This window comes from Clinocottus analis, unplaced genomic scaffold (assembly GCF_023055335.1).
Source record: "Clinocottus analis isolate CAN_PGR_092001 unplaced genomic scaffold, fCliAna1.0.p SCAF_13, whole genome shotgun sequence".
Taxonomy (NCBI): Eukaryota; Metazoa; Chordata; class Actinopteri; order Perciformes; family Cottidae; genus Clinocottus; species Clinocottus analis.
The window spans coordinates 16,129,080-16,417,437 of NW_027175854.1; the positions used below are offsets into that span (position 1 = coordinate 16,129,080).

Sequence of the window (288,358 nt, forward strand, 5' to 3'; positions counted from 1 at the left end):
GGTATACTCACAGATGTACGTGTTCGCCATATCAATGGGATCATGCTCTGAACCCCAAACAGGATTACACTTTGTGAACCCACAGTGATAACAGCTCATGCTTTGCAGGGGCCCATTACATCCAGATGATAAAAGCACACAAAGGTGCCAGGTCAAACCCAATCTGGGCTACACACAAACACACACATTTCTGTTAAGTCTCCAGCAGGTGGGTACAAACATGCATTTAGTAGTTAGCTAAAAAGGATCCGTCGAGTTATGCCAGGTTTGCGCAACATTGTCGAGTCTGCAGTCGTAAGAAATGCTTTCATTCCATTTCCTCGGATGAAGTTCACTTTACTCATGCGTCAAGATATTTGGCTTTTGCAAATGAACCATTCCTGGATTGCCAATATCAACAAGTGGGCTACACATAGACTACAACTATTATATAAATAAACACTTGCTCCTCACTTCACGGCACATTTACGAGCTCTGGAAGAGCCCAATGCAAAAAAAAAAAGCTGAGGTGAATCATTTTCTTATTTCAATTCACTGCCTTATTTACAGCCATTTTATTTTCCTTGTGACGGTTGTGCTTAGCTTACCAATGTGACTTTTCTTTCTCTGCTGCAGCAGCAGATCTGTATTCCAGGGCGGGTCGAAGTGGTATCGGGGCTCTGGCGACGCTTCAGGGCAGCCGGATTTTGTCTGCTTGCACTCGGAGAAACGTCTGTCCCGGTTCTGTTTGTTGGGCAAGAGACAATTCACCGCTGAAAAGTGATCCCGTATTTTCAATTCAATTTATTTTGTGGAGCCGAAAAAAAAAAAAATCACAAATGACAAATTTGCCTCGGAGAGCTTTTTTACAATCTGTCCCGGGACCTCGCATCGGTTCAGGAAAAAAATCTTTTAACAGGAAGAAAGCTTCGGGAGGGGGATCCCTCTCCCAGGCTGGACAGAAACAATAGATGTCACGTGACCAGAATGAACAACGCAACAGCGTTGCAACACATTCAATGCATTTGACAAGTATGCACAAACACGTTTAATGAACTTCACTCTCACGCCTTTCCCTTTCTTCTTTCCTTAATATTAAATGTGGGTAAATTGGAGGCTTAAGACGTGCCTCAGTGCTCTCACAGTCTTATCACTCATCCCGGAGCGAATTAAGCTCATTACAATCCATTAGTGAGCGTCTTAGGGTTCCCTGTAGGCCGAGAGGAAGCATCTCTCATCGCAGGGCTGGTATGGCTTTAGAAACAACACAATGCCACAAGTATTATCTCATATTGCCGTTGAGGGGCCCAAAAATGTGACTCTATCGACTGCTTGGGCTACATGGATGATGAGAGTCACACGCATGTAGATGGTGAAGCAGAACCAGACCATGTTGGTACCCAGAAAGCGCTCCATCAAACATACGCTCATACGTCCCTTTTCTGATGTAAAACATGAGCGTTCAGCTGTCCTTCACACACACACACACACACACACACACACACACACACACACTGTAATTGACTAAATTAGAAATCCCCACTGTCCCACTTCTCAAGCCCCGGGACTGGTGGGAAATATGTTCAAGTTATTCCATCTAAACCTTTGCCCGCCTACAAAGGCAGACTGCCTGAAAACTGCCAAGAAATTAGTCCCAGCGCTGTGATCAAACTGCAGCTCAGCTGGAGAGAATAAGTGGAGATCCAACAGTCTTGTCATGTTCCATTTCATACTCTCTAACCCTCCTCTTCTCTCACTTGGTTTTTAAAGTGCACCAGGCCTGTAGCTGTCTGAAGCGATGCCTCATTATCAAGTGCACCCCCCCCCATCTCCATCTCCACTGTCAGTGTATTCATCACACAGCAGGTTGTACCCGCTGTTAACAAGGATGAACAATTGGGGAAACGTTGCTCAAACTTCACTTTCCCCTTTAAAATAACCCAGCACACATGATTGGAAAGCAGTGGATTCACCAAGAACTTGCGCGCAAAGTGTGTGCGCTCTTTGCATTGAACACATATTTTCATTTATGCTTGAGCTTTAAAAATGACCAGCCGATTCATGGCAGGTATAAAAGAACTGGATTTTTTATTTATATGTATAATTCTGCAGCTGTAGAAATGTCTGCAGTACTCCTACCTTTCGGTGGGTGTCCCCCGCTGTAGCAAGCTAGCACTGCTGCTAGCTCCCGGCCGCTGCTAGCACCCCACTGTTACTAGCTCCCCGCTGTCCGAGTCGGGCGTCGAGCTGGTGCTGGTCCCGCTACCTTCGGTGGTTCTCTAGGAACTAGCGGGAGCTATCGGGGAACTAGCAGCAGCGCTAGCTAGCTACAGCTGGGAGCTAGCGGAAAAACACTCACCAACGGTAGTAGCGGCTTGGAACGGTACTCACAATGTCATCCATCTTCATTTATAATAACAAATGCCAACAAGTCATAGCATAGCACCTAGTAGAGGACATGTATTAGTAAAATATCATATTTATGAAAAGATTTTAATGACGCGTTAGTTAAAAAATAAAGTCTTGTTCGGTGGTACTTAACGCTCCACCATCTCATTTGTTGAATACGGATGTATTTCATTGTTGAATACGGGTGTGTCATGCTTGGTTTCATGAAAATTAAAGATGCAAGACGTCTCATCAGATTCACTTTGTTCCAGATGTGCCTCTTTTTTTTTTTTTTAATAATCAGATGCGTGCTAATCAGCACCTGATTATAAAAGGGTGTCTATCCTAATATCCAGGTGTGAGCTGGAGTATTGATTTATTCTGCTGTATTCTGCACCAGCCTGCCGTTGGAGAGAAGCACTGCTGTGCACACGTCTACCACTTGGTCAAGGTTTGGGTAAGATCATGGTTTGGGTTAAATATTACACTGTGTTAATGCCGTGGGACCTTTGTGGTCAAGATTACGTAATGTTGCTGTCTTATGGCAATGTTTCTGCATCCTGACATGAGCATCATAAATATGATTGTATAACAATGCCAGTGATGTGATTGAAACCCCCCCACCCATTTGTAAATTAGTTGTGTTTATAGGGCGCTTGGGGTCAGGGCTCATTGTTGCAAAGACGTAATTGGCTCCGCTGCCGAAAACAGGAACCAAAGGCAACCGGCAACGAGTGAACGATGGGCTGTTGACTCACTTCGTTAGTGGGGGTGTGAACTTTAGCTGCAGGCTAATCTTTAGAGTGCTCTAAAACTGCAGCTTGTTAACATGTTTTTGAAAAGCATGTACAGCCAAATAAGCAGTCAGATATTTATAGTGTTCTTTTTTTGTAATTCTTTTTTTATTATTTATTTTTTGACAGTAGCTTAACTTACAAAGTATACATTCGTACCGGCGTATATGTCAGCCATAGTTGCTTTAATGTTACATATGTCACATGATACAGCTGAATCATTTAGGTTTTTTGTATTTATCCATAGAATTATATAGAAATAGAAAGAATTAGTGATCTTAGTAATATCAGTAATACTAATCATTGTTATAATGAGAACATAAATGGAGGTTAAGTCACAATAAATGACTCCCTTGCTATATATATATATATATATATATATATATATATATATATATATATATATATATATATATATATATATATATATTATGTTGGTGTCGAATGAGAGCTGGACAGTGAGCTGAGAGCTGGAGACAGGCCGTGTGAGCTGGTGAGGTGGTGCTGCTAGCAAGGCAGGCGGCTAGCGGACAGGCGGCTAGCGGGCAGGCGGCTAGCAGGCTAGCAGGCAGGCGGCTAGCAGGCAGGCGGCTAGCAGGCAGGTGGCTAGCAGGCAGGCCACAAGGGCTCCCGAGTGAGGCAGTGAACCGGAGGCGGAGGTAAAGACCTATTAAACAAAGTCACACGCCAAAAATTAGCCGGGAACCCGTTTCAGTCGTCACTTTCGTACCACAAGTGAGAACTTCTGGTACGAGAACAGGGAATAAAGAGCAGGCAGAGACACATTCTCTCACACACACACGCACGGACAAACGGGGACCAATGAGAAACACAATGAAGGGAAAAATTTACAGCATGACGAAAAAATGCTGATTCCTCCAGTTTTATCAATTCCAGAATTGCATCTTTTGTTCCTCTGCAGAAGCCTTGAATACAGAAGACAACACTTCTCAACACATCCTCTATTGGAGGCTGTAAATGTGAGGATCTTTCCAGTATCACATCATATATCTCATGGTCTCCTTCAGAGGACTTTTCTTACATTTCTTCAATGATCATTTTGCGATGTGTAACCTGCGATACAGCATGCGTGCGTACACAGAGTTATTTTAAGAAAGAAAATGAAAAATATTTGCTTCTCTTGTCTTATTATGAATGTCATATTAAGCCTCTTTTTATGAGCTTTTAAAAATGCTGCTTTGTATAAATCCATAGTCCTTTAATGATTCATGTCTGGTCATATTAAAGAGCTGCATAACCTGCAAGGAAAGTCAATGCGTCTGGCACGGCTGGCTTTGTAGTAATGCTCCTGAATGTGAATATGCTCAAATCAAAGGTTATAAACATGCATCACCACATGGCTCCTTATCTCCCAACAAGGAATAGCTTAAGCCTTTAGATCAAACATTGCTGTTATGCGTCGGGCTCTGGGGGGAAAAAAGAAGAAAAAAAACATGATGTAAGCCCATAGTCACAGTCCTTTCGGACCGTATGCCACTCTTCTTGTTTTTATTTCTTATTCAGCTATCTCAGTAATACGCCACTGGCAATGTTTTCCAATGGTAGTAAATCCCTTATCGCACTCTTGTACCAATCTGTGTACCACTCGTAATTTAGATGCACAGCCAGCATGTCGGACCATGTTTTGTTTTTTTTAACTCTCAGTTGTAACGACAGTGATGAACCGCTTATATGGATCAAACTTATATGGATCAATAAGCTTGAGGAATAATCGTTCCTGTATGAGGGCTGTTTGAATAATGTACTTTAAATACTCGGCTTGCAATGTTCGGTCTTTTTATACATATGCATATACATGTATATATACATATACATATAAGGCAGCGTGGTTGAGGCCGGTCCTCAGCCTTCTTTGTTACGCTGTCAAGATTCTGTCAGAATCTAAACAAAAATTTGAAAAAAATAATTTTTGAAACTGTAAAAAAGAAAGTGTAAAAGTTGAAAATATTAAATCTGCTACTGAAAACTGAAAAAAAAATTATATATATATATATATAAATATATATATATTTTTTTTTTAATTTAACCTCCAATTATGTTTTTTTTTAACGAAACTTTCAGTTCAACAACCACAACTTGATTTTTCTGGTTCAAATCTTTTTTTCAAATGAACAAAACCTTTGACCTGAATATGGCTCCAGATATTTATTTTTGTAATAATCACCCACTAACTATATTCAATTTAACCCTGAAAAACACCGTCTGCATTACAGTCACGAGAGAGAGAGAGAGAGAGAGAGAGAGAGAGAGAGAGAGAGAGAGAGAGAGAGAGAGAGAGAGAGAGAGAGAGAGAGAGAGAGAGAGAGAGAGTTTCCATTAAATACAGTGACCCAATGGAACATTATGGCTCAGTGGCAGAACGGATAACTAGCTTTAAATAGTACAAGTGTATTAAAAAAAAAGAGTCCATTGACCCATCCATCGACTCGGAGGAAACCAAACATGGTTGGCTGCCTTTTCCTGAGTGGAATAACCTGGACATGCGTATTGTAACGTGTCATCGGGGAGTCACAATACTCCATTATAGTTATCACCAAAAAACAATGGAAATGTCACGTAGTTGCCAATATCCTCCCCTTTTATATTTATCCACTAGACGTTTTTGATTACCAACAGGTATGAACGGCGAGGAGCAAAAACAACGAGGCCAGTTGACGGCGGGTTTTTAATTAGATTCCATTTGCTAAGTAATTGCATCAAGAATGCTCATAATGAACTCTAATTACTTGGTGGAGGTCTAAATGAGAAAAATCAGTGGCGGGCAGTGGCGGGTAAGGGAGAGTTCAGGCATGCTGGGGACTCTCCTTGGGGAAATTTGCATAACAAACGACTCAGTGTTCACCTTCACTTATCCATATTCCAACAGGAAGAGGGGTTTCTGCGCCACCTCCGCTGTGAATATTGTCTTTCCTGCTTTTTCTTCGTGTCATTTGCTTGCAATAGTCACCAGCTGTACCCCTTTTGCTCCCAGTGTGTTGCCAATCACTTTGATCCGTTCACTCCCCTTCTCCCGTCTCTCTGCCGATACCTCTTGAAGCTCAATGCCCCCGCGGTGTTTCCTCAGGTTGGTCCGTCTCCTCGGGCTCCGCGTCTCGTTTTTTTCGGGCCTTGTTATGCTTTCCGAACAGGAGCTTAGTGATTCAATCAGGCTGAAGAGGAGTCGTTCGGCAGATAAGGCGCGCGGCTGAAGGACCTCCTCCTCCACGTCGCCTGAGATTTGGCTTCCCGCTTATCGGCGCGGGACATTTGCATCTTCACAGACATTTTTTTCTTCCTTTCTCTATCTCCTTGCACCCTTAGTTCATCTCTCTTAGTTCCTCTCTGAACTATCTGAATTTGTATTTTTCTTCCGCTCACAAACTGCTCTTTTTCTCATCCTGCTATCTTCAAAAAGTGAAATTGTTGCTCGCATCTACGGCGTTAGGGGTCACACGTGTGAGTGAATTGTCTCTTCTTTTCATTCGCTGCCAGCGGAGTCAAACATATCAGTTTTAAATTCAGGCGTTCAAAAGACATAAAAGAGAGGAATGGCTGAGCCCGCGGCCATGTTGGCCCTCTCGCTGTGTATTATAAGCAGACATTTTTGTCTAAGTGACTGCGCAGCAGGCCTCGGTTAGTGAGCGAGGAGGCTGACAAATGAAAGTGGCACCAAATATATGTGCGCCCTACGTGGAATTAAACATTTTTACTCGGCAGACAATAAGGCGTTTTGAAGTAAGGGCACGTTTCAGCATATTTTTCTCATACCGGGTTTATCTGAATATGTTCTTAAAGAGGTATTTACGTGCGTGTGTGTGTGTTTCTTATGAAATAAAGACGGATGCAATGTTTTTGCCATTTGCTATTTCTTGCCTTTAGTCCCTGGGCAGCTATAACACAAAATAACACAAAATATACCTATCTGAGGCCAACTCTGCATTAGTGACTGAAGATTAACTATAAAGTCACATCTGCTGACGTGCCGCCATCAAAACTCCCGTGATTGAGGCCGGAGCTTTTTAATAAATGACTTTTAGTTTTGCGTTTTTTTTTTCAGATTTTTGAAGGACTGTGGTGTTTTTTCACACCGACACGGGTGAAGGCAACCAGCACATTTTGTTTGCTAATGAAAATAAAATTGGTTGGCTCTAGTCAGAGGAAACATAAATTAGATGTGTGTGTGTGTTTTTTTTTTATTGGTGATCATAAATAGCAGACGTGATTCCATCATCCCACACCAAATGGAGCCATCTTGCAAAAGAAAGGCAGCGGTGAGCCACAGCCAACAGTCTGCTCGCATCTAATACCCGCCCACTCGAGGCTGTTCATTAAGCTCTCATCTTGGCGAGGTAAACGTAACCTATAAATATAAAACAACAGCGGCATTAAATGTATACTTTTTATAGGTCATCTTTATTATTCAATCCCTGCTGAATTAATATGTTCGTATATGTAAACCACTCACCAGTGGGATGTATATACGATGGCGGCGACTGTGGCTCTCGGGTAGCGCGCGGTCATCTTTTGCCCGCGAAGATTCACGGTTCGATTCCGGTTGTTCGCGTGTCAAAGTGTCCCTGAGCAAGGCACTGAACCCCGAGTTGCTCCGAGGGTGCTTCACAGTTGGGTTGATTGCAGAGACCAAATATCACATATATAATATGACCAACCTAATTAAATTTGCATGTCAACTGGCCGGACTTTCTGGTTAAGGACAAATGTCAACGTCAGCAAATGACCTCTAACTCCAACTCCAGGTCAACGTCCCGTGTGTTAAGGTCATTCCTTCCTCTTTCCATTCTGCCTCTGTCTTCTCCTTCTCATATTTCTCTTACGCCTCCTCCTCCTCACCTACCAGCCCTCCTGGTGCTGTGTGGCATGAAATATGATCCAGAGAGTGCAGAGAAAGGCCCCAAACAGTGCAATTTATCTTTTGGAGACGCGCAGGAGTAAGGCACAGAGCGTACAGCCCAAACAGCCTCCTAAATGGACCAGACTACTCGAGGTAATCCGCAGAAGCCCCATGTAATTTCTGTTTGTTAGACTGCATCTCAAAATGACTCGGCGGCCATTAGAGAAATGTGCAGGGGTGTGCAATAAATGAAGCACAGAATCCAAAGCTCTGCCTCTCGTAGCTCGTCTCTCCCGCTTTGTCTTCATGCCTTCATCTCTTTTTTTCTCTTTCTTTGTGTGCTCATCCTGGCTCGCTCCGTCCATCTCCAGCGCCGCTTCTGTTTTCACTTCTGAGTCTCCGTCCTTTCTCATCTTTATTTCCTCACATCCGCCGTCTGCGCTGCCAGTCCAGAGTACACACAGAAACAACACAGCGGTCTGCACAAGTACTCTGAAGACCGAGTGATTAACTATCGTACCCCTGGTGTACTTTATTGCTGATGTGGGTCCAGATTCTCCCCCGCTCTCACCGAAATAACCCCCTTACCAAATCTGGACTGTTTGTTTTGCCCTCGCCTCTTAGCATGAGAGCCTCTCTGTTGTGCCCTGAATTGAAAATAGCTCATGGAGTATTTGCTAGATGTCTGCAAATAAGCAAAGACTGTCTGAATGGCTGACGGACAGAGATGAGGATTGGTGGAAGAGAAAAATGTATTTTAACGACAAAACAACAAGAGTCTACATGTTTACGTGCGTGTGCTAGCATGGTAATGCTAACATGCTAATGTTTACCGTGTGTGTCGCCATCTAAGGTCACCTGGCTGACGGACAAAAATGACGATTGGCACAAGAGAACATTTGTATTTTAATGAGACAACAACAAGAGTCCACATGTTTTCGTCAGCGTGCTAGCATGGTAATGCTAACATGCTCATGTTTACCGGGTGTTGACCATCGTCGCCATCTTAGTTTACCGTGTTAGCATACCGTCATTTACTCATGAGCACCAAACACAATGGACAACTGAGGCTGATGGGTAATTCGTCAAACGGTAGAAAAGGGAGGCAAACAATCAAAGCCGATCAACGACTGTGGAGCTTACGGTTCCTTCAAATATCATTGCCGCCATGTTTGGCCCGATGGAGTCATCTGGCAACCTATGGATTTACGTTCCAAATTACATACAGTAGCATAACAAGATATTGTTCTTTCTAAAAGAAAAAAATGTCAAGATATATATCTTAACGTTTATATATATATATGAACACAAGTGCTATTTCATGTACACACAAAAACCTTAAAAAAACACTTTAATTTAGCACGTTTGAGTCCGGTTACCACAGCAACAAATGGCGATGATGCGTTGACACACAAGTCCACTTCACCGCCGGGAAATTACAGTGTGGACGGTCCGTCCTAAAGGTCAAATTTGAGAAACAAATTGGATTTGCCAGCAGCAAATGGCCCTAATCATTTATCTAGTATTGATGGCACAGACGGGTGGAAACAGGGCGACGAGTCAGCTGCTGTAAGCTGTTCACGTGAAGCAATTTCATGTCCCACATCTCAACGTCGCACTTCAGATCTAATTATGTGTCTACATTACGGTTACGTGGCTGCGTGCTTAGAGGCGAGGCAGCAAGATGTCGTAGTTTTCACCTCCTGCAACGTCCCAGATACATAACTGTTATGCTGCTTCAACCGTGCCTTGGTGGTTCATTTGTTCCTCTTTACTTAAAGATTCCAGGAAAATTATGGTTTTCCTTCACACGAAGAATCACCGGAGCTGTAAAGACAGAGCGAGTCCCTCAATCAGATGATCGGCTGTTCGATTCCCGGGTCCTCTAGTCAAGTGGTTCTCAACCTTTTTTTGTCTTCCAGTAATGAACCTCCTGAGCAGTGCAGAGCATTTTTGGTTGAAAAAACCTGATAATACACAGCGCAGTGTCATCAGTGTCTGATTTAATGCTCTTATCCTGTATTGAATATTTACTAATTAACAATTTTTTAGAGGATTTTTGAATTCATGCTCATTTTAATGGTGTCTTTTTTAATCTCCAGTACCCCCTGGGGTGCCTTCAAGTACCCCCCATTTGAGAACCACTCGTCCTTGTCGATGTGTCCTTGGGCAAGACACTTACAACCCTAAATTGCGTACATATGCCGTGCCATCGGGGTATAAATGGGAGTGAATGACTTGTAGTGTGATTGATTATTTCGCATAGAGTCCGCTGTTCACGCCGCTGTGACGCTCTGACTCGCGTGCAGCTGCAACAAGTGCTAATCCACCATCGATTGCACATGCATCCTGGTTGCAATCGAGACGAATTAGCTGGTGATCCTAAGTATCATCTACTTTTAAGTTAATGGTGCCTCCCAGTTAATTGTGTTGTTGTTTTTCTTTCCCTCAACAGTGTGTAGTTAGTTACCGACTAATCCTACTGGCGATTCTGTCAAAAATCAATGCTGACTTGTTCAAGAAAGAGAGAATTGGACAGTGGGAAACATCTCTAAACATATGAGTGTGTGTGTGTCTGTGTGTGTGTGGAAGGATGTGCCATCACCAAAAGGGCACTTGTGTATGGATTCTGCTGTTGTGGAAGGAAACCGACTAATGAATCTCAATGACTTGCAATTACAGCCGCGCTGTACTTACATGCCAGAATCTGCCGAGCACGTCGAGGAGAGAGAGGCGAGCTGCTGCTTCCTGCGGTGGGAAAACCTCCTCATCCCCCCTCCCAGGTGCTTGGCTGCGTCGTGTGTGTGTGTGTGTGTGTGTGTGTGACTGTAGAGGCCGTTATTGATTCCACTGGAAAGAGCTTCTTTATTAAAAACCCGCATCTCAACCACCGGGTGCGAGGATCCGAGAGGTGTCCGTTCAAACTGCATGAAAATTTAATCAGCGCGCGTCCGCCCAAAGTGACTGCACTTACCCTCTGAACACAACGTATATATTATTTATCCCCCCGACGGCCGTCGCGTTGACCTTTTTTTTTTTGGCATCCCGAGCCCTTTGATCACTTTGGGAGAATACGCAAAAAAAAAAACATTGGATAATGTGATTCGGCATCACAGAATACCGGTTGACCTTATGTAGAATATAAAGGACGCGCTTAGTGAGGTCACTCACTGCCGACAGGAACAAATGTGCCATGCGGCTTTAATTCCCCCGCAATACAATGATGTTTACAGACATGCCCATATGGGATATGTCCCGGTCCCACAATGTGATGTAAACATCCCAGAGCCAGTGAGTACATGCAGTGTATTACTGTCCAGTGACGGCGTTTAAATAAGCTTTGAAATGTCAGCGTCAGTGAGCGGATCCTCGACTAACTACGTGATGTGTCAGCGCCATGGGGGGAACACACGCCACGCACATCTCAGAATGTCATACATGTCAACGAGTGATAGTTTTCTGCTCATTAATGTCCACCGCGTGTAAAAACCCAGTCGAACCCCGGCTGCTTGAGTAACGAGGCCATGAAAGTCGTCGTTTTGAACGAGACCGTCGGTGAGTGAAAACCCTTCTTGCGAAATAAAAGTAATTATATTTCATATTCATATGTAGCTCTGTGAAGTAGATTTAGTTAACTAGCATGTTGCCTCAGAAGCTAAATTGTCTTTACTGCTAAGCTAGGAGCTAAGCAATAACACAGCGAGCGCTAAATGAAGATTTTGGATGACTTGAATGCTTTTATTTGTTCAAAGCGGTTGCGTTATGAGCTCTATTGTTGTGATCGTGTATCAGTTTCCATTGTTGCAGCTTCTCTTTGTCTTTGTCTCATTATCAGTGCACTCAAGTCAACACTCACCACTGAGTTTATTTGTCTTCTGCAGATCAGATTAAACAATGTGAAGTATACAAAAGCTGCTGATATTGACACACACACGCACGCACGCACGCACGCACACACACACGCACACACACACACACACACACACGCACACACCTTTCACATTTTCCAAAAAGCTAAAGCTGTGTTACCTGGCTTGTCTGTTGAGTTACATTTATTGACATCACAGCTCAAGATTTGATTAAATAATTTTTTTAAATTTTAAAATCTCAATACATTTATTTAACGTTGCTTTCAGAATCTTGCTCATGTTTCCCAGACGGACAAGCGCACGTCATGTGTGTGTGACTCCCACTTTGTTCCCACCTTCCATGCTGTGTTCAGGAATTTTATACACACATTTAAATGATGAATAAATGACTCAGAAAATGTCATTTTAAAAGCCTAAACTGAGCCAACACACTCTGATACGAGGTATTCTCCTTTTTCTGTATATTTTTAACCACCAGTGACTTTTTGACTGTAATGATTATCCCTGAGTCCTCGTATTGTGTTGCATTTCATATGTCGTTGTTATATTTGTTTGTGTTGCTATATGAACTCATGAGTCTGTCACAAAAGGAAGATATTAATACATTGAAGGCGCTCCACCTCGTTCAATCACTTCAGATAAAATATCATGTGCATTTGCCTGCTGAGCTTGTATCTATTTTTTGGAGAAAGCGCGCCTCCTATTAAGACTGTCAGTGAGTCGATAGAGACCAGAAGGACAGCCAAGGGTACGTCGTGCATGCACACTCATAATGCAGTTAGTTAATTGTGATTCAAAACACACACTTAACGACTTGACAAACGGTTACGCTCCTGTCACTGCACACAACATTTTATTTTTCATATATGCCTTTTTGGAGATGCTGCACTCCTGCACACAGGGAGGAGGACTGCAACCACACGGCCAGATCAAGTTGAGTGATAAGCACCCTCCCTGCATATAAATCTACATGTGGACATGTAAACTGAGGCATTAGTTATTGAAATAAGTCAGCCAAATCATAATATTGGTGTCGGAAAAGATGTTTTCCTGCTCAACAGTTTAAAGTTGATTGGAATATAGGGTTCAAAAACACCGTGTTCCAAGACATGTTTAGTGGGGACCTTTCTAAACGCAATCGGGTTGCACATCTTACAAATATGAAGGAAAAAAAGCAAATGTGAATGTCTCAAGTGAAATGCGTGATTATGTCAACCGTTTTGAGTTATTACCCGAGCTCAGAGACAGGTGAGAACAGAATAAAAAGGCAGAATGGGTTTAATGGGACGGAAATACTGAGAAAATTGGTGAAATTACTGGGAAAAAAAGGTCAGAAGGAGTAGGAGGAAGAGGAGGAGGAGGATGAAAAAAAGACGTGCGATGGCCCAGCAGCAGCTGTCACTAGGTTTGTGCCACACCCCACAGCGCCGCGACTGAGTCCAATGAGGAATAATGAGCTTTAGAAACCCACAAAGGTCACTCACTGCAAAGATCTGCTTCCCGCATATCAGCCCAATCAGAAATGCCACCGCCAGAGCTCATGAGGAAAATTCTATAGTTAGGAGACGGAGGGGTGAAGAAGAAGAAGAAGAAGAAGAGGAAGAAACCTGAAAGGAGGAGAAAAGCAGAGCCAAGCACTCTAAAGAAGATCTTCACCTTTAACTGACAACCTGTGAGCGAGGGAGCGGTGGGGAGAGCAGGGGGGGCGGGGGGGGGGGGGGGATAAAAAAGGGGAGGAGAAAGGAAAATATTAAGAGAGAGAGAGTCTGTACTTAAAGAGAGAGAGAGAATGACAGAGAGAGAGAGAGAGAGAGAGAGAGAGAGAGAGAGAGAGAGAGAGAGAGAGAGAGAGAGAGAGAGAGAGGATGGCTATTCGGTAGGACTGAAGGAGAGAGAGAGAGAGAGAGAGAGAGAGAGAGAGAGAGAGAGAGAGAGAGAGAGAGAGAGAGAGAGAGAGAGAGAGGATGGCTATTCGGTAGGACTGAAGGAGAGAGAGAGAGAGAGAGAGTCTGTACTTAAAGAGAGAGAGAATGAGAGAGAGAGAGAGAGAGAGAGAGAGAGAGAGAGAGAGAGAGAGAGGAGAGAGAGAGAGTCTGTACTAAGAGAGAGAGAGAAAGTCTATACCAAGAGAGAGAGAGAGAGAGAGAGAGAGAGAGAGAGTCTGTACTAAGAGAGAGAGAGAGAAAGTCTGTACCAAGATAGATAGAGAGAGAGAGAGAGAGAGAGAGAGAGAGAGAGAGAGAGAGAGAGAGAGAGAGAGAGAGAGAAAGAGAGAGAGAGAGAGAGAGAGAGAGCGAGAGAGAGAGTCTGTACTAAGAGAGAGAGACTGTAACTCCGGGTAAGCGAGCGGTCCATCCCTCCTCTTCCCGCTCTCCCTCAGCAGGATGAATGAATACGTTATCTTTGTGCAGCAGCACATCGTTCAGGAGCAAACGGCTCTTAATTGTCTCACTTGAACTTTACAACAGTTGAACTCTCCATCGCCGCGCCGATGCGCTTCATTTTCAAAGCCCCGATGCGCAATTACCGCCGTCTCCGCCCGGCGGCGCAGAGCCGCGCAGTGTTGTGCGTTGGAATAATGGCGGCTAATGTGAGCAAGACCACATGACCCCCAGTGCAGAACAGCTGGACTTCAGCTGGACCTGGAGGATGAAACGGCACACGTTCTCACGCACAGCATGCTAACGCAAGTTTGAGGCTTTCAGAGAGATTGATGGTACCGCCAATCGACTTGAGAAAAGGAGTTAAAAAGTATAAAATAGCTTAGCAAGTAGTTCCACATTGGGGTCCTGATCTTAACCTTTGTCAGTCTGCCAACTTTTGATGGAGCCGTGGCTCACTGATTTTCAGTTTTTAAGCTAAGCTAATTACCTGCTAGCTCTAGCTTAATAATGACCCGACACACTTAAATTCTTTGCGTAGTTTTGCCTTGTATTTTATTGCATTTTATAGGTTGTTGTATTTGTGTTTGTTGCTGTATGAACTCATGAGTCGGAAATAAAAGGAATTTATTAATACATTGACATAAAAATTATACAAAAATTATGTTTTTCTGAAATCTTGTCAATCAAAGGCGCTCCACCTAGTTCCATCAGCCAGTTTTCAAGTTAAGCTAAGCTAATTCCCTGTTGGCTCTAGCTTAACAATGACCCGACACTTAAAATCTTTGCGTATGGCAAGCGATCAGTTATATTAGAGCCCAGTTCTGAGCTGAAACAATTCAAATGTATTGCGTTTGGGGAGAATATACTCGGATGTATTTGGGAAACTAGAGTCAAAACAGTGACTGCCGAGTAAGTGATGCATTTGTCCAATCAAGTGTAGGAAAGTGTGTATTGCCGATGACTGAGAGAGCTGTCAATTATCTCCTGCACTGCCTCCTTGAGATGTTTGTCTGGAGCCGAGTCATCCGTGCATGGCGCCGCCAAAACCCCCGGAGAGGGACGCGGCGGCGTGTGCACGGCTCTCCACAGAGCACCTCGAGTGCTCCAACTCAACAGGCCAACAATTCTTTAAATTCATGATAAGACTCCCATAGATTTAGAGGTTGCACAATGAAACTGCGCCCACAAAGCAATGAGTTGTTTTCTTCCGCATGCGTGAATGTGGCATAAACAACCATGTGAGTATTGACAGGATCTGCCAGTAAAGTTTGGCAAAAAAACTTTTTGGGGGTGGAAAAGTTACACATCATTCATTTGTGTTGCACTCAGGATGAATCCCAACGTTGCCTCCCAATGCGCGACACAACGTTGATGAACTAAGAGAAGTCAAATATGACATAATGCGGACATTATATTGCGTAACTTTACATTTAGCTGTACGATATTGACGATAAAGGAACAGCACAGTTCAAAGCGTGGCGTTGCTGGATGAGACTGTACAGTAGAGGTAAACCTCAGCCGGGTAGGAGGAAGGAGCGCTCTCTGCTTTCATATTTGATGTAAAGTGTGACATCAATATTAGATAAGTGTACATTGCTCATCCTGTTTGCTGGGGCCATTTAACCGGCTGCGCTGTCTCAATCTCCTTTACTCTTGAACTCTGATTCAACTCGCTTGACGTCCCTTTGTTCCTCTGCCTCCTCCCGGAGAGTGTTGCACCCGGTTGACTCATCGTGCACACGGTTAGAGGGAGGAGAAGTTAGCGTGACCGCTTCAATACCTGCGTTTGGATTTTGTAAGAGGCCATTTATTCTTTGCGAAGAAGGAGCAGAGCCAGAGACACGACGTGTTACTTCACTAATTGCATATCCAAGTCCCCAAGTCAACAGAAGCGCTCACGACGTCTTGCACTTATCCTGAACCTTCCTCCCATCATCCACACCAGAGTCTTGATTTGGGTAAAGTTCACCCAAGAGTCGCAGGCCATGAAATATCATACATATTTAGAGGACAACAGTATTTTTTTTAACTGTTTTTAAGCTTTCCTTTCACCCTCATCCTTGAAAAGTCTTAAACAGTGATATCTTATACCGCTTGGCATGGAGGGATGGTATACTTCTTGCCTTGTGCAGTTGAGGTAATCTGAGAGTCGTGATATGAACCCCAAATGAGTTCTAATACTTGTGTTATTTATTTATTTTTTCAGAATGTATTTGTGAAGAAAAAAAATTAATTACATTTTGATCATAAATATGAACATCCAGCATGATCGAGCAAGATGATTTCACAAAAATGCCTTTTCGAGCCGCCCCCCGAGTTTTTCAAACTCTGTGCTTCAAAGCCAAAACAACAACCTGCAGAGTTGTGATACCCCTGTTTGTAAAGATAATGACCTAAAGAACCACAAGAAAACAAAGCTTTGGCCGTCAGTCCAAAAAATGTGTAGTTCGGTTCAAAAGTGGAAAAAGTTATAAACTTTATGCCGAAACCTGCTCGGATTGGGGCATGCCGGGTATCAACATTTGCATAAATGTCTACTTAAGACGCGTGACACGTTCGAAAGACAATCATTCATAAAACTTGCAGACTTGTCTCACAGGTTTAGACGACCGAGATGGCAAGATGGCCGCCATCGCCAGTTCCCGTTACATTCCCAATACATGTTTTAATGCATCGATTGACACTCAAATCCTTCAGGCATAACATGTCAGGTTGCACAAGCTGTTTAGTTAGAAGTGAAGCAACGGCGAGTAAAGAGGGTGGAATAATAACGAGTAACCGTGGATGTGAAAGTATGAGAACACACACTGATAGGAGCTGAGGCGTGGACTGTCCTCCAGTTGAGTTCAGGATGACTTTTTCCTCTGATTCTGCGCGGCAGCATCTCTAATGATTCAAACCACTGAAGTGCTTCGAGCATCACGAGTGTGCTGTTTTGCACGACACACACGCACCAAAACACCCACAACACCCACCGACTATATGAGTCCACAGAATACTGACATGCAGGGTCAGAGAGGATCTTCTCTGTGGAACGCCAGCGTACGAAATAAATGACTTTGAAGCAAAAATATAAATATTTAAACTGGTATAAACTGCTTTATGAATTCACACTTGATGCAGGTCTCTCTAATGGCGGACAGGAACGGGCTGTGTACCTGCACCTGATACGGCTTTAAAGATGATTTCCACACGTTTTCTTTAAATTATTGCAATTTGAAAATATATATATATATATAATTGTGTCTTCCGTGCACGTTGGCACAGATTCTATAACTTTATATTGTGGATGAACGCTACTTTTTCTTGGATGGTGGTGGTCGTAGACTTAATTGGGTGGAGCGATGACGACCAGTTAAAGCAGCTGGTTTCCAGTGCAGCCGCTCCAGAGAGGTTCTCTTAATCAATAGACTTTATTTTAACTCAGGGAGACGAGCTCAGCTCCTTCATAGAGCTCAGAGGTCGTCACGCAGCTCAGTGACGACTGCCGGGGTGCGTTTCTTATTCATTTATTCTGGAAGACTCCCTGAGATCACGACTAAGACGAGTAAAGCACACAAAACAATTACAGTTGCAAACAAATTAAAACATTACTTTGCAAATATCATAAAAATAACTGCAAGTACAACTTCAGAAGTGTTCAGAGACTCTAACTTCAGGACGTTGCTTTTCCTTCAGCATGTCATCTTTTTCGGCAATGAATGGAGGAACAACCTGTTACAATGCTCCTTTATGAACAGCATGTGTATTATGAGACATGGAGTGGCCAAAGTGTGTATTAATACTGATATATTATACTAATTGGCATCACTTTTGTATGCTTTTTGCAACAAAACTGCTTATTAAGGTTTGTTAAAAAGATGGGTTGGAATAAACAATTTATTGTCGAGATTACCTAACTTTTACACAATGTGACATGACATTCTTTTGAGGTGCTAAATGGCCAATTCAGAGCAATAATATACATGCAAATGTGATGTAAATATCATGGAGTACTGGTGTACTGAGCAGGGAACTGTCATGGATTATTGCTGTTACAAAACGTCACTATTTGTCGCCCGTGGAAAGACAGTGGGACTGAAATAGCACAGTATGTAACTTCACATTTCCTGAGGCCTGATTTGAAACTGCAAGAATTGTAGACATGTGTTAAGAGTCTCTGCTTCAACTGTCATAGCTGGAATCATAAAATCTTGATCTTTATTGTGTTTTAAATGCCTTTTTTTGTGAAAAACTACGAAAAGATCACAATTACACACTCTTGAAATGTTGATATGTTGTTTTCGATTTGATCTCGTTGGTGAAGACATCCGCTGAGCTCTTTTTAAGCTCGTCTGAGAGGGTGGAAAACCAGTGAAGGTCACTCATGTAAGCAGCTCAGAGATGCATACTTTGACCATATAGTCTTACATTCCTCCAGAGATTCACTAATTGAGCTTCCGAAGAGGTTTTCACCCCCCGCAGGGACGTGAGCGCTCGCCAGAAAACATGCATCACAGCATCATTAGGCCCCCAAAAGAAGTGTTAAATAGACCTGCAGCAAAGCAGTTCTTGACATAAATCAATAGCCCACCTTCTTTACAGGTAAACAATGCATATCTCGCAATGGACACGTCTTCAGCTATACAGCATTGGTACGGAGAAACAGTCAATTCATTTCCTTTTTAACTTTGTACATGCTTTTAAAAAGTCACGTACAACCCCCTGGAATGGCTCAGCGGTAGTCTATATTACTATTACACTATATTATATGTATTTCTTGCAGCATCATCAACACTCAGTCCATCATGTGCTGGACACAAAAGAGGTGACACACAGCACGCGACACAGGATGCATCAACTTCCGCTGTGATTGTGTCGTGTTTCTACGATGCAATCAACAGATTTTTTTTTTTAGAGATGTCTTTTTCCAACGTGCATATTTCTGTCAGTTGGCATGACGAAAGACTAAAGAAGAGACGGGGAAGGTTGAAATATGTTTCCATATATATTCAAGCAACGTGTTTGAGGCTGTGACTGAAAGACCCGTCACAGAGATTAATAGTTTTGTTTCAGTTTTCACGCAGAGTGAGTCAGTAATCACAAACATAACGTACCTACCTGCATGTTCCAATGAGCGCACATTAGTTCAGCCGCAAAATGTTGGTGGGAAAACGTGCATAGTTTAATTACAGCGGCGCGCAGGAGGATGCATTATCACCTGGAAGCTATTCGCCACAACTAGGGCACTTCCAAAATAAGCTGTGTTTGTGCACACACCGACGTCGACCACTGGTACACCCATATATAAGAGTGTGTATGGACAAACCGTGTCAGGTCGAGCGTGCAGAAGAACATTTTGGGAGGAAAAAAATAGGACAGGAAAAAGAGGAAAATGGGGACATTAACAAGTGGACGTCACAGCTTTTAGCCTCGGGGCTTGATCACAGCCACCACACTGAAATGAGCCATGCAGAGGTCAATGAGGAATACCATTATCTGCTCCGTTATGATGTCATTATAAACGAGGCCCACAGGAATCAGAGGGTTGCATATTATCAACACAAGGAAACGAATAGCAACAGCCTGGACTTTAAGACTAATGCGTCCCAGTAGTAATCCCTTACATCTTACTTAAAGATCATTAAGTTGCACCACGCAGATGTAAATAGGACATTTCAGTCATTTCGGTGCTTTAATCTACATGCTTCTAAACTTTAATCCTCCATTCTGTACGACAGGCTCTGAGATCAGGCGGCCATTTGGACGAGGCCAGTTCCAGACAAAATCATCATTTTTATGTCATAATAAAAAACCTGCTGATACACAAAGAATACAGAAGAAACAACACTGACCCCAGTGATGTCTTCATATTATTCAGTGGCTTCACCCACATACACACACACACGTTCTCACCCTTCATTGACAGCCCTGATGTGGGATTAATTGCCATTCGCACCTATCGTTCACACCCGCCCCGCCTCTTCTTCTCCCTCCGTATGGCTGGTCCCCTTGCGTTGCAGTTTTCTCTGTAGCCTTTCACCGTCCTCACCTCCTCCAAGCTTGCCTTCCTCTTCCTTCCCTCGACTGACTTTTAAATGAGCGGGGCGCCCAATGGATACATCACTAACTCCATTAGGCAGACGCGGCGAGCCTTAAGGTGCAGCCTCGTGTTCAGAGCGTGTGTGAATATGGATGTACAGTATGTGCATGCAGTGCGAGAAGGAGGAAAAAAAGGGGAAATAATGGAGGTGATGTGCAATGGTGTGTGTGTGGATTAACTGCGTGTGTGGGCGGGCTGCGGTACCGCTGAGGTCAAATGTGCAAAGATTGAACACAAGCACCCACAGTCCCCTCCTCAAGTCGTCCAAGGTGGAATAGCCATTAAATTAATGGCCTGGTTTCCACACTTGCATGTGCATATGAGGCTGTGTGTGTGTGTGTGTGTGTGTGTGTGTGTGTGTGTGTGTGTGTGTGTGTGTGCGTGTGTGTGTGTGTGCAAACAATTCAGGTGGGCGGGTAGGAGCACAAACAAGAACCTCGAATAATGTAAATTGTTACATGAAAAATGAGCCGGGATAAAAGTCCAGCCCGTTTGAAAAGAAAATGAGCATCACATGACTTATGGAACACTTCAAAAACAACTCATTAGTCTAACTTTTACACATGAATACATCATATTTGTCCGTCAAATCAGACATACCCCATTAGTTATGGGTGTTGGACTGGACGATAAGCAGCTTCTCGTGTCACCTGAGGATTCCTAGTGCGTATTTCCCTGTTGATACCTGAAGAAGCTTTCACAATGAACTGCAGAACCCATGTGGAAAGACAAGCTATGCGTCCATGCATCATGGACAAATATTAATATTACCTGTTATCTGGAGGATGGAGTCTGATTTGGTGAAGGAAGTCTAATGCCGAGTTCAGACCAAAAGAGTTGCGAAATATTCGCGAGAGTAGTTTATACGTGAAGTCAATGCAAAGACGCGGATGGTTGCGCTGGAAGCGGCCGCCATCCAGACGCAGTTCCTGAAAGGAGTCGGATAAAATTCACCGAGCTGTGCGCAGCTTCGGATGATGTCATGAACACAACCACGAGGGGGTTTGACTCACCAACGTTTGTGGTATTTTTTGTGGTAAGCATAACGCAGAAATAGTTGTTAATGTTCCACAGTCGATAGAGGAAATGAAAACTGTTTTTTACAGCAACGTGACCCGGTTCAGTTTACGTTAGCTAGAGAGGCTACGTGCTGGTGACTACAAGAACGTGACCGGTTCAGTTTACGTTAGCTAGAGAGGCTACGTGCTGGTGACTACAAGAACGTGACCGGGTGAGTTTACGTTAGCTAGTGAGGCTATGTGCTGGTGACTTGGGGGTAACGTAGCCGCACCCCGTTTTCCATCGCGAATGGTTGCGAAAAAGCAAATTCACCACATAAAGTCTAGCAAGTAAAGTCTGGCAAAAAAGCGTTGCGAAAATTTACAACTGTTTTGCTGTGAACGCACCATTAGGAGGGTGTGTGTAATTTCAGTGTGCTAGCTAACATCAATTGGATGTAAAGGAATAACCAGACTTTCTATGCTCCAGTGAGAGCGGATGCTGGTCTTTTGGTTGTATTCATCAGCGTGTGTGTGTTTGTGTGTCTGTGTGTGTGTGTGTTTGTGTGACGTGAAGTATAATTGTCTCCCTTGGAGCCACATCTCCTCCTTCTCTGGGTGTATTCTTGCCACAGGGTCATGTAAAGCCTCTCATTGGTGTGACACACCAAAGACAAACTTTTGTTTTTAAAACATGGAGGATGATTTGAAAACTTTCTTTTTAGTTTTGTTCCTGTTTTAAAGGCCCAAGGTGAACGAGAGTGCGAATTCACCTTGAAAGTGTTCCGGTTAACATGAAACCTGGAGGAAGTGCCGGCGTTCACTTTGTTGTTTTCCGTATATACGAGGCAGCATCCCTGTATATTATTGCTTATATATTGTGCGGCAACGGGAGGAAATTAAGGGGAGTTTTTTCCTCCTTCTTTTCCAAACCTGTGCAGTCAGTCACACACAAATAGCCGGACAGAACATTGGCTCCACTTGCAAACCGACTCAAGCACAAACCGGCTATGTCCAATTATGGGAAGCACAAATTAAAAGTGCGAAAAATTGCAGTGTAAAAAAAAAAACCCTCAAATTTAAATGTAAAACTTGAAGCCAAGGCTGCGTGGAGCATTCTAATGAAGCCACTGAAGGGGGATTAATACGCTGGGTAATTGCCGGATCTCTCCTTTCTCTCTAAAGCCCTTTTTTAATCAACAGTCAACTAATTACTTATCCCAGGGATGTTACGAATAAAAAGCTGCTGGTTTCAAGAATATGGGTGGACAGAGAGATAAGAAAATGTGGCCTTCCCTGTTGTCCATTAAAAAAAAAAAAGAGGAAAGGAAACTGCTCTGAAGGATGCTGCAAATGCTGGGCCTCTGACAACAGCTTAACAACACAATAAATATCCACAGCTCCTGTTTGGTTACAGGGCCTCTGTCCAGCTCTGGGACCCTTAAAATTGTTCAAAAGATTTATTTATTTATCTCCTGGATGGCACCCCTGTGCAAAATGTGTTGTCGCATTACCATGTTTGTAGGCCTTGTGAAACTTTGAAGCTCTTCTGGAGAGCGGTCTTTAAATCGATCACTTTTCTTCCCCTCTGTGTTCCCAACACTGTAAATGGTAAATTATTTTCACGTCAGCCTTGGAAAGCTGACAAAGCTTTGGAAGCCCATTCCCGCTAGCAAAAGAACAAAATATATGAGATAGTATGTCAGAATTATGAGATAAAAAGCATGCGCTTCAGTGGCAGATAAATGGAAGGAAAACACATGTGCACCTATTAAATCATAATTTTGAGTTTCTATCTCATAATTATGACTTTCTAATCTCATAATTATAACTTTCTCTCTCAATTGTCACTTTCTATCTCATAATTTTGACTATCTCATAATTATGACTTTCTTATCTCATAATTATGACTTTCTTATCTCATAATTATGACTTTCTTATCTCATAATCATGACTTTCCATCTCATAATTTCGACTGTCTATGTCAAAATGTTGACTCAATTTCATAATTATTACTTTCTTATCTCATATTTTAGACTTTCTATAGCATGATTTACACTTTCTATCTCATAATTATCACTTTCTATCTCAATTGTGACATTCCAACTCATAATTTTGAATCTCTATCTCATAATTATTACTTTACATCTCATAATTTATACTTTTTATCTCATAATTATGAGTTTTTATCTCAAAATTAAGACTTTTTATCTTGTCATTTTTTCTACTGACGGAAATTGGCTTCCATACATCCCCATGGAAGGACGACAAAGCCTAAACTAACACTGTATAGTAGAGCGGCAAAGTAGTGTGCGTTATATTCTGCAGCCGGGGATTTAAGGGCTCCAAAGCCTCTGCAGTGCACTGCCAACATGCGGATGGCCACAATATGTTCTTCAAGAATTATTTATGCAATTTGTAATGTAGAAAAATGTGCGAATCAAATATTTAGTGAGGAAGTTAAATATGTGTGCCATTGAGCATTGCATCCAATGGCCCGGCTTAAAAATGTGTTCACTCTGGCAATAATGGAGGGTTTGCAGTCAGAGGTTTAAGCTTTATCGAGCTAATTAAATACATTCAGCCATAGACAGACACTGTCTATGGCTGAATGGACAGACATTTACCGACTTAAGGATAAATAGCGTACTTTAAAATGACAAATAATTGTTATTTTCAACCTGTGTGTGATGCTTCACAAACACAAAATATCCTGTTTAATCACACCGACATGCATTAACCATCAATTCTCCTCAATGTGTCCCTCTTTAACAAGTTGGGCAAGCTCCTTGAAAAAAAATGAACTTTTGTAGCTGAAGAAAACAATACATTGTGGTGTAAGAAGGGCCAGGTTTTGGAGGTATTTCCAGGGAAGTTTCAGAGCCACATTGACGTCCGTGTGAAAGGGAGACCCCAGCATGGCGGCAGCGCGCACACACAGATACACATAGACGCAGTTGTGTTGCACATCACACTTCTTTTGCTTCTGGAGTGCATGCATGCTAGCTAAAAAAAATGGTAATGGATAAAATGGGAAGCCAGCGCAGTGGCCGGAGCTTTGTTGCAACAAATCTCTGTGTCAAAGGGACCCACGGGGAAGCTATGGTGTTTAGCCACCATCAGATATGAAGAAACAACATGCAACCAAAGTGCGGGCCAAGCTAGCTAGCTTTAGAAGCTAGCTTACCAGCTGGTAGCATCTCCGCAGCTGCTTGATGGAGAGATCCAGAGAGAGAAAGAAGGAAGAAAAAACATGTGCACCTACTAACTCATAATTTCAACCGTCTATCTCATAATTATTTCTTTCTTATCTCATAATTTCGACTTTCTATCTCATAATTATGACTTTCTATCTCAATTTAGACTATAGTGAATATACGATGACTTTCCCCTCTGTGCACCTTCAGCCCATCAAACTCTCGGCAAGCAACCAGAACCGCAAATTTTTGAAGCAACAATGCTTTGATTATCAACTTTAGACGAGTTTACTTAGGACATTGTGGGGTGGAAAACAAACCGGAATGACTGACAGCTAATGAGCGATCACGAAAAGTTGTTTTTGTGCCAAACACTGTACAAATCGCTAAAGTAATGGGTGGAAAATGCTCCCTTTACCAAGAAGGAAACCTCCCTGTTAGCTCGGACTACATAATTAGCTAGAGTGTCTGGCAATCTGGTCTTAGGCCGGGGATTTAATAAGGCGCTGGACGGGTTTGCTATGCAATTGCAGGAAGAAATGCCAGATTTACTGCACGTTGATGGCTAATTATTCGACACATTCTCACCCCCGGCTCGTCTCTTAGGGACACTTGGTCCGGGACGCCTCGCCTTCACATTTCAACACACGTAATTTTGCATATCTTAGGTGTTTTTCCACTTCAGAATATATGAGCACTTTAATCCATTTTCCATTAAAGTGAAAGTTGTAATGTTTTATAATTCAAAAGGGTTGGATATCTATTAAAATGAACCAATTTTAACAAAAGCATACAGTGGATCCATTAAAAAAAGCCTGAAGGCAGGATTACTATAATATATGCAGGTGAAGGTGACATGATCAGCACCGCTATCACCTGCCGAGTAAGTCAAATAGCCTGAAGACTAAAAGAGTGCTCATAATGTAAAGTGATGATTAAAGCAACCATATTGCTGGTCAAGCTAGCTGGTTTAAAAAGCTAGCTAGCGTGGACTCAATTAGACTTACCACCTGGTAGCGTCCACCATTGGATCGTCTTCACTGCCGCTCGATGAAAAGATCCAGGAAGAGAAAGAAAAACAGGCTGAAGCTGCAAAAACTTCACCTTTACTGACCTGCAGTGATTTAAATGTTCAAGGGCTGAAACATGCGCACGGAAATCCTTTTACACCAATTTCTCTTCAGCGTGCTAGCAATATGCTAGCATCACCAGTTAGCGCCAGCTAGCACAGCTATTTTTTATTTTTTTTTAGAAAGAGATAACTAATACATTATAATCCATACACATTTACTAACCTTATTAACCCCCCCTTAAATATGGTGCACTCCCTGAATTCATACATTAAATATAAAATAAAGGTAAATATACAGTGCACATCCAGGCGTAACCGCTGACATAACACCACACACATTTTCCCCACATGGAAGGGCAGTAGTTCATCTCAGTTTATCCTCCATAGGGGGATCACAGAGGACACTTTTGCACTGTTTTATTTGATCAAGCATTGGTGCACTGGTCGAGTCGCCACTGATTTGTGTGCACCATTGAGCAGGAAGCCGATCCCAGCGCTGCTCATCCCGACACACCCGAAGATCCCCGCCATCCAGTCGAATCCAGAAAGCCAATAAAACAAGTGAGTTCAATGCTTAAAAGCACTGCTGTTACAGTTCTTTAAATAGCAGTGATTGACCTGTTACTATGTCTCCGTTGTATTTTTAGCATTCCTCTGCATTGCCCACGTTTGTTTTCTTGGCTGGCAGTTGGTTTTTTTTGTTTCCATTCACATCATATCGGAAGAAGCAGAAACACAGACTTGTGCGTTACGACGGCTTGAAAGCATTTCTGTGTTTCACTCACTGGAGCGCCCGCATTAAAATTCAGGTTTTTTGTATGTATGGTTTTTTTTTCTGTATGAAATCAAATCTAATTATTGGCTCAGAGTGAACATGACAGATGATAGTGACTCTTCCAACATTTTTGTGGTTCCCTGTTCTCTTGGTAACAGACATCCGTTAGTTTTGAGGCCAAAAAACAAACACCATTCTCTTAATTATCTTTTATTCAGCCGTACAGCTTTCGTCATTGACTCATCCGTGCTTGTCTGACTCCTGCATGTGAGCAGGTGGTTTTGTCTGTGTTGTTGGACACACACCTCCTCTCCGCTCATGACGTACTGCCTATGTAGCCTCGAGACGAGGTTACAGATGATTGGTTACTTTCAATCCGAATGGCTCATGCGTGAGGCCATTGTTGAAAGCCAGTGACTCTGGACTGCCGCTATTATCACGCCATGTACATGGTAATAGTCACGCCTCGGTATGTCCGTCTCTGACATGATGGCGCAGTATATTCAAGGTTGTGGCATCATAGATAATCAGCACGCCAGATCAAATAGGACTCTGGGTTCACTGTTCATCGCCCATCATGCCGTTTCCTTTCAAGTACACTGGTGGCCCAACGGTTGGTTTCACAAGCATCGAAGGTTTGTGGTCCCTAACGAGTGTCTTCCACCTCTAGATCATCTTCTCAGCTGACCAAGAAGGGATTCGATTGGATTATCTTCATCCATCTGCAGAGAGACAAGGTTTACGGCCTGAAACATCGTTATATGTTATACATTGACATCTCGTCATTAGGTTTTTGGCTCTATGTAATTTTTAAAAGAAAATGACTAATTCAAGCCATTCAAAATGTTCTCATCCATACACGTGAACATTTACTAAACACCTGGTGTCAACACTGTTGAGGGATATCACCAATTTCACTTCACAGTGATGCTAGCAATATGCTGAAAGAGATAACTAATATATTATAATCCATACACATATCCTTTTGCTAAACCTCTCATTAAATATAAAATAAAGGACATTTTATAGTGCACATTCAGGTGTAGCCGCTTATTTAACACCACACTAATTGTCTCCACATGGAAGGGCAGGTTTGCCTGTATCAAACAGATACAAGCATGGCCATCTATCATTCGACTTAGTCAGCAACTGAGTCATTTGTAATCTCGGAGTTGACCCAAGCATCTCACGAGAAACAACTACAAGACGAAAAATGTTCACGAAAATATCCGAAAAATTGTATAGCGCGATTGATTTGTGGCTGCAAAGTATTCTGCTTGCCTTAGTTCACAGGCTAAGCAGCAGTATTGCTGATTTCATTCCCAGCCGGATGGTTGCTGGTGAGGATGGTATGTTTTGTCGTGAGTAAATCTTGTTTATTGCTAAATTCAGAGCTGCAGCATGTTCTCCTCCAGCCCCACCCCGTTGAGGTGGATGTTTTCGTTGCCGCTGGGCAGATTACTGTGTGGATTACATCCTTGTGTGGCCTCCAGTTTCATGGCGGTAAACTGGTAGTAAAAGCCGGCCCGGGTGTCTTGACCCTGATGTGTGTGTTTAATGAATATTCTGCCCACCGTGTTCAGCTGCAGCCGCTGCTGCACCGGAGACTGGCGGATAAATAAATCTCTTCCTCGTCATCCGAGGAGTCTCCGGGCAGCGGGCACGGTGGGTAATCTTTATTAGTAATGATAATGACGTCAGTGTATGTGACTAATATGTGATATGATGAAATAATACGGAAGTAACGTCAAGGGCGAACTGACAAAGACAGGGAGTGAAGGAACAGAGCAGACCAGACTGGGATACGACGCCACAGTATTTTTAACTGTACATTTGTAAAATGCGCCTAATGGTGTTCAGGATTCAAGCCAAACTCTAGCCAGAGCAATTTGGACACGGTGAGTCACAGTGTGAACATGTTTTAATCTATAAATCTACCCGTCTCTCTCTTTCTCTGGTTCTTGATGATCAGCTGTATGGATAGTCTTGTGGTGGAGAACCCCCCCCGACTCAAGAACCTTGATATATGACTTCCTTGAGTGTGTGTGTGTGTGTGTGCTCAACACTGACTGACCACCACACTTGTGCAGGGCTGTGTTTAGGTAACACAACTGCTACTTTTGGAAAATACTGTGGTTTTGGAGAAGCGACGGTACGTAAGGAGTTTTGAGATAAATAAGTCAACATTGACTTCGTCAAATGGGTGAAAGTCGGCTTTTTTTTAGACCCAACCCTGATTGATTGATAATGTGGGGATATGAATCATAGTTATACGTGTGAATTTATAGTGCTTTAGCTTTCGTCAGAATAGCTACAAACAGGGTATGAGATCAGCCTGACGTGTGGCACAGAAGGCATCACGTTTCTCAGAGGTTCAGTGATTCTTTCTTTCTGACAGGTATACCGCGAATACATGTCAACCACAATGAACCCAACTTAGGAAACACCCACAGTTTTCCATTAATATCTGAGGATTATTCCGTGCTCCATTCACAATATTCAGCTCGTGGGAATATTCTTTCGGCACACTTGTTTTCTGTCACAAGCATGTGAACATTTTTAGCCCCTGTGTCACAACCGGAAACACAATTAAATACACTCATACAGTATAAACAGAGTTGTTATCCATAAACGCATTTTTTATGTTCACGCTTTACCAGAACTTTCATGGAGGTGCGTGCGATGCCAGTGAAACCTTTTGTAACGACGCGGCGCCTGTGCCGCGCTCATTATTTTGTCAGATAAAGCTTTTCCCTGCAGGGATATGGCAGCTGCCTCCTGCATCGCAAAGTGGAGTGCTGACAGCTGTGACATCAAATCACCATTTGAAAGTGTAACTCATCGCTACGACATCGCGCGGCATTCGCGAAAAAGGAGGCCGTACCTGCTAGTCTCGGGCGCAGCGAGCTTCACGTGGTGACAGCCCGCTGCTCCAATCTGCGGCATGAAAGGGTTAGGTGGCAGGTGGAGGCTAAAGGATCTGTGGCATTGAGAGAAGGGGAGATAAGCATGTAAGACGCATATGGGGAAAGGAGGAGAGAATGTGGGAGGGCAGAGGAAGTGTGACATGGCACCGGGGAAGGAAGATGTCAGTGCATAGACGAAAACAAAGGACAGGAAACTGCAGAGTTAAAGCAGACACGAGTGATGGATGAGAAGACATCTATCAATCTATCTATCCATCTATCTATCAATCTATTATGTTTTTTGCATGCCTTAAGCAAAATGTTTCTGGTTTCCAGTTTTTAAGACGGTATTGTCACACCCCGAAGAGGCACAAGGTTAGTTGTAGTTGTAATAAATATAATAAGTGTGATAACAGTGTATGTTTTAAGGAAATTAGCGTAAGTGTTGGCTCAATGTATGTATGTATGTATGCTATTAATGCTAACGTGGAGTAAACTAACATAATTATTGTTTTTAGGCTTTTTTTACACAGCTTATGTTGGTTTTGGGAATTGGACCATCTTTTTCAGAGGGGTACGCTACAATATATATATATATATATATATATATATATATATATATATATATATATATATATATATATATATATACATATATTGTCTTCTAAACAGAGATCAGTATCTGTTTTGTGACATCATAATGCATCTTTTTTTGGAACAGAAAACAGTGAGATGAGAGTGTTTTTTGTCACTCAATCAGAAAAGGTGCGACTATATGATCTGGAGTTGCATGTCTCTACATGTATACCATAGCGTGGGTCCAGATATCTTATGTGACTTTCGAAAAGAACTAGTATCCAGCCAGGGAAAGTGAGTCTCTCTCCTTGTGCAGCTTGTCTGAATGGTTTGGAAACAGTAGGGGGTCTCAGGCAACAGTATACCCTTGGGTGCTTTGCAGTCCCCCCCCCCTTCCCTCTAGTTTCTTGCAGGCCCCATGCTGAGCTCACTCACCCAACTCAAATACTGCCCGCAATTTTGAAGTCAAGAATACGACTCTGTTGATTGAATTTTTTTTCTGAGGGAGGGAAGAATTTGATTCTCCGGCTTCCCGGATGAGTCACAGGTTATATCGGAATCATTATTCTCGGCGGATGAATCCTGCAGCATCACGCTGATTCAACAGACCTAGACGGGCCAACTCATCTGCTGCTGCCCTCGAGAAAAACCGCACTGCCAGTTTCGGATGCATAATAACATTTTTCCACATTTCCCTTCCTTTGCTCGGTGAATACAATTATCTTCTTTTTTTGTTTGTGTGTGCATATTGTTCAAAGAAGTTGTCTTTCCGAGCAACAGTTGTGTTGTCTCGCTGCACGTCACGTCACGTACAGGTGGTGTCATAATGAACCTCCTCAGGGAATGAAAAGGGTTTTTTTGGAGGAGGCATTAGACTATTCATTATATCGGCTGATCCACACACAGCCAAACAGATTTGCTCTCATCTGAAGCCAGCGGAGGATTTCACTGCAAATTGATGTGGTCCCTTTTACAATGTCCCTGCCTGAGTACTGATAGAGCCCCGATAAATCAAGGCAATCACGAGGAGATATGGGAAAGACTTTGCCGTAAATCCCACCGGGATCATAAATGTACAGCGTCTAAATGTGTCTGTCCACACCGCCTGTCTCTCTCTGTCTCGCGCTATCCGTCTTCTTGTTACCTTCTTTTGTTGTTCTTCCTTTTCCCCCTCTTCTTCATCTCTAACGCTCCCATGTCGGCGCTGATCCAATCATCATTGACAAAGTACAAGTGATGATTTGTGCTGTCTCTGTAACTGTTTTTTTTCTTCCCCGGGCCAAGTTTCTAAGCGGATTCGGTGACGATAAAGTTGTTGATGAGAAGAAGATTAGAAAGCAGAGCATTACAGATTAGTAGTTGTCGGTCTCCACGACCGTATGTTGACGCATTTAAATGCAATGTAAAAAGGTACGGCTATTTGGACGTAACCTTCAATCTGTAATAACTATTTCTGGCCACTTGAAAACAAGCTGTAAACACAGCTTTGCTAGTGCAAGCTTGTTAGCTAACAATTGCGAGTGGGAGCTTGTTAGCTAACAATTGCGAGTGGGAGCTTGTTAGCTAACAATTGCCAATTTACACTTCCAGTAACCATTATTTACTATGTTTTTAGCTCCCTGCCTGGCAAATGTAAATCCAACATTAACTCTCTTTTAGTTCTCCTTTGTTGTTTTTTATCTCCACAATTGTGGAGATAGGAAAACCCAGCTCTTTAGCTAGCTGCTAATGCTACACTATGCTAACTCTGACGGATGTTAGGTATGCACTTGACTATTACCACCATGTAACCAGCTGTTAAAGAACGGAGGTTGGACAAAGTTAGTCCAGTGACCATCAGATCCTTCAAATTGTCTGTTGCACACAAATCGATCGAACCATTAAGGAGTAGATGTGCACAGGAGTGGTGACCATGGTCTCCAGTGCCTCTACTTTTCACTGTAAACTGCTCAATCCATCAATAGGTGATCTGTTTATTTATATGTGTGATGAGTTGCAATGACTTGCCATAGTTTACACATCTTTTTAATGCATTGCTCACGTCTAAGCAGACACTGGTGGATGGGGTTGCGTCAGGCGCCGAGCAGTTTGTATGAATTACAGCGAAATGCAAACCAATTCTCACTTTCACGGTGGCTGGGCCTTGAGTGGATATTGCTGAAAAAGCATGTGCAGCTGCTTCACTCCTCTATTTTTGCAAATAGATTGTCCCCTCCAGGTCACAGAACTCCCCTGAGCGACACATCTTTATGGAGATGACCCGTGCCGGCTGAAATATTCCAGACAGTTTTAGCACCTCCGGTCTTCCGCCGTGAATCACTACAGTCAGCGTTTACCAGAACATCCTGCTTTCGGGGCCGACTGCCAAGTGCATTTATCACCATATCGATGATTTTTTTTTTTTTTTCGCGTTCCCGTAAGCGCTGAACGCAGGTGCTTCGCCACTCACTACCTCAATGCCCAGAGGTGCTACAACCTCACTCTGGTTTTATTTAAAGATGATATTGAATGTTTTCCCTGTCAAACGGCATTATCTCAGCCCCGCTTTACATCTGGAGCTAATAGTGGTGCGGTGCTTCGTGTAGACCAGGAGGGGGAGACGTTTTCAGGGCCTCTCGCCCCCACCGCTGTCCCTCCTCTTGTCTGTGTCATGCTGCCCCTGATGAGAGGAGGTCTTGCACAAACTTCATTCCACCCCACAAAGGGAGAACACATGTTGGAGGCTCACCAGACTTAGGGGCAGACAGAGTAGACGCACAAAGCCCAACAGTCTGGACTCATTCCTTGTTGTCTGGATTACTTCTCTTCCAGTCAGGGTCTGCATGGGAAAGTTTGTGCGAGTGTAACTCAAAGTGCTTTTAAGACATGGAAACGTCCTTCGCCGTGAGCTCTCCTGTGCTGCTCTTGGTGGTTCTGCACTGCCCCCTCCTCGCTCGGGCCGCGATGGACTCCTGCGTGGACGAGGACGGCGCCCCGAGCCGCTGCATGCCCAAGTTTGAGAACGTCGCCTTCAATCGCACCGTGGTGGCGTCCAACGAGTGCGGCTCCCCGCCCGAAGACTACTGCATGCAGACCGGCTCCACGCGCTCCTGCAACCACTGCAACGCGTCGGACCCGGACCTGAGCCACGGAGCCGGCCTCCTGACGGACTTCCACAGGAACGAGGAGCCCACGTGGTGGCAGAGCCAGTCCATGTACTACGGCATCCAGCACCCCAGTTCTGTCAACCTCACCCTCCACCTGGGTAAGAGCGCAGCAGCGACGTCTAAGTTCAGCCTGACTCCCCCACACACACACAACTGACTTCCCTCCACCGGCAGTGTAGTTTGTGGCCTCGGCTGAGTGATCTAGGTCAAGCGTGTGTGTCCTCAGGGTTCAATTACGGTCTCTGTTACGATAACGTTGTGTATAATGTCCCATTTCATTTTTAAAGTGCTTGAAAGCTCTTTGCGCGCACTGCATTCGCCTGTGTCCTGGAATAAAATATGATTATCAGTAATAGATTTAGCGCTCGACAGAAGGCAGGTGGTTTGCAGCGTTAAAGAGTCCGGCGATGGGATTTCACATCATTGCACGATGTTGGGCGTCCTCAGGCCAGTCGGGTTTGTTTTTCAGCACTTCTTTCTTTCTTTTTTCTTCTTTTTGCAGCGAGTACGAGTACTGCAAGTCCACTGATGTGGAAATCTTTAATACAAAACAGCTGTACTTTAACAACACATTCTTTTGTGTTATTCAGTCGCGGCTCTGCACTGTTTTTCATATAAACACACTCTCTTTTTTTTTTTTTGGCCCTAGACGTGGGTAAGATTTGGAGTGTTTGCGAGCGCGCAGGCACAAGGGCACGTCTGAGAGTTTGGTTGGATTGAAAGAGGATGAGGAAGGACACACACTTGCATCTGGCGTGCCGAGATAGCAACTGAGTGATGGTTCAGTGCTGGCCTGGGTTTACATTGCGGCCCACGTGCCACCGTGGGTATTGGTGATGAACCCATCCGAATCCGGATGCAGTCACAACTCAAACTGACAAGGTTTATAGGTTTATATATATATATATATATATATATATATAGATATAGATATATAGATATATATATGAATTCAACTTGACTACAGTCACCACACGCAGCATGCATAGATGGAGCACGATGTGGACCCGGCCATTTCTGAATAATCCACCTTTTTTGTCAACATTTGGTTTGAAATCCATATTTCTCATATGTATTACAAATTCAACAATCATAGTTTTCATTTCAGCAGTGATCAGGTTTCACCGTCACAAACAGACTGTGCAACTGACTGGAAATCAAAGAAATGAGCCACTTTTTTTTCAGATAAATTCCAGGAAATATGCAGAGGATAACCTCCAAAAAATAAGACGAAAATAAGACTATGATAAGGAGCCAGGCATTTACATAAAATGTATTTGGAATTCAAACGATAGGCTTACTTTGCAGGCAGGTAAATTTCATTAACCCCCCCCAGCCAGAGTCATTTTTGCATAGCAGGGACTTGGTCAGCAGGGACACTGTCACTTTAAATTATGCAAATTGTCCCTTTGCTCTGGTGAAAGTTGTCTTTTTGGAGAGAAGCTCTCAGATATGCATTTCAGCTTTTTGGAGTTTTTTAAATGTTTGTGGAACGCCCGCAGTTACGACACAGTTACTGTCAGAACTCAATTAACAGCTAAATATCTCAACAACAAGCAGCTTGTCTGGATTGATTTCAATGCAACAACATATTAAAATAGCCGAGAGCTCTTTAGGGTAATGTGCAACTATTGTACCAAGTTTCTGCCTTCTCCATTTGCAGTGGGTTTAATTTATACAACTTATGATACAGTATGCATGAGTGCATTTGTTAAACGGAGACCTTTGGGGATATGGTGGAAAAGTTTTAAATAATTGCAATATCTTATGATACTTTGTCAAATGAGCCAAGCTTTTACAGACAAATCATTTTGTTGTTGGTAAACATAATATTTCTCCAGAATGAAGTGAAGTCTGTGGCATGACCTTTTCTTTTGTTTGGCATTTGAACATCTTGACTAAAGTTACTCACAGTACAGTAAGGTTCATGCTTTGCTTGGTTACAGTAAGAAAAAAATGGGGGGTGGGGGGGTTTAGTCATTGCATAATGTGAAAACCATCTGTTTAAATAATTAGACTTCACTTTAATTGAACTGAATCCGGGTCTTCACAGTTCAAAACAAATATGTACCCATGCACCTCTTTGACCACGCTGCGTTAATCCTACGTTAGTATTATGCGCTCTTTGCCTTTGAGCAAATGCTTTTGACTCACTTTTTTTGTACACCGTGTACATATTTGCATTTGAAGACATTTCTCATTTCAGCAAATTTTTATGAGACCAGCTTGCGCCATTAGCATCATTATCCCATTAGCATGCGGTGCAAAGCTGCTGGAATAAGTAACAGAGCACATTTGTCACTTTAACTGAATTAAATTGGGACGATTAATGTTACAAAGCAACTATGAAATTACCTTTCCTACTTTCATTTATTTGCTGAGCTGTGTATGTGTGTGTGTGTGTAAGAAATTTCTCAGCAAGGGCGTAGACAGAAATGTGGGCACTTCTGGAGAATATTGCTCTGTGCCCCCTTCATTTACTGTCCACCGTTCGAGGTTGAAATCAGTATTTCTACGGTGTTAAATGTATCATGTATTTTGGTTTTAATCTCTCTCTCTGTAAATGACAGACACTATAAATACAGTACATTACTAAATAACTCACTAGAAGTGACTTACCTGTAACTTGCGACTGACGGGATGCTAACAAGCCCACAACAAATAAACCTTTTGAACAATTAATCCGCCGCGTAATCTTCAAGAAAATAATCCTACATTTTAGGAAATAGGCTCATTGGTTTTCTTGTTGGATGAGAAGATCACTACTTGTATTTCTCCATTGAACACGAAGCAGAAGCCAAGCGATTGTTGCTTTAGCTTAGCATGAAGAATGTAAACATGAAGAATGTATATATTTACATTTTGTTTGTTTAATATGTTGTCTTCCGGACCACCACCATTTGGCAACACACACACATATGTTGTCAAGTTTGTGTACTTTTGGGCAAGAAAGTGAATGAATCAGCGTCTTGGCTTTTTCCCAAAATGTCAAACACAATTCCTTCGTCGTGAGAGTGGACACTTGTCAAAGTTATTTCATTTTCCTCAAAGTCACAGTCAATTACTTCTGTAATCAGACAAATATTGGTTGATAATAACTGCTTACACCGTGTGCATGCACCGGTGAGAAACTAGAAAAAACAAGACACACTGCAATGAATGTGAGGGAGAATCTGCTACCTTGAGGTAGAATAATGATCTGTCCAGGGTTGTAATGTTGCCCAATGTCAGCTGGGATAGACTCCACCACTTCCTGCTTTGTACAGACGAGTGTATTGGAATTAGTGGATGGATGGATGGATATGCATGGTCCCTCTCCAGCTATGATTAGTCTAGTCACACCCAGGGACACATTGTGGATCGAAAAAGGTAACGGTTGAGTGACTGCTCGTCTAACTGGTGGCAGCATTTTGTTGAATTAAAAGCAATGTAAAAAGGTACGGCTACTTGGATGTTACCTTCAATTTGTAATATCTATTGTTGGCCACTTGGGGACAGCGAAAACAAGCTGTAAACACAGCTTTGCTAGTGCGAGCTTGTTCGCTAGCAATTGCTAATTTACACTTCCATTAACTGTTATTTTACTGTGTTTTTGGTTCCCTGCCTGGCAAATGTAAAATCCAACATTAACTTTCTTTTAGTTCTCCTTCGTTGTTTTTTTACCTCCACAATCGCCCGGGGAAAATATCCAGCTCCTTAGCTAGCTGCTAACGCAACACTACGCTAGCTCTGTCGACTGTTTTAAATTATGTACAAGAGCATTGAGGGTTAGCTTACTAGCTAGAAACGGCTGCCCGCTGTGACAGGAGACAACGCAGGGAAAGTGTTGGGTGTCCTCTAACAGTAAAGTAGGCAAAAACAAAGAGAATTTGTTTTAAAATGCTAAAAAGAAATATGCTCAGTAGGCGCTAAGGGAACTTCAGAGTCAGGTGGGATTTTTGGGGTTGTAAATATTGTATTCAGTCGCTGTAGCTCCGTGGACATAGCGTTGGGTGTTTGGTTGGACTCAGTCAGGGAAGACAGTTCTTATTCAAAACTGGAACTTTTCTTGTTTATATTTCCTGCCCCCTCTTCTCCCTCTGTTCCGGTTGCAGTGGGTGCTGCCCATGAAATAAAATAAAAAGCTCCTCTTCACAAGGAACAAGAGACGAAGACAGAAGTTAAAAATGTCAGAGCTTTGACCTGCGCATAGTCAAACTGTTACGTCACATGCTCTGAAAGCATGCAGGGCCTCCATCAAATGGAGAATATTGATTTCCAATAGCGAGTTAGACGTCTGGCTGTGTTTCCAGGCTTTGTTGTTTGTAATCTGGGCTTCTTTTGGGAGAAAGGCGCCAATGTTGCTGCTCCAGAGGTATGTTCTCCGTTGTCTGGAGGGTTTGTTTTTTCTTCAGACAATCCCAACACCCACATGTCTGTCTCTCTCAGACTAGATTGACCTTTGCTCCCCTCTCCCAAACATGTGTTTTACCAGACCCGATGCCTTTTGAATTATTCCAACGTCCTCAAAAAGAATGACGATTATGTTTTCTTCGCACGCAGTTTTATGTAAATGAATATCCCGACATTTTGGATGTGTGGCATCCCTTTGGTCCGTGAGAAAGCTCTGTGATCCATCTGGGTCGGTGGTGGTGGGGGGAGGAGGAGGGCCTTCGACGTTGCTGTTTTCTTTTGCCTCTCCAAACAAAACAAGCTCTCTCTGAAGGGGATAAAGGCAAATGCTGGGATGATAAACACAGCAGTCGGATGCGGGGACACACATTGCAGCCGGGTCAGAGTGGCTCCGTGGAGGAGGAGTAGGAGGGGGAGGTGGACTCGGGCCGCTTCAAGGGGAGTAAACAAAACATAATGAGGAAGAAGGGGGTAGAAAAAAGAAAACGCCGGTAAGGAATTGGGGTCAGGTTTTTCCCACAAAGACTTGTTGAGACACTCACCGGCTCTGCAGCTGGTTCTCATTCAGTGCCGTCCAAGGCGAGCAACATCCTGTCTCAAGATGCAAAACAATGATGAAAAGTGCCTGCCACAGTTGGCATGACGCTCTCACAGCGAGGATATCGGCGTGCGCACGAGTCACAGCTCTCGCCGAGAGGCATTCGCAATCTTCGAGACGCGACATGATTAATTAAAAAATCTCAGCTTTGAGTAAGCAGATTGTAAATATTGAGTCTCCGGTACTCGTGGCGAGTTTAGTCTCGGTCCGGCCAGACGAGAGCAGCTGTGTTAAGATGCCACTAATGACTCAGAGGCGGGTCGGACGCTGCATCCGCAGCTTTTACTCTCTCAACAAGTCTGTGTCCAAACAGTCTCTTTCTTCGTGTTCGTGCGCGCGTCACGGACGGCTTCACTTGGATGCGATTCAGCATTATAAAGTTACACCCTGCTGTTCTCCTCGGTTTCCAAACCAACGCTCAAAGACCCGGCGCTTGGCAAACAAAGAGAGACTTCTGCTTCAATTCGAGCGGTCCAAACTGCCAAAGAAAATGTGTGAATTCTATCGCAGGGCGTATTATATCTATATAGTGTAAAAGTTATTTTACTTGCTAAAATGCCCTCTCTCGTGCCCACATACACTCTGATAAACGCACGCACTCCTGAAAGAGGATGAAACACAAATCATTAAACATTATGCATAACAACGTACAAATATCATTTGCAATTAGTCTGCATTTCATCACGGGGTCTCCAACAAATGTTTCATCTTCTGCCTCTTTTATGTTTTTGCCTCAGTCCCCAGCAGGGCGGAGCTCACCTCACGCAGGGAGTAAATGAAAGCTAAATGATCTCAGGGCTCCTAAAGGAAAGATACCATTAGAGATGGCTGCAGAGACGAGAGCGACAGAGCTGCCTCCGTCTGACTTGGCAGAGAAAAGCAACAGATGTCATTACGGCTGTACCAGTGGATGGCATCCCTCTATGAATGTGCAGAGCGGCAGAGACTTGGTATCTAATGATGTAGAAAAAAATCCCCAAGAGTGCAATGAAGGCGCTCGTTAATAGGCTTTCTGCATGCTACTTATCATTCCGGTGTCAATACGACTTCAGTTTGTTTCTGCCCAGCGAAAAAAAAAGCTAAGATGCAAAAATATTGGGCGTAATCTGAACGCGCGTTCATATTCCGGACGCGTCGCTGCGCTCGCCTCGCTGATACGGCTCCGGGTTTATAGTTTGAAGCGTCCATGGCGAGTAAACAACGGAGAGAAAATGACACACTCAATCAAAAAGAAGCACCGGCTCTCTGTTCCCGCCGAGATTAGGGGGAAGAAAGATGTCATCTTTCATACGGAAACCACAAATAAGGACAACGGCTAAGTCCTCGCTTTCCTCACAGCGAGACCAAATAATTCAAACCATCTGAGTATGCAAAATGTTAAAAAAAAAAAGATGCTGGAAGGCATTCTTTCCTAAGCGATCCTCCCCCCTGTGAGGCTCATCTTTCACTTATTATGCACCTTCAAAAACATACTTGACAGGCATTTCTTCAGCTACAATGCAACACCTATTGAATCCCAACTTACGACCTGCTAAATCCTCCAATGCCGATTCAAACGGGTGTGCCGCAGCTCCTCGTTTTGCTGCGGATCTTCTTCCAGATGACAATTGGACTCTGAAACGCATTTTGCAGATTGCTGTTTTTAGGGAGAATACAAATCTGCGAAAAGGTCTCCCATTCACTATGAATGGGAGAATTTCACTCTGTTTCTCGCCTCACGCACAAACACGTTTTTTCATCTCGGGGATGAGGGAGAGGAGACGAATACGGGTCAGCCAAAAAATAAGGGGAAGAAGGCAAAAAGAATGAGTGACGTTTAAACACGATTTGGGGGAGATTTGGACAGTTGGTGGTCGTGCCAAACAAATAGAAATCAAGAAAACAAAACTCGGCCTGGCTATCGACCTCTGGTGACAAAACAAACAAAATGGCTTCTCGAGCTTGTCTAAAAATGGATAGACCCAAACAAACAGAGGGAGCACCGACTAATGACCTGATGTTCTAGACACGACGTACCTACGTATCCCAAACTTACCTACTGTCCTCAACCGCTCTCCACAAACCTTCACACTCAATAGTGTCCGTGTGCACGGCCCCCCAAACTTCTTCTTCTTCTTGAAGTTTAATGGCGGCTAGCAACCACACATTTGGTGCATTACTGCCACCTTCTGCTTCGGCGTATGAATCAGACGGTAGGCTCTCTTAAACAAAACCACTCCAAAAAATACATTAAAGTAGGAAAAGAAAAGAAATAGAAATAAAAGAAGGAAGTAATTAACCCTCATCCTCACATTTCCATTATATCCTATAAAAAAACTCTTCTTGCTTCCTCCTTTTAAAATGGCCGCCACCCCGCTGATTGGGCTAGAACCTCACGTTTAATGATATAAATCAATGGTATGTGTTTATGTGTGACACTAGTTAGTGTTTGTTGCGTTGCTGTCGCACCTCCAATGGACTCCATAAATGAGTTGTGACAAACCCCTGTGATTGTATTCAATGGACTATTCTCTCCTGCAGTTATTACAAGGGGAAAACAAATGTGTCGTTTTATCCTTTTTGACCTATGTTTCACTTCTGGGGCCTGTTATAATCTGGATAATGAGAAAATAATCCTGGGTATTCTTCTACTCCTGCAGGAGCCACACTCATTTATCCTGCATGGAGGCAATGGGAAACTAAGCCTGTCCCCCATTGTTTTCCTTCTTTCGATAATGCAATTATGTCTTCTTCTTTTTTCTTCTTCTCCCTTTTAGCCCCTGGGCCCTAAACTATCACCCCGCAGTATTTGTCTCTTATATAACCAGCCCTGATCTAACTGTGTAGCTACAATGGATCTAGTTTCTAGCAGTAATTCTCTTCAACGATCCCATTCAAAGCTTAATCATATCTGTTTTCCACAGGGAAGGCTTTCGAGATAACCTACATACGATTGAAATTCTACACCAGTCGGCCGGAGAGCTTCGCCATCTACAAGCGCACGGAGGCGGACGGGCCCTGGCTGCCGTACCAGTTTTACAGCGCCTCTTGCGGGAAGAGCTACGGGAAGGACGCCAAGGCGTACATCCGCCCGGGAGACGACGAGCGGACGGCGCTCTGCACCGACGAGTTCAGCGACATCTCGCCGCTCACCGGAGGGAACGTGGCGTTCTCCACGCTGGAGGGACGGCCCAGCGCGTACAACTTTGACCAAAGCCTGGTGTTGAAGGTGAGGAGGGGACATTTTGTTTTTGTGTGTTCTTTTTTTTAGCCACGTTTTTTTTGGTGACGAATTCTCAGCTTCCACTCAAGGGGATTATTGCAGAACGATCACAACGACCAGCTAATAACCTTTTCTTTTACTACAATGGAAAAATATACTATAAAAATATGCCTTGTGCAATTGAGACAAATCTTTTCTGGAGAATAAATATGAAAAAAGGCCTCAAAAATTTGAATGCATTACATTTAAAAACCTTGATTCCATACTTGCCATATTTATTTTCACAAACTTTGTTGAACAAAATGTCGAGCACTTTCTAATAACTATTAAACACTATTTGGCATTAATTAAGCATGAATAAACACTTCACTCATCATTTATAAAGCATTGTTCCAACATGAATACTCATTAATAACTCATTATGATGGATTCCCCATTTGTTAAGGACTTAGAGATGATTAATAAAATAATTTATAAAGTGTTAAATGATTTTAAAAATATATTGAAATGTTATGTTTCATGCATTTAATTGTACATATAATGAGTTAGATGTGCACTAATGGTTAGGGACTAATATTTTATGTAGAATAAATATGCAAAAATGTATAAAAAATGAATGCATTATATTTGAAAAACTTGGTTTTATCTCTGCCATATTTATGTTCACAAACTTTGATGAACAAAATGTGTCTGAGTTCTGTGCAACTGACTTTGTGGCCACCACCAGAGGCGTCCACTAATACAAAAACACACACACACACACACACACACACACACACACACACACAAGCGTGACTTCAAGCCTTTTTCAAAGCAACTGAAGGGAATATAATGTTATATTTAGCTCTGATTAACATTGATGAAGCTTCGAGAGGGCTGAGCTGAATTAATGGCGGCCTCATGGGGGGAAGAGTCCAGCAGGGGCGGGCACAGTAAAGCGTGGCTAAAAATGAGTAAATATAGCACTTAATGCAGCCACTCCTCTTTCCTCCTCTCATGGGGCTGTAACTATGCATCTTTCCACCCTGCAGTGAAAGACTTTAGTGTGAAAACGCATATCATTACATGCAGGTCTCAGTATTACCGACAGCAACTTACAGGCGAACTGACATCCACACAACACATGCATTAAATGATCCCAATAGAGCAGAGATCCCACTGCAGGAGGATACATCACCATCACTAGAGTAATAACATCTCCACCAAGAAGATGAAGCGTGCATGTGTGTCCAGAAGTAGTCCATCAGGACGCGACGTAAAAATTAAGAAGCCAGCCTCTTCTCAATCAGTGCAACATTTACTCTAAAATATGAATCTTTTTGTGTCTCTAGATTTTTTTAACTATTCCATTTTAGTGATGGCACAATTATATATACAAAGTCAGAGGAAATGCTTGCATCAGAATCAGGTTTATTAGCTTTTATATGGAATTCGTCGAGGTGTATTGGTGCATAAGACTAAACATAGCAAGAGAAAATAACACAAGATAAGATATGTGCAATATTTCAGTTTTTTAAATGGAAGAGCCGCATATTTTACTTTGAAATACTTTAAAATGTGTCTAGAAAATGAATGCAAAGCTAGTGGCAGGATGTGATTCGGGCGTGTTTACACATTATTAAGACCCGCCCTGTATTGCGTTGTCTTACCAACCAGGAGGAATAAAGCTCATTCACAATCTAATATTCATTCTCAGTAAAAGTCACCGGCGCCTCCATGACCTGTTGAGCAGGATGTGGACGCGCTGCACCTCCCACCAGCCTGAATGTTCTCATTCTGCATGCTGCATCCCTCCACTATTTTTATACCTGGTCTTGACAACAACAACACCAACAACAAAAATCGACCCGGGCCGCGTCGGGACACACAAGGATCTTCAATTAGCTCAGGAGCTCTTTGCCGCCTTGATCCGGCCACACGTCGCCTCCCTCCATGTGAGCTACCGACGACCTCTTCCTCCCGTGTGACCTTTCTCCCAAAATGTTGCGAGGGTTGTAGGTCTGACAACACAAGACCGGCGCCTCTGTAAAAGGAAGCTGTCCTCCTCCACATCATTAAATGAGAAGAGTACGGGTGTCTTTTGCAGGATGTGCAGTGTAACCCCGCATAACCACAACCCGCTCCCGGAGACAGAAACCGTCTCCCAGAAACGTAATAAAAGTAACAACGGAGGGGATTTTCTGGCGGATGTGTGTGTCGCTCCGCCTGTCAGTGTGTTTGCACTGTGCCCGCATGCGGCTGTTATAAATCAATTTAAAGATGATTTAGCTGCAGCACACCCGCATTGCAATACGCCTCTCAGCCCACTCTTGATGTTGTGAAAACTCAAACTACGAAAATGAAATATGTCGCGTTTGAAATCTCTCAATGAAGCAAGCCGGAGAGACCGACTCGGAGCAGATTGATGCCTTTCTGCGCGCCGTCGCTCGGGTATCGGATTACTAATCCCACCGTTACCTTTTTTTAACAAATCATATTCAGTCTGCGCACGAGGTTGCATTCAAACCAAACTGCTGGCGTGTAATCTTCAAAATGCAGGAGTGCACATTACGGCGGCGGAGCTTGTCACTGATGAGGATTTGTTGTGATGTCGTTTTTTGTTTTATTTGCACTCTTAAACCTCCCCGAGATGTAAGACTTCAAAAGCCGAGCGGTGCGATGCAGCTGACAAGCCCTGAGGGCTACATATGGTATCTGCCTGCTCACATACCTTTAACCCCAACATCCCCCAGCCCTGCTGCCACACACACTCACACACACACACACGCCTTCTGTGCCGGATGCCGTCTTCTCATAAACACCACGACTCTCACGCCCCCCCGTCCTTCCCTCCCATCACTTTAAATGGGTGACATCCCTGAAAAACCTCCCACAGAGTAGAAAGCAAGCGGCTTTCCTCGAGAGTCATCGCGTTTTTTCTTTTTTTTTTAACTGGGAAAAGATGGCGGATGAAGCGTTGAAGCCACATCAGCTCTCAGGCGTAAGCTGCACCGAGGAGCGGAGCGAAGACATTTCCTCCCTCACGTCTTCCTATGTGAGGTCCTCTCGCATCTAGTGGAAAGAAATACGAAAGGAAATGCAGCAGTTGGATTAGCTTTAGTGTCAGGAAGTAAGGCCACATGCACACACAGTCTACGCTGGATTTGCCTCCTAATCTGAAAGCCCGGCGTTTCTATTCTTATCCGTCTTGCAAAGAAATAACATATTTATGTTTCTTACCAATAGCCACTTGTCCCACTGTCAAAAAAAAGGGCCTCTCTAGATTCGAGAAGGTTTCCCAAGCACAACGGTGTTCATCATCTTCCTGCCCGGAGTGTTTTACTCTCTGCTTCTCATCCTGCGCTGTTAGTTTCTTTGTTATAAAAACGCCTTCAAGAAAAGGTAGCAGCAGCAGCCTGGTTTCCGTGTTCAGAGATTATTAAACTGTCCTTTTCTTTCTGATTAATCCCTTCACGCTAGACTATTTCGCCCTCTGTATCCATCTGTTACGTAATGCTGGACGGCGGCCTGGGTTTGTGGGACGTACAGCAATGAGCCCGGTCTGCTGGGACGTTGTAACGTGAGCGTTATGTTTTCAGTTTGGGGAACGCACGCTCCACGTGTGAAAAGAAACAACCTCTAAATAAATCTTCTTACCATGAAGGAATTATGTGGGATCAAGGAATTAGGGGATTGAGGAATATGCGAGGCGGCATCGGTAGAAACAGGTTAGTCGGAGTCTGAGAGCGAGTAATAGCATGACGGGAGGAAACGGTTCTTACCTTATCACACACTGTAATACAATATCTGATACTGGTGTTGCAAAATATCAATAGTAATGTATCTGAAGGAGCTTTGTGATCCCACAAGGCTTCACCTCTGTGGTTTTGAGGGAAACCCTCGACTCTTGGCGCCGCTATTGAGGATGAACTTCAGCGATCCTCGAAGACGACATCGAGTCAAGCGTTTGGTCCAGTGCTTTATTTTTTTTAACCAAAATATCTGCAAAAAAACAATATTCCCATTGTTTTCATCTGCTGATCCTGCAACATCTTTAAAGAACTCCATATGCAGGAGTCAATGTTCCTCATTCAATATCGACCAGTTGATTCGGGGGAGAAGAATAGATGCATATCTGAGTGAATGCTTCAGTGAGTGTGTGTGGGGTTAAGCTCAGCAGTACTCTTCTGAAAGAATATCTAAATTTGCCGCCACTAATTCAATTATGTTCAATGTGGCAGTTTTGCACAAAACGTCACATAACATCTGTCCCAGAGCATCACATCTCAGGTCAAATGTAAAATACGATTACATGAATGACCACTGTGAAGTATTGAGTCATTGCAGAAAAGTAATTAAGATCACTATCAAAAGCTATCGCTATTAGCTTCCTTGTATCCAGATGTGAAAACTGCTGTTACAAATATCATAGAGAATTTATATATATATATATATATATATATATATATATATATATATATATACACTGCGTTAGCCCACTGAAGTAAACATCAATACTTAGTGTACTGTTGTTGCTGTATACACATTTTAATTGAATAGCTGTTATGAAAGCTTTGCAATGAAAGAAGAAAAAAAAGCATTTTACTCAGAACAACATCAATTTGCAGCTGAGTAAGTTGTTATATAATTTGCTTCAATTACATCTTTATTTGTCCCGTTATGAGTTGCGGGCCTCAGCAGGATTGCTCCATTCACTTCGGCAACTTAAGCCTCTGATTGCTGCTGTTGATTGTAATTACTGTGCAAAACACACAAGCCGACTCTTTCCTTTCTTTTCTCGTCGGTCTATAAACAAGAACTTGTTTTTTTCTCTCCTCTTACCTATCCGCAATTTTGAACAGGACATATTGTATTTTCCTCATCAACCTATTGAACCGTTAGAAAGGTTTCAATTTCATGGTAAAGCCGTGTAAAGACAGACATACGGGGGCCCGGGTGACCGGTAAGGAGGCCCCCACTGTACTTACATTAAGACCTGCCTACTAATAGTGTTGTTGGCCGGATTTCAGTCTGCTTTGGATGACATCGACCTGGTGATTGTAAAGCTGTGGGGGGGATCAATATAAGCCAAGAATACATAGATTGGGCGGTAAATCTCTCAGCGGAGCTGCCAAACAACCTGTCTCCTTCACTCCACCTTCCCTCGTCGCCTTCCCTCTTAAACAACAAGATGAGAAGACCCATAATTGACTGTGATCCGTTCTACCATTAGTATAAAAGGCGGATCAATTGCACAATTTTCCTTCATTAAATCTCTTGATTCACATTCTATTTTGAGGTTGATGGGAGAGCGAGCAAAACAACTCATCAATGCCGGCCGGAATGTTAAGAATATTCGTGAATTATATATATATATATATATATATATATATATATATATATATATATATATATATATATATATATAAGGGTTGTGGTGCTGGGCGAAGTCTTTAATGACGACATTCTGGTTCCCAGTTGAGCTATAAACCTAGAAAAACAAGAAGCAAATGGGCAACTTGATACGAGGGTCGAGGTTGAGAGCAGCACTCGATATGATTCCCACAACGGCACTATTTGTCGAATATAAAATGAAGGGCGTGAAGAGGCAGAGAGGGGAGGGGGCAACGGAGAAGAGGGAGTACGTGTAAAGGTTGTTTTGAACCATAAACACGAGCTCTTGCACAAATCCCAGCCGTGTAAACGGTGAACAGTTTACATTCTTTCGCCAGGGTAATCCACTCAGCATCCGGCGTAACGCTGCATACTTTAGAAACCAAAGAACCAGACGATGAATATGCGTTTCTAGCTTTTCCTGCAGTGCGTTTGGTCTCGTTCGACGGCCTGAAGGCGACTTTGTCCCGTCACGCTCCCAAGTGAGTGTCACTATACGACACTGCAGGCTCTCCAGGGTTTTTTATTTCGGGATACGCTCCGCAGCTTGTGCCGCCGACCTGAGGGGCCGGTTGTCATGATACGAGTTTTCTGTTTCCTGTTTTATTTTGTCGTCTTGTGTCCTCTGTGTCTCTGTAACTTCCTGCCCCTGGTGTTTGTCTGTCTGCCTGCTTCCTGGTTGTGTATTCTCTTCTCCTGTGCTGTGAACCCTGTTTGTCTCCTGTCCCCTGGTCGGATCGTACTGTGTCGTTACCGTGCGTTCCTTCCTCTGTGTTGGATAAGTGTTTTTTTGGAAGCCTGAGTTTTTGATTAAATTTACTTTTTTGAACCCTCGCTATGGCTTTTGGGTTCTCCTTTAAGCCGGTGAAAAGTGTGGAACCAATTTTGGCTCCAGACCTCCTTTTCCCTGTGTTTGAGTCGTCGTAGGAACCCCAAATTAATTCCAATACTTGTGTTTATTGTATGTATTTGCTCAGAAAAGTCTTGGGGAAAAATATATATCTGCAAAAAAAATCATTTTGAAAAGATATTTTGATAATAACTATGAATATCCAGCATGATATGAGCCAGATTCCCCCAAAATGCCTCCTGGGGCAGTCAATAAGACACCGTTTAGGAGGAATCACGACCTAAAGATTCAAAATCTGCTTCAAAAATTACAATAAAACAAAGCCTTGGCCTGTTAGGAAGAAGTTTCAGTCAAAAACTGTGTCATTCGGTTCAAAAATGGAAAAAAATTACGTATTTCATGATGCTGGGACTTGCCGCACGGTTTCCAAAAGGTTAAATCACCTCCTGACAGAACGATCCGACTTCCCTCTAGCGCCACCGGCAGGTCAACGTTCTAATCTGTCCAATACTTATGAACAAATATTAGCTGAAATAATGGACGTCGCCGTCCGCCCGCGGTTTACTGTTGTGTTTAGTACGAATTAGCAAATCTTAGCGCACTAACAGGCTTAACTACGTTGAGCTGAACCTTGTAAACATCCCCTGCTTTAACTCGTCATGTCAGCGTTGACATCGTCGCGACATTAGCGCGCAGATGTTACGACTTAGCTTACGACTTACCAAAGTGAAGCCTCACAGAGCCGCTCGCGTGGCTCCACAATCTTTTGTCTTGTCCAATGCGTGAACTCCAAGAACACACACATCACGATAGTGTCACAGTCTCAATATTGGAGTTTTTTCGAAGTGATTTATGTTCTACGTATCAAGTGCACATCTATTGTCATCTTACTAAACGACCCACCGGCAGCAATCACTCGGAGAAGTCCTTCAGCTGCAGACTCGTCTTCATTAAGTCAAACCGTGTGAGAACGGGGTTATATTGCCATGTACAGGTGCTATTGGCTGCTTTTGTGTGTGTGTGTGTGTGTGTGTGTGTGTGTGTGGCTAATATGGGATAATGTTCACGGTGTGGGTGCAGTGAAGGAGGAAGTACGGCTGGACATTTGTCATTTACCACCTGATGGTGCTACTTCCTGCCTTCATGTTCATCACAAGGTAATCACTTCAATTTACATGAAAAAAATACATGAAATTCCAGCGATATAATATTGACAAATCCTAGATTTGTGGGTGAAATGTTCGCTTGCGAATGCAGCGTATTGTCGCCGAGCATGACATCTTCTCACGACTTATCAAGCTAAAAGAGCAGGAGAACAATTTGTGATACCGAGTGGTCCGGCGTCTGAGATTGAACTCTTGAATTCCTCCGAATAAAACCCTCCAAGAGCTCGGCGGAAAAGAGAAAAATGTCGGCGTTGTGATTGCGTTCACTGATTAGCCGCTACAAAAAGCCTCAGTGTCTGATTTTTTTTTTTATGAATGTGTTGCTCAGGCAGAATGTGTTTTTCATTAAGTTGATGTAATCAAGAGGAAATGCCCGGAGCCGTCATCACTGTCCTTTTGTTTTTTGTTTCCCCAGCATTGTTCGTAGCGACATTGCATTTGACATGAGCAGTTATCCAGCTAATGCAGTAAAAATCATCCCCCGGAGGGACGACAGAGCCCACCGCATCACAACCATCTGACCGACACTGTGGACCTTTACAAAGGAGACGTCTTACATGTGTGGTCCAGTTCATATGGACTGTAAAACGCCACTATAGGAACACAGGTTTTCAACGTGCAACGATTATCTGCCATGGATGCACTTTGAAAACCTATGTTTTATATTTATATATATATATATATATGAGAGGGAGGTCTGGTCCATATTAACTGGACCACACATTTAAAACTTCTCCTTTTTAAATGTCTAAATGAGTCTATGTGAGCTTTATTCATCCTTTTCCTGCCATGAGAGATAAAAGATTGGTCATTTGTGTCTTTACATACATAGTAAAAGCCACTATATATATATATATGTATATATATATATATATATATATATATATATATATATATATATATATATATATATATATATATATATATATATATTACAATCAACACTTGAAATGATCCAGGCACTTGTAAATGACACAGTAGTACAAAATGTAAACCATACTTTGGTGTTTCGTTTTTACCTCTGGACTTAAGATTTCATTTAACACGTTTTATTTTGTCTTTTTACAACAGCGACATTGCATTTGACATGAGCAGTTATCCAGCTAACGCAGTAAAAACCAAGCCCCCCTGGAGGGACGCCGCATCACAAGCATCTGACTGACACTGTGGACAAAAAGGAGACGTTTTACATGTGTGGTCCAGTTAATATGGACTGTAGAAGTCACGACAGGATCACAGGTTTTCAAAGTGTGTGTGTCCACGGCAGATAATTATCGTTTGTGGCACTTTGAAAACTTTATTCATCTTTTTCCCGCCATGAGATTTGGTCATTTGTGTCGGGGGTTAAAATCCCCAGTCTTTACATACAGATTGCCAGCCGAGCGTAAAATGATCCCCGCTCCATGCCAGCGTGCCTTTCCCGCTGCATATGGCTCATACAGAAGCATGCATATTTCATAAGGCTTAAAACAAGAATTGCACCCCGCCCGTTTTATTAGCATTTTAATCCCTTTGCAGATTTAACGCTCGTGCCTCAGTCTGAAGAGCGCATAGTTTTCAATATAGAGACTTCGCACGCTTCATCTGCTGCTTTTCAAATATATCTCCATATATTTAAGAGGTCAAAGCTAAATCACGCAGAAAAAATGAAATCCCTCCTAACATCATGTGACGCTCACATGCACAGGTGTTTCTGTGTGAACGTCACCTGAATGGCGTTCAGTGTCACGCCAGTCGTCTAATAATGTGGTGTGTTTGCATCGCCGAATGATTTTAATGTGGAATAAACAACACTTACCGTGTAACACGGCATTTAGATGTTTTTCTTTTTTTTTTTTCTAAAGTAATGGCTTACTTCAAAGTGGGCTCTGTTGTCAAGTTTGTAAAGCTTTCTTTTTTCAATAATAACGCAGAAGATGAAAGCCGCTTTTTGAATTCTAATTTAATTTGTTCAGTCATCCATTAAAATGGTTTGTCTGTCTCTTCTGCCACCAGTCCAACAACCCCCCCCCCCCTCTCTAGAAAGCTGTGTGGCAAATTGGAGCTCCGCCGTTGAATGACAATGAGTAAAAGGGGAAAAAGTACATATTGAGGCCACAGTGAACATAAGCAATTAAATATTTTTTTTTTAAAAAGTTATTAACTTTAGAATGAGGGACACTGCTTCTCTTTTTCCATCCGCGCCTGCAGCCAGAGGTTTCAGAGTTCACGGGGAAACAGACTGAAGAGGAGAAGGGAAGGAGACAGGGGAGGAGAAAGATATTTTGGGGGCAGAGGGTGAAGGTCATGAGCGCCCCCCCCCTAACCTCCGAGCAGAAGAAAATAATTTGATATCATCCAAAAAATGAGCCGCACCTGCTAGTTTGATCATTAGACAGCCATTGTCTTCAGCCGTGGACTGGCTCATTGCCACTCTTAACGCCTCGGCCCATCCCTAAGTCAGCATCATTGGGCCCGAATTTTCAAGGGGAGTGAGAATCAAAGTTAATTAAGCTTTTGCTGTGGTTTGCAAAAAAAAATAAAATGAATACATAACGGGCTGACTACTAATTAACCCGAAGAAAGCGCTTGCTCTCAGTGCAGCGTGTGATATTTTGGAACCATGTCTGTTTTTCCTCACACAGTTAGCGCCGCTCCCCCGAGCATAGCTAATAACTCTTCCATATGATAATGGTCTCGTGACTCTGTGATGAATGGAAGAGAGCATTTGCTTTTATTGCGCCGAAAGTAAAAACTTTAAAAAATGCCCACAATGCATTTAGAAGATGTTATCGGCGTTTTAAAGCAGGAGGGCAGGACATTGGGGGGCACAATAGTAATGTTCAGGATTGACTATCAGAGGCGAGAAAGTCACACATTTAAACAGTAATCATCATCAGTTTGTGCTAATCACTTTTTTTTTTATGATTTCACAAAAGGTCGTAAAATATAACATTTTGGTTGAGATTTTTATCACATTAATTTGAAAAAGATAAACATATCTTTAACCCTTTTAAATCTGTAATGATGACAGTCCACCTGGTTCATTTTGTCGTATTTATCAATGAATATGTCAAAAAAAAGTCCATTTGGCAAAAAGGCGTTGCTCCTTTTTTTTCAGGAAAAATGTAATTTTCGAAATCTGGCAAGTATTTGTCATTTATATGGCTTAAAACAGTGTGTAAAAACTAAAAAGTAAAGAAACGTATTTGAATTTTCATCATATTTCTCTTCTGAACTATGGAAAATGAACAATGAACAAAGCCTTTAAAATTACAGAAATGATATTTAACTTATTTTACATCTTCTCAAACTATTTCGTTTGCATAGAGCATTCAGTGTCTGTGTGAAGGAAACGTTTAAATTTTTTTTTCTTTTTTTTGTTTGTCCGAGAAGGGGGTAGAAGGAGGAGGGGCATGGTGTCCAAAAGGTTAATGGATTCACATTCACAACGAACAGATTGCTGCATTTGCAACCGTTCGTCTGCCCCGGTTTAAGGTAGAATTCACAAAACACAACGCGTTAATGATATTCCCTCGCTGGCCCTTTATTCCTGTCTTCTTCTCTCATTTTCCACGATGCAAAGTATGAATGCGTTTGGCCGATGGCTCGGGTTTTGAGTGGCGAGAGTCTCTTTTCATCCAAACCTCCCAGAGGCAATTAAGAGAGAAATAGGGGGACATGTAAACCCTGGATTTTTTGGAAAGGAAGGAGAGGAAAAAAACAACAACTCATTGTTAATTTATTATTTTGTATTCCAAAAAAGAAATGCAAGGGGAGCTTTATTCATTTATTTTTCACGACACCGTCATTGCATCCTGTTACCGCTTCCCAAATTAAACGAGTTGAAGCGGACGCCGCTCGTAGCCCCAATGCGCTTCAGTCACCAGCGACTCTCCGAAGACGCTAATAATTCCTCCGTAATGCGCTCGGCTGTTAGTGTTGATCTTTGTGAATTGGACCGCTTTTCCAATGAGCCTCATTTACATAGAAAGGGCCCAATTTTTACAAATGTTGCACCAAATGTAGGCATATTACCTACTTTAAATAAGTGCAAATACCAGAGAAGCACCGACACACTGTTTGCTTGGCAGCACAGTTAGTGGGGGTAATTTTCAAAATCAGACGCTTTTTCTTTTTTTTTTTGTTCTAATTTGCGCAGATTTGGCAACCATTCATTTTCCAGTGCTGCTCCTGTATCATACAGCTTACCTGTTTCCATTCATGTGTACTTTAATCAATTCTTTCACTGATTGAAAACCTCACGTTGTTGTGCAAATGGCATGCATTATCATTACGAGAACGTCAGAGGAAATCACGGTGATTACCCTTTACGCCAGGAGCGCGTGGCTCTCAGATAACTACGCAGCGAGAGACGAGAGAATTAAAATGCACAGGACGAGAAACATTTCCTGCCCCTCCTCGGGGACCATGGATGAAAAAGCATGTAATGCCCTGGTATTGTAAAACAAAATGAAGAATTAGCGTCTGTTTTTCTCCCGGCGACTGCAGTGCATCAGGGTCATTCAGTGTCTTCCAAATCCCCGTTAGCAAGCAGGAGGCATGTCAAGCAGGGGCCAAAGTCGATGAGCGAGGGCCGGAAACAAAAGCACGCCGGCCACCGGCAGTCAATTCTGCAACGCCGGAGTTTTACGGTCGCTCCCGAATATCAGCTCCATAGCCCCTCAGTAAGGCTGCTAAGGCACAGAACTGTCTGGAAATCCTCAAGTGCACTCGCAGAAGAGTGCAGCGATAAGGCTGGTGGAGGGAGAGGGAGGGAGACACAAAGCGTCTGGGGGAGGGGGGGCGAGAGGGCACTTTAGGTAAGGACACTAAAGGTGGGATGAGTTACGCCTGCAGAACAGTCCGAGTTCTGCTGGAAAGGAGCCACCAGCTGGCCTAGTTAAAATTTAAATTAAAAGAATGTCCTCTCTTGCTTTAAAATGACCTGTTAATTAGAGTTTCTTTTTTTTTTTTTACGAGCTCTGCCACTGATTGCACACCGCTGAGTGCACGAAAACTCCACTTGGCTGAAAAGTCCAACACTGCCGACGCCGTTCGAGTGAGGTTTCGAGCCAATCGGGACCACATGTGTGGCACATTCGCACCAGATGTTCCAGTAATGGGCTCTGACCTCTTGGTGGCCCAGCGGTGCGTCCCTTTAGGACTGCAGGCGCAGGCCCAGCAGGCGGGACGAATCCCGAGGCCCTTTTCGCTTTGAAACAGGAGGATGGCCGTCGCGCCGACAGGAGAAGAAAGCCCCTGGATAAAAAGCAGCTGTTAGATAGAACTTGGTTCTTAACTTTTACTGCAGGGCTATTTTAGGCTGAGAGAGATCATGTTAGGCACCTGTGAAGAGAGCCTCGGAGGGCACTGGTGCCACCTTTGTTCAATATCCTGCTACTAACCAATTAAGCCACTTCCTTCACTCGCTGAACAAAGAGTGGTGCTTTGTTTGACGAATAAAAATTGGTGTTACATTATCCCTCTGTGTATTGTGTATTACAGATTCTGCACAGGCAAACCAGATATTATGGTGTTTTTTTGAGTCCATGAAACACAATCCTGTTAACTTTGTGTTTTTAGACTGACTTCAACTACCAGAGCAATACCGCACATTGGTGTCTGTTCTCTTTGGTGGGATTTAAAACTTGAGATCAATTATCCACAAAGGTTGACTCCTGTTGATGTCATCATAATTCATAATGATGCAGTTGTCAGCGGTTGCTGTTGACTCCAACACAAGAGCCAAGACCAGAGCAGGCTGCCAAAAGAGCCATGTTTGCAATGTTGTTTGCAATGTTGGTCCTTAATTGCAATATATATATCTATATATATATATATATATATATATATATATATATATATATATATATATATATATATATATATATATATATACGTTGTTAGAATAGGTCTCTGCTATCAAGCTATCAAGTCATTCTCAAACAAGACAAATAGGCAACCGCCACGCTAACAAGCGCAGTGCGGCGGCACTTAGCCAAATGCTAATATCAGCGTGTCACTTAGCTAAATGCTAATGTCAGCATGCCACTTAGCTAAATGCTGATGTCAGCATACCACTTAGCTACATGCCAACATGCCAAACCCCTGTTCATGTAAAAAAGTAATAAAAACATTTAGGCTATTCTCTTATGAACCAAATTTTCTCCAAAGCACGTGAATATACTTTGTTTGGCATCTGTAAGCGGTAGGAATTATAAAAACATATTTTGTCTCATGACGATCAGACAAACCCCTCAACATGCCACTTAGCTAAATGCTAATGTCAGCTTGCCACTTAGCTACATGCTAATGTCAACATGCCACTTAGCTAAATGGTAATGTCAGCATACCACTTAGATACATGCTAATGTCAACATGCCACTTAGCTACACGCTAATGTCAACATGCCTCTTTGCTAAATTCTAATCTCGGCATGCCACTTAGCTACGTGCTAATGTCAGCATGCTAACATGCCTCAGCCCAGGAGAGGGTCCATCTACTCTCGTCCACACAGAGGAATGAGGAGAGGAGACGTCCGTGCATGTGCAATTATTTTAGGGGTTGCCAAAGTGATCAGGATTCATCCTTTGGAAGGGATACGGCATTTGTACTTTTTTTTTGGTATCACTTAATAGGCTTAAATTGAGAAAAACCTCATGCTATCTGATGGGCTTTAGCGGTACAAAGCCTGGCTGTAGTGCCGGAGAAAAACATGAATGGATGAAATCATCACACGTGTTTTAAAGTCTGAGGCCCATCCGCCGCTCCAGTCTGCTTCTCTCCCATTGCCACACTTCAAAGAGACCTCTGGGACAAGCTTCAAAACGTACGGCATTATAGACTTTTTTTTTTCTAGGACTGCCACGGAGTCCCAAACCATCCAAGAAACAGACAGAAAGTTTCCCTTCAGCCATTTGTTTTAAAGTTGCTTCTGTTCTCGAGTAAGAGATTTCTCATGTCATTTGTTCTCCCTTTTACCTGGCCTCCCTTTCATCTCGCACCCCCACTATTGCACTTCCCGTTTTGCTTTCCCTCTGTTTGTGTTATCCCTCTCCACTTTCTTCTCCCACTCTTGCCTTCATCCTGTCTTTACCTTTCTGCGGCGAGCTCAAACAGAGGGAGCTTAAATCATATCAGGGATGGGAGCTTTGGCATGTGCCATCCATTAAACTGAAGTAGTGCTGCAGTGTTTCTCACGCTTTTTATTTTATTTCCTGTGTCACATTTTGACTTTTGTCTCCATTAATCCCCATTTCCTTTCTTTACCCTTCTTTCTGACAATAGCTTAAATCCCGACACCTGTACTCATTATCTCCCCATTACATCTGCTCTTTTTCCCAATGCCGATACGCCATCACCCCCTGTCTCCTTCGCTTGATCCACCAACTCTCCATTCCACTTGCTCTGTCAACTTTTGCCGGCTTAACTAAATCCTCCTCTCACATCCTGCCTGTCTGCTTCCTTGTACCTGCAAGAGTGGCAGCAGCCAAGTGGATGACATTAAATGGAGTTTTCGAACATCCCTCTCACCCCCGTTGGTCCTTTCTTCTTCTTCTTCTTCTTCTTCCCCTACCCTCTTCTTGCAGGAATGGGTGACAGCCACTGACCTGCTCATCTCTTTGGACCGGCTTAACACCTTCGGAGACGAGTTCTTCAAGGACGCCAAAGTGTTGCGCTCGTACTTCTACGCCATCTCTGATTTCTCTGTAGGAGGCAGGTAAGAGACGCCGGCAAATGTGCCATCGAGGATAATGTCACCCGGCATAGTCGACACTCTCTCTCTCTCTCTGAAAGGTCACACATTTGTATTTTACCTTGAGCATAGTCCCATGAAACTGTGGTTGAGCCAAAAGAAAGTAATGAAAACACAAAAACATTTTAATTTTTTTTTTCCCCCTCGCTTAAATCATTTTTGAATTGGCTGCTTCCTTCCAGCTATCTCAAACGTAATGGAACACAAACCCTGTTTATTACAAAACACATTTATATAATACTAATTGGCTTTGCCAAATATGATTTGGAGGAAACACAACTGCCGCCTGAGGAGGTATAGGGGGTGGGTGGTTAGGCATACAAAGCGCATATTTTTGAGGCCAGAGCGTGTGCGCGGGGTTTATGTGCAATATCTCACATATTGCAGCTCAAACGGCTCGTAAAGAAATGAGTTAAGATTAAACTTTTTGGTTAAATATTCAAAAAAATCCACCGTGTCCCATCTGGTGTTTCAAGTTTCAAGTTTGGCTTTGACTTTTTCATGATTCAACCGAATCTTTTTTAGAAAGAGCCGGGCGATGAATCAAATGTTATTTACATTCGTCGCGTATTGGCTTCCAAAAATTGTGTCTTCTGTTATTAATCCGGCACTCCTCCTTTTTTATTACAGCCGTGCTCTTTCAGCCTGCTCGGGGGGTCAACTGCAGCCGGCTGCTCACCGGGGAATAAATACCAAACAGCAATGTGTTTATGACAACATTGTTTAGTGGAGCACAACATTGTTTACAATAGCACATTCCTCATAGATCTAGCCTCTTTATTCTTGCACAATGTGGTATTTCTTTCTGAATGCATGTGGGTAATTATGAGGAATATTCATTATTTAAGAATTGACTAGAATAATCGTTGCCATAATTGAGTATAATTCAGTATGAACATTTTTGCGTTGGCAGTGTACAGTCTGCAGATATAGATGAAATTGAATTCCCTTTTCGTCTTTAGAGATTACATTATCTGTGTATGAATACATACATGTTGTATATGTATGAATATCACTGTTAAGGGAGATGATTTTGCACCACAGGGGTACTGTATGTGTCCAAGGCATGCCGAAAACCCAGATAATCCTCCATCCGGCTTCCACTTCTTTCTCTTTATTACTCAAAGTAATCAGAGGGGACGTGGTGCCAAGGACCGGGCTACACTTTGGAGCTTCAGATGGAAGTAGGCGATTAAGTTAGTTGAGATGAAGCCTTCAGACGGAATATAAATGTAATCTGACACATGTCATAAACACTTAGGATCACCGCGGGGACGGGACAAATTACCCGCCAATGCCGAAACACCTGAGGGGGAAGAGATACACGCGGCAACGTGCTGGCCTTTCTGTACGAGTACACACATGCCTTCACACCTGAGCGCCACGCCACGACAAGCAGGCAGAGCCTTTTCAAATACTCCCTCGTGATTTGTATAGAAGATCAATGCAACCATAACGCAAGTTGATACACAGCTCTTCTAATGCCACAGGAGAACGGTGGAACGGATTTTAAGATATATTTCTACGCAGCATAACTAGGACCACGAGTTAGATGGTGTGATGATGACGTTGCGGCTATATATATATCTGACTATCCCCTGTCTATGTCATCAAAGGGCACTTCTTGGACGTATTATGTGAGAATGATCAATCCAATTACTTTAATATTTAAGTTCGGGTCTGCGAGTCGGGTGTCTGCTGCCGTGTCTTGAGTGTGTCGGTCTGTGACAGAAACTTCTGGGACACTTTTTCCCCCCAGTCCGCCCATGATGTGGACTATACGGCCTTGGTCTGAAACCACAGCCTGCCAGTCATGTATCGTTATTAAAAAATACAGTTTTAGAAATAAAAACTCAGAAAAATATCAAATATGAAAACACTATACATAAGGTGGTATATGTACAAAAGGTGGTAGTATGTACAAGAAAGGTATTAGATACAGTTTGTTTATTGAAGTGTTAACAAATAGTAATAAATAGGCTAGTCCTGAGTGTTGTTCCTATTTCAATCCAGAGGGAGAAGTGATAGTCAATGTGTGTCCTCAAAAAAAACATCATTAACTTTGTCATAGTTAAATGAAAGGTCATGCTGGCTAAAAAAAAAAGTGCTACAAGGAATTGATCATCACATTTTTCGTGATAACTCAACATCTTGCACAAGTTGTTTTTGGAACAGCACATTCGCTGACTGTACAGTTCAGGTCACCTCCCTCACATTGTATTCAGTTTGAATTATCATCGGCCTCACGTCTACTCTAGCAGAAAGATCTGACGCGTGGATCGGAAGCACTTTTGGAGTCGCTGGGTTGTTGTCTGTCGTCTCAGCGACAACAGAAATAACTGGGTCTGAGCCTCGGGCGGGCGAGCAAGTGTCTGGATCCGGGACAGCTGGCTAAATTTGACAGAGCCTGCCACTCAGCGACAAGTCCCCCCTTCCCCTACCGCAACCACTTGACAAAAACCCGACACAGCTGCCAAGAAATATTACACACGGGAGGGGTGTAGCTGCCACCGCGCTGCAGAGGAAATAATAAATTAGCTATCTTGTTGTGGAAAGAGAAGGCTTCATGCATCCTGTATCCCAAGATTATTCACTTGTGTGTGTTTCATAAAAACACAAAAAGATAGATGGGGAAATATAGTCATGCGTGTAGGTAAAACTCGCACACATGCTTGATGCTGTGTCTTCTACTTGTGAGACATAGTGAGCGTATTACCACAGAGTGCACAGTTGAAGTGTGCGGTCGGGTAAAAGGAAATGAAAACCCCACCTCATCTCGAGCCGCGTTTATGCCCGTGGTAGATAATGGGAAGTGACAACTCCTTAAGGTGGAAATACCTTCTCACTTTGGCCTCTCCTCTGCCTTCAACACCGTTCACCGTGTGCATTAGTCTGCCTACGCCCGAGTCAGTGAGCAAAGAGAGAGAGAGAGAGAGAGAGCGAGAGTAGGAAAAGTAGTCCTCACCTCACCGAACATAACGATCTGTCTGCGTCTCCCTCAGGTGTAAGTGCAACGGCCACGCCAGCGAGTGCGTTGAGTCGGGACATCGGGGCCTGGTGTGTTCCTGCCAGCACCACACGGTGGGAGACGACTGCCAGCGGTGTCACCCGTCCTACCAGGACCGGCCCTGGGCCCGGGCCACCGGGGAGTCCGCCAACGAGTGTCTGAGTGAGTAGCTACCCCCGTTCCTCTCGCGCAGATTTCTCCGTGAGCGTGTGTTAGTTTAAATACTACATTTCAGCAGTTTTTACTGTTTACACACAGATTTCACTTGGTTTGGTCAAGGAAATTTGGTTTAAATTCATGGAAAAGTCATGGAAATGTGGTTAAAAGCCATTGAAATTTGAAAAGAGTACCCAATGTACAAATATGCAGTGTACAACTTTAAAACAATACCATTAAGGTCCATAAAATGACGTAGTGTCGTTGTTTTTTAACCTGATCAACGTTGAACTCATCTTCTTTTACTCTTCAAGGATAAGTGATTTTTCGTGTCCCGTAACAAACCTTTCCACCCCCGTCTACGTCTGGGTTGGTTCGTTCCAAAGCAGTTTCTTGTAATGGCCTCTCCGCCAGCTGTGAGTAGGATTTTGACCAAGTCATTATCTTCTTTCAGCAGCACTTTAGCTATATTGCCCTGGTATAAAATTGAACACTTCTTGGAGATTACATATCCTAATACCTCATTCAATTCTGAATTCACTCTCTCCCAGAATGGCTCCACTTTTGAGAAAACTCCCAAAGATATCTGTATGGTGACATTTCTCCCAGCCTGTTTGATTAAAAGTTATTTGCAATGTAATTAAATTAAACTATTACGATTTTTTCCCCCCAGTTGTATACACATGTATGCCTGTAGATACACATGTATGGTGCTGATCTTCTTCCAAAAATTTGATGTTTGAAAGTTACTAGGAAGTCATCCTTGATGCTTTTTGAGGAAAGGAAACGTCGCTTCTACCTCTGCATTGTGTTTTTCTGCTGCCTCCCTTTTGTACTTTTCTGTTGTAAATTTCAGTTGAACATATTTTAGTCGTGGTTTGGAAGAGAAAATCTATCCTTCAAATTTTGAAAACACATATTTTTAATAACGGTACTCGTTTTTTCATCCTCAAGACAACGTCCCTGGTTTGAATCCACAATCCTCTTTCTGTTCTTTTTCAAGATCTCTAAGTAATTGGATTAGTGAATGGATTGATCATTCGAACACAATATGTCCAAGAAGTGCATTTTTGATGACGCAGACGGGTGATACGTGGCTCAGTCTAGCTGCAATGCTATCATCACACCAATTAATTAGTGGTCCTCGTTAGGCTGCATGGAAATATATCTTCAAAATCTGAAACGTACCGTTCTCCTGTGGCAACTTGAGCCTCCGGCCTCCCTCCCCCAAGTGCATCCAGGTGCTTATGTATCAGTGGTACCTCTATTGGTATGGATTGAAATGAATGCAATACCCTCTGCGAGATATTACATTTTCATCACTCTGATCCAATCTGTTAAAAATCCATGTGGACCGTCTCTCTATGTCCTTGTGTTTTGGTTGATGTGATTATAATTGGCTCCATGCAACACTGATAATTGTTTTGTTTCATACAGCTTGAGGTATTTGATTGATTTTGAAAAACGCATTTGATATTAAAACTCTCTTTCGGAGGCGCATAATTGAGTACACGACATTTTGAAATATTCAATGCATATCCTGCATATTCATTGCATTTCTCAAGATTCCCCAATCATCCGTTGGAGACAAGTGATTGGTTTACGTGAAGAGGACGAGTCAATGTCCGCCGCCCACTGCAGCTCGCTTACAGATCTCGATGGATCTATTGGGCGAATGGTTCAATATTGAGAGCCAACGGGAGGATGAAGACATCGTTCGTCTCGTTCCTCTCGTTTCTCTCGCCAACCGACGCAGATCTCTAAGTTGCTCCGCTACTCCACGTCAATGCATCCTCGGGCACGCAAGACTGACTCCTTGGTGTCATATGCAGAGTTATTGGAATACGGTTATTAACCCGGTCTGTTCTCTTCATCAATTAAATCTGGCGTGGAGGTTTAAAGTCGATTTGTAAAATTGATATTTTTTGACAATAATTATTACAGTTCTCCTTCTTTCGTGACAGGGCTGTCTTGCCTTCTTTCGTGCTGCATGGAGACACGTTTGTTTTAAACCCCCTCGGTATTTCTGCTGTGATTGTTCATATTTGGTACCTCTCCAATTCAGTGTAGATGTAGTGTACTAAAAAGAATGTCCTCACAATATTTCCCATCTTCTGCAGAGGTTTGTGTTACCACTGGAGGATGTATGCTATATCTTTTGACCCCTCTTCAATATGTTATGGGGTCCTTAATGTTGTGAGTGCTGTGGGAAGCCGGTTGTTTGCGAACAGCCTTCCACAAAATGATTTGGTGGATTTAGGAGCCCAACTCGTAATATGCTTGTTTTATGAATCTTGCATCTTTCTCTCACTCCAGACCTCAATATCTCACCCATCTATCTATTTGTTTATGAAACTCCTGGTTTTATTTGTTCTTCTATTCTCAATCCTTTAGATCAACGTATTAGCTGTTCTCCCTCTGCGCTGCTTAATATCTATTGTCGTATGAACCAATCTTCAGCGAGTCCCGTATGGATGGATCTACCTCACCTTTGTCATTTGATTTCCATTTTAACGTCAACAGTTTTGAACAGTTCTTGATGTATTTGCCAGGCTCGAGCTTCAATTTTTCAGCTTTAGGGTCATATTACCACTTTACACTTGTGCCTGAGGACAATGGTGCCTCATTATATAGAGAGCTGAGATTGTTCTGCAATTTGTGATGTAACACATGGATATGTATCTCATATGCAAGTGCCTTTTAAAAGGTGAATTTAAGAAATGATATAAAATAGAGTAAATGCCCCTCAATGCATTACTCAAACCACGAACGTCTAAAAACATCAGCTGTATCCTTTCATTACACTTGATGTGATTTATTTTCACTGTTCAATTCAACAATGGAGCTTTTTTTGACCGCTAACTGCATTATATACCAACAAAAAAAGTATTTTGCATGGCAAAAAAACAAAGCTGGCCTCCTAAAAAAAAGGGCATTTTCTCTCCACCTTTGCTCCAGAATCCCTTTATATAGGAGAGAGAAGGCCAAACATTATGAAAGGAAATGACCCACTATGGGTCCCTTCTCTCACTCTACCTCTATAATCATTCAGCTTGATTCATTGAGCATGGAAGCTCGTGTGTATTGCACTCACACACAGTCTTTGAATTATTTGAACAAGGATAAAAGCAAACAGACATGTTTAAATTAAATGAAGCGCATATTCCATGCAGCTATATCACGTTTGTGAACCTCAATGTTCACTATAACTGTGAGCTTGTTGTGATGAAGGACCACCGTGTGATCTATGCCCATGCGTATATTCACATCTCAATATGAGCATTAATCTTTTGTCCCGTTATCCCTTTTCCAAGCACACAGCAATAGAAATATATTTTTAATTTGATTGGATGTAGGTATTGGCGTCACGGAAGATGTGTGTCTATTCAAATAGATGTTTGCACCACCCCCTCCTCCTCCTCCACGAGCGCTTCAGTGTGTATGAATTTGCATTATTAGTATTATCAGGTTTGGCTCACCACGACATGCGCATTTACTCAATGCTGTTGAGGATGATTTATAATTGGCGGAGGGGTAAAAACCATAAAAGAGAGTGTCTCACAAATTGTATTAGTTTTTTTTTGTGTGTGCTGAATTCTATTGAGCATCCAGCGTGTTTTAATTACTTGTACTCTTGGTTCCAAGCAGATGGCGTCTTAAATAGAGTACTGCAGCTAACTTAATCAATACGCGATATATTAATTAATAAATACACACACACTATATAACAAAGACACAGAATATGGAAACAAAATGCTGAATCCTCAGTGTAATTGCATATCTCTATCTGGCACAACAGTATGTTGGCCATTTTCTCTGTGACATCGTTTTCCAGGTTGGTGATGTTGATCAGCTAATATGCATCAAACCAATGAAATGCAGTGAATATTATATTACCTAAATATTTTAAAATGAACTTACGAACAGTAGAAATGCAGCTGTGTTTATATTTCTCGAAAGAATGAGATCATAATCTCTAAGAGCCATTCTGTGGTGTTTGATTGCTGTTTGGCCCTCCCACCACTAGGTGGCGTAAGGTCGACTTTAAACTGAGTCGAAAGTGTTAGGGACCAGTTGTTGCTTTTTTTTGCTGTTTTTTTAAATTAGCAAACTGTTTTTTGATCGTGATACAACTGGTGACAATACAGTTAAGTGTATGCGTCTAGTGTGTGCCGGCAGTCTTTATGCTTTTGTTTTGTATAAATAAACGCAAGTGGATTAAATAAACAAACTGGACACTGTCATAATTAAAACGCGTCAGAACAATAGGAAGGGAGCAACCAAGTAGCGCTTATAGAGTTGAACTACATAATCTGTGTTATATTCTAATGAATAGACACTTGTTTCATCCCGATGTTGGAAAGGTGTCAATCACAACATTATACAGCTTGACGGGTAACAGAAGAAACAAGAATTAAGAATATAAAACATTTAATCATGGATAAGAAATTGCAACATTGCTTTACACAATAATCTCAGAATGTACCTAATGTGGCATCTTTCCTCTTGTGTCTCTGCTCTAAAGATGCTGGATGTACACATGCAGTTATTTTGTCCACATTCGCTCCTCCCAAGAGGTGAAACAATGTCAAGATGGCCCCCGCCTCTCCTCTCGCTCGTTATGGGAGAGACGTCTTCGTACTCACAAATGCAGAGTTGAGGAGCTCTGAGGGGTGAAACATTTGTGGGCTTGAGGCCATTTGTTATACCTGATATGAAGTTTGGGGAGCAGCAACAGCTGCAGACTGCTTTGGATGCACTACTTCTGAAATAAGGTAGAAGGGATTAGGTGAACTTTCAGAATATATAAAGCAGGCGGAATCGAATACAGGGAACATGATCTTTGGCTTTGCAGGAACTAAGGTGGGGGGGCAGACGGGGGCCAGAGTCATGCATGGTATTATTTTTAAACTATGCATTAATTTACATGTCAATATGCGTGCTGGTTCTGGTAATGTATTTGCGTATGTTTGCTTGTTTACATATGTCATCTGCCATTGTTTACTGTTGCACCTGTTTGCACATGATGTGGAGGTTTTGTTAAGAATCGGTTTTTACCTGGAAGAATCCATAAAAACCCATGAATATTAAGAGCAGGAAGGTCTTGTGTGACACACACATGTATCATTTAGGAAGATCAGTGACGAGAATAAAGTTGGGAGCTTAATACTTTTACCTACTTAATGCTCATCCTGCTTTGAATACGCTCGTACTACCTTTTGCCATTTCTTCTTCTTACAAAGAATTGACCATTTCTGACACTTTATATATTTGTCAAGACTGTTATCATCATTTAAAGCTACTGTAAATCTCATTTGTATGTTTTATACATCTTCATTAGTGTGAATTTAACTTTGGCTAAACACCACACAAAAAGCACAACTATCAAACCTGTAAGTCGTGCATTAAATAATGTAATATACGGCACATGTAATCATTGTTATGATAGCAATTCTTCAAATCCGCGTACTCATGCACAGTGCGGGAACAACTGACAAAGCAACAAGCACAGAGCCTGACGGCGGTATAGTTATGTTTATGGTGCACAAATGCAAATACGAGGCAGCCCCTAATTCTCAAACACTTTGCAGCATCAACTCCAATTATAGTGGCGCAAAGAAAGAAAAGACATTTTGAAAGGCGGCGGTAAGTCAAAACACGTGCGGCGCAATTGCGTTGGCTATCTACTCTGACTGCCACCGCCGCTGACAGAAGCCCACAATTTCTGACAAACCTTGCAAAAAAATGTGTCTCTTTTAAAGCGATGTTTTAGCAAATAATCTTTTAGCAGGGAGAATAAACTAAAACAGACTCGTGACCTTTCGGGGCCCACGAAACCGTGGAACAAAAAATTATTATGATAAAGCCTGAACTTTGCAAAATAAACACAAAGAGACACAGAGTTAATACTTTTCCTAATTGTCTTTTTTCACCATTTAACTCTGCGACTGCACAACCTTTTTATCGCATACGACCCTGTTGGAAAATACAGACGCAGCAAGCTTGTTTTTAAATGTCAGTGCAGTATGTGTGTTTGTATACGTACGCATACAATAGGAATTAAGCGTCACATTTCTCAAACTCCTCCATGGAATCAGCTGTGGCGGAGGGGTTTGCACAAAGTAGTTATTAGGGGCCAGACTAATTCACTGACCCTTGAGGAATCACCGTGAAAAGGGAAACCGGGTCCCCCCCTTCTGGAGCCAGACCCGGGAAAGAGAGCTTGCCGGCGGGCATCTAAAAACCTGCACGGCCCCATAAAAACTTCAAAAACGTTGTGGTAATGGTGTTGAGGTTAGTCAAAAAGCTCCAGAGCGACAAGGCCCTAGGGTGCAATGAGATCTTCCCCAGAGATGCTGAAGGCTCTGGACATTGTTTCTTATTAGGCCTCAGCATTGAACCCATCCTTAGATATAAAGGAGCAGTGAAGCATCCAGGGATTAGGCAGACCAGGGATAGAACCGTGAACCTTGCGTTCGCAGGACGACCGATCCCCCAATGAGCCACACTCGCAAGATCAGCAATAGAGGTTTCAGTCTGGGCCCCTGAGACATGCGTCCTGTTTTTTTTTTTGCAGATGATGTGTCTTTCTATTGGCTTCTCCAGAATTTTATGCCCCCCTCGGCCCCCCACCCCCTTGTCCCCCAGCATGCACTGGGGCGGTTTGCAGCTGAGTGCGAAGCGGCCATGGTTGAGGCCACGGTTCTCTGCTGGAAAACAGTGGATAAGCGCAAGCTAATGGACTGGAGTTTCTCAAAAGCTCTGCATGTCAGAACAATACAACATCCCAGTGGGAGTTGCCTGTCAATGCACATCAACCAGAAGGCCTGAAATAGTGAGTGGATGCTATAATTCAAACATGTTAAAGTAACCCAGTGGTGACCCTTGATGGAATGTGTGAATATTATGCTTTGTCAATTAGGCAAATTAGCGTATTCCTCCCACACACTATGACATAATACCAACGCGCTTCAGTGGTGCATTATGGTCCTTCATGTTCTATATCTGCTTGCTGTCTCCAGGCCACTAAACAATCTCGTAATATGTTTTTTTTTTTTACATTGTTTGAAGACATTTATAGCCCCCAGATTCAGAGAAGCAAAAAGAAGAATGGAAGTGACAGTCATGTGTGATTATTAAAGTTATCTTTGCGATTGCTATTGACTAGTAAATAGTAGCAGCAGGTAAGTGGAAGCTTCAGGGGGGCTTTTCATGTAGAAGTGTGAGCGCTTCAGTGTTATGTGAATACGTCTGAGGGTTTTTATTGTGAATTTCACTATCAGTCAAGGTTGTTTATCAAAACTGGATATTGGACGGCTGATTTGTTTTCGCCTGCTGTTTGCTTTGTGGTCTTAAAATAGGTGTGGAGAAATATGCAAAGGGTTATGTGTGTGTTTGTTTCTGTTCTGTGGATCTTGGGGTGAAATGTGATGTCATTATCATCCAGATTCTGCCCCTCTGAGACTGAAACCATTTATAGCCCGAGCAGGTTGCTTCGGGTCTTCATGATTTCCGTTGTTTGTTTGAAGTTGTCATCGGCTCAGCCGGCGACTGTTCCAGCACCAAGACGCTTTAAATCTCTTCTTGCCACGGATTTAAGGTTGAAGGCTCCGTTGTAGCCGGCAGACTGTGATCATTTAGGGGGAATACATCAAATGTACAGGCATAATACTGCAGATTCTTATCAGCTAAGCCTCCTTGTAGTATTCAAACTGTGAGATATATAATACATAGCTGAATACTGCTTTAAATATGGTTTAACCTCTTGTTTGCTTTGCAAATTTTATTATCGCCAGTAATTTAGGACACTACACACACCAACAACATGATATTTCCATTGAACTCCTCGTGCTTCTGCGCAACACTGTACCCATTTACAAACAATGGAACAGCAACTAATTGCTGATATGTCATTTTAACTTGGATTAATGTGCCCCGAGATTTTCTTAATTTCTAAATAAAACAACTTTCTGGAAATCCGTAAATGTCTGTTTTAGAGGTGACTTTGTGGGGAAACGATGTGATGCCAAGCTACACAACGCTAGCACAGGTATTGAGAATGTACCTGTGTGTGTGTGTCCAAACAATCATCAGCTTCAGGAGTCCATCATGCAAGTAAAGTCAGCATGAGATTCATGCTGCTGAGAGCAGAGGAGCTCCCTTATACTGGATATCATATGAGTGAATAAATACTTGATGTATGCCAAACAAAAAGAAGGTAAAACTCATGATAGAGTCACATTACGGGATTGAATAAGTATTGTTTTAGCTCTACTAGCTAAAACGTCATAATCTTAACCCATGCACAAAGGTGACAGGCACACTAGTGTGTGGGTTAGGTAGAAGTCTAATTTGTGCACTAAAGGTCGCACAGATATCTATGCGGCATGATCCCTCACAGGCCGGTTTATTATCCCTGCTGGTGTCCAAGCTCTCCTGGCCAGTCCGACATCTCATTCGTCCTGCAAATTAGATGTAAAAATGAGAAATGATTGTGCCTGCAGGGCCCCGCGGTGCCTCGATGCGATGCATTCTGCAGCAATACTAAGAAGAACGCATTAATATAAGGGGCAGAAGACAATAAGATGGTGAATTGCATCACCTCTCATGCAGGTGCCAACTTTTCCTTTAGGCTCCAAAAAAAAAAAAAACACGCCTTGCTGCTGGAAGATGGCTGATGCACTTTGCAAAAAATGTCATAATCCAATCAGGAAAAGTTAGTGCAGCTTGTTTGTCACTGACATTTGGTGTTTCATCAACCACTAAACTTCTATAATTCCTTTTTGCTTTCACCAATAACAAAACACAACCTTTATAGATTGGCTGTTAAAACATAACCTTTTCTCTAACTTACATATCTTTTCATGATGTTTATTTCGTAATGTAGTATTTGCATCACGGTAGTTGACTTCTGTTGGTTTTGTGCCGCCACAATGAATGAATGAATCCGGTTGTCCGTGTGTTCGTCCCATACTCCTTGACACAATATCTCAGGAGCGCCTGGAGCAAATACCTTCAAATTTGGCAGAAAGTTCCACTTCCACTCAAGGATGAAGTTATGTTGGTGGTCGACGATGAAAAGTCAAGGTCCACTGTAACCTGGTGAAACGTGTTTCTGGCCATACCTCAACAATTCCTACGCTAGACAAACGTCTCGTTGGTTTAAAATGACGCCATGACATTTTTGACACGTCTTTTTAGCAAAGCCACATTACAGCAAGGCAATAATTCCACTTCATAGAGCAAAGACATCTTATAACACACATAATATATTTTTTTCGAGGCTGTAAGGACTGTGTGCTGGTCCGTGGGGCTGTTAAAGGTACAGGAGATAGATAATGAACACGGCTTATACTATGTGTCCAGGCTTATCTCCACAAGACAAAGCCCCGAGGAGCAATATTAGGGCAATGCCCACACCTGCATATGGGCTTCAAATCCAAATTAAAGGGTCCTTGAAAGCCCTCAGCAGGCGTGTGAAGTGGAGAAAGGTTAGAGCTGCTGGCTCACAGTCACTAAAGGCACTGGGCCGGCCCTTTGTCTACACGGGAAGGTTTTCGTGACTACAGGATTTGTACAAAAAAAGGGTGTTTCAAAAAAAGTTAAGGATTCTTAGCTTTTGGTTTCCTTCTTGTATAAAGCAGCGTCATGAATTTGTCTGGCAACGTAAGTACAACAGAGTGCAGTAACTTGTCGAGCTAAGCCAGGGCATTAACCACCAAAAAATGCACATGCAGCCTAAATATGTAGACTTTCTAAATCTATGGGCTGGACGGGTGGAATACATTAGCAAGTGGGCCAATATTTGATTGGCCATTGTATACATGACATGCTTTCAACTACACAATTTGCATTTATTGAGTTTCAACTGGGTGCGACAGACATAAGCACTTCGATCGGTCCAGTTGGAGTCGTGCTAGCTGGAGACTCTCAGCCAAACGTCGCTGTTGAAAACACAAACACAACACGTAGGAGTCCTCTTCCAAGCCTTCAATCATTCTTGAATACGTACCTACCTCTGTTTATTTTCCACGCCGACCATTAAGAGGAAGTAACCAGTTAACTTGTTAAAATTGAACGCCTGCTGCTCTGAAACGGTTGTGATCCTGTCAAAATACCGCAGTGAGCTGTTGGAATATACATTTCCTCTTTTTTTTTTTTTTTCAAAGCTTGTTAACTCGTCTGAATGGCCGGGGCAAAACGCCACTTCTGTTGGCAACATGTGCGCACATTGATGATGATACCGGCTGTAAAAAAAACCCCGTCTATAAAACATAGTTCCTCGGGGACTTAGTTTTCACACAAGCGTACATATAAATCAACCCGAAACCACACCAGACCTTGTTTAAAGTGATGTGCAAACATCCCATTTCAATTTATTTTACGTGTTCACCTAAGCAAAAACAATGCAACTACCACTTGTCCCTATGTCTATGTAATTGAGAAAAAGTGACTGCATGGCAGAAACAGCTGCAGGTCACCTCAATAACACCCCTAAAGTATTTCTATTGTAATCCTGTCGATTTCTTGCCCTAAAAAAAAAAGGTGCGAGGCATATTGTTTAAAGAGGTGGCTACATCAATCACAGGGAAAAAGTCCATTGTGCACTATTGTATTCGCACTGAGCGCGGAGCTCACGCCACGCTGGCGGTGATGCACGGGGGCGGCGGGGTGTGTGTGTGGGGTTGTGAGCGTGCACGGCCTAAATGTGGTCGAGCCGGACAATTGAGCTGTGGAAAGGATTGTGGAGGTCTTTGTGTTGCGTCTATTGAAAATCAGCTTGAAGTGGTTTTCAGTGTCCCACTTTTCCCTGTGCCATACCTGTGTGTGTGTGTGTGTGTGTGTGCATGTGTGTGCACTGCTTGTAGCAATCTCCATCCCACACGCCCTTCCTTCAAACATGCATTTTACCATGCATATTATGCGTGTAATGGTTTAATGTCTCTTTATTCAATATTGGAGGTCGACACGGTCAAATTTGCATCCCCCATCAAAGGCTATTAATGCACATTATCATATTAAAAAAAATACACTGTGTCGTGTTACACAATTGGCAATAATCCAAAAGGCTTCAAGTCATGAAATATGCCTGTTTTTTCAGTGCAGATAACCGACTGTCGCAAACTAACAACACAACAAACCCAGAAAACCAGATCCACAAGCAATCGAAACGTTAGCAAATATACTTTTAAACTTAACGTGAGCGATAGGAAGCCAGATGTTCAGTTTTGCCCCGAAGGACATATTTATTTATAGACCTTTCTGTGGAGAGCCTGAGAGCAGTTCCCATCATGGACTACATCACCTTTTATGAGACGCTGTCAGAGTCACCATGCATGAAGCGACAGGCGCTCGGCTTGGTGACGGTTACCGCCGTCGGGCGATGGGAGCGGATGGGAGCCGACAGGTAGAGCCGGCTGGTCGCCATTCGCTCTGGTTTGCCCGCCAGAGCCGATCGTAACGGAGTGTCCGGCCGTGCCTTTGTCCGGTCGCCCACCGCCGTGAGCAGCGGGGTCGCAGACCTAATAACAAGTGGAATCGGCGACGTGCGGCGTTGAAAAGGCCGCTCGCAGCGGCTGCACCCGCGGGCTCCGACAGCATCTTTTCAATCCGTCCATACGGGGCTATACGACATGAAGACGGACGCTGAAAGCCGCAGCAGTCGATGTTTTTTTTACACGAACAATGAGTCAGATCCCCTCGTGTGATGTGAAGTAGCTCCCACTCGAGGTGGAGAACCTGCACAAAGAAAAATCCCCCGACTCCGCAGCTCCCCTCAGTTTCACGAGGTAATTTAGCAGCTTTCAGCTCTTTGTTTTGTTTCTTTCGGGGCCGCGACCTCACAGCGTTGGATCATTTCTCGGCGCTCTCTTCGGGGCGTTTGTCCACAGACTCAGGTGGAGGATGTTTTTCCACCGATAATGAATTACCGCCCATAGAAAAAAGTAAATACATTGCTTTGATTTGTTTAATTATTTGTTAATTACTTTCTTGACGTACAGCTCTATCAAACAAAAACAACTCCACACACACACACACACACACACGCGGCTCATTTATTCAACACATCTCGGAATAGAAAATACGAAATGAGACATTATGAATTAACAAACAACCAGTTTACAGTTTTGAATTGCAATGTTTTCTCATGAAAACCAACAGCCCACGCAGCTCTGATTGGCTGATGGTTTCACGCATGTGTCTGTATCTCGTAGGCTAAGAAAGACACCACAACGTGTGAATTAGACAACGTCAGAGTTAATGAAGGCCTTTTCTCACCAGCGGCACGACAAATATAAATGCAGCGATGCGAATTTATATATATATATGAAGTTGTGTAGGCAAAGGACCAACGAGCAGGATCCTATTGACCCACAGCGCCGTCTGGCCGTCTGTCTGAGGGAGATTGTTGCGTCACCTCTAAGCCCCCCGTGAGATATTTTATTGAGTTTCCCTCCTCGTGAAATGATCTGTGTGAGTTTGAGTTTCCTCCGCTAAGCAGTCCCCACCAGTGTCCACGTCTGTGGCGTGTGTTGTGTGTCGGGTAAGGATGTGGAAGAGATGCGTCTGACTCACGCCGCATTGGAAAAAAAAGTGTTATTCACATTCAGTGTGAAAGGAGTCTTGACCAATAGAGTCAGTTATGTGGATGTGAAAGTTCCTCTTTTGGTCGAGGGGACTAATTTAATATCTCCGTCCTCAGAGAGTAAACAAGCCGGCGAATAATTCTGTTATTAACTGAGTTAGTCTCCATGGAGCAGCAATTGTATAAAAAAAAAAAGGCAATATGCAATAACGTGGGGACATTTTCGCCCAGGAGTTGATCAGGACCAAACAGAGCGAGGAGGAGAGAGTGGATATTTGGATGTTTTCAGGCGGCTTTAAAGAAAAGCCTGGAAAAAACAAATACTTCTGTTGTTTCTTTACATGTTCACGATTTCAACGCTGTGTTCATATCTCGCGTAACGGAACATATAAATCTTTATTAAACCCCGTTACAGTTGGATTTTGAAGCAACCGGTGAAGTGTTTTTCTTAGAGAGAGAGACTCCTTATTAACGGGAAGGAATAACCACACGGTTTATTACGGGCACAACAGAGAGCTGGATTCATAATAAAATGGGCAATTTCACCTCAATCCCCCCTCAGGGGGTAAACGGGTGAACTAAGGAGGGATTTGATGTGAAAGAGGGAGGAGGGGGGGTTATGAGAGCTGTGATGGTGTGTTATCAGCTGAGTAATTTGCTCTTGTATAAACATAAATTACTGTTATCTAAGTGCCCCCTGACAGCCGATTGGCTCCTCATTAGGCCCGTGTGAAATGAGATTAGCGGCAAGCCTCGAAATTATGATCCAATCCCAGAACACGTAATCTCTCGCGCGCACATCTCGGTGTCTATTTCTGCCTTCGCTCTCCCTTTTTTTCTTTCTTTTTTTACCTCTTTGTCTCCGTTGCCCACTTCTCCTTCCTGGCATTGCTCTTTCCTCGTCCTCTTCTCACTTGACCTCTTGCTCCCTTCCTCCCTCCCTCCCTCCCTCCTTCCCTCTCCCCCTGCAGAGTGCAACTGCAGCGGGAGGTCGGAGCAGTGCGAGTTCGACGTGGAGCAGTACCGCAGCACGGGCAGCGGGGGGCGCTGCCAGCGCTGCAGAGACAACACCGCCGGGCCGCACTGCGAGCGCTGCAGAGAGCAGCACTACAGGCGCTCTGCGGAGGAGCAATGCCTGCCGTGCAACTGCAACGCCAACGGTAAACCGCAGCAGCAACAAACAAAAAAAAAGCCTTAATTGTTTTGATAATAACCCCCCACCACCACACACACACACTCGCCCCCCTTCTATTATAATCCATGCAAATATCATTACTCACTCTTTTTGTTTTCTCTGGCATGAGAAAATGTAATTACGGTGAGATTGGGGAATGCTGTATTGGCACAATTAGGCACCATAAGCAAGATTTAGCTACTCAGAGGATTAGTTGTAGCAGATGTTATGGCTAAATGCTTTTTAAATCATTATAAATATTACATTACACGAACCCATCGACTACTCAGACTGCCGGCTTTTTGTGCCCGTGAGTTGATATTTCTGCTTTCATAATGTGTGCGATCTCGTCGGCCCTCCCGTCTGATCCATCCTCGCCCTCTCAGCTTTCCCAAATGACCGTTATGTAAATCCATGACTTCTCCCCCCCCCCCCCCTCGCCTCGCTGTTTGTAAATTGATCCAGTTTGACTCTCTGAACTTTCATCAGCGCTCATTTGACGGTGTAATTTTAAGCGGAGCGGCGTTCAATGTCCCTAATTACCTCATCGCCCGCCGGCGCGAAGAGATAGAAAACAAGACAAAGAAATGGACAAACGCATCAGCAATCTTTTCCGTCTGCGTTTCCTGGAGAGTGTCGGATGATTGAGCGGAGTTGCTGGAGTCCATTATATTGATCAAAGGTTGGAGGAAGGCTTCCCTTTCTCTCGTGTCCACAATATCCCAGCTGGTCTTTTCTCTCCATTAACAAAAAGTATGTCAGCTGCAGTGCGGTTGCCAGGTTTCATCCCCCTCTTCCAAGCTCATCTCCGTGTTTCTTCTTCTTCTCCAGAACAACAGGTATTCAGCTATCCCCGCCATGCCGAATGATCAACACTGATCCACCTCACGTAATTCACTGTATGGATTACGAGGTGCTTTTCTCTTGAAACTACTCCTCGTTTCCCCCCTTTCTTTGCGCACCCTTCTCCTTCCCTTTCCTCTTTCTTTCCCCACCTGCTGATCGGTTTCCCAGGTTCAGAGAGCCTGCAGTGTGACGCAGAAGGAAGGTGCTCGTGTCGCGCCGGCGTGACGGGGGAGAAGTGCGACGCGTGTCGGGCCGGCTTCCACTCGCTCGGCCGCGGCGGCTGCAGGTGAGCGGCGTCGATGACGCACACACTGCGACAACGCACACACCGCGACAACGCACACACCGCGGGGAGGGGCGACCCGGCAGACGATAGAGAGAAGGGTTTAAGAAAACAAGTAGAAACGGACACTTTGTTTCAAACATCTTTCTCCCCGTTTTCTCCGTTCTATCATCAAACTTCCCCCCCCCGCCCCCCCCGAGCCCGAATTTATCAAACTGCAAAGCGGCGGCGTCCGTAAACAAGAGCGTTCTCGTTCCTCTGTGTGAATTAGGGAACCGTCTTATCAGCGACAACCAGGATGTTTTTCCGTACGCTATCAAACTGCTTCGCAACCGCCGGAGAAAGAAAAGCCGACCCAGAGCGCCGAAATGTTCTGGAGCCAACATGAAGAAGAAGAAAAAAATCTTTCAATTTAATCAAGATTTCTACAAATCATCTCCTTATTAGAATTTATGTCTGTTTCTTATCTGACGAGACAGAAGGAGAGGGCTGATGTTCACACAGTCTGACCAACAAGTATCTTTCCATACAAAATTCTTATTATTTGTGTTAAAGAACCAATGTGTCGCATTTAGAGTGATCAGAATTTGAATATAATATGCATGTTTGGTGTATAATACCTGTAAATAAGTGTGTGTTCTTTTATAATTGACTGCGTACAGAGTGGGTTCCCTTGTTGTTTCTACAGCAGCCTAGAAGGGACAAACTAAAAATGACCCGAAAGGTCATTCACAGCCACCGTAGTTTCTAACGCGTTTAGCTATTGGAAATGCAACAAGTGGCCTGACACACGACCGCTTAATGTGCGGAGGACGTGTGAAGAAGACTCTGCTTTTCAATGTCAGCTCAATAAAGATAATATGTCAGTGTCTCTGCCTCCTCGCGCCCAAAGCAGTCAGCTGTTGCGGGTTTTATTTCAAATGTTCACTATTGTCATGAATCCCGTCCTGCTAGCGGTGTTTTGGGGTCGGTAAGTCTGCACCAGAAGGGAAAAAAGGACCTGTTTTTTTTTGAAGAAGAAGAAGAAGAAGAAGAACCGAGCCGGAGACCGCGCCGTCGGTCTCCTCCACCTGTTACCATGGTGACCGGATCGCCGCCTTCAGAAACTTCAGAGAGCCGCGTCGCGTTTCAGCCGCAGTCAAACCCTCGAGGACGAGCCTTCAGAACCGCTGCTCTCTTTCAACGGCGGCGTGACGCTTTTCAGCGAGGAGCGGCCAGCGCGGCGTGTCACATGACGCCGTACGGGCTCCTCTGGCGTCCAAAAAATAATCTATATCTACTGTCGCCAACCGTTATTAGTGAGCTATTTACAGGTCAGGAATGACTCAACTTCGTCGTCATACTCATTGATTCTCAGTTTTGCTTCATTTATTTTTAGCGTGCATTAATAAAATGATGCTTTTTGTCGAAAGAAAGAGTGTTTTTGTGTTCCTGTGGGAGACAAACGCATCACTGATTGGGAAAAAAAAGTCTCAGAGTTGTTGGTTTTGATTGATGTCATGGTAGCAAAGCATGGTGCACTTTATACACTGAGCCGTGCTATTGGCATGTTTTTGTGCAACACGGGTACATCTTTTATATTTTACCTTAAGTTTGCTGTAATTCTGCGTTTTAGGACGACCAGCAAAATGAGCTTTTCATTGCGCGGAATCACATATGACAGTGAAAACCTCTTGAACGGCTGATCACAATTGTTCTCTGTGAATCCAGGCGAGAACAAAACGCTCACGTCTATTGAAGTATTGTTTTTTTCTCTATTTGTGCTTTGGGTTTGGATCGCTCCGGTGTGCTGCGAGAAGGATCTCAGCGGGTTTAATTGATTTTAAGATCGGCAGCGTTGCTTTCATCCCTTAGATATGAGGCTGATTTGCCCCTGAGGCTTTGCACACACACACACACACACACACAGACACACTCAGTCTGACGGGCTTCTTTTTTTTGGTATTTTTTCGCCGTGCTTTGTTGCAGTTTGAAGATGCACTGACCTGCTGCATACATTTTAATGATGAAAAGCACATTCCAACTTTCTCTGACCTGAGAGTTCTCCTGCTAAGTATGCATGCATATGAGCCTGCATGTAAATGCATACGGTGGTGCGTGTGTGTGTGTGTGTGTGTGTGTGTGTGTGTGTGTGTGTGTGTGCACGGCTACGATAAGTATGTTGCAGTATTTATATTCATAAGAAGTCCACCGTAGCTTTCCCTGACCTCCTCTTTCTGCAGAGGGAATGCTAAGTTGCGATGGTGTAGAATTGCATAGCAATGGCCGTGTTGTGTTTACGTTATTGCGCAACACGGTGGAAAAACAATCTTAAAATTCATTCTTGAGACTTAAACAGCTGACATTTGGTACAAGCAAAGGATGTGGAAATGAAAAGGGGGCTCGAAAAGGGAAGAGACGAGACATTGTGCTCCTTTGTGGAGCCGTCTCATGAAATGTTCCTCCTGGGCTACTGTAAGTCCTGCCTTAGCCCCTCCTACTTCCTGGTTCCCAATTAGTTTATTTATTGGCCACACCGTGAGCTGCCTCTTGATCTCTCTTTGACTCCCAGGCGTTGGTAGGTGTAACCTCAAGCTCCTTTAAGTTGAGGCAGACTTGCCGTGGGTTTCATCCTGTTGTCTTTTACTCCAGGTCCAGCTCCTGAGGTTCCTCTTCTCCGTAGTAGAGAGTTCTGGATGAGGGTTGTGCAGCGAGCAGGCTGGAGACGCTGACTGCCGCTGCTGATTAGTTTGATTCACTAATCTACTTCTATTCATGGTTTTTGTTTGCATTGTTTTGTGACGCTTGTCTTTGTTTTGCATGGGTTTATGTTGGTTATTTTGAGTTTTTAATGGTGAATCTGTATCTACGTATATTAGATATATCTATATTTGTTTGCACATCCTGTATTTTAATACCCTGTCAAAGTGTTTCTTCTAATAAATGTCATAATCTCGGAGTGATCCTTGGTCTCATTCAGCCATCCACTGCCACATGGATCCTTTTTAAACTTGAAGCTCTTTAGTGGTTATGATCCAGGTGCAGTACGACGTGTAATTTGAACCCGGTCGCGGCCTCGTCGCGGCCAATGGTCGCATCCGGTTGCCGTCATTGGCAACAACTTTATAGTCCGAGCATAAATGGGGAAAGCAAACGATAAAACACGCACCGCAAAATCGGAAAGTCAGGAAGCTGAACTCTCTCCTCTCTTTTAGACTCCAATGTCTGACTGCTGCTTCAATACAAAATGATAGACATGTTGTCTCAATGCTTATTTTAAATGATCTATTTGCACTTTATTAGTATTATCTGTATGCAAAGTGAGAGTAAATCTAGAAAGAAAGAGAGAATGAATCCAGAAAGAAAGAATGAATCCAATAAAAAGAGAATGAATCCAGAAAGAAAGAGAGAATTAATCTGGAAAAAAGATAGATACGTCCTGCAGAGATGAGCTGGGGGTTTATTGCAGGTGTGATATCCGACTTCAGCCAAATCCTGTCAAAAGAACAGAAACTACATCTGTCTTCTCAAGAAAAGTGCAGTTTTTCGGGGTTGGAACATATCAGGCAATGGCAGCCATCGTGGTTGTTTTACAACAGTAAACAATATTATATAAACTGCTGCGATTGGCCCGAAGCAAATGAAACATGAGCTCGCAGATGGAGACCAAACTTCAAATAAAATGGGAGTAAATATTGTATTTTTATTAGCCAGGTGGGTTTAAAAAAAACTTCAAATGCTTCATATCTGGATGTGGAGGAATCTGCAGGCTAGATGTTCATCATATCGTGGTTATAATATTCCACGGCTGTACGTTCGGCCAAAGACATCAGCTCATGGAGGTTTAGAGGGAGGCTCACATGAAGGAGGCTTTTCTCAATATAACAAGTTTTAGCAATAACAAATTCATAAATTACAAGTGAACAATCATTTTAAAGCTCTTAGTTCGGATTTTCCTCGCTGACACACGTAAATGCATACACACATGCTAACACACACACACACACACTGTTCTCCCTCATCCACGCAGCAGAATCCAGCTGTCGAGTTGAGGTGTGAATTATTCAGACCACTGGAGCAGAGACGAGTGGAGACGGCTCGCCTTGGGATAATTTAATTATTTGTAATAGCGGCTCATTAAAAAAAAAAAAAAAGATTCTACGTTACGGTTTCAAACAAAAGCAATCAATCAATGAAGGCGATCAAACGCATGTCGACGTTCCCCGAGTCGCCGCTGACCCACACGCACTCACTGTACGCCTCGCTTGCTTTTTTGTTTGTTTTCAAGGTCGTTCACACTGCGCCTTTGAATCTTTTTTTATGATAGATTGTGTACACAAAACCACGTAGCTTTGGGTCAAGCGTCCGTGTTGTTAAGCAAGACGCCCCTCTGGGTAGCTGACCATCTGTCAGGATAGAGAACAACCCTCGCAGAGTTCAAATAACAGTATAACAGTATCCCCCGTCTTCTGAGTGACTGTACACACCCACTCGTGTCGGTTCGGTGCAGTGGATCTGACTCTCCGTCCTCCGCAGGCCGTGCGAGTGCGACGCCGGCGGCAGCGTGGACGACTGCTCCGCTCTGGACGGACGATGTCGCTGTAAGACGAACGTGGAGGGGCATCGCTGCGACAGGTGTGTTACAAAGCCCGTCGCTTACGTAGGTTCACACACACACACATATGTGCACACACGACCTGTGGGTACCGAGGCCTCTGATGAAGTTCTCCACCATTAGAAGAACTGGAAACCCCTCACGCATCCGCCCGCTTATGTTCAGAATATTCTGTTTCTAATTACCCGACCGTTCAAAAGTTTGGGCGTCACCCAGAGAAATGTTCAGTTTCTTTGCAATTTCTCACATTGGGAGTAGCTTTCACTTCTAAGAACAAGACTAGACTGGTGAGTTTCACGAGAAAGTTCTCTTTTTCTGGTCGTTTTGAGAGTATAATGGAACCCACACATGTGATGCTCCAGATACTCAACTCGCTCAAAGGAAGGCCACTTTTATACCTTCTCAAACCAGCAGAACTGTTTTCAGCTGTGTAACATCACTGCACAGGGGTTTTCAAGGGTTTTCTACTCATCCATTAGTCTTCTAAGGCGATGAGCAAACACAATGTACCATCAGAATAATGGAGTGATAGCTGGTGGAAATGGGCCTCCATACACCTATATAGATATTTCATTAAAAAACAGCTGTTTCTACCTAGAATAGTCTTTGACCATGTTGACAATGTACAGAGTGTTCTTCTGATTCATTTAATGTTATCTTCATTGAAAAAAACAGTGCTTTTCTTTGACCCCAAACTTTTTAACCGCAGTGTATGTCTCATCTTGAAGTCACTCATTTCCTAGATAGTCACCTTCCTAAAAATAATGCCCGTTTTTTGACAAAAAATATTTTCTTGCCTAAATCATCTCCTCGTGATGCCGGCCACCTCTGGTAAAATCAGCTATTTTCACAATTTTAGAAGCTTTTTAAGCTGGCTTTGTGAAGCTAGCATTCAAGCTAGTAGCAATTTAGTTAGCATGTTTTCTCACTCGAACATAATTATAGTCATCATCAGATAATTTGCCTAACAATCGCCTATTTTCGCAATTTTACAAGCCTTTCAAGGTGGGATTTTGATGCTAGCGTTCAAACTAGCAATGTCGTTAGCATTTTTGCGAGCATTTTTCTCACTCAAACATAATTATAGTCATCATAACACAATTTGACCGGTATTTCAGCATGCCTGCAGTGCAGCGTCTATAGGCAGCTTGTGGATCTCTTTTACATTTCGTCAAGTTTTTTTCTGAAAAACCTGAAAAAAAATAACTTTTCAGGAAGGTGACGATATGTTTTTTTTTTTTTTTGTGTGTGTGTGTGCAATATTGTCTTTCTTGCAGGTGCGGCAAGAATAATTTGTCTAAAAATGCCGCTGTGTTTTCGCAGCTGTCCGTCATCGTGACTGCTTTGACAGAGAACACGACTGTAACAACATGTCAATAACTCCGCCTCCTGCTTTTCCCCCCTTCCGCCTGCTCCCATCTTGCTCCTCGGGGACACGGGATCAAACAGATAAACTCGCTGTGACATTAACAATACACACAGCCCCGGGTCCCAAACTATTGAATAAATTCTGTGCTCCCTGTTTGTTGACTTTTTTTTTTGCCGATTTCACGGCTCGTCGAGCAAAGCCCCTCTCCTGTGTAATGTGACCAGTGTAGTGGCTGATTGTCGGCGGTGTTCCTCTCCCGCCCCATATGGCAGCTAGCGCCTGTAGCTCAGAGCTCGGGGTCGTCCCATCCGAGCGCCATTTTGGTGACCTTTGCCCCATCATTTTGCACCCGGCACACCTGATAACGCCACAGCAAGGATGTGCTAAACAGCTGCAATGAGGTCTGTGTGCAGCGTGTTAATTGCTTTTTATGCATGCCGGTGTGTGTGTGTCTGTGTGTGTGTGTGTGTGTCTGTAACTACAGATGCAAGCCAGGTTTCTTTGACCTCCAACACGTGAACCCGGCCGGATGCCAGGCGTGCTTCTGCTTCGGCCACTCGCCGGCCTGCTCGTCGTCCGCCGGCCACTCCGCCGCCGTCATCGCTTCCGACTTCATCGAAGGTATCGTCCTCGACTCTCGCATCTGTTAATTAGCTTTCCCCCTCGTCCCCATGGGAGCGTAATTACCCAGCGAAAATTACCAAGACCGACGATGTTTACTTTGTTTTCCGACGGAAAATTTGCACCGTTTTAATTTCCCCCCTCAACCGACCGCCACGCGTCGGATTGTGTGTTTTATTCGTCAGCGCGTCGTTTCCTTCTGCACCTCAACTTATTGGATTTTTGGCCAAGAACGGATGAGAACTCGGCGCATTGCAATTTAAAAAAAGGCTTTCAAATAGACAAAACACTCGCTAATTAGAACATCAATTTGACGACATACAAGTGTGCATAACTACACACGAGCTGCAGACGCAGAAGAAACAACCAATTTCAGCCAAACACAATGAAGAAAAAGAATCCGCCAATGGTTGATCTCCATTTTACCACTTTGGTGGGCCATGACTCACACGTTATTATCATAATCTTCAACGTGTTTTTCTCGGGTTGAGCTGCTCGTCTGTGTGTGTTCCTGCATGTGTGTGTGTGTGTGTGTGTCAAGGCCTCGGGGCCGTTGTCTACAGCTTGTTTGTTGATCACAGATAGAATAAAACTAATATAAACACAATCTCTTGTAAGAACTCACATGTTTCAACTCTTTGCCATCCAAGCTGTCTGTGATGCCGAGAAAAAGCTTAGGATTCTTGAGTCTTTCAAACGTTCCTCTTCAGATCAGGATGGCTGGCTGGGAGAATTCTCCGGCGGGCAGGAGTACCCCCTGCTGTGGAAGGAAGGTGAAGTCTACCTGCTGCCTCTCGCCGAGGACGACATCGGCTTCTACAAAGCCCCGGGTAAGTCCGAATGGGAAAATAATAGAAATTTTTGAGTTTATCCGTGGAGACGGATCACTGGGTCAAACGGGTGGGACAGAAGGGAGAGAAAAAAGCAGTTCTGGTACTGTTGACATTTACGTTATTAGGTAATAAATCCTCCGGTTGTTGCTCTTCTAGCAAATATGTAAATTATATTAGTGTTAATAGAGCATCTTTAATACCCGTAGCGTGTTCCTGTTGTTCCTTAGTGAGATTAATCAGGTTGTTTGGCAGTAGGGGGGCGGGGGGGTCACGCAGCAGTTATTCTGACACCATTTCCTCCAATCCGTTATCCGAGCCATTAGAAGATAAGGGGCTAAGCTGGCCCCGGCTACAGGACTTAGGGCCCATTTCTATCAGCCGCCCCGGCAGCAGAGGCCTGATGGAATTGGATGTCTTGGCCATGCTGGAGAAGCAACAAAGTGAAAATTGGCTCGGCTTCTCCTTGTCTCCGCTAAGTCGGTTCTAGGCATCGACTCTGCAACAAGCCCCCCCTCCCCTCCCCTCCAGCCGCCGTGCAGTCCACACAGCCAAAAGCAACACACACAAAAAAAAAAAAACAGGAGCAATCCCATTAACTCCGCATCCTGGAGGTTTTTAATACCCCCACAAAAAAAAAAACCACTCGCGATCACAGAGAACGACTCCATTTAGAGGCGTCTTTTTTTAGAAAAAAAGATGAAACGCTCACAGCCGGATGCGACAAAGCCTGGTGGTCAGGCGTAATTTGCAGAATGGCGTTACATGAATACGCTCATAAGACATGGGTGTTCAAGTTTGATTGCTGTGTGTGTGTATGTTTGCGTCTGGAAGTCCATAATGAATGCCCGCATTCATTGCCATATATACATGTGTGTGTAATTATAAATGTACATGAATAATAGTGTCTTTTAAAGTTGCTTTCTTCTTCACACGGTCCACAGTGACGTCTCTGTAGGCCACAACACACAGATTAGTGGCCCAACTGGCCGAGAGCAGCTTTGTGGCAGCCTGCTTATCTACTTCGCGCAGTGCTTGTTTATGTTGTTTCTGCACATAATAAATGCAGAAATCTATTGCCTTGCCATCCCGATTAATGATCTCACCCCTCCCCTCCCCCTTCCTTTTTTTCTTATTGTTTTTTATCGCGGTGCATGTTGTACAGTTACTTTAAAGATTACACCAGAGTTGCAGCGGCTTTGAAAGCAGTTCTCAAAATGCTCTCTCGCTCTCTCTCTCTCTCTCTCTCTCTCTCTCTCTCTCTCTCTCTCTCTCTCTCGTTGCCACTGTCTCTGCTCTTTTAACTTTTAATTTGGATTCGCGCTGAAATCCCTCCACTGTGTTCTTCAGCAAACGTACTGGAGATAATTCTGAGTGACAACTCGGCGTCGGAAACATCACGCCAAAACGCAATTTCTGTGATTCCCGGCGTGTATGTATTTGTCACCGTAGTTTGTCTCGGGCTTCAGCTGTCAACGCAAGAGGACAGGATTCAATCACAGGCTCTTTTTTTTATTGAATTCTTGGAGAGGAGTCGGGGGGGATTTGGGGATCTGCGTGGCTCTCGCAGCTCTAGAAATATCAGCCGACGCTGCAGAGGTCACGGATATTCCCTCAGCGGCGCCCGACAAAGGAGTTGTTGAGAGTTTTAGGCCGTAGAAAAGAAAGAGAGAGAGAGCGAGAGAATTTTTATTTAGTGTCCTGCACTCCATGTGACAAAGAGGCCAGCAGGGTCTACTTCCGCTCTCCTCACCTTTTCACCTCAGTCGTGACGTCGCATTTTCTCCGTCTTTTCCGGCTCGCGTGAAAACATTTTCCTTCTGTCGACGTCTTCTATCGGCCCTCTCGCCCCTCTTCCTTTCTTTTTCCCGACAAAGTGCCAAAGACGTGAATGTATGCATGGAGGTAAGACGTGTGCATGTGCATGCATGTGGACACTCGGGGTCTGCCATCTGACGCATGTGCAATGCCACTTGTCCTCCTCCAGATCCCGGACATCTGCTTTGACAGTTGACTCAGGCCGAGCTTGAGTCCCCCCCCCCTTTAGACTCTCCATCCTCCTCGAGGACTCGACAGACTGAACACTTGAGCGCAGCTGCCAGGAACAATCACAAACAAACATGAAGTACCCTCCCTAAACAGTTGCTTTGACCCGCCTCCAACAACTGTGTCCACCACTCGACGGTGCTGGACACAGTGACCGTGGCTCTTTTGGCTGAGCGAGCGCTTCAATGCTGAAGGGCAGATCATCTGATGTAAGTCCTCACAGCCATCTGTTGAAGAGCTCGCAATGTCGTATCTGTATCTGCAGCGCGGGCCGACCTGCTAAGCCCGAAGCAGCGGGGAGTCGAGGAAAAAAAAAGAGGGGAAAAACAAAAAAAAAAGAAGTCAGGATTTAAATGAAACAAGCCTCTCCTGGAAGGCAAGAGAGCAGCATATGGCTGCTCCTGTTTTCGTTTTTGGAGAGTAAGGATCCGTGGAAGCGGCTCCGGGCGACCCTGTCACTGCGATTCAAGCAGCAATTGCAGCTAAGAGCCTCACACAAGCTGAGCAATACCTGCATGTAAACCAGGCCGGTGGCCTTCTCATCTGAAAACAAAAACCAGAAAGAAGATGTCGCAAAGGGAGACGGTGGAAGAGTGAAGGGATGGAAAGAGGAAGTAGAACGAACAAAAACAGTGGCGGGGGAGTACTGAGAAAGAGTAGCAGAGGGAAAGTACACTCACCGAGTAGGTGAAGGAGCGCTTGAGAGGCTAAAGTATGCTTGAAACTCAGTTGTGCAAAGTGTTGTCTGACCACATCTAACTGTGAAAGTGTCGCTTCCTCGTTCCAGATGGCCTCACTCGGAGCCACTGCCCCCCCAATCGCTCTTTCCGACAACCCCGGCTCGAGTGTCTCGACACAGATCATCTTTTTGGGCGGCGTTTTCACGCCGTCTCACTCTGTTGCACACACAAACAGCAGCGGAAATAGTAAAGATGAGAGCTTGAGAGAAAGAGAAATACACAGAGAGACAGAGAGAGAGAGAGAGAGAGAGAGAGAGAGAGAGAGAGATTCAAAGTCTGGCTGCTTTCTTCCCCTCCAAACACTTGACCAATCGTTGCGTGGTCCTGCCGATTCCAAGGTTGCAAGCGATTTCTTTGGCTGAGAGGACACTTCAGACGCTTTCAGACTATCTGTCCAGCACTTTGTTTGAGCCTTCTGAGGCCTTAAAGCTGTTCACGCTGACAACAGCGCTCTCGTTGGAAAACATCCAACATCTTCATTCATTTCAGGCCACGGCATTGGCACAACGGCGCAGACGCCGAATCGAGTTGGATTTACATGTAAGATATATCATCACTAATGGTTTGCATGGTGTGTATTCAACGTGTGTGTGCGCACAGTCATGCTCGACAAAATACCTATGCAGCTCATGTACGGAGTTACGTTATGACGCGTTCAAGCTAAATTTAGTTCAAATGAGTAGGTAGGTAGGTAGGTAGGTAAGTGGATGGGTGGGAAGGTAGGTAGGTAAGTGGGTGGGAAGGTGGTAGGTAGGTAGGTATGTATGTATGTATGTAGGTGGGTAAGTAGGTAGGTAGGTAGGTAGGTAGGGGAAATTAGTTTGTCACAGTAAACACACAAAATATCAGGAATGAAAAATACTCAATACAGACAACAAAACAGCAGCGCATATTAAGTTTGGAAATTCAACAAAGAAAGTGCAAACATGTAAAGTATGTGCAGTGTATATGAAGGAACATTTGAACATCATGTTGCATTCAAACGCAATCTAATAAAATGTCGCTTTTGGCGAGAAACTTCAGGGATTAACAACACTTCCAATAGTGATGACAGAAAGCTCCAAGCCAACGGTATTAAAGGAGTCTTTTGTGATGTACATGGCAGCCATTGTGTATTCAGACTTATGGAGTATCTGCACTGTATTTCCAGTATTGTGGCATCCCGAGTTGGACCTGATTAAAAGTGTAAAGTGTGTCCAACCTTTGCCCTCGCACCGTCCGCAGCGCCGGTCGATGTTGGAGCCTCGGCGGGGCTTGTGGTTGTGTGAGGCGGCTGGGATCTAATTGATATTGAGTCGATTTAATTTGGTTCGGAGCTAAAGTCTAAACTCACTGATTGATCGCGAGCCCAAAAGTTATAGGGGAATCTATCGCTTGTGGTCGAGACTGTACACTATGTGTTGCACTGCAGATCATTCTGAAACACTCACGTTAGCCGTTGAAGCTTTGTCTCTCTTCACTCTGTTGTTTCGTCATTTATTTAAATATAATCTATGTGCCATGTGTTTTAATTACTTTTGAACTATAGAATTTGATAACTTAAAATATTCGAAACATTTTAAAACGTGGGGATTCTCAAATTTGCTTTGTTTTGTCGAGAATTAGATGCAAATATTGAAACCACGGGGTTCCATCTTCTCATTAAACTCTCATCAAGAAGCAAAAGAAAGCGTATTTCCCGAACTATTCCTTTAAAAAGGAGCGATGTACGTCATTTAGATCGGTGTAGCGGCAAATAAAAATGTGTTGTGTCAAGATTTTGGTGGAATACTGTCAGCTCTGCCAGCGCATTTACTGTAGTTTGCACCGTTAGCCGCGTTGGCACCGTTAGCTGCGTTGGCGCCGTTAGCTGCGTTGGCGCCGTTAGCCGCGTTGGCACAGTTAGCCACATTGGCACTGTTCCCGTAGGCACCGTTAGCCGCATTGGCACTGTTCCCGTAGGCACCGTTAGCCGCATTGGCACTGTTCCCATAGGCACCGTTAGCCACATTGGCACTGTTCCCGTAGGCACCGTTAGCCGCATTGGCACTGTTCCCGTTGGCACCGTTAGCCGCATTGGCACTGTTCCCGTTGGCACCGTTAGCTCATATGGTATGAGGATGTTTGGTATTTAGAGATTGCTAAACTTTTTAATATCCTCCAATTTGTCTTGCGAGATAAAATAATGAATATAAATCTGTGGCAATACACAGACAGCGGATCACGCTTACACATGATTAATCCTTTCATTGTGTTTTTTTTTATAGCGATTCATTGCTTTGGAGAGCGATTCGCAAGTGCGGCCATTTTTTGAACGGTCTATTAGGGTTATGAGTAATTATCCCGTAGTTCCTCCGTCCTCGCAGACAAAGAAAGAACTTGCAGAAAACCACACTAAACTCAAATCCGACCCCAGCAGAATAATGGCCAACCCGCTGAAACATAACCACTCACGACCATAAGGGAGCACTTTAGGAGAGAATATTAGCTTAGTCACACAACAGCATTAGTGGGCTCATTTCCCACGGTTATGCAAGGAATGTGCAGTATATATCTCCTATTAATCACTTCAAAAGGAATATCTGTTGACTTGTATTTTATGTAAACACAAGTCTCCTAAATTACTCATTATTATAGTGCATCTCCTTCCCAAATTTAGGTAATTGCCTCTTCTCTGTTCCCCCAGAACAGTGGCTCTGCTGAGACTTAATACAACCATGACCGTGTGTTGAGTAAAGGAAGCGCTGTGTGTGCACGTGACTGAAGTTTATTACGCGTCAAATATATCGCAGCGAATAGAGAGTGTCAAGATTATGTTTAGGTTTTATTAAAAATGTCCACAACTGTATCACATAGGTGTGCTCTGTGGAGCTCAGAAACTACAAAAGGCAATTACTAAATGTTATTACAACAATGTTAATACAACCAATCTCTAAATACTACCGGAGGAAAGGAGGCTGGCAGAATCAAAATCTTCTTTCAAATCACTTCTAGAAACACATTTTTATAGAATTGCTTTTAAGTGATGTCGTCCTTTTATGATCTATTGTGCAGTTCTTTTGTTCCCCTGTTTTTTGTATCTTTTATTTGTTGGTTTTCGATTCCATTTGCTCTTTTTGGTTATTTGTTTGTTTTTGTTGTATTTATTGCCTTTATGCTACGGTTCTTTTTGTTCACCGGTATTTAAGTTATGTATGACTATGCTTCTCTATGGAGCACTTTGTAAACTTTGTTTTTATAGTTGCTATATAAATAAAGTTATTATCATTATTATTAAGTACAAAAAAAAAAGATAAAAATCATGTACTACTTATTTATCAGCCTTTTTATTTTTCCTTTTTTTTTTAGATATTTTTAGATTTCCAAAGCACTCGATCTCGGAGTATATATATATATATATATATATATATATATATATATATATATATATATATATGTATAATATATATTAAGAACTAAGAACTAAGAACAGATATATATATATATATATATATATATATATATATATATGTATAATATATATTAAGAACTAAGAACATATATTTTTGGGGGGTAAGTTATACATATAATAATATATTTGTATATATATATATATATATATATATATATATATATATATATATATATATATGTATATATATATATATATATATATATATATATATATATATATATATGTATATATATATATATATATATATATATATATATATATATATATATATATGTGTATATATATATATGTTAATAACATGTTAATCATCTAGGTCCTTTAATCAACCTTTGCAAACATTACCTGAAGCATCTAGATTCACGAAAACTGTCGACAGCGTGTAACAGCATGTAAGAACTAAGAACATATATTTTTGGGGGGTAAGTTTGACGTGACAGTTTTAACTTGAAGTAGTCTGTGTTGTGTTTGGGTCTAACTGCACTGGTTTGAGTGGTGGCTCGGAGTGAGTATTGATCTATTAGTTGTTGTTTTTCCACTGGGTGCCATGTTTGGATGCAAGAGGCCTCGTTGAAGGCATTCCTGTCTAATTGGTGATGGATTTAATCTCACGCTCATTTCTTTTCCGGACTGGCTGACTTTTCTTATTCCCTGTCATCGATATATATTGATTCTGAAACTACACTGAGACGTATGGAAGCTCATTTTCTCCTGAGTAAGCGTTGTGTCTTTACTGGCGTTGATTGGTTGTTTTTAGGCTGTGCCCCCCCCACGCCCCTCCTCCCTCCCCTTCCTGCTCCTGATTGGCTGTAATTATCTATTTTCGATTGATCCTGAAGCCACATTGACATGAACGATGGACTCGGGACCAGAAAGTGCTATTGATTGGTCGTGTAATGGAAGCCTTTCTCCTTCCAGCTTTTCATTTCTTACAAATACTGATCCCCGCAGCTTTGAATGGTAAATATAGATAACACAGCGTGTTGTGCTTCCTTCATGCGCCCCTCTCGTTAAAATGGAATTGCTTAAAGTAACAGCGGAGACAGAAGGCAGCGGGGTATTTAACTCTCCTGTAAGAGTATGACAAAAAGCTCAGCTTTGTGAAAGCTCGCGTCTTATTAGAGGCAACAGAGACACGGTAATGCGTCACTTGTGTCGGGGAGAGCGGAGCAGGTGGACTACAGGCAGCAGGAATAGAGAGAAACGGCTTTTATTTAAAGTCTGTGCAGGCGAAATTGAGCCAAACAGAACAAATCCAAAGATTCAAGTGACTGAAACTAGGTCTCGAATGTGACTCCACTAGAAACAAAAGTGGACGTCACCCTTTGGTTTGTGGGATACGGATTGAAGCCTGGAGTTCTGCAAATTGTTCGGTTTTTGTTCGTCGCCATCTTGTTTTTTTTGGGACTGGGTCTGGAGCTGGATGAGATGTTTTTAGGCCACTGAAATGTTACATTGAACTTTCATGGATACTGTGAAAGGGGTTTAAGTTCAAAGATGAAAAACAGGATGAACAATTAGACAATTAGATCTTCACACCAGTGTGCCGCGAGAGATGCCGTGGGAAGGAGATGCCGTGGGAAAAAGTCCAATTTCACCTCATATTATTTAGTTGCCGCAAATAATTTTCCATTGTTGAGCGGTCGGAGCCTAGTGATGAAATACGCCTCCATACCAGTAGGTAGCTCAATAATGACCTACCTTATATGCTGTGTTATGCTACATTATGGGTTATTGGTGTGTTTTTTTATTGTAGAAAATGTGCCGCGGCTCAAAAAAAGGTTGAAAAACACTGCAACGCTGTGGCAGCAACCTTTCAAAAGCAAGGTAGCCGGGGTCACATGACCTGCTCTGTTGTGACTCTAAATAGGATAATAATTTACTAAATAAACATCATGCTGTATAGAAGAACTGGTGTTTACAATGTTTACTTAGGGTAATAAATCAAGTGGTGCCATTTTCTCATAGACGTTGATACAATCAGACTTCGCCCCCTGAAGGCCAATAGAGAGATTGCAAGCTTAAGGCACTTCTACAACGGCTCCTCCCATCAGAACCAGAGGTCAATTTAAACGCCTCTAACGAGGAGTGAAGTGCAGCTGTGTGAGGGGAGCGTGTCGATTGGCAGGAGAACAGAAAACAGCACTAACGAGGCGGATTCAGAGCAGGTGTGTGGACGGGCAAACAGAAAAGCCCCAAAAAAACCTGGAAAAAAAGTCAAATTTTCACAAGAAATGTGACAATTTTAACATATGATGTATACTGTAACTAATATGATAATTATGATAATAATAACTTTATTCATAAGTGGCAGCAAAACAAAAAAGACCATACAATAAAAGCATTGAACACAACCCAACAAATAGTCAAAAAGAACAAGCAAATATATAAAATATACAAACAAAAACCATGCGGACAAAATAACTGCATGATAGATCATAAAAAAAGACGACATCCCTTATAAGCAATTCTTTAAAAATGGGTTTTAAGAAGAGATTAAAGAAGTTATTGATTCTGCAATCCTTAATATACATGATGAACCAAAAGAAGTGATTGGTAAAGCATTATTTATTGGACCATAAAATACCACTAATTGAAATAGTAATTGCATTGCTCTCTACTTTACTTTGACTAATAACGTTAACACATCGCTGAGTAGTCCTAATTGTGGCGTGTCGAATCACGTGACCTCGCAGAAGTGTTGCAGGTCGGATGAAATCACGGGATTAATCTGGCCGTCAATATCGCGGTGCCGGAGGTGTGCGGAGAGGTGTGGCCGCCGGTTGGAGCAGATATTAGACATATCAGACAGTTGAATTGCTCTGCGTGACGCCCTATGAGGCAACTCGCGAGCAAAATCATCCACTCAAGTCCTTAGCCCCCTTTCCAGACCCCCAGAAGAGCTCAGGATGTACTTCACACACGATTACACTCAAAAAAACAAGGTGGCAACCGAGCGTGCAACCTGTCGGTTTTGCCCGCTCGCTCACCCGGAGAGAGGAGGCGTAGTTGTTGTTATTTTCCAAAAAGATTGTGGTGATTTTTTTTTTTACTTCCAGTTTTAGATTCTACACACTGTGTTCTGCAATAGCATGTGATGTGTTGTCAACATTTTAAGTTGTATTTCTATATTAATATGGAAGGCCAAGCAAGACTTCGGTTTATTTTCATATATCAAAAGCTCCACTTGAATGTGAATTTTTTTCCCTTTAGCTAGTTTTTGGGTGTTGGTATGGTGTGTGTGTGGGGGGTGGGGTGGGAGGTGGAGGAGGGGAGGGCATGTCTAGTGCTGGCTAAGATCTTTGAAGTCCCGTTAATGTGCTGTAATAAGCCAGAGATGAGAGGGTGGGTAATTACACATAGACTCCTGCAGTGCTCCATGTGTGCTCAAAAAGCCTGTACCCTTTTGCCCTGACACACACACACACACACACACACACACAGAGACAGAGAGGGGGCAGAATATTTCTGAATATGCACAACAACAACAACAAAAAAAACAGCTTCCGCCACAGCACACTTGCACAAACAGAAATCTGTGCGTCCTCTGTGTTTACTGCTTTAATGGCGGAGAGTCGGCCGTCACTTCGACAACAAAGCGGACTCCACTGGCCTCTCTAACGTCTCACAACCGTCTGGTCTCCCGCTAGAGAAATTCCTGGGTCATCAGGTCTACAGCTACGGCCAGCTCCTCTCCATCACCTTCACCTCTGAGACCGCGGAGCTGCTCCCCGACCGCGTCGCCGTGCTCCTCCAAGGCGCCGGAGCCTCCCTGTCCGCTGACCTTTCGCCCCGGCCGCTGACCCCGCTCGACCGTGACCTCGCGTTGCGGCGCACCTTCGTCATCAGGTACCAGGGATGTAGGCATGATGGAAGGAGGGTAGGGGGGGGGACTGTCGCTTTATAAGTTTATGCTCATGCTTTTTCTTTTTCACTGTTGAACTACTGTCTCTCTTGAGAATACAAAAGCATTTGCCTTAATGTGTGCATAAGAATGGATGTCGGGATGTTTGTTTTTCTCTGCAGCGATGCAACTCCCTGTTGCCTGACTTGTTCCCTGTTACACTATATATATATATATATATATATATATATATATATATATATAGAGAGAGAGAGAGAGAGAGAGAGAGAGAGAGAGAGAGAGAGAGAGTCCACAGAGTACAGACTATCCAGGACAGACATGCACTGACTGCAGCTCTGCTACGCTCGCCCGTGCTGTCACGGTCCCAGCAGAATGTCAGGATGTGAATGTCGTGATGAGCCGGCTCCCCCTCCGTGCACTAGCTGTCATGTAGATCTGCAGGTACAGGGGCAGATGCATTCAATTTCCCTTTTTTCCCATTTTCTACATTTAGCAGGCGGTCTCACCCAGAGTGATGTGAAACGTACAGAAGTGGAATGACACTAAAGTCAGCAAGAGGTCGGAAATAGGTGACGCCGAGGGAGCGGAGGAGTCCGATTTACACTTTAACGGACAAATTGTCCTGACTTTAAAATGATCACGGGATAGAGGGGAACAAAGAGAAACTGATTAAAAGAGTATGCAGTGTGTACATGAGAATAGTGGTGGTGTGAGCTAAATGCAAAAGGCAGCACGCTAACGTGGTGATGTTAAGCGGGGATAATGTTTACCACCATCTTAGTTTAGCATGTTAGCACGCTAGCTTTTGCTAATGAGCGTTTTACACAAAGTACAGCTGACAGGAATGAATGTTTTGCGTATATTTGGTCATGAACAAAAACTGTTGGACACTTTGAACAAATAAAAGGGATTCTTGAGTGTTGCAGTTGTTCCTCAGGGGGACGTGAGTGTGTGCACTAAATTTAATTTTCGACCTTCTTGAGACTTGTCTGCACACGATTTTGTATCCATCCATCAAAAACGGATGTTGAGATTTTTCACCGGAGAAAACTTCGACCCGCTGTTGGCGCCGCGTTTTTAAAAGTCATAGGATCACCCCGGCCCGTTTGGAGCATGAATGTCTGTGTCGAATTTACCGGCAATCCATCAGATTGTCGTTGAGATATTTCAGTCTGGACCAAAGTGTGACCGAGCGTGCCTTCAGCCATGTGGCCGGCATGGTCTAAAAACAGGTTAGTGAGAGAAAGATGGGGATTCTTTTTCCAAAAGGTCACGTCGGGCCACAAACATATAAATATAGGAAAACTTCTCAGAGGCTCGTAGGAGTCCGATGTTTTTGACGAGGACCGGCTGAGGTCACGCTACTGCTAGCATGCTCTAGGATGAGCTAAGTGGATTATAGCGACAGCATGCAGAGTGCTAGATTGAGTGTTAGCCGGGTCCGTGGCCTGGAAGTAGCGGCATGTGTCCAGTGGTCCCCTTTTGCAGCCGGATATGCCGACACCAGGGATTGAAAGTGGACACAAGCGGCCACGGGTAGAACGAACAGAACGGAGACGGTATTACACAAAATGGCGTCCGTGTAAACTTTTGGGATGTAAACAAAACTGACAAAGTTGATGTAATAGACTTTTTTTCAGGGTGGGGTTCAAATGCACTTCATACATATATCTACATATGAGCGGGACAAAAGAAGGCACCATCAACAAATGTTATATACACATATAATGTATGACCATGAATGAAACTAATGAAATATCAATGCAATATGTGAGTATTATTTATATATGCACAATTTCCTTCTTAGGAACTGGAGAAGTTTTTTTTACATCTTCCTAAAGGGAATTACAGTGCATGTGTGCTCCGGCTGTACAGCGCTCTATTTTTGAACAAGCCCCGTTTCAGCTCAGGGATTTTCTTCCTTAATGGCCAAGTTGTGTTTGAATTAAATATTTTCTGCATATTTTAAAAAAAAAACTTTTTCTTTCATTCATGAATCTCTGAGTTGGAGCATCTCTGACCCACCGCAGCACTTTGCCGTTAATGGTTGCAGTTTTAAATGTCTGAGTAGTTTCCCCTCGCTGAGGTGTTATCGCGTACCGAAGCCGCCCACGCCGACACGTACCAGCACACTTGTTCTTGCTTACTTATCAGATCAAATTGCACGGAGAAATATAGACGCAATCTCACGGAGCAATTTCATTTCGAGGCCTTGATTTCTTTTGTCAGCACCACCCAGTGACAAAGCCTTACAATTGTTGCTATTATCTCCAGCTCGCAGGTGTAGTTTCTATTTCTAATTCAACGGCACCTTTTGAAAGCTGCGACAATTAAAATCAAGCTGTGACACAGTTCCTGTCGCAAAGAGCGCCGGATGTTTACGTTACTCGTGGCTGGCAGCCGGCTGTTTGTGTTTTCTTGTTATCTGCTGTTAGATTATATTAAGTCGTGCCTCTGTCAGCTGTAATACTTTGTTTGTGTAATGTCGACAGTCAATTAGCATCTCTGTTTGGAAACTGAGAGTCACGCACGTTCATTTATGTTGCACAAGGCAATTAAAAGCGCTTTACATAAAACATCAAAAGGAAGAGAAAAAAAAAGTGGAAAAGAAAGCCAATAAAAGAACATTTAAATTCATTTAAAAACGGCCATTCAAGAGCCAAGAGAAGGTAATGAGCTAAACTAGAAAAAGACGGGTATCAAAGGCGAGTTGAAGATAACCTGCAGTGTTTTGGGGTGTTTTTTTTAAATAGATGGATTCTGCAGATCAGATCATATAAATGTAAACTATTACGATGCACTTGTGACCTCGCGTCTGAAGATAGATGCATGCTGGGACATAAGTCTTTGAAACATTGACGTATTCTTAAAGTGACAGTAGGCCGACTTACTAATTGTCTGAATGTTGAACTTCACGTTCATGACGACACCAAGTTTTCTGGATTGGTGTATTGTTTGTAGCATTGTGGCAAAACCTTTATTGTTTTTCACGGCTTCGAAAACAACCACCTCAGTTGTAACTTTGTTCGATTGAATAAATTCCTGATTTGATTGGATGATAGTTGACTTTGTATCACCTTTACAATTGTTTCTACCGCCTTATTTAATTCCAAGGTAATCCAAGATGCAGGTAGCTTCAAAGATATGTTGACACACACACACACACACAACATTTACAACCATTTATAATTCTTCCTACACACACTCGGGCATGCGAGTGCTGTCTAAAGACGGACTCAAAGAAATGTCGACCTATCTTGAGCTATTGCGCCCGGCTAAGTGACAAAATCAGCTTTTTTCCTCCCCGATGTTCTGGGCGTCTGCCTCGTGGAGATACCAAACAGGCAGACGGTGCTCGACCCGTTCAGCCTCCTCTCGTCATCTGTGTTGTGAGACCAGTCCAGTCTCGAGACCTCCTTGTCCCTGTTTGAGTGTTTTTCCCTGTGTTTGAGTCGTCGTAGGAACCCCAAATTGATTAATGAATACTTGTGTTTATTGTTTGTATTTATTCAGCAGAGTCTTGGGGAAAAAAAATGTAAATCTGTAAAAATAAAACCACTTTGAAAAGATATTTTGTAACTATGAACATCCAGCATGATATGAGCCAGAATTCCTCAAAAATGCCTCCTGGAGCGGTCAATAAGACATCTTTCTGGAAAGATTAGGACCAAAAGAATCAGAATCTGCAACAAAAATCCCATTACAACAACGCCTTGGCCTGTTAGGAAGTAGTTTCAGTCAAAAATCCGGTTCAAAAATGGAAAAAATACTTTTTATGCCAAAACATTGTCTGCATGGGGCATGCTGGGACTTAAAATGGTTAGCGGGAGTGACTGGTCCGGAGGCGGGAGCGGCGTGAATCCCCCTGGTGGGAAACGGGAGCGTAATTAGTTACACTGAGAGAGAGAGAGGGCGAGAGAGAGAGAGAGAGAGAGAGAGAGAGAGAGAGAGGGGAAAAGAGAGAGAAGAAGAGAGACATCATGTGGTCCGTCAGCCCGAGGGGAGTGGGTGTGCGCCGCTGGCCCGCTCTCCACATTCAACCTGTTAAAAACAGACTTAAGACGTTCACTCTATTTTGGTTCTCTTCCCCCCACTCGGCCCGGCGTCTTGTAGCCCGGTAATCCTTCTCATCCCACTCAGCACCTCCTTCACACTGTTTTGTTGCAATTTGTCTCCAATTTTTGCCCCGGTGTTTCCGTCTTCGCCGCTCCTCCTCCTCCTCCTTCTCCTCCTCAGCACGCGCAGACCGACATGACGTCTTCTCTGGAAGCCTCCTCTTCTCCCCCCTGAAGAAGGGATTATATCGTCTTTGTCCCTCTTGGTTTATTCAAAGAGAAAACTGTTCAGTGGCATTGAAGGCTCCACGTGGGAATAGACGTGTCCTGCAGGGCGTTAGCTTGAAACATTCCCGTTGAGCCTCCGCGTTCTTCTCAGATCGCACTCTCTCTCACGGTTACGGTCCCAACTGAAGGCCGCTGAAAGGGAATCTCAGGAAAGCAGAGGGCATGTTATATTTTAGAGAAGCTGAAGAGAGAAAACGCACAGAAGGCTGTGTAACGTCTCAGTAAGTTGCTCTTTGCTAGTCGGGGAGCTAGCAAGCGCCCGGCGGGCGATGACTAAAGCGTGAGCGGACTGATCGATGTTGTGAAGTGCAGACCGGCGGACTCTCGCTCGGGAAAGGGCCGACGCAGCAGTCGGTTGTCTGGAATCACACCACCGGTGTTGTCGGTTTGGGCAGGAGTCAATACAGTTGTAGCGTTTTCCGCGGCGGAGAGGGGGGGAAACTTGACAGAACAGAAGAGTCTTATTGAGATTGCTTTTAGTGTGGTGGGTGAAAGAACGGATGGGAATGACACGTTGACTGCGTATCAGGCTGCTATATTTGTATTTATGCATCTATTAGCTGCATGTGAAGCGTCTATACCCTTTACAGTTTGAATAATCGTAGCCACGCTGCTAGCTGCTACCAGAGGTCTCATCGGTATGATCGTGTGTCAGTCGGTCCACTACTTTGGGCAAGACTAGTTTAATGAGCTTTGATTTTTCCCCTTGAGGTTTCACTTTTGTGGTTTTGAGTCAATGTTTCACCGACAATTGGATGTATGATCTCTAAAGTGTGGGAGAGTTCTCCACATGTTTATGGGTTTTGGAAGCTGCGCAGTTACGTATAGTGAGCTGAAAAGGATTACAGCTTCTCGAAATGTTGCACAAAAAAACGCAATTCGAATTCAAAGGACATCCTTCGCCGCCCCGAGAACCCCTCGATATATTTCCCCGTTGTTTTCCGAGTTGTCTTATCCAACTCCTACATATGAAATATCACATATCCACATTTATTATTTACCAGGTGTTTCCACCAAGGCGGTCGTGAGCCACAGTATTTCTTGAGCTGGACCATAGAAAAAAAAAAAAAAAACAGAACCCAGGCACACATTTCTGTATTTTATGAGCATTTTCACCGAGTGCACAACATGCCAGTTGTCCATCAAATCCTAAATCTGTATTTCATTGCTGTCTCGGTACAGCAGAAACAAGCTGCATGCGCATGTTTACATGCAGCGAGGAGCTCTTGGATGCACCGTCGGCTTGCTCGTCTAAACATCGGGCCGAGGCTCCTGGAGTCAGCACATCTTCTTTGTTCCATCGGAGGATGGAGCCTCTGAACTGGGACTCCAAGTGTGTCTCCCCTGTCCCCTCGCAATATGTCCACGCCTCTCTCTGGTGTCTGCGCACCAGTAATGAGCTTCCCTACTGTCGCACCGTGAGCCCGCCCTCGGCTAAAGAAGATCCTTTTTTTTCTTCTGAAATGCACTGGAGCTTGCGGGACAGAGACATGTCATTAAGCGCTTTCTCTCTGGAGAACTTCTCCACAGATCTCGCTACACGTCTCAGGTCCATGCACAGATGTACTGCGGTGCACGCTCTCTATCAATCTCTCACACTTCCTCTGTCTCTCTCTCTGCCACACACACACACACACACACAAAAACACACACGTGTATAAGCTCTCCCACGAGCACGTCAACCCATCTGGCAGTTTGATTCGCATCAATCCGAAGCAACATGCGTCGACAGAGAATTGTGCCCGTTTTTTTAAGGGCATCTATTCGCTTTCAAGCGCTTTGCTAAAGGCACGTGAAAGCATCAATTGAGCAGAAACACACACACACACAAAGTCTGCGTCTTTGTTGACTGACAGCATCTGTGTTCCCACATGGGGTAGAGATTATTTCAGAATCAGATGGAGGATAAATATACAGATTGATGAGAGGAGAAGGTGGATGACTTCTATAAGGTAGCGCTCGTCTCTCTGATGTCGCTTCTGTTCACTTCCTGTTCCCTGGAAACAGGCGGGGGAGGCTTTTTTATCGCCTCGCTCGTAGCTGTATGTTTACGTCTGCGGCATTTTAGCATAATATTTATGCAATGAGGAACTCCCACAGATGATGAACGTTCTGCATACAGATATCAGCTGTTCCCCGGCTGTCGCTGTCAAGTGAAGTGTTTCAGGTGCGCCTGCCTTTATTAAAAAGGTACGGAGCACTTTGCAGGAGTCAGCAGCGCTCTCGTAGCATGTGGTCCATCTGGCACTGAGCTCATTTCTGTCATGTTTTTTTTCTTCCTGATTCTCTGTCTTTGATCACAGATCAGGGACGGCTAAATATACTGAACACAAAGCAGCCGGGAAGAAAAAGATTAATGCGATTTTGAGCGATTTTGAGAGATGTGGAGTTCCTGTTTGCTCGGTTCAACCTGTGATGGCGTTGGAGTTTACATATAAGAGTTTATAATTGCATTCCCGATTCATGAATATGAAAATACTGTCTATGCAGATTTTAGGTTTGCCTGGAAAGGTGTGTGTGTTTTTTATGATTATGATAGAATCTAATGTTTGTGTGAATGTATATAACTGGCAGCAACTTTTGGCTTTTCACAGTAAAATAATAAAACAAGAAGGGAATTAGAGACGGTCGTCTTGAACCATGTCACTAATCTTTCTGACTTTGTCGAGGTCACGGGGTCAAAACCAACAATTAGTGGAATACTTCATCATCAAGTGAAGCAGGAAGCTCCTGACTAAACTCTTTACATAACCATAAGAATTAAGGACAAAGCGTGAACTCTCATTTTATCTCGTGAGGATCAGAGACGCATTGAAAACTCGGCCGATCGCGAGACGCTCGCCGGGTTCGGACTCCGTGCTCTCTAGTGTTACACTTCGAATTAACAGACCATCTAATTCAAATGTGTTTTCCTTCACGAGCACATTTGCACAAATAGAAATATGAGCTCTTGAAATACACGAATGATTTGTCCGCGTGCACGTTTCTAGTCGAGTCAGTTTTCAATTTTAGAGGAGTGCATTTTCGCAGATATCACACTGTTCATGTCTTGCTGTTTTGCACACCTTGTATCTCTATCTCTCTCTCGAAGGGCACTTGGGCGCGCGTGTGTGTGTGTGTGTGTGTGTGTGTGTGTGTGTGTGCATGTGTCCAGTTCTCTTTTGGGCTTTTCCCTCGCGATGATCTCCTCTCATCCTCGGCGGAGCGGGCTTAATTACAGTGTGGCTCTCTGCGCTCTGCTTGCTGCTGATTAAAAGGGACACTGACGCTCCGTAGGGAAAGCATGACTGGGAGTTTGTTCACTTTCATGCGCACTCTGCTTATCTCTGTCTGACCGGCTCCATTACCATGGCTTTGAGGCCCAGTTTGTAATTGCCTCTCTTTATTACTGTGCCTGCATGTCAGGCCAAGGAACAAGGACCTGCCGCACCGACTGAGAGGCTATATGGCAAGCCGGGAACGCACACACACACACACACACACATATGCACAGAGGCTGTCATGTGCACAGTGGAAATGTTAATGCTGAGACAGAGGCCATGTACCCGAAACACAAAAAAACAAAAAAAAACAAAGTGAATTAGTGTCACGCTGAGAACTGTTGACCGAGTGAAATAAAGGCCATCGAACACTCACACACCGAAGGCCTGTCGGACGCTGATATGGTCAATAAACCTGAGGGTTTGCACTTCATTTTTCATGTGTTTTGCATATATGATTAATGCACCCGATATAATGTAGGTTTTATAAGTTGCCTCTAACAGTTTCCAGCTGCTCACTTAAAGGGCCGGTACTGCTTGTCGAAGGTCAAATAGCTTTGGAAATATTCACCGTGTTCGTCATCCTACGGATGTTTGAAGAAGTTTGGGTGCTAACATTTGCTAAATATTGCCTCAACACAAACTACGGCTGCGGCTTCAGGTGTCTGGACAGTTTGGACAGAGGACGTTAAGAATGCCCCAAATTCGGGTGGCACTAAATTCAGAGTCAGGGGTTCCTTATCTGGGGACCGTGAATGTCACAGAGTGTTGCCAAAAAATCTTTTAGTATTGATAAAATCCCTTTTGGCTTTTTCTCTCTTCCTTTTCTCCCTCTGGGAAAAGACCTGCAGAACACCTGGACCAAAAAAAAAAACAACCCAGTCCTGAACACCTGCATTTCCAACTGCACACTGATGAATTCACATTAATACTCAGGGACAGAAAATGTTACCTGTAATTGTGTGTCGGACACCTGTACTGGAAGATTACATGAATCGGTTGCTCCTCTCCCTCTCGGGACCTTCAAACGATACCGGGAAAGGAAAACCTTGTTACGCTGCATCATCGTCATCATCTTCGGCGGCGGCGGTGTGGAGCTGACGCAGCAGCGCCGCTCATCAAGATGGAAAAGAGAGCGCATGAGTTCTGGAGTAAAACAGGCAGATGTCGGCTGTGCAGCCCGGCTTTGCGTTACATCCCTCAGCAGATGGCAAAGCTCAGTGATCAAGACCCTGAGAATGTGTCGAAGTCAGCACATTTCAGTTTTTCTTTCCCACTGTGTGTGTGTGTGTGTGTGTGTGTGTGTGTGTGTTGCCTGGCAGTGCTGCAGATAGCCCGCCGTGAAGAAAAAAAAAAGGGTCAAACACGTGTGTAACGGGTCATGTCATCTTCTTAATTGTGTGGAGAGAAAATGCAATTGCTCTAAAAATCACTCCATCCTGCCACACACACACACACACACACACACATTTACAGCATTTAGACATGTGTTTGGGTTACTCATCACAGTTTGTGGGTGTGTAGATGCACCGTACCGCCACTGATGAGTTTTTCTTTCTTCTCGTCTCGCAGGCTTCACGAGAACGAGATGAGATTTAAACCTCAATTGTCTGCCTTCGAGTTCCAACAACTCCTTCACAACCTGACAGCTCTCCGAGTCAGCAACGCCGGAGGACAGAACTGTAAGAGTCTGTTTGTGTGTTTTATAGTGTGTGCAAAGACATAATCGACTAGTTTGGGCTCTATTGTGTCAATTTACACGGAAAATACCGCTTCTTCTTTTTCCACAGGTCTGGTTGTGTGAGGGCATTTGTGCATTTGGGCTAAACTACTGAACGCATGACCGTTTTACAAACAATATCAGCGCCACAGAAAGACTTCAAAACATTCCCACTCATCAAAAATACATTGACATCTCAAAGTTAATACACGGCTGCACCAAAAATAGTCGCAAGAACAATGTCAGCGCTTGTAGTCGGGGAATAGTTCAACCGCTCCGAATGTGGCTCAGCGAAGAACGGGACATTTATTCCCAGATGTTAGCAACTAGTTCTGGAAATCCTCCTCTTATTTTTGTGCCGTGTCCCCGCGCCCTCTCCATCTGATAGTCTGCATCGTAAAGGCACAGGCAGGATCTTAGAGGCATTACTGTGGATTAGAGCGCCAAGAAGACAGAACAGCTGGTCAAAATCACCAGCGCCCACCCACTTACTTACACCATTTTAATGAGTTGCTCAGTGCAGGCGTTGTGTGACACACACACACACACACACACACACACACACACACACGCGCTCGTGTGCACTTGCAAAAGAGACTCTGAGCACACAGAAACTGGAGCCCAGTCATGCATATTCCATCAAACACCGCTTCCTGCAACCGCCCACCCGCCCGCATGAACGTGCAAACAAAGTCAAGCACACAATTTACACACCGCAACCGCCGCACATCACAGGGGAGACACTCTGTTAATGATTTGTGTTAGTTCTCAAACGCCGTGTTAGAAGACCGGCTTATCGCTGCAGGCTGCGCCGCTAACTTTCATTTCAAACTCCCATAAAGCTGTCCTCTCATCTCTCTCTCTCCCTTCTCGCATCCTCCTTATTTTCTAAATGTCTCTCCTCCAAGCAGACCTGCTTTGTTTTAATGAGAGCATTGTCTCGCCGAGACCGTGAAGGCGTCGGGCTTTTAACGGCAGTCGCGGGGGCGGGGGGGAGGTCCTTTCGTTTTTTCCATTTCATCCCGCCGCATATTGAGATTTTGAAAGGAGAGCGCGGCCTCGCCGGACGTGCAGGTGGCTAAAGAGAGCTAAACGCTCACAGTCCACAGGGCCATTAGAGAATCAAGGGGATTCCAAAATCTGGACTTGTCTGACAAGGTTTCTCCTCAAAAAAAAAAAAGGATTGATGGCTCCAACTCGCCCGGCGTGACTTAAAAATGAAATGAATCAACTGGCGACACGGGGTTTCAGTGCCTGGATATTGTTTTAATTGCACATTTTCACCCCCAAGTCGAATGAGCTAATAGAATTCAGGCGGTGGAGGGCAGAGGATAAGGCGAGTCATGGGGAGAGGGAAGAGGACGGGCTCGCCTACTGATTATCCCTCAGAGGTGCAAATGAACTGTGTTTCATCACCGCGGAAGAAGGGATCGGCTGGATTCGTGACTTCTTAGAAGTCAAAGTCCGCACCCCTTCTCCTCGCCGGGTTCTCCTGCCCAGATTTCCCCCACCTCATTACGCGCCGCCGACCCGCTCGCACACAGCTCATCCCCTCTTTGGACCAAGCTCGTCGAACGTGCCCGGCATTCCCATCCCCGACAACAACCCCGTCCATCCTTCTCGCGGTGCTTCAGTGGCAGCAGACGCAACGTTTTGGCACCCGGGGAACAAAAAAAAGTGATTTTCCCGCTCTGTGGTTGTGGTTTAGAGAGTGTCGGGGGGTGAAAGGGATTCGGTTCGGGATGGCCCGCCGCCATCACTATTCATGAGAGGAGAGAGAGGGATCTCGAAACCCCCGGAGGAGCTGCACGTCTGACATACCTCCACCGAGTCTGCTGTCTCCTTTTCTTCTTGTCGTGCTATGCTGCAGTGATTTATTCATTTGCTATATCAAAGATTCCCCGGGTGACGAGTGTTCCCTGTGTGGGCGCATGCGTGCGCTCCTGTGTGTGTGTGTGCAAGTGAGCATTAAGTGTGGCGTTTACGGACGCGTGGGCGGATGACTCTGCGATTGTGTCCGTGCGTGCATGTGTGTGTGTGTGTGTGTGTGTGTGTGTGTGTGTGTGTGTGTGGCAGACTGTTAACTGTAAACACAGGCCAGAACCTGTAATGAGACAGGGAGGGAGGGACAGCGCTGCAACAAATGCTAATAACCTACTGCTTAACGAGATACAGACACACACACACGGAGAGTAACACACACACACACACACACACACACACACAAGTTGCACTCATTCCAGAGGAAAGCAGATGCTCCAAACACTTCAACAGCCCACCGAGGCAACAATTGGTCGGTTTGCTGACCTTTTTCGAGCATCAGTTTTACGTCAAAGTGATGTTTCTCCTCCTCCTCTTTCTCCCCCTTCTTCTTCTCTACAGACACGTCGCAGCTCGCGGGCGTGACCCTGACCTCGGCCTCGGCCTCCTCCGGTCCGGCCGGCGCCCCGGCCCCGTGGGTGGAGTCCTGCTCCTGTCCGCCGTGGTTCGAGGGGCAGTTTTGCGAGCGGTGCGCGCCGGGGTTCACCCGGGAAGACGCCGCCGGAGGGCCGCTCTCGCCGTGCGCGCCGTGCAACTGCCACGGGCACGGCGGCTGTCATCCGGAGACAGGTAACCAGTGACACGCACAGGATCCAGGATGTTTTCACTGTCAAACGCACACATCACACACAGTGAAAAGCTGATTTTACTCAGTCGTCCTCACACAGAATTACAATAAACTTCAGGTGAAAAATAAATAAATAACAAATAAGGCACAACATATAAAATATAAAACAGCATTGCACAAAGATATGATAGTAATATTGCTATGATAAATATGATACAATATGATAATAGTATTGCTAATTGTATCTTTATACACTATGCATTGCTGCAACATTGCTACAACGTCCATATATGGTCATGACAGGAAGTCACAGCAGCAGTTCACAGTTCAGTGATGTGTGTGTGTCTGTGTGTGTGTGTGTGTGTGTGTGTGTGTGTGTGTGTTTGTGTGTATTTCATTGATACCTGTACACAAATAACAGCTTATGAAGAAGAACTCCACAGGTTTTAGGAGCCCAAAAGTCACTTTTCAGTCGCAGGAAGTGCTCCGCGGCCCGTGAAAACAGCTGTACGGTGTTTGTTTTGTTATTGCCTTTGTGTAGCTTTGCCAGGTTTAAGAAAAACAAACAAATAACGGTGGTATTACTTCAGCTTGAGGCAACAGGTACTGAACAGAAAGTTAAGTTTGAAAGATATTTGCCGAGCCGAAATTAAAAAAAATCACTCCCTATTAACGCTGCGGAAGTGAGCTAGATTTTCGAAAGCCTTTGCGGAAGAAAGCAGCTAGCAGCGCTAACGTCAAGTCGCTAAATGTGGCGGGAAAGTCGGCAAGTTGGCAACGCTTACGCCCCCCTCTTAAGCCACGCCCCTAAAAGTGATCATTGTGAATGTAAACGTGTCATAATTGTAAACGGCAGATAGAAAAAGGTTTTAAAAATACAATAACCTTACTCGCTTTAACCGTGAAGTACACTATAGCTCAGAAATTTCACAATGAGAGAAAGAAGCGGTGTAGTCGTTGCACAAAAAAAGGAATTTAATCATACTTTATACTTCATACGTCATTTAAAAGTCCACTACTTCGCAAGTTAGCACGAGTAGTCTTGCACATAGAAACAAGCTTTGCTCATGAAACAAAATAGTGTTTCTCGAATATTCAACGGACCCAAGTTTCCGGATAGCCGACGATGTCGTTCTCCCGAAAAGCATCCAGTCGGCGTTTTACGAGTTGAGGGATCATCAGAAGTTGCCGAGACAATATTTCCTGTCACCGTGCACTCGGAGAGAGCAGAGGGAACAGAAAGAGACGCGGGCGCTTTCGACTGAAGCGTTTTTCCTCGTGTATTCCCGGAGCTGACATTCAGTCACCGTCGCTTCAAGGGAATGTAACTCAGTCATCCCTCAGGTGTGTTGGCGAGCCATCACTCAAGCTGAGAACTGGATGTCTGCGCTAACACGACGGCAACACACCCCTCATTTCGCACGAGGAATGTGTAGAATAGCAGCTGAGCTACTGTAGGCGCGTGTGTTTAACGCACCTGACATCTTTATGGGAGATAATAACAGCAGCTGCAGCGTTCTCTCTGATTCATATCGGAGACGCGACGTCCCGTAAACGACGGAAGTAAAACAGCAGCTGTTTAGCGTGTAAACAAGTCAACCTCTGTGCGGTTATTTATACCTATACTCCACACTATCTCGCTCTCGCAGCCTTAAACGCGGCTCTACGTCTCACCAAGAACAGACAAGTCTCCCCTCCGAGGCCCCGCCCTCCATTTTTTGTAATCTTTTCTCAATCTCTCTCTCTCTTCCTCTCTATCCTTGCCTCCTACCCTCAGACTTAAAGTATCAGAGATCTGACCTAGTTAGGAGATGCCTGAAGCTTTGGCTGTGAGTGTGCTTTGTGACTGTGTGTGTGTGTGTGTGTGTGTGTGTGTGTGTGTGTGTGTGTTTTTATGAGTGTGTGTGTGTGCATCTGAGGTCCGGAAGCAAGTCTGGTATCACTGCCTGCCTGCTTCCCCCCTAATTAGACTTGTTAGCCGCCTCTTGGCTAATGATGTCTAATTTGCTTGCAGATTTCCTGTGTGTCTTATGTCTCCTCTCAATCTGGATGTCTCTCTCTCTCTCTCTCTCTCTCTCTCTCTCTCTCACGCGGACACACACACTTGTTCTCTGCCTCTTCTTGTTCCCCAGACTCCCTCGTCAGCCCTCTCTCTCTCTCTCTTTGGCTTCGTTCTTCCTCTCCGCTAGGATTGCACCTGCTTTCCTCCGGTCACCTTGACTTAGCTTTTGAGCGTCCTTGACTCCCTTCTGTGCAGACTCCTCTCCTCGCACATCCTTCAGTCTTTCACAGCACACGCTGTGCAATCAAAACACAAGCAGGTAAAAACAGAAACGGCTATTTTTTCTTTTTCCTCCCGTTCTTTAAACATATCGAAAAGAAAATCAGAGTTTTCACCGCGGCCGAAGCACAATTGTGTTTCTTTACTAAGTTGCTTGAAGTTATTACAGGTTGAGCGTAGCTGCATTTTGCATCTTTTATAAAGAGTTCACACCTGACAACCCCCTAGCTAGCTAGGGAAGGTAGCGAGTTAAAATTAGCTTTTTTTCCTCCTCCAATGGATGATGATGACGTGTCAATTTCTGACAGCCGGCTGGCTCGTCTTCAATGAAGACAATTGAAAAAAAAAAAAAAAAGGCGGTGAATCTGCATAGGTTCAGGTCAAGGGGAACTATCAAAGTGAGTTGATTACAGGCACCCGGGTTCATTATTCGTCACCAGGAGGGTGGACCAACCTGCTGCTTCTCCTATCAGGCTCTTAATTGCTGCATAATTACCTCCCGACTTGTATCATCACGCAGGGTGTGTGCCCACAGACGGAAATCGGGATGGAGTTTATTCACTGGCTGCCGAGGGAGGCTGCAGCCAATGGTGCTTCATAACCATGATTTATTAACGCTCCCTGAGTCGTGTCGGCTCTATTTGCCGTAGTGAAACACAACAGATTGGAAATGTTAATATTTGCGGCGGAACGAGCAAATTGCGAATTTCCCGACGAGCGCTTGCGCTGCGGGGCCGATGAAGGCAAACATATGTCCTTCAGACGCCACGAGAAAGTGGGTGGGAGTGCACGAGCTCCTCACGGTGTTAAGCATACTTTCATTTCCGTGTTTCCCCCCCGGCCTGGACAACGCTCCTCTGCAGTGTGTGTGTGTGTGTGTGTGTGTGTGTGTACACTGTGTTAATCGCATACACGGCATCCATAAAAATTGGGCAGAGCCCATGATTTATAAGGTGGAGGGTCGAGGAAGGAAAGAGATGATTGTAATGCATAGATGAAATGGAGACACTCAATTTTTACCGCAGCCCGCTCTGTAGGGGAGCATCAATCACCTGAACAAATGAAACACATGATGCTGCCGACACCGTCTCGCCTCTGCTGGGTATCGGGCAACACGGTGCTGTGTTAGCGCTCCTCTCTTAGCTGTGTTAGCGCTCCTCTCTTAGCCCCGCGTCCCTAAAGGACACGCGCTAGCAAGTCCTCCAACGTCTTCAAAGAACAGCGGCATCTGAAGATGTTTTCTTTGTCAAACATGAGTCTAAAAATTGAAAAAACTGGCAAGTAATTAAGGGCGCGGAGTCAATCATCGGGGAATCGTTTAAATTGACTTCCCCCTCTCTTTGTCAATGACACATTACATTGTGCTTGGAAGGTTTAATGCGGGTCCATGTGGAGCTAAGTGATCTTTCTCTGGGTCCGTACGTGGGATAAAGTTTGCCCCGATCCGTAGACTTCAAGTGAAACCACGTTTTCTCCTGTGGCTTTGAGTCGCGCTAAGGAGGCTAGCTAGAGTTAGCTTGCAAGTACCTGGATGTGGCATGCTGCGAAGCATCTGGCTCCACCCCCCCCCCCCCCCCCCACCCTCCTCCAAATTAATTGGGCCCTTCGTTCTGTTTCATAACGGCATATGCTTGTTTCTCACTGTGACATTTGTGTGAGGCCAAATTTTTGGAATAATGCACGCCACGGTTTTGCATAGCTAAATGTCACGCCCCCCACTGCAGGACGGCGGACACGGCTGTGCTTTTCTTAGCCCTGGGTCTGTGAAGGGGAACGGACCACCGGGAGGGAGGAAGGAGGGGGGGGGGGGTCTCCTGCAGCGAAACACATTGAAGTGGTCCAAAACAAAAAGGCCATCACCTAGAATAACCGTCTCATTGCATCAATTAGGGGATGAAGAAATGACCAAAAAGCGTGCGGCTCAGTGCGACGCTAGCTTAAAAATGGAAGACGCTGTGGAGTGTTTACCAACAAAGGGACTGCTTGAGAATGAGACCCAGTAAGCCGGGGCGTGCGTTTCCCAAACGCCCGCCTAAATGCCATCTTCAGCTCTCTGAGGTCGTTATTTAGAAAAAAAAATGTATGGGAGGAAAGTTGCAGCAGACAAACTGATAGAGAGCGAAGCCGGCTCTCGCGCCGGCTTATTCTGCTCCCTAATCTCTCTGGTGGGCTGCGTTTGTTGCAGGCTAAGCCCTGAGATGCCCGGCCTGTATCGGCGTGATGGGATATGAGGAGCGACGGAGAGGGAGGGGGGGAGGACGAGACGGGGGGGAAGAAGTGAGAGAGAGAGCAAGAAAGACAGATGTAGTCAGTTAGAATGAATCTCACCATGTAATTTCTCCTGCTGATCCCATTCAGCACGCTTTACTTATCTCCTCACAAGCAGCGCATTTATTTTACACCGAAATAAACAGAAAGATAAACAATGTGCACACTCTGTCTGCCCGCCTCGGTTTCCAGTCACACTGTCAGAGACCGCTGATTTAAAAAGGCTTCAATCTTTTTTTCTCCCCTCGATGAAATTAGTTTGGACGGCGGGGAAAACTTAGCACAACCGAAGCTGGCGCGTCACGAAAATGAATGAAAATGAGGAAGTTTCCCTTGCCTAGAAACAGCCGATATGAAGAGAAAACCTCTCAGCTACACGCTGCATCTTACAGCGAAAGACATGAAGCTCTTTTTACCCGGGTGTGGTCGGTGATAAATAATGAAAAAAAGAAGAAATTAGCGAGATGTTGTGCAGTGAAAAGGATGTTGTTTAATGTCAGGGTGAGTGAAAGAGACACGTTCAACAAAACGCTGAAAGAGCTGTGCTGAACGTCATTAGGTCCCCTATCTTAGTTTAGCGCGTTAGCATCGCTATGAATGCTAGCATATCGCCAAGTCGTCGTCTGTCATATTCGTTCAAAGCGGGAACTAAAGATCAATGAACTCAGAGCGTGCTAATGGGTTATTGAGACCGATTCATTGATTATCGACCCGTTGAAGTCCTTTTTATGTATTTTCCTCCACAAAGCAGGCGGTGCTCACAAAACCTGCGAGTGCAATCCATCCAAGAGTTGTTCACTCAAAGATCACACACGTCAATGCCGTGATGGCACTGGAAGAAAGGTCAGGGGGGATCATGAAAGTGATGAAGATGCATCACGAGCATCCAGTAGAAGGGGAGAGGAGAGGTGGGGGGGGGGTCACTAAAGAGTAATCATCATCTGGGGACCATGAACGTCTACGCAAAAAAAATGTAAAAATTCAAAGCGTCCTCCAACTAAACTGGATGTTGAGATACATCAGTGGTCCGATCTGCTAGCGTGGCTAAAAAAAAATGTTTAAAAAAGGAGCAAGAGCATAAATAAATGCAAGAGGAAAAGCCGGAGAAAGTTTGAAAGTTGTCAAATCGGCTGAATAAAAGTGCGAGGTATTCAAACACTGACATGTGATTAGAGTTAAAATACACAGTAAACCGTTTATAACAGCCGGAGCGAGGCGACATGAAACACGAGCGCCGCTCTCAGAGTTTGCATCCCCGGATCCCTCGGGGGAGGGGAGGGAGGGCAGAGGGGGAGGGAGGGGGAGGGAGCCGTGGACATGTCAATTTGTCTGACGGCCGCTATTGCACCAAAATAGGAATTGATGCGTTTATTTTTTTCACGGTCACAGTGCGACGAAAACATGTATCCCCACTCGTCCTGATTGTGCACATTGTGTATGGGGGACGGACAGCGTGTATACAAGTATACGAACACCCCCCCTCCCCACACACACACACACACACACACACACACGTCTGTGTTAAAGCAACATCCCCATCAAACAGATTCACCCCCAACTTCTCACCCTCGAGGCCTCAGAGCTGCTCGTCCTCTCTCTCTCTCTCTCTCTCTCTCTCTCTCTCTCTCTCTCTCTCTCTCTCTCTCTCGGTTCTGTTTCCTTCTCTACTTCATTAAAAACAGGGAGTTCACATGCATTAGTATATACATTTACTTGGCCCGAAGCTTTTTTTTTTTTGATCGCTCCACTGGGCCGAGACTGTGGACGCAGTGGGGAAAAAAAAAGCTTGTGTGTTTTTTGGACTTCACGTCCCACGTTGTGTTTACGTAAAAAAAAACAAAAAAAAAAACAACGACTTTGTTAAAAGTCTTTTCATCGTCACTCGGACGAGCGAGAAGTAGCCCGAGCGCTCGCTTAACTCACGCCGCCGCATGTCGCGCTTTGAGCTCGCGAGTTGTTGTTCTCGTATTTTCCATCAGAGACCCTCAACGCGTCACCCCCCCCTCCTTCCTTTAAGACGGAGCTCCCAAGATGGCGCAGAGTGACACGCGGCGATCTTTAGAAACTAAATTTGGTGGGCAAATGAATTCAATTTTCGGGTGAGGGGGGGGGAGAGGAACGTAATAAGAGAAGAGCGGCTCCGCTCTTATCTCCTCCTCAGCGAAAGCACACTTCCATAAAATCCATTTTTCTCGTCGCCACTTTTCTACCTCCATGTGGCGTTAAAGCTGTTACGAGCGACTGCAAAACAATGATAACCCCAATCTGTGGGAGAGCTACTCGTCGCACTTTGTTTGAGAGGAACACTGAATGACGCACAACTATAAACACACTCATTGAGGGAAATGTGGAAGAAAAGAAAGATGGCGAACCTGCCGGTCTTTCATCCGTTTCTGTAGTGGCTCTCCGGGCCTCTGCGGCTCCGACACGGCGCTGTACTCATCCCTAACCTCCACAAGTGGCTTCCTTAATGAAGTGCATTAGACCCGTGTGTGTTTGTGTGTCTTTAGCACAATGAGGAGTGCAGGGACGAGGTACAGGTAGAATGAGCACTGGGAGAAAGGAGCTCTGTCGGAGTGTGTAATGTGTGTATGAGGCCCTTTGGAAGAAAAGAAGATGGAAAAAACACCTTCAGACTGCTTGTCTCGCACACAGAAATATTGCTTCGCCGTCTCACAACAGACAAGCAGAGTTCAGGCGGAAAGTGCAGCCGAAGAAAGAAAGGTGGGAAGGTGGGGGGGGTGCGAGAGGGCGGGGGCGGCATGGCAGGATTGTGTGTGTGTTTTTTTTGTGGAAGGGATTGAAAGTGTGCGGCGCCGCAGGAATCCCAAATCATTAAGGCCGAATGAACGCTCGTTGATCCACCGATGAACATGATACGTATGCATGATTAGCGCGGCGGCGGCTAGCAGAGGGGAGGGGGGTTCACGTGGGAGGAGCCAGACGGCGGCGTTTTTTTTTCTGCGACGCATGCTGTTAGCTTTTTTTCCGAGTAGCCGCCGGAATGCTAATAGCGCCGAGGGAGAAAAAAGTCAGCACATTTCCTGCCCCGCCGTTAAATTTCCGTGGAGTGTCAAGAGAGATTCACTTCTTTCTTTGCTCGGGGAACAATCGTCCCTAAATGCTGTGTTCACACGGCGTCACGCGCGTGGAAGTGATGCGTTATTCACCTCAACCTCTGGAGGGAAACTAATGATTTTCACTCCCAGGGGTTTGCGCTCCAGCGGGGCGGCGGGATAATTGTTCCCGCCCTTCTTCCTCCTCGCGGGGCGGCGGTGTGATCAATTTAGCTTTTTCGCGGCCGCTACTCCATCTCACATGTGCTCGACAAGCAGGGCTGAGGTGCGCTGGGCTTTTTTATTCAGCGATGCGGTGACCCCTCCAACCAGCTGCTTTACTCTCAGGCTCCGGCGGTGTGAGCGGATTTTTAAAAAAAATGCACGGCAAAGAGCCGCTCGCCGAATCCCACCGGGGGCGACGAGGGAGTGATGGGAAAATGTTTTAATGAGGAATCTGTCAAAAAAAAAAAAAAAACCTGCATGCCGGCGGATTATTCGCTGTGCATCGAGATCTTTTTGGTCTTCTCCAGAAAATCAGCGCAATCGTTGTTATCTGAAGGCGGAAACTTTGACATTTTTTTATTAAATGATTTTTTTAAAATTTAAAAAAGTGGACGTTCTCGGATATCGAGACACCGAGTGAATACCAAACCACGCAGCGCAGCTGGAATACTGAATGTCTTCTGGCAGCAGAAACAGACGTTTTTATTTGTTATATTTTAAAACGGCATAAATGCGAAGGTTTTTTTGTGATCGTCTGTTTAATGCGGTCTTCTGAGCGTCATAGCAGTTTTTGGGTAGAAAGGAAACATGCATTACTTTGCGGTCCTCTTTAGGTTAGTCAGTCAGTTATTAAATCAGAACGCCACGTTGCATCACGTCACATTTCCCCTCTTTTCATTGCACAAAGTTTCAGCAGTGGGTTTTTGCATGCCGGGTGCGATCGTCTCAGAGCCACTGAGCCGGAGACGGAGCTGTTTTTGCTGTTTTATAGTCGTTCAGACATGTCGGTTCCTCCACCGTTGTAGATATTTCCCCCTGTTCATCGCGGCGTGCCTTGTATACCTCGCTAGATCTGAACCGTGGCATAATGAGGACTGAAGAATCTGCAGGGATTCGGTGCGTGTTACCTGTACGCCGGCACATGTTGCACGCGGTCGAATCCCCTTAAAGGGGGTTCAAAGCCGTGAGTTGTTGGGTGTTTTTTCGCAAGGCCTTTGAAACAACAGTTTGTTTTTCCAACACATCATAGAATTGGTAATCTCTCCCACTTGGTGGGGGAATTGCTTCACTTGAAGGTCTTTCGGACTGCATTTGGCTCTTATATTTCCCAAAGCAATTATAGACGGAGGGAATTTAGTTGTCTTCCGCTCTCCAACGGCGGGCTGTGGGAAGGGGATTGTGTTTTCTTTTCTTTTTTTTTGTTTTTTTGTATCATGTTGCACTGTGGAGTGGTGGTGGCGTTTGCACGGCCGGCTGCAGTGCAGCGATGGTCAGAGACACAGCGCCCTCCGCTGGCGATGGAGAGAACAGCAGCCTGAGAGGTCTGAGTCACACCTTTAAGTGTTGGGGAACAACATCGCCTGCAAGCAGGTGTGTGTTTGTTTGTGTTGGTGTGTGTGCGATCGTCACCTTCCTCTCTGCCCGCAGGTGCGTGCGAGTGCTCGGACTACACCGGCGGCGTGACCTGCGAGCGCTGCCTGGACGGTTACTACGGCAACGCTCTGATTGGCACGCCGGGCGACTGCCGGCCGTGCCCTTGCCCGGACCGGAGCAGCTGTGCCGAAATTGCGGCGACGGGACAGGTGGTGTGCACCGACTGCCCCGCGGGACAGACAGGTGAGGGCTGAACCACCAGCACCACCAACGGGGGGGACAAATATTTATATATATATATATATATATATATATATATATATATATATATATATATATATATATATATATATAGATCTTTCACACAGCAAACAAATGGGCTTTTATGTGAAGAACAAAAGCAGTGGGAGCATTTTTCACCCGACAGCTTCATGATGAAGAGACCTCGGCTTTAAAAGCAGCTCATTCCACAAAGTCCCTCGTAGTTCACACACATCCGATGTCAGGTTTTTAACTTTTGATTATCACAGAGTCATGGGGCGACATGGGGGACGACCTCCAGCTGTGTTGGAGCTCAGTCATCCCTTTAATCCCGCCCATTTCTTTCACCTGTCCGTCTGTGTCTGTGTGTCTGTGTGTGTGTGTAGGGATGCGCTGTCAGATGTGTGAGGACGGTTACTTCGGCGACCCCCTGGGACGATCCGGCGGCGCTCGGCGGTGCGCGAGGTGCGACTGCAACGGCAACGTGGACGCCAACGCGTTGGGGACGTGCGACCACGTCACCGGCCGCTGTCTGAAGTGTCTGCGGCACACGGAGGGCGAGCGGTGCGAGCGCTGCCGGACGGGTTTTTACGGCGACGCGACGAACCAGACGGCCGGACAGAAGTGCAAGCGTAAGTTTACGGAGAAACGGTGGAGGATTGATCGGTCAAGTCGGCCACAAATCACTGGGACGGATAGGAAAGAGAGAGAGAGAGAGAGAGAGAGAGAGAGAGAGAGAGAGAGAGAGAGAGAGAGAGAGAGAGAGAGAGAAGGTGTACTTTCTGCAGAACGATGTCGACGTCTTGCTCTCGGCTGGATGTCTGACCTTCAGCGTGCAGAACGATGGACCTGCTGAGGGTTTTTACGTTCACCTGCTGAGGGGGAAAGTTTACCTGAGCTCACCTTCAACAGATGCTTTCTTGAAACTTTTCCTCGCAGGCCTCCAGAGGGAAAGAAGAACCGGCAACAGAGGAAGAGAGGAAAGGTCCTGATGGAGGCGTGGAGACCAATCAGAGGCGAGAGTTTTGTTTGAGGAAAAGATTTGAACCTGAAAAGTCTCAAACTTTGACAGATTTACAGCATGAAAAGTTTCCCGGGGGTTAAATATAACTTTGACTCGGTTGTGTTTTGTTTTTTTTAATATTTTTTTCGAGTTTTCTTTTTTTTTTTTGTTCAAACTTTTTTTCAGGTTCAAATCTTCTTTTTAAATAAACAAAACTATTGACCCTGATTTGGCTCCATAGCACGGGGGATGAGGGGGGGGGGGGTCTAACAAAAACTAATTCATAACAATTTTAAAAAAACATCAAAACTTCCCCTTTTCCAAAACTCACGATCATTTTCATCCGAGTCGCGTTCACTCAGACGCGCGCTCAGGACTTCCCGAACACTTAACTCTTATATTTAAAACAGATAAACAGTCTCAAGCTTCTGCTCCGGATCAGCAAGTACAGCAAAGTGTTTTAAATATGACACTCATGTTATTAGGCGTGTGTGAGAGTTGTGTAAATGGATGTAATGATATAGTTTTGCCGTTACTTTCATTCATCAAGACTTTCTTCTCAGTGGGATGAGTTGTTCGCTGTGGAGGCCGGCGAGAGAGGATTCTTCACAAAACTCAAGGCGACGAGTAATTGAAATCAAACGTTCCTTTTGAAAGTGAAGTGTTTTTCGTAAAGCATATAACTACATAACAGCTTGCAAGAGCCCACAAGGACTTTATTTTTTTTATGTATTTGGAGATGAAGATTTCACAGTGAGGGATAAGAAGTAGATTTAATTTAATAATGTTCAACATGACTGAACTTTAATAGAAAACATAATATCATCATAGTTTTTTTTATCTTAAAAGATGTTTTGGAGGGGATTTTTTTGAAATACAAATTCTCAAGACATGTCATACCATCAGCATGCCTTTTAGGAGTCTGATTGCTCAGTTCACCGCGTGGTCGAGTAAAAGTAAAAGAAGATAAATTCCACTGAAGATGGCGTGGCCTTGGGTGTAGCTCTCTTTCTTTAAGGAATGCAGAAAATGGTGCTTTCACGTGGAGGCGGAGTTCAGACTCTCCGATCTCTCCTTGACATTATCCCGTACGGAGGTGTGAAGTAAACCAGAGGATGAATGCATCTCAGCTGTTGACCCTGTTTGCAGCTTTTCGCCCTTCAACAGCTCGCGAGTGCATGCTCTGTCATTTTCTTAAATTTTTCCCTCCAGCGCTTTTCCCGAGAATCAAATCAATAAAAAAAAAAAAAAATTCATCCGTACCAAGAGGATGCATTACAAACACATCAGCAGGTAAACATTGTCATTGTTTATACATTCATGTGTTTCCTCTAGCGTGCGGCTGCAACCCCGGAGGAACCTCTGGGCGCTCAGATGAATGCCACCCTCGGACCGGAGCGTGCCGCTGCCTCGCTCACGTGACCGGCCGGGACTGCAGTTATTGTGACGTTGGCTTCTTCAACCTGCAACCAGGTGTCGGATGTGAGAGGTGTGGAGATCACCTGTGAAGAACCGGCATGTTTATTATCTGCTTTTGTAGACACATGATGAGTGAGCGTATGAGTCTCTATCGTCTCCCCGCCTTCCTCAGGTGTAAGTGTAATCCAATTGGCTCGTCGTCCGTCGCGTGCCATCCAATCGCCGGGCGGTGTGCGTGTCGTGCCGGAGTGGAGGGGAGACTGTGTGATTCCTGCCGAGTGGGCTTCTTTGGATTCTCGTCACGAGGTTGCAGAGGTATAGGACTTCACTTCAGGCATCGCAACTGCACTGTGTGCCCTCCTCTAATCCTTTAATACATCTTCTAAGACAGAATCCCACAGGAAGACGTTTCTAACTCTGTCCTTCTTTATGGTCCCATCCCGCTCTCCTCTGTCCTACGTCCTCTGTCCTCTGTCCTCTGTCCTCTGTCCTCTGTCCTCTCCCAGCCTGTAACTGTGACCCCATGGGCTCCATCTCAATGCAGTGTCACAGTAACGGGACGTGCCACTGCCGCCAGGGCTTCTTGGGGTACAAGTGTGACAAGTGTGAGATGAACTACTTCCACAGCAGGGCCACTCACCAGTGTGAGGAATGCCCGGTTTGCTACGGCCTCGTCAAGAAACAGGTGAGTTTCACGGTTGTTTGTGATTGTTTTTGGTGTGTATGAGGCGAGAGGAGACGCAAACACAACGTTGAAATATCAATAAACCATTTACAGGTGCAAGAGTACACGATCATGGAGCATTTTTTGATTGCCTCTACGTGACTCTCACGATGGCGACTAGTAGCTGACGGCGCTAACAGCGCTAACCCTACAAAACAACAGGGTGAACCTGAAAGGGAACTCAAACGTTTGGGCGGGGTGCTACGTCTGCACGTGGACGCTGTCCGCCGGCACGTCATCATCAGCTGTTACCGCTATTTGAGAGCAGTACGGCGCGGCGCCAGGAGGGCGCGCTCACGAACAAGCGCTAGGAGCATGCGCAGACGAACCGAAGCTAGGAAGAAGAGCTAACAACGGCTAACAACGCACAAATTCCACTCTAATGACATATAGAGTGTATGTCGATATAATAATATGCTATCCACTCCATCTATACATGTAAAATAGATGTTTGCTGCTTTATTATTGCTCTGAATGTCGTACTTTGCTCCTTATCAAACACTTAGAGAGTAATATAGCAGGGCGCTAGGAGCATGCGCAGACGAACCGAAGCGAGGAAGAAGAGCTAACAACGGCTAACAACGCACATATTCCACTATACTGACATATAGAGTGTATATTGATAAAATAATATGCTATCCACTCCATCTATACATGTAAAATATATGTTTTCTGCTTTATTAATGCTCTGAATGTCGTATATTGCACCTTATCAAACACTTATTAGCGTGTGTTGCTGCCCAAACTGTACATCAATGCTTCCCTTACCATCTGGGCTGCAATTTGTTGTTGAATTGGTCCAGTCCCCCCCCCGGCACATCTTGCCTTTGTGGACCCTCGTGATAGCCGGGTGGCTCCTTTGTGTTTGTAGATTGCAAGTAAACAGTGGATGTGCAGTGAAACAGAAAGAGACATCGCCCTAATGATCTCCTGGGCAGCTTCTCTCCGTCCCTTTAGATTTGTTGCAGCCCACGTCTGTGTGCTAAGGTGCCGCCGCCCTGGGTTTGCCTCCCGGAGCACATCCAATACCACCGACATGTTCTCTGAACACTTTCTTTTTTTTTCTTCTCCCAGCCAAAAGGAGGGCCGCGTGTTCTCCCCCGGACCGACTTGTACCTGTGCGAATGCCCGCTGTGATTCCTACAGTATTAGCAATTCAGTGAACAAGCCGAGCCTTGTCTTTGCTCTGAACACCTGCAATTACTCCTCGGTCTCTCCCCCCCCTCCTCCGACTCTCCTTTTCCTCATCCGCTTTCTCTTCTCACATTTTCATCTGGCTTTGCAAGCATGGAAAAGGGAAAGACTAACAAGCGCAAAGAGAGCACGCTCGGGTAAAGACAGAGATATGTGATCGATGATCAAGAAGGCCCCCGGGGGAAATAAACGGGGAGCTGTAGAGCTGCATGCATGGTGCTTATTCAAAGACAAGGAGGAGCACGGCATCGGAAACGCATGTTGCGCCTATAAAAATAAGAAAAAATGGATGGAAGATGTGAGCTTGTTAACACCTCGGTCGCTAACTAATACCATCAGCAAGTTATTTCTGCTTCCGGAGACGGCAACACACACGAATACACACACACACACACACACACATATGTGAGACATATATACACCGTGGTGGTGTGAAAATGAGGTGCGTTCACAGCCCCCTTTTAGAGGCTAAAACCATTTAACTTCCAGGGTGAACAAATTGGTGCCAATCACAGCGCCTTCATTCAATTTTCCCACCCCGGACTTCCATTCTCCAAGAAGTCTAATCCAGTTATCGTCTGAAGCGCTTTCTTTAGCCACATGCTATGCAGAGAGCAGTGTGTGTGTGTGTGTGTGTGTGTGTGTGTGTGGATATGAAAACCTGTGTTCTATCTTTATCCTGTTGTTGGTATTCATTTATTCATTGCTTTTTGTTGAAATACTACATATTAATGTCAACCCTATCTCAATCCTCGCGTCTGAATGAATAAACACAGATCTGGATGCATGCATGTTGGGTTTTTTTGGTCTGTATTCACACTGACGGCGTCCGTGATAAATGTCTGTGTCGTTACTGTACAAGGCGGAAGAGATGAGGACCCGCCTGCAGGATTTGGAGAAGCTGTTGGCTCACTTTGATTGCCGAGGTAGATTCGGGAAGCAGCGGCGTCTGCTGCAGTACCGCATGGCCCGGCTTTCCGAGCACGAGCACCAGAGGGAGGACGCTCTGCCCAACGCTCTGGAGGACTTCCTGGCCTTCCAAGGTAACGCCCCCACAGATAATAACTCCAGACGTTACACGCTCGGCGGCCCCTCTGCCTATTTTTGGTGAAACGCGAAGCCGGCTCGTTGCGCCTTCCCGTACGCACCGCGTCACGTGTCGGCTGCGAGGCGACAACCGGCAAGCGTGGCTGAGAAAATTTGACGCGTAAACCCGCCCACGACGCTTCGCTGTGACGCCGGTTTACGGATACAACAAAAAACAAAGCGATTAAATCAGGAAGGAGGCGACGATACAAACCTCTCCCAATTACTGAGCACAATGCTGATACATCCTCATTATCGTGGAGGGTAAAGGGCTTACAGGCTCAGCCGCGCGGGCCAAATGGAGACAAATCATAACAATATAGAACAAGGCGCCGTGTGACCAACTTAATCCCTGTTTATATGACAGGCGATGCATCTCTAATCCCTGGTTTATTATGATTATAGTTGCAATCACGATAATAGTTGTCGTACAACACCCCCACCCACTTACTTACACACACATACACACATGTCGGGACCAGCCATGCCCTTTATGACACTTGGGGGCCCAATGATGATGTAATGAGTATAGGCGCACTGTGTGCGGGCACCCAGGAGCCAAACAAATCACACACACACGCTTGTTATCTCTCGTTATATGTGACACAAAGTCAAAGAGACAAGCAAAGTATGTCTCACACAATGAGGCAACACACACCTGGACGTATTGGACTAACTGTACCGGCTGGTGAGGCAGCAGAAACGCTGAAGACAAAGTGAGACTAGTGTGAGCAAAGGACAGAGCTCCCTGTGGTTTTGGGTTTTTTTTCTGACTACAAACAGGTGTGTACAGAAAGGATGAAAGTCTGAGTTCACACGTAACATAAAACACTGTGTTCCAGCTCCAAAAGATAGGTGGAATAATGTTTTTGCTGAAATAATCCGTGAAGGATTTTATGTGGTTTGATTTTTTTGTGGCTCTTTTGTTCTTTCAGAAGCTCGGGAGGCCTTCATAAAACAATTTTCCTCGCTGGAAGCATCCGCGGGCGCGCTCTTAGCCCAGCTGCACGGCGTCACGATCACTTTGAACTGCGGCGTCGGCGTGACGGAGGAAGAGGGGAAGGAGAGAAGGAGGAGGAAGGACGGAGGAAGCCACGGCGTGTGTCGAGCCTTCGCGGAAACGACGGCCGTGGTCGCGGCGTCACACAAACAGCTGACGCGGGCCACGCTGGACCTGGACAACATGGTAGGAGAATTAAACCTTATTGTTTTGTCCCGCATTGGGTTATAACGACTCAGAGAAATGCTCCGAGCAGCGATGACGTAAAGGTTCGCTGATATTGTCGCTAACGCAATTGATTTTTTTTTTTGTCCTTATTACTGGATTCTGCAGTTTACTCGTCTTGGTGGAGCTCCTCTGTATAGATCACAAAGTTCCCTCAAGGCTAAACAATGTTTCTTAGCCAGACCTCCACCCTCCTCCTCCTCCTCCTCCTCTTCCTCCTACCTCCTCCTCCTTTTCTTCCCTTCTGCCTCCAAAGGAAAATCCAAAGACTGTTTGACGGACGCTAAAATGAACAACTTCTCGCCGTCTCAGCGTGACGCTTTGCAGGAAATCCATCACGGATGCCGCTGCCATGTTTATTCAGATTCTGCAGAGATGAGAGAGAGCTTGTTTGTTGTTGTTTTTTTTGCCAGTGTACAACTCTCTATTTCTAAATTGTGTGTCCGTGTGCGCGCAGACACATCGTACCTTCATAGCCCTTATCCCTTATGGTAAGCCTGAAGCGGCTGCAATTTAATTCCATATTAATAAGCAGAGCAATGCACAAGTGTCAATTGATGATTCGTTTTTTTTCTCCATTTTTTATTTGCCTTTTCTCAAATTAAATGTCTTGGGGATGAATCCTGCATTTGACTGTATACACATTACATTTATCGAGACTAAACTTGAGGGGATTTACTTTGAGGGAGGTTTTTTTCCGCCCGTATGCTTTTGCTTTGAACATTTTTTGATTACATATACTTAAGTGTTGAGGTTTATTAGATGTGTTTCATTATTTGCAGAGTTAAATTAAACTAATCCAATGAACCTCGACTCTCCTTTTTTTCAAATCTGTTCATCAGATTTTGGTCACCGCTTTCTTTTAGATGCTGAATTTTCTGAGCGAACCGCACAGGGTCAGCTGTTGTGTGAAAGAAACCATATGAATCATCTATGAATCCTCAATACTTCATTTAGGAATGTGGAATCCATCATTTTTAAAGTATAAAACCCTAGTTTATTAATCAAGAATAAACCTATCTGTGTTTATAAATGAGTTACTAATGAGTTCTTGTTGGAATCAAGCTTTATAAATGATGAATTCACGATTTATTCATGCTTTACTAATGCTAAATAGTGTGTACTTATGATAAAGTGCTACCAAAGCTTTAATCATGGGATCGGGACTTGAGTTCACGTGATTAAAAGATTCTTCGAGGCCTTTTTCCCTCTTTTTTTCCCTCCATCTCTCAAGTCTGCTCACCACGTTCCCTCTCTTCCTTTTTCCACAGATCATTCCCTTTGAGGTGGTGGCCGAGCCCAACAAATGGAACATCCTGGTCAACGACTCACGCGCCCTAATGAACAGGTACGAACGGATCAATGGACCTGCGGCAAGAGACAAAGACCGCTGGAGTCATCTGTGGAGCTCCGTCTCTCTTTGCCGCCGCTCCTTGTCGCTGACGCCGGGGTTATAGGTCGTGAATCGATGCCCTCGGGGGCCGCTCGCCGCTCAGAGTATGCGGCATTATGATGCGCTAGTTACAGAAATCTGGGCTCGTTGAGGGGAAGTCGTTGATGCCGAAATCCATCTCGGCTGTCCTCGGGTGCGGTTGTAATGCTCTGTTATTCTCTGTTACTTCCTTTGCCCCCTCCCCTTCCCCCCTCCTCACCTCCTTTGTAGTCACATGGAAGCAGCTTCCCACATTGAGGCCATAGCCGACAGGGCGGCGAGAGCCTCGGAGCGGACCTTCGGCTTCCTGATGGATCTACTGCGGGACAACTCCACGGAGGAGTACATCAGGACGCTGACGGAGCAGTGAGCGTCACACACACACACACACACACACATGCGCGTCCCGCCCCGACGGGCACAAAGCAGACATGAGCGTCTCCCCCGTTCACATAAAGCATCCCGTATCGAAAAAAAAACTTTAACAAGCCGCACGACTCCCTGGATTATTGTGCCTCGGCAGTATATTCCTAACAAAGTGCACCTATCCCTGTGTAACAGCTCGAGGTCTTCTTCTCCTTCTTCGCAGCAGCCTCTTAAAGCACATTGGAGTTTAGGAGTAAGACATTTAGCCACAGGGGGACAGCTCCTCTCGCACTGTAAGCCTATTGCTTTCTTGGATTTGCCGCACGCTCGCTGCATCTCCTAGCGTGTGATTGCTCTGAGGATTATCCTGAATGCCAGACAGAATGATGCAAAAAGCCCCTCCGGTGGCCGTGATGAGAGCAAGAAGCGAGCAACTCAAAATTGATTACCCCCCTTCTAACAGTAGTCAGCTCAGTTCAGGAGACTTCTGTTAATCTTTGGAGCGCCGCTGCACGACACTGTGTGCGCGCGCGCGTGTGTGTGTGTGTGTGTGTGTGTGCGTGTTTACAGGATGTGAATTGAGCAGTTTATGCACAGATGGGCAGCATGAAATTGCATTTCCAACACATAGTTCCCCATATCGTTGCTGCTTTGCATCGGCAGGACAGCTATCCAATCAGGAGAACGACAAAAGGGCCCAACAGGCTGCTAACAATAGGCCTTTCTCACAAGACCGTTTTCCCTAAAAATAGCCCGTGTTGACAATAAACCACATCTTTTATATTCAGGAAGCAGAAATAAAGCAGAAATAGTGACATTAAACCACCGCACAAGTCTGTGACTTTCCTGGAGAACGCCGGTCATCCATGAAAAGCAGCCGAGTGTATTCATTCAAGTTCTTCAACACAGTTTTGAGATACTTGATACAGTATATTTCCACCTCCTGCTGCTTTACACTCAAAGTGAAATATTGTAATGTTTTACTCCACTTTACTTCTACAATATATTAGTCACAGGGGTTATTTATCTTACTGTTGATACTTGAAGTGTATTTATCTAATACTTCTTGTATTACTTGTCGTATTGATACTTTTTTCTGTATCGGGTTGTTTTGAAAGTCAACTTTCACCAAAAATGTTAAATAAACTATCTTGTATAATTTTAACTTGTCACTGAACACATTATAAAAGAATATTAAAAAGCGGAAGTGTCACAGTGTGAATCCGTGTGTTTCTGCTCTGCTGGGGCAAAACAGATTAATATGATTACGGCTGTGGAAGTGATAAAAACAGCACTTTAACAGCGCTGTGCCTATAACACCTTCCGTGAATTCATCATGCTTTCTTTGCACAATGTCGTCGTACCTCTTTTAATCCTCTTTACTCAGTTATAACAAGAGGCTTTGTCTCCTTCTCAGATTCATATTGATTTGCAGACGGCGCAGCGGGATGCTTTTTAAATTACTCCCACCGACGATGGGAAATTGAATGATGTGCAAAATATGTGACGCTCTAATGAGTCTGAATTTCTTTCTTTTTTGTCGTTTGAACAGTCAAACAGAACAGAAATCAAGTGACCAGAAAGCAATTTGCAGTTGAAAAACATAAATCGTAAAAATAATATATGTGATAATATCACAATATCATCATAATATCGCAGTATTGCTATAATATCGGAGTATTGCAATAAAAGTGAATCTTGATTGAAGTATCGTGATAATATAACAGTATCCAGTTATTATAGTAGTATACAGATAGTATAGGAGTATCATGATAATATCGTGATATTGTGATAATTTTGCAGTCTTGTGATAATATGCCAGTATCAGGATAATATCGAATCACAATTCACAATATTGCAATAAAATCACAATAGCATGATAATATTGTAATATTATGATAATATTGCAATAGCGTGATAATATCACAGCATCATGATAATAGCGCAATATCATGATAATAGTACCGTATTGCCATAAAAGTGCAGCACCGTATAATAGCGCAATATCACGATAATAGCACAGTATTGTGATAATAGTACAATATTGTGATAATAGCACAGTATTGTGATAATAGCACAATATCGTGATAATAGTGCAATATCGTGATAATAGCACAATATCGTGATAATAATACAATACCGTGATAATAGCACAGTATCGTGATAATAGCACAGTATCGCGATAATAATGCAATATCGAGACAATAGCACAGTATCGTAATAATAGCATAGTATCGTGATAATAGTGCAATATCACGATTATAGCACAGCATCGTGAAAATAGCGCAATACCGTGATAATAGCACAGTATCGTGATAATAGCACAGTATCGTGATAATAGCACAGTATCGTGATAATAGCACAGTATCGTGATAATAGCGCAATATCCTGATAATAGCGCAATATCCTGATAATAGCACAGTATCGTGATAATAGCGCAGTGTCGTAAAAATAACACAGTATTGTGGTCCTTTCGCAGTATTGCAGTAATATTGAATCGTGGGACCTCTGGTGATTCCCACCCCTCGTGTTTAGTCGTGTCCGGTGCCATGCACCACATTTTAAAACGTGTTTCTCTGCGGTCTTTTCATCTCAGAATAACACAAATGCAGCAGCAGAAGGAGAACCTGACGGCTCAGGTGAATGAAACTGCAGCCGAGCAGCTGGCCCTGGAGGAGGAAGCCGCTGGTCTCCAGCTCGCCCTGGGTGACATCACGTCCTCCTTACGTCAGTCGGCTCCGGAGCTCAACCAAACGCATACGAGCAACCGTACAGCAGAGGTCAGTTTGGACCGCACCTGCGGAGTACACATGTAATTTGAAGCGTTATTATGTTACATTACAGACCCGTAAGTGGATCAATTTCATCTCATTAGAGCCGGTTTTGATAGCTGCACATATTATATAAGAAACCATTCCAGGACATGTAACTAGGCTAATATACAGATGCAAGGATCTTGGTTTTTTTTATGAAGAGTGGGCTGTTACCTCCATCATTTTTTGTTTGTTCTTCTTCATGTTACATTTTGGCAAGCAGAGGGGGACACAGAGTAGGCACAGGAGAGAGGCTCCTGGCAGGATCTGCTGCTCATGGGGTACATGTTGTTCCAGAGGAGAGTGATTAACCACCGCAGCCTCTCCGAGCACACCAAACACTGTCAAATGACACAGAAATAGGCCAATTTTCCTTCTGAAAATGGCTGATTAAAGGCAGATTCTTTTGTAAAACTGAGGGAGAAAGCAAAATGGGATTTATTTTTAAACATATATATATATACATTTGTATAAAGGCATTGAAGTGTCTGCTTCCTGTTTAGTGGGCCGAGGACCTGCTGAAACAAAAAGAAGAACTGGACAAGCAAATTCAGACCCAAGGCAATCTCATCAGGAAGATCGGAGAGAAGCTGGAGCCTCTGAAACAAACCGCCAGTAAGAAACTGGAAGTGGAGGGTGACATTGGGCAGGTGAGTAAATGTACCACTTCATTTCTTGATACTTGAATGTATATTGAATTTTCTTTTAGTGTGAAGTGTATTATTCGCCATGATTGACTGAAATACTTCAACAACGACTATCAGACTGATTGGCGTGACATTTTATTCCAGATATTCGAGGTTTCCCAGATGAGAACCTCGAGATTGGCGTTTGTTGTTCTAAATGAAAGTTTAATTTAAAAACATTTTAATTAAATTCGGCAATCTCATTTCATGTCTTTAATGAAGGCGTTCTATGAAACTTGTTGCAGACGTTCACGCTCCCCTGAGGATAAACTGTAACAACTCTCCATTGTGCTCCGTTGTCAATTATTTGCATTATAACTAAATAACCTGTAAACCTACTGACAGTTTCCATCAGCCCCTGCTGTACTGTGTGTGCATTGCTAATTAGCTAATGTTAGCATGCTCCCAAAAGGCTGACCCTGATTAGTCGAGTATAAAAAATATGGTTATGAAACGAAGGATCTTTTCCATTCAGGCTATGTGAGAGTGATGAATGTCTCTTTCTACAAAGTATTGCTGGGTTTCAAATCTCTGAGCAAAAAAAAAGAAAGAAAAGAAGCTTGTTATGTGAGCGTTCAGCTCTCCTCGGTGTGCATCGATATCTGTTGTTACAAGCTTTGAATACACTTCAGCTGAGGTTGTGCGTCCTCTCTTGTGTGTCTCTTTCAAGATGCGAGCTCACGCTCAAGGGTCAAAGGTCGCGGCTTTGTCGTCTGTGGTGACGGGGAAAGAGGTGGAATCTGAAGCCATCGCCCTGCACAGAGAACTACAGTGTGAGTCTCTTTCTCTCCATCTCTTTCATCTGTTTCTCCTTCTTTTCACACCCTTCACTCTCCGTCTCGCAATGTTGTTTCTGTCGAACGTCCGACTGCATTATCCCGCTCAAATTGAAATGTCAAGTGCAGAGACTAAAACAAATAGAAGCGCGACGGACCGAAGTGTTGGGATAATAAATACGCCATCGCCATTGTAACGTTCTGACCTAATTGTCATGTGTTGAATGCAGCGGCGTCTCGTGTGGGGAAAAAATGCAACGGAGTGGAATGTTCACAAACTTCACGAATGAAATGTCGGTGGTTTATGAGACGTGAAGAGAATCCTAAGGGTTTTGTCTCCTCGGACTTTTGTTGTACTGGTAAAGTAGCAGAGAACGAGGATGAATCATGAAAATCTAATTCAGCCAGGAGACAATGATCCATTTGAGTCCACCATCTTATAATGAAAGCTGAATCCGTCAAGGCCCTTTAAACTTTCTTAATCAGCTTTTTACGATGACTCATCTAGTCCAAATACTTCTCACAGATTGACATATTTTCGGGGGGGTTATTGCACAGGAAATATATCTGTATTTGTGATGTTGTCTAAGTGGGTGGAGCTCAGTTGGAACTATGTGACGCAACATACATCCACGCCCCAATGGAGATGCATTCATTTGACGCTCTGGATGTCTTTTCGCATGATTGCGTAATACTTGGGAGTTCTCCAGGCTTTAATCCCTCGCCTTCTTCCCGATCTCCGTCCAGACATGGCGCGGGAGTGGCCCCGCCGGCAGGCCCAGACCAAGGCCGCGCTGAAGAAGGAGAGACCCCTGCAGGACAAGGTTCTCGCCGACGTCAGGAAAAGGGTCTCGCAAATGGAGAAAATGCTCAAACCGGCGCTGGAGAACTCGAACCTCTCCAGCAACAGCACAAAGGAGGCGGAGCAGACAGCGCATGCCGTGGCAAAGGTCTGTGTGTGTGTGTGCGTGTGTGTGCGTGTGTGTGTGTGCGGGTCGTCAATCATGTTTTTTGTTGTAAAATGTTGCCCGTAATTGTATCGCATTTTCCAGATTTTTTTTCTCATTTATTTCCATTCGTCTTTATTCATGTTAAGGAAAACACACAAAGTACTGTGTCCTCTGATGAGCGCACGAGGGATATCTTCGCAGGCCTCGTGTGCGACGGCGCTCCGGCCTTTTTCTTTTTCGTCATCCTTCTGTCGAAGTTCGAGGCTCGCGTCTCCGCTCATTACGCAGCGTCGCTCCCTCGGGGCTGCAGGCCCAAGCGTAACGCGTACGCCGTGTGTTCGGCAGCCTCCATCAGTGCGAGTGGCCTCTTAATCAGTGCACACAATACGAAGCTCATTAGTATGAGACAATACTCGCGGCCGTGCCGAATAGTTGGAAGCTTCGCAGCTTTATTCATAACGCTTTCATTCGCATTTGAAAGCTGTGCATGTCCATTCATTCTGTTTGAATACGGCATTTCTGTACAGTTGCAGATAAAGATAAAGGCGATACTAATATTTATAGCATTATTCTAGTTGTTGCATTAAATGCCAGCGGAGTTAGGTGTCCTATAACTCCAGAGCTTTAGGTCCAAAGATAAAAAATGATTTAAAAACAAGGAACATGTAATCATTTTGACCCATATTTGTTGGCGTTCTGCCTTCAAAGTAAACAACAACAACACAACGCTCTCTTTTCCAATTTGCTGAATCCGCCATTGCATCAAATAGATAGATAGCAGTGTGCAGGTGCATCGCCCAGATTAAAGGCCGTTTAAAAGTTGAGTTTGGACCGCGGTCTTCGTACCATGCGCTGCAGTTTAACTGATCAAAACATCCTCAATATCCAGTCGCCTTTCGTGTTTCCTCAGCTCTGTTGTTCCTCTGTGTTTGTGTGCAGGAGTCCAAAGCCATGCTGATCCAGGCCAAGCACACCAGGACTGCCTCTGCTCACCTGAGCTCCCACATCGACTCTGCTCTGCAGCAGCTGACTCAGCAGGAGATGCACACCGAGACCGTCGCCTCCCAGATCCCCTCAGAGGTGAAGCTAACGTGAAGCTAACTTACATCCATCTTACCCTAGAGCGCTCACGTGGGTGATTTAGTGAAGGTGGGCGTGTCTTATTGAAGGTAGGTGTGTCTTATTGAAGGTGGCCGTGTCTTATTGAAGGTGGGCATGTCTTATTGAAGGTAGGTGTGTCTTATTGAAGGTGGACGTGTCTTATTGAAGGTAGGCGTGTCTTATTGAAGGTGGGCATGTGTTATTGAAGGTAGGTGTGTCTTATTGAAGGTGGGCGTGTCTTATTGAAGGTGGGTGTGTCTTATTGAAGGTGGACGTGTCTTATTGAAGGTGGGTGTGTATTATTGAAGGTGGGCGTGTCTTATTGAAGGTAGGCGTGTCTTATTGAAGGTGGGTGTGTCTTATTGAAGGGAGGTGTGTCTTATTGAAGGTAGACGTGTCTTATTGAAGGTGGGCGTGTCTTATTGAAGGAAGATGTGTGTGGTTGAAGGTGGGCGTGTCTTATTAAAGGTGGGCGTGTCTTATTGAAGATAGACGTGTCTTATTAAAGATAGGCTTGTCTTATGAGAAGTTCTATAGGGTAAAATAAAAGAAGAGTTGTGTTTTAATATATTTTGATGAGAAGTATATTTTATCAGGTACATTATATCGGATGAAATACACCCGACCCGTTAGTGATGGTGTTTCTATTTGTAAGAGTCGATGCCTATGTATCTCTTCTGTCTGTGTGCTACTTAGCGTTGAGGTTTCTAAAGTGTGTGTTCTCGTTTCCAGCCCGCGGTGTCTCTGACCAGCGTCATGGAAGACATGGAAGCAGCCAAGCTCCAGTTAAAGGCCTATTCTGTTACCCTCACCGAGCTAATCAGCAAGATCGGTGAGTTATAGATAATTTTTCGCCGTGCCACCTTTTTAGTCTTGCATATCTATTAAAACTCATAAATCTTCATTATTCCTTAAATGTCAGAGCTCTCTGCTTTTTAATGCCTCATTTAACATGGAAACATCTCCCGATTGGTATCCCCACGATAAAGAGAGAGTAGTCGCCGCTAATTATAGGTTATCATCCAACCTATTCATTAAAACACATTTTTGTTTAGTGTTTTCGTCGGATTAGTTTGGCGAGGGCGTGGCACTCGACTCTGCGGTGCTTATGTGAACACGATTGAGAGGATAATGACCCCATCGCTGTAATCAGGCCGTCGTGGCCGATCCGCCTCTCGAATCGCCGATGTGGGACGTCTTTCTCCAACTGTCCTCTCTCCTTGCTCCTCGCATGTCCGGAAGCAGACGGGAACGTGCCGCTGGAGCGCTTCGACCGGATCTTGGACGAGACGGCGCGCCGCCTGAGCATGCTCCGCGGGAGCGTCGAGAGCCCGACGCTGGGCTTCAAGATCCAGAAGCTGAAATTGGCCGCCAAGGAGCAGAACAGCAGGATGTCCTTCATCGAGCAGGACCTCCAGGAGATCCGGGAGGAGAGAGACAGTCTCAGGGACATCGCTTTAAACCTGCCTCCGTCGTGCCCCCAGGCCACAGGAGCCGGTAGAGGCTAGAAGCTGATGAGAGACTTTGAGTTAAGATAAGACAGCTGAACATCATAGAAGTCTGAGGATTTTTTTCATAAAAAAAAAGGGGCTGGGACTTTTGTTTTAAGTATTCTGCTTAAAAAAGGTCAGTTATATCCTTAAATCCTTCTTTTGCCGCCAGGTACATATTATTTCACCACGGATTTTGTTAATAAAAGTGTCTATGGTCGTTTTTATTATTATTCTGCTTCAAAAAAAGTCAGTTAAATCATTAAATTCTTCCCTTTTTCAAGCTTTCGCCTCCAGATAAATTAGATTTTCACCACCTTGATACACCGTCTCACCAGAAGCACGCCGTCTTCTCCGCACGTCTCCCATGATTTACACCTCGTCTCTTTCTTTTTTCTTCCTCCTCTCCTTAATTCCTTTCTCCCACTCAACAACATCAGAACTTTAATTTCCCCGTGAATAATAAGCACGGCGTCCCAAATAAGCTGGAGTGCCCTGTCAAGTTTAAAATAACGCTGATGTTCCCTTTGTGGGGGTAAAAGGTGTGTCTGAGTGCTCCTCCAGACTGACACATTCATTTACACTCGAGCTGGCTTTCATCAGCGTCGGCTTAATTAACAATTAGTCCCCTCGGCCTCGGCGGGGTTTCGGGTCGGGCTTCGAGAGCACACGACCCGTGTTTGGGATTCTCCCGGCGCCTCCATCTCCGCCGTGGTGGCGACCACCAAACGGTCGATATTCCTGTCGGAAAGGTCACGCTCTCGGTCGCGCTGTCTCACTGTAAAAGCCTTCGTGTCCTGAATATGACCAAAAAGATGCAAGATACTTGTTTTGAGTGTGTATGGACTTCACATGAAAGACATTACAAAATAAAGTACACTTGAAACGGACTATTTTACATACAAAAACGTCTCCTATTCTTTTTACTGAACTTTATTGCGATGCACAATGGAAGTAAAGGAGCCGCTGGAAGCTGATTAATGAGCTTGTATTCAAAGGTGATAGTTCAAGGAATTCTCAAACTAAAAAAATGGATTAAATATTCAGCCCTGAGGAAAATATTCCTGCTGTTTGGGCTATTTTCATAAATGTAAAGTGGCAGTGCTCCATTGATTAACATATATTAGCCCACATCCTGTTAGTGTGTTAAAATAGTGCACAGCGTCGAATAAGAAGACGCACACCGCTCTCATGCCCGCTGAATGTGAAGCTGTTAGACGTTCATCCAGCTGCTCGACAGCTCGCAAACCAACATATTATTTAATTAATGAAGTGTAAAAAAACACAATTCAGCACAACTTTTGGTATACTATTAACACCAAAAAAAGTTATCATTTTGGTATATTATTAGAACATTATAAATATATTAATATTGTTATGTTTACATAAATACATTCGTAAAATTCTAATAATATATTTCAAGTATACAAAAAACTCAAAAAAGTAGAATTTAAGTGTACTATCGGTACCTATATTAGCACGTACACAGTAATATACTTAGTATATCCAATTTAGCACAAAAAAAGTTGTACTTAATAGTATTTAAGTACAACTTAAATATATTAAGTACAAAATAAGTTGTTCCAAGATAGCACATTTTAAAGGTTTTAAAGGTTTTTTTTTAAAACTTTAATAATAATAATAAGTACGAATGAAACTTAGTATACATGAGAAAATAACCTGTTTGATTAAACAAACAGTATTTTAAGACATTGCAGCATGAAAATGCTCTTTAATAACATTTCTTTAATCATCAATTTGACCGTCAAAGTTTTCTATTTGCACAAATAAAACTCATCAGGATCAATAGTTTTATTCATTTGAAAAAAAGCCTGAAAATTCAAGTTTTTGTTTTTGAACTTTGAAAAAAATCAACCATGATTTTAGGGGTTAAATATAAGTTTGATTCAGTTCTGTTTTTTAAATATTGTAATATTTAACATTCTAAATATGTATTTATATTTTCAGCTTTCACTCTTTTGTTTTTACAGTTTTGAATCTTATATTTTCGGGTTGAAATCTTTTTTTCCAAACAAAACTATTGACGCTGATTTGCTTCCATATGTTTTGCCCGCCCCTCCCTCCCAAAAAAAAAACAAAGTTTCTCCCACAAAGAAACACGCTGTGAGCAGACAAGTCAGAGTTGGTTCAGTGATAATAAGCTGAGAGCCAAACAGAAACTGGCATTGGACCATCGATGCTATTTGGCTATACCGGTGTGTGTGTGTGTGTCTGCGTGTGTGTGTGTGTGTGTGCGTGCCAGCCGCTCCTTGACATCTATAGGATGCAACAACCTCCACATTTCTGCCCTTGTTTGTCAAGATGAACGCTGGCAGTGAAGACAGCGTGTTGGACGTCTTTCACACGGCAGCCATGTGCTGAGGGTAGATTACTAGAACGAGACAAAAAAAAACTAAGAAAAACACATCGATGTCAAATTAAAAAACAGGTAAATCCACAAAAACAAACAAACAAACAAACAAAAAATAGCGCAGAAGCCAAATACCTGCCACGGTCTGGTCTGGAGCCGGCAACTCAAAGTGCAAATCCTTCGACATCAAAGATGCCTCATGCTGCGCCTCTCGTCCAGGCTCACACTCACAGTGTGTGTGTGTGTGTGTGTGTGTGTGTGTGTGTGTGTGTGTGTGTGTTTGTGTGTGACCCCCAAATATCTTTTCCACCCAAAACCATGACATGCCCCATGTCAGAAAAAAAGAAGCAGCGCTGAATCCAAGAGCTGCTGTCTTCCTCCTGTCTGAGCAATGACACCGTGAATGTGAGCATGCTGTATAATAATATAGTATAATTAATAAACGGGCTCACAACAAGAGGACGACTAAATGTCAGACGAGTCTTTGAATATAAGAAAAAACCGCACAAATAACTGCAGAGGGCTTTGTGCTGTGACTCACCTCTTGAAATCATGTAAACATATGCAAATGCATGCTCCTCATCAGTGCATTATTACGTGATCATAAAAACAGAAATGTATTTTAAACCATGTCTCGGTTATATTTATCATCCTCGCAACGCCTTATCTGCCCCGTAGGATTGTGTCATTGTCAAGAAAAGAGTGGAAAAAAACCCACAACGAGCGTCATTTACACTGCAAACAGCGCTGCAAACATCCACAAATAATTGAAAAAAATCTTGATTATTCCACGTTTAAACTTTGTATTCGAGCGGTTCCATCGGCGTGTGATGAGAGAGTCGGACCGTGGCTTCTCGCGTTGCAACGCGTGGAATCATTCGCAGTTGAAACTATAAAGAAAAAGGGTTTCGCATGACGAAAGAGCGGAAATCTCATTTACAATCACACCTTGTCCCCAAAGTCCTGCTGCGTTTCCCACTGATGAAGAACTCACTGCGAGCTGGGAAATGTTGAGCTATGAAAGCCTGCGCGTGTGTGTGTGTGTGTGTGTGTGTGTGTGTGTGTGTGTGTGTTTGTGTGTGTGTCCTCAATGAGGATGTTGTTTAAAAGAATTGGCAGATGATGGTAAAATATTTACATCAAACACAAAATCTGAAGGTGTCAGAATGATGCCGCGAGGATGTTTTTAAAGAATGAAAGAAAACATGAAGCGCCACGTGGATGATTGATTGGAAAGCTGAGCAATATTTTGTGAACGTAGAGATTATTTGGACCCTTAGGGGTCGCGCATCAAGCTGTAAACACAACACTGACGCACTCTTATCTTATAAATATATTTATATATCGGGTTCGGTCGCTTCTTCACACATTGTCACTCATTCAGAGTTGCGTTTTCTTGCCTCCTGGTAAATGTTGCCTCCATTTGTTGCTCTGTTTTGGTCTCCACCAACTCACGAAGGAAATATCTGGCTCCTCTGCAGCTCTTCGCTGTTGTTTAATCGGAGCGGAAAACATCTGTCTGCATCTGGAAACCAAAAAATCCCTTTAAAAAATCCCGAAAAAGGCTTCGCAGAGTTGGAAGAACTGCAGAGTCACCTCTGATAGATGCAGCGTTAAGGTTAGCTGCTCGAAACAGCTCAATTCTCTTCCTTTATTATTATTATTTGGACGAAATCAATATTTAAAATGACCTCTCAACTATTATATCGCACTTTTGGAAGAGATTTTCTTTAGAGAATCATCACGAATTCGAATATAAAACACTGAAAGGCTTCAAAACACAAAAGCGTGCATAAGAAACACGCATTTCATTACTTGAATAATGCACAGTTCAGACAAAAAATGGAAGTTTTCGGTGAGCCTCGGAGCGACGCAGCGTTTTGTTGTCGTCCCGGGTCAGATCCCTCTGTTGGCGTCTCTGCTCTGAAATACTTCTGGAAGTGTCCTAGAAACCTGAGCAGCTGCTGGGGAGCTGCAGCGGATCACAGCATCCATCACACGCGTGTTCACGAGAATGAGGAACACGCGTTTAACGGGTCACACCCACCGGGGGAGGAGCCATGTGATTGATGACTGGAAACAGGTGTGCATCTGAACTTCATATCAGGTTGTTTTTAGCTTTATTTTTGTTCTTCTTCCTGTTAGCTGAAACACGTATAAAACACAAACTTTCTATCTCATGATTATGACTTTTCATCTCTCAATTATGAATTTCTGTCTCATAATTTTGACTTTTTATCTCATAATTAAGACTTTCTATCTGATCATTTTGACTTTCTATCTCATAATTTTGACTTTCTGTCTCATAATTGTGACGTTCTGTCTCATAATTGTGACGTTCTGTCTCATAATTGTGACTTTCTGTCTCATAATTGTGACGTTCTGTCTCATAATTGTGACTTTCTGTCTCATAATTGTGACTTTCTATCTCATAATGATGACTTTTCATCTCTTTATCATGAATTTCTGTCTTCTAGTTTCGACTTTTTATCTCATAATTTTTACTTTCTATCTCATAATGATGACTTTCTATCTCATAAATATGACTTTCTATTTCATAATTTCAACTTTCTACCTCATTAAAACAGTAAATCTTTGTGTGAGCGGATGGTACGACCCAGTCCTGGTGACATGTCAGTCACTGGTTTGTAATTCAGGAGAAATGCTTGAAGGTGTGTGATCTGTTTTTATTTCACTTATAAGTTGTTTTTGTTAAACTTCCTGGGGTTTGTTTCAGGCATCTGGTTCTTTTTTCATGAAATGCCATTTATTTATTGTTTGCATGGGCTTCTGCCTCCAGTTGTTTTTTCCCATCATCCCTCTCGAAGTTTTCTCTTGCCACATAACAACCTGCCGCCTCTTTCATTGACGGTGTCATTGCTGCAAAAAGAAGAGCTCCCTGAACATGCAGCATGTGGTGATGTATGTCTCTGTGAATAACAACATGAACATGGAAAGAAATAGAAAACCTTTCAAACTTAAAATCCAACAAGTCAAATCGTTGTGATGAAGCCATGCAGATTGTGCTGGAACTATGAAAGAAATAACATTTTTCAATGATGGAAAAATGAAGAAAAACTGTGAAAGAATGGTGTGATTTATACACCGACGCGCCGCGCATTTCTCTGGGTTTGGAAGGCTTAGCAACCCGTCCCGAGGACAGGTGGGTAATGCAAAATATGACGGAGTGGCATTCAGTTTTGAGCCCCCAAATATATCCAGCCTGCCTTGCAAATTGTCAATGATAGAGTCGGGTCATAAACAACAATACACTTTACGGGCTCTGCAGAGAGCGGAAGAAACCTGAACGAGTCGGAGGGAATGAAGGCTGAAGCCGAGTTGTTTTTCTCCTCGACAGGTAAGTGCAGCTTTCGTTATCTAGCGTTTATTAACTGGACTATTGCTGTCGGGGGAACTCGTACAGCCTCAATAACTCCACTTCTCATGGGGGAAACACACTGTGCCGAGCTGTGAAGGTCTGAGCCGGCACAACTGGTTCATTTTGTGTTTTACTAATAGATGTTTTTGTACAAGTGCTTCATTGTGATGGAGGACTCTGTGTGTCGTCGTCTTTTATTTCGCGCTGAATGCCTGCCGCTCCACCCGGCATTCACGTCATTCAATAATGGGAATAAATCTTCTTCCATCAGTTCTTGTAATCATGAAAATAAAATATCAAAGGCACTAGAAAAGGAGATGTTTAGGACCGAATACATGGGGCCCTTTTAAGAGAAGGGGCACCAGGAGGTGAATGTTTCTTGTGATTGTTGGGATGGAAATAAATGGCCACAAGTTACTGCCAAAGATAATACTTGCCTCTTTGTTTGTTTCCTATATTGGTGACCCCGACGTGATCTGAACGCGCATACCTTCTGAGCCCATTTACAAGGTCTCAGCCTCTCGCACGGTACAAACACGACAAATGCGGCAACTGAATTGTTTGTATTTGGCGATCCATTTGTAATGAGGTGCCAAGATGACCGGCTTCAAACGTGGCCTTTCTCCCTCCTCCTCTGCTCCCGACACGCCGCTCTCTCCAGCTGCTTTGGGCACACCGAGCAAATAAAGAAAAAGATACACACGAGGTGAATAAAAAAAAGAGTAATACCCACTTCAAACATCTCTTCCCGCTAATCCCGACATGCACTCAACCTTCACGCAGTCAAAGTATACCGCTGACACTTGGACACTGACATTACCCACTCAGCTCTGAACAGGCTTCACAACTGAGGAGACTAGCGTAGGGAGGAGAGAAAGGGGGGATTATTCACCAAAGGGTGAACAAAAAGACGAGACACTGCATCTTTCTGCGCCTTTGCCCAACACATGTCCTTCTCCACGGATACAAGTGCCTTATAAAACCATTCCCTCTGTCCAATCAGGTGCCGGCGTCGCCTCTCTGACATCATATGCTCCACAAAGGATCCATCCTCTGCTTGGAGGCCTGTACAGAATACACAATCACACGGGAGATGACACGCGTCTGTGATTGTCCCCACCGTATTTTTATGCTCGATTAAAATGTGTTTTGATGCTACCTGTCCGTCAAAATGTCGCAGGACGAATGGCATCACCGTCTGCGGCGATGACGTGTCTTTGGAGGACAGTAGAAGGAAAATTAGGATGGGATTTTTTTCCATAGGGTTTTGGATTCTTGCAGAAGGAATGTGAAGACGAGAATGTGAAGGCGTACTAGTCGGTGTGATGACCTTCACGAGTCTGCAGAACAGAGCGTTGAAATATCATAAGCTTGTGTTGAACACAGACGCGGCCGATTCAGTAATATTTAGTTGGGTGAAGCAGTGAGATTTTACACAACGATAGTTACACAAACTACAGTTTGAACTTTGCTATGTTGAAAATTATCTTTTGATGAGATCGCATCTTCATTATTTCAGTATTTTGAGGGTAAAAAACTAAGTGATACAGCGATGATAATTGGCTGTGATTGGAGGTGTTGATGTCAATGTCCTTGGGTACAGTGCGAACAGCAGGCTCTGCAGTTGATGATTGTTTTTATAAGCTACAGCCTCCCCAAATTCCTCTCTATGAATCCTTTAATCACTCGTCTTCATTGGGTCAGCTGAGGAAGATCCTTGCCGGGTTTAAGTTCATGAATGTAAAGGAGGAGTGCAGGTTCCTGTTTTATCTTTTAATCAAACTCAACTGACTTTTTATTTTACCGACTTAGTTATATGCGAGCGATGGTTATGTTTGACACTGTAGACTAGTGATTCTTTGGTAGAAACGTAGCACAGCGTCTGTCAAGCCGTCTGTTTTCACACGCGTCAGCAGTTTACAAAGATAACGTGAAACAAAGGGCTCTTCTCGGTTTTAGACGGAGGACAAAAGAAGTCAAGTCTCATTTCAAGTCAGCAGCCAGCAGCTTGTACCGGCTGGAAGTCAGACGCCGCCCGTCGCTGGCAGGTTTCACCAGCTGTAGCTTAGCAAGCTAATCATGCTAACATTAGCTCCGTGACGTATGGCTGGCTTTTTTTTTTTTTATTATTGTTTCACAGTTATTTTTGCACTTCATAGGGCTACATAAAAAGACAAATCTGAGGCTAAAGCTGGATGTAGATGCGAGGTATGAACACAACATGTAGATGTGGATGATCTGTGCAGAAGATATGTATCCTAAAAGAACATGTAGAGCATTGCTAGCAGCAAGCGGCGTGCAGATGTTTGGGGGGCTTTTGCTTCGGGCTTCTTAAGGAAACCATGTTTCTTTCTTTCGTGGGATTTCAAAAGTGTGTCCCATTATTTGTATTCCAGTAGAGAGACACACTCAAACATTTACCAGTGAGAATAAATAGATGGATAACAACAGATGAACCTCTCCTTCTGTCTTTTCATGACTCCGCATGCTGATATCGGTCCAACAACAATCTCCAAAAGAACTGCAATTTTCTTCTTCTTTTTTTTTTAAATTCTTTGAACAGACATTGTATTACATCTCTTACATGTTGTACATTTTGTGGAATAGATCCACATAAGCATGCAAGCTTGTGCCAGCCCACTCCTGGGCGGCACATTGCAGCGCTGCATTAAATAGTGTATAATCAAGGTCACAAATAGAACAAACCCTTTAATCTGAGCATGACTCACGATTAAGGCAACACAGGAAGTCTTGTAGCATGTTGTGTCACGGCGGTGCACACTGTGGCCCCTGTGTCCTGTCGAGCTGCAGGGGTCACTCCTCGCCCCTCGCCCCAGGGTGTTTTATTCTGGGCACAATTTTCTTCGCCGGCCTTCCTCGTCTGACGCCAGGTCGCCTCGGGTGTCCCTGACAGCGGCTCGTGTCCCTGCGTCGCTCCCAGGGTCACCGCCGAGGCACGCGACGCGGTTACGATTCAAGGGGCGGCTAAACAAAACCAAAAAAAGGGTGTTTATTCACAAGGAATTGTAAAAAGGATCACAAGACTGACTCCCCCGAGTCAGGGGCATCGGCTGCAGTAATACAGACTGTGTGTGAAGAAGGGCCGTCGAGGCGCTGAGCAGGACTCTCAACTTACCGGTCGATCCTAAATCTGATACTCGTCCCGCCAGCTTTGGGAAGTGACTAAAAAGATAAGACAGATAGATAGAGATAAGGATAGATGAGCACACGAGCAGATACAATGAGGTTCTTCCACAGGGGGGCTGATTCCTCTCTGCTTGAAGGGCTGAGGTTTCCATCTTCCTCACGTTGGTCCTTTTTTTCTTCTTGCCCGTGCAAAGTGTAATCTGATAAGGTAACAATGGGCTTGTATTCATCAAGTGTCCCATCGCGACACCCACAAAGACATGCAGGGAAATCCAGAGGAACGACTTCTCCGAGGCAGAGACGTAGTAATAGATGGTGTCGACGTGAGCCAGGACAAACAATTGTTCATTCTCCGGTAGCTGACACGATGCTCTTCTGCCGACGTTATTGCTTCTACCTGCGAAAGCATAAATAAAACGGTGGCGTGGAATTACAATCCAGGCGTCAGTAATGATGCGGTTAGCACGCGGCGAGGCGTCGCCAAGATGTCTGATGTCTACCAGGCATAATGTGCGCCATTAGTTTTGCATGGTAGCATGCTAACATGCCCTAATTAGCATGCTAACGCGCGCTAATTAGCGCTGAAGACCAGCTGAGCATAGTTCGAAGACCGAAGCATTGGACAAGACAACATTGTGGGCAAATTGTGAAGACAATATATCCTCAAGGACCAAAGCAGCGACGGCACACTCGTGAGTTTAAGTTATTCACGTAGGAGGAGAAGAAAAAATAACATTTTGGATTATCAGCATTTTATGTTGTAAACAGATTACAGATGAAGTTAATGGGTATTGGTAACACTAATCAGTTGGAGGCAGTGCATCAGTCATCGTTTAGGAGTTAATTGCCATCTAATAAAACACAGAGGACTATTTGTCTGCATTGTTTACTGATTTAGTGACGTTAATTATCAGTGACGTGACATTAATAAAATCTGCCTAATTATCTTTTTCTTTTTTTGGGGGGATTTACATCTGTTTGAAAAATTTGACCCATCAGTTTTTCTTAAGTCAACCATGTGAGCGCTCCTGTAACCCTCACGCCGAGTTGTGGACGATAAATACTCCGATAAAGACTCCGAAGAAAAGAAGTTGAGACTAATCTTTTTTAAATGAGCAATATATAAGAGGATTTTGTCCTCCTGTTTCAGTCTGCTCATATTCTGGGAGACTTGGCGTGGATTTTCAGATGTGATTCAGGCAAGAACATCGTCGTACTTCCTGACATTCATCTTGGTAAGCTCCGCAGCTCAGAGGGAAACTTAGTGAACTAAGTCTCGTTCTCCATCAGGTATAAAAGCTGAAGAGCTGGCTACACTGCAGCATAACGGCCCATATATATATATATATATATATCCTGACTTGTTACGAAAGGAAAGTACTATGTCTCCAGACCTCCTTTTCCCTCTTTAAGTCTTTTTCCTGTGTTTGAGTCCTCGCGTAGGAACCTCAAATTGATTCCAATTCTTTTGTTTATTATATGTATTTGTTCAGCAAAGGATTGGGAAAAAACTGTATATCTGCAAAACAATCACTTTTAAAAGATATTTTGATTGTAACTATGAACATCCAGCATGATATGAGCCAGATTCACCAAAAATGCCTCCTGGAGCGGTCAATAAAACCCCTTTTTGGAAAGATTAGGACCTAAAGAATCAGAATCTGCACCAACAATCACAATAAAACAAAGTCTGGCCTGTTGGGAAGGAGTTTCAGTCAAAAAACTGTGTCGTTTGTTTCAAAAATGGAAAAATTACGTATGTTATGCAAAAAGATTGTCTGAATGAGGCATGCTGGGACTTAAAATGGGCGCGGGGAAGATTTTCGCGCACGGTTTCTAAAAGGTTCATAAAGACATTTCTGTAAATGTGCCAGAATTAGCCAACAGGCTATTTTCCATCCGTAGTGCCGAGAGGCAGATGTTAAGAAAGTAAAACAAACCTAAAAACAGAAACAAGATTAAAAACACAAGGTTTTTAAAAATGTTGGCGCTTTTGAATGAGAATATTAAAATACATCGTATCCTCATTCAAGGACACATTGTCAAGTACCAACAACACAGAGGCTCACAAATTCAACACACACAAAGCAAATAAAACGAGGGATAACCGTGTTAACTGTGTATTTTCAGGTCATTAATCACAGTGCCGCGTTGCTCTCCCTTCAGTCTCCCTGTAGTTTCTCTTCGACCAACTTTTTGTCACAGCTCCTCTTTAACGCTCTGCTCTCGTGATGATGATGATGATGATGATGTGTCGTCTAAGTCCACTGTGAATCGATGCTGCCCTCATGTGGTGAGTTTGATCCTCGGTATTTGTGTCTCCATCGTGCCCGCGGGGGGTCTGGGACCTGATTCCTTCCTGGTGGGGGTGTTGTGTTTATCTCTGCTCTGACAGGTGTGTCACAGTCTGTATTTTTCTGCGACTAAACCGTCGTCTTATCTCGCTCGGCGCCTTGTTTTGGTTCCCGGCTCCTCCGCTCGTCTTGATCTCCTAAAACGATACAACGCCGTGTCCTCGTGCCCCTTTACGCAAAAAAACACATCCCACCCTTCCCCTCTTTTTTCCAGTCGCTTCTCATTTTCTCCTCCGGATTCCTTCCTCACACTTCCTCGACCCTGATGAAACCTCCTCTGACCTCGGTACGCTGCTCTCTGCGCCGTGTCTCCCACTCCCCAACCCTCTTCACTGTGAGAAGAGGGTTGACACCCACCGAGGAAGCAATTACCCTTTAACCCTCGACCTAAATCCCATCGCTATCTCCTCTTCCATCCAGCGGTTGTGAATGATCCCTCCTATCTGCCTGTGTACAGGTGTTGCAGAGCTGGCCTGGCTCTTTCTTCCTCCACCTCCACCTCCCTCAGATCAAAGGTCTGATTGTCCTTGACCTGCATGACATCAAACTGCAGTCAATGTTCCACCTCCTCACACAAACGGCCGTCGAAAACCCAATTATTCTGTTTCAAAGCCGGCTCCTGCGGCGTAAAAGGCTCGCGGCCTCCTCCGTGTCTTCGCACCGCTGCAGACGTTCTCTAGCGCCGGAGCGCCAGATGTTCACCGTTGACCCCGGAGGGACTCGAGAAGAACAACAACTAAAAACACCGGTCGGAAATCTTTACATCCGAAAACAAAGGTCACAAATATACATGCATAGAAAAGGGAACATATTTTACCAAAACAGCTGGACGCTGTAGTTTATGTAAGTTAATTTGTAAATTGTGGTGTCAAGCAGCACAATGAAAGGTCTAAACCTCCTGTGGTATTTTATTTTGTGACTTTTCCAGTGAGAAACCTGATTAGAGTTAATCTGCAGTATGAAACTAGGCGCAAACTGTTCTGGTCCATTTTAAAATGCCTCATTGTTGGAGTCACCAGAACAATATTGACTCTGATTTCCACTTCCTCTTGCTGCAGCTTCATCAGTAGGCCGGACGCAGCTTCGGGGCTGATTGAGTCTCATTTAAATCAAACTGTTAGCAGCAGACTTTATTATTCAAGAGGAAAACGCGTCGGCCCAAAACATCAACAAAAGTACCAGATAGCTGTAAAATCACTGGGAGGGCAACTTATTATAATTTGTAAGTGTTTTGCAGTTTAATTCAGGACCGGACCGCGTGGTCCGTGGTATCTACGAGCAACTGTGATCTAGCACTGAATTAATGAAGGCGAGGAGAAAAAAAAACACATCTCCAGAAGCTTGAGTCTGGTGATTAATATGATGCAGACTAATCTCTTCAGCTGTGATGAGGGAGGAGCAGGAGAGCTTTCATGTGAATCAGGATGCAGAGCGCGGAGCGCGTCTCCCGGGGATGAAGCCAAACGCATGGAGGTAAACTAAACGAACCGGCTTTCAAGTCGACTCCCGTCGACGCACGTTTAGTTTCATGTAAATTCATGTAAGAGATTCAACTCTTTGCTGTAACATGTGGCGTGTGAACATGTCACTCACCGACTCCTGACTGTACTAATGTTGCTCCTGAGTTATCACCACATGCATATGCATGATGTCACCTTGTGGACGGAGGGAGGCTGCACCCTGAAACTGTGGATTAGCGGCAACAAGTCGAGTTCACAACTACACAACATGTGCAGTATCAACTAACAATGAACGAACGTTGACGCCATCAAAGACAGAGGAGCAGAGAGCGCCATGAGGACAAAAACACAATAAATACACAATAAAAAAAGGCAGGAGAACCGTTAAATGCTACTTTCAGACAGACAAATATGATAGTATATAATTTGATGTCCTGCATAATGCATCTCCTGTGTTTTTTACTGGTGTTATACTATATAATGTCTTTTTAACAGGTTTAATTTAATAGAATTCCTCCTCTTGTGAGCATCTGTGTGCATGACTGACCTATTTACTCAATTTATTGTTTTACTTTTTAAACTTTTAAAATAGTTCCCATTGACCAATTACTGCAAATGTGTGCGTTTATGATTGTGTTGACTTAATACAACAGCTGTTGCCTGATGTAATAAATCCAAGAGAGTACTGGGCAGTAATTACACCACAATCGGGTGTATTCATGAATGTTTTATCTCTGCTCTTTTAATCCGATAGAGACCTGAAGCTAGAGGAGATTTTAATTGAATTATATTAATAAAACAAACTGAAAAAAGAGAAACCCGGCATGGAAAACATATTTCATATCCCTTGAAATGTTAGAACGTGTTTTTACAAATGTGTACATCATGTTAATAGCTCATATTTCTGCAGTATTTACATATATAAGTGTGTGCCTTCATTAGTGTCCAACAGAAATACAATGAATGACCACAAGGGGGTGACAAACCGCCCATAAATGAGGTTTTCTTTAAAATATATTACATATCTGGGAACTGTGTGTACTCTGTTGTTCAGTCCAACATCAACAGCTGGAGACACACAACATTAAGCTGCAGACACACAACATCAAGCTGGAGTTACACAACATCCAGCTGGAGACACACAACACCAAGCTGCAGACACACAACATCAAGCTGCAGACACACAACATCCAGCTGGATACACACAAAAATAAGCTGCAAACACACAACATCAAGTTGCAGACACAAAACATGAAGCTGCAGACACACAACATCCAGCTGCAGACACACAACATCAAGCTGCAGACACACAACACCAAGCTGGAGACACACAACATCAAGCTGCAGACACACAACACCACACTTTGTTTGTGAACAGGTTTTCTCGTAAACAATCAACACAAAAACACTGGTTTCCTGCATGAGCCCAGTGAGTCTTTATTGGGCCGCAATGATCCCATTAAGAGGCACGAAGCCTCATCCAGGGCATAAAGTTGTCATTGCACAATCACACGGAGACAAAGGAGCATTCTGGACAAAGGGAACGTGAACTATCTGCACACAACATGATGACAAATGGTATCGTTGTTGCGTGATTTGGCATCATATTACAGCGCTCACGAGACATTCACAGGCTTTTTAATTGTGTCATTTAAACACTTTGTTGTGATATGGATACGAGCTACTCGGCTGTGTCACTTTTATCGCTTTGAAATGTATTTCTGCCCACTAAAAAAAACATGATTTAGTTTGTTGAAACGCGTGTGTGTCCGTTCACGCTTGATTGAGTGTGTTTACTTTCTCCCTGAATTTTGTGGCTGCAATATTATTCCGCAGATTTTATTACCTGCCCGACATTTGCAACTGAATTGCTCGTGCATGTATAAACGCACAACTTTAAACCCTTGAACCCCTCAGGGGCTCAATGACGTCACCTAAATGGTTAAGTGTGAGAGACTTTGAGGGCTTTAAGTGGTGAAAATAAGATTGCGAGGACCATGAATATGACGTACAATTTGAAGTATTTATGTTATACGTTTAACTTCCAGGATAATGATGTCATTTCAAATAATCTATGTATTCGTATTTCACAAAACAGCTTCGATCACAAAATAAAATGTGCGATTAATAAATCTGTGTAATATAATCTTTGCTTGCATTTACTCTGCTTGCCTGTGTTTTTATGTTCCATCTTTAGTCCTCAACGTCTCTGAGTAAAAGTCATATTCCACGCTGCACATGTGCAACCTTTTATAATTACCTTTTTTTTTTACGTCTCCATGCTTCTAGTGGTGTTTAACGTCACATTGCTATGGATTGTGGGTAAATTCCCTCAGGCAAATTCTGCACACACAAAAAATGCGGATTTTACGGAAAGGGTTCATGAAGGGCTTAAAATGACTCAAGGGACTCAAATAAAACGCTCAAACGCTTTGACAGACAGCCGGACGGAAGTAAACCCTCGCAGACTTCGCGTGAGCGTGGAGGCAGCGTGGGACTCTGGGCCATTGTCTGCACCGCTCCATCGTTTGCGTGCAGTTCCCTCGTCCGCCACATGGTGGCGAGCGAGAGCAAGATGCGCCCCAGTTCCCTCCAACAGCGCCGTTCACCGACGAGGACAGAGCGTACCGGAAGATGGATGCTTCAGTCTTCAAAATAAGAGCTTGACAACTATATAATAAAAAGAAAGAAGCATAAATAGCTGTGTCCATTTCGGCAACTAATTAATGCTATTATGTACCTATTAATATAGTTTTATAAATGAACAGTATTTAGTTGTGGAGCAAATGCTCAAATATTTTAACGACGGTAAAGGCACAATAAAATACTATCAGCACGGCGACGAAATACTCTGTGACAAGTAAAAGCCCCGCATTCAACAAAAGTGAGTTGTAAAAGTAGTGGCAGCATGAACATATACGTAAAGTTAATTTAGGACTGGATTCGTGTTTTCGGGGGACGCCGAGAGCTTATTTTGGAAATATTGACCGGATGTTCCTTCTCTGATTGCGTCCGACTTGACAGCGGTACCTAGTGACCCGCTCAGCCCAGTTCCTAACGGAGAGCAGCAGGATCGCCCCGGCGGACAGTTGCGGTAGCCTTCTGGCTCGGATAGTAAATTATTCTCTGGACTTACAGCCCGCAGATAAACTCCGGGATGCCTTCAAACGTACAAGGTAATAAATAACGGAGACAGCGGACTGCTTTGTCTTTGTGTGTGTGTGTGTGTGAGTGAGTGAGTGTGTATGTGTGTATCTCGGGCATCTTCTTCTGTCAGCAGCGAGCTAAACGCGTTGAGTCTCTACAATAGAGCATCAGCAGGCCGACCCCGGCTACCGGCCAAGCTAAGCCTCTGTCGGTGTTATATTATATTATATCATAACGGGATTTCATTTATTTATTATTTTTGTGCAGGAGGGAAAGTCTTCGGACTGTTGAAGGAGCAGCAACGGTCCAAACTGGAGGAAATAAACAAGGTATGCCGCACGTTTCTCTTTCCTTTCCAGTCCGTCAGCGTGTCTTATATTTGAACGTGCACACACACACACACACGTACACGCACACGTACACACACCTGACCCCGACGTGGGGCATTGTTTTTGAACGTGTGCCCCGTCCCCAGCGGAGTCGTGAACTATGAGTTCCCTGAACGCAACGCGCGTTAAACGGTATTGACCACAGCGATGCGTTCATGCATTTGATCGACTTGTCCTCTGCAGACTTGTAGCACTTGTTGAACGGCTGCATTCCGTCACACCAGTGACCCTATCGATCTGTGTGTGTGTGTGTGTGTGTGTGTGTGTGTGTGTGTGTGTGTGTGTGTGTGTGTGTGTGAGTGTGTGTGTGTGTGTGTGAGCCCTTTGTCTCCTAATGGGGCCTCTCTCCCTCCCTCTTCATCTGATAACTCTGAAGTAACGTTCAGTTGCTCAGATTAAGTGTGTGTGTGTGTGTGTGTGTGTGTGTTTGCGGGTGCGTGTGTGTTAACTGCATGTCTGAGTGTATAATCTCTGATTCCCTCCTTTTTTACCTCCTCTCCGGCTCTCTCATGGAAACCAGGTCGCGGCCCGGAGCGCCTGTCACATCGCTCTCCACTCCTTCGTGAGATTTACCCGTTTTAATTTGTTAAATCCCTCATTTGTTCGCCAGAGAAACAATCTCTCCCACCCCCCAACCCCTCTAATTCCTGAACAGCTAAACCGGAAACAAATTTCCCTCCACCTCCTCCAACGGTGGAGGTAATTGAGCAAAAGGAAGGGCCTAAAATGATGAAGAATGTCAGAGTTAGTGGGACAAAACCAGCCGGGATAAGACACCGTGCTTGAGCTGGTGAACATGTTATCGGCCAAACCCTAAAGATAAACAACGTAGTGATAGTTTCACATTGGAAAGACGACGCTCCAGAGCAGGGGGCCGCCCAGTGTTTGACCCCCGAGCGTCGCGATACACTCTCTGTGGTGACGCTACTGCACTTCTCCAAAAACATACCCGCGCATACATGCATTCAGGATGCACGGCGGCCGCGAGAGGACATTCCTCGGAGGCGAGGCTGAGTCAGGCGTCCCTGACGGCCCGTCCGCTCGTTCCTCTTCGCCCGTTCGGAGGTCAAAGCGGGAGAGCGACCTGCTTCTTTGTCTCTTCTGTTCCCGCGTATCGACTGCGGCTGACTCCCACGCGGCCGAGTGCGTCATTATAGTTTCATTAGAGAAAAAACACACTGTTCCTCGTGGGCGCCCTTGTGTGGTGTTCCACTTAACGAGCACCTTGATGTCACCGCAGCGAGGATGAACATCTTGTTGTGAGTCATCGCTCTGCACTTTTTTTGTTGTTGTTGACACATCTCGACAGAACACAATCAGGTTAATGGACGTCCTGTTCTCGCTTTTTGTGTTTGGGCTTCTTTTCCCCTTTAAATCGGGCTCACATCTGATTTTCAGGGGGTTTCAGTCCAACACGTGAAACAAGTTTTGTTCACCCCTTCCCCTCCTTTTCAGGAATACCTGGAAGACCAGAAATACAGGGATGAAGAGGACCTGCCCGAGAAATTGGAAGGGCTCAAAAGTAAGCAAATCCAGCCCTCCTTCTTTTGAGGGGGAGTTTCAGTATCTATGTGAGGGAGTGTCAGTCTCATCTGGCTTTTGTCTTTGCCTCCAATATTTGTTTGTACACACACACACACACACACACACACACACACGCAGCGTTCTGTGTTTCTCTGTGGGAAACAGACTGCCGAGATTCCTAAAGAGGTTTGCGAGGCCAAGTCCTCGGAGGGCCTGCAGGAATGTGCTGGGGCGTTCCTCCGGCTTGTTGTTTCAATATTCAGATCTAAACTCCTAGCTCCTGGGAGCAGAACACAATCACTGCTGCTGGGAGCAGATTACGGAAACACAATTGCATTATTATGCCAAATAACTCCTCCCACATTACCTTTTGATTTCACCCACGTGTGTGTGTGTGTGTGTGTGTGTGTGCGGAGAGTTTTCTTCTATCTGCGATGGAATAACTACCATGAGGATATTAGTTGGAATAGAGGGCATGAGAGAGAGAACCTGCTCGCTTGTCCTACTTTCTCTCTGCCTGCTGGAGGAAATGGAGCAGTGATATAGGAAAACAGACAGAGGACCCGACACCCGGGTCCTGAGAGGATTGCTCTCCTTTTTATTTCCATCTTTCCCCCTTCTGTTCCCTCCTGTCCTGGTGACCCAGAGGTCACGCAGCGAAACGCAGCGCTCTCTAACCACCGAGCACGTCAACGCCACTGCAGTCACCACCACAGTGAATACTGCTAATAATATATATATCCTTAATATATAAAATATCATTTGTCTTATTTCAAATGATTCATTTGGGGGTTAGTATTTCCTTTGTTTTAATAGTTATCATGTGGCCGAAGTGCGTCACCATTATTGTCAATAAAACAACCAAAAGAATTCAGAGTAATGTAGGAATATATATTAATTAAATCCAATCTGTAACCTTTGAGGAGGATAATTACGCTGAGACGCAGCGTTTTATCGCCTCTTTAAAGTAGCTGATTTGATTAATATTGATTTTAGACTTTATTGGGATGTAACTGTCAACGATGGCGGTCGGAGCCGCGATGTGATCGATCGACGACATCACACGTTGACGTGGTTTTAATGACGCTGTCGAGGAACGTTGAGTTTTTGCACGTTTAGGAAAAGTAGAGGCGGCTCACCCGCAGGTCAACCTGAAGGTAGTCTGATTATCGCCACGATGTCGGACACATTTTCACACAATAGTTGTTGTTTTTTTGTTAATATAAAGGAGAATAAATGGAGGAGCAGAGCTTGGGTCATGAGTGAGGAGTGAGCTGTTCAGGAAGCCGCTTCTCATTCTGCCGTCATGACATCACTTCTTCTGAGATTTAATACCTTCTTTGTGTGGAAGTGTCTGAGTGAGAAAGCACAAAGTTATGTTGTACGTCTAAAAATGTGGAAAAAGTGCTCCTGATGTGTAGTCAGTGTTGACGGCGCAGTGTGTGTGTGTGTGTTGGCCGATGGAGCAGAGGAAGTCATCGTCTGGGTCAAAGAGTTTGTCGGCAAGGTTGTTTTTTGTAATGGGGAAAAAAAAAAACCCTCACATGAGCCGGGCAGTCAAACTCGCCGTCAAAACAATAAAACAACAACAATAAAGTTAGTGATGGAGGTGGAAGAGAAGCGGCTGGAGGAATGTGTGTCAGGAGGAAACACTGAGACGCTTCTGTTCAGACAGTTTCTGCGACTGCAGATGATCAACAGGCTGCTCGGCGACAAGTGGCCCACTCAAGAACGTGTGTGTGTGTGTGTGTGTGTGTGTGTGTGTGTGTGTGTGTGTGCATGCATGGTGTGTGGAGGCCCCCTTCTCAGAGTTTACAAACAGGGTTAGCATTGTCCTGTCCTGTTCCCTATGGTATGGTTCACACAGCGAACACAGTCCCCTCTCTCTTCCTATCCACACACACACACACACACACACACACACACACACACACACACACAGCTTCCAGTGTGGGACAGAAATAGCATGTGTAATCTGACCAAAGTGTTCCTTTGGACAAAAGAGAAGTGAAATTTAGGGAGAAGCGGGTAAAAATGTCAGCCATTGGTTTGCCACAGCGTGTTTAAAAATGAGCTTTTATATCCACGAGGATGTTTTAGTTACTCTCCATCTGTGTTGTCGTTGTGCACAGAATAACAGCGTGGCAGACAAACCAAGTTATTAAAGTTATTAAAGTTCGCTCCAAATGAACTGCGGTGGAAACGGAGGGAAGTTTATATTTGACTTGACTAATATTATGTATAAAACTCATCTCTAAAGATTTCAAAAGTAATGAACCTGAAGCGCATGACAAACGAAAGTAGTCGGAGTCGTCGTCGACCCCTTCAGAGGAAAATAAGAATATTATTACTTGAGTTGACGTTTTGATGTTTAAACATTAATAGCAAAATCTAAAAAACCTTTCAGCGAGCTCGTGAAAGCTTTTTAGTTTCAGCCTGCACTCATTTAAAGTTTAAATATTTTAAAACTAAAGCCCAGATATCACATTGGAATCATAACTCAGGTGTTGCGTAAAATAGTTCATATTTCATATGAAAGGAATAGTTTGAACGCTCTGAGTAATATCGGTTTCTTCTCTCTTGTGGAGGGAAAGCATCACTTTGCTGTCCGTTAAAGCTTTGTGAGTAAATGTCCTGTACTTTGCTCTTTGCTGTTAGAAGCAGAGCCTTCTTTTAGTACTTTGAGTTATTTCCCGGTAGTTAATACGTGTGTTATCTGTTCGGAAGTTTCTTTTTGAGCGAGGGAACGTTGTCGCGCTTTTCATCCCCCCGAGGGTCTTTGTGATTTCTGCAGTTTGAAACTTCTCTTTAGCTTCCTGACCCTCTCAACTTTTACACCCGTCTCAGATGTCTCAACCCCACCCAGCTGCCCTCGGGCCTGCTTTCCTCAAAACACACACACACACACGCAACGCACCTGTCGTCAGCAGCTGTGTGTGTGTGTGTGTGTGTGTGTCAGAACCCTGGACAGCGGTTGTAATAAAGCGACACTTTCTCTCCTGACTCGTGAGCTGCCAGGTGCTCGTTGAAAAAAAATGTTGTTCTTTGTGTGACGTGGTGTGTAACGATCTCTCCGCGCGTGTGTGTGTGTTTTTGTTTTTCTGCAGACAAATATTCAGAGTTTGACCTCAACGACCAAGGAGAGATTGGTGAGTATTAGCGGCACGAAAACACCAACTTGCACACGAGAGGAGGGGGGGGAAGCCACTGAGGGAGCAGTAATTAATACTGTGTGTATTGTCTGGACAGCGTGAGCACCGGGGTGTGTGTGTGTGTGTGTGTGTGTGCGTGTGTGTGTGTATGTAAAGTGAGACACGTGTGAGCGGTCCCGAGCAGATGTGAGGCGGCAGCAGCAGAGATGGCGTCTGTCTGCAGGTCCCGAGACGAGCGGCTAATTGTCCATTTATGACACGACGTCAGCGGCGAGACGAACTGCTTGGTCAATCTGACTTATGTCAACAACTACCGGGACGGGTTGCCGACGATTGCTTGAGTTTTAATCGCGTGCTTTCGCCCGCGTTTTGATTGTTTTCTAACCAAACACCTTTAAAACTGATTACGCTCCCATCAGCGTCCGCTGCTTTGAGTTTAGTGCTAACCCCGGTGAGAATACGAGCAGATGGGTTCAAATCTGGACTTAAAAACTTAATTAAAGGACATTGCAAACTTTATTAGGTCAATACCAATCAGATCCAGGGTATCTTGGATTTCTTCAGGCCTTTTTCTGACGGTTTATTTCAGCGATGACGCTTTAGCCCCAAGAATCGGTGACGCTCCAAACACTCACCAGACCCTACATTTCCCACAATGCAACTCAAATCATCTTTAGATCAGAACCTGTATATTTGCCTTTTAACATCTTTCAAAACGCGCGACCGCATCACGTGACGCAGGCTTTCCGTAGAAAACGCGAGGCCGTCGGCGTCTTCTCAGGCGTTGAATCTCCTCCCGGAGACGCGTAAGACGACCGAAGTGCGGAGATCTGATCGTCTGCTGTGCTCTTCTCTCAGACATGATGGGTCTGAAGCTCATGATGGAGAAGCTGGGCGTGCCCAAGACCCACCTGGAGTTGAAAAAGATGATCGTGGAGGTGACGGGCGGCGGCAGCAGCAACACCATCAACTACAGGGACTTCGTCAAGATGATGCTGGGCAAGCGGTCGGCCGTGCTCAAACTGTAAGTGTGTGTGTGTGTGTGTGTGTGTGTGTGTGTGTGTAGTTCCTTGTGTCTATAGACCCTCTGCTGGTTCATTGTGTGTGAGCATGTGAGTCTGAGGGGGGAGGATGTGCACCATGTGCCGCGTCAGCCTTTTCTGCCTCTTCCTTCAGAACGATGTCACCGCCCGCGCGCTAGATTAGCCGCCACTCTCCATGGCAACAAACCCCACCTACGTAAGCCTATCCATAGTCAACCCATCCCTTATCCTCAGCTGGGGATCAGGCGCTTAGGTAACTGATTACAGGCAGATTAACCACCGACGGTCACGCGGGAACCGGCGGGAAAACAAAATCGTGCGAGGTTCTGTCGAGGAAATCGTCCCGCGGTGGCGCCGTGACGGTCCGGTGTTCCCCCCGATGGACTCGGTGACGCGCTTCCGGCTCCTCTGGAGCGCGTCGGCCGGCGTCTGCCGCCGTAAAGCCGGCTGAACGCGGCACTAAACTGCCTGGACCCTTTTTTTTAGTAGACAAATCCTCATAATCCCCAAAACGCCACGCAGAGGAAACACATAACTTCTCCTCCTTTTGCCCTCAAAACAATATATCCCATAATCCCACAGCGGCTGTTTGGTGCATGCCTCGTTCTCTGCGGGCCTGCAGTGGTGAGAACGTCTCCGTATTTTACTGAAGAAACAAATAAAGAGTTCATTTCATAATGTCAACATTTTCTCTTCGACGCGTTGAAATGTTCTCTTGATATGTTTTATTACATTAATTTCCTCTCGTGAAAATCACTGTGCTCAATGTTGCACACTTAGAAGAAAGGAGAGCTGCAATTGGCTACTAAGGTTCTGTAGTGTGTGTGTGTGTGTGTGTGTGTGTGTGTGTGTGTGTGTGGTCACAGGGTGTAGGTTACCTACACAGAGGATCTTGCTCTATCTCCTCCTCTTCCTCGCCCTCTGATGATGCAACAGTCTACAACGCCGCTCTTGTGTTCTGCTGTTTTTGTCTCTTGAAGTGAGGAGAGAAAGAGAGGGAGAAAGAGGGGAGGGGGAGGGGCTAGTTGAGGGTACAATGAGCTCTAGAATAGTGTTATTCAATGCATTTGGCACAACAACAATTGATGTAGTTACAATCGGAGGAAAATGATTGAGGTCAGGCTCCAGGAGTTTAGGGAAGCTCTCTGGAGAAAGTCACTCTCTACTTTGTTTGACCAATATTTTACATTATGATTAAGCTTTACAGATTTTATATTTCATATTTATTTAGTTTCCTAGCGTTTGATGAACACGTAGCAACAGTTTGACTATAAAATTACGGATTTACACCGAAAAAAGATCCACTTTTTTCTCCACGAAATGAAGACATATCTACTGACATCGCATCACTGTGTGTGTGCAACACACAAAAACAACCCTGTACATCCCATAATGAGTCATGCATTGACACCAGCGTGTGTGGGACGCTGGACGGACGGACGAACGGACAGACGGGCGATCGGCCGTGATCTTGAGCCGCCGATGTGCCGGTTTGGGCGTCAGGGGATCACCGCTCCTGATGAGCTTAGCGGGGAGCTTTGCGGGAGTTTTTCCAAAAAGGGAAAGTAAAGTCGCCGCCGGCCGGCCGCTCGCTCGCTCACGCCGGGCAGCCGTGGCCACTTGTGCCCTTTTGTGGGCTCCTTTCATTCCTTTCCTTGCTAATACGCCGAGGCCCAAACCGCCGCTGTGTTTCCCTCCAGCAGCTGATTATCCCGCCTACATTCCTGCGCCTGTTGTTTTGCACTTTGCTTGTTCTTGCCTCCTTTTACAACCTTCTCTCTTCCTAGTTTACGCTCACATTTCTCTTCGTTGCAACAACAAGATGAAGTTTCCATCGTTTAGATATAAATGTGGAAGCTTGGGCTTTTGGAAATTCTAACTTTTCATGTAGTTTTCTGCCTTTTTTAACAGACTTAAAAATGAGTCTCGTAATGATGGAAAGAGTCAGTATATGAAGTGATAATGAAGATAAACAGTCAGTTAACACCCTCATAAAAACGTGCACACAACAACAACAACAACAACAACAACAACGCTTAATAACTGCTGCACACTTTCCTTTAGTATGTGATTTATATTTATGTTTTTTTCCATGTTGTTAGTCGGGCGTCTTCTATACTAGTTGTACTTTTGGAGCGCTTGTCACAACCAGATGACGTCATGAAGACTCACAACACAAACAGAGAGATTCTGTGAGAGAGAGAGAGAGAGAGAGAGAGAGAGAGAGAGAGAGAGAGAGAGGAGAGAGAGAGAGAGAGAGAGAGAGAGAGAGAGAGAGAGAGAGAGAGAGAGAGAGAGAGAGAGAGAGAGAGAGAGAGAGAGAGAGAGAGAGAGAGAGAGAGAGAGAGATTAAAATGTTGCTTTCACTCTACACACGTCGTCAATATTGTACATGTGTGTTGTTTATTTTGAATTAATTTGCTTTTGTTTTGTTATTTCATGATCCCTCTCTCTCCCTCTCCCTTCTCCCTCTCTCTCTCTCCCTCTCTCTATCTATCTTTCTCTCTCTCTCTCACCCTCCCTCCCCTTCTATGTCACTTTCTCTCTACCTCTCTCCCTTCCCCTTCTCTCTCTCCCTCTCTCCAACTCCACCTTCTCTCTTGCTCTCTCCCTCCACATTCTCGCTCTCTCCCCCTCTCCCTCCACACTCTCTCTCTCTCTCTCTCTCTTTCTCCACAGAGTCCTGGTGTTTGAGGACAAAGCCAACGGTGCCGCCTGTAAACCAGGTGGTCCGCCTCCCAAACGGGACATTTCCAGCCTCCCCTAGCAGGACGGCCTGCAGGACGGCCTGCAGCCTGCAGCCTCCGGCCCTGCGGACCCTCCGGCCCCTGCGGGACGGCCCTGCGGCCCCTGCAGCCTGCGGCCCCTGCAGCCTGCGGCTCGTCGTTGGCTGAAACCGAATCGTTCTCTTTAAAATGTGGCGTATCGTGTTAGCGTGGGACCAGTGACCTGAGGGTGTTGTTGTGTGATACCTGGTGTGTGCGAGCTGTTTGTCACTTGGAAGTCCACTAAATGATGTTTGACTGGGAATATTATCACTCATCTTTTACCCCCCTCCTCTTTTCAAATGAAACGTAGCATTCGTAGTTGTCGTGATCCGGTTGATAAATGAGCTTTTTGTTGTGAGTGTCTCATGTATATAATTTAAAGGGAAGACTCCAGACTACATAGGGTGCTTTTGTTTCTTCCTTTTCCTTGTTTCTTCTTTTGTTTTTAACGACGTGAGAGTCGGGATGCTTTTTGGAGAAGCACAAGGGGGAAGAAAGCAAAAAACCCTTTTTTTTTCTTCTTCTTCTCTTCTTGCGCTGCCCTCCTCGGCGGCCTCGGGTGAATTCCTGTCGGGGCCGATCAGCGTCTGGCTTTTCGATCCGGTGCCAGAGATTACAGGGTCAAAGTCACCAGCCCCTCCTCGCAGCTGAAAACACTGATCTGGAATCAGTAACTGCGTAATCGCGGCCACATCATGAGCTAATAATATTTTTGTAGATTGACTGCACTGCTAATGCGTTTTTTCTTCTCCTCCTCCTCCTCCTCCTCGCTGTTCCTCTCTCAGCTCGTGCGAGTGAATATGGGGATCATGTTGACCGTGGTGATGTGTGTTTGTAGATCTGTGAGGTTAAAGCACAACGTTAGTTTTGGACGGAGCGTAAAAAAACAAAACAAATGTACATAATATACTCCACACAGTACAATCATATTCTTTCCAAGTGCCTCAACATGCAGATGCTGTAGAGCTTAAACAAAAAGAGAAAAGAGGGAGTGCACACAAGCGTGTTCAGTTCCAGCAGTTTACTAGTTCCAGGAGAGAAAAAAAACAATGTTCTTTGTTATTTGGTGAGATAGTTTTGATGATGTGTGTTGAATTATATTAATATGGTGTTTCCACAACATTCTGAGTGAATTTTCTTCTTTTTTTTATGCATTTTTTCTCCCCTTTTCTTTACATTATTCATATTTTTTTGTATGTCACAGCAAGCGTTGGACCCGTTTGTTGGGTGATTTGACTGCGTAGGTTGTCTTCTACTTCATACATGTGTTCTTAGCTTCTCTTTGTTTCCCTTCCCGCTTCACATCAGCTGACCATCCCTCCCCGCTGAGCTGCGTTCATCGTCCTGTGAATCCGTGTCATCCGTGCCTCCGTGTCGCTGTAACTCGCGCTATACTTACTGTGAATTTGGTACTTTGTAGTGTTTTTAATCCACCTAACGTCTTTTTAAAACTATTATTTGTGTTGGGTTCTGATGGGTGTAGGTACATCTTCTAAATGTTGTGAAGATGCACATTGTTTTGCAGACACCAAAGGAATTAAAATTATTCTTACACTGGCCTGTTAAGTGTTGAATGGTTCATGTGATGGAGATCTCTTTCCAACTGGTTTAATGGGTGAAAAGAGTTTTATTCTGCTAAACACACGTGTTCATTCACTGTCTCTTGTTTATGAGAGACTCCAAGTCAAAAGCCTGGCTGTCCATTAAGTTCTTAAAGAACCCATTATGTTCTTAAAGAACCCATTGCAGCACATGTTAAATGTAAAGGTGAAACCTGTGCGTTAGCGGTAATGAAATTGGGTGAATCTCACTCTCAGTTGTTCATGATTATCTTCTCATTCATTCCCAGGATGAGATACATCGTGTGTGAATCTTTGGCTGACAACAGTTTTGCGTGTCGTAATCATGCTTTCATTCCATTTTGTTGTTCTTCTCATTAATTTTCCATGTACGTGCAGCTGTATGCACACACACACACTAATAAGCAATAACATGCTTTCATTAAAAAGTGAACGGCTGCTGCTGCAGCGCACACAGTCTGCTGGTGTTGTTTAATGCTCCGTCTATGTGAAGGCCATCTTTATCTTGTGGGGGGGAGCAGGTGCTCGGGTGAGGGGATAGTGCGCGCATACTTCCATGAGCATGATAACAGCCGGATTATTATAAGCACCGTCTGCAATTAAAATGATAATCGCCGCTGCATGTGAAGCTTATGAAGGCACGGCGGGTGAAATATGAGTCGGGCAGTTAGATTCTATTGTGAGGATGAACAACACATCCAGCAGGTGATGAAGATGAAGACACTGACCAATGTTAGGTCCATTTGTTATCTGTTGTGTTTTCTGCAGCTGGCAACATATTTTAGCACCTTTTCGTTGTATTTCTTCCTCTTTTAAGACTCTAAGGTGTGAGTTGTGTGCAAGGCTGGTTGTTAGAATGTCTCATACCACTTACAGGCTTCACGCAAAGTTGTTCCTTAATAACATTTCACTCCTTCCACTTGTCACAGACTCACATTTTTTTTGATTAACCTTGATTAATTGTTGCTGAGTCAAGCATTCTGATGGTCATGAATGGCCCATGGCTGACATTGAAATCAGGAATGCAACGCTGCAGTGCATCTAAGGACAGGACATCCTCCTCTTCCTCCACAGGAGCTCCTCTCCTGCATAGACACTGCCCTCTACTGGTCAATGTAAGTCAGGACACGAGTGAGACGTTAACACATTAACCTGGAGGTAAAGCAAGAACTTAATTGGATTATTTTATTTTTTTTAAAGGGGTAATTGAGTCATGGATATTTGCATGAAAAACAGCTAATACTACAACTTACGGCATTTTTGTTTGTTCTTTTCACAATAAATTTAGGCTTTATTCACACTTTTTACGCAAATAAGAATCACTGAAAACCTAAACATAAAATAAAAACACAGGGACTTTGTCTAAAATCATTCAACCACATCGCTCGAGGTGTCGATGCGAGCAAATAGGTTTGCTCGCATCGACACCTAGAGTGATGTAGTTATGTAGAGCGACACCTAGTTATGTAAGAGCTGCTCATCTTCTCATTCACAACGAGAGCTGACCAGAACCTGCAGGATTGACGTGTCGCCACCAGATGTCGCCACTGAGCAGACTTCAGGTGATCAGTAGGTTTCTGATTAGAGCTGTGAAACACATTAAACACAGTTTATGGGACTCACTTCTCAAATCCTAACTTGATGAATAAGAACAGGAAGGGAATACATGAACACTGTACTGTATTGATGTCCATTGAATTTATTGTTTCCTAAAATGGGGACAGTGTGAATAGAGTTTTTAATCTAATCTGTATTATTGTATTTAAAAAAAAACCTAGAGATCCTAGCACACACACAAGCAGAGACCAAGTGTCCCTGAAAAGGACTTTTGGGACTAACTGTAAATTCCTAGTGGACCTCTCTGGGGAGTCGCGGTAACTGTTCACCAGCCCATTCATTCTTTGATAATCACTGACCGACAGTGTGAAACCTGTATTGGTTCAGCCTGTACTTTGAATTGGCGAACCAAATGAAGATAGTTTCACTTATTTTTGGGATATCCTTTGAAGTGCATGACTGTATGCTGTGCTTCACTGTGATTTGGGACGCTTTGAGGGTGTTTGGTCATGCATCACTGTCACTAAGCAGCTCTTGCATCCTGACAAGCTCATTGTCATTCTCAACACGTCTCATTGTCAGCCTTCCTTCCAGGTCATGAAATACAGTATAAGTGGCTCCGTTCAAACTCAAGAGCCATCAATGAGGCGACACAGCGATGTCCAGCTGCCTTTGACTTCACAGCTCACAAGAAGATCAACCCAGAGCAGCGCTGACAAGTCTTTTATTTCCATCTAATAACTTTAAGTAGGATATCTTAAAGTATAACTGCCATGCATGAAAGAGTGGAAGTAATCTCGGTCTCTGGAGGAAGGTAAGTGTCCTCACTTTAATCCAACTAAATGTTATTTCTCATTGGACTTTCCATCCCTTGAATAGTTTCATAACGGAGTTGAATATGTGTAATATGACAACATGTTTTACCGACTGCATTTTGTATCCACCGGGTTACAACATGTAAAAGAAAAGGGGAATGAAATTTCACAACACAACACAGTAATCCAATGAAAAGAGACCTTACACATTGTATTGTCAAGTGCATAAGTGTACATTAAGGGTACAACCAAGGATTCATTTTGCAAACAAGATTTTTGCCACTTGAATCAATCATTTTCCATGAAACTCCATGTAAATTATGATCAAATTAAAACTTGGGTTAGATGTGTCACTTACTATCTAGACCTATAACCACCAAGGCATTTAAGTTATAGTCAAATTGTGTCCTGTCTTGGACAAAGTTCACGTGTATCAGTCATACCACCATATAAAATCATTGCCCATTTATGGTCCTAGGACTGAGTTGATTCACAGTTCCCATAGCGCTGTTTAGCTTTCTCTGTTAATAATTAGATTTCGATGCATCTGTTCATGGTTGCTCATGAGATTCTCTTGTACGTATGTTCTCTGCATGCAACAGTTTTGTCTTACTTTTTATTTATTATTAATCATCGTATATACATTATGTCTTATGTGCGTTTCCTGTCTATTCGCTCTGACCTTGATTTCAACCTGTAGGCGGAACACTTTTTTTCCCGGAAGATTTTCAAGATCATTCCTGCCCACCGCAATACCACTTTACAATAAATCACCTCTCGCCAAATCACTCAACTATAACACCGCTACACTTTTCTTTGCTTGTTTGTTTACATCTTGCACTTTTGTTTTGTTGATATTATTCTATTATGTGTACATATTGTGAATTTGTATGTGTGATATTGCTTTACTTGTATGTAAAAATGCTTGCTTTACTTCCTGTGTATGTGTATAAATGCCGCTATAATCTCTCTAAAACACACCCCGATTTAGAAGTTTACTGGGAACCTTGAAGGCAACATCCTACGCTACGAACGAATCGCGCAGGCACGCGCAGGCCCCGCCCACATCTCCGCGCGGAGCAGAGTTGCTCGAGTAGCGACGCACACAGCGGAGTTCGGTCCATCTCTGCTCGCAGCTAGCTAACCCCCGCAGCAAGGCCACTGCGGGAAGATGGCGACGGAAAAACAGAAAAATGAAGGAAGAGTAAAAATTGGACATTACATTCTCGGAGACACACTCGGCGTGGGGACGTTCGGAAAGGTTAAAGGTATGTCTCGACCGCCTTGACGTCCGTGCGGCTGAAAGATGGTGGCAACGGGAGCGCGTAGCTTAGCTGCTAAACTAGCATGCCGTTAAAGCTAACTTGTCGCAAAGTCAGGGAGGTAGCACACTTGTTGTCCCCATGTCCTGCTCGTTAGCTCAACTTGTTTTTGCCAGACGTGACGTGTTTTGGGGAGGATGTGGCCGCGGATGCCAACGACAGTCATACAATGCAAGTGCTGTGACGTTAGCTTCCGTTTAGTCTATCTCAGTTAGTAGCGTAGCTAAGTTAGCCCTAAAAGCCACAAGTCGCTTGTCAAGACGAACACCGGGAAGTAAACCCGTCTTGACTGGTGATTACTGCCAGTCATGGCGCTAGATGGGTAGATATTAACGAGGAGCATTAATGTGTCGTTTCCTTTTCTCTCTTTTTTAAAACACGATGCAAGAATGTCTTGCAACATTTTTGTCTTCAACTCTGCCCTCCTTATTGAAGAGACCGTTATTGTGTGTGTGTGTGTGTGTGTGTGTGTGTGTGTGTGTGTGTGTGTGTGTGTGTGTCAGGGGCTAACCCGCTGTGTTGTCAATCGAGAGGGCGGCACGATTAGTCATTAAATGGCTTTGCTTGCATCGACACCTAGAGTTATGTGGTTGAATGATTTTAGACAGAGTCCCAGTGTATTTGCTCCTCTTGTCTACCTCTTCTGCAGGCTGCTCTGTTTTATAATGCAGTGCGTTTTCAACTCACGAGTAAGCCCTAATATACCCAGACAAAGTGAACCACCCATTAGGCACTCCACAAAAAAAAAGTCAGAACAACAACAGGCGTTGTTTACAGACAGTGAGTCATCTCTGCAATCGCATTTTGGGGTTGTTGGGGGAAAAAAAGACCACATTCGTTTGCTCTATGATGTTTATTACTGTTGGTTTGGTAAATAGTTCACTAGTAAAACTGGTAAATGAATACCAGATGTTTACTAACTCTTCTTTCATTCATTCCAATGATTTGTGTTTTATTTGCATAGTAATTCCTTCCGATATGTTCGAATATATGTATCTTCCTCCTGTTGCATATCACTGTGTTAATGTTATCTTTGTAGTGTCAATTATTTTCACTTTAACCCAAGTATCACATATTTGGGTTTATATTAAACTTATTTTGGGGTTGTCAAGCTGTCAACCCATAAAATGTTTTAATAGTTCTTTGTCTTCAGTTCTTTTGTCTTCTTCTTTTTTGCGATGACAGACGTACAGGGTTAGATATGTCAGTGTTTTTGGAGATGCACTTTGAGCTTTAACCCGCACTTACTGCTGTTCAAAAGTTTGTGCCTGCCACAAAAACTTGATACGTTAGTCAGAAAATACTATATATTTGTTTTTTGTTCATGCTTTTTAGGTTGTAGAAAGTTCTCTTTACAAATATGTCTGATAATTAAAATGAAGGCAAGAGACATGGATCCCTCCAAGCGACAGTAAGAATAGGAGAAATAAGTGTGTGCAGATGTAAATAGGAACATGTTCTTGTTTCAGTGTTAAGTGCTCAATAATTAATACCGATTAGGAAGCTGGGATATTAACAGGTGTGTAACTTAAGCAAAGCTATTCTTAAAACTTTACAATAGAAAAAGATAGTTAGTCCAGAGTTAACACGATGGATCACAGAATGTCAGCTAAACATATTATGGACTAACAAATCAAAGTTCACACTTATTCAATTGAACCGCTGAGCAGACTTCAGGAGGCTCAAAGAAAAACCCACCCAAAATATTAAGAGCCCAATTGCAGGCGTCGTTGTGGTTCAACAATGATCGCCGGTCACTAATGCTTTTCTGGAGTTGAAAACAAATTCAAACTCGAAAGTTATTTGGGGCAAAAATGGTTAAAACACGATTGTCCCCTGGCATGTGGAGACTTCTCTTAAACATAAGCTTAATCATTTAATTTTTCTTCCTTTGGTGCCAACTTTATTTACATACATTTGATGTCTGAATTTTACTTTTCAGGTGACTCTAAACGGCAGCGTATCTCCTGGGTTGTAATTGGTTTTGCTCATTTTGTTTTCTCCTGCAGTCGGGCAACATGAGCTGACCAAGCACCAAGTGGCCGTGAAGATCTTAAACAGGCAGAAGATCCGCAGTTTGGACGTGGTGGGAAAGATCCGCAGGGAGATCCAGAACCTCAAGCTTTTCAGGCATCCTCACATAATTAAACTGTAAGTCCTAGATTACGCCCTACTCGGTACTCCATAATCCCCCTGCCGCCACATTAATGCCACCCACTTAGCTATTTTCAGGCTTTAATGGTGTGTTTTAGAATACATCCATGTGGGGATATCTTTCTGACCCAGTCTCCTCTCCTTTCAGCCCCCAGCTCACTCTGCTTTTTTCCCTCTGTTTTGGTTATCCTCTTTGTTGACCTTTCAATCTAATATGTGAAAGTGCTTCATCACCATCTTTCATAACGCACAAAAAGTTTATTCACAGAACTTATTGGTCTGTATTTCGAATGTAATACAGCAGGATATGATTGTCACATCCCATCCAAATTTGTGTATTTTCCATGACAAAAAGATGTGGTGGTGCTGAAGCAGTCACTGATCTAAAAATATATATAATAAAAAGAGCTGCTTTCAAACCTTGTATCTGAATGTTTTCAGCAAGTGCCCAAGGCCACAGTTACAGGGTCATTAAAGTGAACATGAGGTGTGGCTCGTTGCATGACATACCAGCTCCATGTCATGGATGCAAAAGAATGTAAACTCTTTTGTGTGTGTGTGTGTTTGTCAGGGAGAAAGAGAGAGCACAACTTTGACAGATCACATCTTTGATTGGGCGCACAAACACGGTTGCAGAGTGCACAGCGTTGCTTGTACAAGCTTGAGTGCAACTGAAGCAATAAAACACAATACACCTTCATTTGGTTTACAGGATGTTTGTAGCAATCGTGGCGGGCGAAACGAGTGTTTAGTCAGCATCTGTCACATCTTCCGAAACTTTGGTATTTTTAACATTGCGGTTCAGTCTACAGGAACAAATCTGTCACAATCCTGATGCACTTACCTTTGGACTGACATTGCAATGTTGTAATGGTGGATTTAAAATGAGAGGCCCACAGTTTCACTAATATCTAAACACTGTTGCTGTGCGGTTGCTTTGCTAGTTTGGGGAGTCAACTGCAGGGGCTACGATGTTACTGGTAGAAAATACAGTTGCCCTGTTATCTTTTGCTGCTGCTTGATGTTGAATATGATAATCACTGGGAGAAATAAGGCTCATGTGCAAGCGTACTGACATAGCCAGTGTACTGTAAATAGATGTATGATGGGTGCCAGTGTAGATTCTTAAGTGCAAGAATTTCTGACTGAGTGATGGACTGAAAGGATAGTCATTAAGTAGCTGAATCGAGTGCAAACGAATACTTGTAAATATGTGCTGTATCATAGATGAACTTAATTGTGGTCTTTAGCATTCATGCATTTATATGTACAAATATTCTTTTCTTTCTCGGAACAAGTCTTTGTTGTCTTAAAACTAGGCTCGCTCACGACGGGTGCTGTCACACCTGCAGTTTATTTAATTTGGCCGGCGAGGGCGAGCATGAGAAGTGTTTCATTGCACCATCAAGTAAATAAGAACTGATAACTGTCTGTGTTTGAGCAGTGTTATAATGTCCTTTATTGTTGATGACTCATGTGATTTAAACTTTGTGTTGATGTCTGCAGGTATCAGGTTATTAGCACCCCTACAGATATCTTCATGGTGATGGAGTATGTCTCAGGAGGCGAGCTTTTCGACTATATCTGCAAAAATGGAAAGGTAAAACAGTAGATGCTGGAAATTTTTTAAAAGGTTTTCCATCATTTTCCTTCACTCTTTCCATCTGGTCATGTGGAGCAGATTTTGCATATTCTGTTTTCAGGGAGGGGACAGAACAAACGAGTGCATTAGTACTTGTCTTTGTCATAGCCGGCCTCTGCTGCACAGACAGCAACTTGTGCACCAAAAACTGTGGCTTGAAAAGATAACATAACACCACACCGAGTGCTGCTTTCGTCAGCTGAGATGTGCTAATTTACAGAGTGAGAGTCACAGAGAAGATCACAGCTCATGGCTAATTTCTGCTTTGACAGTTGGATGAAAAGGAGAGCCGTCGGCTGTTCCAGCAGATTATTTCAGCTGTAGACTACTGCCACAGGCACATGGTGGTGCACCGAGACCTCAAGCCTGAAAATGTGCTGCTTGATGCACACATGAATGCCAAGATTGCAGACTTCGGTAAGCGTGTGAACTCAGGTCCTCACAGGTGACATTTGTTAAAGTTATGGACACATCAGTACAGTACTTCGTTCAGTAATTCTAAATTAAATGGAGAGTCCGTGTGGAGTCTTTGACTATTGCAGTCAAAGGTATTGCAGGTATGCACCAATAAAATATGCCGACTTGCTATCGGGGCTTATTCTGACCTTGTCATGTCCGTGTAAAAATTTGTGCAGGATTATCAAACATGATGTCGGATGGAGAGTTCCTGCGAACGAGCTGCGGTTCTCCAAACTATGCTGCTCCTGAGGTCATCTCAGGAAGGTAATGTTGACCATCGGTAGTAGTTGACATTGACACAGAGCGTAACAATTGTCCCGTTGTTGCAACAAGATGTTGAGTAAACACAGCCCAGTAAGGTGTGGCCTTTGTAACAACAGGAGTCTTTCATTGTTTGACTCATCCTCAGGCTATATGCTGGTCCAGAGGTAGATATCTGGAGCAGCGGGGTCATCCTCTATGCCTTGTTGTGCGGGACACTTCCTTTTGACGACGACCATGTGCCAACGCTATTTAAGAAGATCTGCGACGGGATCTTTTTCACCCCGCAGTATCTGAACCCTTCGGTCATAAGCCTCCTTAAACACATGCTGCAGGTGGACCCCATGAAAAGAGCCACCATCAAAGACATCCGGTGAGTTAATTTTTAAAATCAAACAATTGTGGTCAGGTAAAACTAGTCTTAGTGTCAGCGTTGCATTCACGTGCTGTGGTTTGTGTGACTCCCAAAATGATTTATCCTCCCGCAGAGAGGACGAGTGGTTCAAACAGGGCCTCCCAAAGTACTTGTTCCCGGAAGACCCCTCCTACAGCAACAACATGATTGACGACGAGGCCCTGAAGGAGGTATGCGAGAAGTTTGAGTGCACAGAGGAGGAGGTTCTGACCTGCATATACAGTCGCAACCACCAGGATCCGTTGGCCGTCGCCTACCATCTCATCATTGACAATCGTCGCATCATGAACGAAGCCAAGGATTTTTACCTGGCGTCCAGCCCCCCCGACTCTTTTCTAGATGACCAGCACCTGACTACGTCTGGCACGGCATCCGTGTCCGGCATTGTCAAAGCCCACCCCGAGCGCGTGCCCTTCCTGTTGGCGGAGACCCCGCCCAGGCCTCGTCACACGCTGGACGAGTTGAACCCCCAGAAGTCCAAGCACCAGGGCGTTAGGCGGGCCAAGTGGCACCTGGGTATCCGGAGTCAGAGTAGACCCAATGACATCATGTCGGAAGTGTGCCGGGCCATGAAACAGCTGGATTATGAGTGGAAGGTAAGGAAGAAACTTCATGAGAAAATAAGTTTAAAGTTGTGCGTTTGTGACACACAAATACATTTTAAAGAGGCAGCATTGTTTCTTCACCCTATGTGACTCCTCCAGGTTGTGAATCCTTATTATCTACGCGTGAGAAGGAAGAATCCGATTACTGGGATGCAAACCAAGATGAGCCTTCAACTCTACCAGGTGGACAGTAGAACCTACCTCCTCGACTTCCGTAGCATAGACGGTAAGCTTTACTTACACTGTTCTGCGTCAATTATTGACTACGATGTGAGATGAAAAACAAGGGAAACAAAGAAAAGTATAGTTGTGTTGCTCTCTATTAGTTTTAAACAAGTCTTAAATCACTTGCTTACAGTTTATGATAACCACCGTCGACAAGATATGCTGCTACGCTCTGCCTTTAGCTTGGTAGTGTTTGTCCTGTATTTCACGGCAGACTTCATAAATGATTGACTCTCGGGGGTTGAGGGCTCCGGCTCTTTTGTCTGTGGCGGTACCTCAAAGTCAAATCTGAGATAAGAGTGTTATGAGCAGCATTAACGTAGCAAAGGCATGCTGTGCAAAGGGCATGAGACTACATTTTGACTTCCTCGCCTAAGCCACAGCATTAATTTTTTAGCTGCAGTTGTAACAGATGGTTCTTCAGGAATGCAAGGCTGAATTTTTTAACAGCTTTCAGGGTCATTATTTCCGAGGGACTGCAATGTCTCCGACAACTTTTCAAGAACTGCATCGGCCCTTTTTTTTTTTTTTTACAGACCTTGATATGGAAATCTAATGAAATTTAAAGTAGTTTTTCCGTATATGTATTTTATAGCAAACCCTTTGTCTTGTTTTTTATTTTTTAGATGATATGATGGAGGCCAAATCTGGAACGGCTACCCCTCTCCGATCTGGGTCTGTGGGCAACTATCGCACCACAATTAAGAACGATGTGGACGGGGCAGATGCTGTAGCTACCACGTCCAGCATTGTGCTCCCCACCAAGGCCGCGGAAGGCTCCTTAGCGTCGTCGTTGACCTCATCCATCGAATCAACGGGAGGGGCGGACACCGCGATTGTCCCTCGACCGGGAAGCCACACCATCGAGTTCTTTGAGATGTGTGCGAATCTTATTAAATTACTTGCACGATAGCTTGCAAAACAATCGCTAGCCTTTTTTTCCCTCTCTCCGAGTGTCTTTATAGCAATAAGCATGCAACCGATTCATGGCTCAATTCATCCCAGCCGAGGATGAAGCGATTGTTCCATGGCACTGACGCAGGTTAGTGTTCCTCAAGCGGACAGGATGTATACTGAGCTGACAGGGGCTGGAAAGGGTTATTTGAAAGAAAGATGGGCTACTTAATAGCTAGGACATAACATTTAGGAGGGCGATTTTTACAATTCCCTGATCAATTTAATGGTAAATGTCCACATCCCACCTATACATATATATACGCAAGTGATTACACTGAATTGTCTGTACTGTAGCCAGTGAGTACTGCTTTCCAGTACAGAGAACAAGATCAAGTTTTTGCCTGCAGAGAAGGAAACCACGCGTTGAGGGTTGGGTGTTTGGTCGGCAGTCGTAAAAGGCACTTTTGCACAAGTTTCTTTTATTTTTTTTTCTCTCTGTGGGGAACAGAGAAGTGGTGCAGATGTATCGGGGCTTTGCACCGGCTATAACGAGGGTTGTTCATGCCCATCACATTCATTGGACTCAGAAGAAGTGCAATGGCCCCGCCCTCATTTCTGTCTCGGGACAAAAGAATGCTTCATCTGATTTATGTTTGATTTTTTTTTTTTTTTTTTTTTTTTTTTTTGTGAATCCGAGTCGTCAGAGACTAAATTTTCATGATTTGTGTCCTTGTAAAAAAAAAGAAAAAAAATGTTTGAATTTGTCTGTCCCCTACATTTTTATATATAAAGACATGAATATATTTATCAGTGGATGGAGTGTTGGTTCTATTGGAAATGGAACTATGGGTTGCTATTTTAGTTTTTTTGGCATCAAGATCTATTGCTGGATGGTATATATTTCCCTTTTTTTTACCGACTGGTTTTTAAATCAATATCACAGCTTTTGTTTCCTTCAATCACAATTATTCTGATACTTGATTGTCTTTCCACGTAAATATAGCCTGCTTTCACCATTTAAGAGGTGTTTTTTGCCATGACAGTTAAAATCTAGAAATATATCATTTTCAGTGTCACATATTAAAATGACCAGTGGTTTTGACTTTTTGTTGTATTTTTCTTTTCTTTTTCCACCTTTTTTAGTTAAATGATTAGGATTCAAGTACAATCACGGACTGAAATGCCGTTTGCTTGAATTCAATTTGTAAATGCCAATCCATCAACAGTGTATAACCCTCAAATTGAACATTAGAAGTAGCAATTACATGCAGTGCATGGACAATGTCTAAAGTGAGGCGAATACATCCAGAATTATGGATTTATTTATATTTTTCCCCGCACATTCCATTGAAGGTTGACATGAGACAAACCCGTGAGCTTTGAATGATAAAGTCACGATGGATTGCAGTTATTGTCGAAAGAAGAAAAAAACAACACACAAACATTAAGATCATAAATGTTTTGCTGATTTATATTTGATAAAAAAAAAAAAGTCTGACTATCGTATACTTGCAAGTTCACAAAATCTTGGATATACACGTCTTTAATCACAAGTGTGATGAATCTCCCTCCATTTCCTGTCCACAGTCTTAAAGGTTTTTCGCGGTGTCTGTTGTTTGGCTGCCTTATGATTATCAGTACTGTTTTTATGTCGGTAAAAAGTTGGAATTCAGTGCTGATCAGAATTATTGACACTTTTTTGTTTTGCAATTTCAAGTGTTGACGTGTTCACGTTATTTTGTCAGTGTTGTCAATTCACGATTACTGTCAAACATTCACAGATTGCATTACCAAAAAAAGGAGAAATATTAATTGCAAAACGTAAAATAAACGTCTGATTCTTGTTGCCAAACTGTTGTAGACTTCAGTAACTGCTGACACTTTAATTATGGCAATCAGAGAAAACCAAGCAAATTCTCATGAATCCTCTTCACTTTTGTCTTCAGTTAATTGAATCTGGTTTTAATTAACTTCTTTGTTACCATTGTAAGACCACTAGTCACTTCAAAAAAAAAGTTATTTGTGTTAAGAGGTGTTAGCAGTTGCTCAAGGCTCTGTTACGTTTAGCTCCACAGCTTTAAACATCTTAATATCTCACTGATACAAACAATTTTACTTTACAGAGAAATTACGGAACAAAACTTGCCTCGTGACAATAATTGTGATCAACTTGTTTCTCGTGTTGTCCCGTGGGGCAGGTTTGGACTGAACTATTTAGTTAATATTTGACCTTTTATGTCTCAGTTTTAAACTAGAGTTTATGAAACAAACTGATCGTGGTGAAGAGACACTATGGTCTTTGGCAAGATATTGTAAAACTAAACATTTTTAGTTTTATAGAGCAGTTAAAATTTTGATTACAAAACTTCTCGAGGGGTTTGTAGGCAAGATGAATGTGTGAAACCGTGACCTTTTTTTTTGACAGTTTATCGAGTAGTTTACTAGTGGACCGAAGATGCATTCTGCCAGTCCATCGGTTTGGATTGCGTCAAAGAAATATTGTTCTATTTTTGTTTGTTGTGTAAAGGGACCCTACCAGATTGACCAGTGTAAATCTGAATGGACAGTGTTGAAATCATTTGTATACACAACTGCCTAATAAACTGCTAAATTGCACACAACTTTGAGGAAGTTTCTCTGCATGTTTCTAGTCTTTCGACAACTTGAAATATGGCACCAACCGCCATCAGTGCCATGCAACTAACAGTACTCAGGAAACTGAAAGTTACTCTCACTGCAAACAAGAAATGTCCTACAAGGAAAACAGTGCATAAACTCACAAGGACGTTAAAGTTGTCTTCTTTTTGTTTGTTATTGTGGAATCACACTAACTAATTTCAGTAACTAATTCAGCTGTTTAGGTCATTATGTGTAAATATATGTGATGGAAAGGCATCCTCATTTTAGATCTAATTTGATTTTAGAGTTTCTGCACACACTAGAAGTCAGTATGCCAAAAGATTGTTCTGATTAATTCCTGTGCCGCCATCTAGTGGGCAAAATGGAGAGTCAGTCACATTTAGGTCACAACTGTATATTATATTACTTTATATTATCCTGTAAGTTACTGCATAATGTGCCATCATACTTTAATACCAATGTGTTGTATGTGTGTGTGTGTCCTTAACATGCGCCTCTTCATAATAGTGTGTCATCTTTACAAAAAATAAAAACATGGTTCGTGTCTCTTTAAGAGACGACGTAAACATTGCCACAACTTCCGGGTCAACCAATATGGCTAACCGCGGTTAGCTTGGTTAGCTTAGTTTCTGCTTCTGCCCACGGAACGCTGAAGAAGTCTGCGAGTGCAAATGTAAGGTGTTGTGTTAAAATCATCTCAAGTTAAATGTTGTGTGACCAAACGTATTGAAGTGTGACGAGTTTGGGCAAGTGTTAGCTTGGTTGTTACAGCTAACGTTAGCTAGCGTTCCTGACGTGTGCAATTTGAGAGGGTTGTTTTTGTTTATTATGCTAGCTAACCCGATTGCCTGTTGTAACTAGCTAGTTAGTTAACTAGTTAGTTGTTAGATAGTTAACTAGTTATATGTCCTGTGCTTAAACTGGATATATATCGTTCTCTAACTGTAGCAGCCAAACTGCCGAGTAACTTTAAATAACATAAGTATACCTGTGTGGTAACTAGTTAGCGTTGAAATCTCTACATTTTTTTATGATATTTCAAAATAAAACTGTATTTCGGTCTATTTTTAAGTGCTGATCGCATAAATATTCGGACGTGAGTGGATTTCGAGGCACATCAATGTAGCACTTACTTACAGCACTTTTTGTTTTGGCTTTCCTGAGGAAATCATGCTCTCTTGATTCTTGTTTTGAGTTTGTACTGAAGTTTGAATGCACTTATTCTGAGTCGCTTTGCATCAACTAAATGTAATGTAATGCAACACAGTCGGTAACCGCCACCCCGTTCCTGTGCTGCAGAATGGCTTCATTTGGCTGGAAGAGGAAAGTCGGTGACAAGGTGTCAAAGTCGGCGGTGCAGCAGTTTGAGGCTGCGGCAGAGAAGCCCGAGGACGGCGGGCCGCGGCCGGGGGACGAGGTGGACTGGCAGCACGCCATCAAACGGCGGAGAGAGATCCTGCTGGAGGACTGTGCAGCCAAGAGCCAGAGGCTGAAGGACGAGGGCTCAGTGCTGGCCGAGCACGGCAGGTGAGGAGGGATGCTGGCTGTGTTTCTGTGCATGCTTTCACCTGTTGCTCCCAGTGAAAGGAGGGAGATGAGATGAGAGAGATGAGGGTTACAACACGTCCAGCTTTAACCATGTGATCTGGTTGATAACAAGACGAATGCATCCCAAAGGGAGATCAACTTTGCATCAACATGTCGTATCAGAAACCCTCCAAGGGAGGGCACCATGGTACAGAGCACTGAGGCCCATCTAACGCAGCTAGTGGATTTTCTACTGATTTGCTATTAAAGTTTATTCATTCAAAAGTATAATTCTAAGGCACCGCTCAACTTGAGGTTTTCTTGGTTTTGATTTAATGGCCTTTAAAGGTGTGTTTTGGTGTATGCTCTTTTATAGAGTTGGATTTCAAAAGCCAAAGAGCTGTGTGCTCCTCTCACGAGTAGATTGTGAAGTAATAAAACAACAATTTATGTTTTGGCCGACAACAAAATAGGTCTTTCCAGAAACTGTCACCTGATATATCTTCCATGATAGTTGACCTTTTTACCTATATAACAATCACTTTGTGAAACCCTTTTCAGTCGACAAGATGAAATGCTGTTGCCCTCGGTGACTGCCTGTAATTGTATTTGCGAGGAGAAAGTGGATTTTGCGTCGGGGAAATGATGTCTCGCTGCTCCGTAATGGCCGTTTAGGGGTTTGAAATGCCGTCTGGCTAAGGATGTCAGCCAGAAAGTAGTTTTTTTTACCTCCCTCTAACAACATTGATGTCATCAGATGTAAGTCTGTCACTACTACTGCTTCCTACTGCTGGTTTATAAGGCGCTGAATGGTTCGGGGCCTAAGTATGTTTGTAATCTGCTGCTACCTTATGAACCATCCCGACCCCTCAGGTCGTCTGGTTGTGGTCTACTTTCTGTTCCAAGAGTCAGAACTAAACATGGAGAGGCAGCGTTCAGCTTTTTTGCTCCACATTTATGGAACAAGGTCCCTGAAAGCTGCAGATCTGCTGAGACCCTCAGTGCCTTTAAATCCAGTTTGAAGACTTTTCTGTTTGAGGTTTCCTTTAATTGAACTAGACTCAATGCTGCATCTCACTACTATATTTTATTTCTTAAACTGCACTGCAACTTTTATTAATTTTATTTGTATTTTTCCTAACTGTTTTAATGTTTTCTAAATTGTTTTTAAATCTGCCTTTCATTTTATTTTCATTTTTCTTGACTGTTTTAATGTTTTCTTAACTGTTTTTAAATCTGCTTTTAATGGTTTTATGTGAAGCACTTTGAATCGCCTTGTTGCTGAAAAGTGCTATACAAATAAACTTGCCTTGCCTGACGTAGGTTTAGATGCTCCTGGTGTGATTGAAGAGCTCCTGTTTGAGATGGAAGTTGTTGTAGTTACATTTTAAAATGTACATTATCAAACATACGTTAGCTTTTCTCTTGAGCGGTGTGTGATAATGTTGTGAACTCTCTACAGACACATGTCCTGATTAAAACACAGCTGTTGTGAATATAAACTGAGTAACAACATGGCCTATTTTCACTCCTTAAATTTAATAGGTAAGTGATTTCGGGGTTGTTTGGCACAACCAAGAAGGTAGAACATCTATTTTACAGCCTACTGAAAATAACATGGAAGCAAATAGCTGTTTGACTGAGAGGAAATGGGAAATCTTGGTAAAAGTGCAGTGGTGAAGAATTCAAAATAAAAAATAAAAGATCTCTAATAACTTTAGAAAAAAAACAGTTTTACAATCATCGCACAGGACGGCCCACCACGATGCGCGTCAGCTCGTTGCTGACACGCAGAGCAGAATCTTAACACGGATGATGGGCTGTCCTGTCATTGTTGTTCTTGCACAAACAGACCGGCTGACACTTTTATTATTTGCTAAATGTGCAGATGGAAAGAACACGAGAGATAGCCGTCGTCTGACTGATTAGAAGAGCGCTTTAACAAACGATAAAAAAGAACATTAAAGGATGCGCATTGCATCATTATGTTTGTTAATGTGGCTCAGCAGGCTGTTGTCATTTCCACAGCTTTAACACATTCAAACTGAAGGAGGAAAAAACACAAAACAGGGGCAATTGTTTTTGAAAATGTCATAAAAAGTTTTGTTAAAAAAAAAAAAAGCCAGTGTAGTTGCAGAAGTATGCCTCGATTTATCTGTTTAACTGTTTGTTTTAACAGTCGTTTAGGAGGGGTCTGGGTTTTGTGAGGCAGCGAGTCACGACATCATCCAAATACCCCACATTGTTTTGGGCTCCCAGTTGCCATGCAGAGGACGTTTCTTCTGGCTGCAACTGCGTTTGCAAGATGTGACGCGGCCCCTCGGAGACCATTTCACATGATCAAAAGCTTCCGAAGGTCTTCTTGTGGTTTCGATGAGTTCACTGGTGTAGTAATGCTGTTGGCCCGCGTTCTCCTCTTGGACAAGCGCTGTGTGTAAACGGACCGTGATGCTCCTTTAAGAGCAATAACGTGCAGCAAATAACTTGTGCATTTCATATGTTTTCACTCTTTCTTTAAACTACATATGCTCTTCCATCGATTTTAATGTCCACGGGCTCCAACTCATCTGACTTCTCTCTCTGCCCTCAAGTGATTTACGTCGATGTAATGAGTATGAAGGAGTTGTTTTAAGCTCTCCGGCTTCATGTGGTGTATTAGCTCACTTGTTGCTTAAGTTCCTCACATGATTTTACAGTGTCTTCTTTGCCTCATGTGCCGGCAAGATTTCCACATGGCTCTAGTTCCATTTCCTCACTGCTCTCTTACTGCTAAATAGCAGTGGTGTGTGTGCGTGTGCGTGTGTGCGTGTGCGTGTGTGTGTGTGTGTGTGTGTGTGTGTGTGTGTGTGTGTGTGTGTGTGTGTGTGTGTGTGTGTGTGTGTTTTCTCAGGCTTGATCCTGGTTCTGGCTGCAATCCAAGCTTTATAACTGATCAGTGTTAATGGTCTCGTGTGGTTTTAATTGCTTTTTTTTTAATTAATTCTTTTCAGTATATCCTTCTCCTTAAGATCTAGACACGACATACTAACCTCATGTCACCTTGTAATCTTTCCAAGCCCTGGTCTTGGTCATTTTATTGATATGATTCCTGAGTCAATATTGACTAGAGGAGGGTAGAAATGTCGGGTAGAGAGTGATCCTTTTCATCGGGGCTCAACATAGAGGATTGGCACGTCGGGCGACCGGTAAATGCAACGACGATGAGCTGAAGCGAGCGAGCGTTTTCCTTTTTTAAATTTAATTCAGCCCTTGTTCTAATTAATGTATTCAGATACAAGTTAAACATGCCTATTAACTTTCACCCTTTGTGTTCGCCGATTACCTTGATAAATACAAGAATGTGTGTCGGGGCAAGTAAAAAAAAAGCAATGACATTGAACCCGGATTCATGTGTCCATTCAGCTTGTAAAAACACAATGAAAGAAAAAGTGTGTGTGTGTGTGTGTGTTGTCCTTTTTCACTCCACGTGTCAAAAGAATAAAAAGTATTGATTTCTTTTCGACCCATTTTTTTATTTGAGTTTAAATAAATGCACAAAAACTCAAGGTGTTGGACAAACCGGATCGGGGAAGGTTCGGTTTCTCTATTATCTGCAACGAGCAAAAACAATTACCAGAAAAAAGGGCTCGATGTAATCCACCAAACAAACGTGCGGCAGGGTGTTGGGTTACATAACGTATATCAAATCTCAGGGCGGAGGCCACAGAACGGAGCGTCGGGTTTCATTTCTCTGTGCGATTGTGTTCTCGAGTCGCGCTCCAGCGCCGCGTCGCCCAAAAGAGTCTCGCACAAAGACGTGTTCAACAAGCCGCCTGCCTTCGATAACTTTAGATCGCAGCCAATAAACATGCGCTACGATTAAGGCAGATGCTTATTAATGCAGATGTGCACCACTCGCTCCCAGGTTACGGATTATGATGCCATAAACAAACGTCTTGTGTGAATATGTGTGTTCTCCGTAGGCACTGGGAGGCCATTAAGAAGCTGGACGAGGCCATCCAGCTGACTCCAGACAACCCACTACTGTATGAGATGAAGTCTCAGGTATATTACTCGTGTATATATGTGATCTTATGTACTTCTTTTTCACGTAAAAGCGTAGGTTTATACATTTTTTATAAAATGATAAACCCACAGATTTATCAGACAAATTGGTTGGTGGGCCGTTTTTAAAATCGCAGCAGGATCAGAAATACATATTTCTATACAGACTTTCTTTGTCGACGCATAGCGCCGACATCGGCCACAATGCGACTAACCAGCCGACATTTGTGTTGGAGATTGTGAGAAGATGTGAACCCATGATTTAAAGCAGCCGGTCTTGAGGTAACGCAGCCAAGCTGCTGTTTCCTGGTGAAAAGAAATCACAGCAAATTACAGTAGATAAGAGAATAAACCATCTGTTCATGCCCTTTGTGGGGGGGTGTGGGTACGTGTGTGTGTGTGCGTGTGTGTGTGCGTGTGTGTGTGTGTGTGTGTGTGTGTGTGTGTGCGTGCCGTCACAGCCACATAGACCCTCTTTCGGCTGCCGCTCTGTTATGCTCTCCAGCTGGATGACTGGTATCAGGACGGCTGCTGACAGAACTAAAAGTCTCTCCAGCGTGTTCCCAACAGCGTTGATGTTTTTGGCTCTTTTTAGGGCCACTTCCTTGTTCCTTTTCTGTCGTTTCACTTCCTCTCTTCCTTCCTCTCACTCTCCTTTGCCCCTCCGTTCCTCGGCTGCTTTCCTTTTCTTTTCTTTTTTCTTCTGGTCGCGGCCGTCTTTTGAGGAACACATGGTTTCCATATTTGTTTTTTGTGGAGAAAGTGGAGAAAGCCAGAGGAGGCGGGCGGACAAACTCAATTCTTTCTCCTCCGTTTACGACAACAAACACAATTAAATACCTCCTTATTGTCTTGACCACTGTTTGCCTAATATAATATGATCCATTACAGGTTATTTGAGAAGGAAAGCATTAGAGGACCAGGACTTGAAAACCACCGCAAATGGGATTCATTCCCCCTCGAAACATGACATGAGCACGGACGTAGTTTCCTTATGTTTAGCTCCAATGTGTTGTGACTACACACACACGGCACATCTATTCTACTCGTTAGACCGGACATCATCACGGTCCCATTACCGATCCAGATGACGAGGGCCGCTTCACTGATGCTGGTCCTCTCTACCTTCCCTTCATCGCTTTCTTCCAACCTAACTCGATCAGCGTTGTGCGTCACCTGTCGCTCTGCATGTCTGTCACAGCAGACGGGAGCTCTGCAGCATATTGGCTCCATTTGTCCTGCCGTCACATCCTCCTGGCTGGATAAAAGGCTTTTAAGCTCATGTCAATAAAACATATTGTGTGGTAAACGTTGGGAGGTTAATTGCGCTTTTCCAATTAACATTAATTGTGTGTCTGTGCGCGTGTGTGTATTTAAAAGCATGGTTTAGTATTACTTAAAAACCTCTATTCCCCATGCATCTTAATGGTTTTACAGCTGCCGTGTTGTTGGTTCCCATTGTTCCCAGTGCTCAGACCTTTATGAGTGTTGGTGTTCATCACTGGACGCTCCTGAGTGTCAAACAAAGCTTTCAAGGCTCTGATAAAACTTGTCAGTGTGCCCCGATGAATTTTAATTGATCAATAAGTGTTATTCTTGTATAATAATAATAATAATACGAGCTTGAACCTTTATGCAAGATCATCTGACAGCCATAGCACGAAGGTGCTTTATTAATTTTTTTACACAGATTGTTATGCAAATGAGGCATTGAGCTTCGTGACAGCTCGTCTCGTACATGACAACAAAGCAGAATTTAAAAAAACTATATTCCTAAACTATATTAGATAGAGATATTTGAAATTTTCAAATATCCTTTTTTTTTTCTCCCAAACAGTCAAAAAACAAAAAGACATTCAGTCTCTAATGATAAAAAACAGAATCAACGTTGAAAAACTATTTCAACAATGTGTTAATATTTGGAAATCCCACTTTTTGTTCCTCTTTTTGTGAAGGTAGCGCCTCAAGAGTCTTTAATCTGCTTTTTGTTGTTGTTGTTTTTTCTCTCCACAGGTACTGACCATTTTGCAGGAAGTGTTTCCCGCGGTGAAGGCGGCAGAGATGGCGGTGAAGTTCCGCCCCCTCTGGTGGGAGGGCTGGCAGACTCTGGGCCGAGCCCAGCTCAACCTGGGAGAGGTGGACCTGGTGAGTCGGGACCGGCGCGCACACACAAACACGCACGCACACACACATGCACACAAATGCACACGCGCTCCGAACAAATCAGGTCGCGGCGTGCTCGCAAAAGCCGTCCAACTGCAATCTGATGCCGACAAAGGTGAGCGCGAGGGTTTAGTGACTCACAGTGAAGAAAACAAAACAAACTCAAACTCATTGCAGTAACCAAATGCATTGTTTTGCCATTTTGTCCGTGCAAACGCACAAATATTGAAGCCGGCAGCATCGCTCACTCGGTAGTGTTGCGCAACACCGTGCTCAGTCAGTCGTCTCGCTTGGAAAAGGGCCCCGTTTTTAGTTTATTGAATGTTTTGATTCAGCAGTGAAAACCACACCTCTTTTCTGCAGCCGACCATAAATCAGAAGCGTCTTCGCTTTTGAAGCGCTGTCACGATGCGTCGGTTATTTCTGTTTACTTCTTTTCGCTGCAAACTCCTCGTTCCCCTTTTTTTTTTTTCCTTTGTTTTTAAAAGCACGCCCCACTCGCCCCCGGAGGGCTCGGGGACGATTGCTTCAAATTGGCCCTCGGAAAACACGCCGGGACTTGTGGGTGTGAGGAACCCACGGATCTCAGTTACACGCCCGGCCCATTCAGAGCCGAGCAAACAGGGCCGCGCTCCCAAACCCCTTCGGTTAAACGGCACCGTGTGTCACTCCGCGAGCGAGGGTAGGGGGGGGGCTGTCTTACAGCATCGCCACAACAACAATTGGAAGTGTTGAAAGTTACCTGCGCTAAAACTAAACCAAATATAGACACACCTTGTTGTATAAAGAAGCTATTGGAAAGGAAGAGGGGGAACATCTATTTATAGCGAGACCAGTCCAGTCAAGTTGCGGGCCTTTTGTGTGCGTCGACATGTTTGAGTTGTGCCTTTTTGTGCAAATGTGAGGGCAGCGATTCCCCACGAGTCTGTTCCTTCCCTTCTTTAATTTGTCCTGGGAAGTCCCTAAATCAAACTAACATATAGCTTCTGAATTTGTTTTTCGAGGAACGGCGGAGCAGGTTAATCTGCCCGCGGTGACATTTCGTCTGTTGATGGATGACATTTTGGAAACGAGGTCACAATTAAACTGGATATGTTGTTTTGGGAACAAGTTAATCCCTTAAGGGAACTTGACAGGGCAGCTTATCTCTGTTTATGTTGGAAACAATGTTGACTTTATATGAGATTCGTAGGTAGCTAGTTACTTACTTACTTACGTAGGGACTTCTACTTACTTACTTTATTAATCCCAAAGGGGAAATCTGTTTGGAAGCAGCAAGCAAGACATAAACAAATATATATGAATATGGGAAATACTCAATAAATACAATTAAAGAGCAGAAGATATTAATGTAAGAAATATAAAGAAGATGCCACAGTGAAAGTGCGTCATTGCTGATTAACTGGAGGTATGATCTATATATTTATTATTGCAGTCACAGTCTTGGCATCGATGACACTTCCATCACAAGGTGTGTCTTCCAGTGCAGGTTCATCACCAGCGTTCCTGTTCCAGGAATGACTTCTGAACTCATTTAAATGTGTTTTCCATAAGAGGTGTGGCGCCTTGTGTCACGGGGAACAGGTGCCACCGAAAAGGTGCCTTAAGGCCGCCGCACAAATCTGTTATTGTGTCTTGTTGATGTCTCCGCTTCTCTTTCTCAGCCGTTAGCGCTACACAACACAAACCAGAGACCCACACTGCGGTGGCATCGCAGCAGCCAGGGCGCCATGTTGGCTCCAGTGCTTCACAGCCGCCCGCCGCTCTGCAGACCTCACGCGGTCGCGTTGAAATGAATCTGTTCTCCCTGAGAGACGGACGTGTCAGCGTTAGTGTTAGCTCCCGCTAGCACGAGGCGAATCGGGCGACCGCGCATCACAAACAATAGCAGTTACACTCTTGTGTTGACGGCAGGTGATGCCGGCTGTCAATAATCCATGTGGAGTCGGTGTGTCTCGTGATGACGGGCCAACAAAAAGAAACGTGGCTTTTGCCCACGTGGATGTTTCGTGCCGCCGCTTCCAACAGATTAATGTCTCCACTGGTGAAATCTGATCGGGTCTGTTTTCAGCAGACGCTTTTCACCCAGTTCCACTTCATATTTAGTGTCATAACCGCTTCAAAAAAAGAGTTGTTTATTACTCCAGCGTGAGCGGCACTGTTATTTGCTCGGGTGCGACTTGAGCTGAACTTGATGTGTTCTTTGAGTTTCATTTCCTTGTTTTCTTGGCGTCATGCTAATGCTAATAGGGTAGGTCTTGAAGTGTAATCATGAGACTGGCGTTCAGCCAGTGTTATTTATTTATTTTTTCTTCATAGTGGAGTCACATCAATTCACGTAATCGGCTTTATTACCATATTCACACTTCACGGATATCTGTATGAATTGATTTATGAGCTCATCGGTCGCCCGCAGAAAGCGCGGAAGGATTTATTTCACTATTCCACAGTCAGCAGAAAGTCACAGCGAGAGCTCGACACCCGGGACAATAACTTTCACATCGTTCCACGGCTGCACAGTCAGCTGAGAGCTATCGACGCCGTCTTGATGGAACCGTAAATCGGGCCCGAGTCTTCCCGGTCGACGTGCCTTTGATGCACCCAACCTGCTCATTCACATGCCAACGTCACGCCATTCTGCATTCCCTCATAAAAAGCGTTGGCGCTTTCTTTGATCTCTCGGCTGACGCGGCGTTTTGTCCCTGCAGGCCGTGAGGTCGTTCCAGGTCGCGATCCACCTGTGCCCGTCGGAGCGCGCCCTGTGGCAGGAAGACCTGGAGTGGGCGTGGCGGCTGCAGAAGCAGCACCTGGCGTCCCAGGAGAAGACCCGGCGAGAGGAGGAGGCCAAGGAGCAGATCCTCAACGCCCCCGAGCTGGAGCGGGACTACGACTTTGAGTCCGACGAGGTGCTCGCCGCCTGCGTGGCGGTCGCCGAGCGCCAGACGCGCTACGAGGAGCTGAAGAGGACCGCCGTGGTCATGGACGCCGAGGGGAACATCAGGAACGTGCTGGCCGGGGGCGAGGGATCGGAGGACGCGGCGACGCCGTCGCAGGAACAGTTTGTCAAGGCGAGAGGACTTTGAAGAAGTCCTTCAGCTCGAGATGAGGGTCCTGGTTTCATTTTTTCCCCTGACTGAACGGCGTGATTTCTAAAAAAAAAAGCACTTGAGTGTGTGAATTTAGCAAGAAGTCACCTCTTCAGAACGCAGAGGTTTAAATACGACAGAATCAAAGACAGTTGAGTTGTGTTGGTTTACAGTTTCCGTCCCTTTTTAATGTTAATTGTGTAAGATTTTGAAGCTCTAAACTTTAGCATCCCCTTAAGTTCTGTGCTTCCCATCATGATGCGTTTAGCTGACAGCTGATGTACATTAAGGCGGGAACGTTGGGATCTACTTCCTGAAACGAGTCCTCCACTTGAGTCTGGACGTCTTCATGGAAATACAAACAAGACTGTTTGCTTTCGTAGCACATAGGATGTATTTATCTAGCATAATGTATCATCCACCAAGGTTAGGGTGTGTGTGTGTGTGTGTGTGTGTGTGTGCGTGTGTGATAAAGAGCGTGCATGCTCAGCAAATTATCAATGAGTAAATAAAAAAAATCTAAATATCTGTTTCCCTGCGCTTGTTTTCTTTGGCTATCTTGTACTTTTTTGTGTGTTATGAGTTCCTACGTTGAACTGAATGTTATAGTTTCAGTGAGCAGTGATTGCTGTGGTCGTCTTTTTGTGACCTGTCGGTGTCTAAGTCTGCTGTTTTCCTTTGACTCTGGATGACTTGAGCAAAGTCTTTAGGAATCCTCACTTCAACCACACAGCATCCAGTTTGTCGCCGCACTCATCTATTTGTCTTTTGAAAAGTTATTTCATGAATGAATCTTGAGAATGAACTTAAATAATATCAAATGCTGCAGAGGTAAACCACAGGATTAACTTGCAGTAGCAAAATAAACTTTATTCCAAAGCTCTTGAACTTAAAGTAGATAAATAAACTGTTTCAGATCAGTCACACAGTTGTAAACATGAAAAACTAACATTTTGGATGTTGGACAGCTCTGGTGAAAACAGACATAATAAAGTGTGTGATACCTTTTTTGTTGGCTCAGCTTCTTGTATAATCTAGTATCACAATACAGAAACAGATTTTAAGGGTTCTTGTGCAACTTCAAGGAAAAGAAGATCACCGTCACACTTCTCTAGCGGCTAAGGTTCTCAGCTTTGAATATAGAAATAATGGCGTTTCTGCAAGCCCAGGATAGTACATGTGCTGTGGCTTTCTATGGTAAGTTAGCATCACATCAATGTTTCTGGTTTCTGTTATGATCCTGAACTGTTAACAATATTTAGATTGCTGCAAAAAGTCTCACTGGAAGCGACTGGCAAGGCTGCCCACTTATCCCAACACAACGGGTTTAATGTTTAAACAAGGAGAAGAAAAAAGTATTACATAAGTGGACACGCCCTTGTCTGTAACGCACCTGATTCACAGCTGCATGGTGCAGATGTTGTTTTAAGACGTCGCAACACAAGAGAGATGGAGATCCCTTGTGTGCATTCAGGGTGTGCCAGGTGAGTTTATGTTGAATACACATTTCATCAGGAGGGAATATGTCTCCCTCCACACCAGGTGGAGATCCTGCACCACAGTGGTCCTCAATGCAGTCCACTCATCTGCACATTGGGTGATATCGGGCACCGCTTCGTTACATTTACCACCGAGCGAGTCGGAGAAGACCCGGATGCGTCGTGCAGAAAAAAAATGGATGCCAGTGAACGCACGCGGTGAGGCCCAGGATGCCTCTGAGCAGACGCCTGCCACTGTCGCCCTCTGTGAGGAAAGCCACGGCTGGGAGCATGTGTACGTTGTTCTTTCTGCCGACCATGTTTACGATGCCCTGCAAGTCCGGAAAAGGGGCCTTGTGGCTTATAGGCCTTATAGTCCACATCTTAGTTCCTGGCGATCCTCCACAGCTGGGATGAAGGCCGACGGGAGGAAGAGAGCTGCAGAAGCATCGTCACATGGCTGGTGTATGTCGCACGGGGTGCAATGCAAATGTTTGCAGGCTTCTCATGGCGGGAGGTTTAAATGTGTCATCGTGTGTGGAGAATGAGTTACCTTTCACCTCTCCGCTGAAGAACCCGTCATTCTGCTCTGTGCCGTCTGAACCGGCTACTTTGCTTTTTGCACTTTGCTCTCCGGCCATTTGCTTTTTTACTGTTAAAAGATGTGACTGCCATCCATCAACACCATCAAAGTCATTCCGTTAAGGACGGATCAATAGTTCATTTTCAGCACACGGCGGCCGCGTTCAGGTTTAATGGGTTATGTTTCTGTGCAGATAGGAAATGCAGACTATATATATTCAAGGAATGCATTTGTCTTTTGAGTTATGACATAAAATGAGCATATGTTTGTGAAAAACAATCCAAAACGCCCAACATTCTATATATATAATAACAAAAAGCAGCACAAGCTCACACGTAAGAGGCTGAAAGCAGGGATTGTTTTGTGTGTGTGCATTTTAGATGAAGAGGATTAATCAATTACTAAATGAGCAGATTAATTTCCCGTCCATAAACTTCTCTTATCATCTGACGCTTCAGCTCTACCTCTCCTCTCACACCGTGTACATAATCACTGTGAATATTTAATAAATGTCACATCAACATACAAACCAAAAAGTGATACAAGTGACTTTTATTTGACGTTTATTTAAGAGTTCGGTACAACATCTTTTCACAAGAGATTCAACATTTCGTGGTAACTTTGACTGTTGCTACAACAACGTTAACGTTATTTAAATCCATCTTTATAGAAATCTATCGAGGAAAATGTGAGAAAAGGACAAAACCTTTATTCTCATCCGTGATATTGTGCGTTTCTCTTCTTAATTCCCCCCATAAAGTCTGATGACATGAGAGGAACGTTACACTGGAGCACAATGAGATGAAGTTGGTGTAACCTTTCAAAGCAATGGGCTGGAAAAGAGTAAATTAATGTTTTCATAATAACACGTTCATCCAGAAGGCCTCTTCACATTCTCCAGTGTCTGTAGAGTGGAAAAGCGTAGCTGCCTTTTGTTATGACATGCAGGGGATGTTTTTATTCTCTCTTTCATGTTCAGCTCCTCTGTTGAACCAAATTGTTTGCAAATGTTCCTGCGCACCACAAAAAAAAGAAAAAAGAAAAAGAGAAGCGCCTCTCTCAACATATTCATCTTGTACCAATTTGAAAAAAAAATGGCTCCAAACGATCTGAACCTTCTCACAGAGAAGACGATAACTTTACAACTGAAACAATACAATTTTACACACTTGCAATAAATTAACATCGCGTAACACTTTTCACATTTATTTATTTTTATATTTAAAATCGGGAGCGGTCGTCTCTCGCAGGTTGTGAAAACCGCCCGGCAGTGGTTCAACAAAGAAAGTGCAACAGAAGAGCTCCTCCACGGCGCCGCGTCGGTCTCAGCATCGAACCGCCGGGTGTTTAGCGGCGTGCAGGAGGAATGCATCGATAGCAGGTGTTTAGTCCAGTAATACATTTGTCCAATAGCATGGGGTATCTACAGACTGATGGACGAGTCCTCCGTCTCCTTTATAAACGCGTCTTAAGGGCGATTCACACTCTCGCAACTGCAACTCGCCACGCAGTTGCATCGACGGACTCGTTTTGCTTCATGGTTCCTGCCTTTTCCACACGCCAGAACAGTAGGTGGCGCAACGACCTGCACGCCGACGTCCACCGACATCTCCCTCCAGGAATTCACCTCCATCTGCGTGTCCCGATACTCCGTCAGACGGGTTTTATAAACGCTGGTATTTGCGGACCTCTTCAGCCAAAACGTTCTTCAACCGGACCCATTGTTCGTGTTTCTGCCACGGCTTTTAAAAAATGGCGGTGTTATGCTATGAAACCGGAAATGCGAGACTCAGAAAGGACGCGGTTAGCAGACCAATCACAGCCTCGCGGGCTGCGAACGGCTCGCGTAGCTTTGACGGATAGTCAGAGATTTTGGGCCGACGCACGCAAGATGGCTGACGGGACGCCGCGAGGGGCCCTTGCGTGTCTTGCATGCTTGCGTCTCTGCGTAAAACCCGAGTATGAAGCAGCCTTTAGTTCACATCTGAAGTCACGTTGACGGATGTTTATTTCCTTCCAGTCCACGCCGGCTGTCATATGCATTTCTCCTGCATGTTCGCAGTCTCGTCCGTGAAGGTCACGTGGAGAGCCGGGTCCTTGCGGCACATCAGGAGTTCTTTCAAAGGCCCGTCCGCCTCCCCGTGGCCTGAATCGCCGTCCGAAAGGCCCCGCCGAGGCGCCTCCGCCTCCAGCGGGCCGGAGCCGCTCGGGGGCGTGCCCGCCGCGCGAGGCGACCTCGCGGAGGAGGCGGCGCCGCCCTCGGACGGGTACAGGAAGGTCTGCGAGGTGCTCACCACCTCCTTCAGCTCGCGCGACACCAGCGAGGGGGAGTCTCGCGAGACGACGGAGGACGAGAGGCGGCCGTCGGCGCAGCGGAAGCGACCGCCGCCCCTCCGTCCCCGCCCGCCCATTTTGCAGAACAGGCACTTTATTTTCTCCATCAGCTTGAGGACCACGGTCTTTCGGAGCAGGATGTAGATCCAAGGGTCCAAGATGGGGTTGACGGAGGCCATGCGGATGGCCAGCAGGTCTTTATTCAACCCGAAGCGCTCTTCTGTCTGGTTTCTGTACAGCTGGTTCACAAAGATCCTCAGCTGAGGGGGGAAAAAGAGAGAGAGATCAATTTAGGAACGTACGGTCGAGGTTGTAAGGCAACAAACAAAAACACGGAACAACAGTTCAAGTCTCCCATCGATTGTGTTTTCACAAGCCCGAACCTGTCTTCACTTCATCTAGAAGAGCGACGTAATTGTTTATTGAACATTTCTCGCCACGGTTGGCATGGAACGGTCCGATCTAAATAGACACTTGGCTGGATGCAACTTCTGTGTAACCACAGCAGTGTGGGGATGGCAGGCGGCCAAGAGAAACACTTCTCATCATCACTCATTACACGACGCCTCTGGCCACTCACCAGCTTCAACCAGGGTCCAATCAACCGACATCACATCACAGAAGCCAGAGGCACAAAGAGTCTTAATGTTTAACATTTCCTCCGAAAAGGAAATTCACCTTCTCCGAGTTCTCTGAGACTTTTGGAGGATTCTCACCTGATGGATGCTGAAGTTTAATATGAACTTCAGCTGAACTTAACATGTTAACAATGGAGGACTGCAGCTGTTTTCCTCAGTGTAATTTACAGCAATGTGGGAACCTGACTGTTGTTTCATGTCAGACTTGAACCTCTCTGTTACCTCTCCGTGATGCAGGAAGTCTTTCTGCACCTGCGGGGACGCGCACGCTCTCCTCTGATGCTTTGCTCTCTGCAGAGTGTTCAAGCAACAACTGAGAGTTGACATCATTCTCTAGTCTGAACCACAGAAAATGCTGCTCCTTAATGAACTCGTGCCTCAGACACGTGCCATGACCGCAACGATCTCAAAAGAGGAACCCAAGTTCTGATAACATTGTTGTCATCATGTCTTAACCCATAACATAAAAACTTCCATTACTTTCTGGCAAATATATGCATGATATATGCATGTTCTTGCCGTTTTTGTTGTGCCATTCTCACGCGTAAAACCCCTTGTTGCGCACGCAGAGGGTGTCCAACACGTGTCAGGTACTCACCACCAGCGGGATGGAGCAGATGAGAACCACCGCCGAGGTGGCGATGAGCAGGATCACCATCTGGATCTCGGCTCCGGCCAAGCGTCCGAAACTGCGCCTGCGCCCGAGCTCCGCGAGGCGCCTCTGGCCCGTGCCCGTGCCCAGCGACGTGCGGCGGATGAAGCGCTTGTGCATCAGGATCAGAGCCCCGCACACCATCACGTTGCAGATGACGGTGGCGAGCACCACGGCCGAGTTCACGCCGGCGTACATCAGATTAAAAGTGGCGACCGTCGTGTGATTGTTCTGCCAGTCGATGAAGCACCAGGTGCCCGGTTTCTGGCGCGTCACCTCCCCGAAGCCCAGACTGGGCAGCGCGCAAAACATCATGTTGGAAATGTAAATGGCCAAAAGAGTGAGCGCCGCGAGCCTCTGGTTGACGTACTCGTTGTAGAAGTACGCGTGGTTTATGGCCAGGTATCTCTCCACGGACATGGCGAACACGATGCTGAGCTGGACCAAGAAGAAGAAGAGCAGGATGAAGCCGGAGTACTGGCACAGCGGCTCGCCCCCCGGCCACGCGCCCTTCACGTAGGTGGCGATGGTGACGGGGCTGGCCAGCAGCGTGCCCAGCAGGTCCGTCACCGCCAGGCCACACACCAGGGTGTAAAAAGTCGTTTCCTTCTGTTCCTTCCGTGATATCCGCAGGACCACGATAGCGACGACGTTCCCCACCACCCCGAAAATGAACATAATCGCCGGGATGGTGGGCGGCTGAAATCTCGCCTCTGCTTCCGTGGAGTTCATTTTCTGCAGGGACTTTGTTCTTTTTCTTTTATTGTGTCACACTGTGAAAGGGTTCCCCTTCAGCTCCAGAAGTAGGGTGTCCCGTGAATGCGCATTCTCCAGGGTCTCCAACAAGAAGCAAATCCATAGTTTCCACACAAAAAAAAATAATCTTGTTTTACGCACAGCGGTAAAAAAACGTGACAGTCCGTGAAAATTCGTGATGGAAAAACACGAGCAATCCACAGGAGGAGGAAGCGTTGCTGCGGGACTGAGACTTCACGCTGGTGTCACTCTGAGAACTGACAGGCTGGGTTTCCTCCCGGGCGGCTGGAGGCGCGCGCGGCTCCTCCTCGGCGCGTCACGCAGCCAGTGAGCTGCAGGAGAAGGCGCGCGTGCAGCGGGGACGACGCGTTGCGTTTGAGGACCGTCTTAGTTTCACTTCTTTATTCTCACTGAATTTAACGCCTCTCCTGTCGTCTGTCAGACGTCATCAAGACCGATGCGTGTTTTCAGAAGTCTGCATGACCTCGTGCCCTTCAGAGGTGGAAATGAAGGAAAGCCACAAGTTATAAGCACTGGCACCTTAAGTATTTGCATTTATGCTAATTTGTCGTGAAAATGTCATCTTTTCACTTTTACATGTCCAAAAATGTATATTTCTCTATTTGAAACATTTGTATCTACGTCATGAAAAATTAATACTTCTAAAAAAAAACAGGTAATAAAAAGGAGAAATAACATTTGTAAATATATAAAGTACAAACGCACCCTTTTACTTAACTTTTATTAGAACAAAAGTATGAAATGACATTGAATTCACAGTTAGAAATCAGAATCAGAAGCATTTATAAGTAAGTTTACACACACGAGGGATTTGTCCTGCATGGCGGGAGATGATAACATTTAACATCACACATGAAATACAGTGCAATAAAAAGGAAGCATGAATATTTACACTACTGAATATTTACAATTGGATCTACAGGATACAAATTTAAGTTAAGATGCTGATAAAGTGGTTATGTCAAAGTGACAAGTGTATTTAAATAATAAGGTAAAGTGGCAAGTGTATTTAAATATCAATTTCTTTCCATAAAATAAAGGGGAACTCTCAAATGTTCCTGCATCTTCTTTACCGTCTGCAGTACTCTTAACAGACATTCTCGTTGTGAGTAAGGACTAAAATGAATCATTACTATCTTCTTCTTTGAAGATGCTTCATCAGTCTTAACTCCTATGTAGTGTTTTTTTTACATATACAAAATAAGCGACCTCCTGCATGTTCGTTATGAGTTCATTTCGTCGCTCAAACTGAAAGTTCACCGACGTGAACACACACCGGCGTCATCATCTCGATGTACTTTTTCCCCCCCTGGGTGGTGAAAGCAGCTCTTAACCGCTCTTTCCTGCCTCTAAACACGCCGCTGAGTCAGCTGAGACGTTGCAGATGCTGCACACCGTCATTGACATCGTTATCTCAAAAGGAAATCAAGGTTTTTACTTCCAGTGTCGCACAAACACAACTTTGAGATATGAGCGTTGCATCATCGTGTGTGACACTTCGCCAGAGTATCAGACGTGTGTTTGTCAGCGTTCTGCTGGATTGTGTGCAGCGAAAACAGCTGTAGCGTCTAAATAAATACTCAAGAGTTTGTTAGGACACTCGGCGGGAAGTTGATATTGTGTTCTCCGACTCAAACGAGGAGCAACTAACAAACCCGTTTCTGTTATTCGTGGCCATTAAACAAGATGTCTGAGAGCAGGATGTTAGCGTTGGTTAATGGTGGATGATTTGTGCTGCATGCTCAACATGTGTCACTGAAACCTGAACAGAGATGCCACTTCCCCTGACCTGTTTTTTCTGTCCTTAAAGAGGAAAAGAACCAACGTCTCACCACCGAAAAGATCAAATCCTCCTCATCAATATTTACCTTTTGCTCCAAAATCCAATCGCTCGTGGTCCGAGGCAGAGGTCGTGACCTTTAATTCCATCGGGCACCATGTTGAAACATCAAAATCCTTCCACTTTGAGGAGCTCTACTTGTTTTTAATGGGTTTCTCTCCTCAGTGCACCGTGCAGGAACAGGTGGTGTGTAAATTATAGGCGTCCAACCTGCACACGTCTCTGCCATTGATGTGATTTTCTTACATGTTTTTCGTGGACCTCTTCAAAAGGGATTCAACCCCCTTTTCCTCGTGAGCTGTGTCTCCATACTCCACGTTGGCACGAAGCATCAAAGAACGCATTTGCAGACGTAAACAGCCGGTTTATTTTTAACGGCTTTCAAGACGACGACAGTATTAATGATGGACGCTGCAGATGCCGGCGTGCGTCCACAAAGAAACTCTGAACATCATCGCCTTCCTTAAGACTTAAGACTCCTCCATTTTAAGCTCTGATTTCTATTTCTGCATAATGGAAACACACACTTGTTGCATCATTTTGATAAAATCAAACCGTTGAAGCCGCACATCAACTTCAGCGGAAGCTCAAAACTTTGACATTTAATCTCCCTGGAAGTCGTATTTGTGTGCCGCGCTTATGAAACAGTTACACCTTGTTTGTTATCATGCCATCTCCTCATCATGGGGCCTCTTTTAGAAGGAGTTCCACCTCTGCTGTACGCGTGATGTGGCTTTGGCACGATAATATCTGTTGTTGTGATGGCTTTGAGCGCAGAGAAGAAAACGACAAGAAGGAACTCTGAAAATGAAGTAAAAAACCGCTCTCGGCCTGGGAAAAGTTCCCGAGTTCCCCACAGAGGTTATGAGCACCGACCGACCGCTCTCCACCCTCCCCATGTCAGAGCAGGTCTCTGCAGAAGGGTCATGTGACGAGACCGATAAAGTTTTCCTCGGGGGAACCAATGAAAACAGCATTGAGAGAAACGTACTGCTGCTGTGAGAGCACGGCTCACATCGCTGAACAAGTTTGGGGTTAAAGAGAAAATGAACGAAGCATTTATTAACAGTGTGAATGTGCCAGCGAGCATCCCCCCCCCCCCCTCTCCCTCCTCCTGCATGTGTGGATCTGTATTTTCTTGCTTATTCTGCTGTTGTGGTTTAGCACTCTGACACGTCGAGTGCCAACAGTCTGAGAGTCTTAATAAAGATCCTTTTTTTTTCCGTTGCTAATTGAGGGAGCAGATCACTGGAAGGCAAGTCCCGATCCGTCCATCCCCAAATCTGTCAATCGTTGCGTTCCTCTAATAACGTTTGTGTCGATGATCCTGAAGAAGCGAGATTGCACAACTCGGAGGCGGTTGAAGACAGAAGGCCATACATGGCTGTGTCTGCGTTTGTGTCGTCTGTTTTTGTTGTTGTTGTTGGAGAGAAAGTCCGGCTAATCAAAGATCCCACACAAACTTCCCATGTCATTAAGAAGGAGTTTCCCCCCAGGGAGTCAGGTTCACTCCCCAATAGTTCTGCAAAACAGCACAGATGAAAGGTGGAAGTCTTAGTACCCGGATGTTCTAACCCCATATGCAAAAGTTCCCAAAAAGACATCAGCAGTGGGATCAGCTGCGGTTCCAGGCAGAAAAAGAAAATGTGTAAACAAGTGATGGTAAAAAAAAAAAGTCGCCTGTACTTACAGCCGTGTTCTCAAACTGTTTCTGTCGCGGCCCACTTGAAGGAAGCAAAGTGTTCGTGCCTCAACAACATTGAACAAAATGCTCCAACTTTGTGAGACTCCTCCATCCGTGTTTCTTTTTTAATTAATAGATTAAAGAAAATGGAAATCCCTTTCATGTGAACCAGATTGCTCCATCTGACAAGAACTAATAACATGTGCAATCACTTTGTTAAAACAATGCAAATAAAGTTATATATGTGCAGAAAATAACTCATATTTGGCAAAAAGATGACCAAGGAAGCTGGTTTGATCCCTGTTTTCTCCCCATAGTTTCATGTTGAAGTGTCCTTGGGCAAGGCACTGAAGCCCCAGAGCTTCACAGCAGCACAAAGCTCCTTCATTACTAAGGATGATGGGTAACATGCAGAGAATAATCCCCCACTGTGGGATTAATAAAGCATTCTTAAACAAAATATATATATTTTTTCTTCTTTTTTTAAAGAATCTGCATCTCCCCCAGCGCCCCACCTGTAATACCTCCGCGCCCCACTAGAGGGTCGCGCCCCACAGTTTGAGAACCGCGGACTTCCAGGATGAAATATATTTCTACATTTCTGTGTTCCTGGACATCCAGGGAACAGTTCCTCCTCTCTGCTCGTTGTTCTCGTACCACATTGTTTCACAGTTTGCGAACTCATTATCAAAGCTCATGAAAAAGGGGGAATCGTTGTCAGATGAGAGACCTCGTGGGTTCTCACGTCGCCGGCGCTCTCCGCCTCGCTCTGCTGCTTCACACACGGACCGGCTCATCTGCATCCAACTAAAAAAGCCGCTTCGAAGCCGCGATCGGGTTTAACGCGACACAGACGAGGAGCTGAGAGGGAAACCGCAGCGCTTCAGAGGCCCAGATCCTCTCGAGGAGAGAAATTGACGAACATGTGACGAATCGTAATAAAGTGTCATCGCGCCTTCGAGCTCGTGGCATTCAAAGCGCCGCGGCGTGGCCGCGCCGTCACGCTGAGCTGAAACAAAGAGACGCCGGATCAGGGGAGTTTTCACCGTGACGCACATGAGCGTGGTCCTATGCCACGCCTCTCAGACGGAGGCCGACGCAGAGCGATTTACGTCGAAGACAAAAGATTTTTTATATGTTTTTTCATACAACAGACCCACGTAAAGGCTGTAATCACCCCGCCATGGCAGCTTTGTTGGCACGACTTTGTTGATTGCTTAAATGGCTTCGAATGTGTCGATCGCGTGTGCAGCCCGGCTGACGCCAAGTCAATCTTGATTTTATTTGCACTTTTTTGGGGGGGGGGGGGTTTATTTATACTTTGTTGTTGGATGATGTTGTTGTTTTGACCAATAAACAGATCCTCCTGTTGGATGTGAACGTGACGGCCTTGAAGCCGTTTGTAAAGACTTCAGACGCCTCGAGAAACGTCAGTTTGAGCGGAGGGTCTTTGAGATGACGTCCGTTTCCCATCAGCGCCGTCCTTCCTTTGCGCACCAGTGTGTTGTTTTGTACAGCGCGAGGTGAATTATTAACACACGGACGGTTGATAACGTATCAAAACTCCACAGTTGGATTTCCTGATGCAACTCAAACTGGTTTTGTGTCCACGAGCAACACTTTGCAATTAATGTTTAACCATTTTTGAAACACAGGAATGTCTCACGCAGCCTTTTCCGGTGCTAATAATCAACTCGGGGAGTTGTGCTCATGTCAAAAAGCAACTTTAATTAATAATCAGTGATCCGGAGTTACTTGAATAGTTACTTATTATAAAGTTGCAGCTTTTTGGAGAATTATCGTTTGCTTTTATATTGACAATAATGATACAAATTGAAAACTAAAGAGCACAGAGTCAATTTAATGGTGTGTGTGTGCGTGTGTGTGTGTGTGTGTGTGTCCGTTGTGAGCATCTCCTTCCCGAGCAAGCTCTTTTTTCTCGGTGGACTTTTCACCTTCTTTCTTTCTTTCTTTGCTTTTTTTCCGACATTGTTTTTTTTCTTCTTCTTCCATTTTTAATCCAACCCCAGGTTTCCCCTCTCAATCAGTACATTCATAAAGATCCTCAGACGTTTATGGCTATAATTATGCTCATCAGCTCGACACTCAGGTGCGGTTTTAACATAAGCTTTAGAGGAACAAGTCTCAACAGTCGCAAACTATTTCCCCTCCGGCGGCTCGAAGAGCAAACATCAAGTACTTCATGTCCCAGAAGCTTCCACCGTGTATCTGCGTCTGTGAGAGACGGAGGAGATGCCTTGTATAATTAGCAAATTAAGACGCTCGCCAAACAACCTCTGGTGAACTTTTTTTTCATCGTACACACACAAAACACAGCTTGGCGTGCTGCGTCTGTACTTCACCTCGGGTGATCCAGAACCCTGCAGGCCTCCGTAGACGCCAACTTTCTAGGAGCACTTAACCTCGTCCGACCCGGCTGTTTACGCTGATGCATTGTGGGTAACACTGCACGGCGGCTGCATGTCCCGGGAGCAGAGCGTGCACCAAAAGATGCTTTGGTGTCACTCTTAAAAGTCAGAATCCCGTGTTGAACGTGACATTTTTGGAAGATTTTCCTCTTTTTTTTTTATATCAACACTTCCACCCTTGAATTATCGATCAATAACTGTAATATAGTGACTGAATTATTGATATAAAAACGTGCTGCAATGCCTCACACTGCCACTGGGTTTCCCTTGTCGTCCTCGTCTCACCGTATCGATGGTTTAGGATTATTATCGGGATAATCGTGGTGGGAAAGTGATGAAGAACTCACATCGTGATGATATTTCTTTATTGAGGCGTTTTACTAAAAATGATGCTGAGGCAAAATGATTCTTGTGTGGTTTTAGTGCATATTGTGACTTTTTATTGCATATTTTTAGTGCATATTTTGATGATTATTCGGATTATATCAAGAATTTTTCAAAAGGATTGTTTATAAAACAATATTTGAGGGTTACAAGTGTGAAGGAAATGCATCTATATGGAAGATGTATATGTGTATGTATGTATTTATTTTATTTTTCTTCATTTCAAATAACTTATCTGATTTAATTGATAATAATATTTTAGGGTCGGCATGTTTTGCTTCTACCTCTAACTTTCTGTTCTTTTTGCATATTAAAATAACTAATATTGTCTTGTATTATCATGATAGACTGAATAAACTGAGTCGTCATCGCTCGGTGCGTAGCGTCCCGTAGCTAATCCCAGCCTCACTCGGTTGCTTTTTTCTCTGGTTGCCCCTCCCATAAACAGAAGCTGGAACGTCGTGTTCCACCCTGCAGCTCCTGGACCTCACATCCAAATAAAAAACATCCACGGAGCGGAAGAAAAGAAAAGTAGTCTCACACCTTTCATTCCCTCCACTCTGTCTCTATCGGGCTGAACATTAAAACAGCAGGAAGTTATATCTAATGTCTAATATTCTGAGAAACAGGATTTATTTCTTATCTGAATGGAACGAGGCGATGAGGAGTCGTAGCGGCTGCCGGCATGTCGTGATGCCACAGAGCCACACCTGTCCTCCTCTGCATGCCTTCACAATAAATGTGAGCAGATGACGACGGTTGAACGACAAGACTCTGCTGTGCATGCCAGTTACACCGTACAGTGTGTGTGTGTGTGTGTGTGTGTTCTCTCTCTCTAACTACTGTGGACATGTTTTCTTATTGGTGCTTGCCACCATTTTAGCCCTCGGGCTAATCGGGCTAATTGCTGCTGCTGCTGCTGCTGCCTACGAGGACACAAAGGCACCTTTGTTTAAATAAAACCGGTGTTCAGCTATAAAATAAGCATTTTAATTTCACATTTCCCCCCCTGGGTTTCCTCGGGCACTTGTCTTTTCACACGTCCCTTAAACGGCGAATAAAAACAAGTCTTTTTTTATCGGCGAACAAGCTGCATGAAAGCGAGCGGCCACTTTAGTTTTATTTGAGTTTTTTTCTGTGACATGAGCGTTAAAGGCTGTTGTTTCCGTCTGCAGTAAGTCCACGTGCTGAAGCCTTCCTGAAGTAGTCAAAGTGTTACTGCGCTCGAGTCCACGGACACGTTTACGTCCTAGTCGATGCCTCGTGGTTGCAGAGAAACTGAGACGTTATTATTTAAACAAAGCAGGTAATGTTTATCTTTGACATCAAACTAAAGTAAAGCATGCAGGTGAAAGGAGAAGAGTTTGTGACCCATCAGGCGCTCGTTATTGTCTTGTTTTATTCCAATTTGAAATGACATCAAACTGAATATCTCAGGGGAGAATACGTCAAATAAAATCCAACCACACATCTCAAACCCGTATTTAAAACTTTGATTAACTCTTCAGTGATCCGCCATCTTAGACGTTCGTCACATGAAAACAGAGGCTTCAATCTGACAGCTTCCGTATTTTTCCGCTGCAGATTAAACATAAAAAGATAAAACAGCAAGTTCTAACGCACCGGACGTCCAATCGGAGTCCATTATCAGTGAAAGGTGAGAGGACGAAGAGCCAGAGAGGAGGAAACGGAGCCAAACAGGTGGGAAAAGATCGAAAACCTTTCTGCTTACAGACGTCTGGATTTGACTGAACTTCGCAGGAAAAGATTGCAAAATCAATAACTTTGTGCCAAAAGATAAACACTGCTGAGGCCGCGCTGTGTTTACGTGCCACACACTCGGCGTGTTTGGTACATAGCGGCTGCTGGCGGCGGTGACGCGAGCGTGTCCGTCAGCCAGAGCATCAGCAGGTCTTTTTGAGAACGCTGTGAGTCGGGCGCAGGTGCATGCAGCCACGAATGAGCCTTTAAAGAGATGATGCAATGTGGCGCTGCCGGATGGGACGCACGCTCACTCACTCACGGGACCAGGAGCATTATCTCCTTTTCTTTTTGACATAACAAGCAGCCACTTGGCGCTGCGACGCTTTAACACAAATGCTGCAGCATGTATGAACTAGTAATACTGAAATAAAGATATTGTTTTGTGTATTTTATCTTTGAAAGCTGTATGATGTGGCTGTAATGCAAGACGAGTGTCTTTTTATAGAGCACATTTCAACAAGAAGGAGACTCAAAGTGCTTCACATGAAACCATTAAAAGCATCAAAACATAATGCAGAGAAAACAAGATTTAAAAACAATTAAGAACAGTCATTAAAACATTAAAAAACAGTCAAAAAAGCTAAAAAATCGAATAAAAGTGCAGCTGATAACTGCGTTCTATTGCTCATGATGTCACAGTATGTCATTCATTACGATGAGGAACTTTAGTCTTAAAGTTTTACTTTCATTATGTCCATGGTTACATCTTTTCCTTCTTTATCTGCACCGTATCGATGTGTTGTTGCTCAATACGCAAACAAGTCTGACTAATTGCTCTGGAATTGTGTCGCGGAGATATCAAGTTCTTCAAGTTCGTCGAGATGGCGGCGCCTCGAAAACACACTCGCGCACACCGACAGCGTGTCGGAGTTAAAGGGCAGAAATAAACGCAGTGAAAGAGCAAAACGTGGTCTTCAGGGCGGGATTGGCTGAATAAAACAGGCGTCTTTACAGAACACCCAGAGAAAGATACACCGTCTGATGCGCATGTGTGTTTATTTTCCCAACGACGGGGCTGTTGGGGCCTGCTGGCCTGAAGTGACGAAACATTTGCAGAGAAAAACAAAGCACTTCCTGTTTGAGGTGGGCAGCTTCCTGAGTGGCAAAGTGGCTCTGCCAGGTTTTACTTTGCAAAGTGAACGAGAGGCGAGAAGAAGAAGAAGGAGAAGGAGAAGAAGATGAAGAAGAAGGAGAAGGAGGAGGAGGAGGAGGAGGAGAAGAAGAAGAAGAAGAAGAAGAAGAAGAAGAAGAAGAAGAAGAAGAAGAAGAAGAAGAAGAAGAAGAAGAAGAAGAAGAAGAAGAAGAAGAAGAAGAAGAAGAAGAAGAAGAAGAAGAAGAAGAAGAAGAAATTGTTAGTTGCAGCCCAGCTTAAATGATCATTATATCTCGGGAAGGGATGAGTCCAAGGTGTGTGTGTGTGTGTGTGTGTGTGTGTGTGTGTGTGTGTCTTAACACTAGTAAGTGGATCTATCATAATACTGTATGTAACGTTAAACATCCATATGCTGTACTTCATAATGCTGAAGCATCACCATATATAAACTCTCTCACACACACACACACACACACACACTCTCACACACACACACACACACACACACACACACACACAAAGTAGAAGCGCTGATGCTTCTTCAGGCTTAATTTTTATATATATTTTGATACAAATCTCCCATATTGTGCTGCAGCTGACTCAGTGTGTGACCTCAGCGACGTGTCGCCTCCATCTTCTCATGACTACAGAGCTCTGATGCCGCTGCCTTCGAATGCAACGTGTGACTTTGTGGTTTCCGATGAGTGAAGTCTCGTACACGATGTGCTCGGTTCAAGTGGTTAAGTTGTGAGAACACGTCTGCTCGACAACGACAAACAGACTTCAAACAATACAGGTAAGAAACTGTTGTCTCCAAAAAATACGACCAACTCATCAATGGCCTGCGGTTCGATCGCGTGTGTGCGTGTGTGTGTGTGTGTGTGTGTGTGTGTGTGCGTGTAACTACGTGATGTTGACATGCAGTGTGCAGCACCTTGAGTGTTCGGTACAAATGCGAGTCCATTGACCATTCAAATGTTCCATCAAGCTTTTGCATTTAAAAAAAAAAAAATGCAAATAAAATATCATTTTATTGTTCAGATAAACAGAAATTATGTATTTTACCTGTTTTATTGCAGGTCATTAAATCCGTTATCAGTAAAAAAAAATAATTAAAAAGTGCCATGGAGGAGGAAATGGACCAAGAGGTTGCAGTGAAAATGTGATACAGCAAATGATAAATCTGAATGTCTTTGAATTTTGCAGCAAAAAACTGCAAGATAATGAACGTTGTGTCAAATAAAAGCTGCTGATGCGGCGCTGTGTTCATGCACCACACACTCAAAGAGCTGACCTCAAAGATGAGGAAGATTGGAAGATTTGGGATTTAGGGAATCGGCTCCTCCTCCTAAAGAAGCTCGAGACTGTAACTTTCTTTTAATAAATCATGGCCACATTGCAAACCTTTCCCAAGCCCCAGAATCCTACGAGAGCGACTTCAACCCGACCACAGTCTTTTATTTCCTGGCAGTGTGGAGACGAGGTGCATTCCAGAGCTGGAGGCATGCTTTACACCCACCAGCATACTTCTCTTAAAGATTGATATTAACAGCATAACGGTGTCATTTGGGCAAAAGAAAAAGGCATTTTTGGCAAATATCCCCATCTAGAAATTCATGCACGTCACCGAGTCTGTGCAAAGCCCCAACGAGACGATGTCACCACTTTGACCCCTGAATTCCTTTCCAGATAGGCCTTCATCAGATAGACGACCTCTGACCTCTGACCTCTGACCTCTGTCGCTATTTATCTACAACTTAACTTGAAGTTGTAACTCAATGGATCTTCACATTATCAAAACCACCTCCCCACATACATGACCCGGTCAAAGGAGTTTAAGGTCTGCTTCTGCTTCTCAGGCTTGATGCTAAGCTAAGCTAACAGCCGTACTTGGTCATTTCCTCAGCGCTCTGACTGGACTTCTGGCGACAATGATGCTGCTCTGGTGGCTCTGAGGAACTTAAAGTACTTCGACATGACAGAAACCAGTATTTTTAAATAGTATTTTTCATGCAAAACACATTTCCTCCTTTCTACTTGAGTGTTGACGGCATTTAATAAAATCCACATCGCTTGCTTTTGCCTCCAAATTACAGATCTGGATGTAAATGTCATTTTATAAGATGCACTTTCCTCCAGGGCTTTTATCCTGTAAACGTGTCTCTTTCCCTCTCCGCTCTACCTTTTCACTACCTACTCTCTCTCTCTCTCTCGCCCATGTTTTCTGCACACCGATGGCCAACATGCCCTTCAGTAACTGATGCTTGTGTGTAGAGGAAGGCTTTATGTCCCAAAGGGGCGATTTGGCTTGAAAACAGCAGTGAATCGCGATGAATATGAGGAACAACAATAAGTAAAATGTCAATCCATACTAAATGCATGAATAAAGTATACGTATAAGTAAGTAAAATGTGTTTGTGCATGAGACCAATCACGTTAAATATCATACGGCGTCAGGTTGAAAGCAGGCGTGGAGTCGATGTTCCTCAAAGAAACAGACACGCGACCACCCAGCGCTTCAAGGAATGTACACGTACCAGAGTCCCATCAGGGTTTTTAAACAAGTGAATGGATGCGTCTGACTTTATAAATGCTACAAACTTGAAAATATGATGATGGTTTGTTTGCATATTAATTACAAAAAGCTATGAGGTAAACGCCGTGGGCAGTGATGGATGGAGGCCTGAAGAGTTGCTTCACCCGCTGTGAGGCCACCGTGTGTTTCATTCATTGACTTTCTGGAAGTTCATGCGACGATATCACAATATGTGTGTACATGCGGACGCCTGCAGCAGAGCACGTGCTCCTGTTGAGTGAGCCCAGGCAACTTTGGTGCTTTGAAAACATGAAATTGTGCAATTTTAAAAGTATCTTCTAAAATGAAAATATTTAAAAAACAGAGCGAAATTGGTGTTTACTTTATACAAACTTTGTGCAGCCAAAGTGAATATTTCTCAAGAGAGATTTTCAAAGAAATACACTTATATTGGACATCGTCTTCCAGACAGCCCCGGCCGGTCTATTAGGAAGAAAACAACAATTTGAATGGAAGTAGGGACCTTTTGAAAAGTTCCCAAATTTCAAGTGTATTAGCAATCATCTGGTTCTCATAAACGTTCTCATTTTTCTGCAGAAAACCGTCGAGATAACTACTCGTTAATGCGAGTTTCCTGATTGATGGAGGGGCGATGGCGCGCTCTGACTGTCCGGCCGGTTCTCAGAGAGGTGAGAAGTCAAAGTTCAGACGGTGTTTGTTTCTGCGTTCCAATCTTTTAACCGACGCTGATCACCTTCTTCTCTTTTTTTTATAGAGGAGGACGAGCCGCGGATCCTCGAATGCCTCTTCAGCCGACCAGTCGAGACATGACAGCCGAGTATTCTTTGATTTATGTGACATGGTAATGATGTGTAAGCTGAAAGACATGTTCTGGAGCTGAGATAATGGAATGCATGGCAGGGAATCGAAAAAAAATCTCATGAAAAAAATAGAGAGCAAATATTCAAACTAATTTCTGCGTGTTGAAACACTTTATTTTGTAGTTTATGTTTACATGAACCATATCCGTGTGAAATGAATAGAAAATGTCATCAGGTGTACAGTGTGTATTGATTTTATGCAAGCAATAAAATAACATGAATGATGCAGCTCACAAATGATTCTGGACAGCTGGCTGTTTCCAACAGTTTCCAGTCCAAGCTAAGCTAAGCTAACGGACTCACAGCAAGAGAGCGCGTTCCCACAATTGTATAACTGTCTGCACAACGGTTGTTCTGCACAATTACACAACTAGGACGTAGACCTTTGAGAGAATTCTCGATAACAATCTGAATAAAGTGCCTCCCTCATCGTTGCAACATCTTGCCGCGCGTTGTGTTTTCCATCTGCCGAGCTACTGTTCCTCGTTTCTGTGGAAAAAGGAGCCGAGCAGCACTTTGCGTGACCCTGACTGGACTACGCAGTGATGTAAGCTCTGAATTCCCCTCCTGACCAGGGAATCCAGGCCAAATATTGTGTGTGTGTGTGTGTGTGTGTGTGTGTGTGTGTGTGTGATCTGTCTGAGGCCAATGCTTTCCCAGGAGAAAGTGGGCTCGTTTCATTCTTCCACAACTCCACTGGGCCGCGCACATGTTGGACTCCTCCGCATCACAAACGTGTCTTCATGTCGCTTCATGTCGCTTCATTCGCGGCGCTCACAGACTCGTTGGCGTCGGCTCCTTTTCTCGGGCCCGAGGGAGCGTCCTGTTCCATCTCTGCAGTTGTCCGGAGCTGCAAAAAGGCTCTTTGCCGTGTGTCATTGCTCTGGAATGACACATCGGGAGACAGCTGTGCATTGCACTGTGCACCATGTCTGTATAGTGAAAACACTGAGCCAACGCCAGCAGTAGTTCCCACTATGTTTATCTCTACTTTCCATTATCTAAACGTGTTTTTTCTTTCCCTCTTAAAGCCTCAAACTATTATGTTTCAGTGCACAAACACATGCGGCTTGTTTCCAGGCGGTGGCATCGCTAACGATCATCACTGTGTTCATCTCTGGATACTAAACAGTGCAGGTTGTCTGGATAAACTTAGAGCACGCCGACGTGAAGGGAGGGTTTTGTTTTTTTCTAAGTGCAGCAACTCGGACAGCTGAATTCCCTTCATTTTGGTTTTTTAGAGGTACTTTCTCGCCAAAAAAACAACGATCGTGACAAGCAATTTCACACATTTAGCCACAGATAAAGCATTGTTTTTTTTTTATTAACGTCTTTTTTTGTGGCTCAGAGATACGTGGGAGACGAGAGGAGAAGTGGGATTACGCAATTCGGAGGTTTAACTTTACAAACTCGCGCCCATGTGATGTAACGTTTGTGGCAATTTAAAAAAAAAAAAAATGTTCCCAAGCCCGGCCGAGCTGGCCATCTTAAAAGAAGTCTATACTTGGTTTTGTAAACACTGTGGATAGAAAACAATGTCGGCTTTCTCGTTGGCAGACGGCCGTAACATTGGCCAGACCTGACCTCTGCTGCAGCGTGACAGCATCAACCAGCTCGAGGGTGACCGGGACGCACAAAGTTTTATTCCTTAAAAAAATACCTACAAATCTACCGGCAGGACTTTTCCGAGCCGCAACTTTAATGTTTCGGTTCAGTCACACTTCTGTCATCGCTGATGCAGCAAAAAAAACCCTCTAAACCACTCGAGTAGGTATCCTGATAGATGGTGGAGACCAAAACTGAGCTAAAAGATGAATGAATGTTGAACTCAAACATGAGTACTGCTCGAACACAGACTTATAGTCTATTACAGTTTTCATTGTTTCCGAATTTATGTTGTTTATATGTTTTTTTTAAAAACTTTGAACTGTTTTTGCGCTGTATTACATTCACTTTATGTCGGACAGAAGAGAAACATGACTTCAACTCTTCTGTATGGTTGCACAAATGGAGGAATTGACCAATAAAACTGACTTTGAAACACTAATTGTTGCCCTGTATTGTTGATTCTTGTCGTTTGTCTAACGTGTGCACCACCCGCCAAGACAAATTCCTCGTATGTGTAACATACCCGGAAAATAAACAGTTCTGATTTTCTTTGTGGGTAAAAAAGCAACTTTACTGTCTCCACCTTTTGAAAGTGAGACTCTATCTGCTGCGCGCATGATGTCTCTCTGGTCACAAACGGGGAAGAAGAGGCTGAAAGGAACTGTCTTTTTGTGTTTGTTTTTACTCGCGTGTGCCCGTGTTGTGCAGTTTAACACGATCGTGTCACCGTGAATACTTGTTTGTCTGTCCTGTTACTGATTTATGGATCTACACAGTCATATCTCTCTCGATGATGAACAACATTTCCAGTATAAAGGTGGTTTCCACAGCAGATAAACAGTTGCTTTGGGCTCGGCGTCATTGCTGCGACGTGACGGTGTTTAACCCAGAAGTTAGACGTGAGCCTCCAACAGCGAGAGCATCAGTCAGCAAAGAAGCAACAACACGGCGTGCGCCTTGTTGTTGTGAGTCTGCATCATCAGTCCTCTGTGTGTGTGTCAGTGCGTTAAAGAGTCTCTTAAGACTTTAAGCTGTGCTTGTACATACTGTTATGTGCGTTGAACACTTGGGGAAAATACTTAATGCTGTATTTACACTGCAAATAACGACATATTCACGAGGTTGAGGAAGCTTCTGTAAATGTTTCCAGTGTCAATCTTTTAAAGAAGCTTTTTGTTCAAAGCATGTCTGATGAAGGAAAGCAGTTTTAAACCACATTAAATTCATGCTGCTTGTTTAATTTAAATCTGTGAGCCTTTTATTGCCTCTGTGCCAGTGAGCATTGCTCCAATAGCTCCAATGTACCTTTTTCAATGCAAATGACAAACAAATCTCTTGAATCTTCTCTAACCAGCTGAATTCACCACAGAAGCATAACTTCAGGCTGTTGTGGAGTTCTTGCTTTTTCAAATATGCAGCTATGATTACAGTTTTGTAGTGTATTAAAAAAGTAAAAGTACACAGAAAGACTCAATAGTGTCAGCGTTAGACCTGCACTACTTTACTTTATGTGGCCACTTGGGGGCAGCATAACAAGCCGTAAACAGAGCGCTGACATAGCATCAGCTAATAAAGTAACTTTACAATTCACACACACACACACGCACACACACGCACACACACGCACACACACGCACACACACGCACGCACACGCACGCACACACACACACACTATTTAAGAGCCAAAGTCATGATCAGCACCACGGACAGCACGACACACAACGAGCAACACGTTGACCGCGAGCAGCGAGAGCAACGTTTTTACTCTATATTCATGTTCATTATATTATATTTCTCTCTCATCTAGACGTGTCAGCAAGAAGACAATGAAAAATACCAAATCATGTTTAACCACCAAAAGTGAGTGTACACTTAAAAAAAGGCACACAAAAAACAGGAACGCGTTAATTTAGCGAAAAAGTAGCAGCACAACGATAAAAGAGTTTTAAAAAAAACACCGAGAAGCAAATTGACCACTTTTATTGTAGTGAGACACAGCTGAACTGTTACAGATGGTCAACATGAAGTCAACCAGAGGAATGTGTGTGTGTGTGTGTGTCTGTGTGCGTGTGTGTGTGTGTGCGTGTGTGTTTCAGCCGGAGCTTTGGATGAACATCAGTCAGCCCGTTGGTGGAAAGCATCATGAAGATAAGGAGTGAGTGATCCTTTAACCCGACGGGAACCAGATCAGAGAGCCTCAGAGCGTAGAGAACCATGTGTGCCGGTCAGCACAGAACAACAACAAGAACAACATGTCTTCCACGTGTGAAACTGCGGCTTGAAAACCTACAGATGCGACAACACGAGTGACCGGTCTGATAAAACAAGAGGCCGCTGCTTTTCCCTGGGAAAAGGGAGTTCTGCTGTTTCTTTTGAACTGCTTACATCGAGAAACGTCTCACTGTTTTCAAAGAGCTTCTATCATTTTACACTGATTTAATGTCTCTGTACTTTGGAGCCTCTGTGTGTTTTTCTTTTCCCACAGCTTCTCGTTGCCGCTGAGTCGCTCCAGGACACCGGGAGATGTCGGGAAGGGGAGCCGCCATGTGTGATATTGAGCTGCAGGTGCCAAGTATTTCCCCTGAACTGTTTAATGGACCTCGCAGCTGCCGGGATGCCCGTGTTGAAATGGAAACAGTTCACAACACACACACAGCGGAGTGCACACGTGTACGTTGACGCACACAAGTGCATCGACCTCCTCAGAGGAGTCTCAAGACAACGTGAAAAGGCGGACGGGGGCGGGGCTAGTTCTCGGCCTGAGGAAGTGACTTCCTGAAGTTCTGCTGTTTGCACACTTTACAGATTAAACAAACTGCATGTGAAGTAATTAGTGCGCTTGAGAGGTGCTGAAAGGCGTATTTTCTTACGTTGCACATGCAGATGCCGCCTTTAGTCTCCCCATTACCAGCCAAGCTGCAGGTTGCATCCTTATATTTAGAAGAGATGTTTAAAGTTGGCAAAGCTCCTCTCCTGTCCGGGAATAAGTTTCCGTAAACGTACCCAAACTATTCCTTTAAACTCCCGGACCCAAATTATAAACTGTTCTCCACACGAATGGCCAAGCTGAAGATAGATGGAGGTGATGTTCCTTCTTGTTGCGGCACCACAGCTCCACTCACTGGCGGTGTTTTAATCACAAATAGTGGCCCAGTGCACACGTTCAGATAATAAGCAGGCTGATGTTGTGGTTAAAAAAAAAAAGCGCAGCATTGTGCAAAAGCGAGACCTCACAGACTGAACACTCACCTGTTGTTCCTGTGGATGGTGGAGAGGTCAGTGCCAGAACCTCTGTGTGTGGATTTCAGGTGAGGACACGTCGGAGCGGTTTAAGTGAGAATCAGAGAGGAAGTGCATGATGTAATGATGAAGGGTTTTTTTGTACCAGGGTGTAACATCGATACAGGAAGTGAACTGTGAGCTCTCATGGGTGGCCACGAAGGACTTCAGCAGGAAGTTTAGTCATCAAAGTCGTGCTCACGGAAGAGCAAGACAAACATATATATATATATATATATATATATATATATATATATATATATATATATATATATATATATATATATATATATATATAAATGTTGTCCATGTACACAAAACCAACATCCTGCATTTACTATTGAACGACCTGCCGCGATTATTCATGTTGAAAAGAAGTTGTGCGTCTAAGAAGAAAAAATATTAAGCAACCGGTGATTAACAGTGATTATTATCATTTATGATATTATGATAGCATAGCTGAAAGTATTGTATTTTCCAGCAAATCCCAAAGCTTTTCAATGCAACACAGTTTAAACAGAACTCCAACATTAAAGGATAAATGATTTTATTTTGGATCCGACCACGCAGAATATTTCAATTAATTAATACGCAATAATAATTGCATATAAAATACACCGTTATTGACATGGAATAGCTGATAATACTTTTCAAATGTTCAATGCAAGACGTTAATCTGTCATGGATTAATTTATGCAGTGTGATATTACTGCTTTTAATCAATCGCTGCTGGATTAAATCTACAAGAATGAGCACATAAATATTAACAACGCAAGCTGTTATGTTCATCATTCTTTTGTGCAAAAGAGAAAATAATATGATTAACTCATGGACCAAAGTGCCGGCAACATAATAGTTTCTAGTATTCACAATCTGGTGGCAGCGTTGCAGTAAAGATATTGCTCAACATAACTCCAACTGAAGGACGTCATTTGTTCTTCACTGTTTCGCCACAAGAGGGCGCTTTCAGTCCACTTATGGAAAAGCCTCTCCTGTCGTCTGCGAGCTGCCCATGAGTTCTAATCTACAGATAAAGCAAATCTCCAATGCAATAAAACCAGATGGCTTTATGAAACATGACGCCCTGCTGGTGATGCATTTCCTTTGAAGCAGTAAAAACCGGCGCGTCATCTGGATCCTCTGCTCCTTAAACCCGAGCGGATGCCTTAATGGACGATAACGAATCTTTCCTTTCTCGAGGATCAATGAGTGAAGTGCACATGAGCGGGTCATGGAGGGAGGACATCGTGACTCTGCCTCCTCGTGCTTCTGCAAAAAGAAATATGACACTTTATCCAGAAGCAGGAAGAAAACAGAAAAGCTTCACGGCAATCCCAACAATAGTTGTGGTTCTGAGCAACATGCGTGGATGTGTGCGTCTGATATCTGTGATGTGTCCTCCAAATTGGACGTCTGACCGACTTTGGCATCCCCGCGGCCGTGTCTCATGGGACTAATAATCTCCACTCAATCTGACCTCTCTGCAGCCATGTTCCATGCACAGCAGCAGTCGTCTGAAACAGACACACCAGGGTTCAGAAGCTTCACACACACACACACACACACACACACACACACACACCACTGCTGTGCGCAGTGTCATAGCTCATCTGTCTGACCTTTGTGTCGTGATAAACAGGTCAGACACTAGTATTCACGGCCTGGGATTTGATTGACAGCAGATTCCCCGGGCAGGATGAAGTCAGACAGAGTGATAAACCGTCTGCGTCCGACTGAGCGTCGCGGCCGAGCGCGTGACACTGTGTGTGCTCGTGGACACGGATTGATTGAACTCTACGGCGCCTTTCCGTTTCTGTCCCTCTCGGTCAATTGTACTGTATATGTTCGGACACCCACACACACTCCCGCACACACACACTACGGGGTGACACATTGGTGTCGTCAGCTCAGCAGGGTGCAGGCCGGCCGAGAGGAACACCACAGAGAAACGAGGCAGGGACGAGAGAGAGGGGCTCTTGCTTTATTCACTAATTACTGCAGCATTTACTGGAGAAAACATTTGTTTTTGTGTTTTTTTTGTGTGATTGTGAAGCACAATCCTCCACACCACACCATCCATACCTCGTTTGTACTGCTCTGTGTTGTACGTTCTCTAAGTAAAGGCTGTTTATAATTCAAACAAACACTCTTTTTAGATACCGTTACATAGCAAATAGTTGTTTGCTGCGATGTCGACGCTCTGAATATCATGTAGAGAACCTTTAAGTAACCGAAGCGTTTTCTGAAAAACAGTTTATTAACATGTAAGCTTCACATTACTGTCGTAGTCGTTATGATTTAATTGAATTTTCTCTTTGTTATTGCATAACACTTGAGTAATACATTACTTTCATATCGCTCCGTCCTAAATTTAGTTACTTGAATAACAAATAATTCATGTTTAGAAGGTTTAACCAGCATAATTCAACCTCTCCTGTGAGATCTGTGGGATGAACATGCGTTGCACGTCAACCTTGCTCAAGGTGAACATCTCACTGCTCAAACACATGGTGTGTGTCGGCTGTTATAACACTATGGATGTTAGTTACATCTGTGCTTCCCCTCATCTGTTAAAGGTCTGCCGTGCTTCACGGCAATTAAACAGTGCGACTATAACGTAACTATCGTCATAAATGTAAATGTTAATAACTGTTATGGACATATGTTCCATTATGAACATCGCGTGCCAACTCTGCACAGGAGGAGCCAGCGAGATGCAGCCAGTGAAACGATGTTTTACCCACAAACCCTTTCTCTCTCACCATGGCAATACAGCCCTTATTGTGGGCTCATGCCAAGTCAGGGCAGATGGCTGTTTCCATGCCAAAAATAATGAAATATATTGGATATTTGTCATTCAGACATGATTACTCACAGCAAGTCAAGGAAAACAAACTACTATCATTGTAGTACTTTAAAGGTAAAACATAATTAAAAGTAAAACAATGAGGGGCAAGACCTTCTGAAAATATAAGAGGATCTTAAATTGACCCCTGCGGGACGCCGCAGATAAAGGAGGTCGGTTTTATTCTCTCATTTCCAACAGGGACGTTTCTAACGGCGATGCTTTTAACTTCCAATCAAAATTGAGTTGTCAAAAGTATCAACCGTGACCAAAGGGGACAGAAAGCGTTCACTTTGGTCACTTTGAGGAGTGAAGTTTTGAAAGGAGCGACAGCGACACTGAGCCGGAAACAAAGGAACATCTCTGATGACGTGTACCTCGCTAATAGGGAAGTAACTTAATCAGAATTAAAAACATGGCCGCCAAAGTGAGCTGAAAGAGCTGCAGCCCTTTGATTGTTGAACCAAAGACAGCTCAGACGGTGCAGGTGCATTGGTAAAAAAAAAGAAGCTGCAAATGTATTGGAGGACATCATTAACAATGTGAAAGACACATGACAACATGTATGTCTCTTCTTTGTATATTTTGTCCTTTTACTGAATAAGTCTCTTTGTTGTACAGACCCACCCGTGGACATGATGCGGTGTCTTTGTTGTTTTTACAAGTGACCCGGGGCGTCCCAGGATTTCATGTTTTGTAAGACCCACAAGGGTTCAAGGTTATTGAATTATTAAAATCTTTCCATTTGTTTTTTTTTTAAACTGCATGGACGTAGATACGAATGCATGTGCACAAAACAAAAATCCTGCAGCGGTCTGATCCATCAGCCCCCCTCCTGAAAGCAACACACATGTTCATTTCATCCTTCGGGGACTTTTGGTGGCAGCCTGTTGTATTTTTAATGCCTTCCATCTTTCCCAGCTGCGTATGATGAATGTTTGATTTGCCCTCCCACGGCCGGAGGAGAATGTGACCAAAGCCCAGCCCACAAGGGCCCTGCAACACACACACACACACACACACACACACACACACACACACACACACACACACACACACACTGCTGAGTGGACTCCTGTTCCTGAGCCTTATTAAAGTAAACAGCGCACCTGCAGGGACGCCATCCACGAGACAGGATGGCAACAGTGAGGAAAGTCAGGGTTGTGTGTGTGTGTGTGTGAGAGAGAGAGAGAGAAAGTGAGAGAGAGAGTGTGTGTGTGTGTGTGTGCATCCTGAGCTTTCAAATGCGTGACCTTTATTCTTGCAACAATTTTAGCTGCTGCTTTAAACGATTCTCCTGGGAAGCATCTTTTTATGTTTACATCGTATGATTAAAAAATTGCTTTAATATTCATTGCCAAAAGCATTTAATATCTACACACACACACACACACACACACACACACACACACACACGAGCCGTTTCCTTGCTGGTAAAATATAACAGACTGGAACCCTTTGATCTTCTTTCTTTTTAGCTGCTGTTTGTAGCCGCTCCGCTTTAAAACTCCTCTGATTCGATATTTCTTTCATCGGAAAACTTGTTTTTGTGAGATGGAACGCATCTTTTTCCGCAATCAAAGACGCGTTGTTTGTTTTTTTTCCAAGTGAATCTCTTGAAACCGCCGGTTTGCCTGTGAAGAGCCGACCCGGGCGAGATCACATGATGGATGCTGTGATCCCACATCAAGACATTCATCTCTACGTGAGGACACTGGAGGGATCCAGACACGTTGTGCATGTGGGGTTCAGGGAAGAAGAGAACACCGCCATCAAATTCTAATATTATGATTTGCCGTGGTGATGTTATTTCTGAATTATTCTACGGCTATGTGGTGGTTTGCTGCCGATCATTAATATCTCTCGATGTGAACTTTTCTGTCTTTTCTATATTTTATGCAACTGCCACTTTATGACTTTATTTTTGTTGCACACATTAGAACGACACTAAACATCTTATCTGCTGAACATTACAAAGATAACAAGAAGCAATCATTCAGTTGCTCACAGATAATAAACTTCTGGGGTCATATTTATATGAGCAACACCTCTGAAAAAAAAAATGTGCACAGAAAACTGAGCCTAAATCATCTGAACCAGACAAACACAATGATTTTTTTGAGGATTGCACGGCCATGAAATAAGAGCACTTGTGAGATGTATAAGCGTCTGAGTATTAAGAAAGTATTATTATTATATATTACAATATTTGTATGCAGATATTTCATTTTTTAAATGTACTTAATTGTTTAGAAAGTCAGCTTTAACATAAATGAAGTATTTCAAAAGAGAGCACTTTTTTAACATTTATAATTATATTTTGAATAAACAGTGGTTAAAAAAAGTAAATAAATAAATAAAGCACTTAAAGGGGAAGTCCAGCAGTTTAGTATTGCACAGTCATGAAATGTCAGATATATAAGCATCTTTGAGTATTTAGAAAGTAATATAATATATTACAATATTTGTATGTAGAACTATTTTATTTTTTAAACGTATTTTATTATTTAGAAAGTTTAGCATAATCTATTAAGCGTACGATGCATCTTTAAATTAAGTATTTAAATGAATTTAAATGAATTTCAAAAGAGAGCTCTGCAGATTAAAATGTGTTTTTTTTTTAAACATTTCCAATTATATGTTCAAAAGTACTCCACACGCCATCAACCGTGTTTCTGTGAAGAGTAACAAGTACTAATACAAGCAGCCGAGCAGTGATGAAGGCTTCAGCACAAAGCAGCACATCTCGGTGACTTCCGGAGGCGTTTGATTCGTTGCGGATGACATCAGCTGTGGAGTGAGTGTGCGGAAAAGAAAAAGAAGAAGAAGAAGAAGAAAAAAACCCAGCGCCCTCTCTCCTCTCCTCTCCCCGGTTACCGAACATGACACAATGTCTGCTGGTATAAAAACCTCGGGCCACTCCTACCGAGGCTCCACTCTGTGTCTGGAGAGATCACCCCGGCGCTCCTGCAGCCAATAAAAGGGAGGAGGCTGCGCGCGCCGTGTACGGGAGCTACAAGGGACAGACAGACACGGAGAGGATGGCCACCCTGGTAGGATCCGCAGAAATGGAGACTTTAGCAGTCCAGAGCCACGCGGGGACGTCTCCGACATCCTCCAGCAGCCCCTCGCAGCACTTCAACGACAGCAAATTCTACCTGCTGGTCGTTATCGGGGAGATCATCACGGAGGATCACCTGAAGTGTGCTATTGCGGACATAGAGAAAGGTGAGATAGAGCTTTTTTTTTTAATTAATAACGGGTGCAGGACCACTACTCAACGTCTGCATAACAACTTGAACATCATTGTGTTTGCGTGTGGAAGTTCTTCTGGTGGCTGTGGAAGTCGTGGATAACGCATAATGCGCAACAAGACCGTACCCGCGCGGTACATTACGCATATTGATGGGTCGTTAACAATGTTTAAACCTTATTTATTGGGTCGTTATTTGCGCCAGAGGTGATGGTTGTTTGTAACAAGAGGGTATGGACCAGCCCCTCCCAGTGTGGCGTCACCAGAAACACATCTTTCCACCCACAGATAGATCTTCCTCGCCATCCGCGCCACTGTGTTAGTTCAGCATGATTATCACATTAATGTCGCGAGGCCCAATTGTTGTCATCCACCCACGTGGGCCCGGTCCTCTCACAAAGCTACACAGCTGCAGTGATTCTGCATTAAATCTGCACTCTGCGTCAACGACGCAGTGTCTCGCGTTTCTCTGGCTGCGGGGTTTTCTCTCTCTCTCCCGCAGCACCTCGGCCGCGCTGCGTTGGTGCGTCAAAGGCTTTTGTTTTAGGAGGAGAGAGGGTCCCACGGAGGGTCCCACGCGTCACGCTGCAGTCAGACACGAGACAGCCGGGTTCAATAAAGCAGCTTTTCTCTGTGTGTGTGTGTTCGTGTTGCTGTGCTCGAGAACACGCTGCGTGTTGTAAAGGCGGAAATGACTGCGTGGATATTACATAGTTATAGGATAGTATTAGATTCATTACACCCCCCTCCTCCTCTTCCTCTCCTCGTTCTCGTTCATCCCGTGGGAGCATCTCTCCATCATCATCCCGCATCCAGCTCTCTCATCCCTCGCCGGCTGGTGGGCGTGGCTCGGTCCGCACTGCGGTCCCTACGGAAAGCCACAAGGACCGATTTTCAAACTGAGCAGGGCGTTTTTTTATTTTTATTTTTTTTATTTTTTTAGAAAAGACACAGCTGCTGTAGTTGTCTGCCTTTCTGGACTGAGGGCACTGGTTGTGAGAGAGAGAGAGAGAGAAAGAGAGAGAGAGAGAGAGAGAGAGAGAGAGAGAGAGAGAGAGAGAGAGAGAGAGAGAGAGAGAGGAGGAAGAAGAGAATATGGCGCAGTTACTGTAGGACAAAAGAAGGACGCGTTTCTTTCTGGGTCTCATCTGATTTCATGAACTAAATTTGATTCCCTGTAATTTGTTATGTTGATTTATTATATTTGTTATGTGGCCTTGCTGTGTCAGATATCGTGAGACCAGAAGTTTACTATTGCCCTTGTAAAAATCAAAACACAGGGTTCTTTCACGAGTTGTTGTGGAAGTTTTGGTTCCATCACACAACCGTCTGACTCCGAAGATCAAGTTTGTGGAGTCGTTTTTATTTTATTATTACTAAAAAACTGTTCATCATCTTCATCCCTGTTGCTCGTGTTAATGGATTCAAGCTCTCGTGTTATTGCCACACCCTTTTATCTCCAGTTTACTCTCATGTAAATACCCTTTAAACACATAATACTGTGAGCGAAGTTCACCTTGTGTGTGCAGCAAAGCTCCGATATAAACACTCCAAACGGTCCTTTTGTCTCCATTTTCCGTGGATGTCATCACGTATCCACAGAGGCCTTCGTCAGGCCTGCACTCTGCATGATGACGATGAGGAGGAGAGGATGATAACCACCGTGACTCAGCTGAGAGGAGATTATTAGTGCTTGTGGCCCATGGCGGAACACAGAGGCCATGGATATTTCCTATTATAGATTTATTTGCGCATGCCAAACCAGTAACACGTCTATACATGTGTTCCCTCGAGGATTTTTAAATAAATAAACTGGAGGCAAAGGATGAGTGAAATAGATGTGGGTGCGGGAGAGACTTTGCACATTTGTTGGACCTGTTGCCAAGTTCCTCAGCGTGTTGTCTGCCGTGAGAAATGATTCATTTTCATACAGCGGCGCTAACGTATGTTTTTCATTCGCTGGCGATCTTGCTCTTTTTTGAATTTTCTTGTTGATTTTTTTATCCCTTTTCCGTTTCACCTCGCAGGGATTCGCTCGTGGGACACCAACCTCATCGACTGCAACCTGGACCAGGAACTCAAGCTGTTCGTCTCCAGACACTCGGCTCGTTTCTCTGCCGATGTCAGAGGTAAACTGGAAATGAACAAAGCTTTTTTTACTGATAATTTCTCATTAGCAGTCAAGCCGGGTTGTCAATTCACTTCAAAACATCTTTGTTATACATGTTAAACATCATTTTTACATCCCAACAGCTGTCAGTAAATTAGTTCTGATACCAAAAATAAGAAAAACATCCTGTTTCTACTCGTCCAGTGATTTAATTTGACCCGAATTGTCACGACCAGGAGGGAAAACACTCAGGAACAAACAGGAGTCAAGGTCAAAAAGGACACTTTAAAAAAAAATAACGCTTGAAGGCGCCGTAAACACAAGCGGGATTATAAAGGAGACAATCTGGCGCCTGAAGAGGTAAAAAGCACAGAGTAACTACACGGGGGAAGACAATGAGGCACAGGTGGAAACAATGAGGGCGGGGCTTTGCGATCACAGGGGAGGGCACACAAAGGGGGAGGAGCCTGGAAGGAGAGCAGGTGAAGAGAATAAACAATCAGGAAACAGAGAAACCACACTAATGGAGGGAAACACTGGAACTTCCTCTCCAGATTTATCGACGTGGAGCTGCGAGCTACTTTCATTTGAAAAGAGTCAACGACCTTTTTTTTTAATCTAACATACAAGATTACCAACCTTATAGTGTTAATGTTTCAAATAGCTTCCATTTCATTAACAAAACCTGACTCACACACTTTTCTAGATGCCGATCATTTGAGTAAAAGTATGTAAGCATTAAGAGCCAAATAAACTTCAAAGTAAACATACACTTTATGTGATATATGGTATGTACACTTGATGATTATTAGCTGATACATGAGCAGCATTTATTTGTACTTTGGGATGTGGTTTTAAGTATACTATGAATAAAATACTTTACTATATTAAGTGGACAGTTTGAGTTGCAAAACGTCTGAATTTATAAAGAATTTTCTGTCGACAATTGTGTTAATTAAAACTTATCTTAAGCCGCAATTTAAAGATTTCAATTTGTTTTTAGTTTAAATGCAAACTAAATGTTTTAGAAATAAGGAACTGTGTCTTGAAACATAAATCCAGCCATGCAATTTGTTGCTCTCTACAAAAATTTGCTAAAACTGTGTTTATTACCTCAGAACTGTACACACTTGAGTAAACATACTTTGATACATGCCATCGTTGCACTTTCCAGCAGCGTACACCGTCAGCTTCAACGTCCGTGCACTAGGGAGGGTTGTATTACCGGTACCTGCGTGGATATGTCCTCTCAGCTGATAATATTTTGCAAGGTGAGGGCGAGATGGAAGCGATCCATCGGGGCGGGACGTGTCCGTCAGTGGGCGGCCTTGACGGCCAGCAGCAGTTCAAGCCTCCGCTTGGCGTCGCTCCATATTGAATACGGCCGTGGTTTCATACTTCGCAGTCGATCGATCCGGCCGACAACGGCTGCTGCAGCCTAAATCGGCTGACTTATTTTAATGCAGTAATATCAAATCTCAGAATTAGGCTCACAGAGGGGAAATACGATAACTTTAGAGGGAGCTGAAACATGGAAAAAAACTCCGAATCACTTTCATCCAACCTTGTTTTTAAAAAAAAAAACGTTTTCCCATCCTCCATCCTTCCTCCTCCATGTGTGCTGTTGCCTTGCGACGCAGTAGATTTGGGAGTAATTAGCAGTGAATCCCCAGTGGTAAGTGTCTGTCCATGAACATGAAGAAGGAAGGGGAATGAAGAGGAGGGAGGCGAAGGAGGAGGGAAGAGGTGGGAAGGACAAAACAACTGGGTGAAGAGAGATGTGACTCAGAGACAGATACTGTTTAGATTCGTGCATTCATCAAACCAAGACTATTAACACTGCAGGAAAACTGGAATAATATTGTTCTCTTGTGTTCTGCGACTCCCCCTTGAGTCTATTTCTACAGGGAGAGGATTTCCATTGTCTTTTGAACTTTTAATACGTGAACTGCTTCGTAGAAACAGTTGCCCTGCGTTGTTACGTTGCTGCTGTTTTATTCATAGAAGTGCACGTTTAATTTAAGCTGCATGAAGCACAAAATAAACAATAATACGTGAACTCTGACCCCAGTCAGCAGCTTAGCTTAGCATTAAAAACCAAAGGCAACTAAATACAGCATGTCAGCGTCTCCAAATTGCACTAATTAGCACATTAAAGCCGTGTTTGTTTAATCTGTGCCAAAGCAATCAAACACATGCCACAGTGTTTTCTGTCCAGGAGCAGTAACGTTGCACAGAGCCGGATGAGCTGCTTCTTGCTGTTTTCCAGTCATTATGCTAAGCTAACAGGCTGCTGGCTGCAGCTGTATATTTACTGGAAAGAAATATCAATCTTCTCATCCAACGCTCGCCAGGAAAGCAAGCAAGCAAATACAAAATGTCGGTTCAACCAAACACAAGGTGCAACATGAGGTTCAGGATAAAGATAGTTGGTTATGCAGCTGACTTTATGGAAGGTAGCATGTCCTACTAGTTGTAGTAGTTCATATTGTTAGCTGGCAGTACATGTATCGCTTATCGCTGAGTGCGTACAGGAAAACACAAAACCAGCAGGTGGTATTGGGCGGAGAGGGACGAATGCAATTATCTGTCTGCTCCACGGATGGTATGCCATCCATCACACCGCGTTAGTGCACGGGAAGCCTGAACCCCACGGTGAGGAAGAGGAGGAGGAGGCAGGAAGACAGGAGACACCCAGTCTCCCCTCCAAAGATTTCAATGAAAACACCACTTAGGCCTAAAAAAGGTTCGCTTGAAAAGCCGCAAATCCACTTTTTCCACTCTTATGACCATTAACCATCACACAAATATGACCCTGTGTTCTTCAGACACATTACACATTAGTTCCCTTTATAATCCAGTTGTGTGCGGTCACGGGAACAAGTGACATTGAAAACTGTGCTCAGGGATGAGGTGGGGGTGTGGGCGTCTTCGCTGCTGAAAGTCACATGGTTAATTATTCTGGAAACGACAGGAAGGAGAAAGGTGCTGACACAAGCAGGTCAGCCATCTGGGGAGATGCATTTATAATCCTCTATGTGTGCATGATGCAACAACAAAAAAAAAGACGGAGACACTGAATTTAGTTGTTCCACTGATCTATTTTTGGGGAGGTGCCATCCCCATTGATGTTCCCCTGTCTGGCTCGGTCTGTGGCGGGCGGGCCATGCCAGTCTTGCACTCTTTCCTATTCAGCCAGAAGGAGAATGCTCAGCGATGCACGACGCATTGCCTCGCCTCCCGCCGAGGCAGAGACGCCCCGGCCATTAAGGATTTTTATATCGATCAAGGTAATTGTCAGGGTCAAGCGAGCCTCGCTGCACAATCTGTCTTTTTTTTTTTGACGAGCCCGCCCTCGCCACACACCCGGTAGTTTGGCAGCTCGATGCGGGGCGGGAGGGGGGGGGGGGGGGGGTCTGTAAACAGACTAATGTATTTGTGTTTCACAACATAAAATGGCAGTCAGCAGGGCGTGAACCACAGTGTGACAAACAAAGAAACATGCTTTTTTTTCAATATTGCATTGGCAACGGTTTGCGCGTGGTCGCATGACAGGATGACGGCCATCCCTGATTGATTGTTCTCTCATTTTACACACCACAGTCACTTGTTCCCAGGTCATCGGTTTAAGAAGACTGCTGTCTCTTCAGAACAAAGCTGAGCGAAGCGGGTTTAATCCCGGAGTCCACTGGGATTGTGACGGCGGTGGGCTTAGACTGGCACGAATCTCATAAAACACACATGCAAAGGATCAAAGATCCAGAGATTACGTTCTGTTGTTGTGACTTTCAAGTAAAATAACATGCAGATGTTCAAAAAATAAAATCGAAAATGTCAGCTCTGAAAAGAAATCATTACAATTATATCCTGCGTCTCTGCCAAAAACAATTTTCCCCGTAATGATATCTTACAGTTTTTTTTCCCGCCTGTGAAGCAAAATGTTTTACGAGGGGAAAAGTCAGGGGATTGCCGTCATAATTAGGAGACATCCTCTGGTCCAAATCTTACAGCAATCCATTCATCAGACTGACAGTTTGCTTCAGAAAAGTGTCATAATCAGCAGTTATCGCTCACACATTTTTTATGGGAAAACATATAGATTAAATAGCTTTTTGACATTGATATCTCCATCGTATTCTATCTTGTTGTTGAGGCAATAATTTGGCTGTACGCCGTAAGCTAACAAGAATATCAACCACCAAGCCAGAACCCTTAAAATGCACTGATGTATTGTTCTTTTATGTGAATTAACTTTTAGTTTACTTCTATTATTATATTAAACAATTCTTTTTGAAAGAGACGCACCAACACTGGATGCAAAAAGAAAAGCAATACTCCTCTCTCTCTCCCAGAGAAAGCAGAAAGAAGGATGATGTTGTCTTTGTCATTTAAGCATCTACCGGGATACTGAATTTTTATGAAAAATCAAAATCAAGGGCACACTAGGAATAGTATTCCCTCCAGGCAACAAATGGAGTGCAACAGCAGAACTGCTAAAGGGTTGGCAAGTGGTGAAAGACTCATTATTTCAAGCATCTTCCATCCGTTGAATGAAAGAGTTTTTCCATATAGAGTGACAGCCCTCTGGGAGGCAGCAGCAGGGCTAATGGCTGAGGGCTCCATAATGAGAATCTGCTATATGAAATATATTTATATAGAGAGAGAGCTGCTGCAGGATCAAGTCTCTGGAGACGAGGCAACATTCTCTCCTCTGAATTTTAAGCTGATATTCAAGCAACACCTCACTGACCTCTGAACCTGACGGGGAACATATTCTCGTTTGCCTCATTCGCAGAATGTTAGCGGCAGCATTTCCCTTTTTTGTTCTTGCGTGAGTTGGCTGCAGGGGAATTCATTAATTAACTTAGTCAAAGAGAAATGAGATAACAAGCAGAAGAATCAGAGACGGAGATGCGTTAAGATGAATAATGATTTCTCGGCTGGAACAAAGAGAAAATTACAGACAGAGGTGGGAAGTCGTCTTCATCATCAATCATCCAAAATGTAAGATGATTGATTATGAGCTTGTCACACCCAGTTTTAACTTACTGTTAAAAGTGTTGTATACCAAGTCGAGCCAATAATTGTCATTTGAGTAATTGCCTCACCATAAAATAATTTTATATAGTATATATACCCTTTACCTCTAACTTGACATGTTTCAATATTTTCTTACGCGATATTACATTGAAACCTATGTTGTGCTTTTTTTCTTCTCTAACTATTTTGCATATTGTTTTTCAGGGCAGAGAATCCTTCACCATAAAAGTAACATCCTGGAGACGGTGGTGCTCATCAACCCTTCAGATGACGCCGTCAGTACCGAGGTAAAAAAATAATAATTGTAACTTTGCATTTTTATCATATCGAGGGATGATTGACAAATAAATTAAATACATGCACATTTACAAAGCAATTACAGCGAGGAAAGGATTATTCTTCAACCTTGACTGTCAACCACGGTTGGCCTGTTATCTACCCTCTTAATAGGAGCTGCTGTTGGTTGGAATAAAAAAGCAATTAGGATCTCAAAGGACAAGACTAATGTCTCGTTTACTGCTAGAATAACAAGTGCAGCCTTTATCTTTTGCCATTACACTAAGGCTTTTACTACATTATGATGACAAAAAAAGACAGGAGGGTCAGGGCGGCTGCCTCTCCGACCCCCCTCCTGCATCTCTGCAGCAGTCAAACTGTGCATTAATAATATTTCACAGCGCAGCAGGATTGACCGGGCCAGCCGCCAGCAACTGATGTGGAAGTAGAAACGAATAAAAGAAAAACAGAATGAGGGGAAGAGGCAAGAGATCGACGGATGAAAAGAAGCTTAGCAGAGTCAGCTAATTAGCTAATGGATTTGAGCGACGCGAAACTTGTGATATTTCAACTGATGATCAAGCTGATTGCTGCGAGGCTTTGCATGTTCAGCATCTTAAGCATTTGAAATGAATCAAGTATTAGTTTCTGTGTTTCTTGCACTTGTCCGTTTACTTTCAACCAAAAGTCAGTGGTGCGTTGTGTCATGTTCTTCTTTTAATTTCTAGGCTCGCTTGATGATCTCAGACACTGCCAGACACAAGCTCCTGGTTCTCTCGGGGCAATGCTCTGAAATCAGCGGGGAACTGATTCTTCAGTCTGGATCTTTCTCTTTCTTCAATTTCATCGACATATTCACTGACCAAGAGGTGAGCTTATTATATATTATATCTAAACACCGTTTCAATAAAAGCATGGTGGTTGCTTTCCCTAAAAGCTCTTATTCTTACGTTGAATAATAGCCTTACAACTTGACATACACACCATACAGACTTTAACATATTAAAGAGTTGCTTAATTTGTCTCATGCACAGATCGGTGAATTGCTCAGCACCATTCACCCGGGAAACAAAGCCAACCTCACACTGTCCTGCCCTGAACAAGGCGAATGGAAAAACTCCAACTTGGACAAACACAACCTGCAGGACTTCATTTACATGAAAATAAACTCCACTCCCATACTCCCCGAAATGGAGGGCCTCTCAGAGTTCACAGAGTATTTGTCTGAATCAGTAGAGATCCCATCTCCTTTTGACATGTTAGAGCCACCGACCTCGGGTGGATTCCTGAAACTCTCCAAACCGTGCTGTTACATTTTCCCCGCTGGTAGCGGTGACTCTGCTCTCTTTGCCGTCAACGGCTTCAACATGCTCATTAACGGCGGCTCGGACAGGAAGTCGTGCTTCTGGAAACTGGTGAGGCACCTGGACCGCGTGGACTCCATCCTCATGACCCACATCGGCGACGACAACCTGCCGGGCATCAACAGCATGCTGCAGAGGAAGGTCGCAGAGCTCGAGGAGGAACAGTCGCAGGGGTCGACGGCCAACAGTGACTGGGTGAAGAACATGATTTCTCCAGATATTGGCCTCGTGTTTGTGAACCTTCCCGAAAACCTGGATAACCCCGATCCTAATTACAGAGTGCGGAGGAATATTGAGGAGGCGGCATTCACTCAGCAGTTCCTCACCAAGCTAAATTTGAGGTTAGAGCCTTTGCAAAGGCCTGTTGGAAACGCTATTGAACCACTCATACTTTTTCAGAAGATGGGGGTTGGGAAGCTTGAGATGTATGTGCTCAATCCAACAAGAAACAGCAAGGAGATGCAGCACTTTATGAAGCAGTGGACAGGAAGTGAAAAAGACACGGCCTCCATTCTGCTGCCAAACGGAAAAGAATCTGAGTTCCCCATCTCTTACTTGACTTCTATCTCTTCGCTCATTGTGTGGCACCCTGCGAATCCCTCAGATAAGGTTGTGCGTGTTCTCTTTCCTGGAAATACCACCCAGCATCAAGTCTTTGAAGGGTTAGAAAAGCTAAAGCACCTGGACTTCCTGAAACAGCCAGTTGTCACTCAGAAAGCGCTGTCTTCTAATATGCCAGCGACGCCGACACTTAAGCAAGCTAAGATGAAACACAGAACAGACAGTAGAGAAAGCCTGAAGTCTACCCCAAAGCCATCACCGAGCAAAAGCATCAGAAAGGATTCAAAGGAGGAAGAAAAGGCAAAGGCAGATGCGGAATCGTCTCATGAAAAAACACAGAAGACTGAGAAGAAAGAAAAGGTCACCCTGAAAAAGGACAAGGCAAAGGCACCCGAAAAAGAAGCAAAAGCAAAGGCAGAGCCAGCAGCTCAAAATGAAACTCCAGAAAAAAAGAAGTTTGACATAAAACCCAAAAAGGAGACCAAAATTTCTGTGGAAAAGAAAAAAGAGGTTAAAAAAGAAGTAGCAAAGAAAGAGGATACGCCCAAACATGATATTAAAAAGGATGAAAAAGTAAAAAGAGAGGAGGCAAAGAAAGTCGTAAAAAGGGATGTCAGAAGAGATTCACCAATGAAGGAGAAGAAGGAAGAAAAGAAAGAGCAAAAGAAAGATGTCAAAAGGCCTTTTAAAGACATAAAGAAGACTGTGGGTGAAGAAAAGAGTCTAGCACCAAAACCAAAGCCCCTGAAAAAAGACAATGCAAAGAAAGACGCAGGAATCCCATCAAAGTTAAAAGAGAAAGGAAAGCCAAAGGTGACAAAGAAGGAGACAAAGGTGGACAGTGGCAAGCTTGCAGCAAGTGCACCTGCTCCTGCAGAGGATCCAGAAGTAGTCAGATCCCTGATGTCCACACCAGAGGACCTCACTAAGGACTTTGAGGAGCTTAGAGCTGAAGATTTGGTGGAGGATGATGCAACTGTGCCACAAATTAAAGAAGAAGAGGCTGTGATGATCCACAGTGAAGAAATAATACAAACCAAAGAATCACCTGAGGCATTAGAGTCTGTGGATGAGGGAATAACCACTACGGAGGTTGAAGGAGACAATGAAGAGACTCCAGAAGAACAAGTCCTGAAAGGAAAATTCAACGGCAGTGTATGTGAGAAGTTTGAAGATGAAGGTACTGTCATGGAGGAGACATCTGAGGGAGGAGAGGATGAAGAGAAAGGAGAGATAGAAGAAGTTTACGAACCACAGAGAGTGGAACCAGATAAAGAAAAGCCTTTTCCCTGTGAAGATGAACACCAAGACAGAAATAATGACATCAAACCAGAAGCTAGTGTTGAAGACAATGCTGATGTAACTAATAAAAATGTAGGTCAGAATGTAAGTGTGGAAGAAAACGACAAACACAATCTGTTTCTATTAGCCTCACCAAAAGTGTCCTCACCTGTTTCTCCAGCTGCATCTATCCATGATGAAATGTTTCCTGTTGGCTTTGAGAGCTCAACAACCTCGGATAATGAGAACAGAGATGAACTCCATGAGGATTACACCTCTGGCCACACTCAGTCCACCATCGAGATCTCCAGTGTGCCTACTCCCATGGACGAGATGTTGACTCCGAGGGACATTATGAGCGACGAAAACAGCAACGATGGGTCGCCTTCACAGGACGTGGGCAGGTTTGGGACATCGGCATCTGGAGAGTTTGACAGGAAGAAGCTGTCTCCACTTCAGGATTTGCAAGAGACGGATCACTCGCATAGTGATGCCACAGAAGGCCAGGACTACAACCACTCCGCTTCCACGATATCTCCCCCTTCATCCCTCGAGGAGGATAAATTCAGTAAGTTTCCCTCTGCAGGGAAGGCTGACGGGTTTGCCACAGCTCAGGAGTCATGTGAAGACCATGCCACAGACACTGTTAGACTCAGTTCAATTTCCTTAACATCACCTCTTGTGCGTTCTCCCTCAGTGGACCGCAAGGACATGTTTGATTCTCCATCATTGTTTGTCGCTCCAATAGAACTGTCCACCACAATGGCAGGGTGTGCCAGAGAGACCGCTAATCCCCCCATCAGCCCGGAGGACAAGACATTGGAGGGAGCCAACTCGCCTCAGTCCTCTGGTCACACACCTTACTATCAGTCACCAGTAGATGAAAAAGCAGGAGCTCTGCCACCTGTGTCAGAAGATGAAGCACAGGGTCCAATAATCGTGGAGGTCACAAGTGATAAAGAGGATTCCTCAAATAGAGGTACTCCAGAGCCTCATCAGCCAGAGCACGAGAGTTCATCCCCCGCAGAAAAGACAATGTCCTCCCCAAAAGGCTCACCTTCAACTGAACCCGTTTCTCCAACGAAGATGGAAAAGTCACTCTTCAATCTAGATCAGAGGAAAAATGGAGATTCAATCTTGTCCTCAGCACCGATGACAAAGCCAGAGTCAGACACTAATCCTTTCACAGCTTTCAAAGAAGAGAGTAAAATGTCCATTTCGGAGGGTACCACATCTGACAAGTCAGGGACCCCTCCTGAGGAGGTGGTAGCAGAAGATACATTTTCCCATTTAGCTTCAGCGTCCACCGCCTCTCTGGCCACCAGCTCCTTGCCAGAACCCACCACTGACTCTCGATCCCTTCACGCTGAGGTAGGCTCTCCTCACTCAACAGAGGTAGATGACTCTTTCTCTGTATCTGTGGTTCAAACCCCAACCACCTTCCAGGAAGTCGAGGGATCGCCGTCCAAGGAGGATAGCCCGAGGCCCATGTCTATCTCCCCAGACATCTCACCAAAGACCAAAAGCAGAACACAGGACACAAAATCCCCAGAGCACTCCACTATGTCAATCGAGTTTGGCCAGGAGTCCCCTGACCACTCTTTAGCCCTGGACTTTAGTAAGCAATCTCCAGAGCATCTGTCTGTGGGAGGCGGTTCCCACGCAACAGAGAATGGCCCGACTGAGGTTGACTTCAGCCCCTCCGATGGAGCAAATGGAAAACCATCTGAGGACCATAGTTCACCAGTGGAAAAGCCTTTTCTTTTTGAAGAGAGCGATTCAGTGCTTGCAACTTCTGCAACCCCATCAGATGCATCTCAGTCAACTCCCACGGTTACAACCCCATGCCATATGACAGAGATGCTACGTGCCGTGGCTGACCAGACAGATAAGTCTCCAGTCACCCCGAAGGCACCCTCTCTCACCCATTCTCCCCAATCCAATGAGCCTTCCCCAGTGCTCGGATGCTCCCCGGCTAAAGAAAATAGCAGCCCAATTTCACCATCTGTGGAGAGCATGACTAAAAAATCTGACATGCAACAGAAATACGACAAGTCACCCTCACCTCCCAAAGCTGCTTCTCCTTCATCGTCTTTTGCCTTTTCAAATAAAGAGACCGTTTCACCTGCAAAGGAGACTAATCCCTTTAAATGTGAAGATTCTACACTTGAGGTAAAATCCCCTGTGAGCCCCCGAGTTCCTTTTCCATCATATCTACCGCTCTCCTCTGATCCTAGTCATTATAATACTGCATGTGGCTCCAGGGACCCAGACTTTTCCACGAAGAAGAGCCCCTCTGCTCCATCTAAGACGGATGTTGATCTCTGTCTAGTCACTTCATGTGAGTATCTCCACCCCAAGACAGAACTCTCTCCGTCTTTCATGAACCCAAACCCTCTAGAATACTTTATCAATGAAGAGAAGGCCATGGATGAAGAGAAGCCTCTGACCAAGTCCGGAGGAGGGCCCCCACCTCCGGGGGGTAAGCTTCCCACCAAGCAGTGTGAGGAGACCCCGCCCACATCCATCAGTGAATCTGCCCCCTCACAGACAGATTCAGATGTCCCCCCAGGGACAGAGGAGTGCCCCTCCATTACAGCAGACGCTAACATTGACTCTGAAGACGACTCCGAGACTCTGCCGACTGACAGAACGCTGACCTACAGGCAAGCCGATCCTCCTCCAGTGACCCTGAGGGACTCTGCTCCCTCTTCAGGCCATCACGATGTCTGCATGGTGGACCCAGAGGCCCTTAAGGCTGAAGAAAACCTCCACAATGCGAACACAGAAGGAGGAGAAAAGCCCAAGAAGAAAAAGCTCTTGAAAAAGTCTTCCTCGCCAGCAAGGAAGAGCGCCCTATCAAAAGTGAAGGACACAAAGACTTTGTCTCCAAAGAAGAGTGTCGGAGAAGGGAAAGATGCAAAAAATGCAACCAATACCTCTGCATCCAGAGGTGTAAAAAGTGCCTCGTCAGGTGAGGACCACTAAATCACTTTACTACTTCACACCATTCGCTCATATATTTTGATAACTTCTCAAAGAGAGCGCTTTATTTATTTTTTTGCCCTTTCAGGTACCGGCAGTGGAAAGGTATCAGGTGGGGCATCTCTGCCCAACTGCCCGCCTATGTACATGGATTTGGTTTACATCCCAAATCACTGCAATGCCAAGAATGTGGATGCTGAGTTCTTTAAGCGGGTGCGCTCTTCTTACTATGTGGTCAGTGGCAATGATCCGACAGCTCAGGAGCCCAGTAGAGCCGTGCTTGATGCTGTGCTTGAAGGAAAAGCCCAGTGGGAAAAAAACATACAGGTACGTAATAATGTGATTGATGCGATACTGTAAAACTGTGCTGTTTTATTTTTGACATTTAGACAGTGACGTTACAATTCTGAGCCTCAATTTGAGATTTTTTTTATTCCTATTTGGTAATGCCGACGCCCCAATTTCATTGTGCCAGAAGGATTTAAAGGTATATACAATATCCAATACATTTGTTAGTTATAAACACCTTTTATTTTGGCTTGCTCTTTGGTCCTCTGTTTATCACATTTGCATTTAGATTACAATGTATATAAGCAGGGGTGAATGAAAACAGTGAATTGGAATAAACCAGCCACAACATGTTTTCGTACCAATGATTTAAAAAAAAAAATGACGTCCATAACTTTGCACATTTTCATTTCTCTGTGAAATCCCTGCTTGTAATACAACTGAACTCTGCATGCAGACATATCGAAAGAATAGACAGAAGAGACCAAGAAATGTTTTGAATTATTCTGAATGCTCGAGCTTTAGAAACCTTCTTTCTCTCCGCCGTCAGGTCACTCTGATTCCAACCCATGACACTGACGTGATGAGGGAGTGGTACCAGGAGACGCACGACAAGCAGCAGGAGCTCAACATCATGGTCCTGGCCAGCAGTAGCACTGTTGTCATGCAGGATGAGTCTTTCCCCGCTTGTAAGATAGAGATGTAGGGGAAAAAAACAGCCTAAAACCTAAGCAGACACGTAAACACTTATATTCTAGAATGCTACTTCTTGTGTACTAAATAAACCCTGAAAAAGATAATATCTCCGAGGACTAACAGTAATACAAATTAGCCTTGAGGAGCTTTACGTCCTGTAAAGTACGACAACTATGACGTTCTCATGGGGATTTTTAGGTATTAACGGAGATTAAAATCCCCCCAAAAAAGGCATTGTTGTCCAATTTAGCTATCTCTTACAGTTTAAATAATGACAATGCTGACAAGGCATTGAGTTTCTTCTGATTCCCCAGATCAGACGACATGAGAGGGTTTAATCCATTTAGCTACTGTCGAGGAGCAAAAACACCCGTGCATATGATATAATCTTGAATAACGGCTCTTATCCACACCAAAGGATAAAACGTGTTTTCTGTTATTGCCTTAGGGAGGAAGTCAAAGTGAATGTATAAGAACTGGTGCAACTAGCAGAAGAGTGGGCAGGCAACTCTACACACTTGTAGTCAATCCCAAACAGGACTGTTGTATGGTTACATAGTTGAATGATGGTGGATAAGGATTCACTTGAAAGGACACTCACCACTGATTAGCATTAATATGTTTTAAAGTGGGCTGGGTTTTTATTTTATTTATAACTGATATGGTTTATGTTGCTGCTCATGTATGAATAATAATGTATTATGTGAAATGTTAATTTATTGTGCTTGATTGTCCAGATAGCCTTTTGCACTGCGCAACAGGAAGTTGCTTCAGAATGCGCTCCCTTGCCTTTTGTCACAATGCTTTTAAGAGGATCGCCTTTTATTTCAGATTGACTGTTTTATTTCAACAAAAAGAAATCCAATCTTTTTCTTATACCTGTTTTTTTTAATGTATTCATTGAGCTATGGGAGAGCTAGCATTTTCCCATTGTAAAGCCAGTGAAGCAGGATATTTTCATAAACCTCTAAATGTCTTGTTTTTCTAAAGCATTGTACTATAATTATAAATAGCTTGTGGCTGATGGAGCGGTTGGAAGACATGCATGATATGTTAAGATTTGATCTCTTTTTTTAATGGGGGTTTTGCTCAAACTTGCATTAAGAACAACAGGGCTAGGCTAAATTAAATAATGTAAGGAGCATTTTATGATTTTCTGCAAGTTGTGCCATGCCATTGTATACTGCAGTAAATCAAATGGTGTACACATGTGCATTGTATCAATATAACACTTGGCTTTGGGTGCACTACAGACGTTTTTCAGGTTGAAGGCTGAACACTTCTTGTGACAGAAGAGTTTTAACAGCTTCCAGTAGAGGCTTGAGAGCGGCAACTCACGGAGGTGAGATCGAGCGACGTGTGTGTATTAGATGAAAGTATGTGAAACACAAACTAGACACTTTAAACACAAACATGACACAAACCAAACTGACGGCACAGACGCCACAGATCAACTTGGACAGGCTACATTCTGAAGAAACATTTAACAAATCACAACTCCGTGATGACAGGCTATGATACTTTGGGCTATTCTATCAACTCACCAAGCTCACCGGATATTTCTGAAACGAAGTCCGGTGTTCACGATACCGCTAACGACCAGATTTCCTGCAGGGGAAATCAAATCAACACCATGACCAACAACACACCTACAATCTCTGAACTGACATTTCTCTTGAACTGGCATTCCTCCTGTCTCTATACTTCCTCTCTTTCTCTCTCTCTCTGTCTATTTATCTATGCCTTTTTCTCCCTATCTTTCTCTTGGGAGAACTTTAATAATGTTTGTCTGCAGCCTTGTGGTATATCTGTCTTGTGATCTTGCATCTTCTCTGGCCCCTACCCCGACTCATATGTAGCTTATAGCAATTAGTTTGGATTGAAAGTATTCCTTAGTGCTTTCTAATGTTTGTGTGCAATATCTCCTCTACCTATATGGTGAAGCTGATGTAAGAGGAACCACTACTAAAGAACAAACATTTAAAACGACCACATTAAAATCTGGTGTGAGAAAAAAAAGCATTTGTGTGTTTGTTTGTTTTCTAACCTATTTACAGAGTCGAGTTATGTTATATTGTATTACAGAGGCAGTGTGTTATTTCTTATAATGCTATAAAGCAAAAGGAAATTCAGCCATTGTTTTGTTTTTTAAACAGCTTCTTCCTCTGAGCCTGGCTCGTTATAAACAATTATACATTATAAAACAATACCACAATGGAAAGTGATCTCCAAATATCTCGCTTAGAAGTGACTTTTGCTATTAACATGACCAAAGAAATTACTCCTTTATAATTCTACTCAACTAAGACCCGGCCACTAAGAATTTAGGATAAGAAATAGAATTTAACATTATGCTTCTACTTCTACTTTTTCCAGTATTTATTTTTTGTATATTAGATTGTGGCTTCACGTTTTGTCTTTTATGTAAAAATTGACTGAATAAAACACATACTAGTAAAACACATACTACTTTACTTAACTACCGGTTAAATGTTGTGCTATGCACTTAATCATCCGTAGATGTCTAAATATCTTGAAACCAGCACCGAAAATAAAGAGCAAATGAATATCATAAATGTAGCGTATAACAAATGAAGAGATCTAAAATATATCAGAATAACATGTAACAATGCCAGAAGGATATGGGTAAGATAACGTACATGTAGAGCGTATTTAACTGGAGTAAAGTGAACTGATGGACCTCAGCAGACGCCCCGGGGACACTAACTGTGAAAGCAGAACAGAGGACGTGTCTCCACAACTCAGCATCTATTTGCTGGACAGTCGGGGTCCACAAGTCCACAGAGCTGATGTCTGAGCCAGTCTCCCAGAGCTGTTTCAGCATGCACTGCACACCAGGACGTGCAGCTCTTATACATCCTCCAATATAGCAGTCCATTATTATACAGATGTGATGCAAAGGAAAGAGCATCTCCATTATTTATCCAAACCCAACAGGCGGCCACAGAGCTAAATGAGTCACTGGGTGAATAGACATGCTTATAAAGGTATGCCATAAGTATTGCGAGGTGGATGGTAACCTATTTAATTGCCTTTTAAGGACAGGGACTTTAGAACAGTTGCACGCTGTCAGACAAAGTGATTAGTACCAGCGGTTTTCCGTGCCCAAACTGTTTCAGTGGGGACATTTATTAATGATGACGGGGCACCCCGGGCACTTTCCAAAATCAAAGGGAAGCGCACGCAGGGATAAATCAAAGAAGATGTAAGAGCTGCTATCTGTCGGCAGAACCTCAATGTTTGGGAAATCAAAGTCGGAGTGCCGAAATAGACCTCCCTTGTTGATTATTGCATTATTTGAGCAACTCAAGGTGAGACTGCACCTGCAGGATAGGTGAGCTACATGTTGGAAACCCTGCTTTTAAATCCATTCAGATACAAACCCGTGCACACAGAGAGAGAGAGAAGCCCACAGAGACACACACACCTTCCAGGATGGCATGAATTATCCAAGGCCTTGTCTCTGATTGGCTGCGCAAGCAATCTCAGCTGGATGGGCTGAGATCTTGTTGCCAGGGCAACAGTGGGGAACTCCCTGTCCCAGCCCTATTTTCTTCTGTGTCTGTCTTTGGAGTCGAGTTAAGAAAGCACCTCAATCATTGTAATGAATCTTCTCCAAGAGTCTGCAGGTTAGCAATTATGTTTACACGGAACGATAATGCATGCAGTGGAAAATCACCACTATATCCTGTTTGAGGAAACAACAAAAAGAACATTAGATTATGATGAAACGTGCACATGCATATGTGCATTTCTGTAATAGGACGTCAAAATGAATCCATAGAAAGTATCTTGATTAGGAGTTGAATTTCAAATGTATTACCACAAATTACCACATTTGTGCAGCAGAGCTCCTTCACTCGGTTATGTAACGCTGTCTAGGTCAATGGGTGCACTCACTAGTGGAAGGTGCTGGTGCTCACCGAGGCGTCCCATGTTAAAGGAGAGTGGAGATGAATGTAAATGGCTTAAAATCTCATTTTAAAAAGGCATATTTAACTTACAATGTTCAACAAAACCACAAGGTTGGACCTAAAATTATTACTGTGCAAGTAAAAAGCTTTAGATGCATTTAAAATATATATTATATATACACATATATCTAATTAATTAATTAATATTGTCAAACCTATATTTAACCAGGACATCTCTTGAAATGTCATGTATTTTACAAGAGAGACCGTACCAAATAGGATGGAGTCACATAAACAATTTAGATAAAGGAGAGAGGACTACATTTAAAACAGTACCGTTCGTCTTACAACATGTTGTGTATGTGGTGTTTGCGTCTCATATGAAGTCGGTTTGGTGAATAATTCAAGGCCTAGGTGCGATGTGCGAAAATGCAATTTTGGTAAATTCAGAAGAGACTCGGAAGCATCCAGAGGATCTGGTGTGATAGTTGTTTGGAACAGAAGAAAGAATTTTAAATTTAGCCCCATATTGTATGAACATATTATACAAAAGTATGAAGATATGCATATATTCCTTGTGTTGCTTAACTATAAAAATGTAACATTCTATATCTTTAATTTTAGCGAACATGGCAGACAGAAAACACAATGAAAATGCAGAATATCTAAAAAAATAATATTAAGTATTAATTTATCTTTAAAAGCTACAGTAGATAGGTATAAAGGACAAAAGCCTGAAAGATGTATACAACATTAGATTAGATAATATTAATAACTACACAAGCATTTAACCACAAGTCAAAAACCAGTAAGGTACAGAGTAATATACAGATATGGAAATATCTGTTAACTATAATTGTAAATTATATTAACTAAATAATCATGAACAGTGTGGGGTAGGGATATACTCAAATATATTGCATTTAGTATGAACAGTGTCAAATGAATACAATAATGTGTATCACTAAAATATATATAGAGATTATTTTCAATACGTATTGCAATAGCAACCAAAGCCAATGGCAGGCCAACCGTGTATGAATGTGAATGAGTTATTAAACAAAGTTTGTTATTATTCAGTATTATGTCTTAAACTTTCTGAGAGCAGCAAACTCGGCAGACATGTTAAACGTCTAATACAACAGCGCCACATCGAGGTTTAAAGATTAACAACTTTATGGTATTAAAATGCTTATCCAGCTTAAACATGGAAGACGTAGCAGAAAATAATATTATTCATAGAACTAATAGAGTAGAAATACATACCAACAGCATGAATGATGCAGAATTAAAAGCACTGTAGACGACACTGTGGACGACTCACAGGGCGCGGCCATATTGGGCGATACCAAAATGGCGTACTGCGTATCACAACATTAAAGTAAATAGTTACACACTCTTTTTTTACTCCAATTAGAATAGTTATTATGTACCAGTGCATTATAATGTCCCTTACTATTAATATTATAAACCGGAATTGTATACCTATATAATGTATCTAATCGTACCCCATGGTTTTCAGCTCCTTGGTACAGTCACTGGGCAATATGGCGCTGGCCAGGGTTGGTAAATGTTGTCGGTCGTTAGTACGTGATCCCTCCAAAGTAGCGTTTTGTGGTGTTATACAGCCAGGTTGGATTGAAGCTTGCGTAGGAGGTAAGATCAATAAAAGCCGTCGATACGGTTCTCTGTTTGTGACCTTTAAAATGGGCTGTTTTTTTTTTTTTTTTTTATTTTTTTTTAAAGAAGCCACGTTAGGAGCTGGCCCCAAATGTTTATAAAAGTACTGTACTGACTGCACGTCTTTAAACTTCATAACAATCCAACAACACGTTTATCTGGGATTTCCCTCTAATATAACAGTCTACTATTAATCTGAAGTGAAATACATTTAATTGCTTCAGTTAGTTGCTTTGCAGGTTATGGCTGTTGGTACAAAATATAACTAATAATGTATCATATTATTGTAGTTTTAATTGAAATGAGCTCCACCTTTATCAGCCACAACATCCAAATGTACAATTTAATGCATCACAAATTATAATCCATTAAAATATACTGTGTATTACTTTGAAATGGGCCACGCCGCATAATGAGTACATTTATTTGTGGTACATTTTCATTTTATAGTAAAAGTACATTTTGGTTCTAATACTTTATTATTCTCATTTAGTAAGATTTTAAATGCAGAACTTTTAATTGTATTATTGATACTCTTATTTTAGTAGTTAATGGCAATTGTTTCCTCTGCAGCGAAGAGGCATCTGTTGTCAGAAGATGTTATCAAACTGCAAGACTTCCAGCAAAAGAAGCTGGCTGTGGCTCATCTCGTCACTGGATCGAATGGTGCAGTAGTTCTCCTCAACGGCTCCACAGCTGCAGTTTAATGTTATTTTGTTCTGAGCTCATGTTCTCACCCCTGTTTTACAGGAAATTATTTTGAGCTGTTCAGCCAGAAGATGCAAAGAAATGAGCTGATTCTGAGAGATGAGCTGAAGCTTCTCCTTCACTTGTGCCAGTCTGCCGATGACATGGTGATAGCAAGAGATGCCATTCACAGGTGCGGTACATCCTTTTTATTTGCAATTTTGTAACTCATATCCACACTTTCTTGCAAAGTAGATAAGTAGATGTTCCATGTTCATCCTCTTCTCTTTTTTTCTCTGAATTGCCTTTGACAAACATGAAGCATAGCGAAACAAATATGTCTTGAAAGGCTATAATCTTGTTAGCTGAATTATGCACGTATTCTGGGATCTTTTGCTTACACTCACAAGGTATCACGCAGAGAACCGGAACTTGGTGCACGGAGAGTTCAAGTTTGGTCCACTCTTTGTGAGACTATGCTACGAGCTGAGTCTGGAGAGCTTGGCCGCTGCTACACTGACAGATAAGGTGAAATGTTTCATGGACCAAAACCCTTGTTACAGACAAAGTGCCATAAGTGACAACACTTGGACAGAATTTATATTTCTAAGAGATAAATTAGACTTGCTAACATTTCCTCTCGCTTGTCTGAACAGAATATGAGTGGATTTTTCAGCGACACAACCTCCTTTAACATCACCATAGACATGTTATTCACTAAAGGCTCTTATGAAAGTAAGTGACAGAATAACTTCCCAGTTGTTTTTTCCCCCTCTGAAAACCTCATCACATGTGTATAATATTCCCCACCCTCGCTATTGCAGATGCCTTGGAGGTACTTCGAACCATGAGGGACCAAGGTATACCATTCAACAAAGACACATTGACACTGGCAGCTGGCACCTGCTATAAACTGGTAATCCAGCAATACATTTGTATTAAGTCTGTTTCAAAATTACCGTCCTTGAAGTTATGTTTGTTTTAAGAGATAAGAAAACTCTTCACGGTCAGCTAATGTTCTGCGTTGTGTTGTTCAGAACACTGCGGAGTCCTACAGGATCTGCACTGCTCTGATAGAGGAGGAACAGACCAAAGGGCTCCCCATCCCTAGACATATGTACTGCTTTGCTGTAGCATTAGCACTTAGACAAGTGAGTTTTATCTTCTTCTTCCATTCATTTAATTCATGCAGAAAAATTGTGCAAAGTTGGTGATTAGTTTTTTCTGTCTTGTATTTGTTCCAGAGTGACATAGAAACGGCACAGTCGTTGTATTCACAAATAATGAGCACTGAAAGTAGATTATGCCAAAATCTGAAGGTAAGGGTGCCTCATTAAACTGCGGTATGCATTGTGTTTTTCCCTTTTTGTTAAATTATGCTAATTATTTTTTCTTTGTGGTGATTTAGGTCCTAATACTAGCAATGTCTGGAGCGGTGATGGATGCTGTCTCCGTCCTGTCTGCAGCCATGTTGTCTAAAAGCCCTTATTTTGTAAAAAAGACAGAATTTTCTCAGGAAGTGGTAAGTCTCGCTCAGTACGTTAGATAAAACTAAAACTCAAACAGAAGCAAAAGATGCAGACAGTTATTCATTATTTATCCTGTAAGTTTTTTTTCTGTGAGTAAAAGCTAAGCTAGAAATAAGAAGGTTCAACATAACCTTTATTGGTATTGTTAATCAGAAATTACTTAAGCTCTAGAGGTGTATATCTAAATCACTCCACAAACTGCTGTGATCTGGTTCGCTCAGTGACCTCTTGTGACCCGCTTCAGGTGGATTTGCTGTGTTTAAAGAGTGAGGGCGGACCACACATGATGAAAGTGGAGCAGATCGTGAAGCATCTCGAGCGAGTCAATCATGTGACCCAGCAGACCATCGATGGCATGCTCTGCCAAACGTCCACGGGGAAGAGGAAGCCAGTGCTGTTAATGGGGGGGAGGAAGACCAGTCGAAGAACTCTGAAGTCACTACAGTCCACTCTGCTGTCGGAGTGAGAGAAGCCGTGTGTCGTTCCAAAGCCTGTTGTCACTAAGGGCTCTGGTATGAGGCTGAAAGCAATCAGCCAAGCAACACTGACTGGTTTGTGTGGACTTTGTTCCTTTTCACTGCATCTACCTCTCCTTAAACACTGACTCAGACTGGACTTTTGTCTGGTTGTCTTTTGTCATCCCTCGCCAAATCATGATGAGAGGTCACAACAGGCGCTTTAACGAAAAGTTGCTGCGAGAAAACGTTCAGATAGGTATGGTTTTCCTTGCATGGACGGATAAACAGATATTGAGTGATTTGGGAAGAATGTGTTGGATATAGAAGTGTGAATGAGTGATTAAATATAATCGTATATTTAAAAGTAAAAACAAAAATGCTTTGTCTGGTTTTAATGTGACGGGATACCGGTAAAATTGGGTTTATTTTGGCCATGTTTCATTTCTGTCTTTAAACAATAGCGAGGTCATATATGTACATTGAAACTGTGTTGTCTGCTGCAATCACCCCTGTTTATACGGGCAAAGAACAGATCACTGATGGCTGTCAACATGAGGCTTTAGCAGTTTGATAGTGAGTATCTCCAAATATCCTGTTCTTCTCTATAATTTCACTGCAGGTGATCGCGGCAAATAAAACCTGTTTCCATGTTCATATTGGCACCTGGCCATTGTTTTAAGATGAATCTTTTTAAACATTTTTGGCATTTTTAGCTCGAATGTGATAGTAGCACATGAGGTGAAAATATCCTAAAAACTGTCTCTCCCAAAATATTTATAAAAATATTTACAACGCCGAAAATCTGCTGACCCTAGCAGCTGCCTGCATGTAAACAAACGGCGCTCCCACAATGCACCGCGGGCATCGGCTAACAACAGCCAGGGAGGAGAACAACGGCGCAGGTTAGCATTAGCTAGCCGGCTAGCTGGTGCTACCTCACGGAGGGGAGGGCTTGGGGGGCTGTGTGGAAAAGCAGCTGGACACAAACAAACACACAAAGGACAGAAAATATCTTCTTTTTTTTAAATACTCAAGATTAATTTAAATTGGCATTGCCGACGGGGACCGCTGTGTCGTACGAGTTAAGTTTTAGACGTTAGTTTAGTCGAGACGAGCCCCGCGGTACTAAACATCGCTGTATTGACAGTATTGACATCTGTAAACACTGGATCAGCTTCACTTAACGGCGCAGGAAAAACACCGAAACACGCCATGAGCACCGAGGCAGAGACCCCGGCGTCCGGTAAAGTCACCCCGGAGGACGATGGCATGACGTGGTGGTACCGATGGCTCTGCAAAATAGCCGGAGTTTTGGGAGGAATATGTGAGTATAAACTGTCAAATGTTATGTTGGTATAAATAAACACATAGGCCGCTGAGATGGCGTTCATCCCTAAATCCCGCAGAAGCTGCACGCATGCTGCGATTTTAGCCCTCTCGTGTGATGTGTGTCTGTTTACGAGGACGTTAAGTTTCTGCTACTTCGCAGGGAGGATTTTATTGCCATGTCAGCATTACTTTTACGCTGATTGTGTGCAACCTCCTGCATTAATATAAGTGGGGAGAGTATAACCAGGATAGAAAGGGCACCAGATTGCTATTTTTGAAATTTTGTTTTATTGTTTACAATTCTCACTCAAATTGAGGCAGACACAAGCCAGACAAAACGCTTTGTTGCAGCGCATCGTCCCCTCCCTGCTGCAGCAGCCGTGTGGGACACTGCCTGTTGGGCTCATTTCACAACAGTTATGAACACACACAATCCACAAAATCAGCATCTTTCACTGCTTTCCCTCTGGGAAAGTGGCTTTTACAGCTGGATCTGCATCTGTTGTTTTTTCCAGCAGCATTTGCAGCTGCACCTTCACAGTGACACCAGAGTCCCAGTGTCTGTATCACATAAACCACCCACACTGCATATTCAATGGGCTCTGTATTATTAAGGAGGCTACATGGCCTAAAGGATCAGGATATGTGCCACATTGTTCCACTGGCCTGGTAGATCACATGGAAACAAGACGTGTTGACCCTCTCTTGATTTCCTAAAGATCATATTTAGCACTTGCTAGGTGTTTTGGAATGGCTGTCAAAAGTTTTAAAACACCTATTGCGTTGTCGTTTTGGTTAAATATCAAACAATGCATGCTCTTTTATGAATATCATATAAGTATAAATGAGAAATAATAGACATTGGTGACTAAGTTTGTGACTGAAGTGTCGTTACATCTTGTTTACTACTTAGTAGAAGGAATACACTTTCATGTGTGGATTCTGAAGGTGTGATAAAAAGCCTTAGTTAAAAAAAATAGCATTATTATTCCAGAGCTAAAATTATTGTAATTGCTGATGAGTAAAATGTATTGGTATTAATCTTTGTTTATTTTTTTTTATGCAAAAACTCCAAATATACTCAGGTTCCAGTTTGTATTCTGATTCCACATGTAAACAGTTTTTGACTTTTCGTTGAACAAAACAAACCGTTTCATGTCACCTTCAGCTCTGGAAAACTGTGCAACAAGCTCTAATGTTTTACTAAGTTATTTATTAAAGAAAAAAAAATAATAGTCAGATTAAGTGACGAAACGGTTACCAGACAGCTCACACCAACAGCCGACACTCCTTTAATTGTGTTCACATATTGTAAATATGCCATAAGGTTTTTTTTATACCTCTAAGACTGCCATCACAGGTTGATTTCAGCTGACTGCTGTGATGTTAATTGCTTTTGTCGACTCGCTTCCACAAGTGCGATGTTATTATAGTACACATTATCTCAGAAACTACCAACGAATTCCCACACGGAGAACATGTTGATATGACACTGAAAAGCCAGTAAAGGCCTGTATTAACAATGCTCCTATTATCATTAAAGGAGCCTTAGGAAATGTAGCCTGCTTTGATTTTTAGACTATTACAATAAGTGTTTCAAATTTGATATGGGTTAAACTTGTGCTGCGCTCGGAAGACGTGCCTGTGTTTGTTTCTTGTGTTTTTGTATCCACATCCTGTTGTGTCTCCTGCTGCTTGTGTGTCTTAGTAATTGGCGCTTTACCTTGTTGTCTTGCAGCCTGTGCCATCGCAGGAGTGTGGAACTGTGTCACTGTGAACCCTTTGAACATTGCTGCAGGAGTCTGGATGGTGTAAGTATCTTGTTACGCTTATTGAGATGTTAGCATGCATAAAATAGCTCATTTTTATCCCATAAGCCTCAACATTTCTGATACTTATTGCTATTACAAGAGAAGAAATAAGCCTCATTTCAGCTCAGGTTCATCTCGCTGTCACAGTGCAAAGTGGACGTGTTGTTTTAAACAGCCGGATAATCATTTCATCTATTGGATGAGACAATACTTTTATTGTTCTGCTGCAGTTTGACCAAGGTGTCAGACGCAAGTAAGCTGGTTCTATTATCGTTTTACTAGACATCTGACTGAAAGCTATGTACAAACTATGTTAAGATATCAATGACCTTATCATGTTCCTCCACGACCTCATCACCATGTTCCTAATGCTCCTTCACTTCAGCCTTCCATGCAGCGTGTGATTTGGGGCTTCTTCAGAGGAAGAAGTAGCATGTTGTGGTCACATGGAAAGTTGGTCAAAAGTCATGGAAATCCATTGGTCAAAATGTGCTGTGTTTAAATTCCCCCAGACCTGAGTGGCAGAGTATTTGAGATGGAAGAACGTGAGTTAATTCAATGCTGTGTTTGTGTCCTCTCTCCAGGTTGAATGCCTTCGTGCTGTTCCTGTGTGAAGTCCCGTTCTGTTGCCAGTTCATAGAGTTCGCTAACGCAGTAGCAGCCCGCGCAGACAAATTCAAACCCTGGCAGAAAGCCTTCTTCTACTGCGGGTGAGAACAGCTCTGCATCGCACACAGGTCGCGTCAGTCGCGACCGCGAGTCTCTGGGAGTGATACACGTTGCACTTTCTATTTTGGGGCGACGTGTTCCTTCTATATTGCAGCGTTTGATATGATTTCCTGACTTTTTTTCTCCCCTCTTCGTCTTTCGGTGCTCAGGATGGCTCTGTTTCCTGTGTTCTTGAGTTTCTCCTTCACAACCCTGTTTGGAAACGGCATCGCCTTCGCCACAGGAGTGCTGTACGGCCTCGCGTCTTTAGGCAAAAAGTAAGATGTCTGTTAGCAGCTTTCGGCATGTAGTAATGTAATGCACTGCTCTGGTGAAGCAGGGAGAAGGAACAATGACATTTTCACTCTATTTAAAGGAAAACTGTACAATACAGACATATAATTAATCATATCTCTTGATGTCTCTCATAATAACGCTCCTCTAAAAGGTGACATTAAAACTCTCATTAAATGCACTAATCCACATTATAATCACCCAATTACATTCTTATATTTTATGCTTTTACAGCTCTAATGAGTCTTTACAGATGCCAATTAACTTCTGACAACTAACATTGTCATCCTCTCCTGTCGTACCTGCTTCCTCTTTGTTTCTACCCGTCTCTTTGTTCCCCTCCTCCTCCTCTTGCGTCCTCTCTCTCAGGGGAGACGCCGTGACGTACGCCAGACTGCAGCATCAGAAACAGGACGAAGAGAAGATGGCGGAAACGGCAAACGGGGCTCCGGAGTGAGGCGTCCGCCTTCCCGACCCTCCTCTACACTCTTTCAGCTTCTTCAGCCATCGTCCCATGCTCCTTTTCTGTCCCCCCCCCCCGTTTCTGTCGCTACATCCTTATGATACTGAGTTTATTTAGTGACTTAAACTGCTGCATTCTTGTTCGTGTCCAAGCAGATTGGATTCAATCCCTTTTTTGTTCGGTACCTAGCGTGTACACGGTATGTCACAAGGGAGACTCCGTAACTTAAACAGTCAGCTTTTGTTTTTATGGTTTGTGGTCTTCTTATGGGTTGTATTTCTTTGTGTGTTTCCCTTTTGTTGTCGTTTTGTCGTAAACCCTTTTTCAGCAGGAATAATGTAAGCTGCGTCTCTTTAAGCCTGAGAGCCTTTGCAAGAAATCCCAATAGAAATGAATGTGATTGTAAAATGTGACTTCAGGTTATTTGCTCTGACTTTGAGGCTGTGATTCAGAGTCACCGCATATCTGTATTTAGTGGTCCCCTCAGTTTCTCCCGATATTTGAATCCCAAAATGTACGTTCATTGAATTACTCGAGTCAAGAGAAGAGGAAACGATTTTAAACCCACAAAACTCTGATTTGCAGCCTGAAAGATTTTTAAATCGGCATTCGGGATATGTTTAACATTTGGAATGTATCTGGTGTACCCAAAGATAAACACAGTTTATGCTTTTCATAGTATCTTTAATTGGTTTGAGCTCAGCTGAGGTATTATGGCATTAACCCTTTGGTAGCAGAGCCTCTGACAGAGAGGGAATTTAACTAAACACTTTTAGTGCGTGCGTGAGCTTGTTTTATGTCTCATTCCTCGTGATCGAGCAGCCGGTAGCAAAGTTGTGGCTGCGAATGATGTGGTACGTTATTTAAAACTGAATGTGCACTTCCTTTTTTATTATCCTTTTTAAAACGTGTTTTGAATATATATTTTGAAAACTGAATATCTGCGGTGGTAATTATTAATTGGTACGCTCTACCAAAACACATTCAATGCAGGGAGGTGTCTGGATTCGGGGACTAAAGGCTCTGTATTCCACACATTCACCAAAGCCATGGTTTGCCTTTTTGTCACTCAAATGAGGTACGCAGCGGTCAGCAATGTACGATTTGTGTTTGTGTTGTTTTGTTGCCTCGCCTTGCCTCTGTTGTGTCATCGTTAATAAGGACGCTTTGGGAATAATCGTTTACCTCTTCCAGCTGTTTCTATCCTTAAATCTCTTACTGGCTGGTCAGTGACGGAGTGGATTTATCGCACATCACCTCCAGCTCTCAGGTGTCATATTCGACAATGCACAACGCGCAGAAACAAAGCAGTTATGCATCGATCATAGACGTGTGCTAACGAGCATAAGCATCACTATGAAATACTGTCACTTGAGCTGATAAAGGAATAGTTTGTGTAGCATTTAAAATATGCACAATCAGCTTCCACAAGGGATTGAACACACACACACATACACACCAGCAGTATGCTACAGTCTGACACTACACTCACTAACACTACTGTTTTGGTTGAATGTTAAGTACAATAAACGGCGTTCCTTGTCCACAAACATCCATCTACATGTATTTTATTGCGTTTTATTGTGTTTGATTTGATGGATTTTACATTCTACACTATTAATAATAATAAAAGCATTAATGGTATTCGCAAAACTAATTGCAATGCAACTAATGATAATAGTAATAATAATAGCAGGACCAGGGTCCACGTAAACCTGTGAGGAGAGAAAGCGCAAAGACTCTGGAGAAAGAGCAGAGTCAGTAATGTGCATTAATGCTGCATGAATTCTGCAGGGCCGAGAAAGTTAACAATGTGTTATAATGCCAAACAGCAAAGATTTTAAGATCCTTATGGTGGCACCAAACATCCTGACAACAATTAAAACTAGAAAGAGCATTTCCTGCTGAAAATGCGTTGGAATGCAAAAAGCTGAAGCTTATAGCTGAAATATTTGAAAGAAATAGCTGAATATAGCTGAACATAGTGGAATATAGCTTAAATTAGCTAAATATGGCTAAATATAGTTGAAAATGAAAGAATAGCTGAATATATGTAAAAATAGCTGAATATATTAATATAGCTGAAAATAGCGGAATAGATGAATATATAAATAAATAGCAAATCATTATTGAAAATATAGAAAAGGCAAAATACCTGCTGAAAAATTTTACAGTTCAAAGTCATTTAATTGAACTGTTGAAAATTCTTGTCGTTTAAATGTATAATTGGAAAAGTTGAAAGGAAAACTGCATCATCTAAATCAGGGGTGTCAAACATACGACTCGGCCCGCCACAGTGTCCAGTCCATCAGAAGAAAAAAAAAGTTTTTTTGAAACATTAAAATCTGCTATAGGTGGGGTTTGAACCACTGACCCTTTGCTCCTAAGACGGAGTTGCTAACCACTGACCTACAGGTGCAGTTGGTGAAACACCTGATATTATTGACTGTCTACAAAACCATCTGTCAAACCTCAGAACGTGAACGTCAGGGACGCTGTTAATCCTGACGTCTATAACCAAAGTGACCTGCACACACGCGCGCACAGACACACACAAACGTGCACGCGACCATAATAACACGTTAACGCGGCCGTTCGCGCGCGCACGGCCGTGCACGCGCGCGGCCGTTGAGGCGCGGGCGCACCCGTTGGCGAGCGTTTACACGCGCGGCCGTTTCACGTTAGTGGGCGTTTACGTGTGCTGCCGTTCACGCGCGAGCACAGCCGTTCATGTGCGCGACCCGTTCGCGTGTGCGGCCGCTTACGTACCTGCTGCCTGTAGATGCACAGACCAAAGGGCTGCTGCTGGGGACGGACCTGCTCTCCCATTCAGTCGGACTTCAACACGTCTTATCTGTTGGATTCCTATCGACCGCAGTTTACGGCAGAAGACAAGATTTCCAACGTTTTGAGCTATAAATTATGTCCAAAGAGTATACGGTTTGGAGTAGAGAGCCTGTTTAAAATATGTGTATCGCCAAGTACCCTCGCTCTGGAGTATGACGTCACCGCTGTGAGCTGCCCAACACACAATAATGAGAAAGGCAGAAAAGGTGCGGAAAAAACATAAAACGAAAACGCCTACAGTTAAAACACTATAGGAGATATCAAAAAGATGAGTTATACAATAACAGCTAAACGTTTTGTCAACATTTTAAAGGTGGAATGGTGTCTCTAGTTGAAGGTATGACAGAGCCTTTCCCTTTTGAAGTTGAAGAGTTGAAAGCGGATTTGAAGATGTTCTGCATTGGAAACCATTCTTTTTTTTTTTTTTATAAAAAGCTGAATAATTTTGAAAATTGAGAAAATATGAAAAATGTAAAAGCGTAGATTAATAGCTGAAGGTTTTGTCAACATGTGAAATTTTAAATATTGTCTCAAGCTCAACGTATGAAGAAACTGTAAACGTTTGAAGTTGGAGATGATTTGAAGATTTCCTCATTGGGTCCCATTATAAAAAAAAATCATAAAAAGCTTAATAATTTGGAAATTTGAAAAGTCAGAAATATGAAAAGTCATAGCCATCGTCTCCTTAAGTAGCTGAATATTTGAATAATTGAACTTTTTTCTGTAACTGCAAATATGAAGGACTAGTTACGGTCCAAAATACGGATGGAAGAAATAGAAGAAGAAACAGTTTAATAAAGATTTGAAGAACAATAGTTGGAATGCTTGCAGCATTCCAACTAACAAGTCCTAAAACTTATCTGATCCTGTTATCAATTACCAAAGAAACAAATGTATTCTGTTTAGCAGGGCGGCCATTTTTAAAAATCTATTTTTCCTGGTAGAAATCAGCATACTACAGCAGATTGAAGTGTAAAAACTTTTCGCTTATGTTATCTTTTTGCGCTAACCTATCTATGTTTGATTTTAGCAGTGACAACTGAATTGCATTTACATAAATATCATAAACTGTAACATGTGAGTTTACGTTATTTAATCCGTAAGCTTTAGACCACAAACTACTTTCTTCAAAGATTTGATCTGCTGTTTCCCTCAATAACTTTTGATATGTATGTATTTAAAATTAGAGAGCTGGAGAGAGGAAACTTTCTACAACATGTATGGTTATTTTTATAATGATGTCACAATCAGAATTTAAAAACATACCGATGTAAATAATTAATGAATAAGACTCGTTCCGCCGGTGGAAATCGATCCTGCGTATATGCAGGACACTGAACACAACACAGTGCATAAATACTCAATGCAGTTTGTTAAACAGGTTACAGACTACAGAGAAAACATCTACACCCAGACAGTGATGATAACTGTCTTTATTAATATAACTTGTACTTTAAAACCATTAAATCACCTAAAAACATTCAATCATTTTTATCTATTTTTATTTTATTGAAATGATCCAGATGTGATCAGCTGATTAGTTTATTTTTGTGAAGTTTGGAAAAACCGGATCACTCGGAAGAATTTCCTCTGTGTGGCTTTGTGACACATTCTTCAAGAAGATAAGAAACATCAGCTGATCAGTTTATTTTTGGGATGTTTAGGGAAACCGGATCACCCGGAAGAATCTCCTATGTGTGGCTTTATGACACATTCTTCAAGAAGATAAAATAAGATTAGGTGTTCATTCGGCTTTCACGCAACACAATCACTGTGCTGTTCCTTCATCTTGTGGCTATCACATTAACACAATCACTGTGCTGTTCCTTCATCTTGTGGCATCTTGTGTCGTTTCTAATCTAAAGGACTCCCAATAAGAACGAAAGACTGACTCCAATGAGAGTATAGATGACGACTAACGACAATGTCCCTACCACTGTTTTCCTCTTTGATTTTTTTGGTCGCGTAAGTTCTTGTATTCTCTTTCTCAAAACTCCAATTAATTTTTTCTCTATGTACTTGTCCTCTGAATTCAAGTAATCAGCAACGACGCGTTTCGTGATAAAAGTGCGGAGTATGTCCTGAACACAATCTTTAACCATTCTTCCTGTACACTGGTATGTGTGTTTCGGGGCAGGCGGGAGGCTCTTTACTGTCTCCTCGATGATTTCTTTCAGCCATTCAACTCTGTAAGTACATTGAAAATGGTCAAACATCCTGTCTGCCAATACGGCTATCAGGATGTATTGCTTGCATTCGAAGCTCCTCACGTGAGGAGCCATATATTCGCTGGGAACCCACATCTTGAAATCGTTAAAGGGGATTTAACATAAATGCCTTCTTTATATAGACTCTCTGAGGCTCTTTGCCGTTGAAAAGATGTGCCTTTGAAGACGTCAACCCGATAATCTCGCGAGAGCTGAGCACCGCGGAAGCTCTCCACCGCCTTTGAAGACGTCAACAAGATAATCTCGCGAGAGCTGAGCACCGCGGAAGCTCTCCACCGACTGCGTGGCCTAGTGCATGATGGGAAACGCCTGGCTTCGATTTGACAACAAGCACCACGTGTGTAGTACTTTTACTGCTCTTTTCGGGTCTGTTTGTTCAAAACCGTAGTGGCTTCACATCATACACCCGGCTGGAGCTTTTGGACATTGGACTACGTTTTTCGGACACTTTTGTCACCGATCTGCCACTCATCCCTGAGATCTCCAGGACACCGGAGGCTTCGCACTCTACCCGGCAGGGCGGAAGTGAACGAAGACGGCGCTGATAAAGTAAACAAAGACGGTGGAAGCGTGGAGGACTGGGAGCTAAGGCTAAGCTAAGGCTAACATCACACTGGCTCTTTCTGCCCAGCATCTTCCTCGCTAATGTGAGATATCTGGTGAACAAAATGGACGAGATACGACTCCGCTTCACCACAGCAAGAGACGTCTGGGCTGCAATGTCATGATTTTCACCGAAACATGGCTACGTGGAGGTGTCCGGGCAGTGCTATTGAGCTAGCCGGACGCTCCACACGCAGGGCAGATAGATCAGCTGATGACCCCGGTAAGACCAGAGGTGGAGGATTGTGCATTTGTCAACAAAGCGTGGTGTACGGACTCTGTTACTATTGGAAGTCGCTGCTCAGCTAACCTGGAGTTCATCATGGTTAAGTGGAAACCTTTTCATCTGCCACGAGAATTCACGTCCACCATCATCATCGCTTCTTATATTCCACCGGATGCTAATGCCAAGCTAGCAGTGAAGGAACTTCATGCAGCTGTAACCTCTCTGCAGCTGTCGCTTTAGAGACAATGCAGAATAGACAGAAGATAGGGGAATTATCTAAATTTTATTCAGGTTCGATGAGGAGATTGGTTAATATGTCACTCGTCTGACGGCTGTACAGACAAGAAGGGTCCACCCAGAATTACGCGCACAACAGCAAGTTTAATTAAACAATACGACAACCTATAATACAACAATTGATCATTCAAATAAAAATAAAAAAATCCTGAGATCTCAAATGTCCTACCGCCCCCCCTGTGCACAACAATGTCCCGCGAAATGGACTCCAGGTGAACTGTGATGTTGAGATGAATGAAGATTTCTTCAGGTGAAGGTAGATGGTGGGATGAATGAAGATTTCTTCAGGTGAAGGTAGATGGTGGGATGAATGAAGATGGGGTGAGTGATGGCATGCAGGACGGTGGATGGACGACACCTCTGGTTCCAACGAAGAACTATACAAAAAAAACCCAGCCTATGCACAGGCGCAGGACAATAGTTCATTACTAATACAACTCATTCAACTGGGCCTGCGACTGCCTGGCTATAAACATCACACACAATATAGCAACTAATTAGCAAACATACATAACTCAACGCATTCAATTACAATCATTACACCTTCATAAATGTTTTTTGTATCCCGTTCAGATTTATCCTGACTGGTTTTAGTAGAATACATAATTTACTTCAACATATCATCGAGCATTCCTGCTAACGAAGCTAACACACGACGGTACAAGCGTTTAACGTCAACCCACTCACCAGGATATCAAATGTTCAAAATTCTAACTATCTCTGGGCGAAACTGCAGCTCTTCAATGACTCGTCGTAAACATTCAATTTAAATTTACTAACTTTTCTCTGTAGGAATCAAACTATTTTTTTCCTCCTCCTAACTCCTGCCGTACTGAAAAGCAGACGTTAAAAAAAACAAAGATCCTCTATTAAGAGATGGATTATCACTTCTATCGATCTCTGTGCATGAAGTAACAAAGATTGTATATTACAGAGAAGATTGACTCTCCTAGCTGTTTTCTGTGTACAGAGGAAAACGGCTGTGTGACAACCTGTCGACCTCACTTAAGGGGACAGTAACATAATTCAAAACATAATAATTAAGATCCCAGATTAAATTATTCTGGTTACACAGCCATTAGCAAACAGACTGACCACCCTGAAGCTGCCTTTGTTGTTGCAGGGGATTTTAATCATTCCAACTTAAAGACACTGCTCCCTAACGCGCAGAAACAAAGCAGTTTATGTATCGATCATAGACGTGTGCTAACGAGCATAAGCATCACTATGAAATACTGTCACTTGAGCTGATAAAGGAATAGTTTGTGTAGCATTTAAAACATGCACAACCAGCTTCCACAAGGAATTGAACTGACACGCGCGCACACACACACACACACACACACACACACACACACACACACACACACACACACACACACACACACACACACACACACACACACACACACACACACACACACACACACACACACACACACACCCCAGCAGTATGCTACAGTTTGACTCTACACTCACTACCACTACTGTTTTGGTTGAATGTTAAGTACAATAAACAGCGTTCCTTGTCCACAAACATCCATCTACGTGTATTTTATTGCGTTTTGTGTTTGATTTGATGGATTTTACATCCTACAGACTCTATTAATGATAATAAAAGCAGTAATGGTATTCGCAAAACTAATTGCAATGCAACTAATGATAATAGTAATAATAATAGCAGGACCAGGGTCCACGTAAACCTGTGAGGAGAGAACGCGCAAAGACTCTGGAGAAAGAGCAGAGTCAGTAATGTGCATTAATGCTGCATGAATTCATACAGAAGGAAAGACAGAAAAGTTGGCGTCTGCAGGGCCAAGAAAGTTAACAATGTGTTATAATGCCAAACAGCAAAGATTTTAAGATCCTTATGGTGGCACCGAACGTCCTGACACCGATTAAAACAAGTCCTAAAACTTATCTGATAAGAGTTTACCACTACTACTGCTCAAACAAGTAAATTGTTCAAACATGCGTCTGTGACTTGATCTCTTTGGATATCTGCTCGTGTTGCTTTGACAAATCGCATATCAAAGAGGATTATTAGATTCCGTGGCCTATAAATACCATTAATTGTCATTCAACTCAATGCGACCCCACAGTGTTTGTAATTGTGATGAAGCAGCTTCAGAGGTCGTCCTTGGTGATTAGATTCATTATGTTTTCCTCCCCTTGAACACGACACACCGGCTGTGACAGGAACGGCCCTTGAAAACCTACGATCGCTGGAACCTGGATTTCTTTTGGAGCAAATGGCCCCGAAGATTCAAATGAAGTGTTTTCATTCATTTGTGTCGGTTTCAGAGGTTTCGTTGACTTTACTTTACCATAGAGGGTTCTTTTTGTTTGTTATTCTCATCTGAAATCTTGTAAATCCTAGAAAAAGGAACTGACAACAAAGGAAAAGACAGGATATGAGATTGAAGGCTATTTTAAAGGCGACGCCTGTTTCATGTTTTTAATCAAGTTAATGATCTGATCACCACATCTCAACATTTAACTGCATTATGTCAGCATCATCCCTCTGACCGATAAAGAGAATCATCTATCAGTCTTACTGGCATTGCTCGCCGTTTGTGTGCAGATTGGAGGGATTTAGTCGCCTCTTTCTCATATTAATAGATCTTAACTCATTTAATTTGCAAGGATTAGTCCATGTGAGTCCATCTGCTGAATCTGCACTGTGAAGCTATATCGACTATACTGTCGAAGGAGATCTTTCTTTTCTACGTAGGCCAACTTTTAATCTAAAAAAACATATCTGGAAACATGGAAAAATGCATTTGAATGTCAGTAACAGTGAGCATTCAACAGAGGGCGCCATTGCACTATTAAACAGCATGTCTTAGTTTGAATTACTGGAAGTGTTTAACCTAATATTTAATTAATTATGTAATATTTTACGGCTACAAGTAGAGAAAAGGGCAGTTCTTTTTATTGGGATTGAACCGGCAGTGATGCTCCACTTGCAGGCGTATTATTGGCTTGAACATGCAAAGGATTAATGTTAATACCAGCAGCTGCAGCGAGATGCGACAACAACATGTGGGAACTTGATTCCGGCTGAGCGTCATGAGAACCAGTGCTCCCATTATTTCTACTTCATGACCAGCAAAGAGCAAATGATGGTCTGAACCTAGATGTCATCTTGCAGTCATAAAAACTATAGTGCCTGAACCCTTGTTATCTATTAATAGACTCGCTGGGCTCCTGTGGGGGCGAGAGATGGGGGGACTCAAGGACGATGTAAATTACCAAATGAGTTTTTGAGCGATGAATCTTAGCCGTTTCAACATCGTCATCCTGGCTCTGTGTTGCAGTTGGTTATGAGGAGCAAAAGACGAACGGAAAGACGCCTTTCATATTGAGAAAAATAGCCAACGGCTAATGGCCTGCAGAAGAATTACTGCATGATGCAATGAGAAAAATGTAGCCTAGATCTGGGACCGAAAAATAAAGGAATGTATTATGACGTAACCAAATAGAAAGTGTAGGAAATTTGACTCCCAATAATATACTCAAATAAGGAGTAATGTGTAACTTATTAATAGTAAACACAAACAATGAAAAAACAACATAACCAAAGAAACTCATAATGCACAATGGGCCCTGGCAGTAATAAACACTTTGATGTTGAGGTCGTCCACGGTGGAGTTCCTTCTTCTAGCTGCTTTGTGTGCTTTGGCGAAGCTAAATCTACAACAACGCACGAGACTTTATAAAATTATCACATGTATACAATCTTAATCTGCAAAAATATTGATATAAATATGCACAGTGATAGTGGAAATGGACAAGAAAAGTAGAAGTACCTCATTTGAGTAAAGTACCTGAGCAATGGGAGAAGTACTCAATTAAAAGCACATACGTTTTAACAACAAAATGTACAGCTAGTGTCAACAAATAAAAAAGTTAATTAAGCAGAATGGCTCATTTTTCAAATTATTATATTATTGTAGAACATTATAATATTTTGCCTTTTGATGTTTTTTATGTGTTTAGGTTTTTAGATACTCTTTATACTACGGCATGTATGCATTTCACACTTCAGTTTAGAGTATATATATATATATATATATATATATATATATATATATATATATATATATATATATATATATATATATATATATATATAGTGGAAGGATACTGTCCCTAAGTGGGCAGTAATTGAGTACTTGTGGACTACTTGTTACATCCACCACTGTAGGCCACATGTATCCTTCCACTCTGGATGTAGTTTCAATGTGTCATTGCTGTTGAGATTCCCTCATTATTTTTTGCTGTGAAGCTTCTCCTGAACAGTGAATCCTCCAACAGGTCCCCCTCGGGAGACGGGACTCAAACTCCCGTCTCCCGAGGGGGGAGGACCCGCTGCCTGCGCGCTCTCCTCCGCGACTCCGGGTTGCATCACGCCCGGAACTTTGCTCCAATGAGGCGCGCGCTCTGTGCTTTGAGGAGGGAGAGAGAGAGAGAGAGAGAGATAGAGAGAGAGAGGGAGACGACGGGTGCAGCGCTGTTTGCCACCAACAGGACGATATTCCCCAAAAAATAAAACATCACCTGCGCAGAGAAAACACCGCTTTCCTGCGCTGGTTTTCCCCGCGTGACTTTGGAAAACACGCGCTCTTCCTCGTCCTGCGCTTTTCTTTTTCTTCTTTTTTTTTAACGCAAAGCGCGGAAGGAAACCCTGAAGTGGTGCGTCTCGGGGTATTGTCACAGGGAAAAAGGGGGCGCCCAAATCTGTCCCTCTGGAGGACGGGACCTTTTTTTTTTTTTTTTTTTTTGGTGGAGCTCCACGCGACAACAATGGGGCTGCGTGTCCACCGGGAAGTCACAGTCACACACACGGGAGCGTAGCGTTTCACACCCGGACGACATTTGTCTGTTTGTTTGCTATACACAAGGAAGGAGGAGGACGTGGCGGGAGGAAGGAAGGACGGGAGGAAGGAAGGAGGGGAGCGGGTGGCCCTTCAGTAGGAGACCGTGATGCCCGCGAGGAACAGGTACAACCTGGTGGACGACGTGAAGGACTCGAGGCTGCCGCTGCACAACGACGAGGCGTACCACCATGGCATTTCTTTCCAAGCGAAGGTGAAACCAACAAAGCTCTTTTTTCTTATTCTTCTTCTTCTTCTCTTTGAACCTTGCGGTCGAGCCGCAGCGGTTCCGGTTTCCGGGCAGGTGCACCAGCACCCAGGGGACCCTTTCCGGGGCTTAAGGGGGTCCATGCACCGTCGTGAGGTCTGAACGCATGGCTGTTGTGTACTCAGCTACACTTGTGGGTTCAGTGCTGCGGGGGCCACTTGGGAATTGTAGTTTATATGTATTCCTTTCAGGAGTCTTATTTTTAGAGCTCAAAAGTGAACTGAGTGTATTTTCAGGTTCCCAAAGTCATTGAATTATTAACCTCTCGGTGAAAGCAGCATAACAGAATTCAGATATAAGTGATCCTATTCAGACACACACACAGGGACACAGAGAAACACACACACACTCACACCAATCTGTGACTTTATCTCTCTGAGAACAGTGTTAGAAATGGTGTCAAACCATTTGGAGTGAGTGTGACCGGTCCCAAAGTTCAGTCACTTGGCTGCTTGTATCCGTTGTTACTTGGACTGCTCATCGAGCAGCTTTCTCCTCTCAGTTTGTCCTTTTTGTCTTTATCATTATTAATGTATTGGAGTGGGAGTGTAGCAAAAAAAAAACAAAAAAAAAACGCAACTCATCCAGAATGCAAATCGAAAATTGTTCTCAAAAACACACGATAGTGATGGTGAGAAGCACGAAAGGGATGGCAGGTGGGACCAGGAACACCTGCTCATCCATCCCTCCTCATACAGCAGCGTGTACATACGATATAAATACAGGTAGTAAAAGATATGCAGGCCAACACATACAGACAAAAGCCTTCCCTTTGTGTTCGTAAGATGAGCATTACCGCATGTTGTAGACAACACATAACATCCTTTCAATGATCCCTAATTGTCTGGCCTGAACTCCACTTTGGCAGCCGTTGGAGTTAATTGTGCAGCTGTAATGTGTGTGGTAACATCGGGGTTACAACTCTCGTGCTCTTCTAATGTGTGTGTGCGTGTGTGTGTGATTGTTCACTTCAGTACGTGGGATGTCTCGACGTGCCCAGGCCCAACAGTCGGATGGAGATCGTGGCAGCCATGAGGAGAATCAGGGTAAGATGAAAACATACTGTGCGTGTTTTAAAAGCAGTAGCACACACACACACACACACACACACACACACACAGCATAATCAGTCCTGTGGTGATTGCTCCAAGACGGAGCGTACAATAACACAGTAAACACACTCTCACTATGAAGAGTGCGCATCTGTCGGATGACATTTGTATCAGGATGAAGTGACGCGTGCGCTGGCTGGACGACGGATCACGACTTCGGGGGAAAGCTTTTGCAGAAAGTGAACGCGGTGAAAAGGAGCTCGCTTTGCTGACTAATGCGTCGCCCTTTCTAGATATATACGTGTGTGGAAGTTCAAGGGCACTGTGCGTGTGTGTGTGTGTGTGTGGGCACGTTATCCCTGCCTTTGATTAAAGTCAGAGCGATGGAGAATGTCCCAAATCAACCTTCTTTTCTCCTTCCTCCCTGGCACCTTTGCGTTCACTCTCTTCCTCATTGTCTTCTACACTATCACAGTGTTTCCCCTGTAAAGCTGTATCAGTAGTGTTACTGAAGGGGATCGTGTAATCATTTCACCCTCTCATTGTCCTGACGGGTCAGCGTTTTCCTCTCGGAGCGAACACACACACACACACACACACATACAGCCGTATCGGAGCGCCTTCTGTAATTTAAGTATGACTCACTATCTCGCTTCGTTCAGACATGAAAAGGCTCTTAACCCAGAGCTGAGTGAATGTGCGGGAAGGAAATGTGATTTTCTTTTTTCCTTTTTTTTTTTAAACAGCGTTTTGCAACTAAAAAGCCATAATGTGCAGTTTTTAGGCACAACAATAAAAAACATCTTTTTTTATAGTTTGTGTTGCATTCTGGGGAATCCTCCAATGTTCTTGCTCAAGACATTGTTTTGTCTCCCCTCGTGTAAAAGATGTGGCTTTTAAGTGGCTGCTGTGCTGCTTTTAAGTGTGTGTGTGTGTGTGTGTGTGTGTGTATATATATGTGTACAATCAGAGGATCCCTGCTGTTAAAAAAAAGTGTGCAGATAGTGCTTGTTATTTTCTGCAATTCCCAAACTGACAAATCAATAATGTTTGTGAAGTAAACATGATCATCTGGGTGAGACACGGCAGGCTGAGGCAGAATATGAAAAAAAGGCAACTTGGCAGGAAAGATGCTTTTTTTTTTTTTTTAATTAATGCTACGAAGAGAAAATGATTATCTCTGAAAAAAACCTGACTCTGAGATCTGTTGATGCGATGTCGCCGTTTAAAGACACACACTCAATCAGTGCTGTGTGTATGTCAGAGTGTGTGGATGCGTTCGTGTCAGTGTTCTGTGTATTTTTAGTTTTCCCTCGAGGTCCAAAGAAAGTCTTGGATCAATAATTAATAAGTGAGTGTATTCCTGTTGCAACTCTCAGCCCATTGTATGGAATATCTCTGAAGCCTCATCGAGTCCCGAGCGACTCGTGTAAACAGGAGAGTCCATAAAGAAGCGTCCTCTTATTTATTATACATCGTCAGGTGTGATGAGCGTAATCTATGCTGACGGGGACGAGATGCTATTTATAGACTTGTGTGAACGCCGGCCCGGTGGATACCTTTTGACTTTTCACTGCGTCCCACGCCGTCGACGCTTTTAAAGCGAGACTTCATCACCTTCACTGAGCCGTGATGCAACTGCAACATAATGGAAGAAAAATAATTATTTTCTGAGTCAGTTGGCTCTAAATAACATCAATGTGCAATGGTGACCTTTTCTAAGTGCTGTATACGTGAGCTGAATAGTTCCTGTTCTCCTTTTGGACAGAAGCCTGGCTAGCTGTTCCCCGTCCGCTTGCAGTCTTTATGCTAAGCTACGTGACGTGTCTCCTGGCTGGAGCTTCATAATTCACAGAGATATGAGAGTGGTATCAATCTTTTTTGTCTAACTTTATCCAACTAAGCGAATAAGCTTATTTGCCAAGACGACAGGGAATATCCATCTCGTAACTTAAGGCTGCAAAACACCTGAGTGTATCTTAAACTGAGCAAACTGTGTTTTTAATGCATACAAATTCAGGTTTTTATCCGTCAGGGGGAAAGATTGTGTTTTTCTTCTTCTTTCAAAAGTCACACAGGCTCATTTTAAAGTCAGCTCATGTCTTGAATGCTACTTGTGGAGGTAAAGCTTGTGTGTTGCGCCAACAGCTTCTTTTTTATTTTAGGGGGGTGAACCCCTCCCATCCGGTGTCCACGCTGAGTGTTTTAGAGGGCAAGCACGCGCGTTTAGGGTCGCTTGCCAAGTCAAATGTAATTAGCTTTGTGTCGCTGGATATTGACTGGTCTTCCCGACTTTCTACTCCTCTTCTTTTTCACAAAAGCCAAGGCCTCGTCTTCAATTTAAAAGCGCAACCCCTTTAGCCGAGGGACCGCGCGGGGAGGAGTGTGATTAAAGCGATGCGAGGGATGAAGTGATGGCAGTGGTTTAGAAAGACTTAAGAGAGGAAGTCCTGGAACCGAGACAGGTCTGCTCGCTGGCTGGCAGAGCCCGCCGCCGTCTCCTCATCTCCCTTCGGCTTCAGCTCTTTAGTCTCCGACGATGTGAGGAAACGGGGGAGCAGAGACCAGACGAATCCTGGGAATTGAGTCCTCGTACGCGTGCACCTGCCGGCCCCACGGACACACTAGTGAAAAGACTAAATGTTGTGTCCTGCGGATCTTTTCAGAGTTGTGTTTTGTAAAAAAAAAACAAAAAAAAAACCTTCTTCCACTATGGCTGACTGGTCCCACTGTGTTGGTTTATAAGAATTAGTTTAATTCAGTTTGACCGGTGGCATAGAAACCCCCTCACCCCCAAACACACACAGACACATGTTTTTTTATCTTTTTGAAGCTGCTCCACTGCTCCGTAATAGCTGCGCTAAACCCTTTGCTTTCCAATAACCTGACGAACAAGGATGGCTGACAAAGGCCGGCGTCTCTGCAGGAGGAAGTTTACTGGAATGTTCTTGGGAAACTGTTTACGAGAGGCCACACTGTCTCTCTATGAAAGGAAACAAGTTTAAAGATACCTTTCTCTCCCCCCCCCCACCTCTATACATCCATCCACTGTTTTCTTTCCATCCCTCCACTCTCCCCCCTCACTAAAATAGAGTACCTCTATTTAGCCCATCTCTGCTATCTACTCAGTGCTGCTGACAGGAATAGATGGAGGCTGAGGGCAGGCTGTGCACGCTTCCCTTTGAATTTTGATCGGCTCTAATGGGATTTTTAGCCTCCCTCACATGTCCGTCAGGATGCAGCCTCCTTCCTCCGACTGCCAAGAGTCTATTACACGGCTCCCTTTCTGTCTGCGCTCGTCCTCCCGTCCGTCTGCAACGTCTCCCGAGAGCATCTCTCTCTCTCTTTCTCTCTTTCTCTCTCAGCTGCGCTAGAAAAAAACAAACCTTTTTTCTTTTTTGTGGTTTTCAGTTCGGGTCCGTTGAGCCCGTGTCTGTTTTTTTTTTGTTTTTTTGGGGAGAGAACTCTGAACTGTCATGACTCAGTCGGGAGTCTGGCTGTCAAGAGGGATGTGGTGGGAAAACACGACGCTTTTGACTGAAAAAAAACAACTTTTTTTTATTTATTTCTCATCGCAGCAACAGATCTGCAAGTACAGACAAAAAAACAAACCTTGCATCTCACGTGTTTTTTTTATTTGTGTTGTTTTTATAGACAAAAAGAAGATATGTCTTGCGTCACATGATGGCGTCACAAGTTGCAAATCCCCCCCCCCAATAACCATATTTCACTTCAACGTTACATCGGTCAGATTTTGGCAGCTAATAAATGAGCCACTTCCCTGGAGCCAAAGTTAGATTTAAAAACAGAGCTACAGGAGTCGGGACTTGACGTGAACGGATCCTAAATATCAGTGACTCTTTTTTTTTTTTGCATCACAATGCTCCTTCCTGCATGTCCCAGAAACCCAGGAGAGGAATGAGAGCGCAGATTAACTCCGGCGGGAGAGATCTATAGCAAAGTGGGGGCGGTCGGACGGGTGTTGTTCTGTGCACTCTCACATGTGTGAATGTGGGATATGCACGATGACACATATTTCGCGGGGGGGTGTCATTGTTTTCACTTTGTATTCATGCCAGCTTAATGGCAGATGTACAAGAGCATTGTGGGTGACCTATATGTGTACTGGATTAGACGTGATTTCATCTTTTGAAAGGGTGCAGTTACTCTTTGTTTAACTGCCCCCCCCCCACCTCTCTTCCTCCTCCTCCTCCTCCCCAAAGAAAAGGGGTTCCCATTCTTCTTGATTAACAATCTTTTGAAAAGTGAGTCACAATCCGTGATCAGTGTTTTAAAAGTGTCCTTCTGCATGATCTGCTCCGTTAAAGACTCGCTCACACCAGGAAACTGGCACAGTGCAGTTCATCCGAGCGCGGCCTCAAGATGCTTGGTGACAGCGCTAACTGCTGAGCTAACTGCTAACAGGCTAGGCAACTGGGAACAGGCCAGTACACTAAAGAAGGGGTTTCGTTGAACGCACTTATTCGCTGATATTTCGATGAATATTTCTGCTGAGACGCTCTGAATTCAGTGAAATATTTCTCAAACAAAATGCCGCTCGAGCCCTTTTGTTGTAACTTTTCTGATTCTCCAAACTGGAAGCGAGCTGACATCCAGACTTTTTTATTTAACCAGCAGACCTTCTGAGTACAGTGAAAACAATCACAGCGGTGACATAACACTCTCTTCACGCTGACGTGGTCATTTTTCAGAGTGCACGCACTTGAGTTCACGTGTAATCGTGCATTTGGTTTCCTTTTAAAAAAATTTTTATTTTTTTTTAAAAAGACTGTGCTACTGCTTTTTTTCCCCACACTGGTGTGTGTGTGGAGGAGAAACATACTGCAGGGACAGCAGGTCTTTGCTCACATGGATGGACAGACAGGTGGTGAGTCGTCCCTGCCTCCACAACCAGCCTCATGTCGCACACACACACAAACACACACACACACACACACACGCTTCTGCTTTCATCATCTGCCCTTCGGCAATGCCGTGTCTTTCAGTGCCACAATTAGTCAAGTCTTCTGTACTCTGATCTCCCCACGCTCTCCCAAAACAAGCCCCGTGCTGAGGAGATGTCTGAAGCCGTGTACTCGATCCTGCTGAGGAGCCCGAAGGCACATTTCAGTCCCAGAGCATTTCTGACCGCCGCTCTCTGCAGCCTGAACACGCAGTTGGGCCCGTTGTTGTTTTTTGGGCGGGTTAATTTTGTATGTGTCGAATACATTTGTTGTAGTATTTACAGACTCGAAAGTCATATCGTCTAAAAATAACTTATTTATTATGTATGTAGTATTGCGATGTGTCAGAAGGGCCGAGCTTATAGTCGTGTACAATGTGAGCTCAGAGCAGAAACTCATGAGCTGTCGTCTGTTACCGCAAAAGCCTGTCGCTAATCTCAAGTACAAACACAACTTGAGTCAACAGCCACCAGGAACTGTCGACACGTGAGTGTGTGTGTGAGTGTGTGTGTGTTGCACCTGTATATCTGCAGTTAAGTTTCCATTGTAAGCACGATGGCATAAGGGTGCTCATTTGTCCTTAAGGTCTGCACAATAATGCACGATCGCCGTGTCGTCCTGCGAGGATGAACTAAATAAAAACTATATTTTTACAATATCTTGCAAATCCAACACAAGTTCAACACGATAAACACACAGGGCCGCGCAGACTGGATGATCTCCACAGCATGTTGTTTTTTGACATTTCTTACAAATATTCATGGTCCGCAAAAGATGAATTATAGTGACTCTTCATCATCATCATCATCTGCAGATGTTCCTCATTGCAAGAAGTCAGTGATTCCCATGCTACTATACCAGTTGTTTAGGTTCTTTAGCGGTTCTCCGCGTCTGTATTTGGTCAAAGTAAATCTCCGGCGTGACGGTTCAGCCGATCAGATCCGAGTTGGATTAGAATTTAAATGGCCGAGTTCGTTATTATTCTGCAGGTCTGAATCGGACCGCGTATGTCGGGCTGTCTTTCTCAACCCCTTCAAGGTTTTAGAAACGTCCCAAAGGAGAAACTAACGCCCTCCGAGTTGCACACAGACGACGTCTGGAGAAGCGGCGCTCTTTCTTTAGCTGCTATCCAGTTGTGCAAAACACAAACAAATTAAAATCTCTCTCCCCACATCACTTAAAATAAACGTTTTTGCAAGTGCTTCTTGTCTGCCTGGAAGCGCTCTCTGTTAGCGTGAGCAGGCAGATCAACCTGGCCTGTTGCATTATGGTTATCGCTTGTTGGGTAATGATTGAGAAAAAGGCTGCGGGCTTCTGAGCTGGCAGATCGGCTGCCCTACTTCTAAATGATATTTGTTGTGTGCGTCTCCGTGTGTGTGTGTGTGTGTCCCTCACTTCGCTCAGCTTGTTCCAGCGTGCTACATAGAAAGCCTCAAGGTCTCGTTTCATCGTTCTACCTCCTCATCGTCCTCCCTCCGCGTTCCCTCTTTGTCTCTCTTTCCTCTTCATTCCTCTCGTCTCAGGTTGCGTTGGCCTCGGCACGCAGGAAACATTTAAAAAGGGTTTAAAAGCTCTCGCGACCGACTTCTGCCGTCAACGCCCACATTAACCTACCGATCCATACTTTTTACAGTTATGAAATACTCTCCATCAAGCAATATTACCTTCTTCACACTGATTTTCAAGCTGAATTCTGGCCTTCGGAGCGACTGAATTGGTCGAAACGTCTGACTTTTGCCCAATTGACATCCGGCGTCTTTGAGGTGCACGGGTATGATGTAACGGTTGCTTATTTGAAATATCAGGGAGGGAAATTAATATAAACATGTTGATATTTAAAAGAGGCTGGATAAGAGACATCTTTTTTAGTTGTGAGCAGTCATGTTTAGTGGTTTAGTGAAATGTTCTGGACTGCAGTGTCAACAGATGTGAACTTTCTCATGTGAAGGAATGAAATGTGGTTTGATATGTCGTCAGTGGACCTGTTTTGCGTCTGTTCCTTGAACGAGAGGCGCGTAAAGTGGCTGCTAAGACAAGAAAATGTGACTATATGGGAAGGTTTCTGAGCATTTCTTTTGTCTCTTGGCTCACGGCGGACTGGAAACCCGGAAACTCAATCTTAATTTTAAAAAAATGTAACGTTTGTCTGTTGCGTTTGTGGTTCACGGACGCTTCCATGAAGCCAGGACTAGCCCAGGGGATTGTGTTTTTGGGGCTTCAGTCCATTAGGGACGCGATGGTTGCGACCTGCTCTCCTCCAATTGGATAAACGATGCGAGCAAACCGCTGCCGCCGCTCGACCCGACGGACTCTAAACCCGCTTCAGCGCCGCCGTCCGCACAGCAACTAACAAGATAACGCTTTCTCTAAAGCGGCTGTCGCTCTGAATAACAACATCTCGCTCGCAGAGGACCACGACTCCGCCTGTGAAAATCTGTCCGCTCATTAATGTCATTACTGTCCGTCACAGAGGCGGCAGAGTTTAAAAAAAAAGAAATCAAAGCTGTATTTTCAGTTGTTGATCGTTGAGAAGAGGACTTCTGCTGCGCGACTCACTTCAGTGTTGTTCACATAACACACCGCTCTGCAGGGGAAGTTTGAGAGGCTGTTTTTTCTTCATTGTTATCTCCACATGCATCAACCTTTCAGGGCAGAACAACTGAATGGATAATGAGGGAGGAGACAGCTCATGAGCCGCTGAAGCATACGCTCCAGAGGCATTAGCATATTTCTGGAGCAGAATTTCCCAAACTCTCTGTACTTTTTCCTTCAGGTTTTCTTGTGCTTTGAATAATTTGATCCCACTTGAATTTCGTTATAATCTCTGTGACTGGTCCAGTGTCTCTCTCTCTGTAGTGAGTGTGTGTGTGTGTGTGTGTCATGATCAAACCAAGTCTTCTTATCTTTCTGCCCCGGTTGTCTCCGTCCTCCCGTCGCTCATCACCTCCATCCGGCACATCAAACAAGAGAAGGAGTGCGTCGTGACGTTCCTCCGACACTCGGCTGACCTTCTCTGACCTCTGTCACCGCACATCTGCAGGGTTTTGGGACATCTCTGAAGGGTCTTTTGGGGGCTAATATCGCACATATAGCACAGTGATCCTCTTGGTGAAAACACTTCTCCTCGTCCTTTTGATTCTGCACAAGAGACGTGTGCTTGTGATCCGTTTGATTGCCTCTTATCTGCTGCATTGCCTTTACTGATGGGGTTTCACAGACTCTGTGTTTTTTATACATCGTAGCGCGAGTTCACACCAACAAGTGCAGACGGCATTAAGTAGAGCGGAGCCGACTGCCATCAATCAGCACATTGCCCAACCTTCTGTCGTTGCCGGCGTTGCGAAGCTGTCTCTGTCCTCTCAGACTACGGATTTTAAGCTACTCATGACTGAGCTTCATGAAAGCTCTCTCACGCTATTAAAGCCTCTTCCAAAAGGCTTTTTTGGGCGGGGTACATGTTTACATGTAAGGAACAGATGGCGCCCCTGATTCACACCCCGACATGTGCCCCCCTGAAACAGGGTTAACATGCGGTTAATCGGGCAGTTGCATTTGGCCTCGAACCTCACATTGTTTCAATAAATGCTCCATCACCTACTTCCTTGTTTCCTCTTCATCATGTCGCTTCTTCTTCTTTCATCGTCCCTCTCCTTGTGTGACGGCAGACGTATACATCTTTAATTTATAAAGAAATATGTCCATATTATACCTTAAATCAATATGTTAACTTTGCACAGAAGTCACTCCGAGCACATTTCAGGTTTTCATTGATCTCTGTTCATGCACTGGGAGAATTAAATGGTTAATCCACCTATTTTTAAGATTGGGAGCCTATCTATTGCCTCTCAGCGGCTCTCAGCGTGACGCTGCGGTAGCTCAGACGCTGTGACTGTGTTTTTACAGTATATGGATGTAGATTGATGACGCCCCCCCCGCCCCTCCTCCTGCACCGGGTGCTAAAGGATTTAAGGGCCTGTGATCTGACGGCGTTGGTCCTGGTAATCCTATTACTCCGACTGCTGCTTAGCCAGACGACGGCATCGGAAAGAGACGTTTTCAGCATCTCTGCACATCGCCGCGGTCCCGCATTCATATGCAGCTATTCAGCATCCATCACCGGCCTCAGCTGGTGATGGAAACTCAGTAAAAACTTAATAAACTCAGTGTTGAGTTTAAAAGAAATGACTGAAGTGAACCCACCTTATGTATCGTACGTCAGCCTCGATCAGAAAACCTGTGATTCCACAAAGCCATTCAGATTTGGCTCCTCTTCCTATGTCACATGCAGACACATCAATATATGTCTATAATAAATACCTCATATCATACTACTTTTGCAAAGGTGCACCATGTTTCTCTCGCAAGCCAAGCAAAAAAGACTTGGGGGGGCTTGAAGAGACGGAGATCATGTGAAAAATTAAGTGTTTCTTAAAACATTAAAGCATTTAAACCTGACATTTAGCTTAATCTGTCCCCTTTAAGATTCACTAAACCGATCTACAGACCTTAAATGAATGCTTGTACACTTTTTTTTGAGTCCTGATCTTGTTTTGCCTTCATACTAAATCAATTAAGAAGTTCTGAAATCAGACATGTTCTTGAATTCCTGCTCCCACTTTAACAAACCCAGAATGTCTGGATATGCAGTCTGTACACAAGACGACTCCTACGTTACTGGAGCGTCCCTCCTCACTGTGGGTGCACTGGAAGTTTCCACATCACACTCGTGTGGGTTGCAAACTCGTCCACGATTGGCTCTCGAGCTGCTCGTGATGTCACAAAGTGTTGCTTGAACAAACACGTCTTCGGCTCAGATTTAAGATAATAGAGAAAGTTGAAAACAACCCTGTGGTGTCAAACTCTGCGTATCATTCTGCACAGTAAAGGTCAAACTATAGGGTCTTTAAAAAAAAACAACCTGTTGTTGTGATGCCAACGCCATGATGACAGAGCACACAGTAACACACAAAGAGGCTGGCGACCCCTCACCCCGATAAAGACAAGTCTTTGTGTGAGTGTAGATTTCAATCTGTCTTCTCTGCTCCTGAGCATACACGCCAGAGAGAGATATTAAAGTTTAACATGGGACATAATACCGTTTAACTGCACGGCAGGACCTCAGACGACTCATTTTCTTAGATTTGAGAGTCGCCTGTGATTCCTGATTTGCATTAAAAGGAGACGGCTCTCCGTCTCTTATTGTAATAACTTAGAAGAGGATTAGATTTGTCTGTGTCAGCCTGCCTGCAGGTGTAGCTCTGCTTAGTAAACCCTGTAAATAATAACCTTAAGAGTCTTGTGGATAGAGTGGACCCGTGGGTGCACCTTCCGCACCCATCTCTTTGACAGCGAGCGTTTGGCATGCACAAGTCGTTCCTTTTTGGATTTCCCATGTGACTAACACCCCCGAGTAGACACCGTCAGGGCGCTCTGCGGCCGGCCGTCCTTTCGCCGTTCCCGTCAGCGAGTTGCTCAGGCGTGGGGGGTTTTTCATTCTCACTGCCGCCGCTGGAGGAGCGCCGGCACCGGGGCTCGCCGCTCCTTCCTCAAGTGCAGTTGATGCCTCTCTCTCTAAAGGCACCGGAGGACTCATTCGCCACGTTTACTGTCTTAATCTGTGGCTTCTCTTCTTCGTCCTGACTGGATGTGATGAAGATCCATTAAGTCTAACCCCCCCGTGGTCTAATGTAACGGTCCTCCGCTGGCTCCGTCCAGACTGTATTAACGCCACGGCCTCGCGGGGATTGATCGCTCCCGCCTGTCGGCCCGCCATAAACACACTTGCAGCGTAAGTAATGAAAGTCATTTATCTAAAGAAGTCACCGCTGTAGCTCCCAGATGGAGCGGCGGTGCCAGCTGCGATGCGTAGAATAGCAAAGCTCTAAAAATCTAGAATAAACATTCTGGTGAGGGGGAGGAAAAAAAGGCCGTTCGGTTTAAACTGTTCCAAACTCGACTCCCAAGTTTATTTCACAATGAAAAGACGTTGCAGTGAATTCCAGTAACCCCGCTGTCATGGAGAAGCCCCCCACGGGACCGCGACCGACCGCCGCCGCTCGCTGGAGCGGATCCCAGGAGTCCAATCCTTAATCTGTGCACTCGGGCGGACGGAAAGCTATCTATCTCGCGCTTGTGTCTCTGCAAAAAAAAACACAAACTCCCGGGCCGCTCCCTCCGGTCTCGGCCAAGGTCGTCGCTCCGGCGGCGACCGTGGAGGTAATTGCTCCCTCATCGCTCCATCACTCCCCCCTGCTGACTCACGGTGAGGCGAGCCGCTTCACGCCGGTTTTGGCCTCCGCGGCGTCATGGGAGTCGAGAGGGAAACTACCCCTCAGCCAAAAGAGAGAGAGACAGGAGACGGGTTGAGCAGCGCTGATTAAAGCTCCGGGTCTTCGTTCAACTAACGGAAATAAACGTGCAAATTTCAAATTGTTTCACAGTACTTTTGATTTCCGGAAGACCTTTTTTTAAAATGTTAACCCCCCCCCCTCTCTCTCCTTCCCTCTTTTCCTCCCTAAGTTGCAGGCTGTTGGGCAGCTGTTGTGTTTCTCAGCTCCCAACAGTCGTCTCTTTGTGTACAGGACCGGGGACAAGAGGGAGAGAGAGAAAAAGCGGTGAAATTCCCTGGAACACCCCAAATCCTGGGAATTGTAATGAAAGGGTTGCTAGGTTGCGATCTATAGTGGTCTATTGTGGGCTCCTGTATGGATGCAGTGGTACTGCAGGCAGCATCAATGACCCCCAACGCACCCCCTGCATTCCTCTGCTTTTCAGCATCGAGGGAGGGGGAGTGGCGTGGCGGGGGTTGCCCATCATTTCTCACTGCATTCCTCCTCATTTAGTCTAAAAATACCCATAAATAGTTTGACGAAAGATAAAAAAACATCCTCGTCTTCAGCCAACTTTTTCTCTGAAGAGTTCTCCGAAGCCAGATTAAAGCATGAACCAAATAACGGTACCTGAAGGAATCGATGTGGCTTTCATGAAGAGGCTGCTGACGGGTAGTTTCAGTATCTGCAGAGCAACAGCTGCCACGAGATGACTGAGAGACCTGCGCTCCCTCCTGAAAAGAGACTCCTCGTCCCTCATGAAGACAAAATTAGATCTTAATCTCTATCTCTGGACCATGAGACATGTTTGTGTGAATTTTTCTCATCGGTCCAGGGCCCGAACTCGTCACCATACCTGTTGAATACGCTAAATAAGAGTTAAAAGATACTACTTTTCTGTAATACATGTATACCGAAGTGACCGATATCGATCTCCGCTGACTCTCGGCATTAAGACTTGATGATTTAAGGGTTAGTATTGTCTATATTGTGAGTATAAAGTGCTGGTAGGTGCATAAAATATCCTAGCTGGTTGTCTTTATGCTACGCAAAGGTAACTGTCGCATGGCTGTAGCTTCATATTCACTCTACAGACATGAGAAAGATATTAATCTCATCACCTGACTCCATCAGGAAGGCTCGTTTATTTCCAAAAAATGACTTTTTTCATTTAATGCGTACTTCTCCCCAATGCTCATATCATAGATTTTGTTTTCTGTGGTGGCTAATAGATGTTGACAGGATATATTAGCTATGTATTAGTTCCATTGTGCTGGCTCACTCAGAATATTGCTAATAAACAGTGAGCGGCCTCCCGGTCTCCTCTGGGTTTCATCACGCACCACCGGGACCTCAAACCCTCCTGAGAGGCCCCTCCCCCTCATCGTCCTCGTTGCGAGCACGCCACCGCATCGCCGCCGCCGCCTTTTTTTTTTATCTGACACTCTCATAATGGATTGCAGCGGAGCGCTGGCTCAAATTTGTTACGCTGTCTGGGGGAAGACGGATGAGTCTGACGGTGTAAACGCACACATCCGGGCGGAGAGAGATTCAGAGTAAACGCCCTCGCTCTCCTGTGCTTCTGCTGCAGCGCCGGAGGCCTCGTTTTCTTAAAGGTTTTAGGACACTTCTTTGAAGTCCGTGTACTTCACACGCCACGTTCAATCCACACGAGTCGTATCAGCTCATTAGTGTGTTATTCCTGAACGTCTCATCATACAGAAAGTTTCAGCAGATTGAAGTAAACGAAGCTCCTTTCTCAAGTACTTTCTTTTTCCAGATTTCTTTTTGGCGCGGGGCTTCGGGGGCCGCGTGTCATGAGCTTTTCAAGTGTTCGCTCCGCTGTTGATGACGAGAAAAACCACAACAATGCAAGAGCATTGAAGCCCTGAATATTTCAAAGCACTCGTCACTTAGGCAAAGAAAATATTAAAATTTCATCCTTTTTGAACGAAATTGCAAAATCCTCCATTTTGCTTCACCGGAATGCCGCCATGGCCTGTGAATTATGAATGTGTGTGTGTGTGTGTGTGTGTGTGTGTGTGAGAGAGTGCAAGAGTTTATATATGGTGACGCTTCAGCAGTATGAAGCACAGCATATGGATGCTTAACGTTACATACAGTTTTATGATAGATCCACTTACTAGTGTAAAGACACACACACACATACATACACACACACACACACACACACACACACACACACCTTGGACGCATCTCTTCCCTGGATATAATGATCATATAAGCTGGGCTGCAACTAACAATTACTTTTCTTCTATTTCTTCTTCTGTATTTTTGCAGACTTTTTTCCGTTGTCATGAGACAATAATGAACAAGAGTTAAAAGTGTCTGTGAAGTTCTTTTATAGACATTTTAAAATAGCTTTCTTACAGTCAATGTGTGTCAGGTTAGCAGAAAGCTAACACTGCACGCGTCAACAACAACATAACATACAGACTCGGGTAAAGTTTGAATCAACTGTACGAACTTACTGGAGAGAAGGTTGATAAAGTATAAAGATGTTTTTTTATAAATCTGATAACCTTTTACTTTTCTGCGAATGTCCTCATCTTATTAAACGCCCCAGAGCAAATATTGTAATCTCAATATCAGTAGATTCTGCACGAGGTTCATCAGCATATAAATGAAACTCTGCAGGTTTTTGGTTTCACATTTTCCTTTTCATCTCACCACCTCTTCCACTTCCCTTTGCAGCTCCTCCTCTCTCCAACGCTGGCTATTGCTTTCTTGGCCTCTTTGTGATGCGTTTCCTCCTCTCTCTCTCTCTCTCTCTCTCTCTCTCTCTCTCTCTCTCTCTCTCTCTCTCTCTCTCTCTCTCTCTCTCTCTCTCTCTCTCTCGCTCTCTCTCTTCCTGAACCTATTCTCCATTTAATCAGCTCTCTCAGGACTCTGTTCTGCATAATTAGAGACTGAAACTTTAATCACCATGGATCCAGGGCAGGGAGAGCCGGGCATTTCAAACAGACTCCAGCAGGAAATTAGCTTGAAAACGTAGGAATGGATGTGACAAAAAAAAACAACATGTTTTTTATTTGAAGTCCCAGCATTCGGTGAACAGAACCAAACTATTTCATAATCTTGTCTGCGAGGTCGTGACTTTTTCAACTAAATGTCCAACTAATTGTCCTGTGGCAGCGTTTGTGTAGCTGCAGGGAAAGGTCACCGCTGGCAGGGTCCTTACATAACAACTGTGTCCTCACCTCCTCTCCTGTCTCTTCACCTCCTCTCCTGTGTCCTCACCTCCTCTCCTGTCTCTTCACCTCCTCTTCTGTCTCCTCACCTCTTTTCCTGTCTCCTTCCCTTCTCACCTGTCTCCTCTCCTGTCTCCTCACCTCCTTTTCTGTATCGTCACCTCCTCCCCTGTCTCCTCCCCTCCTTTCCTGTCTCCTCACCTCCTCTGCTGTCTCCTCCTCTCCTCTCCTGTCTCCTCACCTCCTGTTCTGTCTCCTTACCTCCTCTCCTCACTCCTTACCTCCTCTCCTCACTCCTTACCTCCTCTCCTTCTGTCTCCTCAACTCCTTCCCTGACTCCTTACCTCCTCTCCTCTGTCTCCTCACCTTCTCTCTTCTCACCTCCTCTCCTTCTCTCTCCTCACCTCCTCTCCTTCTCTCTCCTCACCTCCTCTCCTTCTCTCTCCTCACCTCCACTCCTGTCTCCTCACTTCCTCTATTTCTCTCTTCTCACCTCCTCTCCTTCTCTCTCCTCACCTCCTCTCCTTCTCTCTCCTTACCTCCTCTCCTTCTCTCTCCTCACCTCCTCTCCTTCTCTCTCCTCTCCTTTTCTCTCCTCAGTTCCTCAAAAACAACTTTCCTATCGTGGTAAATGGCGACTCCAGAAAGCCGTTGGCTCGTACACTTGACCTTGTGCGGTCCCGCAGGCCTGCTAGCTTGCTAGCTAGCTTGCTTGCTAGTTTGCTAGCTAGCGGGAGTTGAACCCAGCTTCGCGTTTTAAATAAGCGACGCTGATTCCAGTCGACAGGCCAGACTCGCTGACGTCCTCAGCCGACAGCGCGGCGGCAGCTGACGAGGCGCAGACGCGCCGCTCGCTGCACAAACACAGCTGCTGCTGCTGCACCGCTCAGCAAACATCCCGGGCCTTTCTGCTCAAATGTTGTTTAATTTAAGCTCCTCGCAGTCTTTGTTTAGCGCCCCTGCGAAGCAGAGACACGTGATCATTTCTTGTCACTTTATATTTAGAACAACTCACCGGCGCCCGTGGCAGGTCCTCCAGAACGGCACCGGAGTATTTCAGAGGATTAACGAAGTAAAAGTGCCAACTTTTTTAACGCCGTTAGCCACAATCAGTCCGAATACACCTGCACCGGGTCTGTTGACCTATTGGATGTTGCTTCTCATTGCAGTCAAGGTGAAGCGAGGCCATCCATCTCCGTTATTCAAGTGCCCTTCCTCTTCTGTCTGGCGTCAGAGCGCCTGCATGCAAGTTTCTTTATTTTTTGTTCCAGGAGACTCGGCTATTCAACAGACTTTCATCAGCGCTCCCATTGTGAGCTGCCAAGCTAATAAAGACGTGAACGTAAAGTTCACCGCCAATCAAGTTTTAATGCTGACAGATTGTTCCCAATGATGCCCCTTGATTCTGTCAGCGTGCCAAATGTGCAGCGGGGATACAAACAGCGACTGTAACGAGGAAAAACTGAGAGTTATTTATACAGAACATCGCAGCAACAAGAGCTTTACGCAAAAACATCAAAACACACAGCGACAACGAAAAACACGTCATGCAAATACAATTTTAAAAAGTGTTGTTCAAGAGAATATCGAATAAAATCCAATAAGATTAGTACGGAAAAGAGCTGAACCTTTTGGAAACCGTGCGAAAATCCTCCTGTGCTAATTTTAAGTCCCAGCATGCCCCATTCAGACAATCTTTTGGCATAAAATACATAATTTTTCCATTTTTCAACCGAACAACACCGTTTCTTGACTGAAACTTCTTCCTAACAGGCCAAAACTTTGTTTTATTGTGATTTTTGTTGCAGATTCTGATTCTTTAGGTCCTAATCTTTCCAAAAAGGTGTCTTATTGACGCTCCACAAGGCTTTTTTGGGAAAGCTGGCTCATATCATGCTGGATGTTCATAGTTATTATCAAAATATCTTTTAAAAGTGATTTTTTGCAGATATAATTTTTTTTCCCAAGACTTTGCTGGACAAATACAAACAATAAACACAAGTATTGGAATTAATTTGGGGTTCCTGCGACGACTCAAACACAGGGGAAAAGAGGTCTGGAGACAAAATTGGTTCCACAGTTTTCAACGTGTTAGAGATTTATTAATAAAAGACAACAAACTGAAAAACCCTTCAGCGTTGCTTTCAGTCTCCGGCATTGAGATTTATTGCATTTTTCTGTCTTACATTACGATAATAAGCTCAATACATGTTTTTGTTTCTTTTGATGAATAAGTCATCTTGGGCTCTGGGAGCTTGTGATGGGCATGAAAAGTAAACAAAGCATTTGGCAGATTAATCCGTAATGAAAACAAACATTAGTGAAGCTAATGTTCTCCAAGCTCGTGACTGATGTGTTTGTATTAAATGATGTGTAATCTGCTGCAACTGAACCTCCGACATCAAACCAACAAAGCGTAATTTACCGTCACGCTGTGTATTTAAAACCGTGCGGCCCTGTTGAAATACTATTTAAACGTTGCACTACTGTTCCTAATGTCTCTTTTTGTCCGTCTCTAATAGTATGAATTCAAGGCCAAGAACATCAAGAAGAAGAAAGTGAGCATCGTGGTGTCCGTGGACGGCGTGAAGGTGCTGCTAAGGAAGAAGCAGAAGGTTAGTCACTCGTAATATACGACAATAAAACCATTTTCTGCTGGATTCTGAAATTAAACGGCCATTTTTTTCCCGCGTTGATCGCGATCGCCTGTGTCGTACGCAGAGGAAAGAATGGACGTGGGACGAGAGCAAGATGCTGATCATGCAGGATCCCATCTACAGGTCGGTCCACCGCTCCGTGTGTCGTATGTTCCTGCTGTGTGGAAAACAAATATTACATCTGGCCGCATGTTCCTGTTAGTTAATGAGTTACTGCAAGTAGCTGCAGATACTGCACACCGTCTCTCTGTGGAGGTGAAATCCTGCAGCTCGACCTGTGGAGATGAATCTCCGGCTCGCTTAATGTACTTCACCATGCAGGACTAATGTACGATGCTATATGTGCCAAATGCACTTACTTTAAGATAGCGTCATGAATAATCTATAGCTGCTGCTTGTACTTGGAGGAGCATGTGTTTTCCAGGATGTCATTTATTTTAACAGTGTATTCACAGTAAACTGGCGGTAAATCTGTACAGTTTGTTGTCACGAATCTTCTCAGCGTGTGAGGCCCAAAAGGAAACGCTCTAATTAGAGCCCCAGCATCCCTTTACCTCCCTCCGGTGACGTGGCGAAGGAGCCCGTCGACCAATCAGCGGCGAGCCCGCGGAGCCGTCAGTCACCGCTAAGCGACTCGCGGCAATTAAACCGTAAAAGTGTGAAAATAATACTGTCTGTCTGAGAGGATGAGGTGCGTTTCAGAATGGAAAGAGCAGGCAAAATAGGACAGGTACGGTTTCTAGTCGGGGGAACAATGAAACAAAACAAAAATCTTCTTCTTTTTTTAATTTTTTAAATCAATTATAGCTCGTAAGGCGACCTCCTCGTGCAAATGGAAATCTCCGAGATGGAGAGAAGTAGGCAGCCGCTTAAAAGTGTGTTAACCTCTCACCTCTAACCTGTGTGTGTGTGTGTGTGTGTGTGTGTGTGTGTGCGTGCGCGTGCGCGTGTGCGTGCGCTCGTTGTGTTTGTGCTCGCTGCTTGTGTCACCGTGGGGAAGCGTCGGCCGCTCTCACAGGGCCGAGGTCGTGATTTGGTCATAATTAGTTTGTCCGGTTCCCAATGGAGTCGTTTTATACCAGTGACGCTGCACTGTGTGTGTGTGTGTGTGTGTGTGTGTGTGTGTGTGTGTGTGTGTGTGTGTGTGTGTGTGTGTGTGTGTGTGTGTGTGTGTGTGAACCCAGTTTACTGCAGTGTGTTGCAACACACAGAGACGACAGTAGTGTAGTGACATTTATAGAAATAATGATACCTTTTAATTTCTTTTATATATTATACATATTGTGTAAATATATATTTATTTATATATTTTTTTGTATATATATATATTTATATAATTAATATTTTGATATATATATATATATATATATATATATATATATTTTTTTTTTTATATATATATTTGATATATTATACATATGTGATATTTACATTTATAGATATATTTATTTTTTATTTATTAATATATATTATATATATATATATATAATGTATAGATTATGTATTTAAATTTGGTGTCGTGTTTTCTAGGATTTTCTACGTGTCACATGACTCTCAGGACTTAAAGATCTTCAGCTACATCGCGAGAGACGGTTCCAATAATTCCTTCCGATGCAACGTGTTCAAGTCCAAGAAGACGGTACACAGACACACACACACACACACACACACAGCTGATTACACTTTTCTTGGCAACAGGCTGCGCGCCAACCGCGGTTTAAATAGCTGAAAACAGAAGTGACGGTCGGAGCATCATGGAGGGAGAAGAGATGTGTCAGTCGGCCTTGAAGTCATAATACATGTCTTTTTTATTTCCTCACTTATTCCTCTCTCCTCAATCTGCTGCTGCCATTGCTCCTGGATTTAAATTCAGGAAGTCTCTGTGCAACAATCGTGTGTGTCTCTCTCCTTGTGACTGAAGGTTATTGGTATTCTACGGCTTTTGGATTTATATATTCGATTCACGAATTAATTTCCTGATTATGTCAGCTGAGTAAATCAAATTTAGTTTGAAGTTTTATTTTATTTCCGGTGGCTAAATTAATTTCCTTTGCCTTTTTTTTTTTTTTTTTTAAAGACCTGCAGCCTGCGGTGAATACAGAGCAGCTGGAATACGATTTTACAACTGCATGTTTCAGACGAGTATCTCCTTTTGACTCGAGTGTTCGTGTCTTCAGTGCACCCAACGAACACAACGAAGGGTTTCACTGATCCACTCCTGCTGGAGCAGACGGGATGGGAAAGAGTGTTTGGCGCTTGTCCTAAAAAAGACCTTTCTCTCTCTCCGACAGTCGCAGGCCATGCGCATCGTGCGCACGGTGGGTCAGGCCTTTGACGTGTGTCACAAGCTCAGCCTGCAGCATGCGGAGCAGGACGCAGACGGACAGGCGGACGGCGAGAGTGACAAGTCCACGGAGGAGTCCTGCAGCGACGGTGAGGACGACCTGTTGGACATTTAAAACAGAACTTGCAATATATTAAAATAAGGTATTTAAAGTGAGCGTTGCCACCTCTTTGGCGGCCAAACAGAGGTCTGCGTTACACTCAGCGGTTATTAGATCTTTTATTGCAACCGCGTCCCTGTTCGTTTGCTGTTCATCGCTTTTTACGTATCGCCCCTTTTCGTGTTTTCCCCTCACAGGTCGTAAGCTCACGGGGGCGGAGCAAGGCGAGGAAGAGGAGGACGGCAAACCCGGAGGAAGGCGAGGCGGAGAAGACCCTTCGGCCGGCTCGTCCCTCTGTGAAAAGGCGGTCAGCGAGATTCTGCAGAGTCTGGCCGAACTGAACGTGGTCAAACCCGGACAGACCATCATAGTAAGAGGCTGCCACACGCACACACACACACACACACACACACACACACACACACGCACAATGAATTGCTGCGGGCAAGAAGGTTATTATAAGCGCACTGGCGTAATATACTGCATTTGTCTACAGTTGCTCGGCAGTATAAATGCAAAAAGTCTGTCTTTTTTAATTTCACAGATGAATAATTGGATTTTTGTTTAATGTTTGAAAGCTTAATTGAACACTAAATTAAAGACACCTTTTGTGTTTCATCAATTTAAATTTTAATGACACTACAGTTGTGGCACAATTAGTTTTTTTTATACACTTTGTGAAGATTCAAGCTTATGAATTTGAATTTACTACGGTTGACTGACATCTGCAGGCCGGTACTCTGATGCCCCGCAGCACGTGAGCATTGATGCTATTTAATTTCCCCTCTTTCAATAAACCCACAGACCATTGGCTACGTACCATTAAAGCTTTTTGTCCCATTACTGCATTAAAGATGCACGAGCGGGACCCTTTGTTGTGCTGAGAAGCTGGCGAGCTCATTTCAGAAACACGACAACAGAGAGGAAACGGACACTGGTGTGCGTATTTTGTGAAGGAAGAAAAGAAACAATACTTATGTTCAGTAGTCAAATTTAAATAATTCAGCAGTTGGCAACACACACATTTAATCCAGAGAGCATTGGCAACATTTCCTGTGAAGTATTTGAGGGAAAAAGGAAGTACGGTGCCGTTGATTTGTCGCTCTTTCGAAAAAGAAGTTGCTAAGTGGGTCGAAAAAAGTCATTAAATCAACACCGACAGCTGGAATTGATGCGATATTATGAACTATTTTGATTTCACGTCACCCTTTAAGTGTTCCACAGTCTGTGTGTATTCATATTATGCATTTCACTTCTCGAGCCGTATCTTTCTTTCCTTCTTTTGCCACAGTCGTTAGACGCCTCGACCTCACGACAGTGAGATTTAAGGGCGGACTCACATGGCGAACGCCACAATCTCAGTTTGCGTTACAGTCGTGGTGAAGGTTCCCCCGTTATCACCGACACCAGGCGTGAGGCGGCGGCAGCGGCATCCACATCTAAACACAGAAAACCGTCTGTCACCATTCAAGAGTAAAATGAACCTCTGCTGCGAGTCATCGCGTCGGCCTCGGTGCCGTTTCCGACGCCGTCCTCCAGGCGCGGCGCTGCCAAAGGGCTCATTGAACTTGGGAAGTTCGCTCCAGTGCTTCGTCATCTCCTGCAGCACCTCGGCAGAGCGACGGGCTGCAGCTCTCCCAGACTAACCGCAGCTGGCAGCCGATACTGTCGACATGAAACAAACCTGGTCACGCTTGTGCGCGGCGGTAAAAGTCCAATCATTTTTTTTTGTTTGCCCGCGTTTGAGATTCAGCCGGCTTTTCAAACCCTCGCGGAGTCAGGAGCCGGCTATTATCTTTCTTTGACTGTCGCGGGATGAAAAGGTGCAAACATGCAGGCTTTGGTGTGTCATGACGCTTTCCTCTTTGGGATTTGTTGCACACTGAGTGTTGGAGACACGGCGGTTTTCATGCTGCTGAAAGAGAGCGAGAGTTGGATATAGAGAGAGAAAGAGAGAGAGAGAGGGACCTGAATATTCCTGCTGGCTGTGAAAGGGGGGACACTTAATCCCCCTATTTAAAAAAAAAAAAAAAAACCCCAGTCTGTTTCGTTTGATTTCTGAGAAACGCCACCGTAATCCCGTTGAGGGGTTCATGAACATCTGCTCCATGGAGATAAGAAGAAGAGCGGGATGGAGGGAAGAAGGGCGAGCGATCAGGATAACAGAATGAGGAAAAAAAGCCCAGAAGATACAGAATACACAAGAAGCTGCTTGTGTTGGGGATCGCAAACTGGCAACACGAGATTGGATAACAAGGGGTTTTTTTTTTTGTTAAATAAAGACACCATTTCTTAAACTGCTTTTTTCTGATGAAAAACATGGTTCTAAAAAGTGATGCTACATTATTCTGTTCATCAATCCGCTGTCAATCAAATCCTGATCAAACCACGAGGGGCTTTAATCTGCTCATTAGCTTGTTTAATTGTTTTCTCTATTATTTTTGTGATAATTTAACAATCTCAATAATTTGCTCCGTCCTGTGTGCGGTTCATTCATGTTTGATTGACAGCCAAACAAACCCATGGTATTTTAGGGAAACTAATGATATACTGAGGTAGAGGTCTCAAACAGAAACCTCAATGCAGTACTTTGCAGTGTGCTACGTCGCCCTCTAGTGGTGGGATGTAGGCGTTACAATACACTGCGGTTGCAAAGTATGCAGTTCCAGACTTATGTTGCATGTTTGAAATACTTAGACACACTTACACACCAAATTCATGTTTGTGCTCTTCTCTGTCTGCGTCTGTGCTCAGGACTTTGACCGGAAGTCCCTGTTCACCGTGACGTCCCGCGGCGTAACTCCCAGCAGCCCTTGCTCCCGCTCGCTCACCCCGCTGGCGTCGCAGCACTACCTGCAGCTGCTCCAGCAGCAGCTGCAGCAGCAGCAGCAGCACACGCAGGTGGCCGTCGCTCAGGTAAGAAACGCACCTTGGAAAAAAATTCAAAATGTCCATCGCAACTTCCCCCTAAAGCCCAAACTGATGCCTTCAAACGTCTCGTTTGCTTCGAGCAAAAGCCCGGAGCATGAAGATATTTAATTTCCTTTCGATGTGCGGCAAAGAAAAGCAGTAAACCCAACATATTTATCACTATATTTGATTAAAAAAATGACTGAAACAACTCATTGATTACCAGTTAATTGTTTCAGCTTCACTCGTATTGACTCCTCTATAAACACACACACACTTCGATGCCACTCGTTCAGTGCTTTCAATATTCACGTTGACATTTCTCATGCAGCCTTTTGCCCTTTGATGATAATCGTCCATTGATTTCGAATCAATAGTTCCTCTTCAGGGGAACCCGATAATCAATATGGAATAGATTAAAACATGAGGCTCAACTGTTTCCTGTTAAACGCCAGTTTACATCGACTCTGTCTTCTATTTTAAGTCTCAAGTAGCTAAACGCAACCGATTGACTCCTGTTTTGAATCAGTTCACGTGAATTAATTATTAACCTTTATTTAGCTAATGCAGTGACTGATGAAAGCTTGTCTCTTATTTGTTTCAGTCAGCTTGTGATCTGGGGAACTAGACTTGTTTTTTGTCATTAGAGCCACACACACACACACATAGACTTGTTTGTGTTGCAGTTTTGTCAGGATATTGACATTTATCCCACCAATACCTCCCAAAGATGCACGACATTCAATGTGCTTGAGGCTAATCCGCGTTCCAGTAAACCTGCGTGAGCCTCGTCACCGCGTCGTCTCTGCGTACCGGCGTCTCTACTGCCCCCGCTCTCCCACTAGGGGGCAGCACCGACTCGCTGATGGAAGGACGGTCGGGTGCAGCGTGGTTGAACACAAGCGGCGTGCGTCCGAATAGATTCTTCCAGCCTCCTTTTTGTGTGGCGTCGTCTGAGGGAACTGCAGCGCAAATGCATATTTACTTAGTATTTTGTGTCGGATCCCGGCTCATTTCACTGCCGCGGCAAAAATGGACCCCCGCGAGTTAATGATCGACCCAAATAGCCGTCCCATCATTACCTTCAGATACAGTCCTCGGATTATAGAGCAGGGTTGTATATCCACTTCCATCCCTGTGATATTATAGATAGAACAACAAGAGATGTGGGTCAAGTGGGAGGTGAGTGAAATTGAGGCATTAGACAGTAAAAAATGTACTGGATAATGCATCTAGGGTTGTTTTTTTTCCTCTTTATGAATCAAAATCTACGCGCCTCGGCCTCCACCACAGGTGCAGCTGTTGAAGGATCAGATGGCGGCGGAGACCGCGGCCCGCCTGGAGGCTCAGGCCCGCGTCCACCAGCTGCTGCTGCAGAACAGGGACCTGCTGCAGCACCTGGCGCTGCTGGTGCAGCAGCTCAAGGAGCTGGAGGCCCGCGCCCCGAAAACACAAGCTGGGCAGCCGCAAGCTAATGGACACGGTGAGTGACGGCTGGGAGAGCAGTGTAATCCCTCAGATTAGCTCCCGCCAGGTCAGGTTCCCCCCCCTCTCTCCTTCTTCTTGCGCTGCAGTCCTTTGTCACTGCTCGCTTCTCCAGGTGCTGGTGTAGTCAGTCGTGACCTCGTTGGCTTCCTGCCCGCCCGCAGACATCCGGACAGCTCGTTGTGTGTCCGGTTTTATTTGAATGTTGAAGACGTCTTGATTGCAGGATGAAAGAAGGCACTCGTGACCCGTTAATGAGGAATGAAAAGCCCGAGTTAATGTTGGAGGAGGAAGAGGAAGGAAGGGAGAAGAGGGAGGAAGGAAAGAAGGAAGAAGAGGAAAGAAGGAAGGAGGAGTAAAGAGGAAGGAAGAAGGAAAATGAGGAGGGAAGGAGAAAGAAGAAAAAGGAAGTTCATTTTATGAAAGCATCTTTCAATTTTAAGAGTTTTATTTCAAGGCAAAGACAGTAAATCTCATGGCAATCCATCATGTGTATTTTTTATTTATAAATATTTCAGTCAGTAATCGCCTAACGAGCAACAAAAACATCCCTTTGCCACTTTCATGGTACAATTGAATTCCATCCAGTCCAACAAATGAGCACAGAGAGGATTCTGCAGGATAACACTGCTTGTTGACACTGTTAGTGAGGTGTTACTTCACTATATGTTTATTCCTCAGGTTGTAGTTAGTGGTGTTGTTGCACCAGACTGCAGAACATTGAAATGTGTTTTTAATATTCCTCCCACCTTACGTTTGCAATGTTGTTTTGGGCAAAACATTAGAAACCAGGTCAACAACTCTGCTGCAGAGTGCATCCACAATAAGACACATAAAGATGAATCAATACCTCTCTCACTGCGATGATCACAACTATTAGCTTTGTGAAGGTGGAATGCATGAGCCGTGTACTTAATACGCATCATAATACCCGTTTTATAATGTACATCAAAGAAAATGTGTCCGAATGGACACTTAAAAAATCATTTATTGAGATTTTACTCTAATTCAAATCAGCACTCTGCGTAACACAACGCGTGTAAACAACTCTTACACACAATGAGCACCTCTACGCTAAACAAAAAGCAGCTTACATCATCACAAAGGCTTTAAAAACACATTTTGTCCGCATTATCTCACACTTACGGTAGGAGTTAGTTATTTTTGTTGCGCTAACAAACCTTATTTTGGTGCACGCACACACATAAACACACATTGACACACACACACGTTGTCCCAAAGGAGGATTTTTGGAGGAAAAGATGTATTTACAGGAGCTGAAAGAACGGTCAGTCTTGCCAATATAATAAACAACACACACATTGTGGGCAGAGTGTGTGTGTTTACGTGTGAGTCATCTTTGTATGCGGTGAACGTGTTTTTACTTGTGTGTTCTTAGTGTGTCCTTTTTTTTCTTTTTTTTTTTTTTAAACGACACCTCCGTGTTTCACGCTTGCATTAATCACGTTAGTCCCTCTGATGGAAAATGCTAATCTCAGCCGCGGCGGCGCTAAGTGCTTCCCACTGGCGCGGCGCCAACGCCTCCATCCCGAGATGAGGCATCTTCAGAAGAAACGTGAAAACGTGACATGTTTTGTCTTTTCTTCTCCCTCCCAGGCGGCTCTGTGACGAAGGCGCTGTCCCTGAGTCTGAAGAACCACTACAGCCAGACCCTGGACCAGCTCATCACCTCCACGCCAACATGGCCGCTCCAACCCTCCTCCCCGTTCTCCCCGCCCGGCGGCGGCGTGGACTACGCCGAGTCCTACCTGAACCTGCTCAACCTGGAGAACGGCGGCGAACCGGCTCCTCCGGTCAACGGGGAACTGGACCCGTTCATCAGGGCCAACGGGGCCGCGGGCGCCAAAGAGAGCTCGTCCAATGAGATCGTCCCGTTCACGTCGAGGAACTCGGCCAACGTGGAGGACAAGTAAGACGAGCGTCCTTGTGTTTGTTATGCGTTAGCTTTTTGCTCTTCTCCTGCCGAGATGTTTCTTGAAGAACCTCCCGTTCCGCTGAAGGGTTCTCAGGTGGTTCTCTGGAGGTCTTGTTACTGGCAGCTCGTAGTGGAACCAAAACATTTAGCCATGAAGCCGTCATACATCGATGTTGGGAAATACATTCATTCACTTTTTGGCAGCGAGAACTCGTGGAGAACCGTGCCGATGAGAACCGTGTCCATGGGAATTGTCTTTGAGAACTGTGTCTATGAGAATAAAGTCGATTAGAACCCTGTCGAAAGAGAACCCTGTTTAAAGAGAACCGTGTCTAAAGAGAACCCTGTTTAAAAAGAACCGTGTCAGTGAGAACCCTGTCTAAAGAGAACCGTGTCAGTGAGAACCGTGTCAGTGAGAACCGTGTCAGTGAGAACCCTGTCTAAAGAGAACCCTGTCTAAAGAGAACCGTGTCAGTGAGAACCCTGTCTAAAGAGAACACTGTCTAAAGAGAACCGTGTCAGTGAGAACCCTGTCTAAAGAGAACACTGTCTAAAGAGAACACTGTCTAAAGAGAACCCTGTCTAAAGAGAACCCTGTCTAAAGAGAACCGTGTCAGTGAGAACCCTGTCTAAAGAGAACCCTGTCTAAAGAGAACCCTGTCTAAAGAGAAGCGTGTCAGTGAGAACCCTGTCTATAGAGAACCCTGTCTAAAAAGAACCGTGTCAGTGAGAACCCTGTCTAAAGAGAACCCTGTCTAAAGAGAACCCTGTCTAAAGAGAACCCTGTCTAAAGAGAACCCTGTCTAAAGAGAACCCTGTCTCAAGACAACCGTGTCAGTGAGAACCCTGTCTATAGAGAACCAGGTTGATGAAAACATTGTAAATGAGAACCATTACAGCGATGTCCATGAGAACCGTCTCTCTCTATCTATACATTTATTTATTTTTATATATATATATATATATATATATATATATATATATATATATATATATATATATATATATAAAGCAGACATTTCCGAAATTGTCGGACGTTCCTCCGCATTGTTCTCGTGGTTCCAGTCAGTTTATGTCAGAGGCAGCGACACACAAAGCCGGTAGCTTTTAGCGTTATTAGTGGAGAACCGCTCAACTCAGCAGAAAGCGGCCCGCGGCTAATGAAAGTGTGACTGTAATCAGGGGATTACAACACGCAGGCAGGGAACGGGGAACCGGGAATGGGGAACCGGGGTCGGGGGGTTGTGCAAACAAAGACAGGGATCAGGTCTGAGGTTGAAAGAAAGAATCAGGGAAGAAGCTCGTGAGGAAGAAAGAATGAGCTTCAAGAGAAACAAGGAACCTCGTCAGCGCGGAGCTCTGTGTTTCTGTTTCATCATAACTCATTTTGAAGAAGCCGCTCAGACGTGCGGCGAGAGATTAGAGGCAGTGAATGGATTTGTGATGAATGTGTTGTGTCGTTCAGGGATGTTTGTGTTTCGCTGCTTTCCCCCCCCCGACTGTACTGTACTTTTCTTTTTTTTTTTGACGTAACGTCTGAACACACGAGCAGACGTTACCTCGAACGCTCGTGTGGAGCCGCGGCATCTAATTACTTTTTGATGAGCTTTTAATCTCCTTAAAGCCGTGACAAAAGAGCAGCGACGGGTTAAAAAAAAATTAAAAAACAGTCACTACATTAGATCGAGCAGAGCTAACTCCTTCGGTCCTTTTCCTTCCTCCCTCCCTCTTTCTCTCTCTCATCTTCACACTTAATTAGTTCCTCTCTTTTGCGTCTTCTCTGTCTCTCTTTCTAAAAGTCTCCGGGGGGAGCGCCTTAAAGTTGATTCCAAAACAGATGAGGAGGAAATTAAGTCGTCGGAAATGGCGGTGGAGTGTGTGTTTGGCGCACTCATGGATGTTGTAATGTTGTGCGTCTGCTTTGTGTGTGTGTGTGTGAGGCAGCAGCAGCTTAGCTCCCGACAGCCAGACTCTCATCCTGTGGTTTCCTGCAGCACTGACTCTCGGCCAACCCCGGCTCTCTCATCCCTTCAATACCTGAAACTCTACCCGAATGTCAGATTATTTCCACCCCCCCACCCTCTTTTTCATGAGATTCGGGGAGGAAATGGGAACTCCAGGTCTCTTCCAAAGAGAGGCCTCTTGTTGCCGTACATTTCCATCAGAACATCGGTTCACCTGGGTGTGTGTTGTGTGTTGTGTGCCAGGCCAAACCCCCTTCTTTCTTTATGTGTGTTGTCATGAAAGTGTTGTCTGCCACATCTTCTACGTTGTGTCCCGGCGGCTTAAAGAGAGCTTCAGTCACTTTAGAGATGCACCAACGGGGCGTTTTATGCTCTGAAGTGGCTCTCTCCTCCTTTATTGGCCATCCTCTCTCCTGAGTGACGTCATCTTTCTGTAAACAGCCGTCATAAAACTTTATACTGGGTTTACTCACAAACGGCATATAAAAAAATAATAAAAGTCAGGTTATTACGGCACAAAATACTGGACAGAGAAATGGGCAGCTTAGTTTATGATGTGACCTTTTCGGTGTTTTTCTGCTCGTGTAAGTCCAACTTTATATCTCTTAATCTCACTAAATCATGGACACAACGAGGCAGAATGAGTGAGGGGGGGAATGGAAACTTTAGCTCCATTGTGTTGTTTAGCTTTCCCCCATTAAACTCCTTTTGCGTTACTTTTTGGCAAAGCCGGCCTTCCCCCTCCCCCTCCACCGCACGGCACATTTTATTGCTTCCATTTGCTCGTGTTTTCTGCATTTCCCCCAGCGGATCCGTGTTTACAGCCCGAGTGGCCGTATTTTATGTCCTCCGAACTGGCAGAGAGACACTCCTCTGACCGCCTCGCCTCCTCCTCTTCCTCCCTCCCTTCCACCCCAGACTGAGCTGCTCATGCAGGGTTATTGCCCCCTCCCCCTCCTCATATGATCAGTGCAACTTGGCTTTAAATCACCGGCATTATCGACCGGCACGGACCCACAACATGCATGTGCTCTGCAGCTGGCCCACTGACTCCAGCGCTGTACCAACGCAACATCTCACCATGCGAGTGAGTCACGCTTTACACAACAAACACAGAACATTCAACGTAGGATCAAAACAGGATGTAATCATAGACTTAAAGCGCAGCTTGTGGGCACAGCATTGCACCACCAAACACACGAACAAGTTGGCCGCCAGGATAGTTTTTAGCGGATATTTAGGAACAAAACAATTTTTTAAGCGACAATTTGACGGACAATTTTCAAATCCTGACCTGACGATGGCGCTAGAGGAACAAATCTAAAAGGCCAAACCACACACGTCCCCCTTCATGCTGCTGCTGCTGCTGGATCACCAAAGTTAGCCTGGCGGAAAACAAAAATATATTTTCAATATATTCAGCCAACGTTGGCGCTAAAAGCAGCCGCATGCCCACACGGAGGGAGAGGAAACGCATATGGTGACCGGCGTCCATCAACACCCAAGTATATATCCTTCAGTGAGTCATGCCTTCCCCTTGGCATGATGGTATGGACTGCTCTCTCTTCCTCTGACAGTACAGTATGTTGCATAATCTCATTTCCCCCGAGCTATCCGGTGATCTTCTTCCTCCCCCTCCATCCTCTTCTGTTTTCCCTCTTCACCGTGAGCATCATCTCCTGCGTGTCGCGAGCTTCGCCGGCCAGTAATTTAATTGATTTGCAACACGTTAGGGGGAGCGGGAGGGAGGGGGGGGGGGGGGGGGTGATGATGTTTCCAGGCGTTTTGGACGGAGCTGGTTCCACCAGGTGGATGTACACACGTTGTTGTTGTTGTTGTTCAGTGTCGTGCTGTACCGCCAGTGTGATCAGATTCATGACAGCTGGTGCAGACGCTCACGTTCGTCCTCCCATCTTGCTGGAACGTCCCACGCAGACGTCTCTCTCGCTCTCCCGTGGGTGCTGGGTGCTGGGTGCAAAAGGCCCGGTGCCCTTTGTAGACCTCCTGCTGGTTCTTTTCCGTCTCAAAGGCCGAACGCTAAATGATTTGTAACTGCTAACCTTCTGTCCAGAGACACAGCTGAAGAGGAAGATATCGATTCCTGTTCATTTGCCTCCACTTGTTGATCCGCAGAGCTCGTTTTCTTCTATTTTTTAAATGAGTGTTTTCGCACTATCCTCCTGATTGCCTGCTTGATTTATGTTTATTGAATGGTGAATTAAATCTGCACGCTGTGCTTATGAGTGGTATGTTTTGCAGACACAGCGGGGGGGTCGATTCCATTTCTAAACACCGTTGCTGCATTGGTCTCTACATTGATTTTGATGTAACACTTAGGAAGTCTTGGCAATGAGACACAAAATATGAATCCTTTAACGCCGGTATGTTTTTCATCCTCGTACAAAACACCCTGCTCTGACATTTTCCCAAACAAAAGACGTCTTGACATTGATCTCTCGCCTCACAGACTGCCGCCGTGTTGCGTTCAATACAGCGTAAAAGTACAGTTACTTGCAAAGTTCGGTAACGCAACACAGTGAACGTCAGCTTGTCGTCAGAGAGGAGATTGTTCTCAATTGATGGAACAGCTGGAGCACTTTCATGGCTGCTTTGGGCGTGAAACTCTCTCAGCTGAGTCATCAGCACAACAGACAATTGAAATATATTGTCCTTGATGAAAAGGAGTACAGACTGTGAGGTGAGAAGTTATGACTCCCAAAGATGCCCTTTTTATAATTTAATAAACCTCCACATAGCCGTCTTGTTTGGTTCAGGCGATACAATTATAACACAGTTTGAAGCTTAAGATGATTCTGGGTTCATTTAAGACGATGAAGGCGAAGCATTTTTGAATTTCCATTCCATGACAAATGCAGCAAAGGCTCATGGGTATCGTAGTCTTAAAGCATCCAGTTGTTGACACCCTGCACATTGTGGCTTTTCCCGTGCACGGCTCCCTGATCCTCTGTCGTCTAACTGTCGCCTCTCTTTGGTACAGGTGCGAGGACCCTCTCCTGCTCTTCCTCTTCCTCCTCTAACCGTCCCTCATTCCCCCCCTCCAGTCCGCCCAAAACCAACCGACCCGACTCCCCCCGAATAACACCCGACAAGCAGGCCCGTCTGCCTGAAACCCCGCCACTCATTCGCTCCATCGTCCCTCTCATGGTTTGCTGCACCAGCCTGCCTCTCCCCACTAGGAGCCCGCTGCCACTGAGCCCTAAGCCCTCTTCCTCCTCTTCCTCCTCCTCTTCTCCTCTCTGCCCTTTCTCCTCCCTCCATATGTGAGTATTACTCATGACTACCAGCATGTGGAACCCGTGTCTGTGGCACTCGCATGGTATCGGGCATGTCGGTGGGTGTTTGCTGGCTCGTGTTCACCAGCGATTCTCTCCGCGTCCTAATAACCTCCGTTTGCATCGAAGGGGGATCGGAGAGCCACGCATTTCACATGCACGCGAGCACTGTGTGTGTTTTATAGCCTTTGAGGGGCTTTTTGTTTTGGTTCTCGCGCCAAATATAGGAGAAATGCTTCTTGTCGAGATTTGGTATTAACTTGTCGGCGAAGGTTTGACCCGAGCAGTGAAGCTGTCAGAGCAGAGGAAGAGCGGCTTCCTGATGCTCCCGTCTCACTCTCACCGCGGTAGCAGGAAGTTTGTTATATTCAAGTGCGTGTTTTGTGTTTGTGTGCATGTTTCCGCTTTGCAGAACGCTCCATCCACCAGGTGGAGGATGGAAGGAGCCTCAGGAGGATGGAGGGAGGAGAGTAAGGAAATAAATTAATGTCATTTTGTGGCAAATAAAAACAGAGAAAATAAGTAAATAAAAAGTTATTGGAAGCCGACATCGGATAAGAACAGACTTGTATTTAACAAACTAAGCATTGTGTGTTGATGTTGAAGTTACTCACCAAGTAATACTATTAATTCACTTATTACTTGTTTTAAAAAAAGTAATTAGTTAAGATGTTTTTACGTCGAATACTATTTATCATTATTCAAATTTCAACTGGGGGTCTAAAATATTTAACTGAGGGTTCAATGCATGAGTGTGCACGCTGGATTATTAACTAATATAATTGCAGATCTTTTATAATTGTAATACCTCACACTGCGTGTTCCTGGGCAGAGTAATACTACTGCAATAATGCAGTACTGCCCAACACAAAAACGCACAATTAGATGCTTTAAAACATAAAAACCAACGATTTCTCCCCATGATGGATAATCTGCTGTCTCACAAGTCCATTTCTACTCCACAATGGAATGAACAGAAACCGGTGGCGGCCTTAATGGCGTGAGACATTCCTCTCTCGCAGTAATATAAAGTATAAAAGCTGTCGTAGCCGCCTAATAATCTCCTTCACCCGCTTCAGTGAGTGCGACATCCCGCTGTAATGAGCCCTGGGGGCCAAAGCGCAGGTCCTTAGCTTGTGTTTCGGTCTCTTCACCAGTAAAGACCTGAGTTTAGCGTGAAAAATCACCTTTCTCCAGTCATGTAATTCCTCTAATGTTCATTTTACTTAAAGAAAATGAGCCTTCGCATTTAATCCCGACATCCGAAAAGTGCACACGTACGGTTTGAATTATTAAAGTGAATTTTATGTCGGTTCATCTTTCCTTGTTTGTCGTGTGTGTGTGAGGCAGAATTTCCCAAATTGAAGGGATTAGAGAGGCAGAGCTCGATGAACGGAGAGACATGGAGGGAGGAGGAGAAGACGGGGCAGAGAGGTGGAGAGAGAGAGAGAGGAAGAGAGGGAGAGGGGAGTGCTGAGTCAAAAGTTATGCTAATGAGACCAGCCGGCTCCTCGAAAAACAGCTGCAAATTCATCTCGGACACAAATAATCAAACCTCAAACCGGACTGTTTATCTTCATAAGCCCCCAAAAGAAAAGATCACATGGAAGCAACGCAGCGCTTCATCGAGCTTTAAGGGGCACGGTGTGCTCTAAGTTCTTCAAATATAACAATACAGGAAATTTCATGGAAGTTTATCCAATTATTGTAACGACATTTCACTCTGAATAACTCAGGAAAGGCTCCAGGGTTCGTCCTCGAATGTCGGAAACAAATTTTGAGAGCCGTGTTAATAAAAAAACCGCCGCCGCCGCTTGTGTCATGGGAGTCAGAGGAGTTGAGCTTGACTTTTTACCCCCTTTGGTGCCCGTGTTATGGATGCGCGTCTCCACTCGTTGGGTCGGGAGTGGAGACGTGATTATCTCTGGTGATGTTTCCCCTCCCCGCTATCGCCGCCGTCCCGTCATTTCCGCGGCCATCAGCACCAATCTGGTGCAGACGCGGAGACGCTGAATCCATCAGCACGTCGCGTAAGTTCATTACGGAGACCAGGACCGGATCTCACAACGCGTAATGTGGAGGAGGAGGTGCTCGTTAGCGTGTGTGTGTGTGTGTGTGTGTGTGTGTCGGGACTCATTTTCCAAGAGATGACATATGAAGAGTGTGTTGAACGCACTGGTGCTAGTTGTGGCGTTTTTCTGTCTCATGATGAGAGAGACTGCAGTGGAGCTATTTCTGCTGTGTGTTTGAAGAGAGAAAAGCCTGCAGCTCTTTTCTCGCTTCGTTGACCCCCCCGCCCCTCTCCCACCTCCCCCAAACTATTTTTTTTTCTTCTTTCAGCTCCCTTTCTTCCCCTTTCTCACCAGGCCGGCTGTGGGATGTAGATAATTCCCCAGACAGCCGAAACGGCAGGGAGCCAGTGAGCGAGCGAGCTTCTATCTCGTCTAGTAACAGCTTATGCCACAGTACGTTTCAGGTTAATGGGCTATAACATGACGGATGGAGAGAGAAACTGGCTTCGGGCTGATTCTCGTGCACCTGCGTCGGTAGAGAGGGGGAGGCCGAGTCTGAATTAGCGTAATTAGGACGATGAAATCATGCCCACGGATCTCCTCTCTGGCGTGATAACCGATGAAGGCACTCGCTAACCGCGCCCTCTTGTCCTCCTCCTGGCAGGTTCGCGATCCCAAAACTTGACCCGCCGCCCTCCATGAACCGCAAGCGGGCCAGCAGGACCTTGTCCCCGGGATCCGAAGTCACGGCCGCGCCCAAGCAGCAGCAGCAGCAGCAGCAGCAGCAGCAGCCGACGGCGGCGGGGGAGACGGCGGCCGGCGACGGCGCCCCGAGCAGCAGCAGCAGCCTCTCGTTCCCGGACGTCACCCCGAGCTCGCTGTCGTCCGCCGACTTCCACTCCCTCTGCAACGGGGAGAGCGGCTCCTGTTCGGCCAGCGAGGACTCGGGCGTCCGCTCCGAGACCAAGTCCCTGCTGTCGGCGCTGCACGACGAGGACGACCACGACCACGGGACGTTTTTGACGGCGTCCAGCGGCTGCGACAGTCCCCCGGAGGAGAGGAGCGAGGTGGTTCTCTCCTGCTCCGAGTCGTACCCCGCTGAGCCGGCGCTCCTCTCCGCTCCCATGAATGAAACCTGCCTTCACATCAGTTTCTCTGAGGACGAGCTGCTGGAGAGCAACCAGGAAGACCCCGGCGTGCCCCAGAGGAGTTAGGCGGGCCGAGCCGACGGGCCTTTCCCTCGCCAATCAGCTTTTAACGCAATACGTTGACCGCCTGACCCTCCTGGGTTTGCACTGGGCTCCGTTTTTTTCCGGACCTTTTTAATTATTCCGTCCACTTGTGGCACAATCCTATGGAAGCCCATTACCGCCACACACGAAAATAAAAATTAGGACCAAAAAAAAAACAAAAAAAAAAACGTAGGAAAAGAAACAAAGTAAGAAAAGAAAAAGAATTGGGACAAAAAAAATCATTGACTTGAAAAAAAAAACTTTTTTTTTTTTTTTTTTTTTGGTCCTAATTTTCTTCTTTTTATTTTGGTCCTAATCATCTTCTTTTTTTTTTTTTGGTCCTAATTTTTTTTGGTGTGTGTGGCGGAAATGGGCTTCCATACATTGCAGACATAGCATATACCGGTTTTCCTGAGAAATTATCTATTGTATAAATTGTCAGCCAATAGACAGATTTAGTATTTTTGTAATTAAATTAATTACTTTTTAGTGACTAGAATGTTAAGCAGAATACATGTAGCAATTCCTGCACTGTTATAAGGTCACGCATTAAGAAAATGAGGGAACACGTTTTATTTTTGCTAGTAGTCAACCTTAACCTTGTGCGTGCGTGTGTGTGTGTGTCTGTGTGTGCGTGTGTGTGTGTGTGTGATGTTTCGCTGCGGTGCACGCTATCGTCGAAACGGATCAGATTCTGCAGGTTTCGCAGAGGGATCGTGGCGATCACACACATGTGGGTGATGTTGGGAAAAGCCTCGTCTTCTGGAAAGCGTCTGACCCGGAAGATGGGAGGAAAGGACAGAACAAGGAAGTCAGATAAAGGACGTAGGGAGGATAGAAGTGAGCCGATGTTAGTTGTGTTTTGGTTTTATGCACATCCGTTCGTGGCTGTGTTTGATTTAGATTTGACTTTGTGCTCTTTGTATTTGGGGCTTTCCAGACTTGCCGGCTTGGAAGCAGCACTGGAAAGAAATAGTCTGGAGTGTGTGTTTGTGTGTGTGCCGTATTGCACACATTTTTGTATGCTTCTATCTTTCAAAAGATTTTTTAACGCTTAAAGAAATCAAACCCAAAAGACGCTTTGGATTGCAACTCTCTGAGTAGATTGTGTGTTATTAAATGCACTGTCAGACTCGATGGGAAGAAAATTGGAAAAATCACACAGGCCCTTGAAGAAAGAAGGATTTTCTCTTTGAATAATCCTGAATTACTAGCAAATCTGTGTCATTTCAAGCAGTCAGGGGAAATTAAACCCCTCATATAAATAGCATATGTGTATGTATGTTATACATATTTAACTTGCATTCAGCGATAAATAATCAGAGATGTCAGTAGATAATGAATATAATTATTTATTGAATCCCTTTTTTGGGGGGAATTTCACTGCGATCGAGTATGTGTGTTTTATTCAGTCAAGCAGGTCTAAGTGATGACAAAAGGACTCCAGGGGAAAAGCAGCTGTGGTGCGATGAGATTGATGGTGTGAAGGTGCAAAACGCCCTAAAAGACAAAGCTTTTCTCAACATCACGTGTGGCAGGAAGCTATAAGAGCAATAACACGTGGAAGAAAACACTAATAAAGAGGAATAGTTGAAGAACTTAAGCACGTGCTTGTTTTTTTTTCTCATACGTCTTTTACCAGTTCATGTTTGTCTTACATGCAGGAAACTACAAGCCCATACATGTGACCTTGTACACGGGATAAAGACGAGCTATTCAAAGCAACCTAGTTAAATTTCCAGTAACTTCACCTTTTTTTTTTTTGCTGGATTCTGTGTGCATGCTCTTATTTAAATGTCTCCAGTACTACACCACGTAAACCTATATAGTTGCATCCACTAGCCGAGAAGAATGCACAATCAGGCCTCAGATTACACCGCCTTCACACACACAGGAGTCACACAGGTGGAAACGCTAACGAGACGCTCGCAGCTGCATTCAAATGCAGGCCATTAAAAGACAGAAGTGCTGCTTCGCTTCATCTCTTTGGTTTCAATGGGAACACTCCTGCTCTGCCCTTTTCCTCTGCGATCATTGCTTCTCCTTACGTTCACAGTCGGCATTAAGAATTCATGTTTCCCAACCGCGTAACATTTCCACTGCTCGCGGAGACTTTTCTGTCGCTTTCTCTGAGTCGTTCTGCACCCCGAGGTGCTTTTTAGTGAGGCGTGCCGTTTCCTCCCTGTCGTCCCCGGGCGTGCGCTGTCGCTACGAGGGAGGAACGGGTGACTGACGGGCCTAAAGTGTTCGGGGGCGTCGTTGGGACGCAGTAATGAAAAAGGGAAGCAAATAGGAAATCCTCACGCCCCCGAAGGTGTTAGAGCTATTACTTCCTCTGCTGCGCTCTAATCTCAGAAGTGCAAACATCACCTCTGTTACCGGCTCAACACCAGGATTGGCAAAGTATGTGGTGTGTGTTTTTGTTGTGGCACAGGAGCCCTCAGGCCCTCCTTCGACTTGGAATTCCCTAACTGGCTAATCAATAATGAAGGATGTGTGTTAAAGCGTCTCCCTGCGTCTCCCCTCTCGTTCCTTCCCTCCAGAGAGGTGACCTCCATCGCGAGCCAGTTCAATACCACAGCGCGTCTGATCTGCGATCAATCCTCCGTGTACCTGCAAAGAGACAGATTTGGAGCTGGACGCAGACGGTTAGCCTCGGCTCTGCTCTGTGGCTCTACGTAAAAGCTTAAAGTAGACGCTCGCCGTCCCTTCATGTGCCCATTAGCGCTGCTACGTCTCGGTACTGGATGGAGGCTCTGATCAAAGCGCTGTGCGTAGACGGGGATCACACGCGCATATGGCCGCTCGCTTTCACAGCTGCCAGTGGAAACAAAGATAAGACGGCAGATTTGGCTTTCTTGTTGCTTGATTAGAGCTTTAAGACATTTTCTAAATCATTCAGAAAGGCCTCAAAGGACTGCCGCAGCGTAAATCTGATTGACGTGACTAAACATGACATAATCATGATTTTTATGTAATGACAATCTTCATTTTTTTTAGGATAGGATTACCGTAAAAGTGGGGAGCTAGCAAATAGCTAGCAGTAGCGCCAGCTTGCTACAGCGGCGAGCTAGCAGCAGTGCTAGCTGGCTACAGCGGAGAGCTAGCAGCAGCGCTAACTGGCTACAACGGGGAGCTAGCAAGGACACCCACAGATGGTAGCGGCTTGTAACCCGACTTTTACAGTATACAATAATAATTTAAATTATCAAAAATGTTTGATTAACTACACTTAGCGCCTAACCATCTGGTCAAGTTGCAGTTCACGTCCGCGCTGACCTTTCAAGTCCAGCTAACATGATGGCTCTTAAAGAACCAGTAATTACCACAGCATGAGTTCGGTTTGTTTTTTAGCACTTAGTATTTTTTCATGACCGTAAATAGCCTATTACAGGATTCGTTTCTCAGAAAGTTTTATATCTTTATAGCATAATATTTGTATGTGGTGAAACAGATGTTAAAGGGGGCAAAATCCAGAGATATGCAGCGTTTCAGTTGCCTCTCAACTTAAAAAAAAGAGAAGAGAGAGGATGGATTTGTTTGGATTTGGCGCACTCGTGCACGTTAAACTCAAACGCTTCAGACACACTGGAGCATGCCCAGCTGGAGTCTCTCCTCACAGTGTCAAGGCTTTATTAGGAAGGCAGTCATCTCAGATATGCAAACATCGGCTTCAGGCAGATGGATGGATGGAGCTTGGGAAGAGGAGGAAGCAGTGCAGCGGGAACACAAATGTCATGGCGTCTCAACAGAGGAGCTTTTACATCTCCTTACATTCCTTTTAGAGGGAATTTGGCGTGCCTAATGCTGCATTTATTCTTTCTCTCTTCTAAAAGGCCGATGGACGCACCGTGTTGTCACAGAGTTGCTTCCAGAGGCCGCGAGGTCCCTGTGAGTGAGGGCTGTGGGTGCTCCACAGGAAGCGCAATGACCGCTTCAATGCGTTTCCTTCCAACAGAAATATTTCTCTCCGAAGTCTTTTATTACTTCTCATCCACTCGGAGAAGTAATACTACTTTAACAGCCTGCCCAAAATAAAGTCCAGTCTGAAAGCCAAGAAAAGCTCTTGTTTGCACTTTGAGATCTTATACATCCCGTCCCCTTTGAGAAGCTAAAGATAGTTTGTGATGACAAGTCTGGAAAGTGTTTTATTTTACTTTTTTTTGTATCTAATGGGAGTAGTCCAAAGAAAGAAACACCGTTTCAGCCAGAGACGTCGTTTCAGAGCTGGTTCACCGCTTGGAGGCCGAGGAGGTGAGTTATGTTTCCGTTGGCTCGCCAAGAGTCTCGTTAT

At 44.0% G+C, this 288,358-nt stretch overlaps 9 protein-coding genes and 1 long non-coding RNA gene across 13 annotated transcripts; 8 read left to right on the forward strand and 2 right to left on the reverse strand.

Annotated features, from left to right (window-relative positions):
• Positions 1-32,622: 32,622 nt before the first annotated feature.
• Positions 32,623-130,430, forward strand: lamc3 (laminin, gamma 3). The gene is made up of 28 exons (XM_068574676.1): positions 32,623-33,116; positions 40,912-41,216; positions 56,171-56,301; positions 59,340-59,506; positions 73,058-73,246; positions 74,275-74,392; positions 78,905-79,003; positions 80,837-80,973; positions 81,684-81,803; positions 91,670-91,868; positions 101,060-101,169; positions 103,590-103,817; positions 113,074-113,262; positions 113,667-113,912; positions 115,619-115,772; positions 115,875-116,017; positions 116,209-116,387; positions 118,483-118,663; positions 119,642-119,892; positions 121,203-121,279; positions 121,595-121,729; positions 124,326-124,509; positions 125,046-125,192; positions 125,899-126,001; positions 126,752-126,954; positions 127,894-128,034; positions 128,788-128,887; positions 129,301-130,430. Exons 1-28 carry the CDS (start codon positions 32,738-32,740, stop codon positions 129,561-129,563), a joined length of 4,878 nt encoding a protein of 1,625 aa, XP_068430777.1. The 5' UTR covers positions 32,623-32,737; the 3' UTR covers positions 129,564-130,430.
• Positions 130,431-145,291: 14,861 nt separating this feature from the next.
• aif1l (allograft inflammatory factor 1-like) lies at positions 145,292-156,318 on the forward strand. Its single transcript, XM_068574629.1, has 6 exons — positions 145,292-145,432; positions 145,671-145,732; positions 147,248-147,314; positions 150,424-150,465; positions 151,327-151,492; positions 154,191-156,318. The coding sequence occupies exons 1-6, from the start codon at positions 145,414-145,416 to the stop codon at positions 154,276-154,278; spliced, it is 444 nt and encodes a 147-aa protein (XP_068430730.1). The 5' UTR covers positions 145,292-145,413; the 3' UTR covers positions 154,279-156,318.
• Positions 156,319-159,244: 2,926 nt separating this feature from the next.
• prkaa1 (protein kinase, AMP-activated, alpha 1 catalytic subunit) lies at positions 159,245-168,063 on the forward strand. The gene is made up of 9 exons (XM_068574242.1): positions 159,245-159,499; positions 161,563-161,704; positions 163,214-163,307; positions 163,622-163,766; positions 163,985-164,072; positions 164,218-164,442; positions 164,558-165,080; positions 165,189-165,315; positions 165,941-168,063. Exons 1-9 carry the CDS (start codon positions 159,403-159,405, stop codon positions 166,225-166,227), a joined length of 1,728 nt encoding a protein of 575 aa, XP_068430343.1. The 5' UTR covers positions 159,245-159,402; the 3' UTR covers positions 166,228-168,063.
• A 1,362-nt stretch (positions 168,064-169,425) lies between these two features.
• Positions 169,426-180,625, forward strand: ttc33 (tetratricopeptide repeat domain 33). Its single transcript, XM_068574477.1, has 5 exons — positions 169,426-169,524; positions 170,151-170,378; positions 174,341-174,422; positions 176,436-176,567; positions 179,294-180,625. Exons 2-5 carry the CDS (start codon positions 170,152-170,154, stop codon positions 179,666-179,668), a joined length of 816 nt encoding a protein of 271 aa, XP_068430578.1. The 5' UTR covers positions 169,426-169,524; position 170,151; the 3' UTR covers positions 179,669-180,625.
• A 1,673-nt stretch (positions 180,626-182,298) lies between these two features.
• On the reverse strand, positions 182,299-186,281 carry ptger4b (prostaglandin E receptor 4 (subtype EP4) b). The gene is made up of 2 exons (XM_068574689.1): positions 185,303-186,281; positions 182,299-184,326 (listed from the first exon to the last, which is right to left on the reverse strand). Exons 1-2 carry the CDS (start codon positions 186,086-186,088, stop codon positions 183,766-183,768), a joined length of 1,347 nt encoding a protein of 448 aa, XP_068430790.1. The 5' UTR covers positions 186,089-186,281; the 3' UTR covers positions 182,299-183,765.
• Positions 186,282-209,380: 23,099 nt separating this feature from the next.
• map1b (microtubule-associated protein 1B) lies at positions 209,381-226,366 on the forward strand. 2 transcript variants are annotated; one of them, XM_068573476.1, is made up of 8 exons: positions 209,381-209,705; positions 211,758-211,859; positions 217,085-217,167; positions 217,885-218,025; positions 218,191-223,336; positions 223,436-223,674; positions 223,823-223,834; positions 224,186-226,366. In XM_068573476.1, the coding sequence occupies exons 1-8, from the start codon at positions 209,519-209,521 to the stop codon at positions 224,339-224,341; spliced, it is 6,066 nt and encodes a 2,021-aa protein (XP_068429577.1). In that variant the 5' UTR covers positions 209,381-209,518; the 3' UTR covers positions 224,342-226,366. The 2 variants fall into 2 exon arrangements, with proteins under 2 accessions (XP_068429577.1, XP_068429578.1); XM_068573477.1 differs by lacking the exon at positions 223,823-223,834.
• Positions 226,367-229,798: 3,432 nt separating this feature from the next.
• ptcd2 (pentatricopeptide repeat domain 2) lies at positions 229,799-232,777 on the forward strand. Its single transcript, XM_068574443.1, has 10 exons — positions 229,799-229,922; positions 230,520-230,612; positions 230,697-230,826; positions 231,044-231,161; positions 231,290-231,368; positions 231,458-231,549; positions 231,671-231,784; positions 231,878-231,952; positions 232,042-232,155; positions 232,407-232,777. Exons 1-10 carry the CDS (start codon positions 229,814-229,816, stop codon positions 232,626-232,628), a joined length of 1,146 nt encoding a protein of 381 aa, XP_068430544.1. The 5' UTR covers positions 229,799-229,813; the 3' UTR covers positions 232,629-232,777.
• A 623-nt stretch (positions 232,778-233,400) lies between these two features.
• cacfd1 (calcium channel flower domain containing 1) lies at positions 233,401-238,779 on the forward strand. 2 transcript variants are annotated; one of them, XM_068574848.1, is made up of 5 exons: positions 233,401-233,944; positions 235,688-235,760; positions 236,345-236,470; positions 236,639-236,746; positions 236,917-237,123. In XM_068574848.1, exons 1-5 carry the CDS (start codon positions 233,833-233,835, stop codon positions 236,918-236,920), a joined length of 423 nt encoding a protein of 140 aa, XP_068430949.1. In that variant the 5' UTR covers positions 233,401-233,832; the 3' UTR covers positions 236,921-237,123. The 2 variants fall into 2 exon arrangements, with proteins under 2 accessions (XP_068430949.1, XP_068430948.1); XM_068574847.1 differs by lacking the exon at positions 236,917-237,123 and adding an exon at positions 237,132-238,779 and having other exon boundaries at positions 233,410-233,944.
• A 4,711-nt stretch (positions 238,780-243,490) lies between these two features.
• On the reverse strand, positions 243,491-244,425 carry LOC137783437 (uncharacterized). The gene is made up of 2 exons (XR_011077340.1): positions 244,114-244,425; positions 243,491-243,823 (listed from the first exon to the last, which is right to left on the reverse strand). It is a non-coding gene; the product is annotated as an uncharacterized lncRNA (long non-coding RNA).
• Positions 244,426-247,900: 3,475 nt separating this feature from the next.
• si:dkey-34e4.1 (carboxyl-terminal PDZ ligand of neuronal nitric oxide synthase protein) lies at positions 247,901-284,234 on the forward strand. 2 transcript variants are annotated; one of them, XM_068573353.1, is made up of 11 exons: positions 247,901-248,520; positions 249,549-249,620; positions 266,654-266,746; positions 266,853-266,911; positions 268,319-268,427; positions 269,080-269,221; positions 269,430-269,602; positions 271,987-272,148; positions 273,436-273,625; positions 275,245-275,557; positions 283,497-284,234. In XM_068573353.1, exons 1-11 carry the CDS (start codon positions 248,416-248,418, stop codon positions 284,044-284,046), a joined length of 1,968 nt encoding a protein of 655 aa, XP_068429454.1. In that variant the 5' UTR covers positions 247,901-248,415; the 3' UTR covers positions 284,047-284,234. The 2 variants fall into 2 exon arrangements, with proteins under 2 accessions (XP_068429454.1, XP_068429455.1); XM_068573354.1 differs by lacking the exon at positions 283,497-284,234 and adding an exon at positions 280,526-280,641.
• Positions 284,235-288,358: the final 4,124 nt, after the last annotated feature.

Bases quoted from the DNA above. Each gene is read 5' to 3' on its own strand.
- lamc3 (XM_068574676.1), top strand. From the start codon at position 32,738: ATGGAAACGTCCTTCGCCGTGAGCTCTCCTGTGCTGCTCTTGGTGGTT. The intron at 101,170-103,589 runs GTAAGAGTCTGT...TCTTCTCTACAG, and splicing joins CAACGCCGGAGGACAGAACT to ACACGTCGCAGCTCGCGGGC. The intron at 124,510-125,045 runs GTCAGTTTGGAC...CTTCCTGTTTAG, and splicing joins CGAGCAACCGTACAGCAGAG to TGGGCCGAGGACCTGCTGAA.
- aif1l (XM_068574629.1), top strand. The intron at 147,315-150,423 runs GTAAGCAAATCC...GTTTTTCTGCAG, and splicing joins GAAATTGGAAGGGCTCAAAA to ACAAATATTCAGAGTTTGAC. The intron at 151,493-154,190 runs GTAAGTGTGTGT...CTTTCTCCACAG, and splicing joins CGGTCGGCCGTGCTCAAACT to AGTCCTGGTGTTTGAGGACA.
- prkaa1 (XM_068574242.1), top strand. From the start codon at position 159,403: ATGGCGACGGAAAAACAGAAAAATGAAGGAAGAGTAAAAATTGGACAT. The intron at 164,443-164,557 runs GTGAGTTAATTT...ATCCTCCCGCAG, and splicing joins GCCACCATCAAAGACATCCG to AGAGGACGAGTGGTTCAAAC. The intron at 165,081-165,188 runs GTAAGGAAGAAA...TGACTCCTCCAG, and splicing joins AGCTGGATTATGAGTGGAAG to GTTGTGAATCCTTATTATCT.
- ttc33 (XM_068574477.1), top strand. From the start codon at position 170,152: ATGGCTTCATTTGGCTGGAAGAGGAAAGTCGGTGACAAGGTGTCAAAG. The intron at 170,379-174,340 runs GTGAGGAGGGAT...TGTTCTCCGTAG, and splicing joins GTGCTGGCCGAGCACGGCAG to GCACTGGGAGGCCATTAAGA. The intron at 174,423-176,435 runs GTATATTACTCG...TTCTCTCCACAG, and splicing joins TGTATGAGATGAAGTCTCAG to GTACTGACCATTTTGCAGGA.
- ptger4b (XM_068574689.1), bottom strand. From the start codon at position 186,088: ATGAACTCCACGGAAGCAGAGGCGAGATTTCAGCCGCCCACCATCCCG. The intron at 184,327-185,302 runs GTGAGTACCTGA...TTCCCCCCTCAG, and splicing joins TCTGCTCCATCCCGCTGGTG to CTGAGGATCTTTGTGAACCA.
- map1b (XM_068573476.1), top strand. From the start codon at position 209,519: ATGGCCACCCTGGTAGGATCCGCAGAAATGGAGACTTTAGCAGTCCAG. The intron at 217,168-217,884 runs GTAAAAAAATAA...TTTAATTTCTAG, and splicing joins ATGACGCCGTCAGTACCGAG to GCTCGCTTGATGATCTCAGA. The intron at 218,026-218,190 runs GTGAGCTTATTA...TCTCATGCACAG, and splicing joins ACATATTCACTGACCAAGAG to ATCGGTGAATTGCTCAGCAC.
- ptcd2 (XM_068574443.1), top strand. From the start codon at position 229,814: ATGGCGCTGGCCAGGGTTGGTAAATGTTGTCGGTCGTTAGTACGTGAT. The intron at 230,827-231,043 runs GTGCGGTACATC...TACACTCACAAG, and splicing joins GCAAGAGATGCCATTCACAG to GTATCACGCAGAGAACCGGA. The intron at 231,953-232,041 runs GTAAGGGTGCCT...GTGGTGATTTAG, and splicing joins GATTATGCCAAAATCTGAAG to GTCCTAATACTAGCAATGTC.
- cacfd1 (XM_068574847.1), top strand. From the start codon at position 233,833: ATGAGCACCGAGGCAGAGACCCCGGCGTCCGGTAAAGTCACCCCGGAG. The intron at 235,761-236,344 runs GTAAGTATCTTG...TCCTCTCTCCAG, and splicing joins GCTGCAGGAGTCTGGATGGT to GTTGAATGCCTTCGTGCTGT. The intron at 236,471-236,638 runs GTGAGAACAGCT...TTCGGTGCTCAG, and splicing joins AAAGCCTTCTTCTACTGCGG to GATGGCTCTGTTTCCTGTGT.
- si:dkey-34e4.1 (XM_068573353.1), top strand. From the start codon at position 248,416: ATGCCCGCGAGGAACAGGTACAACCTGGTGGACGACGTGAAGGACTCG. The intron at 268,428-269,079 runs GTACACAGACAC...TCTCTCCGACAG, and splicing joins TGTTCAAGTCCAAGAAGACG to TCGCAGGCCATGCGCATCGT. The intron at 275,558-283,496 runs GTAAGACGAGCG...TCCTCCTGGCAG, and splicing joins TCGGCCAACGTGGAGGACAA to GTTCGCGATCCCAAAACTTG.